The 250,415-nt window shown below is 35.3% G+C and overlaps 1 protein-coding gene, 1 long non-coding RNA gene and 2 pseudogenes across 6 annotated transcripts; 1 reads left to right on the top strand and 3 right to left on the bottom strand.

Moving 5' to 3' along the window:
• Positions 1-7,155: 7,155 nt before the first annotated feature.
• RPS6KA3 (ribosomal protein S6 kinase A3) lies at positions 7,156-105,708 on the bottom strand. 5 transcript variants are annotated; one of them, XM_074214267.1, is made up of 22 exons: positions 105,554-105,708; positions 84,670-84,726; positions 61,037-61,153; positions 58,416-58,497; positions 53,036-53,116; positions 51,681-51,760; positions 50,949-51,055; positions 45,001-45,038; positions 44,692-44,834; positions 42,186-42,256; positions 40,735-40,823; positions 40,533-40,597; positions 38,264-38,366; positions 35,606-35,730; positions 31,521-31,646; positions 28,514-28,603; positions 22,448-22,606; positions 19,481-19,642; positions 17,816-17,892; positions 16,803-16,920; positions 14,803-14,943; positions 7,156-13,620 (listed from the first exon to the last, which is right to left on the bottom strand). In XM_074214267.1, the coding sequence occupies exons 2-22, from the start codon at positions 84,709-84,711 to the stop codon at positions 13,498-13,500; spliced, it is 2,139 nt and encodes a 712-aa protein (XP_074070368.1). In that variant the 5' UTR covers positions 84,712-84,726; positions 105,554-105,708; the 3' UTR covers positions 7,156-13,497. The 5 variants fall into 5 exon arrangements, with proteins under 5 accessions (XP_074070368.1, XP_074070366.1, XP_074070365.1 ...); XM_074214265.1 differs by lacking the exon at positions 105,554-105,708 and adding an exon at positions 104,255-104,379 and having other exon boundaries at positions 31,521-31,643; XM_074214264.1 differs by lacking the exon at positions 105,554-105,708 and adding an exon at positions 104,255-104,378.
• Positions 70,608-77,807, bottom strand: LOC141507011 (large ribosomal subunit protein eL13 pseudogene; annotated as a pseudogene).
• LOC141507012 (uncharacterized) lies at positions 103,419-166,919 on the top strand. Its single transcript, XR_012474046.1, has 4 exons — positions 103,419-103,750; positions 149,153-149,228; positions 160,971-161,123; positions 165,958-166,919. It is a non-coding gene; the product is annotated as an uncharacterized LOC141507012 (long non-coding RNA).
• LOC141507540 (mitochondrial carrier homolog 1 pseudogene) lies at positions 122,684-123,679 on the bottom strand (annotated as a pseudogene).
• Positions 166,920-250,415: the final 83,496 nt, after the last annotated feature.

Raw genomic sequence — 250,415 nt, 5'->3', positions numbered from 1 at the left:
TGGATCAAAGGGTATGTGCATTTTTTGTTGCCCTTTGGGCATAATTCCAAATTGCTCTCCAGAAAGGTTGGAGAAGTTCACAGCTCTACCAACAATGTATTAGTGTCCCAGGTTTCTCATATCCCTTCCAACATTGATCATTGTCCTTTCTGGTCACATTGATCAGTAAGAGGTATGAAGTGGTACCTCAGATGTGCTTTAAGTTGCATTTCTTTAATTTAGTTTCTCCAATAAGTAGTGATTTTGAGCAATTTTTTCATATGACTATGGATCGCTTTGATTTCTTCATCTGTAAATTATGTTTGTATATCCTTTGACCATTCAAACACTTATTTTGCTCAGCACCTCCATTTTGTCTATAACCTCCCCATCATTAGGAATGTTTGAAAGAGTTAATAGAATACTTAAGACCTCCCTCCATAAATTATCTGAGGCCTAGAACCCTTCCATTAGCTTTGCTAGGCCTTAGATCAAGACCATTTCATCCTTATTAACTCAGTCCTTATGAGATAGTAATAGGACACCCAATGCCACCGTACCTGAGGGTGGGAAGCATAAGACTTCCTCCTACAGTACTGTATTGGGTTGGCACTGAAAATATCAAAGACTCACCAACTTGTTCCACAGACTCATTCTTTAGAAATCTCAGCCAAGATTCAGCCCCGATCTAACCAGGTGACTGGGTCGACTGGAAAGGACAGCTTCAAGAACTCATTGGAGCCGTGGTGGAAAGGTCCCTTTGAAGTCCTGCTTACCATTTCCACTGCTGCAAAGTTCTGAGGAGTAGAGTCCTGGATCCACCAATATACCTTAAGGGGCAATACCATCCATTTGGATTATGGAGCCCATAGGTGACCTGACCTTGAAAATCAGAGTCTGAAGCATCATCTGAGGTAGATGAGGTAGATGCTGTACCCAAGAACCCAGGCCAAGAAATAGCTTGACATCTATGTAAACCACAGATGTGGGCACAATTTATGAACAAGACTTTTCTTTTTTCTTGATGGTGTACTCCTGGTTTTAATGATTGATAGTAGCAGGGCTTTTTTTTTTTTTAAAGACTAAATATACTTAAACTTTAAGATGTAGTTAATGATAAATTGTTTTGTTTTGTTTTTGTAAGGATAAAGTTCCTGGGCCTATATACTTTACTCTGAGTTTTGATTACTAGGATCGTTTCTGAATTGACATGCCAGTAATAGAGTCTAAGGACTGTCGTGTGCGATAAAAATCCTCTTAAAAATATTGAGAGACTTCTTTGGGCAAAAAGAAAAAGTTTATTTACTTTTCTCAAGAGAAGGGCACACTCCAAGTCTCACATAGGTGGTGAAGATCAAGGCGCTGACCTGAATTGACAGTCAAGAACGATTATATGGTCTAACATGATTCCCTCCTCCTCCCTATCCTCTCTCTCTCTCTCTCTCTCTCTCTTTCTCGACTCATTGGTTAGTCTTCAGTTACATTCTATTCACTAAAATCTACCCCATCAACAAAGAAAAGAATGAAAGGTTTTCATAAAATAATACCTCACTATCCAGATGGTGAGAACATCAAAAAGACTTTTAATGACCTTCTATGTCTATCTAAATGAAATAATGTCTGAGTATGCAGGGTTTTCTAAGAAAAGTCTACTGTCCTCCCAGTCAGTAAAAAATAGTCTTATCAAATAAGAGGCTTATGAGCTTCTTTGGAATGTAAGGTTTTCTCTTGGGAAAAGTCTACTATCCTAGTCAATAAAAGTAATCTTATCAAAAGTTAGGAGAGTGAGTCACCTGTTTGGAATACAAGGGCCTTTCTTCTAGAAATAGTTTAAGAATAATAGTTAGTTCTTTCTTTAATATTTCTTAACCCTGAGAGGACTTCGCTAGGAATAATAACCCTAAAATGGTTTTATTGGGAATATTCCACTCACTACTACAAAGGATGTCAGGAAAAAGGCTAGGGAGAGTTTTGAGGATGACCTGGACATGGCATAGGTATGATCTATGAGATCTATGAGACTGTCTCACTTAGGAAAATTGCCAATTTGACCTTGCCTTTAACACCCTGTGATAATGTAATTGGCTGTCAGATAAGACTTTTGCCTGGAATCAAACAGACCTAAGGGAGTTTTTCCCTCATCTTATGATAACTATGTTCCTCCTTTTACAGTAAGTTTCTATAATCAATAAGTTTTGTAAATATGTATCAAATAATTGATAAATAAAAATAAAAACCATCAGTCTATAAAGGGCCTCATCCTTATTGACTGAAAGGAGGGAATGTCAAAAGTTTTGATTTGATTTTGATTAGTATATGTAATGAATTTAATTATAATAGTTTCAGAGCTCCTTTTCACAGGTAGGCTCTAGGCTTGGGAAAACAGTGAAAACAAAGTTAACAGAAGACATCTGACAATCATCACAGGTCCTGCTTTGAACTGTGCTGGCCTGTGATAATGTATAATTTGAACCGTACCATAATATCAAAATTAGGCAATCAATCCAGCTTTCCCACAGGACTTTGACCACTTGGATGGTCAAAAGTGGTGTAATTGTTGAATTGTCCTGTGGACTTGTCTTGGACTCAATCCCCAAACCTATTCTGATTCACCTGCCCATTTATGATCATGTATAAAATATCTAGCTCCATAACAGCAAGACAGAGGAACTCCAAGAAAAGGAGTCATACCATGATTTGCAAATAGGTCCCTTGCAAATAAATTAAATCATAAACTGCTATGTGATTTACTGGCACTCTGTCTCTGGAATTATGAATGAAAATTGCATGGATCAGGTTCTTGACTTTCACCAGAATTGTTCATTTTTTATAATGTGGCATAATATTTGTCCTTCATTTTTGATGACTACAACATCAGGGAGGTGATGTTCATGATAAACACTTGAATTGGATTTGGATTTGAATGAGGGGGATGCTGTGCTAAGTCAGCAGCCTCACTTTCTCCTCTAGAACTAACAGGATCTAGTGGCCAGATATAAATCAGGATGACTGAAGATGGTCCCAGATGCAAGGCAGTCAGGGTTAAGCTAGTACATCTGAATCAAAAAACACGCACATATTGCATATGCATGTGCAAATGTACAATAAATTTGGTCTAAAAATATAGTAAACCCATCAAAGTAGCAGGTCAGTATAGGGAAAGGGAGAAAAGAGTATAAAGTCAAATTTCAACTTTAAAAGATGGGTATTATTGAAAGTTTTAATTTTCTTTCATGTCACAGACATTTTTTTCAGCCTGGTGACCACCGACCCCCTTTTTTTTTCAAAGAAATGTTTTTAAATAATTGAAGAAAAATTTCACAAACCTCTGATTATGCATCATGAGGCAACTAGGTGGCACAGTGGATAAAACACTGGCCTTGCAGTCAGGACAGAAGTTCAAATCTGACCTTAGACACTTGATTCTTACTAGGTGATCTTTTCCATAATAGCAGGAGACTCTCACTTAACTAAAGGTTATCAGAATTTCCTTCCATCTACCTATTTTTGTTCTTTTCCAGTTGTTAAGAGTTTTAGCAACTGGGGAATTAGAAAAAAGAACCAAATGAAGTGGTATTTGAGTGGAGACTGGAAGGGAGCTGGGGGCTAAGGAGTGACAGAGGAGGGGCAGCTAGATGGCACAGTGGATAGAGCAGCTGCCCTAAAGTCAAACCTGAGTTCAAATCCTGCCTCAGGCACTTGATACTAGCTGTGTGACCTTGGGCATGTCACTTAACCCCATTGCTGCCCCTCCTCCCCCCAAAAAAGTGATAGAAGAGAATTCAAGGCACAGGAGATTTCATGTACACAGGAAAAGAGGTGGAAGATGGGAATAGCAAAAAAAGCGTTTCTGGAACATTAAGTACATGAGAAGTAACATGTACCTAACATGTACTTTCTTGCAGAGATAGGCTGGAGCTAGATTGTGAAGCCAAATTGAAGAGTTTGTATTTTATCCTTGAAGAAATAAGAGACTGAAGCTTTTTGTTTAGGTGAGTGCCATAGTTAGGTTTGTGCTTTAGGAAATATCAATTTGGCAGCTTTATGGGGAATATGTACTATGAAAAGTGGGATGAAGGATAAAATACACAATCTGGAAGCATGTAAGAGACGTTTTGATTTCCACCTTGTACAAGTGGAGGGAGGAGCCCCAAGTGCAGAGAATATTGAGGAGTTTCTGGATTCAGGTGGGAAATGAATGGGAATGCTCTTTTATGTCCATTTATAAATCAGCAGAAAAGGGTTGTAGTTACCTGTTTTGAAAATTTTTTTTTAAAAAATGTCCTGGATTTGTGTCCCTGGATATCAACAGACCTCTAATGTTATAAGGCAGACAAAAAATTCAGTACCCTTTACCTGGGAGTTACTAGATTTTACTACTTTTTCCTCTGACTTTTCATAGTTTCCTGATTCTACCTGTGACTTCATTAATTTCTTAAATGGTAAATAGCTTCATCTTCTTCATAGCATCTGGGTTCTTTTCTTTTTTAAATTCCAAGTGAACAGTAATTTTCTTCCTTCCCCCTTCAATGCAACATTCTTCCATGGGTCATTGTTATCTTTTTGCTTCTTCAGATTGTTTTTACTCCCCTCACAATTCTTACCCCGTTTTCCACTTTTTTCTTTTAGGAAAATTTCATTGTTTCTGATTATCAGAAATGTGTAGATATTCCTTAAGGAATTTACCTTCTCTTATGGTACACACCAGCCTGAACCAGATGGCAATCATTTAGCTATGGTACAAATACAAGATTTACAAAGTTACTTGTTCATCTCTCCATTCTTAATAGTAATCAGATTTCCCATCCCTGTTATCCAAACTGCTTGTTCCTATTTACAACTCACCACTTTAGTACCTTAACACTTTACATCCTTAATAGTCAAGAGCCTTTACTTTTTCTTTGACCTTTTTTTTTGTGGTTGTTGTAAGGCAGTGGGGTTATAGTAACTTGCCTTGTCACACAGTTAAGTAATTAGATGTCTGATTCTCAATTTGAACTCAGGGTTGCTTTATCAACTGGGCCACCCAAGTGCCCCTTGACCTTGTATTTTGTCTCAATTTGCTTGCTTACTTTTTCATACACACCTTCTCTTAAATCTTTCACTGTCAGATTGCAACACTTTGTTCTTAAATCCTCCCAAATGCCTCCTCCTCAAATTCAAAGACTGCCCTTCTTCGAAGGTTCAGTTCTCCTAATCCCCTTTAGTTTTTTAAAATTTAATCCTTCTCTTGAACCTTTGCTCATGTATCCTCATTTAGGAGTAAGGAGAATTTAAGAGAAGCCACAGTATAAAGATACAGACTTACAACTCCAAGAAACCTACTGTATTAAACTGGTTCAAAAGCAGATGAAAATTGCTTTTGTTAACTTGATAATAGCTACCAATGTCATTATTTATTAGTATCTTAATTTTTAGAGAATGGTCATGAGGTGGTTCTTGCTGATCACTGTAAGGGGGAAATCTTTTCTCCTAAATTTATAAGAATGCATTGGAATAAAGTATCAGTTCCATCTTGGGAGTTAAATTTTTAAATGAATGAGAAGTCTAATTTTTTTTTAGGTTTTTGCAAGGCAATGGTGTTAAGTGGCTTACCTGAGGCCACACACACAGACCTAGATAATTATTGTCTGAGACCAGAGTTGAACTCAAGTCCTCCAGACTCCAGGGCCGGTGCTCGATCAATTGTGCCACCTAGCTGCCCAAATCTATATATCTTATGACTCCTGAAGTATCTATCAATTATAAATAATAACAGAAAAACCTTATGGAATAGATTCAAAAGGAACTGGTCTCTTATATTTTTGAATTTCACAATAAATACTTAATGAGCATCATCTATGGATAAAGTACTGTGAATTACTGAAGTACAAGCTGAGGTACACACACCACCAGGAAATGGTGCACTGTAGGAAACATCTGGCAGAAGCTATGTTTCAGAAGGCATAGTCTAAACTTAAAAAACCCCCCAAACTTCTTGGTATTACTTCACCCTCCAGAGAAAATAAACTTGGCTTATTATGCCCTAAGTGGAAATGTCAAGGAGAAAGGCAGATAATTTCTATAATTTGTTTCTTTTTGGAGCTAAAAGAAGGGGAAGGAGGCCACATAAGAAAATCCAGGTCCTTCAAGCACTAACCCTGAGCTCATCAATTACCTTAGGGATATCTTTGCTTCAAATGAATTTCTTAATTGGGGGTGCTTTAATAATTCAAAATGATCATAATTTCCTTCCCATCAGTTTTTTAAAGTCAACAAGCATTTAGAAAAGGTATCTACCATGTACCAGGGACTATAAACCTCCAGATTTGTAACCTACAGGTAGTCTTTGCTCTCCACTACAGATCTGGTCAACTGATAAAAGTCTTGAGTGTAGTAATCTCTTTAACAATCCCCCCCCCCCCCCCCCATTTAGTTACTCCTTTATTTCAGGTCCTTAATACTCCTAATCTGGATTAATGTGACAGCATTTTAACTAGTTTCTTTACCTCCAGTCTTTTCCCTCCAAGGCATTCTCCACATAGCTGTCAAAGTGATATTTTGAGAGGTCAGATCTGAACATTTACTCCCCTATTCAAGAAGCTCCAGGGAACTCCTTATCACCTCTGGAATGAAATACAAACTCCTCTTTGGCTTTTAGAGCCCTTTACAATCTTTTCAGGTTTATTAAACTTCCTTTCCTAATCCTCTATTTGTCAATTTAGCCCTCATTCATGACAGATGCACACATATTATAATCCCTGTTTTCAGTTAAAGTGTCATTTCCTACATGGGGTATTTTGTATATTTATATATGGAGATAGTTGATAGAACAAATTCCTCAAGGGTAGGAAATTTTGATTTACTCCATATCCCTAGCACCCAGTAAATATTTAAAGTTTGATTAATCTCATGTACCTACAAAAGAAATAAAAATCTATGGTTATTTTTTATGAGTGGATAACTACAGATCTTTCTTATTCAGTCAACAATATCACATTTTGAGATTTTTTTTCCTACTTCAAGTGTACAGAAATTTTAAATTCAGAAGTAATTTAGATTTCTTATATTTTTGATGTTGCTATTCTCTAAAATCTACTTCCCCATATATATCATATATACTTTGTATAGTAATAGTTAGGACTTTACCTTTTTTTTTAATAAAATATACACATACATGTTTCTTGACTCGATAAGTTGACTAAAGGGACTTTATTGGTGGGGGGTTTGGGGGAAGAGGGAGGAGAAACATGCAATGGAAAACACACATTTGAACTTCTGACTTTGAATTGCTTCAAATTTTCTTAGCTTCAGACTCTTGCAATTATTGTTATTGTCAAAATGCCTTCTTTTTCATTTATTGTCTTGAATCCATCCATAATTTTCAGATTCCTACAATGAATCTTCTTTATTCAACCTCAACATAAGACTCAGTTATGCTCATGAAAAGTGACTAATAGATATACTATCTTAAGAAGGGAATAAGAACACCACACTTTTTTCTATTAAAACACACCTTATGGGAAAGAAAAATTACTGCTTTTTTTCATTTAAAGTACAATCTTTGAATTCTCCTTCAGGTACATCTTTTTTTTCCATATGTGGGCTAAATTATATCCTATTCAATACACAGGCATATTTAAGGCAAAAGTAAATTTTAATGATCATTTTTTCATTTGAGATCTCTAATTCAATAGAATGCTTTAAAAATATTTGATTTTGTTTATTAAAAAAAACAGAACACTAAGGATACTTACTTTGTTGTTGTTGTAAAGGCTTTCTCTACAAAACATTAACTAATGTTTCTCATTAGTAAGATCCCAGAAGCTATTTTGCACAGCAAAGAATTTCACATTAATTTCAAAAACAATGCTTTTCTCAATCACCTTTGATTTTATAAACTTCTACCACACCCATCTCAAGAAGATTTCTACCTAAGTTAACAAATCTATTGTATGCCTCTGATCCTGCAAATTATCCTATTTTTCCAAGGTGGTTATTTCTGGTAACTAAATTGTAGATTAGTCTCCTCTTTATAATAGTAATTCAAAGTTTGTTAAACATTACAAATTTTGTCGAGACTGAAAACCTTACCTCAGGATCATTAGCGATTGGACCTGGGATTAATATAAACTTCATGTATAAAACAAGTCAGTCTTAAATATATTTCTCTGATTGATGGTTATTAAATAATTGTATATAGTTGGGACAAAAATCCTGGAGGCTTTCCATGACTTAAAATAAAAACATAGATTTCCAAGTGAACCATCCCTAAAAAGCATGACATAACATCTACCCAACAAAACTTAAAGGTCTCACTGAATAATTATTTTACGAGATTTACTCAATGAGCTTCGGCATATTGCTGGCAGATTATATATTCAAACCCTAGAAACTCAAGTTCACAGATAGAGTAAATAGACAGAATATTAATTTGAGAAGACATGCTATAATCCAATTAGCATACAGGAATTAAAAGTATGTGAAAAAGGTGGCATGTATATATGCGTATACATGTATTTGAAAGTTTATTCATTGTATAAATTTTCATTTCTTTTAAAGATTACAAAACCTGACAACTTGTGCCAGGAATACAAGCAATATCTTTCCAGGATTGTTCATGAATACAGTTGAAATAGCTTACATTACACATTAACAATATGATTGGAAAATTTCCTAGATCAGACTTGGGAATAATTTAATCATTTAAATTGTTCAGTAATATTTGATCTTTTTATGAGCATTTCATAATTATGGCAGTAGTGCCAAGCATCTGATGCTACTTTAACTGCCTAATAAAAGGTACAATACATTATTATTTTATGATATAGTACCCTGGACTTCCTGGCATGCCATACTAGAGAAACTAGTATAAAGTATAATCATATAATAGTAGAAAAATATTTATCTGATTTTTCTCTTTTTTAAAAACTGTTAAAGTACATACCCACCCCAACCCCTCCTCCCCCAGCAAAAACTGCAAAATAATTACATCCCTCATGTATACTCCTCCCTTTTTGAGTAGGATAAGATAAAGCTAATAAATTTACATCCTTTCTGAGTTAAAACTCATCACCCAATAATCTTTAAACTTACCAAAGAATGGCATACCATGAAGCTTGTTCTTTTCTTCCAAAATAAAGAAACAAAGCTTTAGAGGTATTGTAAACTATATTTACTAAGATAAAACAAAACAAGCTGTATTCTTATGTCCTTGCTTTGTATTTAAAATTTTGTTTTAAATACATCAGTTGAAAATGCTCAGTAGGTATTTTGTTCAATACTATAATGATTACAATAGAAGTAAAAATCTTCACCCCACTAATTTACAGAACTAATCTACTTAGTATTACAGTCAGCCTCTCTACCTTCTCTCATACACTTACATACAATAACTGGCAACTTAAATTTAAAGTTTTATTTGAGGTTCCTCTGTGAATTATATCCATTTTTTCCAATAACTTCTACTTGCACCCTGCCAGAAGTTCTGGTAGTAATCACCAGGACAAAACCTCAATCGTTGATCAAAGTTATATGGTAATCAAGAGAAAAGTGCCTTAAGAGGTAGAAGGAAGGCTCTCATCCCAACTCTCATTCCTTTCAAACAAACAGTTAAAAGACTAGTCAAAACAAAGTGATGAACATGAGATTGAGATCCCAGGTTTAAGAAAACAAAATTGCTCAGTTATTTGATTTTGTTGAGATGCACTCTGTCACACATGAACCAAATGAAAAATTGCTTTTTCAAAGCACACTATATAAAAAATTCCATAGATAGTTGTTTCTGACTACTTTGCTTGTCTATATAGCTTTACAGATCCATGAACTGGAAGAAGAGTGGTTATGTGTAGATCCACAGAATACCACAGGTATTAATCACCTCAGTTTATTCCTTCATTAAGAGAGCTCCATAAATTCTCAATAAAGATTAGCAAGATAAGCACCCTGGAGATAAAGAGGGCTACCTTTATTAACTGCAATCACAATACTGATTTAAGTCATCTGTTAACACATCTAACCTAGTCTCTGAATTTAAAATGACAAGATCAAAGTCTAAACCTAACCTATCAGTCATAAGGAGCTCCATCAACCATGGCAACTGGCCTGGCAGAGACTCTCTAGGACAAATACAAAAAAATCAATCCTGGAAATAGTCATAATACAATTATACACTTTTAAACAGAAAATACCTGGATGTGATGCCCAATAGCTCTAATAAACCAGAAAAAATAAAAGTGATTTGTAAAAAAAAAATTCTTAATTTCAATACAATCTCTTAACACAAGGTAGATGTGTTCCCTTTCTAATAACCACTACTTTAATTTTTAAAAGTCTCCTAATTCATTACTGGCAAAGCAAGAAAAGAGGAAGCTTTTCCAAATTAGAATATTACTCTGTAGATTCAAAATGACAGTCTAATTGATAAGGGAGATAAGCTTAAGTGACCATGTTACTACAATAACTAGAGAAATGTGGAACAACATTCATAGCAATTAATAAAAAGGTAACTTCAGATGGAAAATTGGACCCTGAATTATTTTTCATAACCTGCTTTTTAACCAATTGTGATAGCTTTGTGATTATGTGAATTGCAGGGTATCCAATACAGTGTATTCCTATTATAGTTATTTGTATACAGTCTCCCTTATCAGCTATAAACTCCCTGAGGGCAGGCACTCTTCTTAATCTGTGCCTCAGAAGATAATAATATTCAATAAATATCTGTTGAATGAATGCTAATTCTAAGAAAAATGTAATTTTTTGTCAGGTGGTATGGAAGATTTAATTTAATGTATTGGGGAGTTGGAATGAATTTATAGTAGATTATCTAGTCCATCTACCTTATTTTACAGAGCAGTGACATGGTCTCACAGATAAAATAAAAGGCTGATCATCTGACTAAATTCAGGGCTCTTTTCATCATACCAGTTTCCCTGATTTTACCTTGCCTAGCTACCAAACAGCTGTTTCAGGTTGAACAGGTTATTTCAAATCATAGAAGTTTACAGCTTAGAAGGCCTAATCCTCTTTTTTACCGTGAGGTTAATTGAGGCTGTAACTTTTCTGGGTCTGTTTCCTCAATTGAAAAATGAAAGCATTGGACTATTTAATTTCTAATGTCCTTTTTCCTGCTCTATGTGGACAATTTTATGGTTAACAACCGATTTTTAAATTTTAGTTAGTAATTTTAGTATAAATAAAATTAATCTGCCTGAATTATATCTTGTCCTGCCCCGAATCATGGCCATTATTTAGAAACAATCTTAAAGGATGTCAATGTGAATCATGCTTGGTTCGGTTAAGTTCTTATTTCTATCAATGGAGAAAACATGATAACTTTCCTATATATCAGCATTTCTTATGCAAATTCTTCAAGAATTTCACACTCCTCCACCTAAGTTATATCATCACATATAATTCCATTTGTTTTTTGATAACCATCATGATAACTTCGGGTACAGGTATTTAATTCAGGAATCATCTTTCTTATTTAGTTTAATCCCTCTTGTCATTTAACTCACTTCTAATCTGTGAGAAATAACCGTGTTATTTCTCCTTCATTCAAAATTATTAAGAACATTACAATTTATACAGAACCTAGTCTTTTTTTCTGTTCTTGGTACTCTTAACTTCAAATCTACAAGACATAAATTAATAGGCTAGCTCACAAATTTAAGGCATGATAAGCAGCTGCCATAAGATGTTAAGATATACTAAACCAAAGCCTTCTTGTTTTATATTCTTATATAGAAAAGTTTTTGGCAGGAAAAAAGTTTCTGATTTATATGGCTTAGTGTATAAGATTTAACTAAGCACATTCAGAATGAGGTAAATTAGTTTATTTTTTTCCTTGCACAGATATCTTTCATGATACTTTCCCCCCCGTTTTTGCAAGGCAATGGGGTTAAGTGACTTGCCCAAGGTCACACACCTAGGTAATTTTTAAGTGTCTGAGGTCAGAGTTGAACTCGAGTACTCCAGAGTCCTCGCTCTATCCACTGCGCCACCTAGCTGCCCCTCTTTCACGATTCTTGTGATTTATTAGCTAATAGAAGAAAGAAAACTGAGTTAATTAAGCACTATCATGATCTATAGTAGTGACAATTGCAAAAAAAAAGCATCCATAATAATATCTGGTATTATGGCAGAGATCTGCTTCAGATACCTCATATGGGCAATCATGTCTACATAAATTTCAATGGTGAAACCTGCCAAATTAAATCTTTTTGATTAATGCTGAGACTCTAGGTTAAGGGTGGTAATCAACTAGTCAGAAGGAAGTACCCTGACTTCAGGTATTCAGAAATATAAAAAATCCATTCATAAAATGAATAATTCCTATTTTATCTTTCCAACTCAATACTGGATGGCCAAGAATACTTTTTGCTATAGGCTAAGGTTTAAGTTCAATTTCAAATGAAGAACAGTGATTTATGCATCAATTTCAAACCAGTACCTAATACCACAGCTAAATGGACACTTGAGTTTTTTGGGGGGTCTTATCTGTTTCATGAAACAGTTATAACTCTCAAACAAAATTTAAAACAAAAATTAACTTACAAACAACCCATATTTACTAATACCAGTCAAGATTAAAAAGTGCAAGGGGGAAGATTCCTTAATAAGGGAAAAAACAAAACCCCAACAGAGTTGCAAAGGCTTACTTTCTGGCATATTCTTGATATCACGTCACATATGCACTATTTCAACTTGTCCTAGTACAGCAGCTCCCTAGAAATGTATGACAATGCACCTCACTTTAAGAACAAAATCAGTGACAAAGACATGAGGAAAGGTTTGTACAAGATCATAGTATTACATTCAATGGCTGTTGAGCAATCAGGCAATTTTCGAGCTGTCCAACAATACTGATTAATCCAGATGAACTGCTTAACCAGATTTAATTGTCAAATTGATTCATAATAAGGTCCAAGTTAAACAAGGCATGTATACATTAAAGAAAGCAGTACAGAAATGTACTGTATATGAATTGTTTACAAAAACATACAAAATGTTGGATGGCACAAAGGATACAGTGCTAATATAAACGGATTGTTTAAGTTAAGTGCTTAACAGAAACTGTCCATCCTTATAAGTAACAAAGAATATTTTGGGGGACAAGAAATATTCCCTATAAAAATAATGCTATATGGTAGAGAGTACTTTATTATTCAGTGTGTGTATGTATATATATATATATATGCATATATATATTATATATATATACACACATATAAAAATATATGTGTATATATATTTGTTTAATGACAGAGGTGGTGTTCATGACTCTTCTGGTTGATTGAACATATCTTCATTATTTCCATTTTTCATTCCATCCAAAGCTCCAGAAAAGTCTAACTTGCTAACAAATCATTTAAAGCAAGAACAGATGAAAGCAGGAGCAGCAGGAGCAGCAGCATTATGGGTACCAGCTGGGACAGTGTGTGCTTGCAGGTATCTCTCAGGTATGTGCTACCTGTTGCCATGATTTGTGCTATCATCTTATACCATGGTACCAAATAAATGGTTGAGGTCACTTCAGAGGGCTGTTGAGGTAATTTTTTTAATACCTCTCCGCTGAGCAAGTGTAGAGCGGCCTACTGGTTCCAAAACCGGTGACTGGTTACGGTTTAAAGCAGAATATGTAGCTGCCATGGCACCCTAAAAATGTAAGAAAAAAATACACACACACACACACACACACACATATATCAATTCACTATATGAATTGCAGAACAAATCATTTATATATCATACAAAATGCAATGAAATCTTTTTACATGCTATGTTTAGTTGTATTATATTAGTGTATGACTAAAATAAAACACCAGGCTAAATCTCTTTTGACTAAAATACATAAAGACAATGGAGGATCAAGGTTAGAATGGAAAATAGCTCATCAATTTTGTTTGGTGGGATGGCATTGGGAGTTATCTTGTCACACTCAACAATCCTGAGTCTTATTAAAAATTAGGGGCATGAACTCTATCTACAATGTCATAATCAGAGAAGCAACAGTACCTTGTAGCTATTTTTTTGGGGGGAGAACCTGTATCACACTACTATTATGAGAAAGGAACAAGGGTTTCTTCAGAAGAGACTTGCTCTGGACAGTACACATTAGCTATCTTATCAAGCAGATGGAAGAACTAGGGTCCCAGTGGATGCCAAGAATAAAGATACTGGGGTTCTACTCAGAAAAGGTTTTGTTTCTATGGTGCTAGAAGAAATCTTTTTATGATAAGCAATCTCAGATTCTTCCAATTAGTAAATGAGCCTTAAGCTGCTTTAAAAAAAATAACTAATTTAGTCAATGAGGAAAGCTTAAACCTGACTTTAAATTCAAGTTTCATTAATTTCTAAAACTAACTTTGACTAGATGCAGAATTATTTCATGTCATAAGAGGCAGATTTAAGCATAAGAAGCTTTAGGGAATCTGAAAATATCACTACTTATTTTAAAATTAAAGTATACCTACATTACAGTGAATTCAGTGAATTATAGTGAATTCAGAAGTATTTTGATTTTTTGATTTTTGTTATTTTAGTTTACTTTTTTAAAGATAAATAATAAATGTGTTTACTTGACTGATTCTTTCTGACCTTTCTGACTTAGTTTCTGAGATAATTTTTAGATTAAATGTTCCTATTGATTTCTTTTCTTCCTTATCCACTCATTTATTGAGACTGCTCCCACCAAAAATCTTCAACAAAGAGCAGATACTCAACAATAATGGAAGAGTCAAGGGAAGGGACAGCTAAAATCTCTAGAAACTTTTTTTTTAGTCCCCAGTGTTTCCTGGACTGAGACTTAAAAAAAGGTAATTATAGCGGCAATTTTACCTTTACTAGGTGTGGAGCATCTTGTCTGTTTAGCTGGTATTGGGGCAACTGGTCCCAGTGAACTATCCAGGGATGTCTAAGTACAAGGGCAGCAGTTAATCTTTGATGTGGATCCACATGAAGCATCTTTGAAACAAGATCCTGTAATCATAATAAAAGAAATTTAAATGTTATCTTTTGAAAGTATAAAAAGAGAAATGAGGAGGATCCAGTAGAGTCTTAGGGAACACAAACACAATTAAGAGATACAATAGGAATGATCACCTACAAAAGGAGACTGATAAGGAACAGACAGTTAAATAAAAGACTTACATAAACTTGGAGAATAAAAAGTCTTACATAGACCTGGAGAAAAGAAAGTATCAAAGGGGTAAGGTGATGTGTATTATCTAATTTAGTGCAGGAATAAAAAAATATTGGGATCAAGAAAAAAAACATTTATTTTATCAGTTAAAAGACCATCAGTAACTCTGCAGAGAGCACTTTCAGATGAATAATGAGGTCAGAAGCCAGAAAAAAAGAGGACTGAGAAGTGAGTTAGAGAAGAGGAGACAATCTTTGTAGATAGCTTTTTCTAAAAGTATGAGAAAAGGAGGAAAGAGGAGCAGGTTAGAGTTCACTGAGCATTTTGTAAGGATGGAGAGATTTAGGATGAAAGAGAACCAGCAGACTGAAGAGATTATTAGATATGAGTCACAGTGGGGATTCCTCCAACTCTCAAATCCTGTCATACTTTGAAGAGTAGCAAGAGAGAAAGGGTAATCTTGTGGGAGAAGATGGGACCAAAGGAACATGTGTAGGTATTGGTTTTGGTTGAGGAGAATGATCACTTCATAGTTGGAGACAGGAGGAAATATTAAATAGCAAGGGGTTCTAATACATAGATAAGAGGAGAAACTGGAATTCATGGCAAAAGCTATTTTCTCAAGTATGGGGGCAGTTTTCAACTGATGACTGGGGAAGAGGTGAAGTAGGGGGGTTGAAGAGAAAAGAAAAAGTATAGAATAGTCACCGTGAGGAGTGTTAGAGGGGAATAAAAAGAACAATGATCCCTAGTTTATATTAGATAAGATAAATTTTTAATGAATCTAGTCAGAAAGGTGAGCCACTATATAACCAGCTTCATTTGCCAACATGAATGATAGCAAAATAGGCAGATGGTGGCAGAAATATAAGGATCACAATACAGCTGCAAGCAGGAAATATTTGTGAAATCAAGCAAAGATAATGATACATTTTGTAGCTTCCATTCTTTAGTGTGCAATTATAACTTATATCTAAGACTTAATCAACATGTATTGATTAAAAGACCATTCTATGGCAGATTTTGAGGCTACAAGAACAAAGAATGCAATAATTCATATGTGCAAGGAGGACAAGTACTTATAAGAAATACACAGCATAAATATAGTTAATAAGAGAGCAGTCTAGGCATGGGAATGGCTAGTGAAAAGGCACAGAAATCAATGGGAGACTGAGTGTCATTCTGTGAATGAGAAATAGGAAAGATGCCAGGTCAAGATGGATAGCAAAGTAAAAGAGGGGCAGTAATGTCCTATAAGGCAGGAAGGATAGGTCCAGAGCCTGCAAGGCTTTACAAGCTAAAAGGCGATATTTGTATTTTATTCTGGAATCACTAGGAGTGGTAAGCAGTTTTCCTCAAGGCCCTTAATATTGTAATCAAAAGCTCAGTATTGGCTGAGTGTTACAATTTGTTTGGGATATTAGGGATATGAAAATTCTGATCCAAAAATCTGAATAATTTAAACCAACATCTTCAATTAGACTGAAACATTTATTTAGGTTTTCTAATGAAAAGCCACTGTGGAAACATAATCAAAAAAGGTCAATTACCTTTGCGGGGGAAAAAGTATAAATAAATTTTTTGGATAAATTTTTTACCTAAGTATCAAGAATACTTTATATCTACATTTTTGAAATTCTTTTCATATACTTACATGATCATATAATATAAATATAAAATATAACATAAACATTACCTTTGCTGTGTCCGAAACAGAATTCCAATAACCACCACTGAGCGAGAACTTTCCACTGCCTATTCGTGCCAGTATCTCTTCTGGGGTATCATCGGGACCATTTGCGAAAGGAGTGTAGCTAATTTACAATAGAGTTGAAATATGACAACATCTTAAAAATGTGTCTTACTTGTAGATGTTATTTTTTTCTGCATTATGATGAAGGCTGGATCTCTCTCTTTCACCGCCATCTGTATATTTTGATTCATCTATCTATATCTGTCAGTAGCTAGGTGGAACTGCAGATAAGAGTGCAATTATATCCCTGTTTGCTTCAATTTCATCAACTGGAAAATTGGCTGGAGAAGGAAATGGCAAAACACTCCAATATTTTTGCCAAGAAAATTCCAAATGGACTCATGAAAAGTTAGATACAACTCAAAAAAATGACTGAACAATATCAATATATATCTGTATATACTTACTTGTGTGATTTGGGACAAATCATTTAATCTCTTTGCCTTAATGTTCGCAATTGTAAAATAAGAGATGTAGACATTCTCTAAGGTTCCTGCAACTCTAAACACTGACTTAAAACTTAAGCTTCATAAATAAGAAGAGAAAAATTTATTCTAAGTTTTCTCTCAGTCTTGTCACAAATAAATGACACTCTTAATTTCATGGACTTTTTCATACATTCAATAAACTAAAAATCCTTTTTTGGACATAAAAAAACATTGTACACTAAAGTATCCTGAAATAGCACATATTTTTTGTACCAAAAGTTTATTCAACGAAGATTTCAAATGCAGTATGTATTTATAAATAAAGTATGGAAAATTAGTATAAGCCAGGTAGACATTACACAGAAAATCATCAGTGATAATCTGATTACAGATGTAGTATCAATAAAGATTTAGATCTTATAGATTTTGTTATAAAAGTAACTAAAAATCTTTCATAGGAAGAATAAGTTGAAGTTTTTAAAAAAAAAGCCTAAGCGTAAAATGCTTATGACAGATGCAGAAACTCACCCAGTAAGCATTGTATAAAGAAGAACACCAAGGCTCCATATATCACATGCAGCATCATACCCCTGTCTTTTTAAAACCTGTAAAAACAAAACTAACATTATTAATTCAGAGACCCCTATTAGATTTAGATAATATATTTTTGTTTGTTAAAAGTAGATTTGTCACGGACTATAATTTCCTTCCTTGAAACAAAGCTACACAGTAAAAACATCTGGTATAATATGACGAATGAATCTGTTTACTATGTATTTGTGCTGTTCATTACCAGTGTTACAAAGTTTGATTTAAATTAATTTTAATTATAATAGTCAACATGTTAAGTTCCACTATATATAGTAGAAACCAATAAAGCAAGTATTGTGGAAACTGAGGAGTGTGTATATGTATGTATACATATGTGTGTGTGTGTGTGTGTGTGTGTGTGTGTGTGTGTGTGTGTGTGAATGACAATGTTCTTTCTCCAAGAGGCTTCCTTTCTTCTAGGACTACAGATAATTAGACTGTAACTGGTTATAAATGGAAGATATTCTGGAGGAAGGCTGTGAATTTAGGGTTTGGGTTTTGAAGAAAAGGAGGACAATGTAATATAAAAAGGACTACACTCAGAAAATCTACAGAGCAGAGAGGCAGAAGTAACTAATATGAAAGATATGACAAGGGCATCTGCTTAACTGAAGCAGATACTATATGTTGAGGAGTAACTAGAAGTTTAATCTACAGGCAGAAAATCTGAAGTAAAGAAGACCTCAGACACTTAAAAGGCTAAATGAAGCTGGGCAAGTCATTTCACCTCTACATTCCTGTATTTTTAAATGCAAAATAGGGATAATTACAGCCTACCACTCAGTGTTTCTCTGAAGGAAAAAAAACTATTTGTAAACTTAATGTGCTATAAAAATGTTTGCTATTGAGGAAGACCTCTAGTTTCTTCTTCTTCTAATCATATTAATATATTTTGATGGTTCAATGGATAGAATTCTAGTCTCAGAAGATCTTACAGTGTTTCTATGAAATAACCAATGAAATAAGATGTAAAGCTGTAAAAATACTTGCTATTATTGTTATTAGTTATTTTTCTTTGTATTTCCAGGATTTGAGTACAATACTTGGAAGATGAAATCATTGCCTGATTTCACCACTTACTATGTGCACGACAGGTTTAAATGGGGAGACACTAGAGATGGGAAGATCAGTGGAGGAGATATGGCACAGAATGGAAGCAAATAGTCTTTGTTGAAGAGATAATAATTTGGATTATTAGTGTGGAGTTGGGAATACTAAAAGTAAAATCTAGAAATAATGACAAGGAAGAATATCAGAAATAGAAAATGATGCCAAAGTTTCAAGTTGAGGGAAAATAAGATAATGGTACTAAGTAATAGAGAAATGGACACAGGCAATTTTTCTAGAGCATGTTATATAAGCAAAAAGTCAGAAGAGTATTGTTAAAGAAAGATCAAAAACTAGTGTCTAGAGATGTGGTACAGTTGGTGGTGGGAACAAAGATTCACTGTATTTCCAAAAAGAAGGGGGTCATTCTTTTTTTGGGGGGTAATTCTTATTCATTAAAATATTACAATTTATTAAAGAAGGACTTGGTTTGCAAGAGATATTAAAAGGTTTTGTTAAATTTATATTATACAAGGCATTAGTAAATATAGTCACCTCTGGAGCTACAAAATTTGCAGTATAACATGGAGTCATCAAAAGACCATTTTCTGCCCTTAGCTGTTTCGCAAAGCCAAAATCACAAATTCGAATAGATTCCGGGTTACCAGATTCATCTACATAGAGAATGTTGCTAGGTTTCAGGTCTCTGTGAACCACCTAATTGAAATACAAATCAAAATGAAAATTTAAACTTTTTATTATTTCATAAATCCATTTATAAACAGCCAAAAAAAGTAGGCTTTAAGGGAGTGATTAAAAAAAAAGATACGTTAATTAGTGGAACAGAATAGCTAAGCAAGACCATGAGCCACTGAACATTGCAGCCAAGTGTCAGATAAACCCAAGGATATCTACTACTGGGGAAAAATCTCTCTATTCTAGAAAACAATACAGATTTAGAAAAGTCAATCATCTATAATGTACCACTGGACAGTGTATGCCCTAAGGTCAAAGTCAAAGGGAAAACTTCTATATACACACAAATACTTAAAGCAGCATTGATACAGGGACACTCTGAACGCCTCCCTTAATAACTTTGGAATTGATTGTTCAGCATATGGGAGACACTGGCACAAAATGGCCAGTATGGCTTGCCCTCATCAGAGTACTACGCTCCATGAACAAGGAAGAACTGAAATAGTTCAAAAGAAACCTGAGATGCCTAAGTTTAGAGTATCCATCCAAATTTTCACATGGACTATTTGTATCTGACCTGTGGTAGAGCATTCTTTGATCAGTCACAATAGGACACACTGTAACTTGTCTCTAACTCAGTGATATCCTTCTGATCATCTTTAATAATGAAGGACAAGGACAAACTACCATAGCAAAGAACTGGAAGAAAACTGACTATAAACTAATGGTAGAACAAAATTGTGGTATAAAAATGTAAGATATATGATTACATAACATAAGATAAACAAGAACAATTCAGATTAACTTGAGGAATCTTTTACAAACTGCTTACAAACTGATGCTAAATGAGGTAAACACCAAGAGAAAGATTTATGCAAATAATGAAAACAATGAAAGAATTCTTTTTTTTTTTTTTTAGATTTTTCAAGGCAAAGGGGTTAAGTGGGTTAAGGCCCAAGGCCACACGGCTAAGTAATTATTAAGTGTCTCAGGTTGGATTTGAACCCAGGTACTTCTGACTCCAAGGCCAGTGCTCTATATCAACTGCACCACATAGCCGCCCCCAAAAGAATTCTTTCCTTTGTAATTTGTCTCCAATAAAGAATAGAGGTGGAGTAAGGCATAAATTTTCAGAGTCAAAATGTTATTTGTTTTGTTTGGCAGTATATATTTTTAAAGCTTTAGAAGGTTTTATTGGGGAGTGGGGTGGGAGGTTAATTGGAAAACAATGTAAAATTAAACCAAACCTCTTGAAGCAGTAACAGGACATTTTGAACTTTTCATTTGGCTAATATTGATCAAATATTTCTTTCCTGATATACGCAAAATATTTTTCCTTAGCATAGAATGATCTAGAAAATTTAAAACTTAAAAAGTTCAGCATTTCCCCTCCAATTTTGTTCAAATAAATATTTATTTTCTGTATAAAAATAACTTTTAAATATTGTATAAATGAAGTAATTTCAAACTAAATTTTATTTTAACAGATAAACTTGTTCCAAAATAAAATGGTAGCTACTATTAAAAAATTACTAAATAAGGAATAGATTTTTTTCCTTCTGAATTTGACTGATTATGTGGAAAACATTTAACTTACTCTTGAAAGAATTTCCTACAGTTGGAATGTAGACTGTTACCCAAATGAGAATAACACTTTTCTGTGATATTACAACTACCAATTCAATTTAAAATGAGGTTTCGTTTCTTATCATTTGGCCTAATCACCATTCTTTTTTTTTTTTAGGTTTTTTTTTTTTTGGCAAGGCAATGGGGTTAAAGTGGCTTGCCCAAGGCCACACAGCTAGGTAATTATTAAGTGTCTGGGGGTCACATTTGAACTCAGGTACTCCTGACTCCAGGGCTGGTGCTCTATCCACTGCACCACCTAGCCACCACATAATCACCATTATTCTTAAGTATTTCCAATCATATTATAAACCTGAAGTCTAGTCAATTCAACCAAGTTCCCTTCTCCAGCCTCATTAAGTTGAGGGTTCATTTCTATCAAACTTAAGGTCTAATTCGATTATGAAGAACAACAATAAATCAATTTCACTCAAAGTTGATGCAGCATCTTCCCATGAAGTTCTAAATCTATGTTCCTAATGTGTTCCAAAATTAATGCTATCTCCAGAAGACTTAAATGCCTGGTAAATCTTACAAACATGACAGGAGTATGCTGCTTTCAAAATTGGCACAAACCCATTTAACCATTGGCTGGAATAAAGGAATATGAATGCTGGATGCAAGAATATTGCATTCAAAAAGTATATGCCAGTAAGCACTATAATATCCTTTTTCAATACATGTTTGTGAGAATTAAAAGTAATGAAGGCCATACATTTCCCAAGTTAAGACCAGAGACTAGATTTTAAATTAGGTTGAGATTTAATTTCTTTGCCCTCCTCCCAAGTAGCTGTGAATTTCAATGGATGTCTATAGGTTAAGAGATGGCTTCACCTTTGTAATGGGCCCACAGTTAAGTGATATACTGAAGTTTGGGGGCATAAGAACTATGACATCAAATTTCACTTGACAAAATCATGGTTATGCAAGGAGCTTTTTTGGCTACTCTCTTCTGCAATACTGATTTAGGCTGAGGTTTCAAAACAACAATGATGGTTCAATAACTGTTTGCTTTTTGTTTTCAGATCAATGATATATAAAAGGGAGAAAAGCAGAACAACCAGGATAATAGGATAGTTTGAACTCTTTACAATCAGGGAATAGTATTTTTCTCCTTAATCTTACACTTGAATAATGAAACAGAAAATCCATTAAAGAACAGGTATTAGAGACATACATAAAATAGTTTAAAACACTTACCCCTTGTGCATGAAGATATTCTACAGTTTTGGTTATTGTGAATAGGACAGCACTAGCTTCTCGTTCAGAGAAAAATTTCTGTCTAAGAATTTTGTCCAGCAGTTCCCCTCCTTTCATAAGTTCTGTTACTACATAGACATATTTTCCATCATCATAAACCTATAAAATACAATGAATGTTTCTTTGAAGCTTTGTGTTCAAAAACAAATCTTTAAACCATCATATCCAATATAGTAAATTAGTTTATTTTATGGTTAATGAAAAATTTCAACAATCATCACAGCCCACAGAGAAAAAGAAATCTACAAATATTAGGTATCAATTATTGTACTAGGGCTATTATCTGATCTCTTCTAACTTATCCCAGACCTTGGTCCAGCAGTCAATTCTCTACCCTCTCTAATGTGCCCTCCATGGCTCCCCTTGGGAAAAGTTCACTGCCATTTACATTTAGAAATAGGAATTTATAGGAGGTTACTTCTAGCTTGTATTTTATAGGAATATGAGAGAAATTATTATTCAAAAACAAATTACTGGGGAGATCCTTGACTTTTCACCTAAATTTACCTCACTTTTAATCCAAGGTGAATTCTGGCCCATAGCAGTCCATACAGGCAGGTTAGAAGGGGTATAGGGTCTTTGTCCAGGTTGCCCTGGGTTGAGAGTGACTTGGAAATAAATGACATAATCAAAGTCACCTCCCCTCAGTAGAATAGGTTCACCTCTCAATATTATATTCATTTTTCTCATTAATTGTTAACCAACCAGAGTGGACTGCCACCTTTAGGAATACCTATTCATCCAGGGGCATAAAAGCCTTGAGTGAGTTCCATGAGGGGTTTCTGGTATTCAGAAGAGTCGCTTATCCCTTTTATTAATTATTGCTAGAAAGATTAATAAAATGATTACTCAGAAATTACATCTCTCTACCTTTTTATGTCATAGATAAAACAATGATGCCTTTTTATGTTTAATTCTGGTTTATAGTATATACTGAATGTTCAATAAATGATAAAGGCATAAATCTTTGTACAATCTACCAAATTTTCCCTGCCCTTTGACCTCCCCCCTTTTCTGATACCCTTTCTGTATAAGGTACATTATTATTCTTCTGCCTTGATCACAAGCAGAAGCATATTTGGGAAAGTAACTAAGGCAAAGGTATAGAAGTTAAGGCTAGGGGCAACTGGGTGGCATAGTGAATAGAGCACTGACCCTGGAGTCAGGAGGACTGAGTTCAAATCCGGTCTCAGACACTTAATAATTACCTAGCTTTGGGCAAGTCACTTTAACCCCATTGCCTTAAATAAATAAAATTAAAAAAAAAAGTTAAGGATGAAACTTCTTAGAATTTAGGGCCTATTTAAATTAATTTAATTGTTTACTCTTCACTCTCCCTTTCAAGATGAAGTCCCATCAATGGAAAAATTACTACTGAATTCATATTCTCTTAATTCAGCCTGACACCAAATCTTATTCAGCCCTTCAGCATTTCTTGCCTGGACTACTTTTAACAGCTTCCTGTCTGGCATGCTAGTGCCCAGCATCTCCCTTCTTCAGTTCATACCTCACCCAATGCCAAAAATCACCACCCAAATTGCATACTTCTAGCTATGTCACAGTTCTGTAGAAAAAACATTCAGTTGTTTCTTTATTGATTCTATTATAAAATATTGACCTTTTGTTCAAGATCATTTAAAGGCCTCCATGACCTGACTGCATTTTACATTTCTAATTTTTCTTTTTTCTTATTATTCTGAAATTAATAAAAATTTTAAAACTACATATCGACATACAAAGAACAATAAAACAGGAATTGAATACATATTTCCAATTTCTACTACATATAGCTTTTAAAAAATAGATATATACATAACACATATCTAACACGTTGTATTTCCTTTTGATTTTTGTCCAGTTCTATTTATATTTAATAGTCTCAGCATGTTCATTTATTTGACACCAGTGATCCTTTATCTCTCCAGCAGCAATTTACCTACCCCCTCCAACTTAAAAAAAAAAAACCAAACCAAAAAACCCAACAAATCAAAAACTCCCACAAAAAACCAAACTTCAGACCCACAAAACACCTAAAATTTTTTTTAAAAATCTTCCACTGTAAACAAATCAAAATAGTCAAGAAAATAAACAAACCTGTCTTAATTCTGAATCTCTATTAAGTAAAGAAGCAAGATATGTAGTCTTATTTCATGTTACTCATAAATTCTACCTTGTAAGTATCCTGGATTATTAATTATTCCCTGATTTTGTCCTACCATTATCTACCTGAATACATTTACTCAGGCTGTCTAGAATGTTCTCCCTCCTCTCTACTTGCTGACACTCTTCTTTCCAAAACATTCATGACTAGGGGAACAATGAAACCAATCAGATCAATTGCTGTTAGCTTCCCTAATTAAGCCTCAGTTTAAAGTATCCTCTCCTTTGCTGTTAGCACACTATTTATTCCAGGAGGAGATTTAATCAGTCTATGATCAATGTTTACATAAATCCTAACAAATGTGTGCTGAAATGATCTTTTCTTTTTTGGACAGGAAAGGTTTGGATAATTTTCATTATATTTCACTTGAGACTCTTCCTATCTCAAAGATAGAAGCAGGTTTACCCTAGATTAGCTCTGAGTTATCAGGCTCCTATGTTGGGCTCTTTTCTGTCTGCTATGAGAGCCAGCAGTAACAAACACAGAATAGAAAATTCCTAGTTCTGATCTGAATTGGGGGGGGGGGGGGGGGGAGTGGCAATAATAAATTTCTGCCACAAAAAAAGGGAGTAAAAATATTATCTTAATTTTTGACTTCTAATCTGTTCAGTGAAAAGGCAGTCTTTGACTAAAATTACTTAAAATTCTTAAAGCAAAAGAACTGGAAGGGGCTTTGAGCAGCCAACAAGTGCAATTCAAACTTGAACAATAATCCTTCACCCAATAACCTCAACATACGGTCATTTGGTCCTTGATCTGAGACTTGCCCTCACAGAATCCATATTCTAGCTATACTATCTCACCTACTCTTCTCTCTCAGTAATATTATGCCTCCTGCTTCTGGGCTAGAGCACAGGTGTCCCAGGTTTTCATGGCATCACTGTTGCTTTGTAGAAGCCCCTGGATTTCTTCAAAGCACAATTCAAACACCTCTTTCTACAAGATGCCTCTCCTGGGCTCTCTAGGTGTTGATGTTCTCCTCTCTCTTCAACTAAAATTAGTTTTAATGTATTTATCTGTGTATATAGTATTTGAGAGCACACTTTCATCTTTCTATTTGTATCACCAGTTTCTGGCAAATAAGTGATCAATTTATCATTTGCTGAACTGAATCTTGAGTCTTTTTTTTTTGTTTGTTTTCAGGTTTTTGCAAGGCAAATGGGGTTAAGTGGCTTGCCCAAGGCCACACAGCTAGGTAATTATTAAGTGTCTGAGACCGGATTTGAACCCAGGTACTCCTGACTCCAAGGCTGGTACTTTAGGTACTTTATCCACTACACCACCTAGCCGCCCCTTGAATCTTGAGTCTTTAAACAAATTTGGCAGCCTTACTTTGCATACTGTCCAGCTTGTCAATGTCCTTCCTAAAATGTGTCATACACAATTGAAAATGTATCAGACATCATCTAACAGGCAGAGGACAGCAAGATTATTATTTTCTTCATTCAGCACATGAGGACCTCTTCAATGAACTCTAAGACGGTATAATCTTTTCTGGCAAAGCATAATGCTGAATAATACTGAATTTACTAAAAAATCTAGATCTCAGAAATAACAGGAATTATTTTCCCCATTGTGAATTTGAAAAATTGATTTTTAATCCAAGTATAATACTTTATATTTAACCCTATTAAATTTCATCTTATTAGATTTAGAACAAGTTGTCAAGATCTTGTGACTTAGTCATCCAAAGCTTTAGAATTACTGCCAAACTTGTAATTCTCATATGAAAATTTGAAAAGCATATTATTGTGACTTTAGGTCTGATAAAAATGTTAAACAGAGACAAAACATGGATTTCAAAGACATGGCACTATAGAAATTTGTCTAAATTAAAATCAAACATTAACTATGCCTAGTTTGGCTATTCAATTATTATCTAAATCCACCTAAGAATGATATTATCAGACCACCTAAAATATCATATTTTGGTCTGGATTCATGATTTCATTGATGTTGGAAGGTCCTTTCACTAATGCAGATTAGCAACTGATTTACTGCTTATCTAAATCAGCTGCCAGAAGACCTGAGAGGTTAATTGCCCATGATCACAAAGTTAACATAACTAGTATGTTTCCAAAAGATGGACTTGTACCCAGGTTTTCCTGATTCCAAGGGTGTCTCTTTAGCAAGTATGTTTTGTTACTTATAAAATTCTAGAATAGTAAGGAATTTAAATCAAGTTCACAGGCTTATACCATAGCTAGCAGACAATCTACTCTCATTTTTAAAACTTGAGATGTACTTCAGTCTTGAGAGAACCAGGTCTTCTCTGATTCTCCTTGATCTTTCCAAGGGAATGGAAACAAACAGCAAATAAAGGTTATTTTAGTATATTGGGCCATGTGACTTGAACACATCAAGAACTAATCAATTTATTGTAATTTTCAATTCCCAATTAGTCAAATAATCCCAAATTATTTTTATTTTGTCTCATTGAATTGAATCTGATAGAGAAAAAGAAGAGTTGAATAGATGTGCCTCCCCCCCATCATTAGTTATTATGATTTCATCTGTCCTTTAGAGAGGGACTTCTTTGCCTTACCTTTTTTTTCCCCTTTCTTATTTATTTGTTCAACTACATGCAAAGATAGTTTTCAATAATCATATTTTATAAGGTTCTGAGTTTCACATTTTTCTCTCTCCCACTCCCTTCCCTCTTCCTAACAGAAAATAACAGATTATATTTGTATAACTATGTTAAACATAAATCCACATTAATTATACTGTGAAAGAAGAATCAAATTGAAGCAGGAAAAAAAACTTCAAGAGAAAAAAGAAACAATATATAAGACAACTTTTAAAAACTGAAGATAGTAAACTTTGGTCTGCATTTAAATCCCATAGTTCCTTCTCTGGATATGGATGGCATTTTAATTTTTTACTATTGTCTTGGATTATTGTACTGCTGAAATGACCAAGTCCACTACAGTTGATCATCACCCAATGCTACTATTAGTTCTGGTTCTGCTCACTTCATTCAGCATTAGTTCATGCAATTCTTTCTAGGCTATACTGAAGTCCCATCCCTCATGATTTCTTATAGAACAATGGTGTTCCATTACATTTAAATATCACAGTTTTTTCAATTCTTTGCCACTATGAAAAGAACTGCTATAAATATTTTTATACATGTGGATTTTTTACCCTTTGTTGTGTCTTTGGAATTCAGATTTAGTAATGGCATTACTAGATCAAAGAGAATGCAGTTTTATTGCACTTTGGGTATAGTTCCAAATTGCTCTCCAGAAAGGATGGATCAGTTCACAACTCGACCAATGATGTACTAGTGTCTGACCCACCTTTTCAAAATGATATAACTAATATAAATTCCTTCGTTTGTCGTGATTGAATTTAACTGAACAACCATTTATTCAGTACCTACTATGTACCAGACTAGGTGCTTGCAATATAAAAGAAAGTGGTCTTGTCCTCAAAAAGTAATGTAACATGTATAACTATAATGAAACATGTGTACAGTTAAATAAATCAAGATCGGAGCAGTGGATAGAGCACTGGCCCTGGAGTCAGGAGTACCTGAGTTCAAATCTGTCCTCAATAATTACCTAGCTGTGTGGCCTTGGGCAAGCCACTTAACCCCCATTACCTTACTTAAAAAAAAAAAGATAGATACAAAATAAATAAAAGTTAATTCAGGGGTCAGGAGCAAAGGGTTCTAAGAGACAGAGTGGAGTATTTTTAGATACAATGTTACATATGGAGAACAGAAAGTAGGACAGTTTTAAAGGAAGCAACAAGCAGCTGCTATATCACTTTATTAATAGTCTGAGGAAAATTTGCAAATATTATTAAGATAAATCAAACAATTTAAAAGATCAACTCACATCTTTTAGAGTAATAATATTTGGATGCTGTCCATAACGAAGGAGGATTTCAATTTCTTCTGTTGGATCTCTCTTGCTTTTATCAATAATCTAAAAAGGAAATAGTATTTATAAAAATAACCAACAGATTACAAAATGATGAAAATTTTAGAATTTCTCTCTGTATACATGAGCTTTCTGATAATATATTTTACTAATATAAGACTAAAATTACTAACGATTTTTATGTAACTATTTTAGAGCATCTGCCAGCTTCATGATCATATGGAATATTTTGCTTTTTTTTTGTCTAGAGAGATCTTTTAAAAGTTTCGAAATAGGAAAAAAAGTTAGAAGTCCAATTCTAATCTAGCTTTATTATTACTGTGTTCTGAATGGAACACACAATAATTCTAAAATGACAGAAGAGTTCCACAAGGCTAAGGAAAAACTACACAAAACAGTTAAAATATTGATTTCATTTCTCCTGATTTTCTTAAAATCTATGATATCATAGAGTTAATTTTCAAGTATTTATTTTCTGTGATATGAGTGGTAGATTACCCACAAAGTTAAAAATCCTATTTATAAGTAATTTGTAGAGTTGTCTGTATTGAACTGGCAACTCCATTCTCTTAACTCTTTCACTGTTCATTGGACATCATCTTAAAAGTGATGACTAGCTTTACTTACAAAAATCTTGGTTAAAACTAAAATTAACCAAAGCTAGCCCTATTAAAATCCTAATGGAATTGTTCAACTCTTAAAAATATGTGCTTTAGATAGCTTGACCATTTTCATAAATATATTTAAACAGTATTTGAAAAAAAATTCTGATAATTAACATGATTTTCAAATTAAACCTTTCTATTTGCTTTGTTCAAATGTTTCCCTATTTTTTTTTCCTTTTGTGGTCCTTACATTTTAAGTGAAAAACAGTTCAATAATTAAGAATTCAGAATTAAGGCAAAACATGTAAAAACTTTAGTCACATAAAACAAATCACCATGAACCACACTGCTACTTGACATATGTTTAGCTACAGTGGAATTGAATTCTATACTTAAAAACTATGGAAGGTAAATATATATTAGAGGTGTCTTTACTGTTATTTAAATGCTTACAAAACTGCCATAGCAATTTACAAAATAGATGACCAGGGGATTATAGTTATGCTGATTAGGTAGATGACCAAGGGTTCTGTGAAAACCAGAAATTATCTAAAATATACTTCTGCTAGAACTTCTATTGATATGAATACAGCTAGAGCACAACTGAACTGGGACTATTACCTTCTCCAAGTTGTTATTTATTTAAAGTCACATGTCACTTCTAGACAGCCTGAGGAAGAATTAAAAATTTAGGGGCTATATTCTTGATGTGTTCAATGCCAAAAAAGCAATTTATTTGCTCATTTATAAAAAAAGTGTTCATGGAAAGGAAAAAAAAGTTAAAAAATCAATTCTTCAGTTTTTCTACTACTCAGTAGTCAGCTAAGTAGTGAAAATAACTGGTTTTAGTGGAACCATTTTAATCATTTCTGAGTCAGTCACTTTGGCTGGTACATCCTAGTTCTCCTAGTTGAAGCCTTATTCCTCTTATTTCTGTAAGATATAAATTTCAGTCACAGTAATATGGTAGACAGGAAATTAAAACACATCATTACCAACCCAATATGAATATGCTATAAACAAAAGTATATAATTAAATAAATGTAAAGGATTATTAATAATATCTCCTCTGGAAATAAATAATTGAATTACAGATATAGGGCTGAAAGCAAACTTGAAGGTCATCTAAGTTTATAAATGGGGACCGGGACTGAAAGAGGGAATGCCCCAGTGAGAAAGACCTTTCCTCCAAGGCAAACTGGTATATACTTTGAAACTTAAAAGAGTTTTAGAGAGCCGCCTAGGGCACTAAGAGGTTAAGTTATTCACTAAATTTATATAGCGTATGTGTGCCAGAGGCAGGGCTCGAACTGCTGTTTTCCTGGTCTTAAAGGCCAGCTCTCTCACATTATGCCATGTTGCCTTTCTGGTCCATATACAAATGTGGTAAAAATGAAGACCATCTTTAGTCATTTAAAAATTAGGTTTCACTGTGGTATATGTTATGTCATGGAACACTATTGTTCTATTAGAAACCAGGAGGGACAGGAATTCAGGGAAGCTTGGAGGGATCTGCATGATGCTGAGTGAGATGAGCAGAACCAGAAAACCACTGTACACCCTAACAGCAACATGGGGGTGATGGTCAACCTTGATGGACATGCTTATTTCGTCAGTGCAATAAATCAGGGACAATTTGGGGCTGTCTGCAATGGAGAATACCATCTGTATCTAGATAAAGAACTGTGGAGTTTGAACAAAGTTCAAGGACTATTCCCTTTAATTTAGGGAAAAAAAATTGATATCTTATTGTCTGATATTGCTATCTCTTATACTTTATGTTTCTTCTTTAAGGATATGATTTCTTTCTCATCACAGTCAATTTGGATCAAAGTACAATATGGAAACAATGTAAAGACTGACAAATTGCTTTCTGTGGGGTGTGGAGGAGGGAAGTGAGATTAGGGGAAAAACTGTAAAACTCAAAATAAATAAAATCTTTAATTAGGAAAAAAAATTAGGTTTCAGTCACCAAAATCCTCTAAAATGAAAGCTGAGTCAAAAGCTTTAAATCTCCACTTCCAATTATATTGCTCCAGATGGACAGTCAAAGCCTGCTGACCTGGTAGGCAGTAAATGGTAGGAATACTAACCATAGCTTTGTATTTACTGACGTCAAACTAAAGGCCTGATATTCATAAATACAGAAAGCTTCCTTTCTTTGTTTTAGAAATACTGAGGCATGTTAACAATTTGAATCACAAAGGGTTATTTATTAAAGTCATTAGGTCCAACTTGACCTTAACCTGCTACAACAAACGTAAGATGAAATTTTCCTAGGAGGATTATAGTTTTTAATTACTACTGAAGTACATGGTTGAATTGTAAAAATGACACCTTAAACTAATAACACATACCTTAACTGCATATTCCATATTTGTGCCTTTATGTATACATCTCTTGCAAATAGAATAAGAACCAACTCCAATATCTTCTTTTACTTCATATCCATCAGTAAATTGAATACTGTTCCTGTGTAACTGCTATCAAAATAACATTGTCAATTGATGAATGCTTCAACAAATACTAGTGATTCATTTTATAAACAGAAAACTTCTTAAAAACCTAATTACTGTCAATTTAAAAATTTCAAAAAACTGCATCTTCTGATTAGGAATCTGACTTTAGCAACTGTTTTATGCAACACTGAAGTACTTTGATTTCTTTTTTCTTTTTGCAAGGCAATGGGGTCAAGTGACTTGTCCAAGGTCAAACAGCTAGGTAAGCGTTAAGAGTCTGAGCTGGATTTGAACTCAGATCCTTCAGTCTTTGTCACCTAGATGCCCCAGCACTGAAGAACTTTAATAGCTAGTGCTTAAAATTTCCAAAGTGCTCTACAGAAATCCTTTTTTTTTTTATCCTCACAACCCTGGTAGGTGGTACTATTATTTTCTTTATTTTATAGATAGTGAACAAAAAGTAGGTGATTTGCTTTGGGTTATACAAATAGTCAGTATCTGAGGTTAGTTTTCAACTGAGGTTTTCCTGACTCCAGGTCCAATATTCTATCCACTAAGCTACTCAATACTTCATGCCAATGAATTCTAACAAATAATCCTTCTGTAAATGAACACTATAAACAATTCAATAAAATATTTAGAAAGGGATACACTTTTAAAAGGGGAATTTAAAAACAAAAGTGAAAAAAAATGGTACAATCAGCAAGCAACAAAATTAATCAGAGGAAGCATCTTCCCCAAATGAAGGTTCATTTAAATATTGCTACTGTCAAAAAAGCAAAATGTTTTTTACTTTTTTTAAAAACAATTCCAAATTAGGCTAACAAATAAAGAATGAGCACACAAACAGTTTTTGCTGTGAAATTTAGTTTAAATTAATACTAAGGGAACCTACTATGAAACCTGCAGATTAAATAGATTAAATTATATGTCCAGTATTTTGTAGTAAATTATCAAATGGGAAGAGTTGCTTCAAACCCTATAGGGTAAGAGAGATATTGAGCATTTGTACAAAATTTGTTGTTTTGTTTGTGTGGGGCGGCTAAGGTAAGTAGGATTAAGGAAAGTTAACTGGTACTAAAATGATAAAAGATGATCCCTCAGGTTGATGTCCAATAAATATGGTACTGAGGAAGAGAGGAGGACAACTAATAAGCAGGTTCAGTACTAATGAAGCTACTAGGACATAGACAAAAGGAAGCTCAGCTGAGGATGAGTCTGGTGACAAAAATTAAGTCTGATGCTATAAAGGTCAATATTGCATAGGAACTTGGAATGTAAGATCCACAAACAGAGGTAAGATAGATGTGCTCAAACAGTAGATGGAAATATCAGTATTGTGGGTTTCAGTGAACTTAAATGGATAGGAATGGCTGAATTTAATTTAGGTGATCACTACATATGCTACTGTGGGCAATATTCCTTTAGAAGGAATAGAGTAGCCCTTATAGTTAATGATAAGTGAGAAAAGCAGTACTGGGATATAATTTCAAAAATGACCAAATGCTATCTGTTTGAATTCAAGACAAATTGTTCAACATCTCAGTAATACAAATCAACCACTGATGTCAAAGAGGACAAAGTTAATCAGTCCTGTGAAGAGCTTCAACATCTACAAATAACATCCCTCAAAAGATATCACATTCAATATAAAGTACTGGAATGTTATAGTAAGAAATCAAAAGGTAACTGGAATAATAGCCAAGTTTGGCCTTGAAGTAAAAATTAAAGCAGGACCAAGGTTAATAGAGTTTTGTTAAGATAAGTTGCTGGTTGGGGCAGCTAAGTGGTACAGAGGATAGAGCATCAGCTCTGGAGTCAGGAAGACCTGAGTTCAAATGCGACTTCAGACACTTAATAATTACCTTAGCTGTGTGACCTTGGGCAAGTCACTTAACCCCAGTGCCTTAAACAAACAATTTTTAAAAAAAAAAATTATAATTTGCTGGTCAGAGCAAACTCTGCTTCTTCAGCAACCCAAAAGGTCACTTTTCACATGGACATTATCAGATATTCAATACAGAAATCAGATTGATTATATACATTGCAGCCAAAGGTGGAGAAGCTCTGTATAGTCAGTTAAAAAAAAAACCCTCTAGTTTACTATGGTTCAGTTCATTTAGTTCCTACAGTAAAATTCAGACTTAAATTGAAGAAAGTTGAGAAAACCACCAGACCCTAGAGGCATGACCTAATTAACATCCTTTATGAATATGAGTTGGAAGAGTCAAATAGATTTATGGGATTATATCTGGTAGATAAAATAACTTGAAGAACTATGGACAGAGCAACACTGTTCAGGAGAAAGTTTAAAAAAATTCTAAAGAAAAAGAAGATCAAGAAAACAAAATGCCTGTCTGATGAGGTTTTATAAGTAGCTGAGGAAAAAAGGAAGATGAAAGGTAAAAATATACCCATATGATCCCAGAATTCCATAAAATAGCAAGGAAAGAGAATGTTTTCTTAAAAGAGCAATGCAAAGAAATAGAAGGAAACAACAGAATGTGAAAGACTTCTTTAAGAAAATTAGAGATGCAGTGGCTAGGTGGCGCAGTGAATAGAGCACCAGCCTTGGAGTCAGGAGTACCTGGGTTCAAATCCGACCTCAGACACTTAATAATTACATAGCCGTGTGGCCTTGGGCAAGCCACTTAACCCCATTGCCTTGAAAAATCTAGAGATTAGAGATTTCAAGGGAACATTTCATGCAATAATGAGCACAAAAGTGTAAGACTAAACAAAAGCAGAAGAAATTAGGAAGAGATGGCAAGATACACAAAAGAAATAACAGTACAAAACATGGAACAACTGATTGGTTCAAGATTGAAAAGAAGTATGGTATATTATTTTATTTATTTAAATTTTGTGCAGAGTATGTCATGTAAAATGCCAGGCTGGATGAATCAAAAGCTGGAATTAAGGTTGCTATGAGAAATATCAATCTCGGATATGAAGATATCACAATGATGACATAAAGAGGAATTAAGAAGCCTCTTGATGATGGTGGTGAAAGAGAGAATGTAAAAGTTAGCTTGAAGCCTAAGATCAAAAAAACTGGGTTTGACAGGATTCTATTATACAAACTTCTAATAAATCTGGGGCTAATACCAGCATAATATCTTGTATAGAGGCTCAAATATTAAGTTAGAAGCTGATTGAAAATTTCAAAAATTCTTTATTATTTTAAATTTCACTGTTCTAACTGCCTTAAATTAACACTAACAAATGATAGCACTACTTCAATTAAAGTCTGAAGGTTAAATAGGGCATACATTGCATTTAACTAAAAGGATTGATCTTAAATCTCATTAATAATTATTGAAGTTTACATGACAACATGAAGAGGAAAAAAGATATAATACAACACTTCTTTGAATATCATTTCATCTAGGAGGACAAAATTTTAATTTATTAGTTGTTTCCTATTTTTTTAAAAATAAAACAAACACTTATTTTTCGTACTTGTCATCCTTTTCATTTTTCCAATGTATAAGGGTAAAGAAAAATAATAATTACAGAAATTGTCCTTACTCTTATAGCATTGGAGATGGGGAGTTTTCATGGCTCAGTCTAACTCATTCCTCTTAAGGGAATGGATTCAGTTGAATCATACTATTTACTTTTAGTTTTTGTATCAATTATAAAGATCAAAGGGACCAGGGAAATTCAGTTCACCAGAGTTATCATGGGGAAGTCAATAGTAGCACAAGTACAAATCAATCTAGTCCTGATGATGGTAATGCTTGCAGCAATTCTCAAGAAATTCCACCCTGAAATCAAAAATATATTTCACATTTTGGTTGCTATAGGTTCTTGCAGGTTTCTCCTATGTTAAGTGAAGTAGATGATGCCAAATTTTTGCACTATTGAAAGAAATCTAATTTTAAGCATTATGAGAGAGAAGATAAAACCTAATTTTTATTACTCGTATGATAAATTTCATTTTATCCAAGCTTGAATTTATCATTTAGAATTGCACTTACCTGGACAATTGAATGTACCCCCACTGTCTGCATTGCTTGGCTTTCATCATCTGATGTGATAGCTACAAAACTGAATCCTCGAAAAAGTTGATGTGCATTAGCACTAGGTGGAATACCAGGTGAATCTGAGAAGGATAAGAAAATGGTTACTGGAAAATTCTCTAAAAAATTTAAAATTAAGGAAGAAACATCCTAGGCTTATAATGTTCTATATCCTGTTCTAGTCATATATGTTACATAAGAATCACAAAAATCTTAATTGCTGGTCTGGGCCAAATTGTTACACACACGTTAGTCCAACCTATTCTTCTTTACCAATCTGTCACAAATATAAAACTTTATAGTTCAAGAGCTCACATGTCCTACCAAGCTGAGAAAGGTTTGAATATAGGTCCAGTTGTAGATTGTTGTCTTAAGACTAGAAGAGCTAAATTTGGAGATTCCTGAGGTTGGGTGGCAGGATGACTTATGTTTTGGTCATGGTCAATATCAAAACTATAGGTAGAGTAGATAAGATTTACATCAAAGGAGGAACTACCTACATTGATAATATAAGGGATTAATTTAAAGTAATGTTCGGGGACAGCTAGGAGGCACGGTGAAAAGAGCACCAGCCCTAGAGTCAGGAGTACTGGAGTTTAAATCCAGCCTCAGACACATTACCTAACTGGGTGATCATTTATCAATTGAGGAAAGACTCATTTCTAAATTTGACTCTCATATTTGAGAAATGAGGTATTTATCAGAGAATCTTAACAAATTATTTTCTCAATCCTGTTTTCTCCCTATTTATCTTCCTCCTCTTTCCTTTCACCCTAACCTGTCCATTCTCAAAAGGAATTCAAACATTTTTTGCAAATGAATGTTAAAAATTATTTTACATGTAATTAGGGAAAAATATTATTTAAAAAATGGATTTAATGGGGGGCATTTAGGTGACTCAGTAGAGCACCAGCCCTGGAGTCAGGAGGACCTGAGTTCAAATCTGGCCTCAGACACTTACCTAGCTGTGTGACCTTGGGCAAGTCACTTAAGGAAGAAAAAGAAAACAACAAAAAAGGATTCATTTACATTTACCTAGGATGTGGGAAATCTAGACAAAGCAAAGAACATGAAGAAGAATAAGGCATATTCTGGAGCTAGATAATGAAAGGCTTTGAATATTAAAAGAGTGCAACATATAGTTTATAATATATGTAACAGTGTTACTGGAACTTTCTGAGCATGCCAGTAGAAAAAAGTAAGGCTTGGGTTTTAGGAATATGACTTTGGTAGCTAAAGGACAGCTGAGAGAGGGGATAGATTAGAAAGAGATCACTTAGAAATTAATAGTTCATATGATAAGTAATAAAGGTTTGAATTGACAGTAGTCTAAGAGTTGAAAGGAAGGAATAGATGTAAAAGTTGTGCAAATAAAAACCTGAAAAATTCAGCAGTTGATTGGGCATGAGGGATGAGATAGACTGAAGAGTCAAAGATGATTTTAGATTTTAAACCTTGGAAAGATGATGGTAACCCCCTGACAGAAATAGTGAAATTTGGAAGAGAGGTGTGTTTAGGGAGAAAGATAATACATTATATTTTGAATGTATGGAATTTGAGATACTTACAGGACACAAAGAAATATGTAGAAGGCAGTTAAATATGATCATACGAGTGTGGTGGATAAATAGACACTACTAAACAGTGCAAACCCTTTGAAAAGTTATTTGCGTTTACAAAAAGCTGTTAATGGTAAAAAACCTTTATTTTCAATACTTGGAAAATGGATACAATGGATACAACTAAATACAATTCTTTCCTTTATTTAAAATACTCACTATAAGATAATTATTTTTAAAATGTGATTTTGCAAACACAAAGGGAAAAAACACAGACGTTTCTACTTTCATAATAAAAAAGGTAGGCTGGGGGGGCAGCTAGGTGGCACAGTGGACAGAGCACTGGCCCTGGAGTCAGGAATACCTGAGTTCAAATCCAACCTCAGACACCTAATAATTACCTAGCTGTGTGGCCTTGGGCAAGCCACTTAACCCCATTTGCCTTGCAAAAACCTAAAAACATAAAAAAGGTCAGCTGTAAGAGTTCATATGTGAATCACTGCAGAATTTGTATTGTAGGATTTGTGAATGTATTTTATGTATCTTGAATGAACAAATTAATATAATGCTGATTTTTGATTAAGTACTTGAACTTGAGAATAAAATGGTATTAGGGTTTTTAAAAAATGGTAACTGGGGGAGCAGCTAGGTGGTGCAGTGGCTAGAGCACTGGCCCTGGAGTCAGGAGGACTTGAATTCAAATTCAGCCTCAGACACATAATAATTGCCTAGCTGTATGACTTCGGGCAAGTCACTTAACCCCAATGCCTTAAATAAAAAAAAAAAGTAACTGGAATACTCGAAGTTAAGAACACAAGGCTTATGCTGAAATATTTTTCAACAAGTTTATATATAAAAAAATCAGACACACAAGGACAAGAAAAGTAAGGTATCAATCAATGAAAGATAAAAAAATTGATACTTCAATATGCTTTAAATTTATACAATTATCTGGGTGACTAATTGCAAATGAAACTATTTTTTAAAAGAATAAGGTAAAATAGAAGGGTAGGCTTGCAGTTTATATACTATCTGTTCTTTCCCCTATCCTTTTTACCTTTTGGAGTTTTAGCAGTAAATTCAGGATCAAAATAAAATGTATCTTCAGGTCTACCAGTTGCAGGTTTAAAGGGTGGAAGAATTTCTCTTCTATACAATTTCTAGAACAGAAGAAATGAAAATTATACTCACATATGTGGTTAACTCCAAAAATATTTAGAATCACAGAATATTAAGAGATAGAAAGCATAATGTTCGGTCTTAATTATATAAGGGGTAAAGCACCTGATGCTAAGGGAAGTAAATAACAGCTTAAGGGTCAATTAGATCAACAAATGACAAAGGAAGTTTACAAGATATTGTACAAACAAACACTGGATCTGGAGTCAGGAGAGATGGATTTCAATCTTAACTCTGGTACTTCGTGACTTTTCAGTACAATGACTTCTATAAAATGAGGGGGTTGAACTAGATGATTTATCATATCCCTTCTCAGAGATATGAAAAATTATTCTATAAGGTCAGTGAAGCAAGAAAGGCAAAGTTAAAACAGGAAGGGTAGTCTGAACCAAGGGAAGAGAACAGATAGATAGGCATGGAATAAAGTGCTAGAAAGCTGATAGTCTAAAAATACTCAAGTAATTCAAGTCAGTATTTTGCAAGACCTTTTACTCTGAGAACTGCATATTCAGGTCAACAAGCACTTATTATGCCCCTATTAGGTGTCAGACCCAAATCTCTAAGCAATAGAGTCAAAGAACAAAACTGTTCTTGTCTTCAAGAAGTTTAGATTTTACAGGTCGGGGTGGGCACAACATCTAGACAAGTAAGTAAAATATATGTTAGATAAAGGCACAGAATGTAGTGTATAGTATGTAGGCCAGTTTGATTGGAACACAGAATGCCTGAAAGGGAATAATACATATAGCCTGGAAAGACAGGGTGGATATTGCAAAAGGTAGAAGTCAACAGAAACCCTTGTGTTTTATACTAGAAGAGACAAGAACTTAGGGAAGTTTCTTGAGAAGGGATTTGACATAGTTAGACTTACACTTTAGGAGTATGACAATGGTAGCTTTGAGGAAGATGAAAAGAAAAGGTAAGTGATGGCTGGATACAAGGAGACCAATTAGGAGGCTAATGAATTAATTTGAAAGGGACAGATCTATGTAAGAGATGACATAGTGGAAGAATCAATAAGACATCTGGATAGACATTATATTTGTTATTCTTAAATTAGAATTGTTATTCTAATAGAATATAAGCTCCTGGAGACACATTGTTTTATTTTTGTTTTTGTCTACCCAGGGCCCAGCACAGTGCATGCCACTCAGCATCTACTTCATAAGTGCTTGCTGATTGATTGATGTGTTGAACGAGATGAGAATAAAAAGACCTGCTCCCTGGGTTGTGAACTTAAGTAATAGAAGGATGATGGAGTCCCTGACACAGATAGGATCTAAGAAAAAAGATACTAAATTCTGTCTTGGACATGGGACATGTACATGGAAATGTCTAGGACATACATGAAGATGTGAGACTAGAGCTCAGGAGACAGAATCAGAATATATATATATATATACACACACACACACACATATATACACTGAGCGTAATCTACTTAAGTATAATGTCTGAAATCATGGATGCTGATAAAAATCATCACTAAAGAGAGACAGGGAGAACAGAAGGTCCAAGATATTCCCTTATGGTATACTGACAAATACAGGAAAGTCCATGGATAATAGTACTGGCATCATTTTAATTGATGTGGGGCAAATGTTCTGAACTGAGCCTTGTAGAGAATTTAGAAACAATCTATTTTAAAGTCCACATTTAATTTAATTTAATTTTTAGATCAATAGTGAACATGTTCTGAGAGAGGAATCAGATCCTAAAGGAGGAAAGAAAACATGAGAGAAAAAATGACATTAAGACAACTTTTAAAAATTGAAGCTTTGGTCTTCATTTAAACTCCACAGTTCCTTCTCTGAATATGGATGGTATTTTCCATCACAAGTCTTTTAAAATTGTCTTTGCATACTGTACTACTGAAACGAACAAGTCCTATCCTGGTTAATCATCATCCCATGTTGTTTTTAACATGTATAATGTTCTTCTTGTACTGCTTATTTCACTCAACATCAATTCATGCAAGTTTAAAGCCCACATTTTAAAGATATGAAAACTAAATCTTGAAAAATAAAGCACTCCACCCAAGGTGGTAGCAAGTTACAGCAGACATTCCATTTCCTGACTTTTATGTCAGTATTCTTTTCACATAAATAAATACAATACAATTAAGCAAGACTTGATTAGATACTTACATTCCAGTCTATTGTGGAAAAAAAGGAATGCCTTTTAATTTCTTCAACTCCATCTGGCCCGGCCCCTATCAAAAGTCACCGAGATTAATTAGTTGCTCACTTTTCATTAAACAAATAAAATTTATTTATTATTACTTACTTATTCAAATGGTTGGCTCAAAACCATAGCATAATAATTTCAAAAAGTAAAAAAAAAGTTTACCTAATCTGTTTGCAGGATTTCGTTTGAAAAGCATACGTAAAAGACTCTGGGCTTCAGGACTTAAAAACTGTGGCATTCCAAGTTTGGCTCTAAAGATTAAACAATAATATACAATTTTAGTAAATAATCTACTATTGCATTACTCTATCCCAGAGTTTATTCAAAAGCTTTAAGTGAGGGAAATTAATGGTTCTGAATATTTGAGTTTACAAAAAGCTTTTAATAATTGCATAAAACCTTTAATTTCATTATCTAGAAAATGTATGCACTTATATGCAATTCTTTCATTTATTATATTGAAAATATATTTAATATATTGAAAGTTGTATGTTTTAAAAATATGATTTTACAAAAACAAAGAAGTTACAGAGGTTTCTACTTTCTTATGTAAGAATTCCTATGTGAATTATTGTAGAATTTGTATTGTAGCATCTGAGAATGCATTTTACATATCTTATGTATCTTGCTTAAACACATTAATATAATGCTGATTTCTGATTGTGAAGTTTGAACTTGAGAATAAAATGTTAAAAAGATATTTTAAAAATGGGATCACGGGGTGGCTAGGTGCCGCAGGTAAAGCACTGGTCCTGGAGTCAAGAGTACCTGGGTTCAAATCCGGTCTCAGACTCTTAACAGTTTTTCTTAACCTCAGGAGTCAGCTTTCTATAATACTTTATATCATGTTGCCTCTTAACAACCCTATAGAATAAGATAGGACTATTTTAGCTGTTATTTAACAATACTATAAAATCAATTCGGTCCATTTTTCAAAACTTAAACAGAGAACGCAATAGTCATTTTTCTGCTACTTTTTATACCCTAATTAGAATTTTTCTCAATACTTCAAATTTTCCAGGCTCATTTATTTAGTAAAATTAAAATATTTCAATTAAGTCCCATTATCTGACAATCAATTTGACTTTGGATACCGCAAAGTCTTGCCAGTGGAGCATAAACAGTTATTCATTTTGTAAAGCAGACAAGGAAATTGCACTGTGAAGGCCTTTAGATTGATTGTGTCTGTTTTATGATGACCACTGTACCTCAAAACAGAATTGTAACTTAGCAAGTTAGCTGCAGTGATATATTTTGGGGCCATAACCAACCCCTAAAGATTAAGTAACAAAATTAACTCTCCAGACACAGAGGCAGGAGCATGAGCAAAGAGGAAAGAAGCACAAGAGGGTAGAAATGAGGAGAAGAGAGTAGATTGGTTTGGTTGGAATGTAATGTATGGGAGGGGAAAACTATAAGACAAGACTGAAAAGTAGTACCAGACTATGAAGAGTCTTGAATGTCAGGAAAAGGAATACGAACTTTATTCAGAAGGCAACAAAGGATTTAAACTGGCATTAAAGGAGGGAGTGCCTACATCAGAGATATCATGAATCTTTGAAGAACAAAATATACATTTTAAGTTCATAGTGTAATATAATAAGAATACTCACTTGAGGATCATAGTCATAGTTTCTTTTCGGTCTTTCCCTTGAAATGGAAGTGTACCGGTAAGCATCTCAAACTGCAAAAATAAAAGATATTTAGTTGAATCAACTAATTGTATGAATGCCAAACAAGGAACCTAAAAATGTCACAATATAAAGAACCAGGAAATTAATATGATTTAACTATATCAATTACTAGTATACATTTGCTAGTTATCTTAGAGAAATATTTCAAGCATAATTTATCAGTTGAAAGTTTTCAAATTTTAAAAGTTCACAAATATTTCTGAAGCATTTGGCAAAAAAATCCACATATCTAAATTCATATTTTCAGTGTTTGAGGAATGTCTTGTGATATGTTGAATGTGTGATAAAATGTTTTGCTTTACTATCCATATTTATAACAAGGGAAGTTTCTCCTTTTCCAAAAGGGAATCTGGGAGGGAATTAAGAGGAAAAAAAAGTAGAATTTTAGAAAATAAAGTGCTACATAGATATGAGTTATCCTGCAGAAGATTTTAAAAAAATACTACAAATATATGTATAATAATTTCTGTGGTTTAAGGACAAGTTCATAATAAATTATTTTTTAAAAAAGTGCTTTGTAAACCAATGTTATGGAAAAGGAATGGCTTTGGTAGAGAATACTACTATAAGGAAAGAGAACTAAGCAATTAAAAAAATGAAAAAAACTTAAAAAAACGAAGAAAAATCTATCATTAAGAAAAACATAAAAGTAAAATTAGGAAAATACAGACATTATGACTATGTAGACATTACATGGTGAATGAATTAGAGTTGTAAAATAAAGTACTATGTGAGATTATAAGGGAGAAGGGTGGTACTGAATGAGAGTGATTCAGGAAAAGCTTCATGAAGAAAAGGGCAATTGGGTGCAATGGGTAAGATGGAGAAGGACAAGATTCCAGGCAGCAGCATTGCCAAGGAGTAAGAATATCAGGCAAAGATGAACTTTATCCAGAAGGGAATAGAAAATACCTCTATACTTTTAAGTGGAAAAATGACATTACCAATCTATGCATAAGAAAGATGACTGGGAATATAGGATTTTAGATTTAGAACTGGAAGACACTTATGGGTATCCAACCTTTTAGCTCTTCTGGGTCGCACTGCCCAACAAAAATTTGTCAAGGGTCACATATAGAATTTAATATTTATGACTACAATGTAACCCACATTATCAATGAGCATAATAAGAAAACGTAATGATGCCACAAGAATGGGCTTTGAGGGGTGTGGGTTGGACACAGTTACTTTAGAGGTCACCGTGTTCAATCCCTACTTTTAAAGATGAGCAAACTGGGAATGGATAGAAGAGAGAATTAAGAAAGCAAATCAGTGAGAATATCTATCTATTTACTGAAATGGTCTAGATATAGGTCCTGGCAATGAATAATAGAGAAGGGGAAGGATGGGGTCAATCTTGCTGAGACAAAACCAACAGGACCTGGTAACTGATTGAATAGAGGTGAAGAAAAGGGCTGAAGCAAATATAACCAAAGAAAGAGCAAAGTTAAGCGTAAACTTGGTTTTGGGCATGTTGGGTTTGAGGTGTTAGATAATTGGTAGAAATGTTCTATAGTTGTTGAAAATGGGGATCTGAAGCTCAGAAGAGAATTCACTGTTGTGACATTAACTCCCCTAGTAATTGTAATCATGGAAATGAAATAAGGTAAAGAATAGAACAGGAACACATAAAATAAAAGTAAAGAGAATAAGACAGGGAAGGGGTTATAAAGATAAGAAAAGAACCAGGAAAGTATAATTTTCAAGGAATTCAGCAGAGAGGAAATATTCATCCAGTAAAGAGTAGCAGTTGGTAATATTAAAAGATTCAGAGATCAAAAAGATACATCCCAGTGGAATTTGAGTATTAGTTTCTTTCTTATTTTACACACACACACACACACACACACACACACTTGTGTATGCATGTGAGCCTGTGTATTTGTGTGTGTGACTTTTTCAAACAAATATATGGCTATTAATTTAAAACAAAAAAAAATGCTCCCTTTGCCTCTCTTCAAAAGGAAACAATCACTCTTTCCATCTTTTCATCACTAAACAATGTAAAAATTGAGAAAAAGCTATTAATTCATTGGATAGGTCTCATTTCCTGACAACCTAAGGAGAAAATTCTGGAATATATACATTCCTCCCCATATTATATGTTTCTGACAGAATTCTATTTGTATTATTGAATACAATAAGTATTATTGAAAATATTTACATTGAGGATTGCTGTTTATTATTGGCTAGAGTTACTATTTTACAGTCTGTTATTATTTATGACTATCTCAGGAAGGCTCTTATGTTAGAACTAAATTGTCTCAATCTAATGTAAAAGTAAATTCACTATTAAATCTATTACCACAGCAAATCAAAACATAAAACAATTGGTTTAATTTTAATAAAATCTTATTCTCATCCCTAGCAGAATATACCATCTTCTTTTGGTATGTTTGCTTTTATTTAATAAATAAAATCTTACCATCAAAACACCAAAAGACCACCAATCTGCACTCTGTGTATGACCTCGTCGATTAACTACTTCTGGAGCCATATATTCTACTGTTCCACAAAAAGAATATGCCTTCTTCTCATGATCAATAGATTCTTTACTTAGTCCAAAATCTGTTTAAAAAAATCAACTTCATTATTTTCCTGAAGAACTTGTCATTTAAAACAATCGCCAATTAATATAATTATCTATTATTTCAGTAATTTTCTTTAAAAAGGCGATGTGAATTATAACAGATAGTAAGAAATACTTTAATAAGATTAGGATATATATATTTACCTGTTAACTTGATGTGGCCTTCTTCATCAAGTAGTATGCTGGAAGAGAACACACATGTCTAAAAATCTTTTACCCAGGATTCTGGTTGTAAAACATATAAAGATATTTAACTAACTTCACAGAATCTGTTATACAGTAGTTAAAATTGAAACATCTTTAAAGAAATAAATGATAATACTGGGTGGAAAACATCAGTTTCAATTGTACTGGCAATAACCATGAAACAAGATTGAAGAAGTAGAGTGGTATTGTGAAAAATAATATTGGATTTAGAATTAGAAGACTTAGTTGAAATTTTAGCTCCACCCTTTACTGGACTAGGGAAGTCCATCTGTAAGGTTAAGAAAATTTCCTGCACCATAGAAAACACAATATTTTTTGTGTAAAGTTAAAATGTATGCTATTTTTATTCAAATATATTTATTTTGGGTTTTTTTTGCAAGGCAATGGGGTTAAGTGACTTGCCTAAGGTCACACAGCTAGGTAATTATTAAGTGTCTGAGGTCAGATTGGAACTCAGGTACTCCTGACTCCAGGGCTGGTGCTCTATCCATTGAACCACTTAGCTATCCCAATCCAGATATAATTTAATTTTTTAAAATTTATTTAAGGTAATAAGGTTAAATGACTTGGCCAAGGTCACACAGCTGGGTCAATATTAAGGGTGTCTGAGATTACATTTGAACTCAGACCTCCTGACTCCAGAGCTGGTGCTCTATCCACTATGCCACCTAGTTACCCCCAATATAATTTTTGACAAAATAATATGAAATGTCAAAGGAAACAAAGTATTATATGAATGACCCAGAAACCCTTGAAATGCTGTTAGTTACATATTCAACTACCAGTCATTTACAGCTAGATTCCAAAACTTTAGATTAAAGAGTTGATCTTTTCTAATCTTATTTTATTATATCTTCTATGACAAATTAGCATCACCAGAGCTCTTCAGAAGAGTCTTAAAGGAACCTCAGAAAGAGATACCATAATCTCCCAATTAAATTCATAGGAGGATTTGTGCCAGCAAGTCCAATCTACAGCAGCAGCAGTAAGGATAGCATCTCCTCCTACTAAGGAGCCACTCTGCCATAAGGGAATTATTTTCCAGAGGTAGCCTAAAAAGCCATCTATCTGATTCCTCATTGTACTCTTTGGAGGTGATGGTAAGAGGAAAGGAAGAGTAAATGGTTTGAATGCTTTGTATTATATAAGTTACATGTAAATTCCATCAATTTTCTAAAATGCATATATATTGTTTAGGTTTTCTCTAAGTCTCAGGTTATCACACTTCATTAGTATACAACTTTAGGGTCTTAGAATAAAAGTTTGAAGTCAGTACTCATAAAGATATGTAGAACTCCTTGATTTTATGAGGATTATAAATGACATGTAAATTATTTCATTTACCTGAAAGAATACTACACAAATAATTCTATTTCAATGTCAGTCTAAATCTGTGCCAGGTAATATGCTAAGTGCTATACAAAAGCATAGGTATAGAAAAGCAAAAAACAAAACAAAACAGTTTTTTGTCTTAAAGTAGTATACATTCTTTTTTTTTTTTCAAGGCAAATGGGGTTAAGTGGCTTGCCCAAGGCCACACAGCTAGGTAATTATTAAGTGTCTGAGACCAGATTTGAGTAGTATACATTCTAATGGAGAAGACAATATAGAAAGAAACAGGGAGATGGAGGGTCTAAACTTAATGATTCTCTTGCTAACTTCTTAACTCTTAATCCTAAATTTTACAATCTCTCAAATTCCTTTACACTAAAAATATTTTAAAGTCCTAAGTCGAATAGCTCTTAGAACCAACATTTATGTCTTTTGAACAACATATACAATTATAGGTAATTTAGAAGTAAAACTAATCTACCTTCTAGGCCAGGGATGGGGAATCTTTTTCTGCTAAGGGCCATTTGGATATTTAAGACCATTCTCAGGCTATTTTTGGTCACCCATTTAATTAATTTAATTCAACCTTAAAAAATCTACTAGATTTATTGAATTGAGTTCTACCTGCAGATACCTTGGAAATATCAGACCAATCTGGCCCCTGGGGCTGGAAGTTCCCTACCCATTACAGTCTTTAAGATAGAAAAAAGTTCAATAAATATTATAAAATTTGGCCCAAAATTCCTATGATTCCAAAATTTGGCATTTACTTTCCAGACATGTAATAGCATCATAAAATAGAAGGAAAAACTAGATTTAAAGTAAGAGAACTAGGTTTAAGAGAGAGAAATGCCAAATACTAACTTCAAGAAAACTTTGCTCTAAGTTTTATCTTGTCTTGTTGAAGTTTAAAGAACCTACTTTTTGTTTTTATTTCTCAAGATGTAGTGAATAAAAAGTTCAGCAAGTTGAGTGTCCCACATGTCCAATCATTTTATTTCCCTACTATGTATTGACATTGCCCTCCTTGCTGTTTCTCACATGCCACACTCTGTCTCCCAACTGTGCATTTTCATTGGAAATCTCTCAAAGGATGAGAGAATCTATCTTTACCTCTTATCCCCCCCAGTTTCTTATAGAACAAAATAAAGTTCTCCTTTTTGCAAGATTTTCCTGGTCCTCATTAATGTTAGTGCCTTCTGTTTCCAGTTAATCCTGTATATGTTTTGTGTATACATGGATGTTTTTGTGTCATTTCCCTCTTTAAAAGTGAGCATCTTGAAAGTATGGACTATTTTTGCCTTTTCTGGAATATCCCTACAGCTTAACACAATACCTAACGTATAACAGATGTTTGATAAATGTTGGTGATTTCATTTCACTTTCAAACAAAATCCTTTATAACAAACCAGAATAACAGTATAGGAGAAGCAGAAGAAATGAACAAGACATTGACTCTGGAGTAAAAGGACCTGATTTCAAATCTTGGTTCTTTGTATGACCCTTGTGCAAATCACTTTAGTTTGCACCCCTGAATTTTTTTATCATCATCCTCATCCAGCATTCTATTCTGTTCATGAACTCTGAAATTCTTTTACTTGACCATAACCTTTTTTTTTTTTTAAAGGTTTTTGCAAGGCAAATGGGGTTAAGTGGCTTGCCCAAGGCCACACAGCTAGGTAATTATTAAGTGCCTGAGACAGGATTTGAACCCAGGTACTCCTGACTCCAAGGCCGGTGCTTTATCCACTATGCCACCTAGCTACCCCTGATCATAACCTTTTAAGATTTCATTCTTCCCTTTGTATTATGATGCCTAACTTTATTTTTTAACCTTCACTATGAACTGTTACTTCCACACCTCAATTCTCTCCCAAGCTATTTCCCTATGTATTAGCAATATGCTCTACCCTATTTCACACAGGAGAGGAGCAAGTTCCAATTGACAACATCCTCCAGTCTTTATTCTCTTCCCCCACTCCACTCCAGGTCATGCCTAAATCAGACCCAATCCCGGGCTTTACTGTTAGAATCCACCTTCTTTACCCCATTCACGTATTGCTGGAAAAAAAAAAACTGGAGGAAATTGGAGTACTACTGACTGGGCCCATTACAAATGTCTATTATTGAATCTAAGCTGAATCCTCCCTTTAGTAAGATAAACATTTTAGCCTTCACCTGATTTGGTGTCCTATTCTCTATAGTGATTTGGGATAGATGATGTCCAAGTTTGCTTCTCGCTAACTTTCTTTAATGTTTTTGAGAAGATATTTGAGCAATTTAGAAGTCACTGTTCTTATACATTTTTCTTTCCTTCTTCTATGTGTAGCATTTCTACGTGAGTTTCACTTACTGTTCAAAACACCTTTTTTCTCTTTTTGTATTTTCTTTCTTTTCTCATTTACATGTCAAGATAGTTTTCAACATAAATTTTTTGTAAGATTTTGAGTTCCACATTTCTCTCTCTCTCTCCTTCCCTTCCCCAAATAGTAAGCAGTAATCTGCTATGGGTTATATATGTACAATCATGTTAAATATACTTCCATATTAGTCATGTTATAAAAGAAGAATCAGAACAAAAGGGAAGCAACTATATGAAATAAAAAAACAAACCAAATTTAAAAAAGTGAAATAGCATGCTTTGGTCTGCATTCAGACTCAAAGCAAAACACCTTAAAAAATTACCAACTATCTATTTTAAAGTCTGTCCTATCTTACTTGATAATCTTACCAGCACTCATGAATTCAATGATTTCTACATCTATAGATACAGATTCTCTCATTCAAGTTCCAATTACAAATGACCAACTGTAACTGTGAAATCTAGAATTGAAAGTCCTACAGGCATCTCAAACACACTGTGTCCAAAAACACTCATCATTTTTTTCTCTTAAACTCTCCCCACTTCTAAATATCATATAACTATAGAGGGAAGGATCATCCTCCCAGGCATCCAAGCTCACAACCTTGGGGTTGTGATTGGTGATCATTCTCAATCATCCCATATTTCCATCTGATTGCAGAAATCTCATTTTTACTTTTTCAACATTTATATTTTCCCTTCTTGCTGTTCACACATCTACCACCATAGTTTAGATCTGTACCACCTACTTCCATCATTACTGCTGTCTTCTAACTGCTCTTCCCAAATCAAAGTTTTCCCACTTCAATCTATCCTCCAATCAGCTACCGAGGTGCTTTTTCTACAGTGAAAATCTGACCATTTTGTATCTCAGCTCAATGAGTACCTATTATTCAAAGCAGTGGTGTTAAAATCAAATAGAAATTCGGGCCACTAATTCATATATAAGGCTCTCAGAGGGCTGCATATTAACTTGATTTAAAATATATTATGTTTAATGTATTTTAAATTTATTTTGTTAAATATTTCCCAATTACATTTTTTTAGGTTTTTTTTTGCAAGGCAAAACGCCCCCCAATTACATTTTAGTATGGTCTAGGCTGCATGCAAGAATGATTATGTGCTGGGGCAGCTAGGTGGTGCAGTGGACAGAGCACTGGCCCTGGAGTCAGAAGTACCTGAGTTCAAATCTGGCCCCCAAAACCTTAATAACTACCTAGCTGTGTGGCCTTGGGCAAGCCACTTAACCCCATTGCCTTGCAAAAAACCTAAAAAAAAAAAAAAAAAAAAAAAAAAAAAAAAGATTAAGTGCTGCTTGATATCTGTTGGCTGCATGTTTGACACCTCTGACCTAGAGAATCAAAGAGAAAGTCTTCTTTTCGAATTTAAAACTCTTCATAACTTAGCCACTTCCTGCCTTTTAAGTATCCTTACACTTTATGCCCTTGTACACTATGAAAAAGTCAAACTCCTATTTGCAGTTCCTTGAACATGACACTTCCTGAATTGTATCTGGACCTTTGTAATGGCTCTGCCTCATGCTTGGAATGCTCTGCCTTTCCACCTCTTACCACTGGCTTCTTTCAAAGCTTTCCTTTTTCAAAGTCCTTTCCAAGTCCTTGTAGATGTGGGTGTCTCTTTTTTCAGATCACCTTCTAATCCAATTGTTATGCACCTAATTTCTTTTTGCTTTTATTTGTAGCTCTAGTGTTGAGCATATATCTAGTCATTTAATTAATAAATAATTATTAAATGACAATTTCTTTGAGCTTTAGTTTTCTTAATTGCAAAATGAGGCTTTAAATCTACAATCCCATGAAAACACATATCAAATTTAATATAAAGTTAAAATTGGCCATGCCAGCTATTATCCTGCTGCAATTAGGCTTTAAAACTTTAAGTTTAATATACTAAGTCTATCAATAGACATTTTGTTTCAGTTTTTAACAATTTTTTCTTTTTAGGTTTTTGCAAGGCAAATGGGGTTAAGTGGCTTGCCCAAGGCCACACAGCTAGGTAGTTATTAAGGTTTTGGGGGCCAGATTTGAACCCAGGTACTCCTGACTCCAAGGCCAGTGCTTTATCCACTATGCCACCTAGCCGCCCCTTAACAATATTTTAATTGTCACATACATGACTACAGTTATGAAGCTTAAGGAGAATTGCTGAATTTAATAGAAACAATACTTACTTTTCTGGTTTTAGGTCTCTATAGATTATTCCAAGACTATGTAAATGATCTAAAGCAAGAGCAAGTTCAGCCAAGTAGAATTTGACATCTTCTTCTGTGAACATCACCTAAGGAGGTAAATAAAGTTTTGTTTTGTGCCCATTTTTAGTTTGTTTCTGTGCATTAAAAAAACAAGTGTTTTCCATATGATTACATTCCACTTTATCCAATCAACTATAAAGTTGCACTAATTATGTGATCAGGAATTAATCTATATACTCTTGGTTTGTGAGAAACTCTGAGAATTAATCAATTAATTAATTCAATCAACAAGATATTTATATCTCATATCTAGTGCTATGTGATAAATAGAAAAGATTTTTATATCATAAAGAATTTAACTTTGTGATAGCTTAAATGCCGTCTGTCATTCAATACCCATTACTAAGTATCTACTATATGCAAAGTACCCTTTTAAAATAGAAAATCACATTTAAATTACTGAAATTGTACTCTCAAAAATGTATTTTCGATGATTCTTTCCACTATAATTGTTTTTTTTTTACTTGACAAAGAAGTGCCAGCAGATAGAAAAGCTTATTTCATTCATCTTTCTAGAGGTAAGGGTCTTCTTTTAGGACAAAACTAAAAAGTAAGAAAATAATGCTGGGTTGCTGATTCTTTAATGAAAATCTTAAATCAGGGAGAGGTTACAGCATATCAGAGGCATAAAATATAGATTTAATTACTTACTTCTTTGGATAAGCGTGTAAACAAATCTCCTCCCCTGAGAAAATCCAAAATAAGATATAGTTTCCCTTCTGTTTGAAAAGCTGAAAATATTAATTTAAATGAGACAATGTTAGTAGGCTCTAAATTAATATAGTTTTATATTTCTAAGTGTTTTTTGGTCAATTTTTCTAAAACCTTGAATAAATTAAAAAAAAAGAAATGCAAATACTCTTATAGTTCTAAAAAGCTAAAAATTGGATCAGTGCAAGTCACTATTTTTTCCTGATATTCAATATGGGAACATAAAATTCAGTATTAAATAATAAGTGTTAGTAGTTTCTGTTAGTTTTTCTTTATTGCAGTTCTTGTATTTAATCTTCTGATAGACTGGCTGTAAAATATCAAATTTCTGAATATTATTTTCTTCTGTTATGGAATAAAGCTAGTCTACCCTTGAAATAAAGGATATATTTAAAATGAGGCATGGCTGGATCTAGTCATACACCACAAGGGAAACTATTCTTTATTTATAATAAGGAGGCAAAATGGTCTGGGGCTTTGAAAACAAGGTTACTCCTATCACAACATTCATCTCTGGCATCACTATTTTGAAGATTGTACTAGCCTACAGCAACTACTCAAATAGTACTGTATCTTTAGAATTATTTGCCTGAAACACTCCAGATGAACTTAAATTTTAATCCAAAATAAATTTAGGCACCAAGGTCAGTAAAGCAAAAAACCAAAGCAAAACACAGAAACATACAAGTAACTTCTCTACATTAAATTATTTCTCTCATTACAAATACTACTTGGTATTTGGAATTGTTAACAGCAAATGATATATTAAATCATATACATATATACATGTATATATATATATATAAACATAAGTAAAAATCCATTTGTAACATACACATAAATCTAACATAACTAAATACAGAGGGAGAAAACAATAAGAGATTAAACTTCAGGGAAAACTGCAACGTTATACTACAAGAATAATTTAAAACAAGTATTTCTGTAGGAATGACGGTAATTTAAGTTTCAAAATTTAAACATATATATGCCTCTTCCTGCCTACTTATTTAGTTACTGCATTTTAGTTTTTTCATTGCTTTGTATTCTAAACACACATATTGGTAAATACATTTCTGCTTATATTTAATTTTTACATATTATTAGCTGCACCAAGCAACTGTAAACTCAAAGACATTAAGAATTACTTAATAAATATTTTAGTTTCAGGAAAGATTAAAAAACTGCCAATCTAAGCTTAAGCAATATAGTACAGGTAAATGAAACTACTTAAAAAATTCAACCTATTTTTAAGCCTGGTATTTATGATAACCTCTTTCATTTCCCTAATAACTTACCATAATGCAACTTAACAATAAACGGATGGTTAACTTCTACCAGGATATCACGTTCCATTTTTGTCCGAACACGATCTCGAACTATGAGACACAACCCATTTAACTGAATCAGAATAGTATTGAAATCTTTATTAAATAAATCTTTAAGTAATCTTCTGAAAAGTTATGTTAAAAAAGTGTATAAATATAAATATATAATGTGTTGTCTTCTGAATTACTAGAAAGCAAAAAATACGTCTAGGTTAGACATATTCAAGGAGAATTCCTTAGAAACTTCAAAGATGGCTTAGAAATGTTTTTATCCTTCTTTTAAAAAATAAGTACTTTACAAATTGGTTTTAAAATTGATTGAAGCACCTCTGGAAGGGATTGCTAACACAGTGAATTCCCAGAAGTCTAGGAATCAAAAAACTTTTGTATGAAATGAAAAAGAGCAGTTCCATTAACTGAAATATTCTTTACTCTGTTTTATGTAGCACAAGAAGGTTGAACTACAAAATTTTGAGTTCTAAAGATTAAAAAAGTCATAGTATTGAAAGAAATTTTAAAAATTTGAGCAACAACCTACAATTTTATATTGGAAAGATGTAGACAGCATTAGTTTTGTTACTATTCACTTGTTTTCAGTTGTGTTCAACTATTCATGATCCCATTTGAGGTTTTCTTGGAAAAGGTAAGAGTGAATTTCCACTTCTTTAACTAGCATATTTTACAAATGATTAAACAGAGGCAAACAGGGTTAACTGACTTGCCCAGATTATCTAGTGAGGAAGTATCCGAGGTCAAATTTGATCTCAGGAAGGTAATACTTCCTAACTTCAAGTCTGGCACTCTCCACCTCTCTACTTCCTTTTATTATCCTCCAAGTAAAGCTTTGCACTATTTTACATGTGTTAAATTATTAGTATTACATGTCTTAACTTGCTTATTACTGAGTTGATCTGGGAACAAAAAAAAAAAATTAGAAATGAATTAGACTGAAGAAACTTCTTATCTTCTCATTCTGTAACCAATGACCACTCAGTATAGGACAATGATACAGTGCTTCTGACAGTAATGGGCAAACAAGGAAACTAATACTTCTTTCTTTCTAGGCAGCATTGCTGTTCACTTAAAAGTCCTGCTAATATACAAATCTCATTGTATTTAAATCAAGGCTCTGCATCTTTCCCATTACTATTTTTCCATTAGTTTTATTGTATGAGATTCTCCTCTTTCATTTACTTCCATAACTTTTAATAACAAATCTCAGCTTCACCTCTTATCGAATGTAACCTATGGAACTTACATTTAGTTCTTTATTATTTTATGTCTAGAACAGTGCAACAGTTTCATAACAAGACTGTTTTTAATCTTTTTAAATCTATTCCTAAAGAAGTAAAACAATAACATTTCAATATCACTTCAATAGTCAGGAGACAGGTTTTGCCTTTGCTACCAATTACCTGTGTAACACTGAGAAAGTTATTTAATCTCTCTGAGCCTCAATTTCCTCATTCACAGAAGGGTGAGTGCGTTCATCTAAATGTTTCAATTCTTTCAGGACACGACTGCTTTCTTAAATAGTTTTATTTTCCAAATTTCCTTATATGTAACACTGAGACCTTGTTTATACAGAGTTGAAAATTAGCAGTCTCATTCACTGAAGTCTTTTTTTATTTCTTCTGATGCAAGCTTGTATAAAAATTCTTTGACCTAGTTTCTTTTGCTTATGTAAAAGTACTAGGAGCAAATATAAATCATCCTATGCTCAAGAATTTTAATTAGTATACTGTTCAGAATAGAATAAGAGTTCTCTTTTGCTCTGGTAAACTACAAACCCTAAAATGGAATTTGTTATACTGATCTATGCTGGCAAAGCTGCAACATTCCTTTGAATACATTTTTCCTATGTAGTAGTAGTGCATTATTAAACCTAAACTTTGCCTGGAATGAGAAAACAGTTTTAAGGACTTTATGCTACCTGTTAGGGTCTCTATGATTCAAAAACAGTTTATATCAATGATTTTTAATCTTTTAGGAATACACGCCACTCAGAAGACTAAAGATTATCACAGACCTTTTAGTTCTACCAAAATTAATGAGAAAATGGTGTAACTTTTAATGTTACTTCAAAGAGAAATATAATTTATGCCAGAAACAAAAGTAAAGAAGCCATCAAATTGTAAACAGTAATATGAGACCAGTCTATATAGATCAAAGAGAGCATTAAGAGAACAAACTTTAAAAATGAATGTTTTATGGGCAATATGACCAGAAAGGAAAATGGTCAATGTTGGAAGAGATGTGGGAAACCTGGGACACCAATAATACAATGTTGGTGGAGCTGTGGAACTCATCCAAGCTTTCTGGAGAGCAATTTGGAATTTTGCCTAAAGGGCCACAAAAATGTGCATACCCTTTGGATCCAGCAATAGCACTACTAGGTCCATATCCTGAATTGATTATGAAAAAGGGTAAAAATATCATTTGTTCAAAAATATTTATAGCAGCACTGTTTATGGTGGCAAAGAATTGGAAATTGAGTGAATGTCCATCAATTGGGGAATGGCTGAACAAATTGTGGTATATGTACGTTATGGAACACTATTATTCTATTAAACTGGGAGGAATGGGAATTCAGGGATGCCTGGAAGGATTTGCATGAACTGATGCTGAGCAAGATGAGCAGAACCAGAAGAATATTGAACACTCGAACAGCAATATGAGGGCAATTATCAATCTTTTTTTTTTAAGTTTTTGCAAGGCAAATGGGGTTAAGTGGCTTGCCCAAGGCCACACAGCTAGGTAATTATTAAGTGTCTGAGGCTGGATTTGAACCCAGGTAACCCTGACTCCAGGGTCATTGCTCTATCCACTATGCCACCTAGCTGCCCCTGGATATATTATCTTCCAGGATACTTTCTGTTGATTTCTTTTGTTTTTTTGCAAGGCAATGGGGTTAAGTGACTTGCCTAAGGTCACACAGCTAGCAAAATATATTTCTGAGGCTGGATTTGAACTCGGGTCCTCCTGACTCCAGGTTTAGTGCTCTATTCATTGTGCCACCTAGCTGCCTCCTGTTGATTGCTGAGGCATCAAAAGCCTGGTTTTCTTCTATCTCTTTTTCCTGAATTCCAGATCCACACTTCTATCTTAAGGACATTCCTACCTGTTCTCTCACTGGCAACTAAAATTCAACAAATCCAAAAATGAGTTTCTTCTCTTTCTGCTAAAACTTACTTTTCTTTCTAACATTACCATTGCTGGTTCTAGTACCTATTAACTCATTCCTTTTCCTCCTATCTTATTCTTTTCTCTCTTCTTAGTTTTCATATCTAATCAGGTGTCAGTTCCTATAAATTCCAATTCCACAATCTGAATTCTGTTCCCTCTTCTCTATGACCACTGTGACTCCCCTATGCTTGTACTTACATCATTCCTTAACCAATTCTCCACAGTCTAATTTCTAACCAGTCTTTATACTCAAATCAAAATCATCTCCTCTCATGAAACATTTGCTAGTCCCTAACTATCTCTACATACAATTCCTCAGCTGGTAATGTCCCTTTTCCAATATTTTTTGTGAAAAAATATGAAATGTGAAATTTCATTTAAGATCTGTCAAGAGTAAAAAAAGAGATAGATTCTGCTTCTGTCACTTCTCTCAAGGCATACTCCTAAGAATTTCCATTAATGAAGAAAATTCTTTTAAAATGTAAGATAATTTCTCCCTCTGTAGATTAAAAACTATTTTGAATCAAGACAAAAATGGATTTCACAGATAAGACTCACAGAGTAAAAGTCCAGGTCCTAATCACCCTGAGAGTATTCCTTCCCCTCTCCAGAGGAAATATTAAAAAGTACTTGATGGGGCACCTAGGTGGCACAGTGAATAGAGTACAGTGAATGGAGTCAGGGGGACCTGAATTCAAATCCGGACTCAGACACTTATTAATTACCTAGCTGTGTGACCTTGGGCAAGTCACTTAACCCCATTGCCTTGCAAAAACCTAAAAAAAAGTACTCGATACAGTACAAAATATATATAAATTAGAATTATCAGTTCAATAGAAAAATCTGTAAACTTAATGTCTGTATTTTGAGAGGTGGGAGTGAATTTACTTTAAAATTAACTCAATTTTGCATCTAAGATGATACAATTTATCATGTTACTTTCCTGAAATCAATGACTACACATTCATTGTTCCTTTGTACATTTGGCTGCCAAATTCTATTTTTCTTCCTTAAAAATAATGTTTAGTTCTGCTTCCCTGCACTTCCATAAATATAATCTCACCCTAGGATTTACCTAATACCTGGACTATTTTAACAAGCGTTTGTGCCAGCTTCTCCCTCTAATTCATTGCATGAACTACACAGAAAGAATCATCTTTCTTGTAAAGTTATTCTTTAAAAACACTCCTTGGGGGCAGCTAGATGGCACAGTGGATAGAGCACTGACCTTGGAATCAGGAGTACCTGAGTTCAAATCTGACCTCAGACACTTAATAATTACCTAGCTGTGTGGCCTTGGGCAAGCCACTTAACCCCATTTGCCTTGCAAAAAAAAAAAAAAAAAGAAACAAACAAAAAAAAAATAAAAACACTCCTTAAGGATCAAAGAAAAGGAAAAGTATAATGAAGAGGAACAATTATGTTATTAGGAACAACACTAAAATTCACATGGCTGCATATTAGAGATAACTGTCTTTAAAACAGGAAAAAAACAAATACCCCCCCAATGGACTATAACAGTTGGTTCAGAACCAAATATTAATTTTAATCAAAAGTTATTACAGAATTTTATTTTTAGAGCTAAAATACAGTTCAGATATAGATGAAGAAACTGAGGCTAAGTGGTGCAGGGACTTGCTCAAAATTCTAGCTTAATTTGTGATAGGGGCCAGATCTCCTGATCTCCAAATCTTCCATTATATAACAATGTTTTACAAATTTCCATAAGAATCATCATCATTATAGGCTTTAGACAGAATCTTTAGAAAAGAGATCAGAATGAAAGGTATTTATTAATTGAAATATATACACTAAGAGACCAAAATTGAAAAGGTATATCTATTATTTTTACTCAGATTATAAAAACTGTAGCTTACTGAGATTCCCTGGGTACACAAAAAAATCTGAACAATTTAAATGAATCAAACCTATAAATGTAGTCTTGTAGGTTGTTAAGAGCACAATTTATCAGTAGCTAGCACTTCTAAAGCCAAGCATCTGCATTCTTACTTTCCATATGCTTTCAGATCATCTTGACAAAGACTTAAGAGAAAAATTACATCAAAAGAAAACTGTACTTAATTAGAAAAACAAAAACAGATTATGAAAAGCTGGTATAAATTTTTAAAAAGTTATTAAGTAGAAATCCAACATCATTACTTACCTTTCAGTGTGGCCTTTTTCAATACTTTCATTGCATAAAGCTGTCTAGCATCAGATCCTGAGATTTTTTTTACTAGAAATACCTAGTTGATTAAAAAAAACCCATAAAAAGTTTCAAATAACATTAAAAAATATTGCTTTTCAACAAACTAAATATAACGTAATTAGGATATTTACAATTTATTCTGAGGTGGATTCAGATAAATTATGGAAAAATTACATCTTTTCAAAGTTAACAATTACTGATAGCAAAATCCTATAACTTTAAACTACAAGATAATTTGATAAAAATTATAATAATGTTTCCATTTTAATATTTTATCTGTTGAAAAAATTTTTATACAAATGGACTATAGGATATAGTTTTCATTTATAATTTTTTACTGTAGGACAACAGAATATTTTTGTTATTAAGAATCACTTTTGTATTTAAGCAGATTTCAAGTATTTAATTAGGATTAAGCTATCATCTTACTGTTCTAACAAATAAAATATACATAGCCAAGCTCTGACATAATATAAATAGACTATTCTGCAGACCTTTCCTCTGCAGGACCCATCTCTTCCTGCCCCCCCCCCCCACTTCCCCAATCCCACCTGGAGGCAGACCCATAAGTCAGAGGTCCTGCCTAGGAGTCAAATGTATGCAAAGCAAAAAGTGTCTAGATAAAACATGAGATAAACAGAAAGTTGAACGTGATGAATCTATTTATTAATACTTTGGCTGTTTTCAAAACTTATTACATGTGGATAAAGTCTACTCCACTTGATTCATGGAAATAAGATATACAGATAATCCAAACTCCTAGTGGGGGGGTTTGTCACCACAGGGAAAACCTTCTTTAATATTAGCTGAAAAGTTGCTACAGGAAGTTAATTTCAAAAGAACAATGTTACAAATAAGCTATTACAGGATTATAACAAATTAAAAAAACAATATATTGATGTTATCATGAAACAATGCTTAAGGCAAGTTTCATTCTTTTAGCAAACTGTACCCATGGCTGAAAACAGAATTTTTAGCTTTTCTTATTGTCAGGCAATCAGAAAGGAAGAAAAGGAGAAGCAAAGAGCCAAAATATATCACTAGTCCTAGAAAAACAGGAATGGATTTTCTTATGTTTCAAAGGTCTACAGGAGGGACTCAACACAAAGCGTGCATTAAAAAACTTTCCATAGGCAATGGGGCTAAAGCACTGAACAGGTGGAATGGCACAATCTTTAAAAAGACTCTTAGAAACATTCTTGGAGCTTCTGCTTTTAATCAATCTGTAGGAATCACATAGCTAAGAAACAGATAGTTCATGTCTAGATTCATCCAGATAGGTACATCATCTAATGAGATTATTCAGGAATGGATATTTACAAATCCAAAGTTTAACAAATATATGTAAATTAAATAGTGAATAGAGAAAATTAGGATTTTCATCTAAAAGTTATCTTTTGTTGAGGGTATTTTATTATTTCTGCTCTGGCCTATAAATAAGAAAGCCTTCTCCCATATTCTAAATGATTTCCCCCATCTTTAGGGACTCTATCCTCACTGAGCTGTTGACATATTAAGTATTGGCTTAAGTTTGTTTTTTTTTTTGGGGGGGGGGGAATAGGGGTAGGGAGAGGTAATTAAGGTTAAGTAACCTGCCCAGAGTCACATAGCTCATATAAGTCTGAGGCTGAATTTGAACTCAGGTCCTGATTCCCTTCTATCCATTGTGCTACCTAGCTGCTCTGGCTAATTTTGTTCACATATACTTCAGACACTTATGAGTTGTGTGATTCTGTGCAAGTCTATTTTATGTCTCAAGTTTCCCCATCTGTAAAATGGAGATATTCATAGCACTTATTTTTCGGGGTTGTTATAAGGATAAAAAGATTAACACTGTATTTGTAAAATGTTTTGCAAACTTTAAATCATGAGTAAATGTTAGCTATTATTTTTGTACTACTTATCTAATCCTTACATGATTACTTTCACTATAAAATATTTTTGGCCTAGATTGACTGTGGGATGATGAATGATAATGGGTATTCTGGGTTTGTAATAAAGTTTGCAAATTTTAATCTAGGGAGAAAAAACTCCTAACTCCTAGGGTGCTGGTAACAAAATGATGAAACAAACAGACATTCAACTCAAGGACATTTGTTAACTGGAGTCTTTAGACTTTTATTCTTAGGGAGACAGTTCTACATTGTGCAAACTGATATACTCTTTCAGATGTTCTGACCTGGAGCAATAAAATAATGTAACATATATTACATCCACAATTCTGCATGAAATAAAGAAGCCAGACCAGAAAAAAATGGAAAATTCCTTCTAAGCTCTAAAATTCATTAATATAGAGAAATAAGACTGCAAAAAATTAATGTTCATCAGTTAAGATGGTATCATGGTTATTTTCTTTTTAAACCTTTTAAGAAAAAAGTTTATAGAGATCATGCTTTCAGAAAGTAAAATGTACTTAGGCTTTTTAGAAGTTCCAATTGCTTTCTATTATTTAAGAACTACATTTACTATCATAGAAAGTTATTGATATATTGTTGCTTCTTTTAAACAAAATATTTTCCAAATCCCACAGTACCTGACACCAAATTTTCATTACCATATATATAAGGATAACATACCTTTCCAAATGATCCTTGCCCTAGTACTTTTAGAAGTTCAAACTGGGAGGGATCTGCTTTTTCATGTCCTTCTTTTACATGATGTGTGATTGCAATTTCTTTGATACTGCCTTCATCCTGTTGAGGCAAATAAAAAACCTTTGCTATGGTCACTGTAAAACAGCATTTGAAAGTAAAGTTTTATCAAGTTGGCAGACTTTATTTATTTATTTTTATTTTGCAAGGCAATGGGGTTAAGTGGCTTGCCCAAGGCCAGGTAATTATTAAGTGTCTGAGGCCAGATTTGAACTCAGGTACTCCTGGAGCCAGGGCCAGTGCTCTATCCACTGTGCTACCTAGCCGCCTAGCCGCCCCCACAAGTTGGTAGACTTTAAGGAACAAAACTCAAATGAAACAAATGAACTTTTATATAGAAAGAATGGTTACAACAAGGGATAACAAGGTAGACAAGGAAATAAGCACTGATATCAATATCAATACTGTTCATGACATTAACACAAATTCAAGGAATTTATTACATATTTACTGGGTGTGAAAATTATAACAGGTGCTGGAAATATGTCAAAACTGAAATAGTTCCTGCTCTCAAGGAGTTTATATTCTACCTTGTTGGAATACTATGTATACTCATAAGTAAATAAAAAGTATATAAAATTACACAATGTAACTTCAACAAAGTGAACTAATAACTGTTGAGCTCTAAATGAAGTTCTTAAGTGGTAGAGGTGAGGAGGGAATGAATTCCTGACATGGAGGGACAAGGATATGCATGAGCATGGTTTGATCAATCTCAAAGTCTTCGAGTAATGTCCCAAAGAAAGTCTGAGGTTCACCCCAACTAAACATTAGAAAGTCTCATCAAATTATAGATCGACTCTTAACCTATAAATATTTTTGATCATGGCAACCCACAGAAAAAAGAAAACATTTTAATGGTCTCCAGTTCTGTTCAGACCCCTTCTATTTTTATAACAATAATACAATAAAGTTGTGGGAAAAGAAACAGAGTATACAAAGAGGAGTGGTTTTAGACAAGTTATAAATTTAAACTAATTTTTAGGATTCAAATATGAAATCTCTGTTCACTGTTCAACAAATTGATAAGATGATCTCTAAAGTCAATTCCAGTTGTAAATTCTGTAATCTATATGACTGTAAGTACTGAACCACATTACCCAGTAAATCAAACCACTAGACTAAGGAAATTGAATTGAAATGTAAAGGTTGGAAAGGTATCTTATACATTCTCATTAGAGAGGCAAAAGAGTCAACTAATTTGGTTTTATTGTAAAACATAGAACACAACATAAGAAACAACATTTCATGGATCTCATTTTATAATTTTCATGATGGACATAAGCAAACAGATCACAATAAAGGTAAGTTCAACTTTTAGGCTAACATCTGCTGCAGAGGGGAAAGTAGAAAAATTCTTTTAAGACCCTAAAAAATGATTTAAAAAATCATGTTGGAAATATGATCAAGTTTATGAATAAAGACACCAAAAAGCTAATAGAAAATCTCGTGATTATGTATAATGAATGCTTTTTGGTCCCCCCCCCCCCCCAAGACAAACTTTCTATTTAGACAGAATAATGTTGGATACTGGAACATCAAATAATATCATGAAAAAGTGATATCTACTTCAAGACACTGGTCACTAAAGTATGGCATTAATTTAACAATCAGTGATCCATGAACAGATCACACCTAGTCCCAAAGAAGGTAAAAAATCAACATCAAATTAGCAGAAATGATGAAGGTAAGAAAGCAGTGCACATAAATAGAACTGCTTCAACCCAATGTATTAAAAAATGAAAAAACCAAAGATACTGACCTTCATTATCACTTTTTCCTGCTAAAAAACTCACATGTACAAAAATATTTTTAACAGCCTTTTTCATAGTGGCAAAGAATTGGAAATTGAGGGGATGCCTATCAATTAGGGAATGGTTGAACTAATTGTGGTATATGAATGTGTTGAAACACTACGGTTCTATAAGAAATAATGAGGGATGGGACTTCAGAAAAGCCTGGAAAGGCTTTCATTAACTGATGCTAGGTAAAGTGAGCAGAATCAGAACATTATACATACTAACAACAATATGGGGTAATAATCAACTACGATGGACTTGTTCGTATCAGCAGTACAATAATCAAAGATAATTTTAAAAGATTTATGATGGAAAATGCCATACATATCCAGGGAAGGAACTGTGGAGTTTAAATGTGAAGCAAAATTTAACATCTTTTTAAAAAAGTTGTCTGGAGTATTATGTTTTCCCATTTCGATTTGATTTTTTTCATGACACAATATGGATCTGTGTTTAGCATGGTTATATTTATAATATTACATATATATATATATATATATAGATACACACACATATATACAGGAGCATCTATATTAAATTGCTTTCTGTGAGGGAGGGAGTGCAGGTAGGGGTAAGGAAGAGGAGAAAAAAACCTAGAATTTAAAACCTAGTAAAAAATGATTGTTGAAAATGATTATTACATTTAGTTAATATAGTTGGATAAACAAATCAATAAAATATTAGGGGAAAAACCCCAAGGAGTTGAAGTTAGGCTCCAGATCAAAAATAAATACTCCAAATCCTTAAGGAAAAAAAAAAGTTTAACTCTGTGCAAAGTAGTTCTCATAGGCCAAAAGAGCCTAGAAACCCTTCAAGATGTGACAAGATTTCTTGACCACCTATGGTAGACAAAAGTTATTTCATTTTAGAATACAAACTCACTTGTAAAACACTCTGGAGAATAATGATGTAAAATGAATAAAAGCATCACCCTATGAAATGGTGAAAATAAAGTAGAGACTAAATTAAGTGTCAAGAAAGCTTGATTTGAAAGTCAGCTAGGTGGCACAGCAGATAGAGTACTGGTCCAGGAGGACCCGAGTTCAAATTTGACTTCAGACACTTAACTAGCTGTGTGACCACGGATGGGCAAATCACTTAACCCCTTTTCATTGCAAAGAAAAAAAACAGAAAAAAAAGCTTATGAAGACCAAATAAACCCTATCATTCCAAGAGGACGCATGAAACTTGCAAGAGAACAAGAAATAGGCAGAAAATGGAACAAAGCTATAGTGATCTATTTTTAACATCAATGACAATGGAACTATGATATCTGAACTCTTATTAGCTTGGTCCCAAAAATGTTTAAATAAAGAAGTTGAGCCAGCATTCAACAAAAAATTGAGGAAGAGATGGACCAGAATAAGTACATGAAAGAATTCTTTGCTTTATTCAAAGTTGTTAAAGGCACCTTTTCCTCTTGCTCCTCTTATGGTATCAATGCGTGCTCTCTCTCTCTCTCACTGACATCTATCCATGTAGAGTTTATTGAGGACTGATTACTAAGATGGTGCAGTAGCTAAAAGCAATGGATTTGAAGTCAGGAAGAGCCAAGTTCAAATTCTACCTTGGATATCTTTTCCCTATCTGACCCTGAGTGAGTCACATTAATCTTCACCCCCTTCATCCCCTCATCTGTAAATTGAAGGTAGCCCTTAACTCATATGGTTATTGCATCAAATGAAATTACACGTACACTTCTTTATAAGTGCTACATGTTGTTGTCGTCGTCGTCATCATCATCATCATCAAATTTTGGTCACCTTGTCCCTCAGTATTCGCAAAGTCTTTATCAAACAGTGGTTGTTACTTCAGTGGTTGCTATCCTGGGGATTATCAAATAAATGATGTTGTTATATTATGCTGCCTCTGGGCCTTGCTTACCCAATCTGTTTTAATGATAAATTTTTCTAACTATAATAGTTTTTTAGGGGGTAGAAAGAACAACTGGGGTTAAGACAACTGCCCAGGGTCATAAGTGTCTGAGGCCAAATTTGAACTGAGCATAGTTTAAGATCTGATTCCTTGATATTTTTGACCTTTAGTTCCTCAATAACTTCTATTTTGTTGTTCCATAAAGTAACCTTTTGCTAGTTTGATTGGTATGGCACTTAAAAATTAATTTAGGGAGTATTCTCATTTTTACAATATTGGCACAACCCAACCATGAGCAATTAATGGGTCTTCAATTATTTAAATCTTCCCTAGTTTCTATAAAAAAAAGTTGTCTAACTGAACTCATATAATGCCCACATCTGTCTTAGTAGATGGGTTCCCAGAAATGTTATACATTCTGTTATTATTTTGAAAGAAATTTCTTTAATTGTTGTTTCTGGCTGAGTTTTGTTGGTAAGATACTGAAAGATTATTGATTTTTTTTGGTTTATTTTATGTTCTGTTATTTTACTTAAATTACTTTTTAGATTTCTTTCTGGTTCATGAAGTAAATCATTATATCATCTGCAAAAATGCAATAATTTTGTTTCCTTTTAAAAATGCTTATTCCCTTTCTGTGTGTCATATTGTTAGCATTTCTACAACTATATTTCAGGAATGCTGATCAAAACTAATGATTCAGAAAGTTGCAAGTCAAGGAGGAGTAAGGTTCTTTGTAGGTGGATTCTAATATTTGGCTGCTTGGTCTTTTGTCTAAGATGCTGGGAAGCAAGACAAGGAAATATTAAGGCCATGTGGCATTCTCCAATTCAGATATGAGCACATTTATTTATTCCTTTGGCTTTTATTCTGTACCAACAAGGAACAGTAGTATATGTGATTAGGGCATAGTACTTATAAACAACGTCTTTGGTAGTCAGAAGTGACACTATAGATTTAAGTTCTGGCAAGTGTCAATTAATTTTATAGAGATAAAATTCACTCTTCTGATGACGATGATGATAATGTTTGTCCTTCATTCTTTTTTTCTTTTTTTTTTTAGATTTTGCAAGGCAATGGGGCTAAGTGGCTTGCCCAAGGCCACATGGCTAGGTAATTATTAAGTGTCTGAGGCCGGATTTGAACTCAGGTACTCCTGACTCCAAGGCCAGTGCTCTATCCACCGCCACCTAGCCGCCCCTGTCCTTCATTCTTGAAGGAGACCATGACAACAGGGAGGTGATGCCAGGACAAGCACATATACTGGATTTTAATGATGGGAGTGCTATGCTAAGTCTCCAGTCTCACTTTCTCCTTCAGAACTATCTGGATTCATTGGCCAGATATGAATCAGGAAGACTGGAGATAGCTCTGAATTTGAGGCAATCAGGATTAAGTGAGTTGTCTAAGGTCACACAGCTAGTGTCTGTCACTCTTCTATGACAAAGTATACTCCTAAATCTGGGTGAGTTATTTTATGCCTGCAGTCAAGGGCAAGGATGAAGTTAACTCATTGCTTCACTGCGATAGTTACGGATATTAGGTTCTTTTGCATTAATAGATATACTAGTTAAAATTAAAGATGATTCCCTCTCATTAAAATTCTAACAAGTCTTAAACTTTATGGTGTCAAACCCAGACAAATGATATATGTGAGACCACAAGTAGGTTAACAGTAAAAGTTATCAGCTTAATCTTCTATTTGTATCCCCCAAATGTGCACAGTCTAGAGCAATTTCCAACTTCAAGGATCCTTAGTCTTCTAAACAGGAATAGAAAGCAAACTTTTTTTTTTAACCTTTAGGTAGCTATAAACCACTGTACTATTTGACTTATCTTCACATATTAGATGAAGCTGGAGAGATTCAGAAATTTCCAATGACATAAAGGACCTAACAAAGAACAATATTTGCATCTGATATATACTATGTGAATGTCCAAAGAAAAATAGAAGCACATTTCTCTCTATAAAAGCAAGTCTATGTATATACAATACTATTATATACTTCTCATTTCTAAAGGAGGTATAGTTTAAAAAAAAGAATTTGTAAATTTGCTTATTATCATCCTCAATCACTTCTGAGAGACATGATGGCTATAGTGGATGCAAGTAAAGAGGACCTAAGTTCAAGTTCTGAGTCTGATTTCTGCTGGCACTGATTTTACTTGGTACCTTAGGTAACTCTCTCACACACTCTAAAAGTAGGTGTTGAGCTACAACAGGGAGTTTCTTCATTATAAAAGCAGAAATCATAGGCACAGTCACTTTCTAACTATCTGTCCATACCAAGCAGGCTTTATTGGTCTTAACAGCATGTACATCACAGTTACTAGACCTCTTGGTCTGGCATACCTGGGCCCTCACCAGAGTCTTGGGGTCCAATTAGGCACTGAGTGAATTTTCTATATGAAGAGTTCCTATGAGACTACCTCATTTCCTCTTATCTTGGTATGAGTTTATTCAACTGGAGCTGAGTGCAAATTCACATTTTAAGCTTTTATTTAATTAGAACATTAACCCAAATTTGCCAGGAAAAATAAAGTGCCTATTACCAGAGTGTTCTAAAGAATGGGGTGGTCCTTTATAAACCGCTATTTTTCAATGTTGATTGTTCAATAGCCACATGCTGTTCCTTTAAAACACTGTGCTTCAGGGTCACCAGTCTGCTCCTTCTCCTGCTATATTTCACTCCATAACTCATCCTTTTCCTCAATTTTTTTTATCAAATCTTCTGGAAACATGTTCTATCATTAAACTTTTCCATTCACATTCTATTTTCTTTACTTACGGAATTCACACTCTTTTCTTGAACTTTTCAGAAGATACATAATCTCCCCTAAAGCCTCCCTATGTTGATTATGTTAGCATACTCCTTGCTTTTACACTGTCATTTCCAGATCCTCTCCTCTGCTTCAATCACATTTTAATTTCTCTTATTTTAATGCTTACTCCATCCATCCATAGTACCCAGTCTTGTTCCTAGTTCACTGTTTTAAAATCATCATTTTTCCCTCTAAAAGATTCAGTGTAGATATCATCTTTTCACTTAGTCTCCATATTTTGCACTCTCCTACTCTAAATGATACCATACTTAATTATCTGGGTATCCTCCCCTCCTCCGGTCAATAAGATACAAACTCCTTGAAGCCTGGAACCATTTCCCTTTTGTCTCTAAATTTCACTCTGTATTTGTAATTGCAGAACACAGATATACACTTGAAGTATATGGTATGCTAGTGAGGTAGGAAAGCATAATTTATTAAACACTGAACCTGGAGTTATGTGATATAAATGTAAAATTATTTTAGTTAGCTCTATGTATCATTCTCTAAAGAACATCTGAAAAGTGCTGATCCCATACTAGGCAAAACTGAAGTTGGCAAAGTTATTAATATCCTGTTGTATTTCTGTTTAGTTTTGAGACTTCTAACTTTCTAAACCTAAGTTCCTGAGACTTTCAAAAGCTTGTGCTTTTGTGACACCACATTGAAGCGTAAGTGACTACCATGTTTCAGACCTTTTCCAAACATATGGTCTTATCTATTTATATGTCCTGTGCCATATTCTATTTTATTGGATAAAATAGTCCATGTTGTCAAACTTCCTAGGTAAGAGTTATGATTAATTTAAAAAAGCACACATCTAGAAGATCCTAAAGAAATTGAATAAGAATTCTAAACAAAATGAAAAAAATGAGGGAAAGGATTATTTGGAGGTATCTGTGCCCCAAAACTTTTAGTTAGGGCAGCCATATGCTCAAACCATAGAACTGGTTTTGTTAACATTTGTATCTTCTAATGAAAAAATACAGCCATACATGCAAGACTAAATGTTCTCTTTCCAGAGCTATAAGGCAAGGAAATTTATTTTTCTTATTTTAAAATTTATTAAAGAAGAGTAACTTAAAAATATTTTTTAAAACAAGCAGCTAAATCCTGATTACTTGGATTACATAAGACTAATTCTGGTATGCGGATATTAAGGGCAACAAACTTAACAGGGGTGATATTAACTGATTTTAAAAGGATGACTCAACATTTGGAATTGTTCTACGCCTTGCATACATAATTTCCTTTTTCCTCCCCTGCCTAGAGTCAGGAAATGTTCTAGATGCATTTACATTCTATAATAACTTGCTTTGAGTTTTTTTAAGCACCATTAAAGTTCTAAGTAAAACATACAAGTACTACCTAATAAAGGATTATAAATATAGAATAACCCCCCTCCCCCCATTTATTCGTTTTTATTTTGAATAGCATAATAGGCAAAAAATCCAACACAGAAGGATTTCACGAAAATATTCAACTTTTACTTACATCCTAACTGTAATGAAAATACTTTTATCTCCATAGAAAAAATAAACAATTCCAGAAGATGACCTATGTTTATAAAAACAAACAAAACCATTTCCCCTCCCTAAAGCACTCAAATGACTTGATTGTAAAATATATAGATATATAATTTAATCTGGCTGGTTAATCACAAAATAGAGAAGGGGAAACTAATTCTACAATGAGTTTAAATTACAGATCTGCTGCAATTTATGTTTGGCTTTTTCCTTCAAATGGGATTATGAAATATCGCAAACTAATTTCTTATGTCTAAAGTTGAAAAAAGTTGCAAAAAATCTATGAAGTGGTAGTTCTAATAACTGCTATGCTGTATATAAACATTTATATTGAATAGTAATATCTTTCAGAAAGCACTGTTCTCATTTTCTCAAAAAAACAATTTTTAAAATGTCTGAAAGTAGATGTTAAGGAGACTCATGGATACATACAATTAAAATTGCTACATAATAAATAAATTTTAATATTAAATATACCTTTAAAGTTATTTTTTAAATCAAAGTTAGATAGTTGCTTTCAAATTTTTTTGTAATTAACAATTCTAGAAAAAGTACGATTTGAACCTATCCATGAAGATGAAACCTTCATGATGAGAATTTTTAGTATTTGTCCATGTTTACTCTTTAATGTCAATACCAACTAAGATAACAATTTAAAAAAATAAATGGAACTACATTATATAACTTATTATGTAATATCACTAATTACATGTCACTGTAAATAAGTTTAATAAAATATCCATACTCATCTAAAACATATTAGGATTACTTTCAACAAAAGAAAATTCAATGTATTTTTTAAAAGTCTACTGTTATTTGTTATTTTGGCTAGTCCTAAGCAAAACATTTTCCATTAAAATGCCAAACAAACTTACCTGGATAGAACGAATTCGAAAGGCCCAAAATTTAAACATGGTTATGAAACCATGATGTTAATTTCTGACTGTAATGTTCCCGAGTTAAAAAGGGAAACCAAGCCCCTAGAAGTTCACTCTCCAACCAACTATTCTGGCTATTAGAAAATTTCCTGTCAGGCGGGTCTGAAAATGCTTGAAAAGGACCCAATAGTTTTCCTGTGGTAAAGCAAAGGGAAACCTAAAGGCAGGGCACATAGATATCTAGCTGATAAATGCAGGGGACTACTGCAGGAAACCAAAACAGATTTGTTGACAGTAAAACCCTATAAATGTTCTTTAGTCAGTGTTCCCAGAAAAGTCAGAAAGCTTAAGATAACTGCAAAATTACTGACAACAGATACAGTATTTTTCTTAAAAATCTTCACAAATGGTAATACTTTAATAGTAACTGCAACATTATTTGTACAATAAGACTAAAACAAATCAAAATTAATTATATTTATTTTCTAAGAACCAGAAATGATTTTTCTGAAATCCATACTTAACACACATGCAAAAATGTAAAAGCTTCTCAATTTCTGTTCTTCTGTGCCATACACTAAAAATATATATTTAAAACTAGCTTAACTTTTTTTTTAGGCTTATTTCAGAAATATTTCTAGTCTAAAAGGAAGTTTCAAAATGGCTTTTCAGAAGTTTTATTTAGAAACTGAAAACATAGAATTATGTTGTTAGTTGTACTGAACCTTAGTGATCAACTGATATCAATATTTGATAAAACTGTATGAACCACATAAAATTGTTTGGAAACTTAATGTTCCATATATTATGAAAAGTTCTTTGAAAATATTACTAGCAGTATTTTCTTCTCTTAAAATGCTAAATATGAAATTATTTAGTGCTAAGTTCTTCTATTTTGCTCCTCTTACTTCTAGATTGAACTATTTCAAAATATCCTGAATATCAAAAGTCTTCTCAACTCCCAAGATTAGCATTTAAAGGATCTGCCAACATATTTCCAACTCAAAAAGTTTCAGTGACTTTGGGGGGGTGGGAAGTTACTTTAGAATATACTAATTGAACCCAATTCCCTCAAACAACAGAGAAAGAAACAAGTTCAGGTATCAATCCAAAGTCAGAAAGTCTAAGTTCCTAATTATTTCAACTACAACTAAAAGTTATAGCAAGAGATTGCAAATGAGTTGATTTAATGAAATATATTTAAATCCCAATGGTAGCTCATTTATTTATAAAAGGCTTGACTCTGTTATTTGACTTCAATACTAGTGCTAGTCATTACACATATTAAATCACTGAAATACACATATTAAATCCACAAAGAGGAAACGAGACTGAAGTTGGAAAGGCACTGACCAGAATGACATAAAACTGAGACCAGCCCAAGTCCAGGGTCTCTCAGGTCTCTGTCTTCTGAGAGGAAAATTCAGTGCTCTATTCTTCAAAGGTACAGGGTTGAGGTGGGGGTAGGAGATACTAATCCTGAAAGGTGGAGGTCAGCACAAGAACCCAGGGAATCCAGGGCAAGATCAAACAAGGCTGACTGAACACTACAGCCAAAAAGAACAGCCAGAGTTGAAACCTAACTCTGCCACAAAGACCCAACTCAAGGACCAAAGCTGGAGAGCTGAGTAAATCAAAGAAAACAGTCATAAGCATAAAAATTACTGAAACTCTAATTTCATAACAATTGCAAATAGAATGTCAAAAGAGATCTTTTTCAAAAGGACTACATAAGTACCTAGAAGAAATGAAGCAAGCTCATATATAAATAAATAAAAGTTCTTGAGGAAAGAACTGCAAAGAGAATAAGTAGTTCAAAAGAAAAAGTGATGACCCTTCTTCACATGGACCCTGAAAATTGGAAGAGTCCAAATGGAAATCAATGATTCCATGAAACAACAAGGAATACAAGAATAAAGCCAAAAGATTAGAAAGAATGTAAGATATTTGATATGAAATATAAGAGAACTGGAAAAAAGATAGAGGAGAGCTTTTTTTTGGGGGGGGTTAGTTTTTTTTAGGTTTTTGCAAGGCAATGGAGTTAAGTGACTTGCCTAAGGCCACACAGCTAGGAAATTATTAAGTGTCTGGGGCCACATTTGAACTCAGGTACTCCTGACTCCAGGGCCAGGGCTCTATCTACTGCATCACCTAGCCACCCCAAGGAGAGCTCTTTCAATTTTTTAAAAATTTATTTATTTACTTATTAATTTTACAAATTTTCCCAAATCTCATTTCCCTCTCTCCACCCCCCCCATAGAAGGCAGTTTATTAGTCTTTACATTGTTTCCATGCTAAATACTGACCTAAACTGAATGTGTTGAGGAGCTCTATTTAAATTAAATGAATTACCTGAAATTATTAAGTGAGAACCTTACAATTCTATTAGAATCAGAGGGCAAAGATTACACTGATTACCTCCTCAAAGGAATCCCTTTTAGGATAGTTAAAATCAGGTCTTCCTATATCAAAATAAAAACTACTGCAAATGTCCAGAAAAGAGTTAAGAACCAAAGATTAACAATTAGCATTACATTAAAAAACTTGCAAATTCTACTAAAAAGCTAAGGAATTCTTGGAATACAATACTCCAACAGGCAAAAGATACAGAGAATCAAGAATACCATACCCTGAAAAGCTAAGTTGGAGAGGTGGGGAGAGGGAAGAAGGAAATGCACCATTAATAAGACAGAAGATTCTTAAGCATTTCTGATTAAAGTCCACAAGTGAATAGAAAACTCTGAAATAGAATAAATTTATTTAAGCAAGTACAAAGAGTATATGATAATGTAATGTTTCAATGAAGGGAGGTGATGGTAAAAACCAAGTATTTTTTTAGGATCTTAATGTCTTTAAAGAGTACATTAGGGGCGGCTAGGTGGCACAGTGGATACAACACCAGCCCTGGAGTCAGGAGTACCTGGGTTCAAATCCCATCTCAGACACTTAATAATTACCTAGCTGTGTGGCCTTGGGCAAGCCACTAACCCCATTTGCCTTGCAAAAAAAAAAAAAAAAAGAGTACATTAAAGGAAAACCGGTCCTGAGGGCAGATTGATTCAAGGGCTTTAAGAAGGGAAGAAGTGAGGAAAAGAGGTCAAAATTTAATATTTCTTATAAATAATGTGAGACTATATAAACATGAAGGGATGAAGAGGAATGAACATCAGAGAGACCACAAGTCTTACCTTGGTATAGGAACTATATCAAACTAAACAGGGAAACAAGTGGGGAGGGTGGGGTGGATTAAGAGGGAGGATAACAGTTGGATCAGAATAATCACAAACAAAGCAAACTTTATGAGACTGAAGAGGGATATAAAAGATTAGAGTGATTGAAGGGGCAAAGAAAATAACTAGAATTTAAGATATGCCTTAGATTGCTTCTTAGAAATTTGGGGCTGAACAAATTGTGGTATGGAATATTACCATACCATAAAAAATAATTTTAAGGAATCTTGGGTGGTAGGAACTTATGTAGCAGGAAGTGAGTAGAACCAGGAGAACAATTTCTATAAGGACAATAATAATATAATAAAAAACTTTAATAGATATCAGAACTTTGATCAACAAAGTTACCAACCTATGTCCAAAGGACTCATAATGAAACATATTATCTACCTCTTGATAGATGATAGACACAAAGTACAGAGACATACCAGTGTATGGATTTATTTTGCTTGAATATGTTTATTAGTTAAGGGTCTTTTTTTTTCTTTCTTTTGTTCAGTTATTTGGACAGGAGACACAAGGAAGGAAGAGGGTGTGTGTGTGTGTGTGTGTGTGTGTGTGTGTGTGTGTGTGTGTGTATGTGTGTGATATCGATGCCAAGAACATTTTAAAAAAATTTATATGAGAGGAGGAAATTCAGAAAGAAACTCAAAACAGGGCTGTTTTGAAAGTGACATACATAACATAACCTAACAGGTATATTTTGTTTTTAGAAAGCTAATGGTGGGGGTGGCTAGGTGGCACAGTGGATAGAGCACCTGGAATCAGGAATACCTGAGTTCAAATCTGGCCTCAGACACTTAATAATAGCTGTGTGGCCTTGGACAAGCCACTTAACCCCATTGCCTTGCAAAAAAGCAAAAAAACAAAAAACAAACAAAAAAAAAAAACCCAAAAGAAAAAGAAAAGAAAGCTAGTGGTGTTGTCATGTACCTGAATAATCTTTTTTTTACTATTAGGTTCAGAATAAAAAATATTTAACTAAATGATTATCAAGTCATTTATAAAATTCAGTTTAAGAACTCTACTGCAAGGGTAAAAGGTACTTCCATCTTTATCCCCAACAAAATTAGAACCCTCCCCTCCCCTTTCCTTTATAAACATAGTATTATGCCCTTTTTCAATTGTTTTAGTCTGACCTATTCTAAAGTAGTTCTATTCTAACCAGTTCTTTCCTCCTCACCCTAAATTCTCTCCTCCTATTTGTTATTAATTTCCCTGATTTGGGAGTTTTACTTATTAGTTTCCTCTTCTTTCTTGCTTTGATCTCTTTTCCTTTCCCCTCTGAGTTAAGTACTCAAGTAGAATTCCTTTTTTCTTCTCCTTCAGTTTGTTTTGCTCATCATTAGTTTTTTAAATTTAATTTTTTGTATCTTTTTCTAAAAAGTATTTCTTCCCCTTATCATTATATATTTTCTCTTTCTGTCTTTTCTAGACTTTTGATTTTTTGATCCATGACCTCTAGCCAAATGGGCAAATCAGAGCTGAAGAGGATACTGATGAAACAGACTTGAGTACCAGAAAGATTCAATCTTGTAACATTAAGATTTCCCATCAAATCATTTCCTGGGGAGGTATGATGAAGAGTTCCATAGAAGTCCAAAAGGAATGTAGCTAGTAGAAATGGGCTTTGTGTAGTCTTGCTCCCTGGAGCTGGTTGGGGAGGTCAATCTGCTTTGCTGGACCTTCCTCCAGATCAGGTTCTCTAATCATAGGTGTTCCTGAGGGGAGAAATCCTGAACTCTTCAATTTCTCTCCTCATTCCTTCTCCTCCATATTCAACCTGTTGCTAATGTCTATTGATTTCACCACGGAAACATTTTCAAATATGCCCCCTTCTCTCCTTTAACACCGCTGCTATTCTAGCACAGGTGCTATTACCTTAAGCCTAGACTATTAGAAGAGCTGCTGCCTCAAGTCTTTCCCTATTTCATTATGTTTTCCATTCAGTCATTAAAAGAATTTTCCTAAAGTACAAGTCTATGTCACTCCTCTATTCAATTTAAGTCTAGTTCATTATCTTTTGATTCAGTTATACCTCTACTAGGCCTCTCAAAGAGATCAAAGAGCAAAATGACCCACATGTACAAAATGACTTATAGCAGTTTTTTTTTTTAAATTAATAGCAAGCAGCTGCTTGTCAGTTGGGGATTGGTGGAGCAAATTCTATAGCATGAAATGCAAATTATGGTGATTGTAATGCTACTATACTCTAAGAAATGATGACAGGAATGGATTCAGAAAAACCTGGGAAAACTTTTATAAACTGATGCTGAATAAAGTAAGCAGAATCAGAAAACTTACATAGTATCAACAATATTGTACAGACAAGTACATATGAAAGACTTAAGAACTTTGACAAATATAATGAACACCCATGATTTCAGCAGTCTTATGAATTATACTTCCTGTCAGAAAGGTGACAGATATAAGATGCAGAACAAGGCATAGATTTTTGAATATGGGCAATGTGGGAATTTGTTTTGCTTAACTATGCTTGTGTTACATGGGTTCTTTTTTATTTTGCTTAAAGGGGAGATACAGGACTAGGCAGGAAGGAGAAAAATCATTGTTTGTTAACTTAAGAGCCTTTCCCAGGGTTACTTACTTGTATTACTGACTGAAGCAAAATTACTCAATTTTCTTAATGTGACAAAACTTAAAGTAAAAAAAAAATAATCAAAGGCACCAAAACTCAAAAGTATTAAATCACGTCAGAAATTACAATAAAATTGCTCACATGTATTATATGTGTGTGAATCTATCAAACCAATACTGTATTTTGCTTTCTGTAATTTATCAGTTCCTGAAGAGGTGAAAAACTGGAAGAGTTCAGCTATAATTCTACTTTCTCTTCTGTTTAATATCAGAAATTACTGATAAAAATGAGTGACTGATGGACAAAAACCAAAGAAGGTACTTATTTTATAAAAGCATTTGTTGTTTGATATCTTAAAGCACTTACAGAAGGAATAAGAGATGGAATGCTGAAATGAATTATCTCTATACTAGAAAGGCCCCAACTTATGTAATAATTTCATCAACTAGAACAATTTCCCTATTGAAACTGTTAAAATGATTAGGTTCCCAAATTCTCATTTAAAACAGCTATTCAACCCTTAAATCAGTTGCTGCTTGTCCTTTATTCTCTAAGAAGACCATGATATCAGGGAGGTGATGCCAAGACAAGCTCATGAATTGGATTTGAGAGTATGCTAAGTCAACAGCCTCACTTTCTCCTCCAGAGTCATTTGGGTCCAGTGCCAGATATGGATCAGGAAAATTGGAAATGGCTCTGGATGGGAGGCAATCAGGGTTAAGTGATTTGTTTAAGGTCACACAGCTAGTTAGTGTCAAGTGTCTGGGGCCTGATTCAATTTCCCATCCTTCTAACTCTAAGGTCAGAGCTCTATCCTCTGCACCACCTAGCTGCCTTCATAAATCTGCTATGAAAAAAGGAGAAATTAAATACTAATAATCAAGTAATATAGATGTAATATTGAATAAAAACTATATAAATTAAAAATGCTAGTATTTCAGGAGTAATGTTAACCAGATGAACCATTCAATAAGCAGCTTCATTTAGTTTACTGAAGGAAACTTGATTAGCTGACATAAAATGGTCATACCTGTGTTGAGGTCTGCTAGGGACTAGAGTTTAAAATTGAGGGTCAGCAGGCTAATGACAAGATAGGAAATAGATGAATAGATATAATACAAAAGATCTTAAAGGAACAGAAATGGACTCAATAATTGGATATGACAGTTAAGAGAAAAAGACTCAAAAGACTAAAGGCAAATCTGTTTATTTGTATATTCCTTAAACTTAAAGTTTTCTTAGGAACTAAGAAGCAGTTTCCTCCCTGTAGAGGTCCATTATGGAGTGAAATAATTCACTGGAATCCCCCCCCTCTTTTAAAATTTTGAATTATTTTATTAAAGTTCTCAGGAGTTGTTTACTTTTTCTTCTTCACTTCTTGCTCTGCAGCCTCCTTGGCTTGTTTTGCCTGAATTCCAAAGAGATGGGTATTAGTCCTGGCTATACAAAGACTAGCAAATGCTTTGGAATTCTCATCTTTCTTGTAGACATTTCTGATGAGCATAACTGGTTCTGTAAGCTGAACTGCCAACTTGAGTTCTTCAGCAGAGCTGTTACCCCTTCTTGGGTGCAGATGGATTCCCTGAGAAGAGGATCAGTTTGGAACTATATTCTTTTAGCTGCTGCATCTTTGCACAGAAAGACTCTGTAGACTGATTTGGGCAACAAGGTCCACAGAGGTACCAATAGTCTAGGCCACTTTTTCATGTATTCCAGACACCTGAAGCTCTTCCAATCTGACTTCTCTACCAGCAAGTACTTTGGTGTGGTATCAGACAATAGGGTACCTCACAATGCACTGGATAGGACCAGATGAAGGATGAGGGGCAATTCAAAGGGATTTTGCTAGACGGACCTTATACCTTCTGATCTTCCTGGCTGATTGATTAAACTACGTGGCAACTTGTCTTTGCCAGTCTTTGTGAAAATGGGACTTTAGAATCATGCCATTTCAGCTGGGCACCATGGCTACTTAGAGCCCTCCTCACAGGCACCTCAGCTGAGCAAAAAGATAAACAGTGTCCTGAAGCACTGGAATTTCCCTTTTCAGTGCCATTTCATGTAATTTTCATTTTCCTTATTCTCTTTGTGGTTCTTACTTTTTCTTGATCTTGAAACACAGATGGGTATGGCAGATTATGCCTGGACTTTTAAAGTCAAGTCTGAATAAGAATTCCTACACTTACTAGCTGTGTGCCCTTTGTCAAGTCACTTAAACTCTGAGACTTGGTTTCTTAAGCTGTAAAATGGAGATAACACATTCATATCTACTTTACAGTGATGCTGTGAGGAATAAATGAGACTAAATATGTAAAGTGTCCAACAAACCTTATAGCTGGATTTGTCAGCTATTATAAGTTGATGACTAGCAATCTCAGTTTCCTCTTGACACATAATTAATTTCTCATTTGACTTATTTTCTCATTTATTTAAAAGGGGAAAGGGGAAAAACCAAGGACAGCACTTTCAATATAACAATGCATTATTACTTATGAGTTCACTAATTCAAGTCTTTTGGACAAAAGTTTCTTCTTAACTTACTACAGACTGGAGTAAGAAACAAATTAAAGCCATATGTAGTCATCAAAGGTCATTTCCATTATGCTGTTAGAGGTAACTGGGGGAATTTATCAGAATAACAGGATGATGATGATGATACTACAATTACTATTAATGATGACCAGAATTATACATCAGGAGTTTGCCACCCAACACAAACTGAGAATAAATCCCTGGAGTCCAAATACACCCCTCAAAATATCTTTTTAAATTCAGAAACCTTGCCAGAACTGAAGCATTATTACAGACAAAACTATTGTCAACAACTGCCTGAACACAGCCCTGTTCCATAAAAATTTAAGAATTTTTTAATAGATATCTTCATTGCACTCACCCAGTCTCTATACTATGTAAAAATGCAGAGCTTAAGACAAAAAAAAAATCAAAACTATAAGGCAACAGGATGTGTAGTACGTATATCCTCATTATCCTGGATGTATCAGAATTCTTCAAAAGCCTCTCAGTGAACCTACAGAATATGAACTTGTATTTAAACACTTTTTATTCATTTACTAAAAAGCAATCAAGTTTATCTAACTTGTACAGTAATATGCTAAACTTTAAGGAGCAACAGTAGGATGATGATTTGTCCCAGTTCTGTTTCAATATAAATTAGATTATCATTGGTTACAAGATGAGATTAATAATAATTTTAATAAATGTATTTATCTAGTGCTTTAAAATTTGTGAAGTATATTACCTATATTATATTATATTATATTATTTGCTCTTCACAGCAGTTCTGTGAGGCTAGTCCTGTAGTTACTATTATCCACATTTTACAAAATAAGAAACAGAGGCTAAAGGGGATTGAGCGATTTGTCGTATCTGAGGTGAGATGTCATTCTAAGTTCAGTATTTTATCCTCTGTATCATAGCAGAGACACTCATTTACAACAGAACTAGTAAGGAATCACTAAACAATTAGAGTATAAAAGCTAGCAGTAGAGACAACTGTAGTAGCACTGACCTGATGCTTAAAAACCCTTGTCTTGAAGGGCAATAATGTTTATGGCGTTAAGTATCATATAAGTATGAGATTAAACACAGGCTATAAAACTAGGATTTCGTTAACTCACAGTAGTCAATTGTGTGAGTTTGTGATTTTCTCTGGACTCTAGTGCTTTTGGGTTTGGCCTTGTAAATTTGTCTGATTCATGTACTACTGGAAAGATCAAGTCAGATGAACAGAGTATTGATCTATTATTTGTCTAAGAGCTGAAAAAAGGAATTAAACTGAGACTGACCAAGCCAAAAATCACAAAATATTATTCCATTTATTGATGTTAATATCAGAGCTTTTATCCACAGCAGATTTAGCAACTGGAGAAAAGAATAATTTCTTCAGACTTTAGTATTTCAAAAGTAAAAGTTTTACTAAGTAAATTATCAGCGTAAACTTTTTTAGGAGCTAAGTTTGCTCACTAAAAGACCAAATATACTGAATTAAGAAATTTGAAATGGTTGCAGCACATAACTAAGGTGTAAATCAATGCTTTTTCTAATTGGAATGGGGAGAATGAGAGCAGGACAGGCTTGGGTAGAGGACCAGGAACTTTGGAGACTATGGGATAATAAGTAAAGTACTAGGTAAGAGAATATAGAATGAAGAAGAGTTCAGATGGAAAGAGAAAAAGGCAAACTTTGCCTAAGTAGATCAGTACCAGTTGAAAATTTACAATATCCATGGTTTCTCTAACATTCAACTTTATCTTCCTCCCGCTGAGAAACTAATCAAAGAATAAAATAAAGAAAAGAGATTCAATAAAAAAAAATGTATCTTCTCTTCTGCCTTACTCAGTGCAAATTCAGGGGTTGGGGGGTGGGAAGTATTCTTTTGGGGAAGAGATTTCTTGCTTTCCTTGATCTTTATAATAGAGCTACTAAAAAAATGGGAGCTTTTATTGCAAAGAAGAGAAAGGAGCAAGAACAGGAAGAATGTACAGGGTTTGTGGGATTTGGGGCTGGACTGGTCTTTTGGAGTATCAAGATGAGGATACTAGATCATTTCTGGAAAATAGAACAGAAATAAAAAGGGAGGACAAAGTGTTTACTCAGGGCTGGTACCTTTTCTTCTAGGGACCAAGTCAGTAATCATATAACTACTAAGACCATTATATTCCTTGTTTTTTTGCCTGAAATTAAATAAGGATTCATTTGCAGCTGTGTCTGAAATTAGTAAGACCTGAGTTCAAATCTAGTCTCAGTCACTTACCAGTTATGTGACAGTTACTTGATACCTGACATTCAAACTGCATATATTTTTTAGAACTTAAAAGATAACAAAGTTTGGTGCATATGATGATTTACGTTAGCATTACAAAAATATTCAAATGCCTATGGGCAGTGAATTTAAACTATTTTTGATATTCTGTACTTTTGATATTCTTTAGAAAATGTTCACTTATATTGTGTTCCACACTTTTACCACTCCCTCAACCTCCAACACACAAAATCCACTTGCAATGTTCTAGAATGTAAACTTTTCCAAGTTGAGTTCATTACAAAACTTATCCTTTCCCCTATTGTGGCAACTGAATATTAATTACTGAATTAGTTCATGCAACACATATACACATATCTATATACATCATCTATAAATGTCTTTTTTAAAGTAAGCTAATTTTTAAATAGAATTTCTTTCTTCTCCTCACCTTTATTCCTACCTCTGAAATAAAAAGAAAAACAAAATCTTGTAATAAATATACAAAATCAAGCAAAACAAATTCTCACATTGGCTAAAACCAAAAACTATACGTCTCATTCTGCACTAAGTTCATCATCTCTCGCTGTTGGAAGGAAAAAATTAAAGTGTTTTTAATGAATTGTTCCTTGGAATTTCAATATAATTTAAAGTATTAAACAATTTTAGGAAATATTCATCAAATTCCTTTTTAAATTTTTAGTTAATCTATAGATTTGTTATGGACATATATGATCATTTTTTTCCCTATTTCTCATTATATTTAGAACAAGTAGCTGGAAATCTTTCAGGCAAAATGCCAACAAGTTTTGACCTGTTCCTTTAGTGTGTTTATGGGGAGTTGGAGAGGATAATTAGGATGGAAAGGATACTACTAGTGATAGAGAAATAGGTTAAAATTTTAAATTTCGGGGGCAATTAGTCTAGAAAGTATAATTTAATAATATACCTGCCCCAAAGTATTTTCTATAAATTGCCTAAAGGTTTTCATTTTACTTAAATGAAATTCAATTAATTTGGAAAAAAAAAGAAGTCATCATTCTTTGGGACAGATTCTGTAATTCTTCACATTATTTAGAAGGGTTTAGTTATGACACAAAGAAAATTGTTCCTACCAAAAAAAAATCAACAGCACAGTTACCACAACATTAAGCAATTATTTTTTGCATTTTAAATAATTCTATTTTAGACTCACTATGCTTAATGATATGTGAACCATTTCAGGCAATAATGACATACATATTAGGGGAAGAGATTTAGAGCCAAAAGTGACCTTGGAGGTCACTTAATTAAACTTCATCATTTTTATGATGATGAATCTGAGGCTCAGAGAAGCTATGTCTTGCTCAAGGTCATGCAGGTGATAAATATTTAAATAAATAAATTTAAATAAATAAATAAATAAATAAATAAATATTCAACCAGGATTTGAACCTAATTTTCCCCTATGTCCAAACCTTGCATATTTCCCACTAAAATGCAAAAAGCACACATCTTGGCTCATTTATCTGTAAAACTTTTACACAGGTTTATTAACTTCCACTCTTTCCAGCTTTCAAATAGAGTAGAAGAACTCTTAAGAGGTTCTGGGCTGTATTGATTTTTTCATCTACTCAAATATTATTCTGGTACTTGTGATAGATGCAACAAGAAAAAAAGTATGAGTAGAAGCCTACCAACTGTGGGAAATAATCATTTTTACACTAAGAACAACCAGATATTTAGTAACTTATCCTCTAAAAAATAAAAAAAATCAAAGTGAGAAGAAATTAGGTGGTAGAACAATGTGTGGTAAAATAGATTCCTCATTTTACACCCTTCTGCCATCATTCTCTATCATTTAATCCTTAATTCACTTCAGGTCCTAATAAAGAAGTAACCCTTTTTGTCAAGGTCAATTCTTCAATATATCCTTGATTCCATCCCTTTTTCCCACGGACTAATTTGTAGGCCTGGGGCCTATCTGGTCTATACCCTGTTGTTTTCTATCCTTCATTATTGAAAGGGACCATGATATCAGAAAGGTGATGATATGACTTGGAAGTGAATTGAATTTAAGTGAGGGAAAGCTGTGCAAAGACAGCAATTTCACTCTCTCCTCTGGAATCATCTAGAACCAGTGGCCAGATACAAAAGAGAATCTCCCTGAAGTTGTGGGAGAACTTGGTGTTTTTAGTTAAGGTCTTTCCCAGGTTTCAGTTTGACTGAGGCAACACCCATTCAGTAATTAAGGCTGCGTAAGAAATGAGGCAAAGAATGGCCTCTTTTACCAAATTAAAAAATACTCTAGGGGAAGATCCTAGGGCTTTCTGGCCATAACAGAAACAATTGAGATTTATACTCATATTGAGCCATTAGGGCCCAAAGAATGACCATCTGAGGTTTGAGGTAGGAAACAATGACCAAATAAGACTTAGGCTAGGATCTAATGTTGACCAATCTATAAGAATCAGGGCATTTAGATTTAAGGCATAGATACCATACAGTCAAGAAGACCACCAAAAAGAATATTACTGTTAAAAAGAAGTACTTCTATTGAAGGGGGTACATTTCTCAAAGCAATCCAGCTTACTTATTAGAATGTTTAAGTTTAATGAGATCCAGCTCTTTGTCCATTACATTGTCTGTCCATGAGATATATACTGATAAATGAATGGTATAAGCACTGTGCAGTTCTCCCCTGTATATAAAATTTTGGACAACAGGCATTCTTCATTCATTTAATTTTTTCTATATAGATAGGTCAAACTCTTGATTAACTATGGATCTCATTTTGCAAGCTTTGCATATTCTGGGGGTTTAATACTGTCAGCACAATGTCAAATGCATCTAGGTGGTGTCATCCTTCTTTAGGCTCCTTTTTGAACTCTGTGTTGACCATTTTCCATGATACTTGCATAAATACCTCTGGTAAGCCTTGGGGCAGCTAGATGGTGCAGTAGATAGAATGACAGGCCTAGAGTTAGGAAGACCAAAATTCAAATCTGGCTTCAGATACTGATTAGCTGTGTGACTCTGAGCACATAACTTTAACCCTGTTTATCTTCATTTACTCATCTGTAAAATGAGTTGGAAAAGGAAATGATAAAGTAATCCTATAATATCTTTGCCAAGAAAATCCCAAAAGGGTTCAGAGAGTCAAACACAACTGAAGACAACTGAACACCAAGCACATATGTCCTTGTTTTTGTTTCATGTGATCATAATCAGAGAATCAAATAAAATTATGTTGTCACATCTTTCAAGATAACTTCTATGATTCTGAAATATGTGTAGGAAACAATGCAAAAACCATTATCATTCTTATTAAGAAATCATACTACTATTAGTGTTTTAGGTTTATAGAGCACATTCCTAACAATCCTATAATGTTTTACTGATGCCATTTTACAGATGAAGAAACCATGGCACAGAGAGAGAAAATAATTTTCTATTAGTCATTTACATTGTCTTAAGAGGAGCTCAGGTCTTTTAACCCGAGTCTTGTTATTAGTTTCCTAGTTGAATTCTTGGGGGGGGGGGGGGAACAAAAAGAAAAACATTTTTCCAGTTTTGTCAGACATTTATTCTTATTAAATCTATAATCAGTTTCAACTTTTTTAAAACACCTAAATTTTAACTAAGTTAGTTAGGAACATGAAAAAAGTCATTTTACCCTTATATCAAAATCAGCTAGACCATTTCACAAAAAGTTCTACTAAGTTTATTTGAAATGGATTTTAAAAAGAAGTGGAATGAGCACCAAACCTGGAGAGAAACACTTCCTAAACCTGAGTCTCCACTATGTAGCTAACTAGATGCATAAACTTATACCACAGAAAAATATATTTGACCACTATAATTTCTGAAAGCAATTTCTACTATTTTTCCTATTACAACTATGAATGCAACTACTACTACTACTACTACTACTACTACTACTACTACTACTACTACTACTACTACTACCACACACCACCAATTAAATATTGAATCCTGGAATTTCCTTCTTGTAAGTTAAAGCTAACTAAAGCTGGTAATCTATTAATTACCTATGCTACATTTTAATAGGGTTAGTTTTACTTACAGTCTGTGGATTAATTTCCTCTTCTCCCATAGGCTCATCCATAATTTGCTGCCCATTCTGTGAAAAGGGGACCAAGTATAATGTTACTAAAACAGTTCTCAATTCATTTGAAAATATTTATGGGCATACATGGAAGCTCTTTTTCTTCCCTAAAAGTTGTCTACAGCTTGAATGACACAGGACTATTGGTGGTTGCAATGAATTCATTGGTTGTGTTATAAGTTGTTTTGAAGTTAGCTGTGTGAAACTCAGAATGTGTTTTTCTATAGAAATATTGTAAATGGTGGCAATTAGCCAAGCAATGAGTGTTTATTAAATATCAACTATGTTTGATACTTGAATTCAAAGGCCACCCCTAAAAAGTTTCTGCCTTTAAAGGACTTATATTCTATTAGAGAGATAATATATACATAAAAGCACAGGAAACATTTATAAAACAAAATAAATACAAGTTGAAGGAGGTGGGACACTAATAGTTGTGGTGAAGTAAAAATCTGGTAAAGCTTCATGTAGAAGGTGGCTTCTGAGTTGAGGTTTGCAGGAAGCAAGAGTTTCTAAAGGGCAGAGATGAAAAGGGAATACTTTCCAGGAATGAAAAAGTGTAAAGGCACTAAAGAGGGAGGGTGTGATGTGTGAAATAATAGATATAAAGTGTTTTGTAAGTCATAGAACTATATATAAAATGGTAGCTATTATTATCATGTGTGAGAAGGGCAAAAATGGACAGTCTGGCTAGACTTTTAAGTACATGACAAGAGTAATCCATAGTAAGTCCAGAAAGATAGACTGAAATCAAATTCTGAAGGATTTTAAATGACAAGTAGGAAGTTGTATTTGATCTTTGAGTAGGCCTAGGATATACAGGAGCAACAAGATAAAGGTATGTGCTTCAGGAAAATCAATTTGGCAGATAAATAGAGTACAGACTCAGGGAGAAGATTTGGGACAGGGAGACCAATTAAAAGATTATTACAACAGTCCAGTAGAGATTGATTAGAATCATCACTAGGTTGGTAGTTGTGAATAAGAGAGAGGGGACAAATGTGGCAGATGTTACAGAAGCAGAACTAGCAAGATCAGGTGATTGACTGGATATGTGGGATGTGGGAGAGTGAAGTGTCAGGGATAACTCTGAGATTGCAAACCGAGATGACTAAAAGAATGATGGCACTTTAAACAGATAGAGAGAAATTCAAAATTCTGGGTGACTGAAAGAGTTAGGAAGTGAGGAGTAGAGATGAGTTCTCTTTTGTTTATATTGAGTGAGATGTCCAATAGGCTACTGGGGTTGAGGAAATGATTAGATCTGAGAGTCAAGTGCCTAGAGATGTTAATTAAAGTTATAATTGCTGATGAGGTCACCAAGACTTAACTCATAACACTTTTAACTTAATTATAATATTTCAGTAATTAATCAATCATAAAATTTCAACTTGGATTTCCAAGAATATATAACAATTTAACTAAACAAATGCCAATTAAGTTTTTACTATGTTACTAGATACTGGAGTTATAAAAACAAAATGAAACCGTTCAGTCCCTATGAAACTTACATTGGGAAAAGGAGCAAAGGAATAATAAAATGTATAGAGATAAATAATTAGAGAAAGGAGAGAGCAATAGGAACTTGGGGCAGGGGGACGAAATCAAGGAAAGAATGATTTGGTACCTGACCTGAGGCTTGAAATAAGGATTCTTCTGAAAAGAGATGGAAGGAGAGTGACAGTTTGTACAAATGAATGAAAGTAGGAGATGGAATATCAATTCTGATTTTCTGCTAAGTTGTGCAAAAATTAAATGGGTAGGTTGTAATAGGAGGTAATGAATTTCTTCCTCTTTGAAAACTTTCTAAAAAAAATGATGAACTGACTGGTTGTGGGCAGTGCTGCAAAGGTAATTCTTGGTCAGACATGTGTGGAATCATTGGATGGCCTCTGGGATTCCCTTCCAAATGTACTATTCTGTGTGGCCAAAATCACAATTTTTAAGTGTCAGAGCAAGAATTTTAACCTAGTATATGATCATGGAGTTCTGACTTCAAATCAAGTACTTTCCACACTATGTAACAGTGCTGCTCTAAAAGTACAATGAAAATTATGATCATTTCCATTAAATTTTCTAAAAAGCAAACTAACTTTCAAAGTTTTATGATGACAAAGTTGTCAATAGATGGGTTACAAAAAATTCACATTTTTACAAACTATCATTTGCAGAAATTCCATATAAATTCTACTAAAAGATTTATCACTGTGTAGAGTTAAGCCTAAGTTCTAGGATCAGCAAGAAGCAATAAAAAGAACACTGATTTGGAGTCAGATAAACTGGGTTCAAATTCTTTCTCTGTCACTTAATGATTTGTGTGTCCAGGGCAAGCCATGAACTCCTTGGACTTTGGTTTCCTCACCTATAAACTGAGTGGGGAGAGGTCAGATGTTAATGAAAAGTCTCTTCTTGTTCTAAATTTATGCTACCATAAAACTGAATAGTGAACAATGTCAAATAACTCTGAGATACAGGTAGTGTTTTTGTTATAGCTGCTGATTAAAGTTAAGAGTTTTGGAAGAAAAAGAGATAAAGGAAATGTACAGTTGATTAAAATGTTATTTGAAAAATGGGACTTGATTCTTGGGTTATAATTTGAAATGCAGAAATGGTAAATATTTGGTCAGGGATGGAGTACACTAAATAAAATTTACAAAAAAATACATTTGCCTAGAGCCATGCATATCTTATTAACAGGCTTTTAAAATAAAAACAGAGAAGAAAACTTTATACATAAGTCAACGAAGGAACCTTCATTAAGAATCTACTATGGGGGCGGAGCCAAGATGGCGACAAGAAGGGATCCAGTCTTAAGAGCTCTCTGATAAAATTCATCAGCTAAGGACTCTAACTAAATTTTTGAGAGACAGAACCCACAAAGGGACCCAGTGAGGCAGTTCTCCTACTCAAGGTAACCGGGAAAACAGCAGAAAGGCTCTGCTCCCCAGGATTGGAGAGGCAGCCCCAGCGGGGGAGTCTCCTGAGCTGCACCCTGGGGAGCACCGGGCACAAAGTGGGGGAACAGCAAGGACCTCTGCCAGAGCGAGCATGTGGAGCCCAGCCCTCAGGGCACACAGCAAGCAGCATCCTCTTTCCCCAGCCCTGATCCAGGAAACAGAAGCAGGCAGGGCTGGTAAGCAGGAGCCCCCAGGGCATGAGCCCATAGAGCTGAGGGAGGGGAGTGAAGAGAGACTGTCTAGCTCTGTCCTCTGCCCCTGAAACAGGATTCAGGGGCTCTGACCACATTCAGATCCTGATCGCAGTCTAGGCCCCCCCCATAGAACAGCAGGGCTCCCCCACCTCAGCCCCGTGGCAGAGGGGGGCGCTTATGGTCATTCACAGACCAGGAGGGATTGACAGAGCCTCACACACTGAGACCCTTGTGGGAGTGTCCCAAAAGCTCAAGCAACACCCCAAACCAGGCCCAGGCTGGGAAAATGAGCAAGCAGAAAAACAAAAAGAAGACTATTGAGAAATATTTTGCAAATGAGCCCAAGAAGGACCAAAATACTCAGTCTGAAGATGAGGAAGCACAAGCTCCTGCATCTAAAGACTCCAAGAAAAACAGAAATTGGGCTCAGGCTATGACAGAGCTCAAAAAAGACTTTGAAAATCAAATGAGGGAGTTGGAAGAAAAACTGGGAAAAGAAAGGAGAGACATGCAGGAAAAACATGAAAATGAAGTCAGAAGCTTAGTCAAGGAAATCCAAAAAAATGCTGAAGAAAATAGCATGCTAAAAACCAGCTTAGGTCAAATGGATAAAACAGTTCAAAAAGTTACTGAGGAGAAGAATGCTTTAAAAAGCAAAATTGGCCAGATGGAAAAAGAGATAAGAAAACTCTCTGAGGAGAACAAATCCTTCAGACAAAGAATAGAATTCAGGGAGATTGATGAATTTAACAGAAATCAGGAATCAATACTTTAAAACCAAAAAAATGAAAAATTAGAAGAAAATGTGAAATATCTCATTGAAAAAACAACTGATATGGAAAACAGACTTAGGAAAGATAATTTAAAAATTATTGGAATACCTGAAAGTCATGATCAGGAAAAGAGCCTTGACATCATTTTCAAAGAATTACTACAGGAAAATTGCCCTGATATCCTAGAAGCAGAGGGCAAAATAGAAATGGAGAGAATCCACCGATCCCCCAGAGAAAGAGATCCCAAAAAACCAACCCCTAGGAATATTATAGCCAAGTTCCAGAACTCCCAAGTCAAAGAGAAAATATTACAAGCAGCCAGAAGGACACAATTCAAATATCGTGGAGCTGCAGTCAGGATCACACAGGACTTAGCAGCAGCTACATTGGAAGCTCATAGGGCTTGGAATACAATATACCAGAAGGCAAGAGAGCTTAGAATGCAGCCAAGAATGAACTACCCAGCAAGGCTGAATGTCCTCTTCCAGGGAAAAAGATGGACTTTCAATGAACCAGGGGAATTTCAAATGTTCCTTTTGGAATAGCCAGAGCTGAACAGAAGGTCTGATCTTCAGATACAGGACTCAGGTGAAGCATGGAGATTGGAGGAGAGGGGGGAAATATGAGGGACTTAATGAGGATGAACTGAATGTATTCCTGCATAGAAAAATGACACTGATAATACTCATATGAACCTTCTCAGTTAATAGAGCAGGTAGAGAGAGCTTTTATAGTTGAAGCACAGGAGAAAGCTGAATTCGAAGATAAAATATGGTGTAAAAATGGAGTCAATAGGAAAAAAAAGGGAAATGGAAAGGGAGAAAGAAAAAGGAGAGGGGGAATAGTCCAAGATATTTCACATAAGTTTTTTTTTTATTACAATGAGCTATTGCAATGATATGGAAGGGGGGAGGCAAGGGGGAATGAGGGAAACTTTGCTCTCATCAGAGATGGCTAGGAGAGGAAACAGCATATATACTCAATAGGGTATAGACATCTGGAGTAAGAAGGAGGGGGGAGCAGGGGAAAGGGGTGGGGATGTGAATAAAGGAGGAGAGGCTGGACCATGGGGGAGAGTGGCCAGATATAACACATTTTCTTTCTTACTTCTTGCAAGGGGCTGGGAATGGAAGGCCTGCCCAGGACCACAAGGCCAGGTGGATTCTGGGCCTAAGGGGTGGTATGGGGGCTCAGGGCTTCTTGGCCCCAGGACCAGGGATCTGTCTGCTGTGCCACTCAGCGACCCTACAGCAGGGTCATAGTGAAAGGAGAGGAAATAGAGTACATGGAGTGGAGAAATAAGAAAGGAGGGAGTTGTGATCAGCAATGGCAATGGTGGAAAAATATGGAAATAACTTTTGTGATGGACTTATCATAAAGAATGAGATCCACCCATGACAGAGTTGTTGGTGTTGGAACAAAGACTCAAGCACATTTTTTGTTATGATTATTTGGGGGAGGGTACAGGGCAAGTAGGGCTGGATGGCCTGCCTGGGGCCACATAGCGGGGTGATCTTTGGGTGTCTGGGACCGGATTTGGACCCAGGTGCTCCTGGCTCAAGGGCCAATGCTCTGTCTGCCACCCAGCCACCCCTACTATTATTACTATTTTATTTTATTTTGGGTCTTTTCTTTCTTTCTTTTTTTTTTTGCAGGGCAGTGGGGATTGGGTGGCTTGCATGTCACATGGCTGGGTGACTGTTGGGTTTACAAGGCTGGATATGGACTCGGGTGCTCGTGGCTCCAGGGCTGGTGCTTCGTCCATTGTGCCACCTGGCCATACCTACAATTATTACTATTATTATTTTTTATTTTAATTTTTTTCTCTCCCCTTTACTTTTTTTCGCCCAAACAAGTATAGCTATATTCATGGGGGAGGAGGGGTATTTTGTTTACTTGTAAACAAGAATATTTTATTAATGTAAAAAAACATTTGTACAAAATGAGAATAAAAAAATAAATTAAAAAAAAAAAGAATCTACTATGGGGGGGGCAGCTAGGTGGCGTAGTGGATAAAGCACCAGCCCTGGAGTCAGGAATACCTAGGTTCAAATCCGGTCTCAGACACTTAATAATTGCCTAGCTGTGTGGCCTTGGGCAAAACACTTAACCCTATTTGCCTTGCAAAAACCTAAAAAAAAAAAAAAAAAAAAGAATCTACTATGGGGGGGGTGTGTGGCTAGATGAGGCAGTGGACAGAGCACCAGCTCTGGAGTCAGGAGGACCTAAGTTCAAATATGGCCTCAGACACTTAATTGCCTAGCTGTGTGATCTCTGGCAAGTCACTTAACCCCACTGCCTTAAAATAATAAAATTTTTAAAAAAAGAATCTACTATGTTCCAGGCAATATGGCAGGAGCACAAAGACAAAAGAGAAACCTTTTTAAAAGCCGTTTATCACACACAAAAAATGGCAAATATAACATTAAAAAAACCCTCAAGTCAACAAATATTTTATTAAGTGCCTGAGAGATAGGGATGCAAAGAAAGGCAAAAACAATCAATGCTTGCTCTCAAGGAACTCATAGTTGAATTCAAACAACTAGAGGGAACTGGTGCTAGGGTGGATAGAATCTTGGATCTGGAGTTAGAGAGAGCTGAATTCAAAACTATTTCAAACATTTACTAGCTTTGTGGCATTGGACAAGTCACTTAAACTGTCTAGTTTCCTAATCTGTTGATAATGTCTTGTTATGAATTTGTAAAACACTTTGGAAATATTAAAGCACTTATGCAAACAAGATACAGTTCAGAAGAAATTGGAGATAATTTCCAAGGGCAGACATTAGTATTAAAGAAGACTGGAAAAGGCCTCTTGAAGATGGAATACTTAGATGAAACTTGAATGAAGGGGGTGGAACCAAGACAATATAATAAAGGCAGGAATCCTGTAAATTCTCCCCCAGACCACTCCAAATACCTTTAAATAAGTATTCTAACCAAATTCTAGAGTGGTAGAATCCACAAAAAAGACTGAGTGAAATATTTTCCAGCCCAAGACAACTTGGAATATCTGAGGGAAAAGTGTGTTGTACCTGGGTTAGAAAGGGCCTGCAGCGCAGCCTGGGATCAAACAGGAGCTTGCCTGAGTCCCTGGGGATGCTTGGGTTTGTGGCAATGGTGGTGATTTTCAGACCTCTCAGCTCAGGTGCTGCCAAGGACAACTGAGAAGTTATGCAGGAAAACTGTCTCACCAGAGTGAGAGAGGAGCCCAATTCAGCACAGGCCTCAATGCAGATCAGGCCTGGGAATCAGGAGCAGGTCTGGGGAGCTACCCAGCAGCTGCTTCCAGAGCAAGAATGGTAAGGGGGTTGGAGAGGTTGCAGAGGGTCTCTGCTGTCCCTGAGGCAAGACTGTGGCTTTACCCATACTCGGATCCAGGTCCCTGTATAGGATTCCAGTCCTAGGAAAAGGAGCATTATTGCCATAGAAGAGCAGGGACTCTCCTCATGGTCTCAGGGCAGAGGGGAGTGCTTGTGGTCACCAACCAACAGAACACATGCCAGGAGAGCAATCAGATTCTCTCATAAGACCCTGAAGGAATTGACGACCCTGGTGGGGTGTCCCTGAAAACAGCTGCAAAAACCCTCAAAAGCTTGGAACAGTGCATCCCCCCACCCTGGAAGCAGAGTCCCACCTTTAATAAATAGTTAAAATGCAGTCATAGGCTGGGGAAATGAGCAAACCACCATAGAAAAGAAATCCCACCATAGACAATTATTTAGGTCCTATGGAGGATCAAAATACACACTCAGAAGATGACAAAGTCCAAGCTTCTGTGTCCAAAGCCTCCAATAAAAATAGGAATTGATCCCAGGCAATGAAAGAACTCAAAACCAATTTTGAAAATCAAGTAAGGGAGGTAGAGGAAAAATTAGAAAGAGAAATGAGAGTGATGCAGGAAAATCACGAACACCAAGCCAGCAGCTTGGTGAAGGAATTACAAAAAAGTACTGAAGAAAATAACATCTTAAAATCAGTTTGGGTCAAATGGAAAAAAGCAGTCCCAAAGGCCAATGAGATGAAGAATGCCTTAAAAAGTAAAACTGGCCAGATGGGATAAGAGATACAAGAACTCTCTAAGGAAAATAATTCCTTAAAATGTAGAATGGAGCTAAGGAAACGAATGACTATGTGAGAAATCAAGAAACAATAAAACAAAACCAAAAGATTGAACAACTGTAAGAAAATGTGAAATATCTCACTGGAAAAATAAATGACCTGGAAAATAGATTCAGGAGAGATAATTTAAAAATTATTAGACTACCTGAAAGTCATGACTAGAAAAACAGCCTAGACTTCAGTTTCAAGAAATTCTCCAGGAAAATTGCCCTGATATCCTAGAAGCAATGGGTAAAATAGAAATTCAAAGATTCATCCATCACCTCCTGAAAGAGATCCCCAAATGAAAATTGCTAGGAATAGTATAGCCAAATTTCCAAACTCCCAAGTCAAGGAGAAAATTTTACAAGCAGTCAGAAAGAAACAATTCAAATATTGTGGAGCTACAGTCAGGATAACATGAGATTTAGCAGCTTCTACATTAAGAGCTTTTATATGATATTCCAGAAGGCAAAAGAGCTTGGATTACAACTAAGAATCAACTACCCAGCAAAACTGAAAACATCCTTTCAGGGGAAAAGATGGATATTCAATGAAATAGGGGACTTTCAAACTTTCCCAGAGAAATGATTGGAGCTAAACAGAAAGTTTGAACTTCAAATACAGGACTTAGGTGAAGAATAGAAAGACTAGACAGGAATGGTTAATTATTAGGGATTCAATGATACTGAACTACTTATATTCCTGTCTGGGAAAATGATTCTGACAACTCATATGCCTTCTCATTTATTAGGGTAGCTAGAAGGAATATATATATATATATATATATATATATATATATATATATATACATACATATACATATACACACACACACACACATACACACAAGGTCAGGAGGGAATTGAATTTGAAGATATAAAATATTAAGATAGAGTTAATGGGCAAGAAAGAAATGTATTGGGAGAAAGAGAAAGGAGAAGTAGAATAGGATAAGTTATTTCACATAAAAGAGGCACATGCTTTTGGAAGAAAGGGAAGGTGAGGGATAGTGAGTGAACCTTTACTCTCATTGGAAGTGGCTCAAAGAGGAAATAACACACACTCTCAATCAGGTAGAGAAATCTATCTTACCCTAGAGGAAAACAGGAGAGGAAAGGGATGGCAGAAAAGGGACAGGGGGTGAGGGGTGGTGGTGGTAGGTGATAGAAGGGGAAAATCATGGGAGACAGTAGTCAGATACAACATTTTTGAGAAGGGACAGGGTGAGAGAGAGAAAAGACTAAATGGGGGTGATGGAGAATAGGATGGAGGGAATATAGCTAGCAACAGCAACTGTGGGAAAAATGAAATAATTTCTCTGATAGACTTATGACAAAGAATGATATCCAACCCAAAGAAAGAACTGATAGTGTCAGTTAAAACATGGATCCAGGAGATAGATTATCTTGTTGAAGAACAGCAAGGGAGATCAGTGTCACTGACCTCAGTGAACTTGCACTACTATATGTAAGTTTCCTCAACTCACCTGGGAATTCCCTTTATCAGTGAAATCCTAGGCCCACATTAACAAAAATAAATCAAACTATTACCCTTAGGCAGGAAGAAGAAATAAATGAGTTCAGGAAAAAAAAGATCAACTAAATGGAAGCTGCATATAATAGTGATTTGAGAGGAACTAATCAAACATCTGCTAGAACATCCTATTCAAAACAAAGAGCTGAGAAGTTTTAGACTTTCCTTGATGATGAAAATATATTTCTTCAAACAGTAGAGGAAATGTTGAGTGGAACTTCTAAATCTGATTCTAATTAATAAAGAAGGAATTTTATAAAATTCTGGAAGTGACCATGAAATCTCACAGACTAATGTCTGATACCACTTAGTCTCCAAGAGTCCTTAAAGAATCTATGAATATGATATTTGAGCTGCCTACTGTTGGTAATCTTTGAAGAATAATGGATAAAAAGAGAGGTGCTGTGATCTGAAGATAAAGTTGGAGGGTTTTAGTTTGTTTTTATTTTTTTAACTGGGGAAAAGGGTGGAACATTTTAATTATAGGTCTGTGAGCTTGACTTTGTTTCTTGGCAAATGTCTAGAGCATTTTTAAGGAGATGGTTTGCATGGAAAGGTCAGCAGTATTCCTTTAAAGCTGGATTTAGATTTAGAGTAGGAACAGACCATAGAGGGAATTGAAAGAGGAAGCTTCTACAGTCCTTTTCAGATCTAAATCTATGCCTCAGGATCCTATAAAACTCATGCTGTATTTGTAGATAGCTAGAAAAATGAGGGTTAGATGGGAATCTTACGAGTCGATAATTATGAAGCACAGAATCTGAGTTGGAAGGGATCTCAGAAGTTCAATACATATCATTTTCCCACACGTATAAGACACACCCTTTTTTGAAAAATTTGGGGTCTAAAAACTGGGAGCAGCTTATACAGTGGTTACTTGCATTTCCCCCTTTTTCATGGTTGTCGTCTTTGTGCTCCTTGTTTCGCATTTGTTACTATATATATTAGGTTACATTTTGCCACACCCTACCCAGAAATAGCTCAGAAAAGATTTTCATACAGTGCTGAATTCAAGTTCAAAGTAATCCAGTTTGCTGAACATATGTTTGGTCCTCCTCCAACTGAGAAAACAATCAGAGACTAGCTATGTGAAGAAACAGTACTGAAAACACCATGGCAGAAGACAGCTATGAGAAGCTAGTCAACAAAATGGTCTGATTTAGAGAGGGAATTGAAAATATAGATTGAAGAGCAAAGGGCCATTGGAATTACTGTGTCCACAAAGATGGCTCAGCAGGAGGCAAGAAGAATTGCTGATGAAAAAGAAGCAACTGATTTCAAAGGGCACAATAGGTGTTTCAGGTTCATGAAATGGAATGGACTAAGCATGCATCCATGCACCAGACTTGTCCAAAAGATGCCTGAAAGCTATGAGCAGAAGGTTCTTGAATTTCATGATGAATAAAACTTGAATTTAACAACTTTATGTAATATTTTTTTTCAAATTTCGGGCCCCCAAATTAAGAAGCACCTTACACAAGGGAACATCTTATACCTGGGGAAACACGGTACCCAAAAGGATTCCTCATTCCCCATACCCAACCAGTGGTCTTCTAGTATCCATTTAAAGATATCTAAACACAATCTATTGCACTTTGGGATAGTTCTGGTAGGTAGGTTTTTCTGACATCAAGCCTAAATTTACCTCTTTGCAACTTCTCTTCATAGCTTCTGGTTCAGCCTTAGAGGACAATCAGAATATGATTAAATAAAAGCCCTTTCATTAAAATGAAAGACCTTAAAATACTTGCAAGCAACTAACTTTTTTGCTTCTCCAATTCCTTCAACTGATCCTGGGATATCATATGGAGTCAAATGTTTAGCTATTCCCCAACTAATATGTGCCCTCTTAGTTCTTCACCAACGCTACTACTGTTACCAAAAAGACTACAAATTTTTGTACATATAGGTTCTTTTCTGATCTTTTAGTTGGGTCAAAGGGTATGATAAAATCAGGGTATGAAGGTTTAGAAATTTTTTTTGGAATAAGTCTGAACTGCTTTCTAAACGATTATAACAATTCACAGTAGTGAACAGTTTATTAATGTTCCTGCTTTAACACTGTCTTTGTATCATTTGTCACTTTCCTTCCCTCCCTACCCCTAACTTTGCCAAACTGTTAGATGAAGTACAATTTCAGTTGTTTTAATTTATTTCCTACTTATTGGAGCATAACTATCAGTAGCTTGGATTTCTTCTGAAAATTGCCTGTTCATATTCTTGAATCAATTATTAACTGGAGTGGCATGACTTATTCTCAACTGTCATGATGTTGTCTTACAATTACCACTTACTTTTTGAGGTGTTCACCAAACAACTTTTTAATGATTTATTCTAAAATTTTCTCAGGAATGGAAACCACACTCACTGGCCTACAGATTACAGATTTTATTCATTTCCCTTTTTTGAAAATTGGGGTATTAGTCCTTTTCCAATCTTGTGTTACTTGTCTCACTTTCCATCATCTTAATTCCTTCAGTACCCAAGAATGTAGTCTATCTGGGCCAGGTGACCTAAATTTATGAAGGGCAGCTAGGTTCTAATTTCCCTATTTATCTTGGGTATCAATTTCATGCTATCCATTTTTGTTCTGTCATTTCCAGTGCAAAGGTTATGCTTTTAGGCACAGAATACAAGCAAAGTAAGCACTGAAGATCTCTGTTCTCTTTTAGTTACCATCATTCCATTCTCTTTTTTTATTTGAGATGGCTAACTCCTTCCTTTCCCCTTTTTTGTTGTTAGGTTCCTGTCAACAGTTTTAGCTCACTTTGAGCTATAGTATTCCTTTTACTACTTTTACTGTACCAGACTCATGTATTCACCCTGTTACTTGACCATGCTTCCATTTTTTATATATTCCTTCTAAAAATCTCAATAGACTGATGAATTGGCTGTTCAGTCACATAGGTCTCAAGACAAATCTCATTTTTCCTTTGCCTTGAGAATTTCATTTTTCAGTATTCTTCCTCCCCACCTGGGTTTATTTCCTATGTATCATTTTGGTTCATTGGATTCTATTTCTTTTTCTTTTGAATCTTTTGAAATCTGATTTCCAAAAATCTTGGGTGTATTTCAAATTATCTATCACAAATTCTAAGGTGAGGGAATATAATTCACTTTCCCTTAAGGATTCCATTATTTCCATTCCATCAGCCAGTTCAAAACAGTTATTAAGAAAGTGATCCAGAATACAGTTTTCCCTGGGTAGTTCCTTCACCTTTTGAAGGATTAAGAAGGATTAAATTATCACTGAGCCACTGTGCTAAACTGTGGGGAAACAAAGATGGCCCCTGTCCTGGAGGAGTTTATACTCTCATGAGGAAGACAACATGCAAAAAAATCATAAATAAATGAGATGCATATAAGATAAAATGGAAGGGCAGATTCAGAAGGAAGGCACTAGATTAAGGAGGATTAGGAATTTCCCGACCAATTAAATTGCACCATTTCTGCACTTAAAAATCTTAGAGCTGTCTAGGGTCACAGTGAGGTTAAAGGACTTTTCCAGGATCACACTACCAGTATATCTCATAGGGAGGATTTTTATTTTTATTTTCTTGACTTTATACCATGCTGCCTCTTCAAAAACTTCTTGTAGTAAGTGTAGCAGAGACTTGAAGAAACTAAAGCAGTCAGGAAGTGGACATGAGGGACAGTCAATACAAATGTAGAATCAGGAGAGGGCAAGAAAAAAGACTGGACTGCATAGTATGTGGTAGGGAGAAGGTGTAAGGTAAACCAAGACTGGAAAGGTAAACAAGAGCTAAGTTATAAAGACTTTAAAAGATAATTAAAGGATTTTATTTTTGATATAGAAGGTAATAGGGAGTCACTGAAAGGAAAGGTTGGGTAGGGAAGAGGTGTTAAATCTGCATTTGAGGAAGATTACTTTGATTCTTAAGTGGAGAACAGGCTGGAGTGAAAGTGATGGGGAAAAGAGCAATCAGAAGGCTATTGCAATAGTTCAAGCATAAAGTGATGAGATGGGGTTGGTGTAAGAGGAGAAAGAGCACATAGATATACACACACAGACATATTTGAGGTATGTTATTAAAGGCCAAATTGACAGAACTTGATAAAAGACTGGATGGGGTGGTGCAAGGAAGGGGTTGGTAGTGGTGATGAAGAGAGTAAAGCTCTATAGATAGCACCTAAGTTTTAAGCCCTAGGTGACTGGGAAAATGGTGGCAACAGAAAAAGGAAGGATTGGGTGGGGGAGGGGAAGATGAATTCAGTTTTGGACATTTTGAGTTTAGGACGTGAAAGGACATCCAGGTTGAGATGTCCAATAGTCAGCTGAACCTGTAAGACTAAGGTAAAGGAGAAAGGTTAGGGCTGGACAAATGTTATTTACGAGAGAACAGTGAAGGAAGGTAAAGGATAGATAATTCATTCAGTCTATAAATCTGAAAAATGAGATACACTTTACAAAATTTTTGCTGTACTGCTGGAGAAAGTACATACTACTTTAAAAACCACAACTCATTTCTGTGAACCAGTATTCTTGATCCTGGTCTTAAACAAATTCAAAGCAAGAAGCTACCAGTGATTTCATTATAGGAAGTTCTAAGGAATTTCCCCTACCAATTAAATTGCAACATCTCTGCACTTAAAAATCTTAGAGTTGTCTAGGGTCACAGTGAGGTTAAAGGACTTTTCCAGGATCACACTACCAGTATATCTCATAGGGAGGATTTTTATTTTTATTTTCTTGACTTTACACCATGCCACCTCTTCAAAAACTATAACCAGAAGTGATTGACAAAAAAACAAAATCAAAAGACTTCACTATTTCGATTGTTCTGATAAACATAACAACTTTATGACACTAAAAAAAAAGTTGTTCAGTGCCTAATCAAATTAATTTTGTGAAAATTACTCTTTTTACATGATAGCTTATGTGAATATGCATGTTAAACTCCAGAATTTATTTCCTTTCACATTAATTAGCAGGTATAGGTGGGTTTTCCAAAAAGTAAAGAGACATAGAGACCAAAAATCATTGGAAAGATGAGGTCCTCCAGATGACATTGTGTTAATTGCATTAAGCCCCAGGTCATCACAGCCCCCCCCCCCAGGAGAGCCAAAATAATTCACAATTCATACAGGAAAAATTAAGTAGATGAAAAATTGCTTACAGTTTCACTTGGAAGACCAATTTTTTTGAGTAAGCACATCAGCATACGTATCTGAGGCAGGCACTGCCTCTGGCCAATTAGTCTGACCTTGGATTGAATAGGATGAGACTGGATTACATTTAGGAAATTCAGTTCTTCCAAAGATCCCAAGTTGATCTCTAGGCTCAAATATTTTTCATGTTTTTTTTTTTTTTTTTAACATATTCTCCCTATCTTAGGACACTTAGAACACTACAACCTCAAAAAAAAAATCATTATCTCCCCAAACTCACTATTCTTCCTAAACTTCCTTGTTTTCAAGACACCACCATTCTTCAAAATTACTTAGATTTACAATTGAGAACTTATCCTCAACTTTTTTCTCTCCTTCAGTCACTGTTTCCAATCAGTTGCCACGATTTGTTGAATTCCCCCCCAAGTCCTGTTCTTGAAGTCTAGATTTCAAAACCATGCCTCTGCTGCTGCCTCATCCAGGACTTCCCTGAGTTACCGGCACCTTTTTAACTTGGAACATCCAACAACCATAGGACCTTTTCAAGGTCTATTCCTTTTTCCCACTGGTGAATTTCTCCTGAGGCCTCTATTCCGTGCAGGTAAACTTTCATTTCTTCCTAGACCAACTTCAAACTTCTGTATTTCAAATCCCAGTCCTTCACCCTTTAGTTCCCCCACCCCCCCTTTGATGATTGTCTGCCCCAAGTAGAATATAAGCTCCCTGGGAGGGAAGGAAGTCTTTCTTTTTGCTTGTATTTGTATTCACTGCACCTAGCACAGACCACCATAAAAAAAAAAAAGATTTCACATCAGGGAGGTGATGCCATGACAAGCACATGAATTAGATTTGAGTGAGGGAGTGTGGTGCTAAGTCCCCAGCCTCACTTTCTCCTCCAGAGTCATCTGGGTCCACTGGCCAGATATGAGTCAGGATGACTGGATGCGGAACAATAAGTGACTTGACCAAAGTCACACAACTAGTAAGTGGCAAGCGTCTGCAGCCAGAGTCAAGCTCCCATACTCCTGAATCCAAGGCCATTGCTCTATCCACTGCACCACCTAGCTGCCCCTCAGGCACATACATAATACTTCACATTTCCTCTACTCTGCACTCATAAAGCCACCATTCTTAGGTCCTCATCCCTTTTCTCCTGGACTACAGCAATAGTCCCTTCTAACTAATCTTGCCAATGTACCTCAAACTGCCAAACTGGTATTCTTAGAATATATTTGAATATATCACTCTCTTGCTTTAAGAAACTCCAGGAGATTCCTTTTGCCTCTAGAATAAAATATAAACTCCTTTGCTATTTAAAGTCCTTCATTATTTGGTTCAAGTCTACTTTTCCAGATTATGATCAAGTGCTACCTCCTCTAGTAGGTCTCTAATGATCCCTAAGTAGCTCAGACCAGGAAGCTATTTTGAACATTTTATATTTCATTTTCTGAGTTTACACTGTTTCACTCAATAGGATGTAAGTTCATTGAGGACACTCAGTGCCTAGTAGGTGCTAAATAAATGTTTCTTGTTTGTTTGCTTGCTTATAGCAAAGGACATATCACTGAAGAATATATGGTGGCTGCAATATATATTTCCCATGATGACCTAAGTTCAAGAAGTGGAACTAAGGGATATTACGGAGGAAATGTATCTATTAAAGAAAAATAAGGTAGGGCAATTACGCACTGAAAAAGAATCATAACAAATGGATAGCCTGAGAGCTGTCCTGGCACCTAGGAAATGTAAAAAGACCTAGAGGAAGGTTCCTCTGGAGAGGAAATGGAGAGACCTTGTCTATAGACTTGCTTATGAAAGAACAGTTATTCTTGAATCTTCAGAGATATATTTCCCCAAACATAGTAAGCTCATTTCATATAATAATCCAATAGATTGGTCATCTTTAAACATTCTAGAAGTTTTTCCCCCAGTATGTTCTGATTCTTATTTTCTGATGTTAAATAGCACTTTCTCAAGTTTATTTTATTTTATTTTTTTTTAGGTTTTTTTGCAAGGCAAATGGGGTTAAGTGGCTTGCCCAAGGCCACAGAGTTGGGTAATTATTAAGTGTCTGAGACTGGATTTGAACCCAGGTACTACTGACTCCAGGGCTGTGCTTTATCCATTGTGCCACCTAACCATCCCTTTCAAGTTTATCTTGTAAAAACTTTAACAATAAACTTATTATGTCTCCAGCCCAAATACCACAAGTGTCCTGGAAATTAATGTATGCCAGTCTAAGTAATAAAATCTTTTTCCTGGTCTAAGAAAAGTTTACATTTTATTGTTCTTCACTTTATGAAATGCCTTATCCATTCCAATCAACATTTGTTAAAGAGAGAGAGAGAGAGAGAGAGAGAGAGAGAGAGAGAGAGAGAGAGAGTGTGTGTGTGTGAAAGGAATAAAAAACTTGTTAGCATTTGGTCCTTTATTTTCCAATATGAATGCATAGGGTACAAGAAGTGGAAAAGTACTAAAGCTGGTTGAAAATTCTTGAACCTGTACTCAAGAGTCTAAGTCTGCATCAGAAAATACTGCAAATTATGGGATGTCTAGATAAAAACAAACAAAAAAACTGAATGGCAAATTAAGCATTTGGTTTTTCCAAAAAGAACATAATAATTTGAGCTAATATTTATATAGTGGTTTATGGCTACAAACTGTGTTAGGTAAAATACCTTATCATACACTTTTTAAAAACTAAAACAGAGGTAGCTAGGTGGTACAGTGGATAGAGCACTGGCCCTGGAGTTAGGAGTACCTGAGTTCAAATCCGGCCTCAGACACTTAATAATTACCCAGCAGTGTGGCCTTGGGCAAGCCACTTAACCCATTGCCCTGCTAAATAAATAAATAAATAGATAGATAGATAGATAGATAGATAGATAGATAGAACAAACTTAAGAGGCAAGTTGTCTGAAGTGGAAGGGATGGGATTTAAACCCTGATGATCTTTCCTTCAGGTTTATGACTCTCTCCACTATATATCATGCTCTAATCTAAGAAGTGAATGGCTGGTCTGGTTTTACCTTCAGAGAATTTATGAGATTAAACATTTAGAGTCCAACCTCTAATATCTAAAGTTTATGTAAGAATTTCAAGGAAAAACATTTTAATATGATAAAGCATGACTCTATGTGCCTGGTTAGAGAAAACATGGCCATAACCAAAATAAATTAACTGCTTTCAACTAATTTTAATAAAAACTGATTTAATTTTAACTGATTTAAACTGATTTTAATAGAAACTCTTCATGAAAACAGCTATGATTTAGGAATTTCTGAAAGATCCCCAAGAGTTTACACATATTTGGAATTTTAAAATGATTTTATGAGTGAAATTGTCATATCCAGATGATACATGGATTGAATGTTACAAATGTTAGTTTGCTTCCACCTAAAGATAATTCAACATAAATTCAATTTCTTTCAAAAACTGACAATGTAGATAAACAATCTGCCTCCTCTTGAACAATTTAATAACAAAGGTTGCACATTTTCTCGGTAAAGAAAATGATTAATTAAAAGGTCTTGAAAATACATTTTTCATACTACTTATGGAACAAATGCATCTTAAGTTTCTTAAATGATGAGGTATTTTTTTAAGGCACTGGCAAAATTAATGATACCTCATAAATTCTATTTAAGATGAGTACTGTAGTCAATAGTCAAGATTTCTCTTTTCTCATTTGAGGGTATGATGTTCTCTTTTTTAATGGAAGCTTTAAATGAGATTTTTTTAAAAGTAGGATTCAAGTCGTAAAACGTACCTAGAGTCAGCATTATTAAAACTTAAAAAAATTTATTTCTGCCCAAATTAGTATGTAAAGGACATTTTATGGCAATGCAAATAACCGGGAGAGGGAAAAAAAGCCCTGAAATTGTGTCGGTATCTGTCCCCTTCCCCACTTCACCTACCGGAGTACACAAACGTCCCATTCGGGATTAAATTCAACCCAGGGTCACCCTGACGTAAACTGTAACCCAAGCCGTGTCTCTTACTGCGGAGACCAGCAATGACCAAAGCTGCCGCCACCGGCCAAGCCCCTCGCTCCACCAGAGCCTACCTCAAGTCACCCCCGCATTTCAGTCACGCTTTCTAGAAACGGGGTCAGTCACTAACTACTACACACGCACAACCCTATAGTCTCCCCAAGTCAGCGAGTGCAGAAAAGCCCGGGGACGGAGAGCAGAAGCAAAGAAGGGAGGGATGCAGAACGATGCACCAGTCTCTGCAACTCGGAATCACTTCTGTCAGGAGTGAAAACAGTCAAGAGCTCATCCCGTGTACACTCTTCTTGCTACTGCAGAACGGATCCCGGGACAGCGACGGCGACCGGGTGAAGCAGGTACGTACTGCGCCCCGGACGAGGGGGCCCGGGCCCGGACCCGACACCGCCGAGGCGGCTTCCACGCGACCCGCACTCTCTCTCTCCGGCCCGGCCCGAGGCCACGGGGAGCTCACTAAAGCTCCGGGGGGACAGGAACTCCAGGTCCAAGACCTGCGGAGCTGAGGCCGGGGGGATGGGGGTCCCCGCTGCGGGAGCAGCACTCAGGCACACGCGGCCGACAACTTCCCTCCCACCCCCCAGCCCAACTCCGGCGGGGCGTCCCGAGGAGCTGGGGGCGGACCCCCTAATCCTACCGAGAGACCCTCGGACGCGACTCCATCTGAGCGGGGAGGAAGTCGCCCGCGCTCGCTCGCACCCACAAAGCAAGTAACCGACCCGGAATCTCGGACGAGAGAGGCAGGAAGAGCGACTGTGCGGGCACTCGGGGGAGGGAGCGGCGGGAAGGGGCCGGAGGCCGAGGGGCGCCCCCGCCCCCCGCCCCGGGGGCAGCCCCTCACTCACTTCGGCGCCGTCGCTCGCGTTCTCCACAGCCATCTTCTGCCACGGGTCCGCCAGCTGCGCCAGCGGCATCTTCTCCTCGGACCCGCGGCCGCCGGCGCCGGCCGCTCCTCCTTCCGCGCCTCCTTCTCGGGGAATCCTGCTCCGGCGCCCGAGTCCCACAGCCCCGGCGCGCGGCGGCCGCGGGACCCCGGCGGGGAGGCACGGGGGCCGACACCCCCCCCAACGCCGCGCTCTCCCGGCCGGCGAGGCGCCCGCACAGGCGGGCGGCCAGACGGAAGCTGCGGCCGCCGTCTGCGGAGCTCGCCTTCTCCTTTCCTCCTCCCCCCGGCCCCGCTCCCTCTCCCTGCGCCGCCGCCGCCGCCGCTCGCTCCCCCACTTCCGCTCACAACATGGCGCCTAAACGATACCTGTCTCTCAGAGCGAGGCTCGGCCGCCGTGCGCAGCCCCCGGGGGCGGGGCCTGCGAGGCCCCGCCCCCGGCCCGCCTCCTTCCCCCTCCCCCTCCCCCTGCTCTTGGCCTCTCCCAACCCCAGGGCGGGGTGAGACTGAGGAAAGCCAGTGGGTGTCGCGCGAGTGGGATGGACGGGGAAAGGAGGAAGGGGCAAATGCTTCTGCACCGGAAGGTGTGGGAGACCGGGAAACCCTCTGACTGTAAGCGCAGGGCGGAGCGCGCCGGGGAATGACACTACCTCGGGGATTTTAGTCACCCTCTCGGGCTGCAGACAATCCCGCCGCACTTTGTCACTTTTTTATTTTTTTTTAGGTTTTTTTTTTTTGCCAGGCAGTGGGGTTAGGTGGCTCGTCCAAGGCCACACGGCTGGGTCATTATTAAGCGTCTGAGGCGGATTTGAACTCGGGGACCGTGCTCTATCCACCGCGCCGCCTAGCCGCCCCCCCCAGTTGGTCACTTTTGTCCACCCCGATCCAGTGACCTTGACCCACAGCTTAAGAAAAAAAAGCCTCTGGCTGTTTTTCATGATATGTGTACACAGCATCCCATCCTCTCATCACCTCAAACGCCGGGAGTCCGCCCCATTCCCTTGTTTCTAGAGAGGCCTCGGATCGGGAGGTTTTGGGGGGGCCCCTGGAGGCGCCGGCTTTCCCAGGCTCTGATTCTCTCGGAAGAAATTCCCCCAATTTGTCTCTCAGACAGCCAGCCCGAGCCCCGGTGGTGCACACAAAGGACTCAGGTTTCAGCCCGGGTCTCTGTCTCCCCCCCTCCATCTCCTCCTCCTCCTCCTCCTCCTCCTCCTCCTCCCCACCCCGACATTCTTTCAATATTGTGCAGCCCAAGGCTTACAGCTGCGGCCGGCGTTACAGCGGGGCATGATATTCTTCCACGAAGGCAGAAAGCGCCAGATGCATTGATCCTGCCACTCTCCAAAGAAGTCAGGCTAGGCAGTTATTAAAAATATCTCGTAGGCAGGAAGAGTGGGGTTCCTATCATTCCGCAGATTTAAAATAAAAGATGAGATTAGAAAGTAGGTCTGGTTGGGGGCGGAGTAAGTGGGAGAGAGTGAGATCCTGGAGAGGACCGAGAGGGTCTGACTCCCCCTTCTGCCATAAAGAGGAAGGACCACACTCTGCCCATCCTATACTACTAGAAATTTTCTCTCTCAAAAGAATTAACAATTTAAAAAAAAAAAAATCAGAAATGCCAGGGTCGAGAAGGGCTGGAAAATGATATGGTATATAAAGTAGTGTTTGATCGCAAAGGACAGCCCGGCTTATGGGAACCTTCAAAGCTCCCACAAAAGCGCATAAATAAATCACTGAAAAGCAACTGGAGTGATTAACTGCCCTTGAAGGAGAGAAAAAATGTATCAGCAGTAAGTCACTGTTGCACACTCCCATTACCTCCGTCCCTTCGGCCTTCTGTCCCCACCCACGCCTGTGCCAGAAGCCATTTCACAGAATCGGTTAGCTTTTTGTCCACTTTTTTTTTTTTGGGGGGGGGAAGTTCCCTTTCACCTGGCACAAAAGAATCCGTCTGTTTTCTGGCTTCGGATAGCTGACAAGCTCATGGCTTACCTTTCAAAAGCAGGTGAGAATGATTAGTTTCCTAACAGGTGTCCTGGTTTCAGAATCAACACCTCTTTAATCTCAGCATTACTAGGAAAACTGACTCCCAACTGGTTAGTGCCCAGGATGGAAAGAAAACTAATACACGGGATTCTTCGCGAAGTGACACCCCCCCCCCCATCAGTTCTAGGTGTTTATTATCTTCTTTCCATTATCTTCATCACCCTTTCCCATCTTCGTTAGCCCTCAGCTCACTTTATAACTCTGTGGTCACAACTGCAGAAGCAAGATAAGCAAACCCTGAGGCCCCCCAGCCTGTAGCTGCTCAACTTTTGGAAGCTTTAAACATTTTCTATATGTCTTTTTCCGATTTAACGATGCAAGATGGGTCTGAGGTCACCGGACTAGATTGCCCAGCACCTCACTCTTATCTAAAAGGCATTTCCTCCTTTCTCTCTCTTTCAGTTCCATTGCCACTTGTTCTAGGAAGTGTAGAGGTGGATAGTAAACAGGTACTGACCTTGGAGTTAGGAAGGCTTAGCCTTTCTCAGGCACCTATTCTCTTTGTGATACTCGACAAGTCACTTGACTTTTTTTGGATCTCAGTTTCCTTATCTGCAAAAAAGAAGGGGAGGAGTGATTCTATACTCTACAAGGCCCCCATGACCCTATCATCTTTGGATTTCTTATGCTAAATAAAGTTTTCCTTATTTATTCCCAACCAGATCATTTCCAGAGACCAAACAGTTCTCATTGTTCCAACCAAAAAAAAAAGGGGGGGGGAATGCTGAGACAGAAAAATAGTGAACATAATATCTAGTATGAAAGGCAGCATAGTATAGTGGATAGAAAACCCAACTCAGACAAAGACAGAAAGATTTGGATTAAGTACCACTGGCAAAGTCATCCCATGCACTTATCCTCTCAGTTCTTCTAGGCATTTCTCTAAGACTATAAATTACCAGAACAGTTGTTCTTCTCTACAAGTAGGTAGAAATTCCTCACTGTAAATTCTTTTCCTACACCCATCAAATCACAGGTGTGGTTCCCCCTGCTCCAATCTGTTAAAATTTTGTGTCCTTGGGTAAGTTACTTGACTTTTCTAGGCCTGTTTTCTCAGATGTAAAAAAGGAAGCTATTTGACTAGATGACCTCTAAAGCTACTCTGAGTCCCCTGTTTTTATGATGCTATATCATTCCTTGTGTGCTATATCATTCCTTCATGCTGAAGTTTGAGTATAGTTTGAAGGCACTAACTTGTTATTGTTTTGCATTTAAATGAAAAGTTTTTGTGTTTCCCCCCAAACATTCTATAAAACATCACTATCCTACATATTAAATGAAAACAAACATGGTGAGCTCACTATCTTGTCCTTTATAACAACTGCAGATTAATAGCAAACCTGTGACTAATGCTCCAAGTCACTATGCTTGATTGACTAAAATAATACTAGATGGCTAATAAAACTGATGAGTGTGTAATATTATGAGCATTAGCTTTAAAAAAATTTTTTTTTATTTAAGGCAATGGGGTTAAATGATTTGGCCAGGGTCACACAACTAGGCAATTATTAAGTGTCTGAGGTTAGATTTTAACTCAGGTCCTCCTGACTCCAGGGTGGGTGCTCCATCCACCTCACCACCTAACTGGCCCTGGCATTAGGTTTTCAAAGTTTATTCTCTTAAAAAAATGAAAAATAAATTTCAAGCTTTTATTCATTTATTTTGCTATGAAAATACTAGGATATTTTTGACAAAAATTAATTGATAAGCTTGTAGGTGAACAAAGGATGAGTCAGTTCTAGTATCTAGCATTAAAAATTAAACAATTTCTAATAATAGCTTGATACCTACCTATGCACTCAATAAATATTTGTTAGCATGATTTTTTCCCATATTTAAAAAACCTCAAGACAGCTAGATTAGAGGGCTGAATCATCTCTTACGTCTGATCTTACCTTCAAATGCTGTGATTTATAAAAATACAATTCTCTTTCTTTCTACCTGAAGAAAATGACTTACATTTTTTATTAACAGGAGTTAAATACTTTATTCATTTGAATTTTAGAGTAACATAGATTATGATTAAATGAGATAATATATAAATGCTTTGCAAACTTTAAAACGATAAACATTAACTCTTACTGCCCTTTTTTTTAGTTGGGTAAATTTAGACAAGTAAAATGTAAGGACTGGGAGAAAATTCTGTGACAGGTCATTAAAAAAATCTGTTAGTTTAAATGACAGCTGACAATTTTACCTAAAATAGAGTTGAGTTTTACAGTTGACAGAAAATGGCTCTGAATGTAGTGTTGGCAAAGAAAAATTGGCAAATAATGTTCTTCAAACTTCTATGATTTTCATTGAAACATACTACATACCTTTGCAGTTTGCACATTTCACTAGTTTTCTAGTCCTCTTTTTTTTCAGGTTCTTGGTTTTCTAGGTGAAAATGAGGAATGAGTTAATTGTTTCATTGCCATCCAACATTGTCCCCTACTAGTTCCCTCTTCTCAATTCCTTCTACCTACTCATACATAATATTGGAAAGTTATTGCTTGAAATTGCAGCTTAGAATAACTGCAAACATCACTAGAAATTATGGAATGGGTTTCCAAGAAATCATTCCCAATGCATGAAGCACAACCAGACTTAACCTCCCTCACCCCCCCTAGTTTCCTGCTATAATTATAACCTTTATACATAGTTTAAATGTGCATTTATTTAACATTGTTCAAAAGTAGAATTACGTCAGTCTGGACAAGTTCAAGATGACTAACTATGGCTCATAGCTCAATCTCTTCATATAAATCCAAATTCACAGCTGTACAATGTTCAGATTTGTCACAATTTAGAAAGTTAAGGTAGAATCATCACATCTTTCCAAAGATTTTTTATTCTTTTATATTATCTGAAACATTTTTTATTTTTCACAAAAACGAACTGTCCCCTGGTAACTGTTCTGAGGAAAAAGGGAAAAAAGATTTTATAGTATCAGATTTAGAACTGGAAGAGACATTAGAGGTCAGCAAGTCCAATTCCCTCATTTTATAAGGGGAAGAAACTGAGGTAGACAGAGGTTAAGTGATTTGCTCAGGACAGAGTGAAAGAATTAAAATCCAAATCTTCCAGATTCCAACATTCTTAGCTGTTATGTTAGAGACAGCTAAGTGGTGCAGAGGATAGAGCACTGAACCTGGAGTCAGGAAGATCAGGCTTCAAATTCAGCTAACAGTAATTAGCTGTGTAATGTTGGACAAGCTAATTTAACTCTTGTATGTCTTAGTTTCCTCATCTGTAAATGGGGACAATAACACTTCTCTCTCAGGGTTGTAGTAGGATGAAATGAGATAATAATCATGCTAACTTTAAAATCTTAAAAGTAGCTACTACTATTATTATATCACCCTTCTTGAATTTCACCCCAAATTTATAAATACATGTTAATTTGTTTAACAAAATGCATGGAAATATTACCTATTTCAAATTTAATTTTTCCTTTGAATCTCTCCAACACTGCTTAAGAAAAAATAATAAAATATACTTTTTTCTTTTTGAAAGTTTTAAAACATTTTTATTTGAAAGTATGAAGTTTGTATTTATTATCTTTTTGCCTTTATTTTTAGATGAGCTATAAAAATCCACACTTTTTCAGAAAGCTGAAAATTAAAGGGAAAATGACCTTTCAAATCCTTTTGAACTCTATGATTCTATCTGGTAGAACTTGGAAGAATGTAAGTGACATCTATTTAAGAAAAATTTTAAATGGTGGTGAATTTAAGTAGTTCTATTTACATTTGGAATATTTCCTTTTGTTTTCTTCAGAAATCTAAAAATTATATTTAAAATGTTATTCTAGTACTTATTCCTAAAACTTATTTTTTTAATTATATGTAGTTCTTTCTCCTTAAAAGCATAGTACCATAGTAAAAACAAAAACAAAACCCAAATCTGTCATATGTGTTATACATTGTCCATTTTTTCCATTTGTTTATCTAATAAATATGAACTAATTGAATGTATAACTGAGCTTATTGGGTGCACATGCACTCAAATGTTTTAAAAAATGGGTATTTGGGTTTTATCTATGAGTTTGTTTTTAAAGTTTAATTGTTAAAAATAAGTTTAAGTTCTGACTTTTTTAGTTTGATGTACAAAAAGATCCTTGATTATTGAGTACTCAAGAAGTGTATGCCTAAAAAAAAAATCTCTTGAATTACACACTCTAATGAGTTCTCCATGAGAACTTACTGTAAGTCAAGTATCTGTGTCTAACACTGAATAATTTTGTGAGTGATCCCTACAGATGATTTCACTTGATGGAGTACAAAAGCCGGAATTAAAATAGCATGCTATATAACCTCCTATTCTACTTTTATTGCAACATCTGTTGAAATGTAAATGATTATGGACTATGACCAAAACTTTGTTTACATAATGATCCAAATAAACTCAGCCAAGTATGATTCAAAGTGAACAGCTTTACCTGAGTCTTGCTTACTTAGGAAGAAGAGAAAGAGTAGGAAATTTGAAAGAGGGAATATTTTCTTCTTTAGATTGGTTTCTAAAAAGTTCAATTCTAAGAGGTATTATTTTATTTCAGAGTGGATTGGTAGAAAAGAATTATGGGACTTTGAGATTTGACAAGGAATGATGAAGTCATTCTGAAGTTTTAATAATCCAATATTTTCCCTCCAGCATTCATTTTAGTAGAATAGAAAGTTCTCACTAAATGTTCTTGTTAGTAAATGTTAATTCATAAGAGGGAAATAATACATAGGAAAAATATTTCCCATTTCAAACTGAAATTAAACACAGCTGTAATAACATTAAAAGAGAACACAATACAATGTGTTCCTTGTGTGGGTAATTCATCTGATCAACAATCCATTTCTCCACCTATCAATTTAGCTGTGTTTGTAAGAGCAGAAGTTTTCTTTTTTTTTTTTTTTTTCAGTCCACAAACCACTTTGGTGGTGGGACACCAGGCCCCATGAACCACCCCCTTCCTCTTGATACTGCAAGGAAAAAAACCCCACTCTTGCCGAAATTGTACCTGGGAAATATTCTTAATGTTTCTTTTTGTGTTTTTTGATGGTGATTTGAATTTGTAATAGGAAAATATTGTTTTAAAAATCCAAATGCTTTGAAGACCAGTCTTGCAAACAGATCTCAACTTTCAAAACCACTGAGAACCACTATAGGATCACTTTATATTCTATTGCATGGCTGCAGATTGGATCCCAAACCTCAATTATTATTTAAAAGAAAACAAAAAGAGCCTTCTATACTAAGGAAAACAGAAAAAGAGTCTGTTTATGAAACAATATAAAGCCATCATCACCCCGTGAAAAATAAATGTCAATAGTACCATAATGGTAAATATAGTCTTTTTAAAAATTAAGAATCATATCAATCACATCTTTTAAACATCTCACTTCCAAATGATTTTTGAGTCTTATAATGTGATATTTTGTTAAACTGTTGAGAAATTTCTTTGGTGCAATAAAGACTTTAAAGAATTATTTACTAGCAATTATTTTTTTCTCATAAAATTTAAAGCAAATAATTGTATCTGCAGCTAACTGAAAATGCAACCATCTCTAAACACTTTTTAATTGAAGGATAAGGGATTAATTTTGCAGGCCCAAGATAAAGAGGTTCTTAGGGGATTTTAAGAAATACATTTCTTAAATTTCTTAAAATGTATTGAAACTAGATGCAGGAAATGATATGAACTACTTGAAATAAGCATAAAAATATATTCCTGTTTATCTTTATTTATACCATCTTTGTGGTCAAGTAGAGATTAGTATTTAATTTTCCTCTTCCCTCTCTTCTGAGTGGAATAGGGAATTTCCTCTGAGTAAAATTCCTCTTAGAAAGTTGTCTGGGGGTGGGGGGGAGGAAGTTGCCTGGGGTATTGAGAAGGTAAGTGACTTTCTCAGGAACATTCAACCAATATCTTAACACGCCTGGAGAAGAGAACAATTCATTCCAATAGCCATGAAGGTAGCTGAAGCAGTTTTTGTGGAGTGCTTAGAGCTTGGTCAGACATCTAAGATGCTCCAATTATCCATTGCATCCTGAGCCATCACCAGTCATCTTGACTTTTGTTTTGCCATTGCACTTATATCTATGCAACTTCCTTATATCCAATTCATGAGCTCTGTGATTGCACTGGACTTTTTTCAAAAACAAAAGATGAACAACAGCCCTTGTGGGTTAGAGCTAGACTTGAAGCTAGTCTTTCTGATTCTGTTAGCTCTCAAACCAATAAATCATGCTATCTTTCAATTCATCTGTAAAATGAAGAAAAACATTTCTCATTATAAACAACTCTTTCAAAATTATTAGAAAAAAATTCTTAGTGAAAATTTGTACTTGCTCGGTTGTGTTCTACTCTTCATGGCCCCATTTGTTTTTGTTTTTGTTGTTGCAAAGATTCTGAAATATTTGCCATTTCCTTCTCCAATTGATTTTACAGAGGAGGAAGCTGAGGCAAATAGGGTTAAGTGACTTGCACTACTAGCTACTAACTGCCTGAGGCCAGATTTGAACTCATGAAGATGAGTCTTCCTGATTCTTAGCCAGTGCTCTATCTACTGGACTACCAGTGAAAAATACCACAGGTAAAAGTTCCAGTGGAGAGGTTAATGAAAAAGTTTATTTAGAGATGGATCTCTAATTTCACAGATGCTCATTTTTATAGATCATCATCCATCTATTTCTTTTCACCTTAAGCTATTCTTTTTTATGTTTCTTCATAAATTTTCCAGGCATAGTTACCCAATGTCCTCTAGGTCTTTTTTAGGAGCAAAACTCAACTGTTCATCTATTATCCTCAATCTTCCTAAATAGCTTATCAGCATTTCCTTGATAATATCTTTGAGAGAATGTCACTTGGCAACATATGAAACAAAATGACTAACTCAATCTTAAAACAAAACAAAAATCTTTCTAATATCTGTATTGCAGAATCTATAAGAATGAGAACAAATAAGCAGTAGCTTATTTGTCGAGCAGTAGCTCGACTTGTTATTTATATTTATAATAGTGGTCTACATCTCTATAGGTGTTTCAGGGTTTACAGAGATCTTTCCTCATAACCATTCCATAGATTATGCAGGTATGATTAGCTCCATTTAAAAATAAGCAAACAGGGAATTTTAGTAACTTTCTCTAGGCCACAAAACTAAGTGGAAGTTATAATTCAAACTTAATAATGCCTCCTAACTCAAAATCCTATACTCTCCCTCTGTATCACAGTCATGTCAAAATATGGGGGAGTAACATATCAGGGAATTTTTATGAAACTTTTAAAATAAGACTTAGGAAATAAATTTTATAAGAACTACAGCAGGCAAATGAGCAACAAGTATTCATCATATTCACCTTTTCTAATAGCATCCCATGAAAATATAGTTAGAGGAGGAAGAGATATTAGGTAGGGAGATAAGCTAGGAGGTTTATTGACTAATTTAGGATAGATGTGATACAATAGGGTGCTAAGAGAAGAAATGGAAAGGAAAGGACAGTTTTGAAACACATTTGGAAAGGAGAGATGATAGGACTTGATGACTGACAATGTAGTTGATGAAAGGAAATGTTAAATTGAAAATGACTGATGTTTACAAATTGAAAGTCTATGGCTATCAATGGAGACACAGTGTTTAGAAAAATAAACTTGTCTGATATGAAAATGATGAAACCAGGAAAATATTTAGTTCGATTGTAACATTGGGTCATGGAGAGATTGACTCTAGAGTTGAAAGATAAGACTGAAATCACACAAGAGGATGACTGGAGATAAGATCTTGTCATCATTAGAATTATATTCAAGATAGGGTATGTGTGTATATATATATATTTCCCAGATGCCACTGAATTTGAAGGGGGGTGATTTGGTGCTGCTGAATTTAAAGTATACCCGGTTTAAAGGTTCAGAGCCAACTTTACCAATGGGAGGTAGGAAGAAAGGGATTATGGTTCTATGCTGAGCAAGACAGCAATGAGAAAGGTAAGAGCAATAATGATCTTTGCTTCTTCTGGGAAAGAGGTTTGCAATAAACCAAGACATTGTAACCACTGCCTTTCCACTAAGGTGAAAAGAAGTTAGAGCCAGAGATCTCCAATTCCCTTGGGCTTATGGCTCCACACCTTAAGGAATTCTCTTCTAAGCTAAGCCTAGAAGGTGTGTATAGGGACTGAAATGATGAGTGGACTTCAATCTTTATTTTAAGAATTTCTATATATTTAGGGTGTGGGTAGTGAGAAGCACTCTTTAAAGCAGATCTCAGCTGTCAGTCATACTCTGCCCATCTAGTCCTTGCCATGGACCTCCCCCAACACATAAAGAAGGAATATTATTATCTGACCTTCAACCACTGTGGGATAGAAGGGATGTTCATTGATTGGCATGGGATAGGGTACCACTATCACTGAAACAATTTCCCATTGTCCCTTTATTTATAATTTGACCAGCCAGGTCATTCTGCCTAGGGCTAATCTACATAAAGAACTGGAAGAAGAAACAGTTCAGATAAACAAGGAATAGTTCATTTCCCCTACCTTTCTCAATGACAGGTAGCCCAGAGACAAGATGCTCTTCTGTCCATTTCCATTGTAGGGAATGATATCATAAAGACATTATTGTCCTTAGGATCAAATTAGTAGAGAGCGCCTTCTCATAACCTTCATGCCTTGGTTGAGGATATTGGCTTTTTGTCACTTCTGGCTTGGGTTAGGACTCATTTCTTAGCAGTAGAGAGGAGAGGAGAGGAACTGAATGGCTGCCATTCTGAGGGTTTTGGACTAGTCAAACATAACTAACATTTACTTATCAAGAATAATTAGTGAAAATAGGAAGCTACCAAGTCTCCTTTACTTTTTTTTGGTTGTTTTTGGTTTTTGCAAGGCAATGACGTTAAAGTGACTTGCCTATAGTTACACAGCTAAGTAAGTATTAAGTGACTGAGGTTGGATTTAACTCTGGTTCTCTTGACTCCAGGGCCAGTGCTCTATGCACTGCATCACCTGACCTCCCCCAGTGCCATTTACTTGTGCCAGTATACTGAGGTCTCTCTCTTTTTTTTTTACCCTCTTCCTAATTAAGGATATCATTCTTCCCCTTTGCTTCATGAGCAAAATTTCCTTTGTGCCTCTGAGCCTCATAAAGTAGTTGAATCTTGATAATGTTTGAATTCTTGTTGGGAGACACAGTGAGTAAAGAACAGAGAATTTCAAGGAACAAATCTAGTTGAGTGCAGAAAAAGGAAAAGTAGAGCAAGGAAAGATTACATATTAGAATTAGTAGATTCTGTGACTAAAAAAGGATTAGATGAAAGGACAGAAGAATAGACAGAAGGAAGTTAGAGTGAAAGAAAGTATAGGAAGGACATTTATCAGTGACTATATCACTGAATATATCCTTCCCTTATACCATTCACCAAATTAATAAACCTCTTTATTTGGATTGGTATGGGACTCTGGATGCAGTGTAGAGAATTTTAGTTTTAACTTTCTCATTTATTGAATGTGATAGTAGTTTGTCAAAGATTAACCTTAAGTTCAGTTTCTTTAACCTTAAAAAATGGTACCTTTGAGACTATTGGCTCAATGAAATAGAAGCTCAGTCTTTCTGAGTTGATAAAATTTGAAAGCCAGTAGGAGGGGGCAGCTAGGTGGCATAGTGGTTAGAGTGCTGGCCCTGGAGTCAGGAGTACCTGAGTTCAAATCTGACCTCAGACACTTAATTACCTAGCTGTGTGGCCTTGGGCAAGCCACTTAACCCCAATGCCTTGCTAAAACCTAAAAAAAAAAAAAAAAGTCAGTAGGAGGAATGATACCTGGACTTAAATGCATGGTTGACAGATCAAGATAGGTAACTCAAATAAATTAACTTTGTTTCCAATGCTTATTTTTGTTTAATATACTCCTGCTTTGCTGAGCAAATTTCCTTTTGTTAATTGCTGAAAAAAATAGAACCTATATGATGCTTTTGTAAAGGTTAAATGAGAAAACAAGAGTGAAAAATCACTTAAAATGTTTAATGCTACTGCAAAAATAAGGAATAATAATAACTATTATTTTGACAGTTTTTTTTGGAGGTCAACCTAGATTTGGGTACCAAGTAGTCAGCCTTGTGACCCTCATCTTCAGCTCCTCTCTAGGCAGACATATCCCTTGGAGAGGGGTGAATGAAATTCCAAAGTTCTTTATTTATGACTTCTCATGAACTGCATTTAGACGATGTACATGGAAATACATTAACTACATGGGAAACATACTTCTTCCATGTAGAAAAGAAATAGCTTAATTTGTCTGAGACTTTAGTTAAAGTTCCACAAATGGTAGCTTCACCCTTTTGACTCCACAGCTAAGCAGATACATCCAAAGTATGAAGCTATGGTTCCATTCACTCCACTTAATTTCTGTAGAGGAGGGGACTAGGCTAAGTGAGTACTGTGCCCATCACAAGGTAAAAGATCTGTGGGGATCTTATGCTTGTATGTTATAAATTCTTTCTTCAAAAGAGAATTGGCATTTTATGGACTTTGTGAGTATCTAATGATTATGCACATAAAAATTGACTAGATCTTTCTTAAGAGACAGGAAATGAATGGTTACAGAAGAAGTAATCATTTCAGAATTAGATGTCTTGGTGAAGTCAGATTATCAACTGTGTAGAAAAAAGGACCAGGCAAATACCACAGCAGAAGAGAGTATATAGATGAGAGTATACTATGCAATGATAGCTTCTTCAACTGGATCTGTTTAAATAAGATGCCAACTCTGGAAAATGAATCTGCTTTCCAGTTTTCCCAGAAATTTTTGTTAAATAGTAAATATCTTGACCCAATAGCTGGATTTTTGGGTTTATCAAACCATAAGTAACTGTGCTCTTTTGTTTCTGTATATTGTGTTCCTAATCTGTTCCACTGATCAGTCGCTCTATTTCTTTTCCCATTACCAAGTAGTTTTGATGATTATAAGCTTGTGGTATTGTTTGACATCTGATACTGCTAGGCCTGCTTCCTTCTCATTTTTAAAATTCTGATACCCTTCATATTCTTGACCTTCTGTTCCTGTAGATGAATTTTGTTATTATTTTTTTCTAGTTCTATAAAGTAATTATTTGTTAGTTTGATTAGAATGGCATTGAATAAGTAAATTAACTTAGTTTTGTCATTTTTATTTCATTGACTCCTACTATCCATGATCAATTAATATTTCAAAATTATTTAGGTCTGTCTTTATTTATGTGAAAAGTATTTTGTAATTGTGTTCATAGAATTCCTGAATTTGTTTTGGCCGATAGTCTCCCAAGTATTTTATATTGTCTTTAGTTATTTAAAAATGAATTTTTCTTACTATCTCTTACTGCTGGTCTTTCTGGGTTATATATAAAGAAATGTAGATGATTTGTTTAAGTTTATTTTATTTTATACCTACAATTGTTTCAATTAGTTTTTAAATTGATCCTCCAGGATTCTCTAAGTATACCATCAGATTATCTATAAAGAGCAATAATTTTGTTTCTACATTCTAGTCTAATTTCTTCAATTCTTGCCTTATGGCTATAGCTAGCACTTCTGGTACAATTTTGAATAATAATGGCAATGAATGACATATTTGCTTCATCCTGATCTTTTTTGGGGAGACATAGTTATCTCCATTGCAGATAAAGCTTGCTCTTATTTTTAGATTTTAAGAAAAGCTCGATTTATTCCTATACTTTCAAGTGTTTTTAAGAGAAATGAGTATTATATTTTGTAAAAAGATGTTTTTCTTTGTCCCTTTTTTAAAATTCAACTTTTACTACTTTCTGCAATTGATATGATCAATTATGCTTATCATTTCCTGCTATTGAACCGTTCCTGCATTCCTGACATAAATGCTATTTGGTCATTGTGAATGATATTTTTGTCTTTTCTCATTACTAGTATTTTATTTAAAAGGTTTGCATTAATATTCATTATAAGAGGTTGGTCTATAGTTTTTTTCTCTGCCTTTGCTCTATTTGGATTAAGTATCAAAACCATACTTGTGCCATATAAATAATTTGGTAGGACTCCTTTACTTATTCTTTTCAAATGGCTTATATGCCATTGACGTTAATTTTTTTTTTTAGGTTTTTGCAAGGCAAATGGGGTTAAATGGCTTGCCCAAGGCCACACAGCTAGGTAATTATTAAGAGTCTGAGACCGGATTTGAACCCAGGTACTCCTACTTCAGGGCCGGTGCTTTATTCACTGTGCCACTTAGCCACCCTGTTAATTGTTTTTTAAATATTTGGTAGATTTCACTTGTAATTCTGCAGTCCTGAATTTTTTTTCCCCTTGGGGAGCTAATTTATGGCTTATTCAATTTCTTTTTTTAAAGCTAGTTAATTAAGGATTATAGTTCCACTTTTTTTTAATCCATAGCAACAAACATTTTTGTAAATATTTATACATTTCATTTTGATTTAGTTTTATTAGCAAATAGTTGAACTAAATAGTTCCTAGCAGTTGCTTTTATTTCATATTCATTTAATATCCTAATGGTTATTTTTTGTGAAGATGCCATATGCTCAGCTGAGACATAGGTATATTCAATTCTATTCATTCTCATTCAATATTCTCAAGAGGTTGATCACATCTAACTTTTCAAAAATTCTATTTATTTCCTTTCTTGCTTGGTTAAATTTATTAAGGTTTGAGAGGGAATAAAGTGAGCTTACTTATTAGTTAGAGTTTTACTGTCTGTTTCTTCTTGTAACTCTGAACTTTGACTGTAATATTTCTCAGAGTTTTCATTTTGAGATTTTTTTTCAGGAGGTAACCAGTGAATTCTTTCAACTTCTACTTTACCCTCAGATTTTTAAGATTCAGGGGCAATTTTTCTTTAAAATTTCTTGAAATATGATGCCTAGGCTCTTTTTTTAAAATCATGACTTTCTGGTTGTCTAATATTTCTACTAGTAAATTTATTCCTATGTTCACAAAAGAGACTTAGAAGGGTAGAAAATATAGGATCCTTGTCTTTAACTGATTTTCTAATTTTATTTAATTTTAAAAATATGATTAGGGAGAACAAAATGAGGTAGTACAGTAGATAGAACAGCCAGGTCTAGAGTCAGGAAAACTTGGGTACAAATCCAGAATACAGTCTCAGATACTTACTAGCTGTGTGACTCTGGGCAAGTCACTTAACCCTGTTTGCCATAGTTTCCTCATCTGTAAAATAAGCTGGAGAAGTTAATGGCAAACTGTTCTAGTAACTGTTGAATCCAGGCCTGAGTTTCATTGTTGCCCAGTAGAGCCCCATTGATTATTCTTTCCTAAGGAAAAGAACCCTAACTTCCATTAAAAATTCCAAACAATGCACATTCTCCATGGAGACCCTAACAACTCCCAGTCCCTATAGAAACCATACCACCCAGCCTCCTATATCCAAAAATCTTATAAAAAGACTTACTCTCCCTACTACCTAATGTTGGAATTTGCTTGGACCTAGCCCACTATTCCTTCCTTCAATAAACAGTTTTGCATTCACTTCCATTAATAGCACCATCTTCCTTTTTTACCAAGGGTTCACTTTTTGTGAAGAAAACCTAAGGGGGCAATGAAGAGTCAGACGTGACGGAAATGATTGAACAACAAAATGAAGTTTTTAAGGCTCTGCGTTTTTAAATAAAATGTCCCCCAACTTGGTCAACTCTATGACCAAGAATAGTGACAAAGTTGTGAGCCGCAAGCTGGGTCAACACTTTGGCAAGGGAAAACACTAAGACATTTGTTGTATTATCGTATTGTTCTGGCACATGGGTATCATGTAATGGCAGAGATTTAAGGAGGGAGAGAAACAGAGTCTGCAGAAAGTAATAAAAAGACTGTTCACGAGTGAAGACTTATGATAAAATTCAGATGCTTACTGGGAGTGAATCAGATCCAGATAGGCCTCTTGTGTTCAGGAAGAGTGTGGCAACAGAGTTTAGCATATCTGGGGGATTTCATTGGTTTTGTACATTTTCCATGAGTTTTTCTTAGTCCATCAGCTCTTGGATAAGTGGCCAGGGAAGGTGTGTGGGTTTGCATTTCCTATTTCTACCCACTCATAATTTTTTTTTCTCCTTCATTTTTGAAGAGGATCATGACATCAGGCAGATGATGCCATGACAAGCACATGATCAGATTTGAGTGAGGGAGGTGCTATGCTAAGTCAGCAGCATCACTTTCTCCTCCAGAACCATCTGGAGTCCAGTGACCAGATATGGATCAAGACAATTAGAGATGACTCTAGATGGGAGGCAATCAGGGTTAAGTGACTTGCCCAAGGTCACATAGCTAATGTTTGAGACTGTATTCGAACTCCCATCTTCCTGAATCCAAAGCCAGTTCTCTATCCCTTCCATTGTCTAGCTGCTAAGGCTAAGCGGGATGGGAAGAAAGAGCCTGCTGGTATAAGTAAGGATGTGTGGATATATTCTTCCTAAGATCACTTAGATTGCTCCATAATATGGTTACTGTCTGAGATTCTGCCTCTTTATTTTAGGATATATGTAAGGGTCCAAGATATAAAAGTATTATTGGAATCACTGATCCTGAACACTTTTTTTTTCTGATCACTTTTTGCTATCTCATGGGAGAGCCTCATGTAATTCAGAGGCATTACTCAGGGAATTTAAACATGAAAGTTATAGCTAGATTTTCCTATTTGTGTCACCATGACCACCTCTTCACTACTGTAAATAGCTTTAGACCTCTTCTCCTTCCCTTCTTCCCACCTCCTGCTAATCCAAATCCATTATCATGCTGGCATCAGTTTCAAGGGTCAGTGAGAGCAAACATTGACTTTTTTTTTTGACCATGTGAATAAGCTTTTAACAGTTATACTGTTATTATGAATCAGGTGCAGGATCATAGATTAAGAGTCACAAGGAATTTTAGGGATTTAGGCCCAGAGAGATGGACTTAACTAAGATCCCCAGTAGTAAGGAACAGAGTAAGAATTTGAATTGTTGTCCTCTGACTCTAAATCTTTAGTTCTTTCTATGATATCATGCTGCTGCTCCTTTGTGATAGGAAAATAAGGAATAACTGCTCTCTAACGGAGGGTCCCTTTGATGGAATGGGGAAACACCCTATTGAGACTTAGGGATACATTTTAGTAATGCCTCTGTATTTCTATGAGAAATGCTGCACGATGACCACAGTGAAGCACAAATGTTAAAGGGGCTGTTGTCTGTATCCAAGAATTTTGGAAGTTACATGTAGTTCTACCACTCATTCCAAATGAGTGCAAGGCAATGGGGTTAAGTGACTTGTCCAAGGTCACAGCTAAGTGTTTGAGGTTGGATTTGAACTCAGATTCTCCTGACTCCAGGGCCAGTGCTCTATCCACTGTGCCACCCAGCTGCCCCCAAATGGAATTTTTAAAGAAAAATAACTGAGCAAAACTGCTCAATATAGAAACCTTGTCTTCAGTCTACAACTTTATGCCCCAGGAGTACTCTACCCTCCTTCCATGAGAAAATTGGTTTATTTTGGTATATCATCCCAAGGTCTTTAAGTGGTCATTCTGTTATTTTTTTTCTTTTTCAAAAAAATTTTACAATGTAAATTTTACTGTGTTTTAGGAAAGCCAGGACAAAGAACAGAAGGAGCCCTTACTTAAGAGAACATTTGGGTTCAAGTTTCACATCTGTCACTTTACTAGTATGTGATCTTAGGCAAGAAAACATTGCTGAGTCTCAGTTTCCTTGTTTGTAAAATGGGAATAAAAAAATTCCTTAAGGCTGTTGAGTTAAATGGAATAACTCTAAAGCACAACTCAAGTTTTATTAATCAATAGAATGAAGTGATATGAGTATTTATTAAAACAAGCCATTCCCCCCACCTCAGCTTTTATGGGAAAAATGTTCTGTATACTTTTAAGACCCATATAAATTTGGGCTATTGCTATTATTATTATTATTATTTATGTTTATAAAACCAAGCAGAGCAGAGTTCTCTGCCCAGGTTTTGGGCAATGGGGAATCTGTTGCCACCCTGGGTATGGTGTAATGGAGTAAGCCTCTGTAAATTAATACTTTTGCATATCATTTGCAATGCCTCTGGGATGTTTCCCAGAAATTGCTCCAATGTCCCTTGTCCCATTCCTCCAGCAGTCTTGGAACTTTTTAATTTAGTATCAGTATAGAGCAAGGACTTTTTCAGTCAGACTGTACCAAAACCCCACTCCCCTTTCTCATACCCTACTCCCTGTCAGTTCAACTGAAGGACAACTAATAACCACCAGAAGGGGGGACATCCAAATTCCACTGTATTACATAGTCAGTTATCTTACAAGATAGCCCAATGATCAGGCCCTCACTTAGACTGGATAGAGATAGTGTGCTATTATTGTAGCCAATTATTCTGATTTAATCAATGGAGAAGATTGATGCTGTTGAGATTCGGGGAAAAGCAGACTTGATCCCCATAAAAGCTGGCCCTGCATGCTCAGATATCTCCAACAATGAATCCAAGACTTGGACACTGGGGAATAGGGAGGGAGACCTGCCAACAACCCACAGTTGTTGACCACCATGAGGTCTCCAACCAAGAGGAAAGGGTAGGTCAGCATGCTCACTGCAGTCCCCATTACAAACCTGGTGTAACTCCGAACTGCCAATGCCTGGCTGAAACTGTGGTCCACCAGGTAGGCATTGATGAAGTAAGCCAGGAGGTTACAGCCCCACAAAAAGACTCCCAGGAGGTGAGGGATCAAGCCCACAAAGAACCCCAGTAGCCCTTCTCTGAAAAATCTTCCCAATGGAGCTCAGTACACCACGTATTTGACCTCCCGCCCCACGAACTGGACCATACAGCACATCGAGATGACATGCAGGGGGTGTGAGAGCACCCTAGACACACACTGCATCACCATCTCATGGGAAGTTTCTTTTACCACCTTCCTCAGTGATGTCGTCCCATCATTCTTACTGGATACATGTTCTAACTCCTACAAAGGGAAGACCTTTTTCACGTGGCCCGGGACAGAGTGGAGAGAGCACTAGACATAAGCCTCGGACTCAGGCCTCGGAACAGTCCCTCTTCCCATCCACTTGTACAATGTGTTTGGCATAGGTGAAGAAATTGAGCAAGTAGAAGACCTTCCTCCCCAGCACATTGGTCCATACAGTGGGAGGTAGTGGTTCATGCCCAACCTGGATGAGCAGCTTCACGTAGAAGAGCGGGTGGCTCAGCGCCGTCACGCCGGCGCCCAGGGCCAGGAACAGGGCCTCGGTGGCCGTGGAGCCCTCCCCGGCTCCCAAGGCCGCCGCGGCCGCCGCCTCCACGCCCTGGGACTAGGACTGCGGGGGCCACCGGCCCCAGCTCCCAGCCTCCGGCGGAGCGCCGGGCCCCACGCCCACCATCCCCCCGGCGCAGCAGCGAGCCCGTCATTCTGTTATTAAGAGTTTTAGTGATCCTTTTAGTAATCTGTTTATTTATATTGTAACCAATGAGTATAGTGGGGTTTTTTGGTTCTACTTATTTCACCTGTATCAGTTCATATAACTCTCACATAGCTCTGAATTCCTCCTGTTCATTATTTTGTACTGTATAATAGCATTGTATAATACAATGCATTACAATCACATGGACTAATTTTTTGGGGGCTAATTCCCCAATCGATAAAATGATTACTTTGGTTCTAGTTTTTTGTACCCATAAAGAGTGTTGCTAGGAATATTTTGGATCTTTGTTTCAATTTATTAATTCCATGGAATATAAACTTAGTAGTGCAATTGAAGGACAAAGGAAATGGATAATTTAATCAATCTTGCCTAATTTCAAATTGAAATCCAGAATGAATAGGTCAATGGACCTGCCGTTGGTAAGATCTGAGTTCAAATCCTGCCTCAGGGCCCTAAGCAAGCCATTTCATCTCTCTCTCTGTTTCAGTTACCTCATTTATAATATAAAGGGGTTCAGTCTCAATGGCCTTTAAAATCTTTTCCAAGGCTAAATCTATGATTGGAGTGACTGGACTACTTGAAAATTCTACCAACAGAGCATCAGAAGGCCTGTCTTCCCACAATGTCTCCAGTGTTGAATGTTTTCATCTTTTGTCCATTTGTATGGAGTGAAGCAAAACTCATTGTCCTTTTAATTTTATTTAATGATTCAGATCATGTTTTCATGTGGTCACTCATAGCTTTCAAATCTCCTTTTGAAAACTTTATGTCCTTGACCACTTAATCTATTCAAGATGGAAGATCATTTTTCAAGCAATTGTCACTTGATCCCATGTCCCAAAGCTAACATCTGCCCTACAGACAATGCATGTGCTATTTTCTAAAGGAGGTCATTCTCTTATATGGACTTCTTGTATCAGTTCCTTTGAATAGGTGCCTTTGGTTTAATTCCAAGTACTAGAGAAGTTTTCAAAGGAGCATAGGGAATCAGTCTCTACCACCTATAAGTCAGTAGAAGAGAGTACAAACTGTGACTTTAAATATATCTACACTGTTGCACTAGATACAACAAGATTTGACTCAATTAGGGGTCTTGAAGATGGGAATTATTGTCACGAATAATATCAGGGATAACAATCCATTCTTGCTTTTGGAAGCTCACTTTTTCAAAGGGTCAATGAATTCTTCCCACTTGTATACCTGAAAAGTATAACAGAAACTTAGAAAAATGTCAGCCTTGGTGAACCATAAACAACAGCTACAAAGAAGAAATTTGGGCCACTTAGCAAATATTAAGGTGCACACAGAAGTAGAGAAAGCAGCAGGGAGAATGTATAGAACAAAGGTATAGGAATAAAGGTAGTAGGAATTTGAAAGCCAATTTTCAATAGATCATATGCACCATAGTCCACAGATTTTCTTGGGCTTCAGATGATAGGTATTAATAATACCTCAATGACTAAATCTAGTGACTTATGATCTAGGACTACTACAGAACCAGACTTTTATGTTTTGTATCTTAAACCAGTGGAAATTCCTTAATTTCCATGGCAATAATAGGAAAGACTTGCCTTGGGATAATGATGTGGGGGGGGGGTGTCAAGAGATAAAGATGACCTATGGGAGATTTTGGATTTTCAGCACAAGAATTATATAACAGAAGCTGTATTAACAAAAAACATCAAATGAAAAACACTATCTTCAGAAAACTTAAGAACTCTTGGGTGCAGATTAGAGGATATTTTTTCACTTTATTTTTCTAACTTTTTCTCCATAATATGCTAATGTGGAAATATATTTTGCATGACAATGTATATAAAGTACATAGAGGGAGAGAATTTGTTACATACAAAATAATCATCAAAGGATATAGAGTTGGGTTAGTTAACTAATCACTATCTCATGCTGTAGGAAAATAAAGTTTAAAAAGGTTAAAAAAAACAACAGAGATAACAGATGCATATGGCTATCAAAAGCTTTAGAGAAAGGTTTCTGGAAAGTTGAGTGGATGTCCCTTTGGAAGATGAATAGAAAATAGTCTAGAATCACAAAGAAAGAAAAAGTATGGATAGACTTGGATTTGTACTATTTGAGGCATACCATTCACATTTATGAAAAAGTAATATAAGTAAATGTCACAGAAATAGAATCATCATTTGGTTATATGACCAATAAGGAATCTTTATTCTATTTGAACTTTTCACATGATATCCTCTAAAATCAGGCTAAAACCTGAAATGAACATGTCATCTTGTTTTATGCCTTAGTTGATGATAACATTCAGTGAATCATTAAACAAAACATATCTCTGTGAAAATAATTGCAGCTTATGTGCCAACATCTGTTGCAGAAAATGAAGAGGCACAAAAACTTTACAAAGAATTCACTAAAATCTTCCAATTAAATCAACACATACTTTGACACTCAGTAAATTCAGTGCAAAGGTAAACATAAGTGAAGGTGCTAAAAGATTTTTTGAAAAATATGGTTATATTCCTTATTGATGATGAAATTCTATAAATTTTCCAATTCATAGATATGATTATATTAATTGCTTGAACTGAGCTTAGAAAATCATGAAATCTCTTCCATGAAATCTATAATAATTCATATTAGATTGGTTTATCTATCCCCACAGGGAGAAAAATGAATGAAAGTGGATATTGTTCAGACTGTGACATAAGGTTGAATAGACAGTCCTTTGTGTGTCTGCATATGTGTATGTATTTATAGCTCTTTATATATTTTCAAATTTTATTCATCTATCCATCCATCCCCATATATACATATATGTGTATATCTAGCTATCTCCTACTATCTATCTATCTATTGGAGAAAGGAGTTGCAGATGGACAATCAGTTGAGCTCAGAATTGAGTTGTTAGAAGAAATCATAGTGGGTTACAAATACTGCTTGTAGTGATAATATTAATATTTAAATATATTAAGCTGTGTTTAGCTACAGAAATACAACTCTTTATCTAGTATTTTCCTGATTATACTACATAGTTATAAATTATGAGAAGTAATGGTTTTGGAAGAATAACAATTGTAGATGATCCAAAAGGTAATGGATAAATACATGGTAGGCATAAGTAGAATATTGTATTTTACCAGTAATGACTATGTATGATCATTGGCATGAAAATCCACAAAACTATATGGGTTAAAAGTAGGTTGTGAATGATAGACAATAAATGAATAGATTAGTTACTTCTTTCCAGTTACTATCACAGGTACTATAATCCTACCAATCAATGAGGCTCATAACCTTGGGTGATATCCTCAACTCCTCACCCCCTCATTTCCCATATCAGTTGACAAGTTCTGTTTCATAGCATTCAGATATTTTTATAGCATCTCTCATATATACCCCTTTCTCTCCTCTGCCTCTCTGAAATATTGCAGTAGTCTGCTAGGTAATTTCCTTGCCCAGGGTCACAGAGCTAGTAAGTGTCTGAAGACAGATTTATATTCAAGTCTTTCTGACTCCAGACTCAGTACTCTATCCATTACTTCAGTAGCTTAAAACTATATTGAGACTTTTGGGGTAACCTGTATAATGGTCAGATAACAATTATAGACTTATAATTTGAATGAAGATTTTTATAAATATTGGAATAGAATTTTTTTGATTAAATAAATTAGAATCTTTTTTTTTTAGGTTTTTTGCAAGGCAAATGGAGTTAAGTGGCTTGCCCAAGGCCACACAGCTAGGTAATTATTAAGTATCTGAGACTGGATTTGAACCCAGGTACTCCTGACTCCAGGGCCGGTGCTTTATCCACTGCACCACCTAGCCATCCAATAAATTAGAAACTTGAACCTTGACTAGATTTTTTTTTGAGGGGGAGGTCGAGTGAAGGTCATATTTCTCAACTCTTTCTGTTTAAAACAATCTTTTTACTCTTTTACCTTTGGTTTACTACATGCTGATTCCCCATGGGCATATCTGTCTTCTACTCAGCATCTACTCTTTGATTGACTTTGATTTTGCTTAGTATATTTATGCTGGATACAATTTAGGTACGTCTTTTTTCCTTTAGTAATTGTGTTACAAGAATATCTTACTCATCATGATTTTTACTAGTTCTATATTTTGCTCATATTCCATTGGCTTTGGGTGATAGGAATATGGTTCAGCAAACTGAAAAGACAAATTGAAAACATGGTCCATGTGGAGCAATATGTAATCAAAGGTTATGTGACTATGGTACATAAGTGCTGCTCAAACAGCTTCTATTATGGAACTTCATAAGAAATTGCTCATAACTGCCCTCACTGCAAGACAAAATAATCAATAATTCAAGGAAATTGACGTCATAGTTATCTGGATGAAAATGTTCAACTAAAGATGAATAATCTCTTTTTCTCTAATACAACACTGATTGAAATTGTTTGGAATAAAACAAAAAATTCCTATTTTTTCAAGAAGAGGTAAAGACACAAATGTCTTATAAAATCCTAACATGTAAGAGCTGAAGATAAAACAGTGATTTCTTCCTTCACACAAATCTGAGCTTCAGCTTATGAGTGATTGATATATGGAACTCATCAGGGAAGAAACTTCCTTCACCCTTGCAGGTTGGTGCCTTCTTTTCAATTTTTAGTCTTGGAGAATTGCCTGGAGTATGAAGAGAGTTAAGTTCTTGAGGGGCACTTATATAAAAGCAAATAGTTTAATCACTACCATTATCTTATTATTTTTCTCTTATTGCAACAAAACCATTGCAGAGTAGAAAGAGATGTGCTTCAGGTGATAATATAATTATAATAGAGTGCCATCTCTATGTCATGCTAGTGTGAGGGAAATGAAAACTAATAGAAATATGACAATACTAGTAATTAAATAAAACAGGAAAGCATTAGAATTGAAGAAGAAATAGCTTTTTATTTCTGTTGAATGTGAGTGAACCTGAAAATCAGATTTAATTAGAGGAAGCTGTGGTACTGGAGACAGAAATTAGGTAACCAGATTGTGCAGTGGATAGAGTTAGGAAGACCCTAATTCAAATTTTTCCATGGACAACTAACCAACTGTGTGATATTGGGCACATCAGTTACCTCTTCTTTTTTTAGGAACAGTAAAGTGGTAGAGTGTTGGACCTGGAGTCAGGAAGTCAGTCCTGCTGCAGTCACACAATAACTGTAGGACCCTAGACAAGTCACAGGCTCTCAAAATCTTAGTTTCCTCATCTATAAAATGAGGCTAATATCTATTTTGCAGGTTTCTTGGAAGACTCAACCTTGGTGTCATATGTAAAGTAGGCCATGACATAAGTGCTAATTATTATGATTATGATTCTTATATCTAATTAGAGTTAATTTTTGACCCACAAGTGAGAGAGAGAGAGAGGTAGGAGATGGGAATGGGTAGCAGCAAGTAAATTGCCTATTTGAAATTTGGGGTTTCACAATTGCGGAGACTGCCTATATGTTAGAAGTGAAGAACTGAGGGAGAATGGCATATCTTCACCTGTAAGAGATTTGGATCACCAGCAGTAAAATCTGGACCTGTTGCCTGATTAAGATGAGGTAGAATGATTCTTCAAGAGCTGAAGCAAGTAGGACCTGATAATCTCTCTCTCTCTCTCTCTCTCTCTCTCTCTCTCTCTCTCTCTCTGTGTGTGTGTGTGTGTGTGTGTGTGTGTGTGTGTGTGTGTGTGCTTTTGCAAGGCAAAGGGTTAAGTGATTTGCCCAAGGTCACATAGCTAAGTAATTAATAAATATCAGGTCACATTTGAACTCAGATCCTCCAGGGCTGATATTCTATCCACTGATCCACCTAGCTGCCTTAAAACCTGATAATCTGGAAAAGGTTGGGTATGAGATGAACGCTAATATTTTCTGTGGACCAGCCTGGTTATGTTCATATTTATCACTAGAAAGTTAGTCAACAAGTGTGTTTTTTTAAATGTCCATTTAAAAAAAATCCACTTACAACATATATGAGAGTATATATATTCTCCAATTTGGAGAAGGTTTTATTCTGCCCCAGCAAAGAGAGAGTATATGAATCAAAGATCCATTCAACTGCATATCACCCCTATTTGATTGTAAGGCCCTTGAGGTCAGGGACTATCTTTTGCTTCTTTTTGTATTCCCAGAATTTAGCATAGAGTCTAGCAAACAGTAGGTGCTTAATAAATATTTATTCATCTTTTTAAGCATTAAGGTGACAAATTTAACACCCATATCAAGGCTTTTCTAGATATAACATGAAGGTCGTGTGCCAGTATTTTTGGACATTCCCTTTGACTTGGCATTTTAAAACCCACTTACTCTGTGCTGCCCATCATACAAGGCAAATTCAGAAACAATTAGGTGTGGCTATTAACACCATTTTGGAGGTGGTTAGAGGTGGCCAGGTGACTCAGTGGGTAGATAGAGCACTGACTCTGGAGTTGAAAAATAAATTAGTTCAAATTTGACCTTGGAACCTTGTTCGTTGTGTGACCTTTGGAGAGTCACTTAACTGTTGTCTGTCTCAGTTTCCTCAATTGAAAAATGGGAATAATAATAAAGCCTATCTCATCAAGTTATTGTGAGGACCAAATGAGATGACAGTTGTAAAGTCCTGGCACAAAATAGGCACTTAATTAATGATCATTTTCTTCCTTATTTTGGAGCTATGATCTTTGCTCTCCCAACTACATGTGTTTTCACTGGTATCCCTTATGTTTGGCCATCTTAGCCTCCTGATTTCTTTCATGACTCACCTCAAAACTCTTCTCTTTTCCCCTGTTCCCATCTCACTGACCACTAATAATATCTTCTTTCTAGGACTATCTTCCTTTTGCACTGTATATATTGTGTATGCACAAAGTTATTTGCGTATTCTGGCAGCTCCTTGAGGACTGGGATTTTTTTTCTCCTTTCTTTATATCCGCAATGATTTGGCACAGAGAAAGCACTCAAAAAATTCTTTTTGACTAAATGACTTGTTGATTTATATCACTATACAAGTGACTTGTTGATTAATATCACTGTGCTTGCTTCCTTGAGGTGATCCAATCTATTAGCACAAGGCTGGCTTGCCACACCATTGTGTCACAAGACCACAGGATCCAAAGGATGTGATCAGGGTAGCTGCGATAGACTTGACCCCTATCCAACCATTATGAGAATTTCTAATGTCCTATCTAGAGGGATTTTGATCACAGGCTCAGGCAAGGATAACTCTTTTTTGGGGGGTTGTTTTTGTAAAACTTGGGTCATATTAGACTTACTAGATTTCTGGAATGAACACTCACCAGATGATTACATAAGATTGTGTTAATGCAGCCACTGACAAATGAGTAGTTGCTGAAGTCTTGTTCTCAGAATGCTGGAAGCAGCTCTCTCATAGACCCCCATCTGGATAATTAATAGGGTTAGATCCCTGGAACAAACCCAGTGGTTACCTTTTTTTTTTCCCCTGAAAGAATTTGTTTATGATCTGTGAAAGAAAAGTAGCTTGGAATGAAGGAGAGAAAACTGCCTCAGGGTCAGGAAGATCTGGGTTCAGATCCTAAATTTGCCATACACAGGCTGTATAGTATTCTGGGTGGGTCATTTAAAACTTATAAATTAAGTTAACTAGGTTAATTAGATAACATTGTTCTAGGCAACACTCTAAGACAATAAGTTACAGAGAAGTTGCCTGCAGTGGTTTTGTCAGATAGAATTTTCTCATTTAGGAATTCCTGATACCAGAGATCCAGTTATTATCCCTATCCTATATTCTATGAATACCTTAGAAGAAATCTAATTTATTTTGCACAGTCAAGTCCCTTTATACATTGTCCCAAAAGTCTATATACTCTAGGAAAGAATACTAGCAGAGAAATTTTATTTCAGAATAAAGTACTGATGAAATATATATTTGTGATATTTTTTGAAGGGAATAGATTAAGAAAAATCAAAATGAACAATAGCACAATTTGATCTGATAGCATTAAGGAAAAAAGAGATCCCAGTTCAATAAAATTTCCACAAGTATTTTTGTCCTTTCATTAGAATCTATTCAGATGCTTCATCATTTTGTGGAGGTGACCCTGAGTCTTGAAAGTGACAGTGACAGAGTCCAATTCTGGCAGGTACAACCAAGCCAGAGAGGTTTAATGTACAAGATGGTAACAGACTTGTGCTACTGATACTCAATGATCTGTGAAGGACATTGGAAGCCTTTTTTCCCCCTTTTCAGCTTGGCTCCAGCTTACCTATGCACAATACACATTTTCACATACTCTGGGATCTAGTGTAGCTCACCTTGATGTTATATGCAACATTATTTTTTTTAGGTTTTTTTTTTTTTTGGCAAGTCTAATGGGGTTAAGTGGCTTGCCTAAGGCCACACAGTTAGGTAATTATTAAGTGTCTGAGACCAGATTTGAACCCAGGTGCTCCTGACTCCAGGGCTGGTGCTTTATCCACTGGGCCACCTAGCCGCCCCCCCCCCCCCCCCCGCCCCGCAACATTATTTCTTGCATCTACATACCACTATGCAGTTTTCCTTAATAAAGTGCATGCCATCCTCAAATCTGGTTTCCTTCAAGACTCAGCTCAAATTTCACCTTCTATTAGGGACTTCTCCTGGTTAATCTCCTGGCTCCCCAGTGCCTTCCCTTTGGTACTAGTTATATTTGCATGTTGTCTCCTTCATTAGAATGTGAGCTCCTTGAGGGCAACTCCCCAGGCCTTACCTTCTTACATAGTAAGACTTTGTGTTGGTTTTTGTTGATGATAATGGGCTAATAGAGTTACTTGCATTAACATGAATCTTAGTGTTTAGAGGGAATTCTAAAGGCTATCATTTTATAGCTGAGGAAATTGATGTACAGAGAGGTTAAATAACTTTCCCAGGATTGAACAGCTAGAATCGCCATCACTATCTGAAACAAAGCCCAGAAGATCTTCCATGTTTGTGTTCCATGGTTCTATGCTTGCACTGGGATACATGAGAACAGATTTTTATAGGAATATACCTATAGGAATTATTGATTGCTTTATGGAAGCTTATTTTGCTCCTAATAATTGCATAAATAATATTATATTTGTAAAGCAATTAGCCTCTGGTACATATTTAATAAAACATTATTTATAATAAAAACTTTTTAATGAAATCTTATTTCCTCTTTTCCCTCCCTCAGTCTTGAGGAAGCATATTTATAATTTTGTTTTGTTTCAAAATATCTTTAAGGTCAGTAATTAGAAGACCACAATTATAATCTGTAGATTTAGAGGTGGAAGGGGATGTGAGAAGTTTTATTGTTTACCATTCCCCCACCTCCCCAGTTAAACAGAATGAGTAAATTGAGAGCCAAAGAGATTATGTGAGTTGCCCCAGATCACAAAGTAAGTGGGAAAATTGGAATTTAATCTAGGGTTTGTCACTCTATACTCTATTTCTATATAACATACTACCTTCAAGAGTAATTTTTCCCCATAATCTTTTTCTAGATTTACTCATCCTTTCTACAAATATTCATAAATTTTGGACTTTAGTCATATGGGAAATTTTTATGCCAGATTATGTTAATATATATTGAAGGATTTGCCCAATTTGTCAGTGGGAGAGAGGAAATGGGTCAGAGTAATTAAAGATAATTGTTACTTGAAAAATAAATAAAATACAAATTAAAAACAGAGATATTGATAAAAATTATCCAAGTGTAAGGCCCTATAATAAATCCTACTTAGATATCTCATCCTGGCAGAGGAATGATTATAAATTCTCAAAATTTTTTTGGGAGAAGTTCAAACCATAATAGGGCCCTAGCCAGATGGAAATACTTCCACTGCATATCCCACAATAGACTCTCTTTCTGAGGTCTGAGAACTAGCCTAGCTAAGTTGAAAGAACATTTTAAGTAGAGTATCAGAGTGACTTTTTTTGGGGCAGTCAAAGCAACTAATAGAATGATTAAGAAGGACTGTGATTTGTATCAGTGAAGGGCAAGTAAAAATACAGACTTTTGGAAGTACTGAAGGGTGTGCAAGGCATAGTGATAGTAAAATAGGGAAATATAAAGAAAATAAGACCAATCCTTTGCTCTCAGGAAATTTTCCAACTAACAGAAGATAAAATACAAATACACACACAAACACGCAGGCAAAATGGAAATTATTAGACTTATCTACCTGTAATTTTCTAGAACTACCAATGTTTTTCCTAGATGTATAGTTCCTTAATAATAACAATAATAGTAATAAGAATAATAAAAATAGCAATTAGGTGGCACAGTGGATAGACTGCTCAGCCTGGAGTCAAGAAGACTCATTTTCCTAAATTCAAATCTCGTCTCAGGCACTTCTTATGTGATCCAGTGTAAGTTACTTAACTCTGTTTCTTCATTTATAAAAATGAACTGGAGAAGGAAATGATAAACCACTCTGGTATTTTTGCCAAGAAAACTCCAAATGGGGACACAAAGAGTTGAACAGGACTGAAAAACAACAATAACAACATGCGCTAAAATGACATTTTTAAGTTTGCAAATCTCCTTGCATACCTTATCTCAATTTCACAAAATCCTGTTAGCTAAATATTACAAGCATTCTTATCACAATTTTACATATAATAATATAATAATAATAATAATAATAACAGCTAGCATTTTCATAGCATTTTAAAGTTTGCAAAGCACTTCACAAATATCTTATTTGATTCCTACAACATCCCAGTGAGATAAGTTGCTTTTATCATCCCTAACTTAACAACCAGGAAACTAAGACTGAGAGAGCTTAAGTGATTTACCCAGAGTCACAGAGCTGGTAGGTCTTTGAAGTAGGATTTGAACTCAGATTTGTTTGACTTCAGGTTGATAACTTTGTCCACTGTGCCACCTAGGAAATAGAGACTGAGAAAGATTATTTTACTTAATTTTTGTTTACTTAATCTTGATCTGGCCCTTGACTGATTCATTTCTTTTTCTCCACCCCATTACTTTGCATCGTTCTTGGAGAATCCAGTAATCATGTTGATGACTTTTTGGTCACACACTCCTCAGTTTCTTCGTATCCAATAGCCATCCTTTGTCTATGTGGTCACTCATGTGTAAACTAATGATATTATTAGACTATCCCAAATCTTGAATTTTAAAATTCCATATGGACTACATGCTCTTTATAAATCTATCATGCATTTATTCACACTCAGCCTTTTCATAGTATTATCTTAATACTTTCCTATTTTTCAGTCTAACTTCCTTCAGCTTCAGCTTCACTAGTAATCTTTTTTAACCAGGAGTTCTTAACTAGGGGTCTGTAAATGTGTGTGTGTGTTTAAGGTTTTTGCAAGGCAAATGGGGTTAAGTGGCTTGCCCAAGGCCACACAGCTAGGTAATTATTAAGTGTCTGAGATGGGATTTGAACCCAGGTACTCCTGACTCCAGGGCTGGTGTTGTATCCACTGTGCCACCTAGCCGCCCCTGTAAACGTGGTTTTGAAGATATTTTGATAACTGTCTTTTAATATGGTCATTTTTTGTAATCTTATTTATTTTATTTTACATTAATAACATAATAATTATAGCAATTATAACAATAAATACAAAATAACAATAATGAAACATTATTCTGTAAAAGAAAATCCATAGGCTTCACTAGACTGACAAATGGATCCATTATTTAAAAATGCTTAATAATTCCTCTTTATATCTTTCCTTTCCTTTGATTTGATATTTTAGTGATTTGCTACCCATAAGTCCTGGACATTCAGGAGTTATGCTGATGCTGACCTGCCTCTGATCAATTTTGAATAAATCACTCCATCTATTTTCTTTCTTCTTGCTCTCAGCCTGTTGCATGCTATTGTAGAAAATCATGCAATCAATCTGATATCATTCAAGTTTTGTGGAGTCCCCATTGCTGCTCAAAATCCTAATTTATTCTCTTTGATACCCATCTTTGATCTTTACTATTCCTCCTTCCTCAAGCACCAAACCTTGCTATGTCTTAGCCTCTGATGTCACTGAAATTAAGACTCTCCAAAGTGAGTTCCTTCAACTCCCCTTCTCCACTTCTCAAAACGTCTCAGCATTATTACCTAGTCTCTCTTCTTTTCGGAAGAGCTATCATTATCCTAGCTAATATAAATCTTCATATCTGTCCTTGATTCATGTATCTTATCCACCTTTGATCTGTTTTTCATCCTATCTTGGATCTTTTGTCTTCTCTCTAATACACCCTCTATTCCTTCTTTTTTTTTTCTTTTGGCAAGGCAATGGGGTTAAGTGACTTGCCCAAGGTCACACAGCTAGGTAATTATTGAATGTCTGAGGTCAGATTTGAACTCAGGTTCTCCTGACTCCAGGGCTGGTGTTCTATCCACTGCACCACCTAGCTGCCCCCTTTATCCCTTCTTTCTATTGATTCCTTCTCAACCTCTAAAACTGTACTTGTCTCATTAATTTTTATAATCTCCATCATCTTCCCTATCCAGCTAACATTCCAGTTCTTTCATTTCTTTAATAGTTCAATAACATTTTTTTCCTAGACCCCTACATCTTTACCACACTCTCTTCTTAATTCCTTGCAGTCTAGTTTATTTTTCTACTTCTCTCCTGAAAATGTTCATTCAACATTCACCAGGGACTTGCCATTTGTCAAATTCAAAGGCTTTTTGTAATTTTTTAACTTCTTCAACAGGGTTGTTATCTCCTTCTGTTTGAGGTGCTTTATTTCCTTCCTACCTTTCTAACTGCTCCTCTTGTCTTGCTTTTTGGCATGGGCAAGTTACTCTTTCTGAATCTTTGACTCCTCAGAGGTAAAAATGAAAGAGTTGAACTAGATGATTTCTCAGATCCTTTTTGCCTTTAAATTGAGAATCCTATGTATGATACTTGTCTGCTTTCTAAGCTATTAATGTGACTGTTTTTTAAGGTTATTTCCTTGACTTTCTTTTCCTGTCCATTTAAATTCTTACCTTTGGGAATATGTGTCATATTCTTCTACAGTATATTATTTAAGCATTATATTTACCCAGTGCCTAAATTAGTTCTCTGAGTGCAATATTATTACTATTTCTTGGTTGCTACTATTTTTTGTTACTAATACTAGTTGTAGAGATGATATAAATTTTAATACCTTCAGAAATATAAAAGCTACAACCTTACAAAAAGTATCAATTGAAAGTTTATTTAATATTTATTTGGTATATCATTGGTGATTTTTGAATAATCAGTTTTAATTTTAATAAGATGGGGAACCTTGTCATTATATATTGCATTTGACAGTTTCTGGTCAATGCATTCTCAGATTGTAGAAGAGATCTTCTTGCTTGGCCATTCTGGTCCCCTTATCTATCTGTCACAAGCACTTGAGTGTGTGTGTGTGTATAAAACTCATTGTTCAACACCTTCAAGGTAAAATATAAACTCCTCAGCTTAGTATCTAAGACTTCTTTACAATTTAGCTACAGTCTACCTTTTCAATCTTATTTTGTGTTAGTTCTTCACATTCCAACATGTCATATCATGCCTTTGCTCATCAACATAAGCTTGTCCATCCTGCTTTCTCTATTTCAGAATCGTTTTTGTGTTTTTTTTTTGTTTTTTTGCAATGCAAATGGGGTTAAGTGGCTTGCCCAAAGCTACATAGCTAGGTAATTAGTAAGTATAGGAGTGGGGATTTGAACTCAGGTACTCCTGACTCTAGGGCCGGTACTCTATCCACTGCACCACCTAGCTGCCCCTTATTTCAGAATCTTAACAAGATGCAGCCCAGGTTCCAACACCTTCATCCTCTTTCATAATTCTCTGCACCTTCCCCAGCCCCTCCCCCAGTGAAAGTATTATAAATTTTCCTTGAACTTTTTATCTGATCTCTCCTTTCCTCCATTCTCCCCCCTAAATTGTGTTATAATTACTCACATATGTGTTGAATTGCATCAGTGGAGAACAAACTTCTTGAAGATAGGGGCTGAATCATTTTTCTGTTTTTGTGTCCCTCGACCTGGTGGACCTGTAAGTAATAGTAAATGCTTGATAAATGTTGAACTGAACTGAATTGAATTTCAAAATAAAAGGCTCCCACTCCTCCACTTTTGTTCTTTATTTTCTGCTAATTTTTCTCTTAGTACGGAGATCTGACAATTTTTGTCTCATCTACTTATCTCAATTTTACTGGTCCATTCTATAGAGTTAATTAAAGCATGTAAATTGTATCTATAAAGTAGTAGGATTGTAGACCTTTGATAAATGATTATTGAAAGAATAAATGAGCTATATCCTAAAGTTAATCTTATGGGATCATTCATTTATTTATATGTAAATGTTTTATTAACATCAATATAATTAAATTTGAATTAAATGTAAAATTAAATTAAAATGTAAGTTATTAAACTTACATTTAAATTAATTTAATCACAGAAAGTATTATAACACTATTTCAGTCACTTTTTCTAAGGACCCAGAGAGAATTCTTTGTTTTTTTTTACTTTTATTTACTCTTCCTCATATGATCATAATATATATATACCTCATTCTCCTGCTTTCCTTGTTGTACAACATTTAATAAAGAAATTCTTAGATTTATCTGTAGTTCTTATACTTTTCAGTCTTAATTACATTATAGTATTTCATTACTGTACCACAATTTAATTATTTTCCCTTTGCTGGTCATTTAGGTTGCTCTTAGTATTTCATTTTTTTTCACAATTACATATAATGTTGCTATGAATATCTCTTAATAGCTCTTAGTTATTGAGAGGAGCTTTTGGGGTATATTTCTAGGAATAGAATTATTGGGTGAAAGGGGATGGTTATACTTGGAACTTTATTGTGTATTATTTGTTTCTCAAAAAGATTCTACATTTGCAATTCCACAGGCAATAATGAATGGGTGTGTTGTTCCACAATTCTATCAATATTGAATTTTGTGGTTTTTTTTAATTTGGCTGGTATATCAACTAATATATTAACATTTGGTAATTCAAACGGAAGTAAGATGATGATATTTCCTTTTGTCACTGAAATCAGGTCTAGTTTTGGAGGATCTCTGATAGTATAATAAAATACTGTGAATTCTATCAGGAGACTTGGATTCAGGTTCTGATTCTGAAGCTCGCTTTCATAGTTTGTAAAAACAAGTCTTATTTTCTAGTATCCTGTAACTCCATCAGAATTTGGTTAGGATTTTGGAAGAGATATGACTGGTCTAGGCCTTGACAATGAACCCTATATCTCTTAAGTATAGAAGAATTTTAAGAAAGTGTATTTATTTTGAGTGAGCAATTAAATAATAAAAAAATAGAATAAGTATGGAATCTGCTGATTTGTGACTACAGCTTGGATTCTAGTAATTTGAAATGTGTGATAATTGAACTTGGGTTAGGTTGAAGTTTCATTTTTACCCTATATTCAAAGAGAGCTTGTTTTTTTAAAAAGATTATAGAACATCTAGCAGATTTGTAGAAATTATATTTATTCTCAAGAGAAAAAAGAATTTTGATGATTTAAACACCATATGGTGACTACATGGATGGTAATCTGCTAATTAAAAATGAATAATCTGTATTTATGGGACAACTAAGTAGCAAAGTAGAGAGAGTTCGGGACTTGGAGTTAAAAAGATCTGAGTTCAAATCCCACCTCAGACACTTATTAGCTGTATGATCCCAAGCTGTATGATCCCAATTTCCCAGATAACTTTAGGACAATTATAGATAAAAATTGCTTTCATTTCATCTGTATCAAATGAAAGGAGTTTCTTCATCAGAAATTTCCTACAAAGATGGTATCTCAGGATCTGATTTAAAACAAAATTTTTCACTCATTGAGGCACACCCATTAGGATATCCACCAGCAGACAAGTTGTTAGCAATTTCTGAGTGTATTTTAAAAAAAGCAAACAAACTCTGAATTCTTTAAGAAAGTATCCCAAGGTTTTCCCCTAGAACATTCTAGTTCATGTTAGTGGGGTCTAATTGTTAGTGATCTGTACTTTTTGTGTGACCTTGATTTGATTGATTTTTAAATTGTATCTGTAACTTGAAAAGCACTGGGGGGGGGACTTGCTCTAGAAACACAGATTCATACCTTCTCTGAAACTAATATTTAAGGTTAAGTGACTTGTCCAGAGTCATATACCAGTGTATAGGAGAAGTCAGACATGAATCCAAATCTTTGTACCTCCAAGGACAGCTCTCTATTCATTGTCAAAAGAAGCTTATTTTTTAAAATATTAAATTAAAAATTAAAACCAGCTAACAGTCATAACTAGCTTAATATATTGCTTTATTATATTTTATTATCCATTATGTATAATTATAAACTACTTTAAGGTTTGCAAAATACTTTACAGTTATTTTATCATTTGATTCTTATAATAACTCTGGGAAGTAGGAGCTATTATCTGCATTTTACTGAAGAAGAAACTGAGTCACCCATGGGTTAAGTGTCTTGGTCAGGGTCACACAGTTAGTGAATATCTAAGGTTGGATGTGAACTCAGGTCTTTCTGATTTCATATCCTTGGAATGTAAGGTCCTTGAGGATAGAGATTTTTTTGATTTCGTATTTGTATTTTTGGCTTATTGTAGTGCCTATTGTATAGTTTTGTTGTTCAATCATTTTTTTTGTCATATCCAGCTCTTATCTATACCATTTGGAATTTTCTTGGCAAAGATACTGGAGTGATTTGCCATTTCCTTTTCCAACTCATTTTACAGATGAGGAAACTGAGGTAAACAGAGGTTAAATAAACTTGCCAGAGTCACACAGCTAGTCAGATTTTGTCTTACCTAACTATAGCTAACAGTAAATGTTGCTCATCTGTTCTGGAAAGCATTTTGGAAACCTTAAAATTCTATAGGACTCTGAATTAATTTAATTCCATAGTTTGAAAAAATTAATCATGAAAAATCTAATTCACAGATTTATTTGTAAATCAGAATGCCAATTTTATGATTTTATGAAGGGAAAGAAAATACATATTTATATATGCCTCTTTATTAACCTGAATTATTATGTTCTACCCACTCTGCAAAGGTTGACCTAAAGGACTATGCCTGGGCAGTAAGCTCTCTAAATAGAACCTTGAGAAAAGTATTGCATACTCCATGAGCAATCAATTATTCATCAGAGGTTTGCTTTTGTGAGCATGGAATTACAGAGAAAGGAAACAGGATGATCTTGAGGGACATTTTATCCAGCTGATGCAATAGCCAGGGGAGTTGGTCTTTTCCATTATAAAGAACACACCTTTTTAATAACATGGATATCCTAATAATGTGTTTCCCCCAAATAGAATATCCTTCTTTCTCCCATAGACATGCATACACTCTAAAAAAATCTCTTTGTTGAACTTTTATCTCCATCCCATGATATTTCTATGGGTACCCATGCTAAATTCTACAGTCTCTTAGCTCTCTGCTCTTGAATTTTGTTAATTTATATCAGGTATTTACTTTTTTTTTTTGGCCTTCTTCCCCCCCACCCCTTCCCTTATTTCTTAGTTTCTACTGATGACTTCTATGAGTTTGGACTTAATAAGGAATTAAACTAGCATGTTAACCTCCAGAATTTGTCTTAATAAAGGACAGACAGAATTAGTTCAACACGTATTATCCTCCAGAGTTTCGTCTCAAGAAAAAATAAACAGAATTAGGTTAACATACATGCTTATTGGTTTCTCTAAGCTTGTGGATTACATATTTTTGCAAGGGGTCCGGCTAGAAAGCTGAACCCAAAATGGAGTTTGGGGGAGAAATATTTATACAATTCCACAAGGCAGGATCTGATAAAACTGCTTCCTATTCTTGTCCATCAAGGCAGTGGTCCTCAACTCAGGATGTGCTCTATGTCAGGTTAGGTAGGCATGAAGGGTTTGTTATCAGTAATTCCATTAAGAGGAATGGTCCCTTCCACCTCAGGACCTTTGTGCCTTATCAATTATGCTAAATACATTCTCAAAGCTTGGGAATCTTCTCCCTCCATATTGCCAATGCCATCCAGGGACCGTTGTTACAATTGGGAGATTCATATTTGTTGTTAAAGAGAGAAAAGCAGACATCACCATGAGTCAACTCATGTTTGTCTTTGAACCTATGGGCCTCTGTCTATTCCCTCTAGTTCTAATAAGCAAAGTCAATATTTGGGGAGGAGGAGCTAACAAATCACGCAAATAAATTATACTTTTAGTAGGACTAAAAGTTTAATGAACTAAAGCTAAAAAAATTTCTCATCACAAAATCAATACTAAAAAGATGGGACAAAAGGGGACAGAGACTGGACATTGTGATTTAAATGATGTGGAGAATTACAAGATATGGAAATTCCTTCTATTAATGTAGGTTCCACTTTTTTTTTTTTGCAAAGTTTACTTTTCTTATAGAGTTGCCTAAAGCTCTGAGAGTTTAAATGACTTACTCAGGGTCCAAACAAGTATAAACCCAGGTCCTCCTGCCTCCTTGGAGGAAGCTAAATAATACAGTGCCTGTACTAATAGTCTGGATTTAGGAATACCCAAGTTCAAATCCAGTCCCTCACATTTTTGAGATCCTGTGTCACTTGATAAGTGCTCTCAATTGTAAAATGGGGGAGAATCTAGTTCCCTATCTCTCAGGGTTGTTAAGAGATCAAATGAGATATTTGTAAAGGACTTAGTACACTGCTTGGATGTATTAAGTCACTTAAATGTTCATTTCCTCCCTTCCTCATGACTTTCAAGGCTCTCAGTGAGCACTCATTCCTGTCTTTTAATAATCTAAGTAAAATTTAAGGCTAAAAGTTTCAGAATAAGGTGTTTTTTTTAATTCAGAGAGATAAATCTCATAGTGAGAACAGAGCTCTTAGAAAATCTGAGGATGCATGTTGACCTTGGTGACCTTGGGTGACTCTGCCCACATTTCCCTTCTATATGGATCCCCTAAATCCCTTGGAAAAACCAGGTAGCTGTAATATTTTCTGCATTGAAACATAATATTAACCTTTACTTTATTTCTAACAGAATAGGATTCATATAGCCTAGTTCTTCATTGAAGAGATTCTGTCAGAATCTCCAGACCACAGTATCTATCTCCGGTCTTAAAATATTCATGCTTCCTTTTTTCCCCTTACTGTCCTCTTGATCTCATAAATGCAGCTTCCTTTCCAAAAGAGAACTTTATATAGTACTTACTGCCAGGGAAATGTATATAGTTTATGGCATTTGAATTCAGGGTCTGACATTTAGATTAATTCATATTCAAAAATAGTCTTTAAAATTAGCATAGAATCCAAGAATGCAGCAATAGAAAAGACATGCTTCTTGAACTGCAAGATTTTGGTTCATGCAGGCTAAATACTGAAGGTGTGAAATAGCAAATCATTAAAGCAAGGTTCCTTGGGACACTTGTGTAGAGTGGGAAACTCCAAGATTCTTTGTTTTTTATTAAAGATATTACTTAAGTTTTACAATTTTTCCCCCAATCTTACTTCCCCCCCCCCATGGAAAGTAGTCAGTCTTTGCTTTGTTTCCATGTTGTACATTGATCCAAATTGAGTGTGATGAGAGAGAAATCATATCCTTAAGGAAGAGACAAAAAGTCTAAGAGATAACAAGATCAGACAATAAGATGTTTTTTTCCCCCTAAATTAAAGGGAATAGTCCTTGACTTTGTTCAAACTCCACTGCTCTTTATCTGGATACAGATGGCACTCTCCATTGCAGACAGCCAAAAATTGTCCCCGATTGTTGCACTGATGGAATGAGCGTCCTTCAAGGTTGAACATCACCCTCATGTTGCTGTTAGGGTGTAAAGTATTTTTCTGGTTCTGCTCATCTTACTCAGCATCAGTTCATGCAAATCCCTCCAAGTTTCCCTGAAATCCCGTCCCTCCTTGTTTCTAATAGAACAACAGTGTTCCATGACATAGATATACTACAGTTTGCTAAGCCATTCCCCAATCAAAGGACATTTACTTGATTTCTAATTCTTTGCCACCACAAACAGGGCTGCTATGAATATTTTTGTACAAGTGATATTTTCACCCTTTTTCATCATCTCTTCAGGGTATAGACCCAGTAGTGCTGGGTCAAAGGGTATGCTCATTTTTGTTGCCCTTTGGGCATAGAAACTCCAAGATTCTTAAAAAACTGCCTGCCCCTAATTTTGCTTTTCTACTGTCCTTCCTTGGTTTGTCATACTCTCATCACTACAGATGGTCTTTGGGGTTGTCATTGGGTTGTCCAGAAGTTTCCTGCTTAACAACACATTAAAATGTGTTTTTGTTGACATCTGGGATTTTCCCTTCATTAAACATTGATTAAACTCCTTGTAAAAGGTAAATGAGCAGTACTCTATACACTCTATACACTATACACTATATACAGTCTTGGTTCCCTTTAGATAATTGAGAGAGCAAGTGATTTTCCCAAGGTCCCATATTATGTATCAGTGATAGAATATGAAATTTGGTCTTCTTGATTCTGAAGCCAGCTATTTATCCACAAACACAAATATTACTCTGTTAAACAGAAAGTTCAGGAAATGAGTTCTGTTTAAGTAAACATCCTCATAATAAATCAAATTTATACAGCACTTTTAAGTTTTAAAAAGTTCTTTCCTCATGATAATCCTGTGAAAGAAGCAGTGCATATATTATTACTCTCCCTTTATGGATAGGGAAACTGAGGCTAAGAGAGATGAAGTGACTTGCCTAGCAAGCATTAGAATTTGAATAAAATAATATTTTTCTGTTCTCTTTTCACTATACATAGATTCTACAAAAATTCTTATTGAATTAAACATGGAAATCAGTGGTATAAAACTCAAACAGAAACAGAGGTCACTAAACTATACATAAGGATCCTTGAAGCCTCATGTTGACTTAGAAAATCATTAACATTATCCATGTGTTATGGTACTTTCATTTATTGTTAAATATTTCCCAATTACATTTTAATCTATTTGTCATTACTTGGGAATATTATGGACCATAGGTCAAATGTTTGACATTTCTTTTTTTTTTTTAGGTTTTTTTTTTACAAGGCAAACAGGGTTAAGTGGCTTGCCCAAGGCCACACAGCTAGGTAATTATTAAGTGTCTGAGACCGGATTTGAACCCAGGTACTACTGACTCCAGGGCCGGTGCTTTTTCCGCTGCGCCACCTAGCCGCCCCCACTGTGCCACCTAACCGCCCCAATGTTTGACATTTCTAATCTAAAACACCTGATATGGGGCAGCTAGGTGGTGCAGTGGATAGAGCACTGGCCCTGGAGTTAGGAGTACCTGAGTTCAAATTTGGTCTCAGACACTTAATAATTACCTAGTTGTATGGCCTTGGGCAAGCCACTTAACCCCATTGCCTTGCAAAAACCTTAAAATAAAAATAAAACACCTGATATTTAACAGTTAACTGAGGGCTATGATTAAGAAACCCCTTTCCTTTAATATTATTCAAAAAAGTTTTAAAATATGTTTATACAAATACATATATATCTAACTCATTTCTGGTGAAGCTTTGGATTATTTCAACTATTCTCTTTTATTTTTTATTTTTATTTTTGTTTTTGCAAGACAATGGGGTTAAGTGACTTGCCTAGAGTCACACAGCTAGGTAATTATTAAGTGTCTGAGGCTGGATTTGAATTCAGGTTGTCTTGACTCCAGGCTGGCGTTCTATCCACTATACCACCTAGCCACCCCTCAATTATTTTTGAGAGGAAAAAACCTTGTGAATTATAGAAGAAAAATGATGGAAATTATTCAAATTCTTTGCTCCAGAGAGCCTAGTATTGGAAATAAAAACACCAAGGAAGGCACTGACAGCAAGAAAAGATCCATATGTACAAAAAATATTTCTAGCAGCTTTATTCATAATAGTTGGAGATCTTGATTCAGATCTCATCCCCTAAATGTCCCTACTTCCCTAATTATTTGTAATTATCATCATTATCTTCCCCAAATTGATGCCTTTGAATCATCTATGATTATTCTTTCTCCCTCAATCATCATAGCTAATAATCTATAAAGACCTTTGGACTCTATTGCCCAGGTCTCTTGTATATGTTACCTTCTTTTCTGATAGTGACATCATTCCAGTGAAGGTATTCATAAACCCTTGCTTGGAATATTCCATTACTTTCTAACAGTTCTTTCTGTCTCCATTCTTTTCCCCATGCAATTCAATATCCATGTTGATGCCAAAATATTTTCTCAAAGGCACTACGATCTAGTTGTGCTATTCCTTTTCTCTAAACAAATAATTTAGAGATTCTCTGCTATATAAAAAAAATCAATTGCACAAGCCCAAGGGGTAATGTACTGGGACCAAAGATCATATGAAAAAACATTTGGGGGTTTTAATGGACAAGTTCAATGGGAGTTATTAATGTGAAATGACTATAAAAAATCCTTTGTAGGCAACTTTAAGATAATAATAATAATGTCTTTTTTTTTTGTTTTTTTTGCAAGGCAAATAGGGTTAAGTGGTTTGCCCAAGGCCACGCAGCTAGGTAATTATTAAGTGTCTGAGATGGGATTTGAACCCAGGCACTCCTGACTCCAGGCCCAGTGCTTTAACCACTGCACCACCTAGCCACCCCCAGTAATAATGTCTTGAATGAGGTAGATAACAGTCTTACTGTGTTCCACCATGGTCAGATCACATCTGATATTGAGTTCAGCTTGAATTTTAAGAAGTACTTTACAAACTAGAATGCATACAGAGGAAGATAATTGTGATTGTGACTCCAACTCATGTCATAATAAAGTTGGTGTGAAGGAACAGGCCTGAAGAAGAGGAAACTTTGAGGTGATAAGGTGAATTTGAAAATTTGAAGGATTAAAGTTTGGAGAAGAAATAAGACATGGCATAGTTATAGTGGAAGAAATAGGGTTTGAAGACAAAAGATCTGAGTTTGGGATCTAACTACAATGCATACTACCTGAATGACTGTGAATTATTTAATCTCTCAGATCCTCAGTTTATGCATCCATAAAATGAGGCATTAATGCTTGTATGGTCTGCTTTATTGGGTTTTTGTGAATAAAATGCTTGAGCAAAGTACTTGAATAAAATAAACTGATGTTATTGCCATTATTTCTTTTCTGCTAACTTCCACAAGAAGTAAGGACCATGCCTTAAACTTACTAAATCACTGAGTAGTCCCAATCTAATCCTACCTTGGTTATAATACCATTGGTGCTATGATTAACTCCTGTTTTACAGATAAGACTTGATATCCTGTCAAATGAGGTATTTCTGTGATTCTGCTATGACTGATACCTTTCAAGCATTTAGGACTATTACTCTGAAGACTAATTCTCATTGTATAAATGTCTAGGTTGTAGATGTGAAGGTGGGGGAAGGTTGAGCTCTATTTGTACTGAATTTAGGATATAGTCTGAATTTTAAAAAGTAAATTGCTTATAATATTTTCCATCTATTTTCTTTCTTTTTTTATAGGAGAGAGTAGAAAAACAAATTTCATTATTTGAACATTTTAATTAGCCGAATTTTGGTTAACAGAAAAATAGATGAAAAGCAATAAATTAGGCCCACAACAACCACTAAGGACACAAATATGTTTGTTTGTTACTATTGGTAAAGTTATTTCTAGTCTGTGAGAATAGGCTCTCTAAATGTTGATTGTCCATGAGATTAAAGGGTTATGCACAGGAAAGGGGTCCTGAACACAAACTTCACGTATTTAATTTTGCTATTTATGCTCAGATATGTAAGGTCAAAATGCTTATAAAAAGGGAGTTGAGAATGATAAGAATTGGGTTTGAGTTTAATTTGGCTACTATTTGAATTGGGTAACTGAGCAACTAACAATCTTTTGGGGCTTGACTCCCACTCTATAAGATTAAGAGATTGGCATTATTTATGGAATGGTTAAACAAACTGTGGTACATGTATGTAATGGAATGTTTTATTCCATAAGAAACAAAGAGTATGAAGAATTCAGAAAAACATGGGAAGATTTATAAGAATTAATGCAGAATGGAGATCATTGAACTAGGGTAAAATATGTACAATATTTATAACAGTATAAATAGAATGCACAACAATAAAAAAAATTGAATGTAAGGCCAAGCTTAGCTTTGAAAAAGAAATGAGAAAATGTTTTCCCTTCTCTTCCTTGCACAGGTAGGAGGCTTTGGGTGAGTAACTTGCATATGTTATCAGACTTGATTGATTTGCCAATTAGTTTTGCTGAATTACTTCTCCCTTCCCCTTCCTTTTTTATTCTTTTTTATACAAATTGGTTCACTGGATAGTCGAAGGGATAGGGATATGTTTGGAAATGAAGATAATGTAGAAACAAAAGATATCAATTAAAAATAAGATTAAAAATTGGATTAAATGATCTCTTAGATAATTTCTTTATCTCTAAGAAAAATTCCATGATTCTCTTTCACATATAATTTAATTTGAAATCAAATAAAGAATGATAAGGGGTCATTGGATTTGGATCAGTAACAATTAAAATCTAAGTTGGAAAAATTGTTCTTTTACCTCAGAACAATCATATAATAGCATTTAAGCCTATAAGGAACTAGCTTCCCCCCCCATCAGAATATTCTTTCAATCTGATCACGTAGGATATTAAATGACTGCAGGTATTCTCCAACAAAACCACAGCTAGGTAGCATTTTCCTAATGATACTTACACGACTAACTTATATTCCTTATTGCTCAGAGCTATTTATTTTATCTCCTGGATGAGAATTATCTTTTAAATTGAAAGCTCAATAAAAAAGTTCTATACCTATTTATGCATTTAAACTGTTTTTCTTGATTTTTTTTAAAATGACAGTCATGATGGAATATTGAGGAGTTATTTTTGTCACTTATTACAAAATACCTTGAGCTCTGTAGATGGCAGTTGACTCTTAATCCAGTCTCAACCACACAGTCAATAAGAATTATTACATTATCATGTACTACTTTCATGCTTTACTGCTTAATCATACACCTTGCATAAAATGTAAATATTTCCTCTAAGAAGTCATTCAAGTTAATGCTAAATAGATTGTTAAGTTAGTCCATGTTGCTAGAAAAGTAGCTCAGTGAGTGATGCATTCAATATTATTTTCAGTGATTTCTATGTACAAATATTTGTGACATGAAATAGATGCAACAAATAAATTATGAAATGGACAGCCTTGCTATAATAGAAGACTGTTTTCAACTCAATTACTAATTTTCTCCAAGCTCCTCATTAAAGAGTGCTGATTAAATTGTGCCAGTTTAACCATGACCCAGAAAGATTTGTTAAAATAAACAGATGAGTATATACAAGAGGAGTGTCAAATACACAGTTCTCTGCAACGGAAACATTACTGTTTATGACTGAACCAGAGTAAAATGTGATTGAGTAATATTTTAACAATTTGAATAAAAATATGATAGAATATAAATAATATTAATATGTAGTTTTCTAAGGTAATGTGTAGTTTGCAGGAATCCTCACTGTTTAATGGTATCACTATTCTCAAATATTTTCTTTAAATTACACAGGACTAGTTCTTGCTGAGATCAGCATATCCAAGGATGATACTGCAACATCTGAATTTTCCCTGACCAATGTTATTGGGTAAGTTTTTATTATACTCTTGGTGCAACAATTGGGAAAAATAATTACAGTCTTCCTGAGAATATGTGAATATTGATTTTCACTATTGTTTATGATAGTACTTGTCTGAGGTTTCTTGTTCCTGATTAGAAACTCAATAAAATGTAATCTTCAAACTATTACAAATAGAAACCCCTCAGTCCATCTGTATTCTGAATAATTGAGACAAGCCCTTCCATGAAGTGGATATATAGAATTTGACAATTCCACTTTTTCCTTTTTCTTTAAAGCTTGGTGCTGATTGATGAGGACTTTTTTTTAAAAACAGGACAAGTTTCTGTTTTTAGTTTTATTTTGAGTAAAACAAGGTTTCAAGTTTATTTTCATTTGGTTAGGACCTGTGATTTAATTGGTATAAGAAACTTCAATAACATAAACTCTTTCCCTCTGCTCCTGCAGATCATTATTTATTATGTAATTTTTTTGTCTTGGAGAATTGATGGGGAATCTGAGAGACTGTTTCAGGGTCACACAGGCAGAACATATTCAAGGCAAAGACTTGAGTTCAGTTCTTTCCATCTTAGAAATCAGCCCTCTATATAATTAAGACACACTGCTTCTCATTCTCAATTACATAAATATTTTTTAGAACCTTTAAAAATAAGGAGAAAAAATTCTAACCAACCCTTTTCAGAAGTCCCTCCATCTACCCCTACCACATTGTAACTTGATCTATAATCATGGCATCAAGAAGATAATAATAAAATATAATAATATTTTGGTGTCAAAGTCAAAGTAAGATACTTGTACTTAAGAAGGGTACATTTGGAATTAAAGTCACAATATCATAATTGTTCTACTGGAGTAACTTTGAATCACTTAAAAGTCTTTATTAAAGGTCAAAGAAAAGACCGTCTTGAGGTGCTAGGAAAATAAGTATAAGTTTACAGCTCAAAATTCTTTACATATGTAATGAGAAAATTACACCAGATCTCTAGGGAGCAATTGAAGTCAGAGAGTTTCTTGAAAAGTGATTTAGAATTTCCATGAAGAGATGACAAAACAGAAATGGAGAAGCCATGTAATTGTCCCTCCCGCTTAGCAGGACCAGGAATGAGTTTTAAGATTCCCAGATTAAAAAATAAATGAATAAGAATGATGTAACATTTAGTGGGTAGAAGGGTTTATTTATTTATTTTAAAAGTTGGAGCTTGAAACCTAATGATCTTGGCTAGGAAAAGGGTACTGAATGTAAACTAAAATTTGTGAATGAAAGTGGAGCAGCTGCTGCTTTCAACCACTTTGTTAATTAAATACCATGAAGATACATGCAAATTAAATTTTAAGCATAGAAAAAAGTAGACAGTAGTTGACAAATAAGATGTTTTGGGCAGAGAAGAATTTTTTTTCTTTTAAATTTCATTCCCTCTATTATTAAAAAAAATTTATTGGTGAATTTTTATTTCACAACATTCTTTTGAATGTACAACTTTTCCCTCTGCCTAATAATGCCTATTCCATTTGTAATAAATTGTAGTAAAGATTAAAAAACCCCAACAGTTTAATAAAACCATCAGACACTGATCTGTTTGTTTATCAATGAAGGATAAATAGATAATTAGAGCAAGCAGTATTTGGGCTAGTAGTTGGGCTATATTTTAATGACTTCAAGCTCCTGGATAGGAGATCCACATAGTGGATACTGTTGGAATTTAAAAAAAATTAATTTTATTTAAAGCAATGGGGCTAAGTGGTTCACCCAAGGTTAGGCAATTATTAAGTGCCTGAGGTCAAATTTGAACTCAGGTCCTCCTGACTCCAGAGCTGGTGCTCTATCCATTATGCCACCTAGCTGCCCTATACTATTGGAATTTAAGTAGGTTGCTAATTATGGCAGAAATTTTGTCAAACTTCAGTGAACCTGTGACCTCATTGGTATGAGTACTTCCAATGATTTAAATGACAATCCATACGTGCCTTCCTATCCCATACAGCTAGTCCACAGGATCTAGGATATAGATTAAGTGAGGCAGAAAAACCATTTAGACTCTTTTGTAAGAGCTTGGCTATAACTATTTCTTTTATTTGCCTATAAATCTTCCACAGGAAATCTACTCACTGTTTGGAGCCATCCTTTAGGTTTTTTTTGTTGTTGTTTTGTTTTTAGGTTTTTGCAAGGCAAGTGGGGTTAAGTGGCTTGCCCAAGACCACACAGCTAGATAATTATTAAGTGTCTGAGGCCGGATTTGAAACTCAGGTACTCCTGACTCCAGGGCTGATGCTCTATCCACTGTGCCACCTAGTCATCCCAAGGTTTCTTGACATTACATGGGAACCAATGGAGCATGCAAGTCATCTGTCCACTTATCTTTCACTCCTTCTACATGATTAGATCCCTTTATCTTCAGGTCATATATTCGTTTTTATACTACTTTTGGTGCTCAGTTTGTCACTGGTAATTTGCTAAAAATCTTCAGTTACTCAGCCTGGCTATTTCCATCACCTTTAGGATGATATACAATTTTGATTCCTCAGAATTTATAACATTTCATAAAAATCTCTCCTGTAATCATAGCTTCATCAAGGATGTCCTTGATATAGTATATATCTAAACTATTTTATTAAATTTTATAGAAGTGAGAAAGTAGACATATGTGGTTATTATTGATTTCTTCTCTATAACCTTTCTTTTTGTGGTAAAGATAACTATTATTTGCTAATCAATTGGTGTCTTCCCCTTACAGATATCTTGCAATTCAGTCCTTAAAAAGATTCGAAAACTGTGTCTATCACGATCTTGCTCTGTGTAATATTTGATTGGGTTTTTCTACCTTTGTGCCTTTTTTTTTGTTAGTACCACTTACTAATTTATTTTGACAGAAAAAAACATATCTTTAAAGTAATTGTTTTCTAACCTTGTTGAGAATTTAGATGTTACTCATACATTACAACCATGAATCTGGATTTTTAAAAAAATGATAACAAAAGCTAATTTTATTATGCTCAGAACTAGTACTGAACTTTGACTTCATCCTTGACTGTTCTCTCATCTCTTACATATTCATAATTGCCACTCTGTATTATTCATCTTTCTACTCTAACTCTCTATTTCTACTATCAACTCTCTAGCACAGGCCTATATCACCAATGACTTTTAACTATTGTCTCTTTCTACCAACTCAATCTTTATACTGCTTTCAGGTTAATAAACTAGGTTAATGGATTTATACACATTTTCAATGCTCAAATGATATTAGTTTTTTCTCATTTATAGACAAAGAAATGGAAACTTACAGGGAATAAAAGAACTGGTTAAAATTAAGTACCTAAGCAATCACCTAAGCAATTCATTCTTTTCCCTGACAGTTTCTGAATGAGGAAGATTGCTTTGGATTACCATATTGGGGAGAGCCAGTGGTCCTGTCTCCTGGTTAAGATATAATTCAGTCCAGAGTCCTAGAGTCAAGAAGACTGGAGTTCAAATCCAGACTAGACCCTTCCTAGTCATGTATCTAGGGCAAATCACTTAATCTTTGTCTTCCTCAGTTACCTCAACTATTAAATGGAACTCATAATAGTACCTACCTCATGGATGTTAAATGAGATAATATTTGTAAAGCACTTAGCAGATTATTTGGCAAATACTAGGAACTAATTAAAATGCTTGTTATCTTCCCTTTCCTCAGCCCTTGCTGAGTTCTATTTCATTAAATATCTATTTCAGTAAATATTCCTTTGTAAATGCTAATACTATTAATTAGTTAATTGAAGCAAGAAGGAGCACAGCAAATGGAGAATTAGGAATGATATAATAGCAAGTTCAGCCTCTCACTAGTTACTCTTGGAAGTTTGAAGTGGGGAAAAGTAGTCAATTGTCTTCTACCCACTTGGCCAACATGAATAGGAACAGTGAGAAGGAGCCCAGAAGGAGTACTACAGTGAAAAGAGAATTGCACCTTGATTCAGAAGATCTGAGCTTTAAGCTTGGTTCTGACAACTTGGGTCAGTGTAAATTCTGACAGCTGTAATTTTCTCATTTGTGTTAAACAATGAGCTAAAATGAAATAACAAAAAAATTTATCCATGAAGTTTTATTCTTTAGGATTTTACTGAACCCATGGTAGATGATATCAACAATTAGCTTAATAAAGAAACAATACTTATAGGAATCTCACGAAGGATTGTAAAATTTGGGTAGACAACCAATCAGGTTACACATTAGTACATTAGAGTGTCATACTGTACTCTAACCTGTCCATAAAGTCTGTTCTCTATGAGAACTGACAAAGATCCAGTTAGCAACAGGATTACTATCTTCTTTTCTGACTTGATATTTTATATTGTTATCAGATATGATATAGATATATAAAACACTAGGATTTCTCCCTTTCCAAAATGTCATGAGTAAGAATTTATTCACTCTCTTATAGAGATAACTAGACCAGTTTCCTGTCTTCTCAGGATGGTCTTTACTCTGATTGTTTACATGACTGTGAAAGTCAAACTTGCAGATGTAATTAGAGGGAGGACTAGGCTGTTTCACACAGATAGAGCCTGCTTTCATATTTATAGCTGGAGAGACACAGACCTTATGGAGGGCAGAGGCTCACATTCAGACTTACAAATCTCAGTTTGAGTCTGATAAAACAATTTTTGGTTAGAAATATAGAATTAAAGAGTATCAGATTTAGACATTTGTAATATAGGTATAATCATACTTGTACTAGTACCTCACTAATGGGTTGGTTATGGCAACCCATCAATACCTCTTAGGCAACAGTTTGTTGATACATTTTAATAACAGCTCTCCTTTTGTTGTTGTTGTTTGTTCTTCCTTCTCAAAGGAACATCAGGGAGGAAATGCCATGATATGCAAGTGAATTGGATTTAAGTGAGACAGGACTGTGCAAAGTCATCAGCCTCACTTTCTCCTCAAGAGTCTTTTGAGTCCAATGGTCAAATATGGATCAGGATGACTGGAGATGACCCTGGATGCAGTGGGAGACCTTGGTCTTTTTAAGCTAAGATCTTTAAAAAGTCTCAGTTTGACTGAAGCAATACCCATTTCGTGATTGAAGCAATTGCATAGTCAAAAAAAAATCAGGGTTTCTGAACAAAACAAACAATTGTTAATTATGTTCACTCTGAGTCAATCAAGGCTCAAACAACTAAGTGCAGACTTAAAGTTTTTGCCAATTTTTGAAGTGTAAACATTCATACTGATAATTTAAGAATGGATGCTTGTGAGCTGGTTCCAATATATCACTGCTCCTTGGGTTTTTGGAAGTCAAGAACCTTTTTTAAATGTGAACTCTCATTAGAACCCTGGTCTCTTAATACCCATCCAGTTCTTATTTTGGTATACCCTGCTACCTTCTTTAGGAATGAGGGAGAGGGGAGAAGATTGAGCAGGAGGAAAGGAGAAAATATGATGTGGGAGCAGTTCTGCAGAGAGGAAAGAAAAGAGCTTAATACAAACAAAAGGGAGAGCATCTGGTATTTTAAGGAAGAGTTTTGTCATCAGTATGAATGATCCTCAAGTTGAAGTTTATATTTTTGGTAGCAGCATTTAGTTAAGCACTAAAAAGAGTTTAGGATGGATGAGTTAATGCAAATGAACCAAAATAAGCTTGAGTCGCTAGGCTGAGCAGCTGCTGGACCAACCTGCCAATATTTTATTTCTCAGAGTTGCTTGCTTCAGACTCATGTGCTGAACAGGCAGTGAGATCACAGTACATACAATTCAGGATTTCCTGTGCTATTGCTCTAGGGTAGGATGGGGGGGGCCCTCAGTTCTTTATCAGATCCATTTTCTACTTAGGAAAGGCAGTGAATTTCTGTGTTGTCTGCCACAAGGAATTAGAGCATTAACTGAGGAGTCAAGAAACCATGGTTTTAGTTCTGACTCTGCTGACTAATTGTGTGACCTTTGGCAAAATCCTATTCAGGATCTGAGTAGTCTCATATGTGAAATGGGGGTGGGGGGAAAATTGGATGATCTCCAAGGATGTCTCCAGTTAAAATTTTAACTAGAAATTTTTGTACCCAGAGTAAATGCAGGTGGGTTAGTGAATCATAGTGAGGTCTGACTTCAGGCATAGTCATAGTTCATTTCCCAGAGATGGTCCTGCCATACATGACAGCATGGACTTGCTGAGGCTTACAATAATGTTATTACTAGTTATATTAAATGATATTGCATTTTAAAGTTAGCTTTATTTGTGTTAATTCATTTGATCCTTGCGGCAACTCTGTGAGGTAGGAACTATCATTACCTCCATTTTGCAGTTGGGAAACTGAGGCACAGAGAGGTTTAGTGACTTGTCTAGGGTTGCAGATGAGGAAACTGGAACACAGATTGAATAATTTGTTCTAGGTCTTATAATTAATAAATATCTGAGGCTGGATTTGAATTTAGGTCTTTCTCACTCCAATAACTGCCTTCTAACTAATATAATAATAATAATAATAATAATAATAATAATAATAATGTCAATGATAGCACTCATACCTCAGGGATGTTGTGAGGATTAAATGAGATGATGTATGTGAAGTGTCTTGTAAGCCTTAAAGTTTTTTTTTTTTAATTAAGGTCAGTTATTGTTACTAGGTGGAATGGAAGTCACCATGTAGAGGAAATACTTACCAAATCCTACCTGGAATGTTGGTTCTCCAAGCAATGCTTGTACTGCTGTTATGGCTCTGCTTACATCTTCAAAAGGAAAAACTCACTGAATCTCTTTACCTAAGAGGAATTAGGTATTCCTATTAAAAACTGAGTTTCACAGTAGGAAATGGCCATAGTAATTTTCTGTTTGATGAACCTGAAGACTCCAGCCTCTGGGATAAGAACTTACTTTTTGATAAAAACTGCTGGGAAAACTGGAAGATAGTATCACAGAAACTAAGTATAGATCAACATCTCACACCCTACACCAAGATGAGGTCGAAATGGATACAAAATTTAGACAAAAACGGTGATATCATAAGCCAATTAGGAGAACATGGAATAGATTATCTGTCAGAACTATGGAAAGAAGAGCAGTTTATGATCAAAGAAGAGATAGAAAACATTACAAAATGCAAAATGGATAATTTTGATTATATTTAATTGAAAAGTTTTTGCACAAATAAAACCAATGCAACCAAGATAAAAGGAATGCAGGGAATTGGAAAAGAATTTTTACAGCTAATGTTTTTGATAAGGGACTCATTTTTATAATATATATAGAACTGAGTCAAATTTATAAAAACACATGTTTTTGATAATTAGTCAAAGGATATAAAAAAGCAGTTCTCAGATGAAGAAATTTTTTTTGGCAAGGCAATGTCCTTTGGCAAGGACACATGGCTAGATAATTATTAAGCATCTGAGGTTGGATTTGAGCTTCAATCCTCCTGACACCAGGATTGGTGCTCTATTCACTGCATCACTTAGCTGCCCCCAGAAAAAATTGAAGTTATCCATGGACATAGGAAAGAAATGCTCTAAATCATGATTGATTTAGGAGAAATTATTGATTTTTGATTAGATTATTGATTGTAAATGAAAATAACTCTGAGGTATCATCTCACTTTTATCAGAATGGCTAAATAGGTATTATAAGGAAAGGGATCAATAGTGGAGGGGATGTAGGGGATTGGGACACTAATGCATTGTTTGTGAAGTTGTGAACTGAAATTGTGAACTTTCTTTCTGGAGGGCAATTTGGAATTACTTCCAAAGGGCAATACAACTGCATATGCCCTTTGATCCAGCAATATGGCTACTAGGTTTGTATCCCAAAGAGATCACAAAAAAGGGTAAAAAAAAAACCCCACATGTACAAAAATATTTATGGCAGCTCTTTTTGTAGTGGCAAAGAATTGGTAGTTGAGGGATGCCCATAATTTGGCAGATGGATGAACAAATTGTGGTAAATGAATATGATGGAGTACTATTGTTCTGTAATAAATCATGAGGTGCAGTACTTCAGAATAGCCTGGAAAGACTTGCATGAATTGATGCTGAGTGAAATGAGTAGAACCAGAAGAACATTATGCACATTAACAACATTGGATGATGATCGACTCTGATGGATTTGTTCATTTCAGCAGTACAATAAATAAAGAAAATTTTAAAAGACTTATGTTAAAAAATACCAATCATATCCAGAGAAGGATGGAGTTTAATGGAGACCAAAGTTTACTATATTTAATTTTTACAAGTTTTCTTATGTATTATGTAATTTTTTTCTCTCTAAGGCTTTTACTTCATTTGGATTTGATTCTTCTTTCACAATATGATAAATATGGATTTATGTTTAGTATAATTGTGCATGAAAAGTCTATATTAGATTGTTTTCTGTCAGGGGGTGGAGGGAAGAAAGGGAGGGAGGGAGAAAAATATAAAAACTCAAAATCTTAAAAAAGTAATTGGTGAATACTACCATTGCATATTATGGGAAAAACAAATAAAGAAAAATATTTTAAAAAGACTTGCATGAACTGAAGCTGAATGAAGTGAGCAGAACCAGAAGAACATTGTATACACTAACTGCAACACTGTGTGATAATCAAAATTGTGTGATGATGGACTAGCTCATTTCAGTAGTACAACCATCAAAGACAATTCTAAGAGACTTGTGATGGAACATTATCACCCATCCAGAGAAGGAACTATGGAGTTTAAATGCAGACCAAAACTTATTATCTTTAATTTTTTAAAGTTGTCTAATATATTGTTTTTTCTCTCTGTAATTTTTTCCTTTTTTGATTTGATTCTTCTTTCACATCATGATTAATATGGATGTATGTTTAACATAGCTAAACATGTATAACCTATATTAGATTGTTTTCTGTTAGAGGGAGGGGGAATAGAAGGGAGAGAGGGAGAAAAAGGTAAAACTCAAAAATCTTTAAAAAATTATTGTTTTAAACTAGCTTTACATTTAGTTGGAAAATAAACAAATATGATATTTTGAAAAAGGAAAATAAAAGAGACTAAGTTTCACACAGTATTTAAGTGTAGAATTTGAACTCAGATCTTTCAGATTATAAGATCAGAACTCTATCTACCTGTCTCTTTATTCTTCTCATAAAAGAAAAGGATTAGATTGAATCTCCAGAATGATAGGTTGTAGCTGAGATCTAGTCAGTAAGGGAGTCTAGGAAATGGATGAGATGACTTTAAGGCTATAGCAGTAAATCAATCAATATCAATTAATATAGCTATTACTACTAGCTGAAGCAAAGGAGAAGGCAAATGGCAAATAAAATATTGAATTTGCAAAGTCTTTATCTTTTTGGTTAAGTAGAATTAGAGTAGGAGAGAAAATCTCGAACGTTTCCTTTCCAGTTTTGACTGTTTTGTAAGTTGGTTTGGAATAAGATTTCAGAGAGGGACCAGAAGAACATTGTACTCAAAAAACAGACTTGCTCATATCAGCAGTAAGATAATCAAAGATAATTCTAGTGGACTTGTGTTGGGAATTATCATCTATATCCAGAGAAGGAATTGTGAAGTCTGAATGTAGATCAAAGCTATTTTCAATTTTTTAAAATTTGTTTTATGTTTTTTTCCCCTCTCATGTTTTTCCCCCTTTTCTTCTGATCTTGTTTCACAGTATGATTAATTTGGAATTATATTAACATAATTATACATGTTTAACCTATATTTGATTGCTCTTTGATAGGGACAGGGGAGAGGGAAAAAAGGGAAGGAGAAAAATGTGAGATTCAAAACCTTATCAAAAATGATTTTTGAAAACTATCTTTGCATATAGGTGGAAAAATAAATAAATTAAAAAAAAGAATTCATGTAGTAGATGAATCTGTAAATAAAGAAGTTGAAAACAAATTGGTGGATGGTTGGTGGTTGGTAGCAATATAATCTTTCTCCTGAAATTACCAAATCGTTATAGATATTATTTAGATTTTTTTTTTTAACAAAATCTCCATGAGCTAAGAAGGGAAGAAAGAAGCAAACATTTATTAAGAGCCTACCCTGTGCCAGACCCTATGGTAGATACTTAAAATATTATCCATTAGATTCTCATAGCAATCCTGGGAAGTGAGCATTTTTATTATCCTCATTTACAGATGAGGAACTTGAGACAGAGAGTGGTTAAGTGACTTGCTCAGAAGCACACAACTAGTAAGTTTGATGCCATATTTGAAATCAGATCTTCTTGACTCCAGACCCAGCACTCTATCTACTGTGCCACCTAGCTGTCTTAATTCCATTTTTTCTTTCCCTATTTTGAGTGATTTATATAATAGAAAGAGCATTGAAATAAGAGTCAGAAATCCTGGGTTCTTGTCCCATTTCTGCTGCTGATTCATTTTGGTTAATAATTTTATGACTTTTAGTTGCATCTTTATTTCACTATTAATTTTCAAACCCTATAGACCAATTCCTGTGGTAATCTGAGAAGCTTGGGTTGTACCCCTGTCTAATTCTTACCACTCATAGACTTATAAGATAAATAGAACTCCCACCAAGAAAACATGCATCCTATAGTGCAGATAGACTGGAAAAGAATTTGTATTTTGAGGACATAGATTCATGTCTTTCCAATATCACTTATTACCTTATAACTTTGGACAAACACCACTTCCTCTCTTAGGCCCACAGTTTCTGACTCTGTCAAAACAGGAAGTTGGATAAAATAGTCTATAAGCTCCCCATGATCTTATGAACTGCTTGTTTCTTGACTCTATGAATGACAACTCTAAAGAATCACACAATTTGCACAGGAAGATTATTAAAAGTGGAAGTACAGGGGCGGCTAGGTGGCGTAGTGGATAAAGCACCAGCCCTGGAGTCAGGAGTACCTGGGTTCAAATCCGGTCTCAGACACTTAATAATTACCTAGCTGTGTGGCCTTGGGCAAGCCACTTAACCCCATTTGCCTTGAAAAAAAAGTATTAAAAAAAGTAGAAGTACAACCCCACAATCCTACAAACATTGGGATTGTAGATTGGTTCTTGTCTTGGTTCTTGTCTCTACTGTGAGGAAGTATATGACTTGATATACTTTTATGGTACATGCTTTGGGTTTCTCCAAACCAAGATAATGTCAAAATAACCATTACCTAATAATATTAATAATACTTTTAGGTGTGCAAATATAGTGCTTTTAGAACTTTCCTTCATTCCCTGACTCTGAGATGTGTTTGAATTCATAGAGTTTCTATACTTGACTGGTAATTTCTGTGTACAGAATACAGCTATCCCTTCCACATTGTGACTTTCCCCACCATGGTTTCAAAATATCAACAGCTGACAAATGAAATTAAATGGGCATTTTGAGAAACTTTCGTGGAAATTAGTGATGACATGCAAAGGCCAGCCCACAACACAGAAAATATTTAAAAACTCAGAAATGTATAAAAATATTTATAGTATTATATAATATTAACATATTTTATCTTTTAGTACTGTAAATATGCCATAAAAGGAAAAGAAAAAAAATCAAGTTTCTTCTTTGACATGAATGGCCAAAATTTTTATATGGAATTTCTAGATCCCTTAAGAAGAAGAGATAACTATATTGGCTTCTAGGATTTCCATTTCTGATTCTTTTGTAACAACTAGGAGCATGTGGATCTTCCTGCTTCCTGAAGTTGAGTCTACTGTAATGAAAGACCTAGTTCCAGTGACTGGGCTTTGTGTGAAAAAATGGTGATCCCCTTTGAACTCTTCACTTGTCATCATTGCATTATTATGATGCTTCCTTTAACTTCATGTCTCTTTCTATGGTGGGACATGTTCTTGGTCAAGCTGCTCTTGGGAGAAGGCTGCCATCATCCTCTACAATAAAGCTGATAGCTGGTATTTCTCCTCTGACTGTACTTGCAGAATCTTCTTATCTCCTGGAGCTGCTATACCAGTTTCACTGATAATATAAAGCAACTCTTCTACTTCCCTAACCAAGTGAGTGATAAGGACTTAAATTCTTGGTCTTATGTTTTGGTGAGCTCCAGGGGATGAGGCTGTTGGGGTGGGTGGGGTGAAAACAGTGATGAATAGAACTGTAGTTTGAAAGTATGTGACAAAATATGAGGGTCATCAAAAAACACAGGTAGTAAAGACCCCTTGTAATCACCACTAATTCTTATTGGCTACGTATCACCCAAGAGATGAAAACTGCAGAGGAGAAATTTTGTTTTTGTCTGTAGTCTGGAAAAACACCTTTGCCTCTTATTCCTTTTCAGTCAGTTAGTCTGTCAATAAGTATTTATCTGGTACTTTGTGACAGCTAAACCTTGTACTAAGAACAAAAGCAGAAATAGACAATCCCTGTCCTTGAATAGTTTATGGTCAAATAAGGGGAAGACAACACTTAAGAAGGGGTTGGAGGTTGGGGGGGAGGATATGAATGTCCAAATATATTAGCTTGATGAATCATGCTTCAGATGAGGCCACTTTAACTTCTTAAGTGATGGCTCTAGAATTAGGAGGGATTTTGGGGCAACCTAGTCTGCCCTTATGATTTCATAGATGAGGAAATTTGGCTTAGAAAAATTGCATTATTTGTCTAGGGTCACAGAACTACTGAGGGAATCATAGGTTTGTATATTTAGAACTGGAAGGGAGCTTGGAAGCCACTGAATCTAACTGGATTATTTGACAGATGAAGAAATCAAGGTACTAAGGAATTAAGGTGACTTGTCCAGGGTTCCATTACTATTATGTTTCTGGGGCAGGATCTGAACTCCTTCCCAGTAGATGATACATATGGGATCATAGACTTTAGGGTTGTAAAGGACCTTAGAGATCATAGAAATAATAGTTAAGATTTGAACCTAGAATCTTAGATTCCAAATCTAAATTAATGAAGTTGATAATGAAGTTTTACAGCAATGAAGTTTTACCATTTGGAAAGATTTCTCATTTTTTACTGTTATTGTATTGTCATTTTTCAATGGTGCAGGTCTCTATGTGAACCCGTTTGAAGTTTTTTGCCTTTTTTTTTTTTTTGCAAGGCAGTAGGGCTAAGTGACATGCCCAAGGTCACATAGCTAGGTAATTATTAAGTGTCTGAGGCAGATTTGAATTCAGGTACTCCTGACTCCTGTGCTCTATCTACTGTGCCATATAATTGCCCCACAATTTGGAGTTTTCTTGGCAAGGACATTGGTTGGTTTGCCATTTCCTTCTCTAGCTCAATGTACAGATGAGGAAACTGAGGAACATAGGATCAAGTGACTTATAGTAAGTGTCTGAGGCAGATTCAGAGTCCAGAAGATGAATCCAGGTCCTGTGCTTTATCCACTGAGTCTCCTAACTGGCCTTTGACTGTTTACAGATATTTAAAACAATATCTTTTCTGACAGTGACATAGGGATCTATTAAATCTGACCAGCTACAGCCAGTGTGACTCCTCTCTCAAGTAACCCTTGTGTCAGAGGTTCTCACATGATACAGAGGTCCCCTGGTATTCTTTGGGAGATTGATTTCTTTTGGCTCACTGCCCCCCACCCTGCCCTGACAGAAGATCTTGGAAAAAACTGACTACAAAATCTCTGAATTGTCTCTAAATCTCTTTATAAATGTATAGTTCTCAAAACTCAGAGATGAAAAATTTTATTGCTAGGTAAGGGGGGGAACCCAACAACCCCTTCTATCTTTCTTTCCTTCATTTCTTTTTTTCTTCTTTCCTTTTTTCTTTCTTCCTCTTCTTTTCCCTTGTCTTTCTTTTCTCTTCTTTCTTTCTTCCTTTCAATTTATTTTTTTATTTATCTAAGGCAATGGGGTTAAGTGACTAGCCCAAGGTCACACAGCTAGTAATTATTAAGTGTTTGAGGTCAAATTTGAACTCAAGTCCTCCTGACTCCAGGGCCAGTGTTCTATCAACTGTGCCAGCTGTGTTTGCTTGTTTGTTTTAACTACTTTGGGATACCACTTCTCCACCAAATGAAGGCATTTGAGTCTTAAATGTCACCTTCATAATTATTTTTTTTTCAATTGTGTATAGTTTCTGTGAAAAAATTTGTATAATCCCAGAGTTGTTGGAGGAAGAAGAGTTTTATCTTCTTTTCAGTGTCATTGATGTATCTGCTGAGAACAGAATGGTGATTTGGTCTCTCTGAAGAGAATAACAATGTCCCCTTGTTGACTTTCCATATAATACTCTCAACAGTTAATGGAGTAGAATTTAACTACCTTTGTGTCATTATCATCATTGCTAGTATTTATAATTTTAAAGTTTCAAAGCTCTGTACCCACTCTTTGACTCCTTACAATAACTGTGAAGGAGGTTTCCCAAATAGTTAAATGACTTGTGCATGGTTATACAGCTATTAAATATCTTAGTCAAGATTTGAATCCAAGTCTTCCTGACTTCAAATCCCACATTATATCTACTATGTCATATAATTATCCAAAAATTTGTATTATGTTGAACCAGTCACTCAATTTCTGTGTCCAATGACCATATAGGGTATGAAGGAATGTCTAGAATGAGGTATTCTCCATGAAGGTTTAGTTTCTTGCATCATTGGTCCTAATTACAGGTGCCAACATTGACATTCTCTAGCACCACCAGCCTTGCCCAGGATTTTAGCAGGAACTGGTGTGGTTTGTGTCCAAGAAGTTGGAAGAGATTGTTAAGCCTGTCAAATTCTGGCACTAAATGGCATGGGCAGGATTTGAGAAACAATGGAGAATTTGTTTTAATCAGGAGCCACCTTTCCTTAGAATCTCCTTTTCCTGGAAATGCTGCTGAGGAAAAGCCTAGAAGTCTACTATGTAAACATTTCCCTTGCATAATACACTAAATTTTTTTTTCATCCTGAAATGCTCTATCCCTTATCCTCACTTTGTAGTTTTTCTGTCTTCTTTCAAGGCTTGACTCTTTCCCCTAAAGCCACTAGTATTTTTCCTTTTACATTACTTTTCATCTACTCTGTATATGTCTTGTTTGTACCTGCTTAATTGCACATTGTTTCCCCCATTAGAATATAAGTATTTTGAAGTCAGGGGTGATTTTTTGACTCTTATAAAAATCCTGACCAGAGTGTCTGGCATATAATAGCATATAGTAAAAGTATTAATAAATATTTTTTGATTTTTGCTAGTGTGATTTTGGACTAAGATCTCTCTGAGCCATTTAATTTCTTGTGAAGAAGATAACTTGTTATTTTGAAATATTGTTTGAACCTAGCTTTGTGTGATGATATATAGTTTATGTGTAGATTATGCTAACCCCATATGCCCTTTAGGGAGCCAGAGATTGCCAAAGGTTGGGATTCCACCCAAAACTTTTGTTTTGCCTTAGGTTAATACTTTGTGTTTGGGGTTAAGCCAATACCTTTTGTTTTGGCTTTGCCAAAATTTTATTGAATTTTTATACTTGCCTGCTGATATACATCTCAAGAATCCTATTGGTCTTCTCTGGAAACTGACTACTTGCATCAGTGTATATGTTTGTACCCTTTTTGAAAACTATCCAAATGTATTTTATTGTGTTCTTGCATCCTGTTGAAATTCTATATAAAGGTAGTTCCACCTTTTTCCAGTTCTTTCCTTTGCCAAGGTGACAATAAAATTTTTTCCTAAATAATTTTTCAGGTTTTGTTCTCAATCAACAATTGTGTGTTAGGGAGAGAATTTGGAGAGTTAAACTAAATATGGTTTATGAAGAGTCTGAGGTTGCTTTGGTAGGGCACTAAAGACTGCCTATAAGTCCTAGGAGGCTAGAGACTCTACAAGATTCTCCAAAAATGAATACATCAGGATTGATTGGTTTCTTTAGGAAGTTCCTGACTCTTCCCCACTAGAATTGATAGATACATGGACTGAGGGATTCAATATCAAGTATTTCATTAAAGCCTACCAAAATTCTCAAAGAAAGATTTAGCTGAATTGTATTATCAAGGTATCAGCTAGGGCATGGCCCAATGGAAGGTCAGCCTGGACAATCAGGATATCAAGAAAACAATCTGAGTATGATCAAAGCGAATTTCTGAGACTGAAATTATAACTTCAATTGTTCTATGAACTTTTAAGGAGTTGCTCACTTGATCCCTCAGGAGATATTAGTCTGACAGTTTATTTAAGAAAAAAACCAAATTGGGGACGGCTAGGTGGCGTAGTGGATAAAGCACCGGCCTTGGAGTCAGGAGTACCTGGGTTCAAATCCGGTCTCAGACATTTAATAATTACCTAGCTGTGTGGCCTTGGGCAATCCACTTAACCCCATTTGCCTTGCAAAAAAAAAACCTAAAAAAAAAAGAAAAAAACAAATTGATGAAGTCCTATTGCTCAGATATAATGTGCATTAGAATTGTAGTCTTGAGGTATTCTGATAGCTAACAGATCTTGGACAGGCATGGCAGATATTCAATAGGCTAGACATAGAATTGAATATGTGAGTGAGTTGGGGATTAGGGCATAGCAGTTTTCACTGAAAAGCATCAAAATGGCTAAGGAGCATATTGATTCCTTTGCATGTAAACTCACTTCTGACTCTACCTAAATAGAGTCCTTCCATTTTTAAGACCCCCAGAAAACTTCCTCTTTATTACATAGCACCAATTTATCATTCACCCATGACTGGAAAAGGATTATACAAAGTATGGATTGAAACCAGGCAGGAAATATCATGTATTCTTTTAGGACGACCATCATTAACCTACTGTCCATCAATGGTCACATTACAAATAGAAGGATGAAAGCAGGCTGAGTCACATCAGACCAATTATATAGACTTCTCAACAATCCTAAATTATCCACTGACTGACACAAAACCTTATCTTTCCAACAGCCACATTTTTCTGATGAAGCCATATAGTTGCAAATCATGGAAAGTCATGAAGACTCAAAATTGTGGATGACCTTGAGGTCAACAATGGAGAGAACTTGGTAATTATATGGAGACTGTAACATGCTAATCAAAATGGCTTATGCCTAAGAAATACTTAAAAGATATCTGGTGAGTATGTAAATGGAAAATAAGATAGTCATATTCAGAGAATAAAGGATGACAAATGGGTTGTCTGAAATCTGCATTAATATCCAGGAAATACTTAAAGATTTAGTGAAAGGGCTATGTAGTTCATTAATTAGATCTTTTATGGAGGATTTGTGGGAGAATACCAAGAAGAACTGTACAGGATGAGCAGGCATAGCCAAATTGCAGTTTGCTCCATTTGAGGAATTATCCAGTGACCTGGAAATGCAATGAAGTATTAATGTATATTTACATTTAATATGCATGAGATAGTTCTTGTTCACAGTAGGGAAGAAGATGCTTACCAATACTTGAACAATGAGGGAGGAAGTATATTTACTCCTGGTTATCCTAGCATGATGTGATGTAGTCCCCCCACGACAAGGAATCCAGGATCACTAAGGTGCTGAGACAGTGAAGCAGCAGCTGCTGCCAATACCTTTGGCATGGATTCTCAATTTCTGCTATATACTGGAACTGCCTTCAGTTAAAACAAAAAGTCAAACAAAATAGAATTTCCTAGCTAATTAATTCATTATCTTCTTATTTTTAGAGGCAGCGAGGTGGTACAGTAGATACAGTGTTAGCCCTGGAGTAAGGAAGATCTGAGTTCAAATCTTGGGCAAGTCATTGAATCTCTGTTTGCCTCAATGACCTCATCTATAAAAGGGGGATAATAATAACACTTCCCAGGGTTGTTGTGAGGATCCAATGAGGGTAATAATTGTAAAGCACTTACCATTGTGCCTAACACATAGTAGATGCTATATGAATTATATTATTATTGCTATTGTTGTTAATGTCTAACTAACTAGTGATAGTTAGTTAAAAGGAGTTAAAAAGAGCCAGGCAGCCCCTTTTTGTGGTAGACTGGTATAACTATGAGAGTCTGATGTTCCTTGATGGCTTTCCATATATGTCTGTTTCTGTTCTCTTCCATATGGGTGTCTCTGGGAAAGTCTTCTAGGCTAAGCTCTGCTGACCACTATTAGTCAGTTAGTCAACTATCAATTATTAAGAATCTACTATGAGCTGAGAATTAAGTTAAGGACTGGGGATACAAAAAAAAGGCAAAAATCATCTTAAAGGAGCTCACAGTCTACTAGGAGAGACAACATGCAAACAGTTATATACGCAGAAGAAAAATGCTGGAGAAATTAGGAGTAACTGCAAAGGGAAGACACAAAGGTTAAGGAGAATTGAGAAAGGCTTTTTATAGAAGGTGAGACTTAAAGGAAGCCAGGGAAGCTAGGATGTGGAGAGGAGGAGGGAGAGCATCCGGAAAGGAGGGCAGCCAGTGAAAATGCTTGGAGTTGGGAAGAGAGAGAGTATTATGAGGCTAGTATCACTGGATTGAAAAGTACTAGAGAGAAGATTGAAATGATAGGATGGTTTTAAAAACCAATTGAAGATTTTATGTTTGATCCTATAGGTATTGGGGAGTCACTGGATTCTATTGAATAGAGGGATAATCATGGTCAGACCTGCATTTTAAGATCTAGTGGAAAATGGGGCAAGAAAACCACCTAGCAGGCTTTGGAGTTAGTCCAGTAGCTATGAGTAGTGATGGGTGGTAGGATGCATTGTCACAGTTGCTGATTTACACCTTGGGCAAGAGATCTGATGCTGATGATTCTATGCCAAGACAGGGACTAACCCTTCTTTGTTTCTTATTCTAATAGTCTTAATTTGATTCCCTCTTAACCTGTCTGCCTTGTGGAAATCCAGGATCCCAAGTATCTGTTTTCTCCTTTTAGATTTCAGATTTCCCAAGGCTGGGCTTACTCAGTTGTTGAAAACAGAATCTTTGGCATCCTCTCCTGAATTCTCCCTATTTTCTCAGTTGCCTCTCCTTCAGAAATCAAAAGATCCTAAAAACTGGACATCATATGGAACACTATTGTTCTATTAGAAACCAGGAGGGATGGGAATTCAGGGAAGCCTGGAAAGATTTGCATGAACTGATGTTGGGTGAGATGAACAGAACCAGAACATTGCACACCCTAACAGCAACATGGGGGTGATGATCAATCTTAATTAACTTGCTCATTTCATCATTGCAACAATCAGGCATAATTTTGGGTTATCTGTGATGGAGAATATCATCTATATCCAGAGAAAGAGTGGTGGAGTTTGAACAAAGACCAAAACTATTAACTTTAATTTAAAAAAAAACTGTTATCTTAATTTGTAATTTTGCTATCTTTAAACTTTGTTTCTTCTTTAAGGATATGATTTTTCTCTTATCACATTCAACTTAGATCAATGTATACCATGGAAACAATGTAAAGACTAACAGACTTCCTTCTGTGGGGGTGGGAATCAAGTTTAGGGGAAAACTTGTAAAATTCAAAATAAATAAAATATTTCTTTTATTAAAAAAATTGGACATCATAGGATCCTGAGCTGAGAAGTCAAGTGACTTCTATCTATTAATACTGTGGCAATAGGATGGCAGTAATACTGGAGAGTCAAGAGGAAGGATACTGAAAGCAATACGTAGACCAGGACAACTGAATTATTGATATTGAGACAGAGAGGACCTGGCAAATTTTACCTCATTTGATCCACATAGCTGCTCTGGGAATTAGAAACTATTATTGTCCCCATTTTGCAGTTGAGGAAACTGAGGCAAATAGAAGTTAAGTGACATGCCTAGGGTCACACAGATAGTAAGTGTCTGAGGTCAGATTTGAACTTAGGTCTTCCAGTCTTCAGGTCCATTACTCTAGCTCTGCATCACTGAACTGCCTTGAGGAAGCCAGAGGGTAGGACATACCATGTGCATATAAGGACACATACATACATACATACATACATACATATAGAACATTGAGTTCAACAAATTGAGTGACCTTTTTTTTTTTTTTTGCAGAGCAATGGGGTTAAGTGGCTTGCCCAAGGTCACACAACTAGGTAATTATTAAGTGTCCGAAGCCAGCTTTGAACTCAGATCCTCTTGACTCCAGGGCCAGTACTTTATCCACTGTGCCACCTAGCTGCCTCAAGTAACTTCTTTCTTAACTGGAAATCCCTGTTATCTGTCTCAGAATTGAATCCCTTCAATCTGACTGTACTTTACTTCTTGTAGTCTCCTTTTGGTCATTTGGATTTTAATCCTTTTTTCCATACTGTTCATTACTTTCTAACTCTTGCTGTATAGCTTCATGACCTGTATTTTGTGACTTGGCATGACTTTTTCTTCCTTCTCCCCAACCCCTCATTTGACCTTCCCTGAGCAAGGGGAGTCTATGTAGGATTCTATATAAGGAATAACAGATGGATTGCCTGTGAGTTGTTGTAATACCCAGAAAATGTTAATGTTTTTGAGCAGGAACTTTCTGATTATGAGTTTCCTGTTCTCCCGAATTGAGAATTCTTCAGCTGGTGTTATGAAATTTTCCAGTCACAGCCCAGAACAGCAACTGACCCTCCATATACTGACTTAACAACATTCTCTTCACCCAACTTGGAAATTCATGACCTCATGGATCTACTTGGTTATTCTAGGTCTCAGATTTCTAAAGTCTATACCTATTCTGTCTCTTAGTTCATCTAGAGCTGTACAGTAATTATTTTTAGAATACTACTATATGTTCCATTAGTCAGTGTTATGTGATCATGTAATGAAATCCATGCCTTAATGCATTAACCAATCTATTGGGAAAAAAATACCAAAACCTTTCAATAGCATCTTTTTATTTTTCTCTTTCATGCAGTAGCTATCAAAGAACTATGTTGGACTTGAGTGCTAAATGTCAAATCATTAATGATGCTGGCGAAAGGCTATGAAGTCATCCAATATCGACCTAAAAAGAACATTTGGCACCATCTGATTTCTCTGCCCTAACATTAATGTGAAATAGACCTTAGATGCCAGTGAATTACTTTCCTATTTAAGTTCACAAGGACTTTCTTAAATTCCTAATCCTTTTTTTAGCAAATAAAGCCTTATCATTTAATGTTTTGCTCAGGTACTTTGGGGCTAAAATGAAATTATTCTTTGATAGATGAAGAAATTTTCCCAAATACTATTGAGAATTTTGGAATGTGGCTCTATATGGACTTAGCTAATTAGCTAATATTGTTGATCTGAGGCAAGGATGGCCCACTTCTTTTCCTCATTTCAAAGACCTGAGAGTATCATAGTTGATGGACCAGGAAATCAATAGCTTACCCAAATATCAAAGTTATGAGAACTTCAGTAAATGATAGTTTATAGTATTTATCTTCTTGGTATGCTTCTTCTTTTTTATTTTTTTTGTAAGGCAATGGGGTTAAGTGACTTGCCCAAGGTCACACAGCTAAGCAAGTATTAAGTGTGTGTTTGAGGTCATTTTTGAACTCAGACTCTAGGGCTGGAGCTCTATCCACTGTGCTATCTAGCTGACCCTGGCATACTTTTTAAAGACACAGAACCCATTTGCATTAGGGCAGCTAAATGATGCAGTGGAAAGAATTCTGGACCTGGAGTCAGAAAGATCCGAGTTCTGTTTGACCCTGTTAGCCTCAGTTTCCTAATCTATAAAATAAGCTGGAGAAAGAAATGGCAAAACTCTCTAGTATCTCTGCTAAGAAAATCCCATGCTACCAACTATAGTGTTATGAAGAGTTGAATGTGCCTGAACAAATGAACAAGGGTAAACCTACACATATCCTTTGACTAAAAATACTATTGTTAGGCACATGTCCCAAAGATATCAAGGTCCCATATGTGCAAAGATATTTTTACTTTTTATTGTAACATAGAATAGAAAACAAAGTAGATGCCAATTAATTGGGGAATCACTGAATAAATTGTGATATATGAATATAATGGAATTTTATTGTGTCTTAAGAAATGATGATTATGATATGGTCAGAGAAATGTGGAAAAATTTATATGAACTAATATAGAGCAAGAACAGTCTATGTAAAGACCATAATATCAAGAGGAGGGAAAACAACTTTGAAAGACCTTAGAACTCTTGCTAAAACAATGACTAATCATGACTTTTGATAATGAAACATAGGTCTCACTTCTTGGGAGTGTGATGAACCAAAGATCAAGACTCAGACATACATTCTCATACATGACTAATATTATGCTTTCTTTAGCTTGATTATCACTGTTTGTTATAATCCTTCTTGGGGAGGGAGAGATGGGTTAGTAGATAATGAAAAGTATGAAAATCACATCAATAAAACATTTTAAAATGTACAGAATTTTTAAAAAAGTATAAAAGGATGAACATTTTGTTCCTACTGTGTTATGCTCAACATATATTTCTTTCAGAAAACTTTAAAGTAGTATTTTATTTTTCCTTATAATTCTTTTTCCAATATTTATTTCTAGCCTGAAATATTTGTGTTTGTTGATAACTGTTACTTTCTTAATTAGTAGTAGAATGCAAAATCCATGTTTTTTCTCTTTTGTATTATGGCTTTGTCTCTTGCCTCTGCTCCTCCTCTTTGTACTTAAAACTTTTCTCTTCCAGAGGCTGATATTGTTAATCCATTCCTCTATCCACCCCCCCCCACCCCACAATGTTTCCTTTCTCTTATTTAATGGTTTGCCCTGTGGAAGGGATTTAATTTGTTGTCCCTTGGTCCCAGTGGTCAGAACTGAAAAAAATGAATGGAAGTAATCAAATTTAAGTAGATTTAAGTAAGATTGATAAAAGGAAAAACTTTCCAACAATCAGAGCTGTCCAAAAGTAGCATGTGAGCTGCCTCAGGAAGTAGTGAGTTCCCCATCACATCATGTCTTTAAGCAATGTTCCTATTCTTTCCAAGAAATGAATATTGTCTTTGCTTTATTCAGGAAGTTCATTCCAGGAATTTATCCTTTAAGAATCATTGTCTCAGTTTTCTGAGCAAAAGGTTCAATGATTTTCACAGAATCAGAGTGTAGTGATGCTCTAGACACACTCTCCTGCAAAGTATGAACAGCTGCCTCAGTAATTCAAGGTTCTAGGAGCATGTATCCCTGAAGGATTGGGGGGACTTTTTCTCTAACTTTTCTGTAATGCCATCAGCTTGAGGCCTCACTCCAGTGTGGTTCACCTATTTTTAAACATTAGTGATTAGTGCTCAGTTTCATTTAACCATTTAGTATTGATTAACCTCTAGAAAGACATATTTATTGTATAGACAGAGCAGAAGCTATAGATATTCTCCACTTTCTCTAGATCTAGAGACACATGCATCCATACCTTGATCATGGAGAGAATGAGCTAAAACTTAAAAATCTCGCTCAGTATCAGTTCATGCAAATCCTTCCAGGTTTCCCTGAATTTCCATCCCTTCTAGTTTCTAATAGAACAATATTGTTCCTTGACATAGATATACCACGGTCTGTTAAGCCATTCCCCAGTTGAAGGACATTTACTTAATTTCATTGCCACCACAAACAGGGCTGCTAAGAATATTTTTGTACAAGTGATGTTTTTACCCTTTTTCATAATCTCTTCAGGGTATAGACCCAGTATTGGATGAATATTTCAAAGGAGACAGAGCAGACAAAGAAAATTACCAACCCATTTCTTCCTGGACTTCTCCACATGAGAAATCATGAGATGGATATTGAGAATCTTTTCTGAATAAGAGACAAGTGTGCTTCCTTTTCACTGGAATTTCACTTCACTTGTGTGTATCTCACTCAATTGCTCAAGTGCCCAATTGCCTCAAGGATGGGGAAAATGATGTTAAAAAAAAAGGAAAGAGTTGTTTGGTTATCATTCTTAGTCTATTTCCCCAAGAAAAACTCTTTTTAACTCTCAACCCATTACCTTTCCAAGGAGTTATTCCTGGGAGTCTGTTAAAGAGAAGATTATAGAGAAAAAATGTAATTTCTTAATATTCTCAGTTTTATAAAGAAAGGAGATTTTAAAATATGATTCCACATTGACTAAAGATGCTTAAATGTATCACAGTTCTGACTTCGCAATCAACAAGGTTCCTCTTCACACAGCGTTAGTAGGCCAGAATGAGTCTGCAAATGAATGTCTGTGCTTAATCCAAGATCCACAGGATCCAAGATCCACAGAAGAATTGTATTAACAGAACAATGCTGAACATGTCCATAAAGATTGACCAATCTTTCCATTAAAAACAGAATGTTAGAGTTGGAAGAAAACTAGGCTTGGCAAGTAATCATCTAGATATTTTGGGAATGCCTCTAGTAAGAGGATCTTCTTCCTTGATTACCTTCCAAGGCATTTTATTCCATTTTTGAAGATAAATTTTAATCACATAGAAAGCTTGTTCTGACATCAAGACTAATTCTTCCTCTTTGCAAATCCATTGTTAATAATTCTTCCCTCTGAGATTAAATAGAACAAGCATAATTCCTCTTCCACATGACTTTAGAACACATTATATAGCTATCATATTTCCTTTGAGTTTTCCTCTTCTCCAGGCTACCCACCCCAGTTCTTTTAACCTAATTCTCTTATGATATAGACTGTAGGCCCTTTACCTTTCTGATATGCATTCAATGCACATTAATAGATTAAATCTGACTTCAAGATTTCTCTTTAAGGTTTACTGAATGACTGCAACACAAAAGATAATTTGGAGAATAAAAAACCTTAAAAAAACAAATCCATTTGTTTGTAGATCAATAATGTCCATGCTAAAAAAGAGAAGCCTGGAGTATCCCTGAAATTCACTTATTTCAAAAGTCAAAAGTGGAGAAAACCTCCGACAATTTCATTCAATTGTTGAATACATTAGTTAATACAGAATCATAATTTCTTCCTGTAGGGATTATTAATGTTCATATTCAATTGGGAAATTATTTAAGGGCATGTGGTGAAACAGTAGGTAGAGAAGTGGATTTGGAGTCAGGATGGCTTGAGCCTGGCTCTTGCCTTGATACTTCCTAGGTTCTACCAATGGGTAAATCATTTAACCTCTCTTCATTTTGGTTTCCTTAACCATAAAATGGGAATAATTATAATATATATATCCTATACCATTGTTGTGAGTAATGAATGAGATAATAAATGTAAACCTTAAAGCATTATTATATAAATGTATAAATAGCTTTTATATTTTATTATTAAAGACTTCTAATTTAGAATAGTTCAAATGATGTGTCTATGCTAATTATTTATGATGTTCCTTGTTTTTAGTAGAACATTTTCATAGAATATATTTTAATTTCTGGTTAAAATTGTTTTTTTCTTCACAGAATGTTATATTTTCAATTTTTGCCTTTGTTTCATGATAATCATCTCATCTCCTTTAATATTACCTAGTCTAATACCTTTCCCAAGGTGTAAAAGGAATTGAATAGCTGGTCTAAAAATCATCTAAGCAAAGCAAATAAAAAAGGAAATGAAAGACTGCAAATATTGATAGAGAAGAATACACAGAGGAGAGAGATCTGTGCAATCTACTTTCTATTTTTAGAAGAGCAAAGACATTTTGAGTGGAATTAAGAGTCAACAGCCAAAGATCAAATTTAATGCTCACCTTTGCTAATTTCCAATGTGCATATATAAGGACCAGATTAATGAGTAGCAATCCAAAATTAGTATTCATACAATCTAAATTAAAATTGGCATATCAATAGCAGTGAATTCTGTCTCATCAGCAGCCTCAATGATTTTTTATATGGTTTCCCATTCATTCTAATTTTAGAAATCTATTTCAATATTTTGTAAGTGCTATGGTTCCATGAATTTGATTTCCCCTCCCCCCATACCTCTTGCCATCTCTGGCTTCCCTTTTACTATCCATATTTAAATTAAATTTTTGCTTTTTATTTTTCTGCACCTGGCAAACATCAACACACATGAACATTTCTATATATAAATACAGTAATGGACTCTGTATTCACTCTTCTGGAGTGATGATAGCAACATATCTCTGTGAGACTTCCAGGGGGACCCTTGAGAGGTTGGAAGTGTTTTTCTTCAATGTTTTTGTCTCTGATTCTCATTCTGGTGTTATCCTTTACACTGTTAGCCACCAATGAAGATCACTCCAGATTCATTTAATTAATAAAAATCAGTTAACTTTTTAAAAGAGATTTTTATTTCAGAAACATAGCAAAACCAGATAGACATAGCTGGCAAATCATAGACTTAACCTCTGTCTACCTCAGTTTCCAGATCTGTAAAATGGAGATAAAAATAGTATCTATCTCTCAGAATTGTGAGGATCAGATGAGATTATATTTAAAAGGGCTTTAAAAAGTGCCTGGCAGGGGCAGCTAGGTGGTGCAAGTGGATAGAGCACTGGCCCTGGAGTCAGGAGTACCTGGGTTCAAATCCAGTCTCAGACACTTAATAATTACCTAGCTGTGTGGCTTTGGGCAAGCCACTTAACCCCATTGCCTTGCAAAAAAAACCCCTAAAAAAAGTGCCTGGTACATAGTAACAACCTAATAAATGTTGTTTCTTTTCCAGTTTCCTTCAATAGTCACTGGATGAACCCAGGTTTCAGATATCAGTGGTTGATGTAATGAAGATTATTCCTTGGGACCTTAATGCTGGATTAGGTTCACTAGTCACAAAACCTGGAGTGAACTCCATTCTCAGGTACACCGGGGCTTTGCTCTGCTTACATCTCAAAGTCCACAAGGTCTTAGTGAAATTTAATTTTCTTCATCTAAAAACAGGAAGAATAGATAGAACAGTGACAAAAACATCAGCATGACCCCCATTGTGGTGTCTCATGGTCAGAGAAAGGTCTGAGGCTTCTTTCTCCATTGAAGTTTTAGTGAATCTTGACTTGAACATTACAGGTAGGGAAAAGTCTTAGAACCAAGGAACTGGTGCTAACAAGCCTATTTTGAATACATCACAAGTCTAATCCCAATGCTATTCAAAGAAGGTCTTTTTCACTTCATAGTTAGTAGAACAGAGCCAATTGTAATGTGTTTGCCTATGCAACTCTGCATATTCACAAGGACTAAACCCATTGACCAGTTCTGTCCTACATAAAGAAGTATAGAAAAAGAGGGTTTGTTGTATATGAAACCACAAATGTCAATTATTAGTAACAAGTCTTAAAAAGTATATAGTAATGGGGAAGGGAGTGGAGGGAGAGAGAGAGAAAAATACAAATTTTTAAAATGTATAATAAACTCAACATATTAGCTCTAAAGATGTCTTTCTTCTTTATTTCTTTCAGGTCTTATTTTTGATCTCTTCTGTGTAATTTCAAACATGATTCATTAATATTTTTTCTTTTTTTGGTTTTGTTTGAGCATCAGCAACACTAACCACTTTCCTTTTCCCCCCAATCATTACCCTCCTTCCATTTAAAAATAAAACTACAAGGGGAAAGGGGACAATAAGAGGAGGAAAAGTGGAGGCTTCAGTTTTGTAGATGGTTTTCTCAAGAAATTTAACTGAAAAGGGGAAAGATATATAGGATAATGGCTATCATCGATGGTTGGATTAAATGAGGGCTTTATTTTTAAGGTGGATGATACATGGGCATTTTTATAGGTAGGAGGCTGTAGATAGGAAGAAATTAGTGAAGAGTGGATCTGATAGAGGAAGAAAACATGATGGAGTAGGATTAAGAGTACACAAAGAGGTGTTTGCTTTGCCATGGAGAAAGGCTAACTGTTTGTCTGCAAAAGGGCAGATATTTAGTAATGAGACAAGGAGAATGGGAGAAGAAGGTGATCTCCACAAATGTTTCAGTAAAGTAGGAAATAAAGCTTCTCAGATGAGGGGGTAGGGGGAAGGGGTAGAATGTGAAGTTTGAGGAAGGAAGAAAAGATTTATAGCAGCATATGTAGTGAGTAGGTTGGAGAGAAGTAAAAAAGATTGCCTTGTGATTATGTAAAACAAGGGGAAAAAGATGGATTGAAAAGAGATAATGGTTTAGGTACAAGAATTTTGGAGTCCATGAAGAAGGAAGTGTGAGACAAGATCAAGGGTATGACCATCTTTGTGTGCAACTGAGGTGCTATGGAGAAGCAGATCATTGGAACTGAGCAGATTGGGAATTTAGGGTGTTTGGAGGAGTATCAATACTTCTGTTGAATTCTCCTTGTATGGTGGCAAAAATTGGAGTGGAGAAGATTGTGAGCCTAACATTATATTCATGAAGGAAGAAGAATGTCTAAGGAATGGTGGCTGGAGGAGTGGGAAAAGTCTCTGTAGATAACAGAATCTTCATTAGGTGATAATTTTAGATTGTGTATATCTTAAAGAAGGAAAGATTTTTGAGTGATGGTGATATGGAGGAGTCTGGAAGTGGCAATGGGGAACAAGGAGTAGTCTTACTTTCCTATGGTGTGAATCAGGAAATGTGAGTCAAAGTACTGGAAAAGTTGGTCAGGGATGCAGGATGGTCAGGAGAGATCCAGTTCTTAGTGTAGGCCAGAATATAGTGAGTGAAAAAGGAAAAGGTTTAAGATGAAAGCAAATTTATTATTTATTGAGCAGCTATTCCAGGGAACACAATAGAAGGGTTGTGTAGATATGACTAAGAATTGGGGAGGATGAGGTTTGAGTAGGATGGGAATAAGGGTGTGTGCCATGATAGATAGACAATTGGATTTGCACAATGACAGCTAGGAATTCAGAATCAATGGGATAGGATGAATTTGAGGGGATGGAATATGCTAACCTCTGAGAAATGAGAGGAGATAAAGTGTCAGTGGCTTGAGAGATATTTGTTGAGGAAGGCAGGTGATCACATTGTCCCTCAAAGATCTATGTAGGACAATTGGTGATATCATGCTCTCTGAAGGTGCACCTTAGAATAGGCAACAGTAGATTAAGCTATTTGCTTGGGGGATTTTGAACAGGAGGCAGATGTATGGGAGACATCTGGTCTGGGAATGGCCTCCAGAACATCAGAGAAGACCCTGAATGGAGAAAGAGGTGAAAGGTGGATAGTTTGGAACCAGGGCTGATGAAGAGCTTATTGGGAAGACTCATCGGAATAGGCATATGAAGGAAGGAATGTCTAGAGACTGAGAGGGAAGAATCTGAAGAAGGCAACTGCTAGAATCTTAAGTGATTAATTTGGATTGAAGTGAAGAGGTCAGAACATCGAAGACCAGCCTCCAGATGGATATATCTAGGCATATATGTGTAGATAACCTTGTGAATTTTAAAGTTCCAGCTGTCAGGTGTTTAATGAGTAGAACTTGCTGGTGACAGGGGGAAGCATCTGCATCAGATTGTGTGGCCAATGACAACTAGAATGGCCCAAAGCTATCCTTTTACCAGTAGGCAAGGACTGGGAGTTATTTGGACAGTTCAGAGTAAAAATGACATGTAAAAATATAATAAGAAATTCTGCAAACTAGTTTATACTTTGAATAGGTGTAGGTAATATCTCAAGCAGATTATAACTATAGTTTTAAGTTATTACTGAATTATTTTTAAGTAATTTATGTTTAGCATTTCTTTTTTTGTGGAGGAGTAATATGTCTGTGCCATATCTGATATATGCTGCAGATAGAGTAAATATCATTTTATTCACCCTATTTGAGGGAAGTATTAGATATGACTTAATTTAAACTATGTATCTGTTTTAGCCCAGATCATTGCTAATGAGTATATAATCATTTAAAGTTTTTTTTTAGTATATGGACCCCAAACTCAGATATTTCATATATTTTGCTGTCCTTTTTTTGGGGGAGCAGGCAATAGGGTTAAGTGACTTGCTCAAGGTCACACAGCTAGGTAATTATTAAGTGTATGAGGCTGGATTTGAACTCAGGTCCTCCTGACTCCAGGGCTGGTGCTCTATCCATTGCATCACTTAGCTGCCCCTTTTATTTTTAAATATATTTTCTTTATTATCTCTTTTTGGATTTTGTTGGTGAAACTGTACTTTCAGCTTATTTTACATGCTGCTGGGGAGAATAATTTTTTAAGTTTAAAAAAGTTTGATGTCTAGTTTTTTCTAAGAAGATCATCATACCATCTGAAAAAGCAATAATTTTGTTTCTTCTTTGTATATGGTTATTACTTCAATTTCTTTTTTTGTATTATTATTATTATTATTATTATGGTTAGCATCTTTAAAATGATATCAAACAATGATGGTGATAAAGGAAATCTCTTATTTTATCCCTGATGTTATTGGAAAGGTTTCTAGAATTCCCTCTTACTGGCTCTTGATTTCAGAGAGATACTATCTTGCATATTAAAAACAGACTTGTTAATTCCTATGCTTTAAAAATTTTTAAACAGAAATTAATGTAACTTGATAAATGCTTTTCTGCATCATGTGATTTTTATTGTTTTTGCTATTAATTTTGATAAAATCTTGCATTCCTGATCTAAATCCAACTTGGTCGCAGTGTATGATCTTTTTAAAATATTGCTTCGGGGTGGGCAGCTGGTAGCATAGTGGATAGAGCACTGGCCCCTTGCTCAAGGTCATACACGTAATTGCCTAGCTGTATGACCTTGAGCAAGTCACTTAACCCATTGCCTAAAATAAAAAAAGTTTTAAAAAAGTGTTCTTTTAAAAAATATTGTTTCAGTGTAGTTTGATATTTCATTCCATATTTTTGCATCATTGTTCATTAGATAATAGATCTATAAGTTCTCTTTTTTCTACTTTGTCTTTCCTAGATTTATGCACTAGAGCCACATATGTATCATAAAAAGAATTTTATAGCATTTATTTTTTTGCTTTGCTCCCACTATCCTCTGAAATCATAATGTTCAAATTTTCAGACTCCCTGGAATATGCTTGGTCAGAATGCTGACTGGCTTCTAGCTTGTTTATTTTAGCTCAGATTGGATTCTTCAGAAGGATTCCTTCAAAGGTCCTTCTGTTTTCTAGCTGACTTTTTTGGTACAGTTTTGGTCTGGAGAAAGCTTACTGTGGTCCATTTTTAGATTGTTAGTCCTTTTTGGATCTAGTGCTTTTTTATATTTTTGCTGGTGTGCATGTGGGAGAGCAAGCCTCCTCTATGACGTTTCATGCCATCATCTTGACCGGAAGTGATGCCTACTTTATTATAGTCTTGAGTTACTATGACCAAAAATAATTATATAGTGACTAAACTTCAGTTGATGGTCAGTCAATAAACATTTATTAAATGTCTACTATATGCCAGGTACTAGGGAAGCAGTCTAACGGGAAACACAATATGCAGATATATACAAAGCAAATGATATAATTAATTAAGAGAAGGAAGGCATGAGAAATAAGCCGGGTTGGAGAAGGCTTCCTGTAGAAGGAGGGATTTCAGGTTGGATTTAAAGGAAGCCAGGGAGGTCAATAGTCTGACTATTTTGAATATAGCTGGACTAGTACTTGGTGGACAAACTGCAACTGATAGCTGAACCTGAATTGTGCCACTTAAGAGAACTTTTCTTGACAAGATAAGGCATTGGATTAATGCTTTAATGGAAGAGCAAAGCTATTTGAGGGCAAGAATGCCTTTTTTGTTGGCTTGCTTTATCTTTGTATAGCTATTTGAATAATGAATTCCCTGAAGCAGTCTTAATTTATTTCATTGAGTTGAAACTATGTATATTCAGTTCTGCTATAATGGACACATATATTCCTAAAAGTCCCTGGGCAATGCAAAATTATGCAATTAAAACCACAGGGGTTATATGAAAAAGGAGTTAGAGACATAATACTCCAAAACTTCCTCAATGAATCATTAAAAAAAGATTAAAAAAAACAGCGGCACAGTTTATACATGTTAAATGGTTAAGAAATACATAATTATTACTATAAATAGTGGCAATGTCTGTGTCCTAGGGCTGCTGATTGGCCAGTGGCCTTGTTTCCTTGTTCAAGAAGGAGGACTGGGCACATTGGGGAGGGGACTAAATCTCTGGCATAGGACTTTAGCCAGGGTGGATGATGGGGTAGCTGGGAAGGGGAGGAGGGGTAGGCCAGCCCTCCTCATCCCACATGCTCCTACTCCATCATAAGATAGACAATAAATATAGCACTTTACCTTAAAAAAAATCCTGAAGTTTGATTGTTGCTGTGGGTGTCTGAAGGATCACAACTTGCGATTTATTGTAAAGTGGTGCAGTTTTCTATATTCTTAGTGTTTTTACTGGACAAAATAGTACACACACAAACTCAAAATTTGGTTCTGTTCAAATTGTTCCTTAATCAATTGCATTGGAACCAAATAGTGTTTTCAGAAAAAAGCCTTATAGTAGAACTGGTTGTTCCAACCAGGTTTTACATAATTATAACTTTAGCTAGTGTGAATTTGAATCTATGGGGTCTGGCAGAGTGTGTGTTATTCAAAGTAGATACTTAATAAATGATTTTTGGATTAGATTGGTTTAGGATAATGGATAGAGATATACCTGCTATTTCATTTCCACATACCTGTTATTTTCTCATCAGGGAAACTCCTGGGTGAAGAAATTCCTTCTGTGACTGAATGCTGGTATTGCCATTGCAATTTATGGTCTTAAAAATTGTTGAGAGCACTGATGCTTTGTGATTTTTCCTGGATGACACAGCCACTACCTATTAGAGACAAGACTTGAATCCAGGACTTTTTTATTTCTAGGTTGTGTTCCTCCATCTGCTGTGCCACACTATGTAGGAGAATGGTTATATGAACAAAACAGCAGAATATGGAATGTATTATACTAATGATAAACTTTGTTGCTAAAAACCCCTTCCCTTGTGAGAGTAATTTCTGCTGTGGTGTGGAGATTGCAATAAAAAATCAATTTAGATTCTGTAGGAAAATTTGTTTAAAAAACAAACAAACTTAAAATATATTATGTAGGTATCAAAAAATAATCTTTTGTCTCCTCTCACATGAAACAACTATTATTATGCATTATAAAGCTGTTATGTGTTGAGTTATATTTAGAGAATTAATATTAACTGGTGAAAATAGGGTCTTTATTTTATGTACTACTTAATTCAACAAATATTTTTCATACTGGAATGATGTATCATATGATTATTAATAAAACTGTGGGCAAGATTCTAGAAGGGTCTTATAATAAATCTTATTTAAGTTCATCTGGGTAATACTTAGATTTCTAGTTTTAGAGGAAGATGAACATAAGTACAGTAAAAATGTTATGATTAATATAATACTATAAATAACATTCTATTCCTCAAATAAAAGTTCAATATGGAATGATGTCAAAATAAGTTATTCACACATGTTTAGTGCATTAGCAGAATGTCTGGAAAATAAAAGAAACTTAATAAATGTTTATTGACTACCGAAATATAAGCTCAAGATGAAACATGACTGAGTTAAGCTAAGGCTACCGAAGAGTCAGGAAGACTTGACAGATACTTGTTGGGGAGGTTCCCTGCTTGTAAATCTCTACATTGATTTAAAATAATAAAAAAAATTATGTTCAAATATTAACATAGATGAGAAACTGGAGACTCAGAGAAGTTATGACTTACCCAATATCAGAAAGAGGGGGATTTGGGAGCTGAATTCAAGTCCTCTATCCAGTATGCCAAGAAATCTCTTTTTTCAATAAATTGTCCTCATTGTTTGCTCTTATCTTCAAACTTTTCTTTTTGACAAACTTATTCTTTGCCACCATAGAAAGAAAACCAAAAAGCCAATTAAAACATCCTCTGATGTCTCTTTTCATTCTCAGCCAAACTTCTTGAGAAAGAAATCTATAATCATTGACTCCACTTCCTTTCTTCCAAACATTTTTCAGTGTGACTTCATAATTCAACTGAAATTGCCCTTTCCAAAGTTTACACACACACTCACTCATATACATATACATACTACAATTTATACAATACATATTGTTGTTGTTCAGTCTTGTCTGATTCTTCATGACCCCATTTGGGGTTTTCTTTCTTTTTTTTCTTTTTTTCTTTTTTCTTTTGTTTTTTTGCAAGGCAGTGGTGTTAAGTGACCTTCCCAAGGTCATACAGCTAGGTAAATATTAGTGTCTGAGTCTGGATTTGAATTCAGGTCCTCCTGACTCTAGGGTTGGTGCTCTATCCAGTGCACCACCTAGCTGTTCCCATTTGGGGTTTTCTTAGAAAAGATACTGGAGTGGTTTTCCATTTCCTTCTCCAGGTCATTTTATAGATGAGGAAACTGAGGCAAACAGGGTTAAGTAACATGTCCAGGGACACACAGGGTCACACTTGCCCAGTCCATATTTGAACTCAGGAAGATAAATCTTTCTAATTCCAGGCCCAGTACTCTATCCACTATTTCCAATGTATACATACAGAAATAATATATACATACATACACCCATGATATTTTACACATAGATATTTATTTCTATGTATATGTGCATGCATGTGAATATTTTATATATATATCTGCATGTATATGTGTGTATACACCCACACCTACACCACAATTTGTCTAGTCATTACCCCATCAATGAGCGGTTTCCAGTTCTTTACCACTACAAATATTTTTGTATTTGTGAGCTCTTTTACTCTTCCTTTGATATCTTTGCAGTATAGGCCTAGTAGTGATATCAAGAGGTCAAAGAGTATGCACAGTTTAGAAACTTTTGAGCAGTTTCAAATTACTTTCTAGATATTAGATCACCAGATACTTTGAACTTTCAAAAGTATGAATCCCATATGCAATTTTAGCTAAAAAGTAAATTGGTCCTTTTTGAGAGACAAACAATAACAACAACTAAATATTTCTGTGACATAGAGAATAGGATTTTTGGGTGCTAAGAATATGTTTATTTAAGAAAAGTTAAAGATATCCCTTGCTGGGCCCAGGGGTAGCCATGCTGAGAATGCTTCTACTTTAACTTTAGATTGGTTCCACTTGACAATTAGCTCTGAGAACACCCAAGCTCCCTTTAGTCTTACCAAGATAATTTTTTTTTTTAATTTGGTGATAAGGGTTAATTGTCTGAGTGTCTGAGGTCAGATTTGAACTTAAGTTTTCCTGATTCCAGGGCTGGTGCACTAGCCACTGAGTCATCAGTTTGATTTTTATTTTTATTTTTTTTAAAAAGATTTGTACATCTGCATCTTGCTAATGAAAAGTACCTCTTGTTTTAGAGACCAGTGAAATTTAATCTAACACTCAGTTTATATAGTGGAGTGCAAAGACTTCTGAACTTGATCTCATGAATTCTGAGTTCAGATCTCAGTTCTGCCATTTACTACTTGGGACCTTGGGAAAGTCAATCTTCCTTGGTCTTGGTTTCCTCACTTGTTAAATGAAGCAACTGATCTTTCTCTAGATGACTTCTGAGGTCTCTTTTAGCTCTAGCATTCTGATCTTCATCCTTCCTTTTTTGGACAAGGAAGATGATTTTAAAGTTTTGTGTGATCCTCAAAGGTTTGGGGGAAGGCACCCAAAGGAAACATCTGTACTGAAAACAAATATAAAGCAAATAATACAGATATTAAAGATGACTGTCCCCAGACCAAGTAAAAAGTTAAAGGAAGAAAAGATCATTTATAATGTGAGGTAAAGTCAAAGAACTATACTGTCCTTAGTCAATAACCCTGAACTTCCTGGCACTGTGGACAGACAGTGAGAAGGAAGCACCAAAGAAATAAGGCTCATGTGTCCTTCCACTCAGCCCAAGCTCATAACTTCCCCTTTTCTCTTTATTGCCTCATCCGCTATACCCACAATTCTAAAGGTTGAAGCTGCCTCCTAACCTTCTGGTAACATGAACTGTCTACTCTTTTATGATTTCTTTTTCCCTTTATGAATTCCTTTTCCTGTCTATTTAGTATGAATAATCTACATAGAAATATTGAGCAAACTACACAAAATATGATTTTATCTTGGGCTGTACTACCTAAAACTAAATTAATATCAATACCAATAATTACATTTAGCTAAGACTTTAATTCTGAGGATCTCAAAAGTCTTTTAGTACTATTTATCTGCACATTCTGTGAACTATTATTTTGGGCTATTCAGATGTTATTTTATTAGTATGCTACCTTCTTTCCTTCTTCCCATTATGGAAGCTTTCTCCTTGGATACATATTGACATCTGTAACTCATAGACTTGGGCACTAAGGAGTTAAATTATTTGCTCAGGATCACACAACTAGTATGTCTCTAAGGCAGGATTTGATCCTTGTTCTTCCTGACTATAAGAACAGTTCACTATCTACAATCAAAGATTGTATGTGTGGAAGTGTGGGGTGGGGAAGGTGGAGAAGGAAGTCAGTCTTGACCTGGGATTTCATTGACTGGTGAATCTTCTTTTAAGAACATGCCAACCAATGGAGATCAACAATTGTTTTACAATTTAGAGTTTTAGAGTTATCTATGGCCTGGGAGGTAAAGAGACTAGCCCAGGGTCATACTGTATTCGTCAGATGTGGGCTTTAAATAATACTAAATAAAATAAAAAATAAGTATTTTAAATAAATAATGTTATTTAAAGCTATTTAATAATAAAACATCATTTAATATTATAAATGTTATTGCTCAACAATATTCTTTAACCACATTAATATTGCCAAAGTATTATTTAAATAATTTATTGTAAAAATGATAATATAAGCTAACCATTACATAGTCCTATGTGCTAGGTATTGTGCCAAACACTATATATAAATATTATTTCATTTGAATGTCTCAATGACCCTGGGAGGTGGGTGCTATTATTATCCCTATTTTACAGGCAAACAGAGGTTAAGTGACTTTTGAAGGGTCACACAGCCAGTAAGTTTCTGGAGCCCAACTGGTTTTGAGCTTAGGTCTTTCTGATTCCGGTACTGTTCTACCTATTGCACTATCCAGCTGTTGCAGATTTTTCTCTTTGTAGACTAAGCTAGTGGTATCAAACTTAGACAGAAATCGGGCCACTAGTTTATGCAGAAGGATCCCAGTGGGGTTGCATGTTAATTGTATTAAAATGTGATATCATTTATGCTGTATTGTATTTTATTTATTTTAGTTAATATCTCCCAATTTAATTTTAATCTGGGGAATATTTTGGGCTTCATTTGGCTCGTGGAGGTGTGTTAATAACTCTGGACTAAGTTCTGCTACTTCTCAACTACTATTAAGAGTTAGAAAAAGACAACCACAGAAGTAAATAGATGTGTGAGAATTTTTTCCTAAAAAGTTATAGATGTAGTGCCAGGAGAAATCTTATAGGTCATATAGTTCTACCTTTTCATTTACAGTTGAGAAAACTAAGGCTCAGAGAGGTTAAGTGACTTACTCTAGTTTACACAGTAAGTGGCAGAGTCAAGATTTGAAGACTGACTTTAAGTCCATCAGTATTTCCATAGTTAAAGAATTGACAGCTTTAGATTTTTGGTTTCCTCTGCTCCCCTTTGAATACTGTACCCACTACTCTCATGTCTAAGAGTAAGAACAGCAAAACCCCCAGACTTCTATAATAAACATACTGTTTAAGAGGGGGTATGCTAGGGTTACAAAAATAACCCACATTAATATAGTTTTTCAGGTTTTCTAAAGTAGGAAGTACAAGTATCATTATCCTCATTTTAGATATGAAAAACTGAGGCTCAGATTTCCCCAGGGTTTTAGAGTCAAGAATACAGATCCAGGTTTCTTGGCTTCAAGTCCATAGTTTTTATCACTGTATGATGCTTGGTTATTTATATAACTAGACAGAGGAACCAATCTATAAGTTCTGTGTTAAATCTGTCACTAAATTTACCTACCCTTCTTAAAGTTGATTGCTTTACTAGTAATCTGTGGGCTGTAGGCATCCTTGATATTTTCCAGAGTTGTAAGTGTTTGCCTAAGAATGGTAGAAAAAAGGTTCCTGAAGGCATAAAAATACCCAAAGTATTTTGAACATGAGAGCAACCAAGTGTTACAATGGAGAGTGTACTTAGCTTGGAGTAAGGAAGACTCATCTTGCTAAGTTCAAATCTTCAGACACTGGGCAAGTCACTGAACTCTATTTGTGAGATTTCCTTATTTCCATTGCCAAGAAAATTCCAAATTGGGTCTTGAAGAGTTGGACACAACTAAAACAATCCAACAACATTTTGAACTTGGGAAAATGTTGATCAAGGCTTCTTCACTCCTATCCCTCTCCTCAGTAGACCCTCTGAAATCAAAACTAAAATCAGATTCCCTCTTTTATGTCCTTGGAAAAATTTTGATTGGTAAACAAGAGGCAAGAAGAGGGATGAATAACCAGAGAAAAGATGTGGCACAAATGCATTTGTTGTTCAATTGTTTTTCAGCAGTATCTAATTCTACATGACCCCATTTGGGATTTTCTTGGTAATGATACTGGAGTGGTTTGCCATTTCCTTCATTTTTACAGATGAGGAAACTGAGACAAAGAAGGATAAGTGACTTGCCCAGGGTCACTTGGCTAATAAGTGTCTGAGGTCAGATTTAGAATCAGATAACATGAGTCTTTCTAACTCCAGGTCCACAGCTCTATCTACAGCCCCTCTTAGCTACTTTCAAATAGATATCAAATATTCAAATGCATATCAGCTTCTATTTCTTATCTTCATCTTTCTGTAAGGCAAAGATCATCACACATCCTTTCTTATCACACATATTCTTGTCAGACTGAAATGTCCTATGCTTTATTTTCATTTCAAAGGAGTCCTTGATGTTCATCTAAACATGATTTTATCTTCATTATGCTATTAAGGTTTGGATGCACATAGAATGAGTTGCCTCCTTTTATAACCCTTCCAGGATTGCCTTGGACTTGGGGATTGTTCTTTCTGAGGGTCCAGTAATGCAACTCTCAAGGACAAAAAAGGTCCAGCAGAGTAAAGAAAGTGGGCTGGCATCATGACTACTTCCAATGAAGTCATTAGAACACGTGGCAAAGGACTGTCAAAATATTTGATAAAATTGAATGGAAGGAGGAATACAAGACAGACTGCAGCTGTGTGTTCCTTCTAGAGAATGAGAAAGAGATGCAGGAAGAAGGGGGGAAAAGCCAGAGGCCAAGCAGCATTCACAACCAGTTTGCCAGTTTTTTTTTTCTCTCAAAGGCAGATACCAGTGAGTCATTCATGTAAAGCAAAATTAAAATAGATACTTTCCTCCAAGATCCATTTGTGAAATGTAAGTTGACATGAATCGTTTAAATTCTATTCAGATTTTCAATTAACTTCAGTTTTATTGGAATGAGACAAATTCATATCCATTCTATGTTGCACCTTGCCTTTGTTCCTGCTATTTACTGAGTCTGTACATAGTTGATTCAATTAATCAAATCTATATTGAGACTCTACAGTTGGTCAGGAAAGAGCCAAGTCGGGAAGCAGAGCAGAAAGTACAAAGAAAGAATGATTCTGACTCAATGAAACATATCTTGATAAAAGCTTTTCAAAGTTTCACTGTTTCTTCTAGAGAAATTTTGTTAAAATGAAAAACCTTTTCCGTGGGACATTTAATCCATTTTTCTTTGGAACTCTGTTTGAGACTAAATTGCTCTGGATTAGTGAATAAATTCAAATTTACCTAACCTACTATTTCTGACTGGCCCTAGACCATACATACAACCCTTCTATCCATATTGCCATCTATTCTGATGCCAGCATAAACATAGCCCCACCCCCACTTTCAAACACATTTTAATTACTTGTATTATGAGTACTATCATTGCATCTGGAAAGAAATCGACAATTAATTGTCCTGTGGCATCCCTCACCTTAGTCACTCATCCTGTGACCAGATCAAAATTTCCTGCTCTGTGAACTACTTCCCCAAGGCATGTTGTCATCCTCATTCGAATGCAAGTTCCCTGAGGACAAGTACTATTTATTTTTGTATTCATATTTCCTGTATCTAAAAGAGTTACTGGCACTTAGTAGGTGCCTGAAAAATTCTTCTTTTCATTCATTCATTCATTTGTTCCTTCATTAATTTTTTTTTATCTCTGTGGTTGGCTGAGAGGAAACAAAGGGCATCCTATTCTTGGCATTAAGTTAACCTATGGAAAGAAAGAAGTGTGAAACATTCTCAACCTTTAATTTAAAAAAAAATTATTTAAGAGGCAATGGGGTTAATTGACTTCCCAAGGTCACACAGCTAGGCAATTATTAAGTGTCTGAGGTTGGATTTGAACTCAGGTACTCCTGACTCCAGGGCTACACTACCTAGCTTCCCTTCAACTTTTAATTTTGAATATAAAATATAAACCTGGATGGGACTCTAAAAGTGATTTAAAATAAAATCACAGTATCACTTAATACTATCACGGAGTCTGAGAACTAGGAAAAACTAGTCTAATGCTATCATTTTGTAGATAAAATCACACCAAAATAGATTGAATTAAACAAATGTTCAATAGCATGGCCATTCCTTGAATGCTGGGCTCCTATTTCATATACTCTCTGCTGTTAAAGCTTTTCTCTTCATCTGCACTGTGGAGCCTTATACTGAGGATATGTATTGAGGATACCTTGGTATCAACCTCACCTCAATTTTTAAGACTATATTTACTTCCCAAATTTTAAGGCATCATCTTTGATGCCAGATGGGAATTATCCTTATCTTTCCCCAAGGAGTTTATGCCACATTCCTGTGTAAGGAGGAGTATGACAAATACTTTCTGCCCTCTTTCTCTCTATTTCCATCAGAATACCCCAATCTTGGAGCAGTTAGGTGGTGTAGTGGATAGAGTTGGGAAGACCTGAGTTCAAATCCATCCTCAGATACTTAATAATTACCTAGCCTTGTAAAAAACAAAACAAAAAAGAAGACCTCGATCTTGAAAATATCTTCTTCTAATAATTTTTATTAAACCCCAAGCATGTTAGCCAGGTATTTATTTATTCACAGGAGAAGAGCAAAGTTATCATCATATATACATTCATAAAACAAGAAATAACTGAGTGCTTAGGTGCTAACTATGAAATTCAACCACAGGAAAACACCACGGACTAAAGTGACATTAGGGATCAATTTACAATTAACTGGCAATGGAAAATTCAGTAGCTGAATCTTGAGGCTAGAATAATTGGCAATAACAATTTCTAGCTCTATGGCCCCCCCAAATGACAGTTCTTATTAAAAAAAAGTATATATCTCTGAAAGAATCTCTTTCTATATATTATAAATTGGTAGAGGCAGGAAGGAAGGGAGAGATAAAGAAAAAAAGAGCTAAAAGCATATTATAAAGGACAGGGGATCCTGACCCTTACTTGCTGCATGATAATAAGGAAACAGGCATTTATTAAGGGTCTACTATGTTCTGGGTCCTAGATTAAGTTCTTTTACAAATATGTCAGTTGAACCTCACAACAACCCTAAAAGATAGATGCTATATTATTATTCCCATTTGTAGTTGATGAAATGGTGACATATGGGTTAAGTGATTTGTCTAGGATCACATGGCTAGTATCTGAGAGCAAATTTGAAATCAGGTCTTCCTGGAGTGGGGAGAGACTTGAGGCAGACAGATTCCCCTGCAGTCTGTTGCAATAACCAAGGTATATAATATTATTATTTATTTATTATAAGCATTATAAGCTTATCCTTACAGGAAATGAAAGTGAGAACAACCACCCTCCTCTTTTCTTAAACTGAAGCCCTTATTCTACCATGCTCCTTCCTCTATCCTGCTTTATCCAATCTACTTCCTTGAGTTATTCAACTTTCTTTTGTGTGTAGTTCCCCTCCTTTAGATAGTAAGCTTTGTGAGGATAGGGACTATCAGTCTTTCTTGAATTTGTATCTCCAACATTTAGCAAAATGCCTGACTCATCATAGGTGCTTATGACTCATTATACCCCCACTAATTACACCACCACTAATTATAGCCCAAATATCAAATATCCATTTATGCCAGTAGACTATTGATGAATTGTTGAGCAGCTATACTAATGAAGAGGGCTAATTCTTGGATTCCTATTTCTACTCTATTTTTCTTTTGAGTATCTCCATTCTTTCAAACTCTCTTGGGAAAACAATAGGAAGAGGAAGTGCTCAAGGCCTAACCTCGAATATCCCTCTCTGCTTGTCACAACCTCTTTCAATCAAGCTATGGCTGATTCTTTGTCTAGGACTGGAGTAGGCAAACTATGGCCTGAGGGCTATATCTGGTCTGTTTCCCTAGCTGTGCACTGAGAATGATTTTTCACATTTTTAAATACAATAAAATCTTATTTAAAAAATATAAAAAACATTCTTATTTAAACCAACTATAGTTTGCCTAGGTTACAAAAATGAATTAATAATTCACTTGTTCAACTTGAGCCCTGAGCCAGGAAAAAGAAAATCTTTTTTTCTTTTTTTTTTTTTTTGCAAATTTATGCTGTTGTAAAGCTCTCTGTCTCTGTTTCTCCTGTCTTTTTTGTCTTTCATTTCCTTTTTCTTCTCAGTCTGTCTCTATGTTTCTGACTCTCTTATTTCTCCATTCTTCGATTACCTTTTCTTTGCTACATTTGAATTAAGAATTTGTGACTCTCTCTGAAAGAGAAGAAATGAGAAGGAAAAAAGGAGTGAGATTTCAGCCACTGCACTATTTTTTATTGTGGGGTTCCAATGGAACAGACCCTGTCCAGGTTCTGGGTGCTGAATGTCTCATGGCTGAAGCTTATTTTCTTCATGATTTCCCCAAGGCTGCTGCCTGCTCCCATTAGAGCTATTGGCCTTGGCAGTGCCTCTGCTTCCAGCCTCTCAAGCTGGCATGTGTGAACTTATTTTGACTCGACTTTCCTTTAGTTGTCCCCCTTCCCCCATTCACACCCTTCCCCCCCTTTTTGATGGGAGAGACTTAGTCAACAAAGTAATAGTCACTTCAGTTCAAGATCAGTGCTAACTCCCCAAGTGGTGGGGAGAGTGATGCAGGAGGGAATTACATTTCAACAAACAGGGTTTCATCTCTAACACCAGATATAACTATAATAAAAAAATAGTTTTTAAAAACATTTAAAAAATTTGAGACAACATTGTGGGAGAGCAATAAGAGCTCATATTTCTATAGCAGTTCCTACAAGAAATTTCCTTATGAATTATTATTGGGCAGTGTAAATATTCCTTTTTTTATTCTCTCATTTTACATATTTGTTAACAGAATCTTAGAAAAGTTAAATAATTAGCCAAAAGTGACACAATCATTAAATGACAGAGTTGAGACTGGAATCCAGGACTTTTGATTTCAAGTTCAGAGAACTTTTCACTTTTTCCTAATGTCTTCTTATTTTATGTCCTCTGTCAAACAACCAATGGTGGCCATACATGAAGAAGCAAGCTGTATCAAGTGGCAGAAAGAATGGGTGTTTGCATTAGCTAGAATTCTAAATTATAGCCTACAACAGTTAGACCAAATCTAATATGGTATAGTTTAATATGGATAGAGTAGTCTTATACTTGGGTTAAATAAATTCACAAATAGAAGATATGAGAGCTTTGTGGCCAGAAAATGTTTGTCAGAAAAGGATCTAGGGCTTTTATTATATTGCAAACTCAAAATAAGTTATTCAAGAAAACTAGGGGTATGCTGGAGCCAACCAGAGAGTGGATTGTGACATTTTCAGTGTGAGCATATGCATTGGCAAATGCTACAAATCAGAACTTGATTTGTGGTTTTATTGATTATCTAGACAAGATAATATCAGAAAATATGTTAATAATGTAGATTTAACTTAAAATATGCTGTGTGAACATGACTAACATGGAAATACGTTTAACATAATTGTACATATATAACTTATTACTGACATGGGGAGGGCAAGGAAGGAGGAAAATGTAGAACTCAAAATCTTACAAACAATGAATGTTGAAAACTATCTTTGGGATGTAATTGGAAAAAAAATAAGGGGCGGCTAGGTGGCATAGTGGCCTTGGAGTCAGGAGTACCTGGGTTCAAATTCAGTCTCAGACACTTAATAATTACCTAGCTATGTGGCCTTGGGCAAGCCACTTAACCCATTTGCCTTGCAAAAAAAAATGAAAATAAAATTTTTTTTAAAGTTTTGTATATATATATCCCCCCCCCCCGAAAACTGGTTATTAACGATTTATCAGTATATTCCACCTGAGAAAAACTAATCTGATATTGCAATTCATTAAAAGAGATGGAGTTTCTATGAATAAGGATTTTCTCTGCTCTCAACAGTTCTCATCTGGAGTATTGTGGTCTTTTCTAAGTATCACATTTTAGAAAGGGCATTAGTAATCTAGAAAATTAAGAGAGGAGGGCAATCAAGATGGAGAAAGATCTTGAATTCATGCCATTTGAGGATCAGTTGAAGGCATGGATGATGTTTAAATTAGAGAAGAGGAGATTTAGGACTGATGTAAAAGTGTTCAAATATTTGAAGGATTGTTATATGGAAGGGGATTCTGCTTGGCTCCATAAGGCAACATCAGGAGCAAAGGTTTGAGTTTATAAAGCAGTAAATTCAGGCTTGTTATCAGGAATGACATCCTAACATTATAATGAGCTGTCCAAAAGTGAAAATAATAAATCAGCAAGTGAATCAGTGAATAAATGTTTGTTGAATGACTGATCTTTTTTCCTACATTTACCTTGGGCCTGACTGCTTTCTAGAACTTTTAACAACCTACTTTATAACCTCTTTATACCAATCTCTTTATACCAACCTCTTTAACAATCTTATGCCTTGGGAGGTGTCTGATTCTCCCATTTCTTTAAGGGAAGTCTTCAAGCAAAGGTTGGGTACCTGGTATGTTTTGGTCAGCTGTGGATTAGATTATGTGGTCTTTTTCTAGGGTCCCTTTTAAATGAGAGAGTATATGATTATAAATCTAAATTTTAAGAAGAATTTCCAATTTGCTTTGAATACCAATCACAGACTCAACTGATCAAAGTTTAAAAGGGTAAAGTAAAAAAAAAATTCAAGTTACAAAAGAACTTAATGAAGGACCTTTCAAATATAAGATGAAGTTAATTAGATGAAATTTAAATGCTCAAAATGAGTGATTTGCCCAGGTATCTTTTTGCTAAATTTTCTAATAAATATCTTATCTCTTCCCTCAAAATCCATTTACACAGTATCAGTGATTACTCAGTGATCCAGATTTCCTGAGAAGAGGAATTGGAGAGAAATTGGGAGAAGAGAATCTCTAGCCTTCCAGCTTTAAGAGGTGAGAAGTACGTTTGAGACTCTCTTCAGGTCCTTGAAGGGAGAGAAAGACTATAAAAAGAAGCTGACATATAGATGGACCACCACAGTAATCATATCAGTTTTCCCCCATAGTTTTTTCTATAGAGAGAATCTAGAAACATCTGTCTTGCTTCAACTCAACCTCTAAGGCAGGCTGGATCATTGAGTAATCAATCTCTATCAATAAGGAAAGTTCCCTGCAAATGGTCTTTGAAGATGGACTAATAATACCTACATAAAGCTAGGGTAAAAGTCTTTTAGGTCCCTAGTAGTTTGTAGGTACAGACCTGATTCGGAGGTCCGGAAAAGTAGAGCAAAAGAGAAAGACTGGGTTTAGGAACTGGTCAGCTGGTCCTGACAATCAGTCAGGAGGCCAATTTAACAGGGAGGCAGAGTTCTGGAGCAAAGTAGGCACTCTAGTAGAGTGGAATATCTATGTTCTAGAAATCAGAGAAAAGTTATGAACTAGTACCAGGTCTGTGCTTACACAAAGATCAATAGTCAGGGCAGGTAGTGGACCAGAAACTATAGAGAGAGGAGCCAGGAGGACTTAAATATGAGAAAACAACACAGAGCAGATTGTTATAAGTTCAAGCAAACCTCCAAACTCAGGGAATATATGTGTGTGTGTGTGTGTGTGTGTGTGTGTGTGTGTGTGTGTGTGTATATGAAGAATCATTCAGTCATATTCAGTCATTCAATATGCATCTATATATATATGTGAATTACCCAATCAATCAATTGGCTTTTTAAAATAGATATCCACGTCTCACCCAGGCTGGAAAGGCAACAGCCATTTATGGAATTGATTCCAATATTGACAGGGAAAGCTCTCCCTCCTCCTCTCTGCCTTCTGGCTTCCTTGGTTTCCTTCAAGTCTCAGATAAAATATAACCCTCTAGGAAGCCTTTCCCCAATCCCTCTTATCTCTAGACCTTCCCTCTATTAATTATTTTCTGTTTTTCTTTTATATAGTTCATTTATACCTATTTATTTGCTTGTCTCCTCATTGAAGTATGAGCTCCTTTAAGGCAGGATTAACTTTTGCATTCCTTTATATCCTTAGTATTTAGCATAGTTCCTGGTATGTCTTAGGTATTTAATAATCTGCTCCATTTTCCAACTTGGACCTCTTCATACCTCTTTAGGTAGCCTGGTTGTCTTCTCCTGGGAGCTTGCCATACTTGGGGCAGACAGTTCAGTCAATCAATCAGTTTTACTCCTACTGCAACTCAGAACTCCTGAATTTAAGCAATCCATCAGCCTTAGCCTCATCTACTGGCCAGGATTATAGGAACTGTACCACTGTCTCTGGCCTCCATAGGAGTTTATTTATTTAGTTTTCATGAATATATCTTTTGCTCTTTACAGAACTATATTCCAAACATCTTTCCCTTTCTACCTTCCAAAAAACCCTCTCATATGGCAGATAGTATTTTTTTTAGGGAAAGAAAAACTGATTGATATATTCAGAAAATCCAAAAATATGTGCAACAGGTTTTAAGTACCAGCTATGAGCAAAGCATTGTGCTAGGTACTGAGAATGCAGGGACAAAAATTAAAAAGTCTTTTCCCTCATTCTACCAGATCAGGGAAAAAGAAATAGAAGAACAAATGTACCAGCAATGGAGAAAGCTTGATTTTAGGACAATTTTTCTCTCTTGGGCTCCAGATTTCTTAATCATTTATGCCATGGCAATTACCAATCTCAGGTGACTGACCCAGGTTGATCAGATAATTGAAAACACCTGGCTGGCATGGGAAAGCATGTGGGCAGAAGGAAGCAGCAATTTATGGCAGACAGATCTGCATGCAGAGTGTAGTGACTGAGACCACCTTCCTAGGAAGGTAGCTCTGTTTGACTGGCAATCTATTGATACCAACTACCTTCACTGGGCAGGGGGTAGAATAAGCAAGACAAAGCCTTCAACTAAAGGAAGATCATTTAATTCTTTTAAGATTTCCTTTAATCCAAACACTAATTACTTTCCATCAAAATATCCTGGGTTATTCAATATTTCTTAGAACAGAAATCAGTAGGATGTAATCTCTCTCATAAAGTGCAGGTCAGAGTCTCAGAAATCATAGTAGATGTGAATGAGGGACTAATCAGTTACACTCTCAAATAAAGCATGATGTTGCTGAGATAATCCTCAATACAGCATTTACAGAAGATAATTGCTCTTGGTCTATGCATGAGCCATCACAAAGGACAAATTACAGAGCTGTCTCAAAAGTTTATGGAGCACTGCCATTTGCAAGAAGATGTCTGATGTCCTCTTTCTCAAAGGCAGTTGATAACAGTATAATTTTCAGAGTGCTGTTTAATAGGAAGTATGGATGCTGTGGTGATTTTACACAAGATAAAAGCTTGATTTTCTTGCTCAGTCCATCTTCTAGCATTTTCCAATTCTACTTAACTATCACTATTAGATAAATGAAGTGAATGGCAACAATCCCAATGAAATCCAGAATATAGTAGGAAAGGTGATTAAACTTAGAGTTGAGACCTTGGTTCTAGTTTTAGGTCTTCTATTAATTCTGTGTGTGACCCTGGGCAGATAACAATCCTTTTTTCCATTGTAAATTGAACTGATAAATAGAAATTTATTATAAATTTATATATATTTATTTATTATATATTTAAAAGGAATAGAAAGTTGCAGTTCTACTATGTTATGGAAATCTTTGTTTTATTTCATAATTTAAAAAAATAAAATAAAATAAATGGGACCATTGGCTAATTTCTATTGTCCCTTTTGGTTCAGTATAGGAAGATGGAAAAAGATTAGTTTTGGAGTCAGAGAAACTAGGTAGAAAGACTGGCTTTGCTGCTTCCTGGTAATGTGACCTTAAGCAAATGACTTAACCTCCCTGGTGTTAGTTTCCCTATCTGTGAAATGATGATCTCTAAGACCTATGACAAGGGTAATAATACTGTGCCAATATTAGAATCTATGAAACAAATTATTTTATGAGATGATAGAGAGGAGACTTCAGAGTCAGAATGATTTGAGCTCAAGTCCTATCTCTGACATGCATTGATTATGTGCCTAGTCCTCTGTGCACCAGGTGACTCTCTAGAAGTTAAGTTGCAGAGAATGCCTTGATGTTTATTGAGAGATTAAACTCTCCCCTGTGATTTCTTTACCCTGATGAAATGATGAAATCAATCATCTGATTAACCCCTCCTCCCTTGTCCCAAAGTAAAAAGCAAAACTCAACACATAACTTATTTTTCATTGCATTTTTTAATTTGGGAATTACTTTCTAGATACTTACTAGATAACAAATACATTTTTGACTTTGGTTAGTTACTTTAGATGGTAATTTTGTCTTTAATATTTGAAATCTAAAATGTCAGATTATTTGTCTCCTCTGATACCACAGGCAAGGTTCATGCTATGGGGATTCCTAATAATTAATCACCTCTATGACTTGCTTTATTCACACCTAGAGGGTATGCGAGGGGTAGCTCAGGCTTGGGTATTCAGTCTTAATGTTTTGTTCAGCTGTTTCAGTCATGTCCATCTCTTCATAACCCCATTTGAGGTTTTCTTGGTGAAGATACTGGGAGTAGTAGTTATTTCCTTCTCCTGTTCATTTTATGTATGAAGAAACTAAGGCAAAAAGGGTCAATTGACTTGCCCCCGCCCCCCACAGTCTGGGCAGAATAAACATTATGTCTTCTTCTCCCTTCCCACCTCTACCTTTCTCCATGGGAGATTTTATGCCAGGAGAGGAAGCAGGAGGTTGAGGTTAGAGGCTACCGCTACTCTCTTCAGAGAGGAGTACCAAACTAGATACTGCCTTAAATATTGTTAGTGTAGGGGTTGTAGTTTTCAGGTTCAAGCTAAATTCTGATCACTATTTCATTATTTGAGGAAGTAGGGCCCCAAGGTCTCTTGATTGTCTTCCCACCAAATATCAGTTCCACAATGAATACACACATAACAAAGAAATACCCTTGTCCCATTCAATGGTAAAAAGAAAAGAGAAAGCATATATATATATGTGTATATATATATGTATATATATATATATATATACCAAATACTACAGAGTGAAGAAGTTCTCCCTTTGGGAATGAGGTAAACAACCAAGAGAACCTTAGAGCTCACCTAAGAAGTTTCTTGTCTACAGTATAGTATTCTGAAGAAAGGAAGGTAATGGAGACTACCTACTTCTCTCATGTTAACTTCTTCCCAGAACCTTTTCCTTCAGCAATCTGAAATAATAAACATCTTCCATCTTCTCCCAAAGTTGGAAGTCAGGAGAGTTCAAAGTCTGAAGAAATTCAGGTAGTCAAAGAAAACCAGGAGACTAAAGTTCTCTCTCTTACTCTTACCAGCTTTGTCCTGCCCTTCATGGAAGGTGAGACATTCATCTCCACCAATGAGAAAAGAGTCTCCTGCCAATGAACTTTGGAACAGGAGTTACAGAAGCTCTGAAGATGAGCATTACACAGGGAACAATGGAGAGAAACATGGTGGATCACAGCTGGCTGCAATGTGTAATCAGAGGAAGGAAGAAGAAAGAAGAAGAAGAAGAAATGATGTCATTAAGGAATTCTATGATGGCCTAGAATGGTAAGAGCAAGGAATATTTGGTGGACAGTCTGATCACTCCAAGGAAGAAGGTTTCAATCCCCTGTATTGAACTTTTGGGAGAACACGAACAAGGGAAACATGATAGGCTTAGATGAGTGGCAATCTCTTTGTTTAGCAGGAATTCTTGAATCAATGAAATTACAGATCAGTTTGAACATATCTTTTTCCTACAGAGTAGTCTAGGTACTGAACCCCTCCAAGACTTATGACTCCCATAGGAAAGGCTTAACCAAATCTCCCTACCATGTCAGGGTTGGAGATTTCACTTAAGTTATTGTATGCCTTCGTTTTTTGATACCATAACTTTTGTAGCTTTTTTTTGTAGTTTTTTTTTTTTTTGCAAGGCAATGGGGTTAAGTGGCATGCCCAAGGCCACACAGCTAGGTAATTATTAAGTGTCTGAGGCCAGATTTGAACTCAGGTACTCCTGACTCCAGGGCTGGTGCTCTATCCACTGTGCCACCTAGCCGTCCCCTTCTGTAGCTTTTTGCACTGAGGATGATTCTTTCCCTTGATTTGTTTACCTCAGAAACATTCTACTACAGACTAGACAGCCAAAATCCTTACTAATACCACTGATAGATTCCTGGTTACTACCGTTCCTTTTTCCTTTGTCATTTCGTAAGATCAAAACTGTAGAGCTGGAAGGGACCTCAGATGTCATCTAATTCAACTGAAGCCCTGGAAAATTAAATAACTAAGGTCTCATAGGTGGGAGTAACTTCAGTGGTTTTTCCACTGTGGCACACATATTCTCTTCTTCCTAATACTCATTTTCTGCCACAATTAGCACCAGACCCTGGTAGTTTCCATTAATCAGTGCCTAAATCTTTGGCTCGAACTTTTTCTGCTCTCCTCTAAACAGTTCCTGGACCTTTTGCCTACATCTTTATGGGCAACATGATATTCTCTATTCCTTTTGTGTTTTGTAGTCATCCAAGAGCTCTTCTCTCACTTTAGTCCTTATCCCATTTCAAAAGAGATAGAAGGGGGGGTAGCATTATTTCCTTTCTGCTATATATTTATTATTTCAAGGATTTTTCAAGGATATACAGCTTACCAAAGGACAATTCAGCAAATTTACTATAAGCTCACTATGACAGAACTCAGAAGTCTAGACTTGAGTCTGGATCTATTAGGCAACTGTTTCCAAATATATTGTTTGATTTCAGATCATTTGTCCCTATTGCCCTCTCCCTATCCCCTTTGCCATTATCTATGCTCATTGCATAATGGAAATGTATCAATAATAGAATTGCTATAGAGGCTCTCAAGATAGCTTATATTTTTAAACTGGTATTGTTTGTGGTTGCCATATCTCTCTGCTTGGCAAATAAATACAATGTTTGCTGTTTAAATACCTTTCAGGTTCTTTTGGTTTCCCTATTTTGGCAGTTTATTAAAATTAATTAAAATAATATGAAAAATTATTGTAATTTGTCATTCATTCCATTAATATCCTATTTTTTAACTATAAATAATTTGTTTAAAAAGTCATATTGTAGTGTTTTATTTGTGTGTTCAATCTTTTTCTTATTTTTAATATTTTCTTTGTATCAATATATCAATTTTGATTTTCTTTCTTATATTGTGTTCTGACTACACAAACAGCTGATTCAGCATGACAACCACATTAATAACGAATTGCTTCCTGTCTGTTTCAATATAATTTATTTTATTTTCTTGCTGTTAACTTGTTTTAGATATAACTAGAATCCAAATCTTTTTTTGAAAAGAAAGCAGTAATGCTATAGAGATGTGAAGCTTCTACATGGTTTACATACAAATCTCTGGCCTTTCTCATTCTTCATCCATATTTTGCAATATCTTTCTTGTCTTTGCCTTGAAGTCAACAGTGACATCAGAGTATATGTTGATTTAATTACTAGAATCTTATCAATTCTCTCTAGAATCAATCTCTTCATTCTTTGTAATAGGTGAATTCAGAATCTTCTATTCCTTAAGTGATGATTATTTTTTTCATGTACTTATCATGAATATTACAAAATCCAGTATATCCTACAAAATGTGATTTAAAAGTAACTCCAACTCCTTTGTTTGCCTCTCCAAGGGAAGTCTGTGAGCCATTCTTCCATCTAGCAGCAAAGTTCTTAAAAATTTAATTTTATTAATTTTTTCATTAATTTTCTTCCTCCCCTCCAATATAGCATCAGCATCCGCAACAATAAAAATGACAGAAAAATAAAGAAATAATCATCATCAAATAAGGCAAATTCTTGCATTTGCTATGTCTAAAAATATATGTCTTATTTTACATTTTGAGTCTGTCACTGCTTTGTCAGGATGTGGGTAGCATGCTTCATCTTAAATTTCTTCTTCTGGTTTCATTTAGAGTGTGAATGTCAAGACTGATATGATTTAGTTCCAAGAGAAGTGTATCCTTTTGATGGTCATTGGACAAGGATCTCACATTCAGAATGTTAAGAACTAAGTTAGAATCTATAACCAGTCTAAAAAGCATGATTCTTAGCACCTTCTGTATCATTTTCTACCTCTTTGTCACCATCACTACACATGGAAAAGAACTTGCTAAGAACTAAATGTCATTATGTCTTTTTTTTTCTTGTGATGTCTTGGTCAAATAATTCATAATCTATTGGTGCTAATTTTTTTTATAATTAGACTCATCCTTGGCAAGCAGATTTGGTCCTTTGCCAGGACCATATTCAAGGTCTTTCCACTTTGGCCAAACCAGGTCTTTCTAATTTGGCAGGGCTTAGGTCTTGCTTCCATTCCATAATGAGGCACTAGAGTAAAACTTTGCAAAAGGTTGTTTACATTATATAATTTAATTTCTTGGGATTGGAAGGCTTAAGTACAAATCTGGATTCGATCATTTATAAGCTAGGTGACTTTGAGAAACTTAAAAATCTCTGAACCTCAGTTTGTAAAATAAGGTTAACAATACTCTTGGGGTTCAGTCAATGTATAGTATAAGTTATAATGCCCATTATATGGAAGTGATTAGGCAAAATAAATGAGAAACTGTGGAAGCAGTCAAAATATATGTTATGAAGAACCAGACACATCATCAGTATCATTTCTTGATGTCTGAGCTTTGCTGCTCTGTCCTGGTCTTACATATTCACCTATCATTCAAGTTTGATCTTTTCTCCTCAGTAATCCATTCAAGTCAACTTGATTTGAGCTAGATTATGTGTCTGAGATCACATTTGAATTTAGGTCTTCCTAATTGCAGGTCCAGTGCTCCAATCACTCTGCCTAAGGTAGTTATATATTATTTCTAGCACCTTAGTGAAAACTAAGATACAATGGTTTATTCAGTCCTTATTCATAGTGGAATTTAGTAGATGATTGAAGGGTATGTATGCTAAATATGTTAAGGACACAAGGCAAGTATCTTTTCCAAGAAAAAAACATCTTAGATCTGGGACAATATTCTTCAGGGGATTAATGCAGCTGTTACTGAGCTAGTTTAGCCACCTAGAGTAGACTAATATGCAGATAAGAGACAAGTTATTTAAGACAAGATGTGAAAAGTAATGAATATTTCGTCAAAAAATAAACTGTTGTATATATTTGCAAATGATTCCCCAGCTTTTATTAAAAGCATTTATTTGTGATAAATCTTAGATGGAAATCTCTTGATAAAATGACAAAAGTTGGGGAATTTTTATTTGAGTATATTTAAAAATTTGGTTTATTGAGATGATATTAATAAATAGCTAGTACTTAATAAATGTTTGTTCCTTTTCTCCTCGCTGAACTTTATGATTTCTCTCACTAAAGTGAGTTCTCTATTCAGTGGTTCATACTGAAATACCTTTATACCTTTCATCTCATGTGACTCTTCTCTGTGTCCTCTTACAAAGTCCCTGATGAATATTGAATCAAAGTAGTGGGTAGATGGAGAGGAGTGGGGAGGCTTCCTTTAGATCTCTGTATAGGTTCCAATGGAATATGTGGGCTGTTCATCAATTTTTCCTTGTTCTTATTATTTGCTGAACCTGCCTCCTTTTCTTTCATCTATTTCTATGATTTCCTTTATGATGTTTCTTTTGTACAATTTTTTATTGTTAAATATGGAAAAATAGGTAGAGAACTGGTCTTGAAATTAAAACTTATGGTTCAAAACTAACCTCTCATACATACCAGTTATGTGTGGACTTTGGACAAGTCATTAGTCTTCAGTGCTTCAGACAACTCTTAAAAATTTATAATTTGTGAAGCAGATGCTTATCTGTATTGACATAAGGACAACCTAACATCTAATCCCTTTGATATCCCAAAAGTCCCCGATTATTTTTCTTTTAATTAAAAAAAGTTTTTAAAAAATATTTATTTTAGTATTTCCTTCCCAATTACATGTGAAAAAAAATTTCTATTTTTTTTCATAAGTACTTAGTATTCTCTCCTCCTTCAGCTATCTCAAGAACCTTTCCCTGGATGGCTAGGTGGCACAGTGGATAAAGCACCGGCCCTGGAGTCAGGAGTACCTGGGTTCAAATCTGGTCTAAGACACTTAATAATTACCTAGCCGTGTGGCCTTGGGCAAGCCACTTAACCCCATTGCCTTGCAAAAATCTAAAAAAAAAAAAAAAAAAAAAAAGAACCTCTCCCTCAATACCCACAACCATGTATAATCTCTTGCATAGGCCTCCTCTCTGTTTATTTGGTCTGGTCTAGTTTCTTTTCTAATTTAAAAAAAAACTTTTTTTTTTTGACTTAAGGCAATGGGGTTAAGTGAGTTGCCCAAGGTCACACAACTAGGCAATTATCTGGGATCATATTTGAACTCAGGTCCTCCTGACTCCAGGATGGGTATTCTATCCACTGCACCACCTAACTGCCCTCTCTAGTTTCTCTTAAAAAACTTTAATAGCATATACACAGACATGTGTAAGTGAATTTGTTGCAATTTATACTCACATTCCTCTGTTTTTGGGTAACCCACAACTTCAATTCTTTGGAAACTGATCTAATTTAGAAGGTTCTTTAATGTTGTACTGCTTGATGCAGTCTATATGCTAACTGAAAATAGGAACATCTGCGAGATCTAATTATCTACAGGGAATTCCTTTTCAGTTTGGCCTCTGCTGGATGTTGCCTCGTCTTCCATGATAGTGATCAAAACCCCCCCCAAACCTTTGGCAAGCATATGCTTCTTCCTGTTTTGTCTTAATTGTTAGTTATCATCAGTAGGCTTGACAAAGTTTTTTCCTTCTTATCTTTCAAGGAGTCTGGTATGATTTTAATATATGCCTAAGAAATATTGTGTTGGAGGAAAGACTTTAAGAAATCATCTTGCTCTTCCCATAAAATATTCTTTGTAGTCAGGAAACAATAAAAATATTACATGTGAAACTTCTTTCTTTTTTAAAATTTCATCGAGGAATAGTTAGATTACACAGTGTATAGAGTGACTTCAAGGCAACAGGATCTGAGTTCAAATATGTCCTCATATACTTGTTACTAGCTGTGTGACCCTGGGAAAGTCACTTAATAAGGATTGCCCTGGACAAAAAGGGAAAAAAAACATTTATTAAATAGTCTCATAAATATTTTTTAGATATGAGAAAATAGGCTTATGGATTGGTGGTTGTTTGCATCTCCTCAGTTATTTTTTTATTATTTTTGATAATAACTAATTCCCTGATTTTTTTAAATAAATACTTGCTATCCTCTTCTCCTCTGGGTATCATAAGAATCATTCCTATCAGTGCTCACAAAACTGAGCATTCTCTTTTTTTAAAAAAAAAAATTTATTTAGGGCAGCTAGGCGGCATAGTAGATAAAGCACCGGCCTTGCAGTCAGGAGTACCTGGGTTCAAATCCAGTCTTAGACACTTAATAACTACCTACCTGTGTGGCCTTGGGCAAGCCACTTAACCCCATTTTCCTTGCAAAAACCTAAAAATAATTTATTTATTTAAGGCAATGTGGTTAAGTGACTTGCCCAAGGTCACACAGCTAAGTAACTATTAAGTGTCTGAGGTCGGATTTGAACTTAGGTCCTCCCGACTCCAGGGTCAGTACTCTAATCACTGTGCCACCTAGCTGTCCCTCATTTGTCCTTCATACAAAATTTTTGGGGTTATGATGAATATCCAAAATGTGATGGCTCTATTGTTTCTGATTGAGAAAGTAGCTTATTACTGGAATCTTGATGCCTTTTTTTTTTTTAGTTTTTTTTTTTGCAAGGCAATGGGGTCAAGTAGCTTGCCCAAGGCCACATGGCTAAGTAATTATTGAGTGTCTGAGGCCGGATTTGAACTCAGGTACTCCTAACTCCAGGACCGGTGTTCTATCCACTGCACTACCTAGCCGCCCCATCTTGATGTCTTTTACGTTTTTAATTTACTTCATTTCCTTCTTCAAGTTTTACCCTTAGATGTTCTTGGAATGTCTTGGATTACTTAGATTGTATGCTAAATGTTATATCAACCTGTTTCTCTTTCACTGCTTTTGACTTTTATGAAGTGATGCTATTGAAATCTTCTAACATCTTCTGGAAGATTATTACAAATGAGTTTATGATCTAAATTGACTCTACCATCTCTCTTCATTTATTAGATAAGGCAGTTTCTAGGCTTCTTTGCTTGGTGGCAAAGTGGATAGAGCACTGGCTTTGGAGTCAGGAGGTTGAGAGTTCAAATTTGGCCTTAGACACTTGACTCTTACAAGCTAGCTAGCTAGTTGACCTTGGGCAAGTCACTAAGCCCTGACTGCCTCACATCCAGAGCCATCTCTAGTTGTCCTGATTCATATTTGGCCATTGGACTCAGATGGTTCTGGAGGAGAAAGTGAGGCTGGTGACTTAGCACAGCCCCTCCTCACTCAAATCCAATTCACATGTTTGTCATGGCATCATGATCTTCCTGATGTGTTCTTCAAAAATGAAAAACAAACATCATGCATTTGAGTTACATTTCTTGAGGAAATGGAGATAGTGTCAATATAAATTCTTTTATTAATTTAATTCTTTAAAAAAGTTAAAGATATTTAAACAAGTCTGTTTCTAGTTACCTTAATTGAATGACATTTCTTTAAATTTTCATACTTCTGAGCTGGCATTGAAGTTGACCTTTGCTCCAACAAGTCCATGGTCCTATTGCATAAAGAACATTGAATGGGAAATGACTCCCATTGCTATAATCTTTCAATTAGAAAATAATTAACTTCATTTTTTTGGTGACATTATTCTGGGCTCACTGGGAATATATTGGTTTTGTTTTAAAGGTTTTAATAAAGGAAAGAGAAAGGGAGGTAAAATAATACTCTAGTGAGTATAAAAAGGAACAAGGGGGTAGAAATGTATTATTTCTTATAATTCAGGTAAATGAAAAGAATTTTATATAAAACAGAGTGAAAAAGGTGGGGGAAAACAGGATCAGATGAATATCACTGATCTGTAAAAGAAAGGAGGATCTAATGCACACATATAAAAAGCAACATGGGGTAAAAATACATCAAGGAGGATTGAGGAAGCAACAAGAGGAAGCATAACAAACAAAATTCCTCCTAATGAGAAAGGAATAGGCATAAGTAACAATCTGCTTGATGCTTAAAAGAGATTAAAAGATGGTAGGAAATTACTAGAATCTAAGGAAATACTCATTAATTGGGGAATGAATAGACAAACTGTTGTTTTCAAATTTTGTAGAATATTATTGTGCCAAAAGAAGTTACAAAAAATTATTTCAGGAGAGACAAGGCAGTATGAAATAATGTGGAGTGAAGTGAGTAGAACCAAGTGGACAATTTATATAAGGATAGTATTGCAAAGAAAAACAATTTTGGAAAACTTAAGAACTGTGATCAAATCAATGACTAGCTATGTTTCTAAGAGGCCCAATGATTACACATATTACCTCCTAACAAAGAGGACTCAAAGTACAGAAGGAGCCATATTTTGAACATGATCACTGTGTATATTAATTTTGCTTGACTATGCTTATTTGTTACAATCCCCCCTCTTGCTTTTTTGATTGGGGAACAGTAAGAGAGGAGAGTTGGTACTGGTTTTGCCAAAGAAAAGGTCTTTGACACAATTTTTAAGAATGTATAGAGAACAGAGAGAAGTATGGACAAATATGACAGTTTTGAGAGTAACATGTGGAATTTATTATAAATAATACAAGGTGGAGATTTGTGGTTTCATGTGAAATCCTCTTTTTGTGCTCTGCTGAGTTTATGGAAATTTTTTTGTTTGTATTTAAGATCAGAATAAAAAATAAAAATGAACTGATGACTCAAGAGTTGCTGATCTGGAACTGAGAGTGCATACAAGAGGGACAATCCACCCAACTTTCAGTGTTTTTTTCTTCTTGGTGGCTTTTAGTAAGGAAAACTTCTTTGAACTGTTGGGGGAGAGGCAGCTGGTTGAATTTCCGCATCTGGTATCCATGTTTCCACAAATACATTTTCCTTCTCTCTGTCTCTCTGTCTCTCTGTCTCTCTGTCTCTCTGTCTCTCTGTCTCTCTGTCTCTCTGTCTCTCTCTCTCTCTCTCTCTCTCTCTCTCCTGTTTTTTCTTTCCTGATCTTAGTCAAACAAATCTTCTCAGATGGGGATGCTCAGGCAAATTGGTGAGTTCAGGTAATCCAGAGGTCCCATTAAAATCATCACTGATTAACGGAGTTGGTAACAGAATCCAATAGAGTGGTATTGATTGACAAGAGAGGAGGAAATATCTCAATCTAGTAGAGAAATAAGGACCCATCCAAAAGAACAGTGGAACAATTTGATCATCTCAAGTGAATGAACTTCACTGAAGATTCTAGGAAGGGAGAAAAGGACTTTCAGAGATAGGATTGATAGGTACTCCTTTTCTACACATATTCTCTATCTGTTTCACTGAAATTGTGCTTTGAGTTTGAGCTGCTGCCCTCAGGAATTAGTATACAAGGGAAGTACATGACCCTGGTTTGAAGGGAATGTTTTGTATCAAATGTATTTGTTATATACTTTCTCATTAAATTACCTTTCTAAAAAGCTAATGGTGTTCAACTGATTTATTGATAATGGTGAAATTATTAGTAGGGGCTCAGGAGAAACAGCATTAGAGACCCCATCCCATCAGAGAAAACAGGAGAACTTTGAGTGGAAAAGTAATCAATTGTCTTTTGAGGACCTCAACCTATGAGTTAGCGTTTGGAGAGTAGTATCAGGGATGGTATTAATACTTGTACATGTTTTGTTCTCCCAGCACCTGTCAAACCTGCTAGGTAACTTTCTTTCAGTTCTGCTTTTGAAACTTAAGAAATTTAAGGAAATAGTTATCTGACAAAAAATTGGGTTACCCTTTGTTCCTAACTCCTTCTGTAGCCAAACAGAACAAAACTAATCTCCTTTACATAGTACAGTCTTTCAAGAACTTTTAGACAGTTTGTCTTCCATGAGTCTTGTCTAACTGAATACTCCCAGGTTCTTCAATCTTTCTGCATATGATACAAAATTAAGGCCCTTTACTATTCTGTTTTCTTTCCTTTTGATTCTACTGAATTATCTGTTGTCCTACTTAAATGGGGATAATGGATAAATAAATGTTTCCTTAGTTCTTGTCCATTTCAGATTTATGGTTAACGACAGCCTAATATCTCCTTAAATTTTCTAGCATCTGATGACATAAGACAGATGTTTGGACAATAATCTGTTTGTATAAGTCAGTGAGAGAAATGATGTTAGAGAAAGGAAGCATGATATGGTAGCAGAACTTTCTAGGAGTCTAGATAAGAGAACATCTTGAAGCAGTGTAATGTTAGAATAAAGGTGCAACAAGTTTGACAACTAGTTCCTTTTGACCACTTTCATCATTAGAGTTGGTGACTTTTGCAAAATAAAATCAGAATACACGATTCACATTGCATGAACCAATTTTTGCATGTTTTTTATAGGTGAAACTATATTTTCTTTTTAAGATTTATTTATTTATTTATTTTGAATTTTACAATTTTCCCCCTAATCTCGCTTCCCTCCCCCCCACAGAAGGCAGTCTGTTAGTCTTTACATTGTTTCCATGGTATACATTGATCTAAGTTGATTGTGATGAGAGAGAAATCATATACTTAATGAAAAAAGATAAAGTATAAGAGATAGCAAAATTACATAATAAGATAACAGGTTTTTTAAAAATTAAAAGTAATAGTTTTTGGTCTTTGTTCAAGTTCCACAATTCTTTCTCTGTATACAGATGGTATTCTCCATCATAGATATCCAAAAATTGTGCCTGATTGTGTAATGAGGAATGAATTGTGGAATGAATCTATTAAGGTTGATCATCACTCCCATGTTGCTGTTAGGGTGTACAAGACTGTATTTCTAAGGTGAATTTATTCTTCTCTAGGGCAGACTGTTTTTTTGAAAAGTGGGCAATTTTCTTGAATTCATTTAATTTTCAATTTTAGGCCTCTAATTCCTGTTTTATTTGAAATTCTAGTACACAAGCCGTGTCTTCTCAGAATAGCAGACTGCATTAACTCAGTGTCTCTGTGATATGCTTTTGTCTAAGAGCCATGTCAAAGATTTTTATTTGTTTTTTACTACTATAATTATCCTATTTTCAGAGAGATGAGTGAGTTTTCTCAGACACTGTTACAGTTGGGAATATAAAGCTGCCCTACAAATACACTAAAAGCACTTCTGGGTACCTGCAACTTGGTAATATTAATCCTAGCTTGACACAAATGCTGCTTTTATGGCTGTGTGATATGTAAAACTATATTTTAACTGTAAGAAAATACCACTATTCAGGGACTCTTGACCTTATTTTCTTTCCATTTGGTTTAATTTTTTTACACAGTGAATTAGATATCTCATTTCTAAGTTCTATAGCAAACTTCACAAGCTCTGGCCTAGGCTATAATTTTAAGAATTTGTCAATTAAAAAGAATCTGTTTCCTAGGGAAATATTTTATCTAGCACAAATGTTCACTTAGTGTAGTCAAAACATAAAAATCCATAGTCATTTTTCAGTTATCATATGTTAGAAGAATAAACATCCACAGGCTCATTGGTACCTTAAAGGAAATCTAGACCAAGCTCCCACCTGGCAGAGGCATCCTGTCTACAGTTCTATCTACTGCTGTTTATCCCATCTTTGCCTAAGTGCTATCTTTAAAAATTCAAAGAAGATTTTCTAAAATTGATAGTGTTTCAGAAGATAGAAGTTTCTGAGTGAGGTAATTGTTGTCATTTTTCACTTGGGAATGTATAAAAAGAAACTTACACTAATGGAATATGTCAAATTCAAATATTTTGAAGACTAAAACAGATAAGAAATTCTAGTAGTTGCATTTTTTTTCTTCTCTCCTTAATTCTTCAAATGCATTCCACCTCCTAGACCTTAGAGTAGATGACTTTACCTCCTCCTACTTCACCAAGAACATTGAGGCACATAATATGAACTTCTCAAACTGCTCTTTTCCATCGCTCAGTCATTTATTCTCTTCTCCTTCCTGCTGGTCATAGAAGTTTCTCTATTCCTTACTAAGGCTAATCTTTAAAAAAACCAAACAAACTAGTTTGTCTTCATTTTTTCAGTTAATAAACATTTTAAAAACTAATCTTTCAATTACTTGATCTTAGAGAAATTAAAAATTTGAAAAATAAAATCCTCAATTCTTAGTTGTACAATTCAGCAAAATGAATTCCTACATTATCCATATTTTAAAATACATCTCTTTCTTAAGTGCATCACCGCTCTATCAGAAGTGGCATATTCCATCTTCATTTTTTTGTATTAATCAGACTCCTAAGATCTTTGAAAGTTATTTTTCTCTATAATGTTGTTATCATTGTTTAAATGGTTCTAGTTCTGCTTACTTCTCATTATTTCAGAGTTCTCAGCTTCCTCCAAAACTGTCCAGTTCATAATTTCCTATGGTACAATATCTGATAGTCATACATATAGCACCGTTCATTAGCTATTTCTCAACAGGACACCCTGTCAGTTTCTAATTTTTGACTGCTATGAAAATTGCTGCTGGAAATATTTTTGCATACTTAGATCTTTTCCTTTTACTTTGAATTCTTTGGAGTTAAAGGCCCAGAAGTGGTATCTCTGGGTCAGAGGGTCACAGTTAGATAATATTCTGAGTGTTGTTCTGAACTAGTTTCTAGAATGGGTGTACTATTCATAGGTTCACCAAGAATTGTTTCTTTATTCCTCATTATGGCTAATCCCATATGGATCCCCTTGATCCCATGCTCTTCCACCTCATCCAAGTCCTTTTTTCAGCAATGCCTCTCTAACTGGTGCTTTCTTATTCTACCTTGAATCTTTCTCTTTCCTTTTAACTCTCACTTCTAACTCCTACCCATTTACCTTAAAATACATTCAAATATTTGTAATCCTAAAAACAAACAGGTGAGCCCCAATTCCTTCCCTTCCCTTCCCTCTTTATTTAAAATAATTTTAAAATATGTTTTCTCCTTTTATCTTTCAGATTTTATTTTTATGAACTTGACAAATACTAATAAGCGTGGTCCTTGTAGAAAAAATAGAAAGTGTAATGTGTATGAAACCATGATCTTCTCTTACATAAAGCTTGCTTTAAAAAATTATATAACAAATGTTAACACAATGGTTCTAAATCTGTCCTGCTTGACTGTATCTTCCTCTGAACTTCATTCTATTCTTGCCAGTAAATTACAAAAATGATTTATTAACATTTCTTTTAGTATCACTGTTCCTATTCTTTCCCATTCCACTTCTTTACTCTAATCATTCCTAATAACAATTAAATATAGCCAAACAAAACAAACAAGACATTGTCCATGTCTGAAAATGTGTCTCACTTGGCACTTCACCTCCTTGACAAGAGTAGGAAACATTTTTCATTATTGGTCTTCATAAATTGTCTTGACTCTCTCTGGATCATGATGACTTTGGAAAAGAGAGAGAGAATGAGGTTGATGACTTCATGCAACTCTACCTCACTTTAATTTATGCATGCTTCAAAAGACATTACCCATTACACTTTACCATTCCTATTTCAAAGTCCTGTGGTAACAGGCAAGTGACAAAGCAGCAGGTGCAGATATATTGGGAGTTGTAGTCACAACTTCCCACTGTCAGCCAAGGCCATTTGGTCATTTCTTCACTGAAAGCAGCAGTGAGATTCAGCAGCCCCCTCTCTGGGTGACTGAGAAGTCCTTTTAAGGAATGCACCATTCACCTCCTGGTGTGAGGAAGGGGCTAGAAAAGGTGCCCTAAAAATTGTCTGTTTACTTAACAGTGACCTAATTCCATTCACCTTCGAGGCATAGGATATGCACACACTTCATACAACACAAGATCCAATAGACCTGAAAGATGAACAGCTCTTGTTGCAAGAGAACCCAACAGGTATATAATAACTCCAGGAAAAGTGCCAGGTGCAAAACAGAAGTCTATTCCTAACATTTGTAGTTCTGACCAAGGTCTTTGATACTGGCAGTCATCAAGGTTTATGGAAAATTATGTCAAAATTTGGTTGCCTGGAGAAGTTCATCATTTTCACTATGACTTGCTTGTCCAGGTTCTGGATAGTGGACGATGCTCTCTAGATTTCTCAGTCACCAATGGAGTGAAACAAGGTTGTGTACTGGCTCCTATGCTTTTTAGCATGATGTTTACAGTCATATTATCAAACACCTTCACTGAGAATGAAGATGACATTAAGGTCAGCTAATGCACTGATGGCAAATTCTTCAACTTGAAAAGGCTACAAGCCAAGACCAAAGTGGAGGGAGTATTGGTGCATGATCTTTTGTTTGCAGATGATTGTTCACTTGATGCAGCCTCTGAAGCTGAGATGCAACAAAGTATGGATTGATTCTCTGCTGCTTGTACTAATTTTGGTTTAACAATAAATACTGGGGCAGCTAGGTGGTGCAGTGGGATAAAGCACCAGCCCTGGAGTCAGGAGTACCTTGGGTTCAAATCTGGTCTTAGACACTTAATAATTACGTAGCTGTGTGGCCTTGGGCAAGCCACTTAACCCCATTTGCCTTGCAAAAAAAAAACCCAACCTAAAACCCTCCCCCAATAAATATCAAGGAAACACAGGTGTTCCACTAGCCAGCATTAGGCCTTTCATATGTGTAGTAGATCCATTAGATGGAGAAGTTTTGAATACTGTAGATAAGTTCACTTACCTTGGCATTATACTTTTCAGGGATTGACATTATACTTTTCAGGGATGCACATTTTGATGATGAGATTGATACTCACATTGCCAGAGCTAGTTCAGTGTTTGGGAAGCTATGAAAGAAATTGTGGGAGAGAAGAGGTTATTAGACTGACTACCAAACTGAAGGTTTACAGAGCTGTTGTGCCGACCTCATTACTGCCTATGAAATCTGGACAGTCTACCAGCACCATGTAGGGAAATGGAATCACTTCCATTTAAATTTTCTTAGGAAGATTCTGAAGAGGACCTGGCAGGAGAAGATACCAGACACCGAGGTCCTTTTTCAAGCTAAACTGCCTAGCATTCCAACATTACTACAAAAATGCAATTACGATGGGCTGGGCACTTTATTAGAATGCCAGACACATGCTTGCCATTAAAACTATTTTATGGAGAACTCACACTGGGCAAGCACTCACGAGGTGGGGGTGGAGCAGAAGAAACGATATCGAGATACCCCAAAGGTCTCATTGAAGAACTTTAGAATTGATTGTACAACATGGGAGACACTGGCACAGGACTGCCCAGCATGATGTGCCCTCATCAGTGAGGGTGCTGCCCTCTATGAAGAAGGTAGAATTGAAGCAACTCAAAGGAAACATGACATATGGAAGTATAGAGTATCCACCCAAGGCATTCACATGGACTTTTTGTGCCCAACCTGTGATAGAGCATTCTGAGTGCTCATTGGTTTAATCTGCCACAATTGGGCACTCTGTAATTTGTCTCAAATATAGTGATGTACTTTTGGTCTTTAATAACAAAGGACAAGAACCAACCAACTAACACATTTTTGCTGTTTCTTTGAGTCAAATAGAATGTTTCAGTGAAATTGAAAGTACTGTTTTATTATCACAGAAATTAAGGGGTTAGAAAGGTCATTCTTTTTTTTTTTTTTGCAAGGCAAATGGTGTTAAGTGGCTTACCCAAGGCCACACAGCTAGGTAATTATTAAGTGTCTGAGGATGAATTTGAACCCAGGCATTCCTGACTCCAAGGCCAGTGCTCTATCCACTGTGCCACCTAACTGCCCCAAGGTCTTCTTTCTTAATGAAATTTGACTTTTTCTTGGAAAGCAGTTTAAAATTATCTTGAAGAGATTTTGTTAGTTTCAATGAGCTAAATAGCATGAGACTGTACTCTTGAAAATGAAATCATTTGTTGTTGTAGATAAGGTTTAAGATGACTGACTGATCATTCTTATACCTAAAATAGTATGAATAACATATACTATTCACTTCCCTATGCATTATCCCATGAAAGTTTCCTCAGATTTATTTTAACGTTTCTTTTGCCATTTCTTACATTTCTTAATATTATCTTATTATTTTCATTATAACATAATTTGTTTAGCATTCCAAAATTGATTATATTGTTTATATTTAGTATATCATTCTTTCGTTTAGCTGTCCACCCAGACTATCTTACCATTTGCTTGATACTGCTAACTTAGTTCTCCCTACCTGGACCAGCTACCTCCATGCCAGACTTGAACCTTTGTGCCCTGAACCATAAAATAATAATAATAATAGCAATTAATAATAATAATGATGATGATGATGATAATGATAATAATACCAACAATAATTAGAACTAGAATTTATATAACATTATGCCAGGCACTATGCTTAATGATTTACAAATATTATCTCATTGGATCCTCAAAACACCTCAGTGCCTCCTTTCATAGTTGAGGAAAATGAGGTAAACAGAGATTTAAATTACTTTCCCAAGGTCACAGAGTTAGTATAACTAGTCAGAAGACAGATCTGAACCCAGATCCTTCTGACTCCGGACTCAGGGTTCTATCTACCTTACCAACTTGCTGTCTGAAATCATACCCTTAGTCTTTGGGAAATTAATCCATTCATTTTTTGTTTTTATTGCAAGGCAAATGGGGTTAAGTGGCTTGCCCAAGGACACGCAGCTAGGTAATTATTAAGTGTCTGAGACCGTATTTGAACCCAGGTACTCCTGACTCCAGGGCGGGTGCTTTATCCACTGCGCCACCTAGCTGCCCCAATCCATTCATTTTTGGGGTTTCTGTATCAAGTCAATTCAGTTGATTTTTGAGTGAGTGCAAACTAGCCTTTTTAGATCTCTATGTCTACTGTATGATCATAGATACCCTAGACCGTATTTCACTTTACATCCAAACTAGCCATCTACCCAGATTATTTTTTAGTCATCACTACTATGTGTCTCCCCACTTGAAACACCATCCTCCACCCTGGATCAAATCTTTTGATTCCTGGTCCCTCCAGAGACCATGCCTCCATTGTTATTCTGTCATTTAGTCTTATCTTTGACCTCATGGACGATAGCATATCAGTTCCTTCTAGTCCTTATTGTCTCCCAAAATCTAAGTTCATATTTATTGCTTCATGGCACCATCCAATTTATTTTCTGCCTTTCCCTTTCCCTTTTGCCTTCTATTTTCCCCAACATCAGGGTCTTTTTCAATGAGTCCTACCTTCTCTTTTTTGCAGCCAAATTATTTAAGCTCTAACTTCAGTATTTGTCCTTCCAGTGAATTGTCTGAGATAATTTCTCTAAGTATTGATTAATTTGATCTCCTTGCTGCCCTAGAAGTCACATTAAAAAGTCTTCTGCAGTACTGCAATCCAAAACTGACTCTGCAGCATTCATTATAGTTCAAATCTCACAGCCATTTATTATTACTGGAAAAACGATACCAGTTTTGTCAGCAAGGTGATGTTTCTGCTTTTTAGTATGCTGACCAGATTTTCCATAGCTTTCCTTCCAAGGAACAAATATCGCTTAATTTCGTAGTTACAGTTGCCATCTGCAGTGGTCTCTGAGTCCAAGAATATAAAATTTGACACTTTCAATTTTTCTCCCTCTATTTGCCAGGAAGTGATGGAACCAGTTGCCATGATCATAGTTTTTTTTTTTTTTTTAAATGATAAGCTTCAAGCCAATTTTTACACTCTCTTATTTCACTCTCATGAAGATACTTTTTAATTCTTCTTCACTATCTGTCATCAGACTGGTTTATCATACTCTATGTTGCTATGTTCATTAGATTCTGGATCTTTGTAACAAATCTTTTCCAGTGACTGACTTTTCTATTCTTAATAGTAATATGATTTAAGATCTGACACTGTTGGGGCATTATTAAGCCTTTTTTTCTTTTTATTTCTCTTGAAATTATTGACTTTTCATTATTCCAGGTGAATTTTATTCTTTCACATTTTATAATTTTTTGTTAGATTGATTGAAATGGCACTGAATAAATAAATTAGTCTTGGTAGTATTATCTTTTTTTTAATCATGTTGACAGTTCATCCATGAACAACTAAAATCTCTCTCATTATTTAGGACTATAACTTATCTAGAGAGTGTTCATTCATATAGTTCCTGTAACTTAGTAGATAGATTCCCAAATATTTTGTATATTCTGTATTTATTTTGATGTATATTTTTTCTATCTTTTGCTGCAGGGCTTTGTTGGTAAAAAAAAGGCTGATGATTTTATATCCTGTGACTTTGCAGAATTTATTATTTCAATTAATTTTTAGTTAAATCTGTAAGCTTCTCTAAGGAGAGCATATCATCTGCAAAAAATTAATATATTTCCTATTTGCTTATGTTATCTTCCTTTATTTTTTTTTCTGTTGCTTCAGCTAGCATTTTTAGAAAGTCCCTTAACCTTACTAGACCTCAATTTCCTTATTAGTAAAATGAAGAGACTGGATCTCTCTATTATAGTTCATAAACATTTCTCAATTAATCATAATTCTACATCTTGATTATGGATATGTACTTTTTAAAAAACAATATTAGCAAAATGTTCATTCCTGTGCTTTTTGATTCTTTCAACTGAAATACTTGTATTTTCTCAAAAAACTTTACCTATTAATATAATTATGTGATTTTTAAAATTGTTTGCTCTTCATATGCTCTATTAGTTTATAGATTTCCTAATAATAAAAGAGCATGTATTTCTGGAATATATACTACCTGCTTATATTATATAATCTGAATATTTTGATATAAACTTTTGTAATTTTTTACTCTTTTTTGCATAAATGTTCATTGGACATAGTAATTTTTAGTTTTTTTTCTGCAATATCTCAGTTTTGGATACAAAGGCATTTGTTTCATAGTAGAAATTTGGTAGGATTCCTTTTCTTTCTTTTTTGTGAACAATTTTTGTCATAATGGAACTATTTATTCATTGATTATTTGGTAATCCACTTTAAAAGATTTTTTCCTTTGGCAATTCTTTTATGGCTTAATTTCTTTCTTTCTTTTTTTTGGATATCATTTCATTTAAATTCTTCCCCCCCCCCATGGTTCAGTTAATTTGAGTAGTTTATCTTTTTAGAAATATTCTTCTATTTTATGTGGTATCACTTTGGGGCATATAATTGGGTAAATTATATTAATTCTCCTTATTTCTTCATTTGTTCTGAGTTCTTTTCTATTTCTGATAGTGGTAATTAGATAGCTCTCTTTCTTAAAAAAATTAAAAATCAAATTAGCTAATGGTTTATCTTATATTTAAAATATCTTATTTTTATGTACTATTAATGTATTTTTTTTTAGTTTTCCTTTAAACCTTTGTTATTCTCTTGTTTGTGAGAATTTCCATTTTAGGGTTTAATTAATTTTTTAACTTCTTTATTTTCTGTTTTTTTTTAGTTTCCTGTCTAATTCATCAATTTATTCTTTCTCTTCCTCATAAAAATATTCATAGACATAAAATTTCATCCAATTACTCCTTTGGATGTATTCCAAAAGGTTTCATTGTAGTGTTTCATTGTTGTTATTTCTTTCAATGAAATTGCTGTTTCTATGATTTGCTCTCTGACCAATCATTTCATTTCTTTATGATTCAATTATTTAATCTCCATAATGTTTTAATCCTTTTAAAATGCTCTTTAGTGATTATAATTTTAATTGTATTTTGGTTAGTAAATAATATACTTAATATTTCTGTTCTACTACAGTTATTTATGAGTTTTTTATGCTCGGTCAATTTTTGGAAAGATTCTATGTAACTATATTCCTTTCTATTCAATTTAATAATCATTATTCAGTAATGATATATAGTTTCCCTCAAATTCTATTTGTCTTTGAATTCTTATTTATCTTTTTCTGAGATTTGGTGTAGTGTAGTTCTGAAGTTATGCATATAGGAGATCTCCAAGTATTATGGATTTTCTATTTTTAACCTGTAATTTGATTGATTTTTTCCTTCAGAAACATAGTCAATATACCATTAAGTATTGCTATTATTACCTATGCTACGCATAAGATTTATATAGTTTCTTTACTTATCTCTTTTAACCAGGTATAGCTTATATGGTCCCTTTGCCAAGGTAATTGTAACTTCCGCTTTTCTGAGTTTTATCAAGGTAATATAAATTAATTTCTGTATACCCTAATTTGAAATCTTGGTGATTATAAATATCAAGTGTGTTTCCTATAAATACCATATTGTTGAAATTTGTTTTCTAATCCATTTTACTAATTTTTTTCCATTTGATGAGTGATTCAATTCATATTCGTGGTTGTGGTTGTTCAGTATTTCACTCCAATATATTCCCTTATACTTTTTCTTTATTTTGCCTCCTACTTCACTCTCTAGAGAGATGAAGGCAGTGAGACAGTATAAAAAATACTAACAATCCATAATTGAAGCAATCTGTTCTTCACTGCTCCTCCTCTATTGCCTGATCAGCAATTCTGATGCTTTCTGTCCTTTTAATCCTCCTTTTCCAATTCACTCTCCTAAGTTGAAGTTTATTTTGCTGTGTGTTTTTTTTTTACTTGCTGACATTAACTTTTCTCTTCAAGCCTGTCTTTCTCTTTTCCTTTCCCATTCTTGTTTCCTCATTATACACTATTTGCATATATGTTAAACATTCCTTTTTAGGGGTTCAAAGAAGAGTGTGGTTTATGAAATACCTGTTTCTTTCAAATTCATTCTTCATGTTTGTATATTTTGCTTCCTGTGAACTTCAATTTTTGAGATATATTGTTTTTCCTTTTCTTCTTAGTTTCCTTCCTATTATATTACTTATTTCCTCATTTTCCCCTTTCCTCTCTTATTTATTTATTTATTTATTTATTTAGGTTTTTGCAAGGCAAATGGGGTTAAGTGGCTTGCCCAAGGCCACACAGCTAGGTAATTATTTGTGTCTGAGACCGGATTTGAACCCAGATATTCCTGACTCCAGGGCCAGTGCTTTATCCACTGTGCCACCTAGCTGCCCCTTCCCCTTTCCTCTCTTAAAAACATCAAAACAGAACAAAACCAACTCCTCATACCCTTTGTTTGATTTCTTAATTATCTCTGTGACACTTGAAAGTCATATGATTCTGAAGGGACACATCTCTTCCTTCCCTATTAGAATATAAGCAGTTTTTCATTTAGTCCATTCAAGTTGCTCAAATATATTTACCTTTCTAGCTTTTTCCTTGATTATTTATGTTTCAAAGTTTCAACTCATTTATTTTCTTTTGATTGGGAATTCCTGAAAGTCATCTAGTCTATTAAGGATCCATTTTTTTCTCTTATAGTAACTCAGTATTGCAGAAAGATATTCTTGATTGTAAGCCTTTATCTTTTACTTTTTCAAATGTTGTGAAATATATTCTCTTTTCAATTTCTCTTTCAAGCTACTTGCTATACATACATACACATATATGTATATATATACATATATATATATATATATGTATATATATAGCTTGTAAAAGGCATTTAATAAATGTTTCTGGAATAAAATTCAATTGGAGGAAGATAAGGATTCTGAAAGGCAGAGATGAAGAGGGACTATGAATACTTGTTGATAGAAGATGGAAAGTCAAATTTGGGAAATAGTTAATATTGCTAATTATCTAGTTGGTTACTTTTTCCATGTATTTCTCTTTGAATAAAGGTTAATCTAACAACTCCCATTCATTAGAGGTGAAGATATGTTATTTGAAATGGTTCCTTGGAATGGATTGTTAAATTTTATTTAAATCTTGGAAAATTGGCAAACTAGAAATCAGGACTTGGTCTATTTTTTCACTCTTAAGAAAGAAATGTTAATAATATAGATTAAATTTAAGTGTGTCTTGTGTATGAGCTGGCCTGTATATGGAGTGGGAATGTGTTTGCAGAGACTGGATTTACAGTTAACCTCACTGAGTTCTTAGGATGATTAAATGCCAGTATGTCCAAGTCAGTAGAGGCAACTAGCTAGTATAATGAATAGAGAATTGAAGTTGGGATAAGGAATATTCAAGTTCAAATCTTATCTCATATACCTACTAGGTAGGGGAGTTCTGTGTGATTCTGGTAAGTCACTTTAACCTGTCTGCCTCTGTTTTCTCAACTATAAAATGCAGTTGATAATAACATCTCAGAGTTATTATGAGGATGAAAAAGAAATATTTGTAAAACATTAGCACAGTCCCTAGTACAGATTGAGTGATTAATAAATACTTACTCCCTTCTGAGCTATCTGAAAAATAGGAGTGCACCCCTAGGATAGAAATATATGTTATAATTTGGTGCAGGCTTGTGATAATGTGTATTAGTCAGAAGCATAGAACATGAAATCTGGAATGAATCTATTCAACAACTTTTTTTTTTTAGGTTTTTGCAAGGCAAATGGGGTTAAGTCGCTTGCCCAAGGCCACACAGCTAGGTAATTATTAAGTGTCTGAGACCGTATTTGAACCCAGGTACTCCTGACTCCAAGGCCTGTACTCTATCTACTACGCCACCTAGCCGCCCCAACAACTTCTTTTTATATGAAGAAGCATAGTTTAGGAAAGCTCTTTTGAATATATCTGGTAGTTCTAAAATATCTGTTGTAATTTCTTTGGGATCTTTTAAATGGACAATTACCCTATTTTATCAACATTCAGCAAATTTTTTCCCTCTTCTATGTTGTCATTTAGTCAAGTAACTATCATAACTCTTCACTGCTTTATGTGTTGGAGATCATGGTATTCTATACTCTCAGGTATGTGTCATCACTAAGAGAATGTTGGTATTATAAAAACGTACCTTTGTGCCAAGGAACAGATTGGGATCGTTGAAATGTTGATGATAATCATTAATCAATCAGACTGATCTCCTATTTAATTTCCATGCCAACTTAGTGTCCATGTACTGATGAAAGAACTGAACAGATTGCTTATTCAGCTAAATATTATAATACAGTAGTCATCTAGTCCTGAGATGACAAAGGCCTAGACTGAGATCATGCCAGTGGGAATTAGAGAAGGAAGAATGAAGTGATAAAACAGTGACTAATTTGACATAGAGGCTAAAAGACAGGCAAGAATCAAATAATACTGAAAATTGTTGAAGTTATGAGACTGAAGGGATTGTGGTGATACAGATGGGAATGGTCAGGTCCTCAGGGGAACTAGGTTTGGTGAAAAAGACAATTTTATTTTTTTCTATGAATTATAATCTTGGCTTTTATTGAGTTTTCAGAATATCTTTGAAAACTATTCATAGATTTAAGACTCTTTCCCATAACATCTAAAGAGGATAGAGGTCTAAGTTTACCCATAGTGTAAGTGCCACAAACTGAATTAGTGAAAGAGAAGGGTTATCTTTCCCTGCTCTGTCCTTTAACCTTGAGGCTCTCCAAATGGGCTTGGGCTGGAGTTTTGGTTTGGTTTGGTTTGCACTGTTTCTTTTGTCTTTCTCAATTCTGGGAGTAGTAGGTAAAAATCCCCATTAGATCCAGGAGCTTAAGCCTTGATGACCTTGGAGTTAGGATTCCAGGCTGGATATGCAGCTGGCCAACCAGTCAACCCATCAGGGAGTCCCTGAAAAGCTAAAGGTGTGAATTAATCTATTTCTCCCCCTTTCAGGGTATGGAATGGTGTGGGCAGAATATGCCCCACACACTGGGTAATGTTTTTATGTTTATTCTCATTATTCATTAGATTTAAATATCCCTTTTGTAAAAGTTAATCCAACCATTAAGTAGCTAAATAGACCTGGGACACAGGAGATTCCTAAAATGTAAATTGTACATTGATCATAATCAATGGCAGAGAGTTTAGACATCCTCTAAATAATATTGGAGAACCTTAGGAGAAAGGTTAAATGTAACATAATTGGCTTTTGGGCAGTTTAAAGTCAGGGTAGTCACTTCTAAGGTTAACTAGGGGGAAAAAATGAAGGTTTCATTTCCAAGATATGTAAGGAATGGATTTAAATTTGTAGGATTAAGACACATTTCCTAACTGATAAAAAGTCAAAGCTTATGAATAGTCAATTCCCAAGAAATCTAACTTATATCAATTATGAAAAAATTTTCCAAATAATGTAAGTAAAAAGATGAAAATTGAAGCAACTTTGTGATTTTATTTATTATTTTAGATGGGCAAAGATGATAAAAGAGAAAAATGACAAATATTGGAAGGAATGTGGGAAAACAGGTACAGTATTGCACTATTGTTGGAGCTGTGAATTGGTGAAGCCATTCTGAAAAACAATTAAAATTATATTCCTAAAGTTAAGGAACTACAAATACCCTTTGGCTCAGCTAAACATGTACTAGGTCTCTACTCAGTGGGGTGCTTGAGCCAATTGTCAAATTATCAGTATGAGCATTTACACTTCCCACTAGCAAATGTGGGCAATCAGGGCTTGATTTTTTGTTTTCTTGAATGTTTAAACTCAAGAAAATGACAGAGAAAATGTTAATAAAGCAGATTAAGCTTGAAAGTATGCCTGAATCTCCCCCTCTCCCCATATTTAACATTTACCAGTACACCCCTGCCTATATCCCAAAGAGATCAAAGAAAGAGGAAAAGGGTCAATGTTTACAAAAATATTTATTGCAACTCTTTCTTTATGGCAATCAAAACAACTGGAACCTAAGATAATGTTCTGCTAGAGAAGAGCTAAACATACTGCATGGCAGTGGAATGGTATATTAGTGTTTCATAAAAAATGATGAGAAGGGAAATTCCAGAGGAAATTGGGAAGATCTCTATGAAGTGTTGCAGAGCAAAGTGAGTAAAATTAAGAGAATAATGTATATAGTGAAAATTTTATAGAAACCAATGACTTTGAAAGACCTTAAAACTATGATCAATGCAGTGAAAAACCAGGAGTCCCAAAAATTAAGATGAAAAGCACTTACTTTCTGAGAGAAAGTAAAAAAGCAGAAAGAATACTTTTGGATATGGTTGCCATGGGAATTTGTTTTGCTGAATTTTGTAGATATGTATTAAGAAATTTTTCTTTTTTTTGGAAGGGGATTTACTTTTTAAATTTTTAATTTGTCTAGAGGCAGACATATCAATTTAAATACCTGTCACTTGAAAAATTTTTTAAAAATATAAATAAAAAACATTTATGAAAATGAACCACAAAAACAAAAAAGAGAGGGAAAGGAAGACTTGGGAATATATAAAGCACTGTTTTGGGAATATATAAAGTACTGTTTTAAGTAGGTATGATTCTTTCAAAAGAATAAATACAGGGGCGGCTAGGTGGCGTAGTGGATAAAGCACAGGCCTTGGAGTCAGGAGTACCTGGGTTCAAATCTGGCCTCAGACACTAATTACCTAGCTGTGTGGCCTTGGGCAAGCCATTTAACCCCATTTGCCTGGCAAAAAAAACCCTAAAAAAATTAAAATCAAAAAAATTAAAATCAAAAGAATAAATACAAATAGATTTATCAATTCTCCTTTAATGAGAGTAAACTGGAACTTTAAAAACTGATTTCAACACAGTAATGATCTATGATTTTCTGCTGTAGGAATTCCCTCCACCAACCTACAGCTATATCTAAACCTGAGACTCAGATAGGTTGAGTTAATGTCAACACATATAGGAGTATGCTAATAAATGTTTAATAACTGGCTTTCTGGGAAGTAGTGTACACAAGACATATTATTTTGTCCATCCGTTTTGTTAAGACTAGAAGATCAACAAAATAATAAATCAACTCCCAATTTGTCATGTTTGCCAATTTCCATGGTGTAAATGCTCCAAATAAAAATTTAATGATAGATTTTTGTGAACTGATTTGAGCTGACTCTAGGACACCCTTATCACACAGCTAATAAATGTCAGACCTGGGTTCTTCCAAATTAATATTCTATCCACTATGTCATTATGCCTCTCAAAATATTTATTTTCAAAAACTGAACTTATATGCAACTTTTGGGAGATTTCTCTATTGCCCAAATGAAAGACTTAAGGATGCTCCCTCCACCATTATGGTTTTCTCTATCGCTTCTACAGCTCCCAATCATAGAACTTCCTAGGACACTGAGAGGTTATTACCTGACAAGAATCACAGATAGTATGTGTCAGAGGAAGGACTTAAATTAGGTCCTTCTGGCTTCAAGATCATTTCTCACTGGTTATCCTACATATTGTTGTTTCCTTTAGAAGACAGTCTAATTCCCCATTCCAAAAACTTTCACTGGCAGTCCCCTATTCTTGGAATTCTCTCCCATCTCATCTCTACCTTTTAGGTTCCTTGACTTCCTTCAAATCCCAGTGAAGTTCCAACCATTTATAGGAAGCTTATTCTCATCCCCCTTAATGCTAATGCCTTCCCTCTTGATTTTCTCCAATTTATCTTGCTTATATCCTGTATGCATCAAATTGTTTTCATGTCCCCCCCCCCCCCATTAGACTGTGTGTTCCTTGGGAAATTCCTTGAAGGTCTTTTTTTTTGCCTTTCTTAGTATTTACAGTACTTAGCATAGTTGTTGTTGAGTTGTTTTTCAGTCATGCCCAAATCTTTGTGACTCCATTTGCCATTCTTGGCAAATATACTGGAGTGATTTGCTGTTTTCTTCTCTACTCATTTTCCTTTCACATATTAGGGTGCTTACTAAATGATTCTTGACTGACTGATTGACAAGGAGAGCTATAACTAAAATCTATTCCATTTAGCCAGTGTATTTTATATCATAGGTCAAAATTTGTCTAGATATGAACTTGAGGGGAACTTCAAGTTGTCTTGTCATTAAGAAATTTTAAATATTAACTATTGTTTGAAATTAATAAATCAGTGCTCAGATCTCTAGAAATCTTTTTTCTCTAGATTTATTTCATATGCAGAAATGGTTCTTGTTTTAATGTTTGACCTGTAAATTCCATCTAAGTAATGCAATGCAAGAGGCCTGGTTTACTAAGAGGGAGAAAAGCATTGGAAAAGAATCACTTATTTTTACACACAATCTATTTTTGCTAGTTTAATTTTTTCAAATGTGAAAGAAAGGATAACTTACTTTTAGAAAGGGCTTTTGAGTTTACAAAGCACTGTTCTCAAAATGACCCTGTGGAGGTGCAGAAAGAGTTTCCCAGACACAGGGAGTATCTGCTCCTCAACTTTTCCTTCCCTTTGCCCCTCCTCCTCTGACTTGGCAGGCTGATGCACCCTATGACTCCTGGGGCATGTCATCTGCAATGCGGCTGAACTCTTTTATACCAGTGCCAAACAATTGCGCCACACACACACACACACACACACACACACACACACACACACACACACACACACTAGTAGGCAAGCCTGTCTAGCTGAAGCAGCAAGGTTCCCCAAGGGAGGGATGGAAGATAGCAGCATATACCAGGTATTTTCCACCACCACGACCATGATCACCCTGACTGTCATTTCCCCTCACAGTCTATTGGAGACATTTCAACATCCTGAACCCAATAGCAGTGTCCCTCAAACTCCAGACCTCCTACCGACAGTCCAACCCCCAAAATCATCATTGAGGGGAATAAAACATGGTGAAGGGTACTCACTTTCCTCACTTCCACCAGCAGCAATGGCTGACCCATGTGCCACCATAAGGACATACATAGGCAAAGGAGCCCTGGGGATAGCATTGCCACTCAGACCACATATTCCCCTTCCAACCAGCTTCTCACAGTCATCATTGAGGGAAGCAGTACCTGTGGAGAAAGAGCCAGTCACCTCAAATAACTGCCAATCAATTGCCACACACATGGCAGGCAAGTCAGCTTAGCTAAAATAGTTTGCCCCCACGATGGTAAGACCCAAGGCTTCATGTGCCAAAGAAAGGCAAATCACAATTACTACTCTGACCACCATCTTCCCTTGGATCATGATGGAGGCATCAGGGTATGTCTTTCCATTTTCCTGTACACTAGATAAATGCTCTATCTATCTATTGTCCACCCATCCACCCATCTATCTCTCCCTCCCTCCTATTTGCATCTCTCTGTCTCTCTGATAGTTCATTCTGCTTTTTTAGATAAAGAAACCAAGATTAAGTAATTTGATCATAGTCACACAACTTTTAAATGTTAGAATGGAGACTGAAACCCAGGGTTTTTACTCTTCTTTATTGCTCTGTGCTTTTGTATTGTCTGTCTGTCTGTCTGGTCTGTCAGTCTATCTAAGCATACATATATATTTCAAATGCAGTAATAATTGTAAAGAATTTAGTACAATGTTTGTTTTGCCCTTAATTAAGTAAACACTAAATGCTTATTTCCTTCTTTTCCCTTCCTCTTTTGAGAATACTTTTCTTTGATTAAAAGTAGTCATCTTTTCTTAATAACTTAATAAATTACTAAAAGAAAATTATTTTCAGGTCACTAGGGTTCAGTTATATTAGAATACCTAGAGTTTTGGGTGTAGACCTGGAGAAGCTTTTGTATTTCAATAGGATCATTCAACATAAGTTTTAATTATTAACAGCAATGATAGCTAGCATTTCTATAAGACTTTACAGATTTTTCATTTGACCCTCACAACAATCCTGGGAGGTAGATACTATTTTATCTTTATTTTACAGATGAGAAAACTGAGAGAAAGTATTTGAATGACTTGTTCAGGGTTACATAGCCAGGAAGTGTCTATGAGTGGATTTCAATTCAGGTCTTCCTGATTCTATGTCTAACACTCTCTGACCCCAGCACAACCTAGCTGCTTCATTTGGATTCAGAATTTGTAGGGTTATTTTGGTTCACTTCATAAGTAACACTTTACTGTTTATTTCTACTGATATTGAACCTAAACAGATTGCAAATATAGAGAAGTGTTAACAATACTGTGATGTACAGGTTTCAAACAGAAAAGCAACGCTGTAAAGTTTTAATTAAGCTGAAATTTTAGTCTTGAGTGTTTATGGGTTTTTAGTCATAATTTAAAAAAAATTTGTGTATGCTTCCCATTATGGTGTCACCATTTACCAAACTCCCCACTCCTTAAACACATGCATATATCTACCTTTGAAATCTGAAAAGTGAATTCTTTAGCTTTTTGTATATTAATTAATCTACATCGATAAAATATATGCATGGCACTTTACGAAAGGATTTTGTATATTACAATCTTCTGTCTTAGAATGCCAACAGAGGCTTCTTCCAAGGTAATTATGTTTCCTCACTGTGGGAGTTCAGGGATGACTGTCCTTGTGCTGAATGATTGTTTGTCAACTCGGACCACATAGCATTATCCCATTCCCATGCCTAGCCTTGATCTATCTCATCAGTATCCCATTATGTGCCACCTGCCTCTAAAAAGAACAGACTAGTCTTTGTGTGTGTGTGTGTGTGTGTGTGTGTGTGTGTGGTGTGTGTGTGTGTGTGTGTGTGTGTGTATGCATGTCTTTAGTGGTAATAGTAGGGAGCATTACTCATTTTTGTGGCATGACTGCACCCAAGGGTCAGACTACCTTCTGCTCCATAATCCCTTTCAAAGGTTTTTCTACTGGAAAGGAATTTCCAGTTATAACTCTAGCCAAGGGAGTTGGTGGGTGATCAATAGAGGAAGCCTTTTTTTCAGCTCTGAAGGGATCATCTGGATTATGTGAGACTTGTGCTGGTAGCAGGCATTATGCTAGAGTAGCCATGAACTTTTGGAAAAGGAAGGGGGGAGTTGTGTGACACAATCTGGGCCCTTTGCCACCATGATAATGTCAATTGCCAGAGAAAATCTAGGACCAGATCCTGATTATGGGCATTTGAACAATGAATAGACAGAGAAGTGAAGCCAGGGACACTATCTGAGGAGGAAGGGATGCCTGTACTGGCATCGAAGATACACCTGGCAAATATTGACTCCAGAAACTGTTGAATGAGAACCTAGGAGACTGACTCCATGTGGAGGGAGCTGGTGATCCAGAAGTAGAAGCAAACAAAATCAACCTCAAGGGGCTTCACGGATTTCCATGTCAATACCCAAATCCTAATTTTGACTAATCATCTCACCAGTCATCACAAGGAGGTGATTATTCTTCCTCCTCCACAGGAGACTGTAGTCATTTCTCTCTGTCTTTCTGACTGTCTGTTTATCTGTCTTTCTGTCTGTCTGTAGGGGGTGTGATAATGATTCTGTAGACTATTTTACTGCATAAAGTATCTTGATTTTTTGTCTTTATTGCTTCCTTTTTGATTTATGCTTTCTGCATTGATGGGGCTCAAGCTGGAATTTACACATTATGTATAATTGACTCTAAACAATCCCCACAAACCTGAGAGTCAGGGAAAAAATCCAGAGTTTTCAGGGAGTTGAAAAAGCAGATTAAGTAAGAGAGAAATTTATCACATAAAACTTAAGGTTAGTGATGTATAAAAGTTCCATTTACATCTGGAAGGAATCCAACTGGAAGGGAACCTTTAAAACAGCAAGCAGTGCCAAGGAGATGACAGACACTGAAAACTTACATGACAGACTTGGTACATAACATTTTGCTGAGAAAACAGGGAAAACATTTAACATTTTATCCATGTGCTTGGTTGTGCTAACATTGGCTGAATGCAGTACAATAATACAGTAACTAAAGTCTGCCAAGCTGCTACTTACAGAATGTGGCAGATCTGCCTGGTTTAAAAAGCTCCAACCCTTCCCCCACTCCTCTATTCTGTTTCAAGGGTTGGGGGAAAGATGTGTGGGAACCCCCAGCTGGATTGTGATAGTCACTACATCCTCATTCTGAGGAATATGGTTTAGATTACTTGGTATGCCTGGTCCTGAAATTAGAACTAGGGGGAAAGTTACAGGGAGGTTGCTTTTGGTTTAACCAATATAAGGAAGAACTTTTTGAGAATGAGATCCTCCCTTATCTTTCTCTCCTTATCTTGACTCAAGGCTTACCTTAGGTGCTTTCTTCCTGAGTATGGAGCCTTTTACATTTTCTTAAGTTACCTTGTATTTACTCATATGTTTATGTTGTAATCTTTTAGTGGAATGTGAGCTTTTTAAAGGCAAGGAATGTTTCATTTTTTCCCCTTCTGTATCACAGGTGCAAAGGACAGTTCCTTATGTAGTAGGCTTCTAATAAATGTTTTGTTTTATTAAGTTGAATTCATCCCCATTTCTCCAGATTTCATTTTATCAGTGATGTCCAGATATGCAGTGAAGAGAAGCAGAGTTCCCTATTCCCCATCCCTATGAGGCAGCTAGGCAGCACAATGAGCAAAGCACTGGGTTTGGAGTTAGAAAAACCTGAATTCAAATTAAGACTTCAATGGTTGGTTCTTGTCCTTCATTATCAAAATAGACCTACATGACATTACTATGTCAGAAACAAGTTACTGTAGGTCCAATTAAGACTGATCAGATCTGGGTGGCTAGGTGGTGCAGTGGATAGAGCACCGGTCCTGGAGTAAGGAGTACCTGAGTTCAAATCTGGTCTCAGATACTTAATAATTACCTAGCTGTGTGGCCTTGGGCAAGCCACTTAACCCCATTTGCCTTGCAAAAAAAAAAAAACCCTAAAAAAAAAAGACTGATCAGATCAATATGAGCTCAGAATGCTCTATCACAGGTTTGGTACAATAGTTCAAGTTAAATACTTTCTCAGTGTGACCTGGACAAGTCACATACCTTTGCCTACCTCAGTTTCTTCAATTGCAGAATGGAGATAATAATAGCTTCTGTCTCCCATGGTTGTTAGGAGAATCATTAGTTAATATTTGTAAAGCACTTAATAGAGTGACTGGCACCTAGTAGGTAGGTGCCAGTAAGTATTAATCAATACTTATTTCCTTCCTTCCCATACATTAATTTACTTATGCTTGGCTTAAAATGACACATTATTGGTCTGGAAATACTATTTTAGCTTCTCTATAGACTGAAATAGACATCAGCTTTGCCTTCTGAAAGTTTATTAAAAAAAACCCCAGAAAATTCTGGTGAGAATGACTCTCATTAGAAGAGGAAGCCTGGAGATGGGAGTCAGAGGACCTTTCTTTAGAATATAGACTGTACCATTTTGCTAGTTATGTGACTTTCGGTGAGTCACTCCCATTGGTTGTAGCTCAATTCTTTCATATTTATCAGTGAAGGAATTGGATTAGATGACCACTCATTTCCCTTTCAGCTCTAATTCATGATTATTAGATAAGAGAATAAGTTATCACTTATATCCTAAGGTGAGAGAGAATTCCTTAGTCTGCTAGATCTCCTTCTATTATGTCCACTCCACCTGTCTAACTTGGTAAATAAGTCCTCCCTTAGGACTCTGAGACACAGAGAGATTAAATGATCTGTTCAAAGTCACATTTAATGAGTAGTTAAGACACATGTTGTAAAGAGAAGAAGAGGGCTTGGGACTGAGATGAATATAAAATCTTAGATTTGGGTTAAAAGAAATCAAGAGTACAAGATAGAGAGGATATGATTAGACAGTAATTTGTCTGAAAAAGATTTGGAGGTTACACTATACTATGAATTCAATATAAATCAACCATGTGATGTAGCAACACATGGTTAAGTGACTAGACATGGTGGATATTCTAGCAATAGGCACTATTTAGGAGCAATAAGACTTATAAGAGGAGATCTAGAAGACAACCATGTCAAGAAAACAATGTCAAGAGAGGAGAGCTTATTCAGAGAAGGATTAAGAGTCAGAGGTAGGATTTGAATACATTTGCCTTATTCCAGATTGAGTCCTTCACCCAATATTTATTGCCTCATTTCTCTTTTTAGGTCTGAAAGATATTAAGCTGGAAGGAAACCTTTAAATGGTATGAAGTGAGATGCTTGGGAAATCGTTACACTTTTAAATCAATTATATTTCCAAATATGGACATTTGAATCCACTGTCATGTTGAAGAAGAATAAATTGGGCATTATTAGTAAAATTGTTCAAGAAATGCTTATAATCCATTTTTGCTTTACGTTGCTGTCCACAGTTTTGCTGGAGTCATGAGGAGAATTATAGTCACAGCCTTATTCTCTACTGTAATTCACTCTGCTTACCACTGGAACCAGAACAGGTTTTGATGTATCAGCCTCCACTTACTTGTGGCAGCCTAAGGGAGATATTTTTATCATACCCTCAAAACTGCCAATCTCATTTTCACTTTCCATTTATGCCAGAACTTCATCCTTCCTCTCTCTGAAAACAAGGAAGTCTCCTTTTTTATTTTTATACTTCATCCTGCTAGGAAGCAAATTGGAATTAGGCATACTCCTTGATCCCCTCCCTCTCCTTTTCCCATTCTTATGCCACCAAAAAAGGGAAGCAGACTGGCTCTCATTAAGTTTTTGAGAAAAGCTTCTGGAAGTAAAGCCAGACCCAGCCAACCCTTTAAGATGTCTCTGAGTTTCAGGTTCCCCATCAGTAAAATGAAAGATTAGACTAGATCTGGAGGTAGTGTAGTTCAGTGGAAAAAATGTCAGATTTGGAGTAAGAGGAACTGAGTCTCAATTTTCTAAACTGTAAAATGAGGGGTTGAATAGGATGAATACTAAGATCCCTTCCAGTTCTGTGATGTTCTATGATATCTAAAGGTTTTTATAGGTCTGTAATATATTCAGGGAAGAATAACACTGATTTTGAGAGTACCATCCACGTCAATTTATTAGTTGTCTTTTATGTTCAAGACACTGTGCTAGGCATTAGTGATACTAAAAACAAATGAACACATACACACACACACCTACACACACACACACAAATAAGAGAACCCACACTATACTTGCTCTTCAAGACTCACAATAAAATAAAAGGGGAAAGAGTGCTATATTAATAAATAGTCTAATATGATATAAATAAGAGATATTAAACCAAATACTAAAAAATTAGAAAAAAGGGAGAAAAAAATCACTTTTACATGGAAAAAAGAAAATGAAGGTATCACTGAAATCTTCCTTATAAAACTTTAATGTAAAGACTTTGTACTTTTTAACAGTTGCCAAAATAACTCTTTGGCTTTACTATATTAGAGTTTAAATTAGTTATCTATCTAGAAGGGCACTTGTACTCACTGGTGTAGGATGAGAAGGCATAGGAAAATTTGGTGACTTAGACAATTAAAGCATGCCATCAGTTCTTTGAATAGAGATGTTTAAAAATGGAGTATTGATAAGGATATCTTTGTCTATCAGTACTGATGTGTGACAGAATGAAAAGATTCTGAAGAAAATGGGAAAACATGTAAGGAAGAGCATATTTTGGGATGCTGATTATTGTAGCCCATGGTCACCAAAACTCTCTTAGAAACATTGCAGGATTTGTTATTCAGTCACTAAATTTTTATGAAATACCTGTACTAAATGATGGTGATGCAAAGAAAGGTAAGACTATCTATGTCCTCAAGGGAACTCAAAATCTAATGAAGATTAATTAAAGACTATTTTAGGGGAACAAGATCTTGGATGGATTAATAAAGGTATTCATGTGTTTATATTTATAATATGGAACTTAGTCAAAAATCTCTGCAATGATAGCTTAAAGAAAAAGAGTTCTCTATTTTTTCAATTAGTGGTTAAAAATTTTTATGGTTGGGTCATTAAGGAACTATTAAAAGCATAATGACTGTTCTGAGGAAGGTGGGAACTATTATTACTGTCTGATAGATGGAGAAAGAAATCAAAGGGCAGGGACCTTGACAACATAGCCAGGGCAAGAGAAATGACCTTTTGGAGTTACTCAGGACAAAGTGATTAGATTATTTTATTATATATTATATTTCCTATTATTATTATATTACCTACCACCATAATGGGCTAGTGATTATCTCATTTACAATTATTTTATTCTCACAACACACTCAGGAAGTAGATGCTATTTAACAGATGAGGAAACTGTGACAGAGAGGTTAAGTGACTTGCCCAGGGTCATACAGCTAGTAAATGTCTGAGACTGAATTGAATTCAAGTCTTCCTGACTTCAGGTCTGGCATTCTATCCTTTCAATCACCTATCTGCCTCAGTGGTGCAGTGAGTAGAATTCTGGAACTAGATCCAGGAAGACCTTAGTTCAAATCCAGGTTTAAGATTTTCTGTGTGACTTTGGACAAATCACTTAACCTTTCTTTAAGGTTTTTCCATTTTTCTCATCTGTAAAATGGGGTTAGTGTCCAACATGTAGAAGGTACAGAGGAATGTTAACTATCATCATCATCATCATCATCATCATTATTACTATGGCCTTCAAGGATGAAACAATAACAACAACAAAAACCGAGCGCAGGAGAGTTCCCCTCATTTAAAAATGAGAACCACTTGCATAATAGCTCAATTCATATACAGCAGGGTCTGCATGCCATTTATCTCCTTTTTATAGGAAGAAAGGTTAATTGGATGCCCTGTTGCATAAGAGACAGAAAATAGCCTTTACTGTTTGTTGTGCAACTTTAGAATGTTTTCCTGAGATTATCTGTGGAATGACTCATACATAACAGGACACTGTCCTGTGGGTAGTGAGCCAAATCTTTTTGGCCTAACTGTAGGGCTATTTTTGTATCCTCAACATCACTGACTTTTAAATCTTTTAACATCTTACCTATTTTGAATTTTAGGCCTTATCAAATTTTACCTAAAAAATGTCTTCTCATTTCTTTCTATTTTCCTTTCTTGTCCAAATAGTAGAATCATTATGAAGAATATATTATTATAATATATTGATAATAATTAATTACATGTAAATAGAATAATTAACAATATAATCATAAAAATTTATATAATAATTATAATATAATTCTAATGAATGATTATATATCTACTGGTATGTAAATATAATGCTCATAATAATATAACACTATACTATATACACTGCAATTTAGCATAGTACAATACAATATAGCATGACATCATACTATACATTATAACATAACACAATAAACATGATATATGACATGATATGACACAATATGATAGGGCATGATATGATGCTATATATAATATATGAAATGTGTATATATATATAAAATATAATAAATATAACAACAACATCTGTTCTTATTGAGAGCACAACTACTGACAAACTTGAAGTAGCTGAAGTGGAAATTGAGCAAAGTGATCAATTAACCATTTGACAAGTGTTTATCAAACATCTAATAAATAACAGGCTAGAGATACAGAGGTTTAAAAATGTAAATCTGTATTAAGAGATACAAAGACACAGTGAAATAGTACCTTCCCTCAAGGAACTTGCATCATCTTTGAAGAGAAAACATACATACCCACATACACATATATACATTTATTCATGTACATATATATATATATATATATATGCATGTTGTTAGCATATATATGCAAATAGTTTCAAGGTGATGATTGGGGTGTGGGGGATTGAATAGGAAGCATGCCAAAGGAATAGAAATAGGAATTAGACAAAGTTGAGGCCACAAAATCCCATGAAGCTTATGTTGTTTATTCACTGGTGAGAACTTTGAGCACTTGCTCAGTCTTACTTTACATGTAATTTTGAGAAACTTGGTTTCTGATCATCATAAACATAGCAGTTAAGAGAAAAAGGAGAAGAGTTTCTATTTACAGACATATTCACAGCAGTGAAAAGTGATCTGATTACTACAATTTTGCTGAGGATAGCACTGTATAAACCTTAAGAGTGCAGTGTACATGTGAATCATTATGATAATGGTGATGATTATTAATGAGGAAAGAGCTAAACCTAACAAAAAACAGATAAAGGAATTTTAAAGTGCAGCAGTCTAGGGTCATTTAGTTTAGGGGCAAACAATTCTGCTTACTTCAAGGGGCTTTGAGAGTATTACTTGGCACCCTATGACAAACAGAGAGGTTGAGCCTAACTCCAATCTGTTGCACAGTAGACCTATTGATTTAAGTAAAAGGAGAGTAATCAGAGGTTGGGACTGTAAAAATATGCAAGAAAGGCATTTCATTACCCCCACCTCAATTAATGTAACTAATAAGATAACTGAATAGATTAATCCAGGAGACTGACAGTGAGTTGCAAAGTCAAATATGGTGATTAGGTGGGAACAGTTCCTATTCCTCTATCCTATCAATCAAAGACATAAACTAGGTGTGAGGAATAAAATGCTTTGGATAAAATCAGATGATGGGATATATTGGGATTATTTAAGATCCAGATGAATCTTGGCTCCTATGTATATTAGTAAAAGGATTTGAAAAGGAAGGCAGTCAAGTTTTAGTATGGCTTTGAGAAGTCAGACCAAGATTGTTGTGAATCTCAACTGAAATATAAACCTTAAAATATTATATAAATGCCAATTCTTGTTTTTGTTAGCCTTATCACCTGGTCTCCAGTCTATTGATGACTTCATTCACCGAACTTTGTACTGCACTTCTCCTGAATACAAGCAAAGCTTCTTAGAACAATACAGGGTCTTCTAGTAAAATGTTTAAGAATCAACCTCTCCAGGAAGTGGAGAAAAATGCATACTTTTCAACTTAATCTTTCTTGTTTAGTAGAGTGAGGGGTTTAGGGGATATTTAAGAAAGACTAGGACCTCTGTTGTGAGGGCTGCTGAACTCTTTTCAGGGTTACTTTCCACCTTTGGTGGACCCACCTGACTATTACCTGTGGCCACAAGAAGCTGTTGCATGCCTAGCAACTACACTGTAGTAAGCTGTTTCAGCAGATGGATCAAATCAGGTCGAAGGAAACTGAGGGGGGTCTCAAACCCTTGAGTGAATTAGGAGGATGTTTATCCTAAGCATTCCTTTGTGGAATGGGCCAATGAGAACAATTTGTTTCAAGCTTGGTTAGACACCAAGGTCATCCACCACATCTTGTCTTGACTTTGCCCTGACACTGGATTGTACAAACTCTGAGAAAGGCCAACAATTTCATACAACTCTGTCTCACTTTAATCCAATTTATTTATGAATCAAAAGACATAACCTATATCATTTTACCATTTTTACCACTCAAGTCTGGTGATGACTGGCAAGTGATGAAGCTTCAGGTGTGGTTACACTGGGAGGTGTAGTCACAATTTTGCATAAGGCAGTCCAAGACATTGGGTCTTCTTTTTCCTGGAAGCAACACCCTGGGGCTTTTAGTAGCTATTTAAAAGTAGCCTTTTAAGGCTACTTTAAGGACCACGTTGCTCATCTCCTGGTATGGGGAAGAAAATGTGCCTTAAAAATTGTGTGTTCGGGGCAGCTAGGTGGTGCAGTGGATAGAACACCGGCCCTGGAGTCAGGAGGACCTGAGTTCAAATGTGGCCTCAGACACTTAATAATGACCTAGCTGTGTGGCCTTGGGCAAGCCACTTAACCCCATTGCCTTGCCAAAAAAAAAAACAACCTAAAAAAAAAATTGTGTGCTCATCCAACCCTGACCTGTTTACAGTAGTAAATGGGGAATCCTACCCTGTGACTGAAACACAAAAATAGTACAAAACTTTTGCAAAGATTATTCCACTCACCATCAGTGTATAGAAAGTACACATACTTATGGGCAATATAAAAACCAATAGACTTAAAAGAGACAGATAACTCTCTGTTTTTGTAATTAGTATTTTCTTTTTTTCCAATTACATATTTTTTTAACATTTTTCAACATTAATTTTTATAAGAATTTATTTATTTTTGAATTTTACAATTTTACAATTTTTCCCCTAATCTCACTTCCCTCCCCCACCTCCCACAGAAGGTAATCTGTTAGTCTTTACATTGTTTCCATGCTATACATTGATCTAAGCTGAATGTGTTGAGAGAGAAATCAGATCCTTAAGGAAAAAAATAAAATACAAGAGATAGCAAAATTACATAATAATTACATAATAAAATTACATAATAAGATAACGTTTTTTTTTTAAAATTAAAGGTAATAGTCTTTGTTCAAATGCCATCATTCTTTCTCTGATATAGATAGTATTCTCCATTGCAGATATCCCAAATTGTCCCTGATTGTTGCACTGATGGAATGAGCAAGTTCATTAAGTTTGATCATCAATCCCATGTTGCTTTTATGGTATGCAGTGTTCTTCTGGTTCTGCTCGTCTCACTCAGCATCAGTTCATGCAAATTCTTCCAGGCATCTCTGAATTCCCATCTCTCCTGGTTTCTAATAGAACAATAGTTCAACATTCATCTTTATAAGATTTTGTGTTCCAAATTTTTTTCTTTTCCTCATTCCCTCTTCCCCAAGACAGCAAGCAATCTGATAACATTTATACAGGTGTAATCACATTAAATATATTTCCACATTATTCATTTTGTGAAAGAGTAAGAACAGAAGGGAAAAAAAACAAGAAAAAAATAGTTTGCTTTGATCTGTTTTCAGATTCCATAGTTCTTTCTCTGGATGTGGATAGCATTTTCCATCATGAGTCATTTGGAATTGTCATCATTGGATTCCTGATAAGAGCTAAGTCTACCATGATTGATCATTGCACAGCATTACTGTTACTGGTACAATGTTCTCCTGGTTTTGCTCACTTGACTCAGCATCAGTTCATTTCAGCCTTTCCAGATTTTTCTGAAATCTGCCTGCTCATCATTTCTTATAGTCCAATAGTGTACAACACTTGTTCATCTATTCCCAGCTGATGGGCATCCCCTCAATTTCCAATTCTTTGCCTTCACAAAAAGAGCTATAATTTTTTTTGTACATGTGAGTCCTTTTCCTTTTTTATGATCTCTTTGGGATGTCTCCCATGCTCATCAATACTATCAGATACCTTCAATGATTGAAGCTGACATGCTTGTGCTAATTTTGTCCTAACAATTAATATCAAGGCAACACAGGCAATATCAAGACTCCATCAGCCAATACCACACTATTCATTTGTAGAATGGAACCATCAGTTATGACAAATGGAGAAGTTTTGCAAAAGTTCATGTGATGCACATATTGATAATGAAATTGACACATGCATTGCCATAGTTTACTCAGTGTTTGGGAGACTGCAGAGAAGTGTGAGAGAGAAGAGGGATTAAACTGACTATCAAACTGAAGCTCTGCAGTGCTTCCTGAGAAGTCTGACCTCATTGTTATATACCTGTGAAACCTGGACAGTTTACCAGCACCATTCCAGGAAACTGAATAGCTTCCATTTGAATTGTTTTAGGAAGATTATGAAGATCACTTGGCAGGAGAAGATATCAAACACTGAGGTTTTTTCTCGAAAATAAAAACAGTCAAACATTCAAACTAGCTGTTGCAGAGAGCACAATTCCATTGGGCTGGCTGAGTTGTTTGAATGTCAAACCAACATTTTGTCTAAAGGACTATTTTATGGACAACTCACACAGGGCAAGCACTCACATTGAGGTCAGAAGAAGTGATACAAGGATACTCTCAACTTAGGAATTGATTGTGAAATGTGGGAGACACTGGCACAGAACTGCCCAGCATGACCTGCCTGAATCAAAGAAGGCACTGTGCATAGCAGAATTGAAGTAACCCAAAAGAAACGTGAGATGTATGAATTTAAAGAATCCATCCTGAAGGTTCCCATGGCCTATTTGTAGCCAACCTGTAGCAGAACATCTGAGCTTATACTGGTCTGATCAGTCACAATCTGACACTGTAAATTGACTCTAACAGTCACTTTGGTCCTCTTTGATAATGAAGGACAGCAACTGTCACCACCACCAGTTGTGTCCTACTCTTTGTGATCTGCAGACCATATTGTCCTTCAGTTTTTTTTGGTAAAGATACTGGAATAGTTTGCCATTTCCTTCTTCTGCTTATTTTAAAGATGAGAAAATTGATGCAAACAGGTCAATCTTCTTGATTCAGGTCTCGAACTCCATCCATTGTGCCACCATCTTCCCAACTTCCTCAGATTGGAGGGTTAGAGATGTAGATTACAGAACTCTTCCCAAAGCTTTCTTAAATTTACTGAAGGCAGGATCTGTAAGTTCCAGCTCTCTCCAACTCTTATCAGTTTCAAGTCCATAGGAAAAAAGTACCACAGCACTAGGTACTCTCTAGTGTCTCAAAGACTCTCTCCTCCCCTTTCAGTTTCCTTTTCTAAATTGCCTTTCTCCATTAGATTGTAAATTCCTTGAGGGCAGGGACTGTCTGTCTTTTCTTCTTCCCTACCCCTCCCACCTTCCACCCTCCCTTCCTTCCTCTCTTTCTTCCTTCCTTCCTTTCTTTCTTTCTTTCTTTCTTTCTTTCTTTCTTTCTTTCTTTCTTTCTTTCTTCTGAGTGGGATACAACCTTCAACAGAATATTATAGATTATTATATCTCTTCTGCCCCTCCTCCCCTGACAAGCAACTTCTGGGGTATCATGACCGAAATGTAAAGAGTCAACTGACCCTGTTTTATCTGTTGAAATGACTGGAGGCTAATCCGGTCTCTAAATTATATGCTTCCCCCCCCCCCCCCCCTTTAGAATAGCTTATGCATTTAGTTTGTGAAGACCACATTCCTCACCTATGAGGATGGGTCAGTGTGTGTGTGTGGGGGGGGGGGCAGGGGGGGGTTGCTTTAGTATAAATGACCCTTAGGGTCTTTTGTCCCTTTGCCTCATTCTCTTTCATACCCTGAGAAATTTCCAAAATTTATTTAAGTGGTTCCTTCCTTCCTTCCTTCCTTCCTTCCTTCCTTCCTTCCTTCCTTCCTTCCTTCCTTCCTTCCTTCCTTCCTTCCTTCCTTCCTTCCTTCCTCTCTCCTCCCTCTCTCTCACTCTCTCTTCCTTTCTTTTCTTCATTCCTTTCTTTCTTTTGTATCCCCACCACTAAACACAGGGCCTGTGTTAAATAGACACTTAAATCGAATTTATTGACTGAACAGCTAGAATGATCAGAAAAGGATTTCTGTAGGAAGTGGCACTTTGGTTGGTTCCTGAAGGATGCTAATGAATCTGCAAGGAAGCTAGTTAAGCTGTAACATAGAGTGTGAGATAGAGTTATCACATGCAATAAGTCTTAGAAAGATTGGTAGGAGCCATATTGAGAAGTATTTTATGTGCTTTAAAAGTGTTTAAGTTTTTTATGAGATTTATATTTTATACAAGCAAGATGATTTTGATCATTGTGTGGAGGGTGGATTGAAGAAGGAGAGAGAGACTGGAAGTAAGCACACCTCTTAGGAACCCAATTAAAAGGTGATATATCAAGAGAGGAGAAAGGGAATTAGTATATTTTGGAAATAAATCTAACAATTTGTAGCAACTGATATATTTGGTGTGAGAAGTTATGAACTTGTATAACTAGAAAATTGGTGGTGTTCTCAACAGAGATAAGAGATCTGGAGGAAAACTGGATTAAGAGGTGAATATAATGAGTTCCATTTTGGATATGTTGAGTATGAGCTACCTGGAGTGTATTGAGTGTATCTAGAAGGAGTTATTCAGAACATGATATGAAATTGGAATGGAGAGATAAGAACTGGCTATTGAGATTTGAGATCCACTTGCAAAAGCATCATTAAACACTTATAAGCTGATGAAAATTCCAATAAGATGGTACAGAAAAAGAAGATAAAAGGGTTTTCTGGAGAGAACACTTAGGGGATGATCATAGTTTGGGCAAGAGAAATGTATGGATGCTAACTTTGAAAAGAAGCAGAAATATAGAATGATTTAAGGGAAAAGAGAGAGATATCTGTTCCTAAGTGGACAGAAAGCTAGTGTGCTGTGCAGGATATTTCCAAGGATCTATCCTGAATTGGAAAGGGAGCCAGAGAGTTAACACAAGGCCAAGAATCTGTCTCTAAGTAGACAGGAGGTCAGCAAAGTTGTCTATAAGGATCATGAGGGTTGGTCCAGGGAGAGGAAGTGGTCTATTCCCTTAAAAGATTTAAAGGATAGGCATAGTTGGGTCAGCAAAGTCCAGTATCTGGGATGTACATTGAGCGACTAGAAGCAAGGAAAAAAAGAGCAAAAAAAAATTTGATGATATTGCTAATGATGTCCTTGAGATCCACCTGAAGAAGATAAAATTATATTCTATGTACTCTAAGAATGAAGGAAAATGTGCAATACATTTTAGAAATATGTCTGCAGAATATGGCTTAAAGAGATTTTGATGCCTTATATTATAGTAAAGTTCACAAAATATTTTTCTCATAACAATTATGGGGAGTAGGTAATCATAGAATCATAGAATTTAAGAATTAGAAGGGTCTAGGACTCATTTAGCCCACACAAATTTGTGAAATAGATAACTATTATAACATGCCCAATAAGTGGGTTTTTTTAACCTCTTATTTAAGACCTCCAAGAAGGATGAACCCACTCCCCTGCAGGTGACCCATAATTGTTAGGAAGTTTTCCCTGTTATTAAACCTTTATTTATCTCTTTAATACTAATACCCATTTCCTATGGTCCTACCAAGCTTCTGTCATCTTACCTTTATTCCATAGATCAGTCTTTTAAATACTTGAAGACAGCTACCATAATCCCTTTGAATCTTCTCTTTTCTAGGCTAGATACTACCAAGTTCCTTCAATCTGTGTTCATATGAATTCAAGGCCCTTCATAAGCCTGGGTGCCCTACTTGAATAATATCCAGTTTATCAATGTTCTTCTTAAATTATGGTACCCAGAATGGAACATAGTCTTCCAGAAGAGAACTGCTGAGTAAAGTGATACTATAAATTCCCTATTCCTGGAAACATCTCCTCTTTTAATATAGCTCATGATCATATTAGCTTTTTTGACTGCAATTCCACATTGCTGACTCATACTAACCCTGAAGTTTCCTAAAACTTTTCAAATATCCATGCTTCTGGGGGTGGCTAGGTGGCGCAGTGGATAGAGGACTGGCCCTGGAGTCAGGAATACCTGAGTTCATATCTAGCTGTGTGGCCTTGGGCAAGTCATTTAACCCTATTGCCTTGCAAAAACCTTAAAAAAAATCCATGCTTCTTTTTTTCTTGTACTTGTGAAACTGACTTTTTGACTCCCAGTATAAGACTTTACATTTATTCCTATTGGATTTCATCTTTTTTTGTTGTTGTTTTATTTTTTAAAATAAGTTTATTGATGTCTGGTTTTTCATACCATCAGAAGTATCCCTTATGTCTTTTCCTCTGTCCCTAAGAAAACCATCCAATAGAACAAATAGTATTTTTTAAAAGAGGTAAAAACTTCTAGCCTGCTTCATTGAAAAAGTTCAAAAATATGTACAATGTGTAGCTCCCATTCTATGAAAGGTTAGACTGGGGATGTCTTCTCACATCTCTTCATTTAAATTCTGCTTAATCTTTATAATTTAATTTCTGTTCAATTTTGATTTTTTGGTGTGTGGTTGTTTTTTTAAAATATGTTGTAATGGAGTAAATTATTTTCTTAGCTCTGCTTATTTCATTGTATCAGTTAAGATAAATCTTTTCATGCTTGTTTGTATTCATCTTATTCATCATATATATGGCACAATAATACTATATTACATTCATGTGCTACAATTTATTTAGTCATTCCTTAATCAATGTGCATCTACTTTGTTTCCAATTCTTTGAAAACACAAAAAATACTGATTGGTTTATATGGGAAATTTCTTTTTATTGATAGATTCTTTGGCATATAAGTCCAGTAATGGAGTTAATAGTTCAGATTGTCTGAACATTTAAATCATTTTATTTGCCCAATTCCAAATTGCTTTTCAAAATGATTGTGCCATGTCACAGCTCCACCAACAATGTACAGTATTATTACCTATCATTCTTCAACTTCTCCCACATTATCATGAAAAGTCAGAGTTGTGTTGATTTTGCATTTCTTTTATTATTAGTGGTTATGAATAGTTTGTAATTCTTCTGAGGATGATTTTATTTATATACTATGACCACTTACCTATGGGAAAATGGTTATTTGTTAAATATTTTTATTAATTGTTTATGTGTCTTGGATATCAAAACCTTATCAGAGAATTTGATACTAAGATTTTTTTTCCCATTCAACCACTTAAATTCACTGATTGTATCTGTGCATTAGTTTAATGTAATCAAAGGTATCCATTTCATAGATGTAACTTTTTGTAATTCCTCTATCCCTTTTGTAATTCCTCTATCCCTTATTTGGTAAAGAATATATCTACTATCTATAGCTGGGAGAGGTATATAATTTGCTTCCCTTCTAATTTTTTTTATGTATAGTCCTTAATATTTTTAAGGTTGCATATCCATTTAAACTATAGTGGGGAATACTCTATAAGGTATTGGTCTAACCTTAATTTCTGCCAGACTTCTTTCTAGCACTTAAAAAAAAAATTAACTAAGAAACTTTTTCCCTCTGGGTAATTTATATTTTCAACTTTATCAAACACTGAATTTTTGAATTCCATTTCCCCCTGATTCTCTCTTGTCTGGTCTATTCCATAGAACTATTTCTCTCTCTCTCTCTTTTTTAAAACCAATTCCAGATTTGAAGACTAATGCTTTATAATATAGTTTGATGTCTGGAAGTACTAGTCTCTTTTTGTTTCCCACCTCTTTCCGATTCTATGTGGTGCTTAAGGGCAATAGCTGCAGTCTTTCATCAATTAAGAACCACTAAGCTAAAGTCTTTTACCAGCTAACTTCTTTTAACCACCAAAGCTCTAACATAATAGCTCTCTAGTCTGCCTCTCCCCTAGGTGTCTTCAGATTTCTGTATCAGGTTCTTTTATAACCTGGTTCCTTTCTTTTGTTCCTATATAATTTATTGGCTTTTATGAGAGCTTCCTGACTCTGACTGAGTCATCTTTCACTCAGAAAGTCACAATTTCTCTATCAAATGATAGATATTTAATAACCATACTAGTTTCCAAATATTTCATTTTGTAGCTTTACCTTCTTGAGTCATATCCCTAATGCTCTACAGATCTAGAGAATTCAATCTGGCCCTCTATCTCTTTTATGCCTTTGACATTGCATTTCTTTACAGTAACCTTTTTTCTATTTTAAAAATAATGATCTTTCTCTGACTCTTTAGAACATTAAACTGTTCCCCCACATCATTCTCTATCATTGCATGGGGATTATAATTTTATATTTATACTACAGATCATTTTCTGCCCCAAATTTTGAAATCTTATTTGAAAGTTGTGCTTCTTTATATTCACATACTATCAAATTTTATTAAGCAAAAATTCTTTTTAGATATCTACACCTTTTAGGTATCTAAATGTTCATCTAAAATGGCAGCAATATCATATATTCTTTGACAATTATCATCCATCTTTTCTTTGAACCAAAAATATTGTTTGCACTGTTTTCATAACCAAAATGCTCTAAATGAAAAGGTTCTTGAAGGAACAGTGTACCTCATACATGCTATCTGTATTCTTCTCTACATTGCTGATGGAGATTTTAAACAACCCAGAGTCAAATTAAGATACCTGGGGGATTAGAGACTGCCTGCTACATTGACTCTGGACCATTAATAATTCTTTTAATCTAGCCATTCAACCAGTTCTCTCCATTTTCTCCACAAGGAAAGTATGTAATGCTTTGATTCCACTAAAATCTAGGCTAATTGCATTTATAGTGTATTCCTCATCTGCAAGTTAAGTAATCCTGTCAAAAAAGGAAACAGTAAATCTCACATGACCTGTTTTTGGATGAAGTCATGCTGTCTCTTTAAGAGCTCCTTTCTAGACATTCATGAACCATTTCTTTAATGATCTAATATTTTCTTAGGAATTGATGTCAAGCTCACCAGTCTAGAATATGTAGATTCTGTTTTATACCTTTTTTTAAAATTGGGACATTTGGATGGAAAATGCCATTCATATTCAGAGAAAAACTATGTGTCTGAAAGCAGAGTAAAGCAGACTATGTCTATTTTTAAAAAGTTTTTGTTTTTTGTTTTTTCTTATTTTTTCCTTTTTTGTTCTAATTCTTTCACAACATGATTAATATGGAACTTATGTAAAAGATGACTACACAAGTACCTACCTATATAAGATTACTGCTGTGGGGAGGGGGAGGAAGGGAGAAAAATGTGGAATTCAAGAAGTTTACAAAAAAATGAATGTTGCTTATAATTGGAAAAAATAAAATAACAAAAAAATTGAGACATTTGCCCTTTTCTGATCTCCCCTTTTCCATGATACTTCAAATATTACTAACAGTGATTTAACAACCACATCTGTCAGTTTATTTCATATAAGGGGATATAGTTACTTTGAAACAGATGATTTGAATTCATCTTAAATTAGTAACTTATCATGGATATCAGCTCCTGAAAAGTCATTTTGTTTTGTCATTTCCTGTTCAACTGAGAAAATAGAATCAAAATAAAGACTGGACTTTATTGAACTCTATACTTCTCTGTCAGTTTTCATCATCCCACTCACCCCAAGTAAATATCCTATTCCTTCTTTGATCCTCCATTTTCTCCTAATATTGGTCCCATCAACCCCACTTTTCAGAAAGAAAGATATTTCTTTGCCAGCCTCAGATAATTTTTGAATGTTAGCAAGCCTACATCATTTTTATAGAAGACTATTGTGTAATGTCAAAAAATAAATGAAAAAAAAAAGAACAGAGAATGATTTCCTCAAAAATTGGAGGAAAAATCTGAGATCTGGGGAAAAAATGGAGAAAAGTTTGTGAAATAGAAAATTCAACTTAGTGCCCTTGCTCTGGGCTACCATCAATTTGTACTCAGAGACTGATTTCAGAATATTCTGTGATTCTGTGCTTCTAAAACAACAGTCACTAGCCCTCACCAGTGTGCTTACTCCTATGACCAATCAGAAAATACAATTAACTGAAAGCAAAGATATTTACAGGAATGGCACAGTAAAAAACAAAAAAATCTTCCTGATATGCCTTGGTTGGACTCTCTCTCTCTCTCTCTCTCTATATATATATATATATATCTATATCTATATCTATATCTATATAGATATAGATAGATAGATATATATCCATATATATATTTTATATTTATCTATCTATATCTATCTATCTATCTATCTATATAAAGTACACACACCATTAGTGGTGCACATGGAGTTCCCAAGCAAAGAAGCACAAATGTTGAGAATACATATGTCATATGTACAAAGAAGGATAGTATGCCTGTGTTGTTGACTTCCTGTTGTTCCCATCGACCTTGGTCTTATAGTTTCCACCAGACACTACCCTAATGATCCACTAGCTTCTACTTTGCTGGACAGTGTTCCAATGGTCTATGGGTCACTGTCAGAAATGACTTGGCTGTCTTCTGCTCCAAACAAAATTCTTTGCTATGGTACTTTTCAGCTCTTCCTGAAAGAGCAAAAGTCCTTATTCTAGTATTAAGAAGCCTCCCTAGTGAAAAGTAGTCCTGGAACTCCCCTCAGCACCTGGATCATTTATTTGTCATGCCAGCTCCTTTCTCCCATTGATGAGTTTCTTCCAGGTCCTCCATTTTAGAGAAGATTCAGTCTGGCCAATTTTCATTTTCTTCCTGACTATACTTTTGATTTTAAGACCTTCAGTCATTTATCTATAGTAGCCTTACCTTGGAGTCTTACCTTATTTTTAGCATCTGAAGCTTCCTCACTTTAGAATACCATCATTTGTGCCAGTCCTCTTCTCCAAATGATGAATAATATTTTGAAAAGGTATTCAGGACTGGCAGTCTTTATTCCCCTACAAAATTTGAATACCATGCCTTTAAGAATATCTTCATGCCCCTTTCACTACCCCCTTTCATCTTCCTTTGTTTGTTATCTTTTTATTTTTTGCAAGGCAATGGAGTTAATTTACTTGTTCAAGGTCATACATCTAGGTAATTATTAAGTGTCTGAGGGTAGAACTGAACTCAGGTCCTCCTCACTCCAGGGCTGGTGCCCTATTCCCTACACAACCCAGCTGCCCCATGTGTTATATTAGAATATAAGTTCCTTTAAGGCATGAAGCATCTTTATTTTTGCTCTGAAGTTATAATTCTAATGTTTAACATAGAGCCTGGTATATAACATAGGTTCAATAAATGTATATTATCTTGCTTTGTCTTGCTTGATCCTCCAATTTTGCTCCCTCAGTCTCTATTCTGAGACTGTTCCTGAGTAACAAACTCTCTGGAACAAAATGTGAGGTAGTAATAGTAAGCAAATAACTGAAGACTTGGCCTCCCCCCCCCCCCCCCCAGGACTCTTCTTGGTACAGGTCTAGATTCTTCTCTCCAAGAACTCATCCTAGTTCAGGGTAGCTATTCATTTCTCAAATGTATATCTCTGAAGGCTTATGATATAAACAAGACAATGCAACTCAAGGTTCTTCAGTATGCTAAACTAGTTCATGTAAATGATTGGTCTGAGAAAAAGTACATGGGCAATCTATACATAGAGGACAAGTTCATGGTCTTTGCCAACCTCTCAGCTGCAGTGTTCCCAACCTTTCTAAATGCAAATGTGGCTGTTTGAGTTCTGAAAGGGGTACAGCCTTACAACAAGCCATAAATCTAAAAGGGTATCTTACATCAAGATAAACTCATGATGATGTTAAATAATGCTCAGATAAATGATCTGTGATTTGCTGTTTTTCAATATCTTAGGGCCAAGGCACTTGAACATAAAAATTAAATGATCTGTCTTGTAACATGTTATTATAAAGCAGAATCTAACCTAAGTCTTCTTGATACCAAGCTTAGCCTTCTATACTTTTCTACCTTACACCTCTAATTGGCAATGTTATTAGATCAAAATTATTGATGGGAAAAATGCAATTTCAATGCAGTTAAGTCCTAAAGGTCAAGGACATAAACACCCATTTCATCTAATCTAAAGTTTTTAACTTTGGATAGATTTTTTTTGTGCTGTCTGTTTCACATTGCTGTAACAATACAGAGAAATTGCTTTGTTTTGTCTTAGCAAATAAAGTTCTTAACAGTTCAGGCTAAAATGACAGAGTGCAATTTTAACTCCACAGAGAAAATTTTGCTTTTTTCTTCATTTAGACAATAAATTACAGAGAAGATGCTGATCTGCTTGGGAAGAACAAATATCTCACTGGGAGTTCCCAACACTAATGAATCACAGACATGTTTAAAAAATACATTTTCAGATTTTGTTCTAATGGTAAGTGGTGAGATAGTCTGACATACTTTTTACAATATATTATTTGAAATAGAATAATAGCAAGCATGTACATAGTGCTCTAAGATTTACAAAGCACTTTATGTATTTGCTCAATTTGTCCTCAGAGAAACCTTGAGAGGAATGTGTTGTTATTATCCCCACTGAGAAGTTGAGTAACTTCCCCAGGGCCACACACCTAGCATGTGCCAAAGTCAGAACTTGAACCTCAGTCTTTATGACTCTGAGGTAGGATTCCATATACCATACCATGGTGCCTCTCCACCATGGCTTGTAAACTAGTCAGTTTAAAAAAAAATCTTCTAAAGATCTCAAAGGAGGTGGGCAGGCATTTGACCTAAAAGATGGCTATTGTATATATAAGTTCTATTTTATTAGAGACTTCTCATAAATATAATTTAATTGGATCTTCATAATCGCCCTTAGAGGTAAGCTATTATTATTCTCAGTTTACAGATGAGATAATCAAGACAGGAGATAAGTGACTAGCCTATGGTTACACAGAAATTAAGTCTCTAAGATTGGATTCAAACTCAGATCTTGCTGACTCCAGGTCCATTGCTCTATCCACTGTGCCACCTCTTAGAAATATGGTCATTATGTTTTCACTGTTAACCTTCCTTCTTCCTTTCTATCTAAATTCTACTCATCCACTAAGATCCTGCTAAAGCCCATCTGATTTCCTGGAGTTCTATATAGAAGTGATACACATTACAAGTGATGCATATTGTCCTTCATATTAGAAGGCCATGACATCAAGTGAATTATCATTGACATGCACATTATGTTGATTAAAATGAGGGGAATGTTGTACAATGATATTCTTCTACCTGCCTCTTCCAGAACTAGTATAGTATAGGAAACAGGATTTCTGGTATTGGTCTGGATACAGTGGGGGATTCTGGCCTTTTAGATGTAAAACTTTCTCATTTCATCAAGGCACCACCTTAATGTGTGTCAGTAATGTGGGGCAAAGCATAAGTATAGTATTTTTATGGTGACAAACTTATGATAGTAGGGTAAAGCTAATCTGTTACTCCATGGTCTATGCTACTCAGCTCTGCAAACGTACTTATTTTTTAAAAATTTTATTTATTTAAGGCAATGGGGTTAAGTGACTTGCCCAAGGTAATTATTAAGTGTCTGAGGCTGGATTTGACCAGTTCTCTTGACTCCTGCGCCGGTACTCTATCCACTGCACTACCTAGCTGCCCAGCTACACTTATTCCAAAATCTAAATCCCAGAATATGACTGGCAGGTCTTGGGAATAACACCACTGGATTGCTAGTCACCATCATTTGTGATTGAGCTACAATAATATCTGATTTTCTTCAAACCTCTGACTTTTGTTTTTGATGGAAAAGGCTTTCACTCTGGTCCATCTTGCACCAGTTCATAAATTTCATCTCTAGCATTCCAATAGGAATGCCCCCTCCCCTCCCCCACGTCCCTTTTAATCAGGGCCCCAATTCAGTCGAATTCCATTATATCTAGGGGTATCCAGGTGACTCTGGTCTGCTTTCAACATTGATTTTTTGAAAGTAAATGCTTCTGGGGGCGGCTAGGTGGCTCAGTGGATAAAGCACTGGCCCTGGAGTCAGGAGTACCTGGGTTCAAATCCGGTCTCAGGCACTTAATAATTACCTAGCTGTATGGCCTTGGGCAAGCCACTTAACCCCATTTGCCTTGCAAAAACCTAAAAAAAAAAAAAAAGAAAGTAAATGCTTCAGGCCAGTGTGGTGAAGTACTAGCAGCTGCTTGGATCAGGAAAAGGGATACTTGTTAAGGTGTACCTCTGTAAAGGCGGTATCTGATCTGAGTCTTGTAAGAAATAAGACTTATGAAAGTAGAGGTGAAGAGGAAATGTATTTAGAGCATGGGGAACATAGTAGAAAGACTTCAAGAGCCTATAGAATGATGGATATTCAGTACCAGGTTGTAAAAAGCTTTAGTTACCAGACAGAGTAGTTGATTTTGGAGGTTATAGGAAGTCATTCAAGTTTATTGAATTAGGGGTATGTGTGGCATGCTACAAATTCTGCTTTAGGAAAATCAATATAACTTCTGTGTGGAGGATGAATTGGAGAGAGGAGAAACTTAAATCAGGAATACCAATTACAATAGACCAGAAGAGGTCATAAAACAAAGGATTATGGATTTAGATCTGGAACAGCTTAGTGGCACAATGGCTAAAACACTCAGCTTGAAGTCAAAAAGACATGAATTCAAATTTAACCTTAGACAATTTACTTGCTCTGTGACTCTGGCCCCATTAATCAACCCTGTTTTCCTCAGGTTCCTCATCTGTAAAATGATCTGGAGAAGAAAATGACAAACCATTTCTGTATCTTTGGATCATGAAGAGTTGGACATGACTCAAGAAG

Source organism: Macrotis lagotis, chromosome 1 (assembly GCF_037893015.1).
Source record: "Macrotis lagotis isolate mMagLag1 chromosome 1, bilby.v1.9.chrom.fasta, whole genome shotgun sequence".
NCBI lineage: Eukaryota > Metazoa > Chordata > Mammalia > Peramelemorphia > Peramelidae > Macrotis > Macrotis lagotis.
This window is presented reverse-complemented; position numbering and strand designations above follow the sequence as displayed.

Bases quoted from the DNA above. Each gene is read 5' to 3' on its own strand.
- RPS6KA3 (XM_074214264.1), bottom strand. From the start codon at position 104,323: ATGCCGCTGGCGCAGCTGGCGGACCCGTGGCAGAAGATGGCTGTGGAG. The intron at 38,367-40,532 runs GTAAGTATCTAA...CTTCTGTTCTAG, and splicing joins TTTCCACAATAGACTGGAAT to AAATTGTATAGAAGAGAAAT. The intron at 22,607-28,513 runs GTGAGTTGATCT...TGTATTTTATAG, and splicing joins ATATTATTACTCTAAAAGAT to GTTTATGATGATGGAAAATA.